Source organism: Semicossyphus pulcher, unplaced genomic scaffold (genome assembly GCF_022749685.1).
Source record: "Semicossyphus pulcher isolate SPU_LCO1_2020_fin unplaced genomic scaffold, fSemPul1.0.p SCAF_4, whole genome shotgun sequence".
NCBI classification, from domain to species: Eukaryota; Metazoa; Chordata; class Actinopteri; order Labriformes; family Labridae; genus Semicossyphus; species Semicossyphus pulcher.
In genome coordinates this window covers 24,956,044-25,244,401 of record NW_027211715.1, presented here as the reverse complement: position 1 = coordinate 25,244,401, position 288,358 = coordinate 24,956,044, and the positions used below count along the sequence as shown (strand labels likewise).

Below are 288,358 nucleotides of genomic sequence, written 5' to 3'. Positions count from 1 at the left end.
AGCCCTGTAGGTTGCGAGGTGGAGCCTCCATTGTTTGGACTTGTTTGTCCAGCACATCCCACAGATGCTCGACTGGATTGAGATCTGGGGATTTTGGTGACAATCTGAGCGTCAGTAGCTCTTCTGCTGGATCAGACCACACAGGCCACCCTTCACTCCCCATGTGCTATAATGAGCCTTGGCCGCCCATGACCACTGGTTTTCCTTCCTTCCACTTTTGGCACTGACCACTGCAGACCGGGAACACCCCACAAGAGCTGCTGTTTTGGAGATGCTCTGACCCAGTCGTCTAGCCATCACAATTTGGCCCTTGTCAAAGTCGCTCACATCCTCACACTTGCCCATTTTTCCTGCTTCCAACTCATCAACTTTGAGGACAATAAGTTCACTTGGTGCCTAACATATCCCACCTCCTGCCACTGTAACAAGATAATCAAGTGGTCATGATGTTATGGCTGCTCGGTGTATATGTTCATAAACTATAGTGTAATACACTATTTCCTTCTGCCAAATGAATTAAGGGCCACAACAACAGGAACTTATCTTGGTATGTACAGTAAAACAAAATGAGTCCCATTGTTGCTACTTTTCTTTTTCAGTACAGTCTTTCATATACTTCTGTTAAACAATACTTCTCTATAAACGTCTCTCTTTGTGAGACTTTACTCTTTGGTTTCTCAGCTGAACACATAAGCTAGGTAGCTACGCTGTGATGTATTTGTGACGTGGACGGCTACGCAAGGCAAGGACCTGCTCTCTCTCCAACATATTTGTCACTTAACAAGACTTGACTGAAAACTTACACTGCAACATTAACAATAACAATATTTGCTGTGCAACAATGTTGCTGCTATTACCCTTACGTGTCACTTTATCCCACAACTGTCACTTACTCCTACTTGTATACCTCTTATAGTATTGTATTTATTCTTATTTTTACACTGTATTTACTTTGCTATTTGTCTTTGTACCAGAATTTCCCCCCCGGGGATCAATAAAGGATGATCCTATCTTACTTTTTATGTTTCCGGTGGGTCAAATGCATCCACTGGAACATTACGAGAACTATGTTTTGACTTTGACTTTAACGCCTCTAAAAAAAAAATGTAATAAGTGAGCGCGTGGCTAAGGTAAACATTAGACGTAAAGCTGCTTTTGTTTCAGCTTCTTCCACCTTTTGTCAAAAAAGAGAAATTCTACATTTTTTAAAGACAATACATACTGCAGGTGTCAAAGCGACTTACATTCAAAGTGTTGTGGAGACATTTGCCCATGTTCTCCCCCGGCACGTCTCTTGTCTTCCCTCTAAATGATCCTTCCTTTCCTTATACATTCATTAGACGTGATCACCCTGCCAGCCTTCCAGTACCAGGGTAAAAAGTGCAACACAACAAAGCTTCAACCGTCAAACACTCTAATACGTCGCTCTTTTTTCTGTCATTTGCTGACCATAGTTTTTAATGAGACCCAACAAAAGCCTACAAGGTTATCTAAGAGGAGACTTGCACTAACTGTTTCTAGATAGGTGTTGTCTAATTCTGCCTTTTTTTTTTTTTTTTTTTTTTTTACAGTTTTCCAGTATATATATATATATTTATGTTATACAGCGTCTGCTCAACACAGCTGCAGTAGAGCGGCTTAACTTCACTACATGAAAACCACATCAGTGAGTTATAATACATTGATTTTCAGTGCTGTAATGCTATCAAAGTCTAAGGAATGGGAGGTCTGCCTGACAATGAAGTAAAATCTCTTTAATCTTTATCCTCGGGCAGATCAGGTTTGGTGTCTATGTCGTGTTCTAGACGGTAACATCTCCTCAAAAATACAGATGTCTTACACGTTGTACTTATCACAGGGAGCTAAACTCTGGAGTTAGTTATTGTATAAAAGCAGATAGATGTGTACGAGTCCAGCATCAGAAGCAAAGGGGGATGTGGGGAGGAGTTCTGCAAGCTATAGTGTGTGTAACTCCGGGCTTAGCTGCCCTGTGTCAGGTTCTGCATTTGTTTGGCAACGTCGTACACGTAGGCGATGTCCGGCCTCTTCTCCGGGTCAGGGTTGATGCACATATCTACCAAATTCCTCAGCTGGGGAGAGGGACGGGGGGGGGTGTTGGTTAGGAGGTAAAGAGAGAAATAATAAAGTCAATGACACTGTGGTGGGATTAAACTGTGGATCAAAAATAAAGCAGATCCAGAAGTGAACAAACTCAGTGAACTAACAGACCTGCTCGTCTTTTAATGCCCTCTAGATGAGCTCGCTCTATAACAGCAATTACACGAGGCTGGGTTAGCGCACTAATCGCTAAACGGTCTGCTGAATCCACTTTTACCGGAGGCCCACACACACACACACACACACAGACAAACAGGCACACCCACTCGCATGCACACACTGCTGCCACTCCATTGCCATCCGGAGACAGCGCTTACACTTGAAGCCGAGCGAAGCGGCTGATTGGAGCAGATAGATAGACAGGCTCGCAGGCGGAACAGCCACCGCCATCATTAAAAAAAAAGAAGAGAATAAAAGATGGAGAGGAAAGAAAAAAAAAAAACATCTACGCGAGGTCGCTATGGTAACCGTCTGCCGACTTCATGGCCGCTGTTGCGTGGCACCGGCTTGGACGAGTTCTCGTCAGCCGCTGTGTTTGTGTGCGTGTGCGTGTGTGTGTGTGAGAGAGAGAAAGTGGGAGAAAGATGCAAATTCAGACAGTCTGAGAATTAGTCCCACAGAATAGAGACGGAGGGGGGGAGAGAAGAGATGCAGATATGTAAAATATTCATGCGCTTCTTTGCATGGCGAGTGGGGTGGGGGTGTCAGGTGGAGGGAGGGGGGGGAGTAGGAGTTAGTGAAGGGAGGCGTGGGGGGGGAGCATAGACGGAGATGGTTAAATGACACAACAAAGATGAGCAGCTGACAGTTTGCTGCCGATCCTTCAGGAGCATTGTTTACATCCAGACAGGCGCTGCAGGCACCCCCCTCATCTCCATCTCTCCATCGCCCTGTCTCTCGCTCTATCATTCCCTCTCTCTTTCACTTTGTCTCCCTTTCTCCTGGATGGGGGTGACATGTGGGGCAACGCAGAAGCTCAGAGTGGTGTGTGTGTGTGTGTGTGTATGTATGTGTGGAGAAATGGAGCTGTTGTAACAAAATATACACTTGCACAATTGCTCCTCCACATACCAACACACACAGACAGACACTGCAGAGGGTTGAAGCACCTCGAAATTAACCTTTATTAACCTAATGACGTAAATACAGTGAATTAGAAAAGCCTCTCTCTCTTTACAGTGTGACATAAATAAAGATAGCCACTTAAAAAAGCAACTGAGGACTTCTGTGTGCAGATACACTGATAGCAGAGAGGCATGTTGGGCACATTAAGTCTTTAAGGACCAGCATGTTTTCAGGTCTTAGACCCAAAGTAACATGCATGCTTCGCGTCTTTAGCCAACATACATCTAATATAAATAGAAACCTGGTTTTAGGTTCTCATACGTGTGGCTGTGCTGTTTTTCCTTATTTATATATATGACTTTAATAGGGCTGTCCCGAATACCGTTTTTTGGGCCTCGAAGCTTCAACAGCCATTATTCGATTGCATTCGAAGCTTCGCTAAAAAGGGGTGGGTTCTCAATTTACGTACACTAAATCAAGCTTTGCCAGCTGCAGATAATGTTCCACATTTCGGCTTTTTAAAAGGTCCTCCACTTCCTTCTTGTTGTGACAGTAGCTTCTCCGTCAGACGGATGGTCAGTTTTAGTCTCCTTTTGTTGGAGCCATAATGTGTTTTTTTTTAAATTGGTTTTATGTGTAACACGGTGACTGTGTATCATGCTGTTCCGATATCGAACACCAGGTGGAGCGTCATGTATAGGAGGTAATCCCCAGGTGACCAGGAGCAGGTGAGTGTGTATGCGGAGGTAGGCCTGAACAATTAATAGAAATTTAATTGAAATCACAATCACCTGCTGCAATTCGCAAATCACAGGAGGCGCTATTAATAATCCATCATTTTATATGTTCTTCAATGAAAATGAGAAAAATGATGTAAAAATGATCATTCCATTTAATATCACAAATCATATCAAAATCGCAATATAAGTCAACATTAGGTATTTGTTTCACAATCGTTCAGCCCTATGCGGAGGCAAACTAAGTTTTTGTCTTGTTACCGTCGGTGTGTCGTGCCCGGTCGGTTCAGCTTGCTTTATGTTTGATGAATGGAAAACATTGCTGCAGTATAATGGACACTGAAATCTGCCTTGATGAACTTGATTGAATGCTAACAGAAAGAGATCCCCAAATAACCGTCCACACATCAGTGGTTATTTAGATATATTGGTTTGTTTAAAAGTCACTACAATGATTAATGTTGGGTTATTATTCCGTAAGCTAATTCTAATTTTGGAGGGGTTAAAAAGGAAAAAAGTGATTTTTGCCGAGGCATTCGGGTCAGCCCTCGATTTGAAACTGACTTTGTTCTGGTTTTGGACAGAAAACATGAGAAAGAATAAAAACATTTGAAGACATCACCAAGGGCTCTCAGAAAGTATTCTGGGCACTTTTTTCTGACTTTTCATGAACAGACCAACTAATCAGTTAATTATAGAGAAATTATAAAGTAATGTAAAACAACAGTTTGCATCCCTAATGTAATTTGTTACATGCGTGCCGACATGCCAATGACTATGATCGTTGTAATGCCTCATACATGAGTGGACAGACAATATTGTTAATATGAATATTATTATGAAATAACTCACAAAGCTTTAGTGCACATATAACAAGAAGCAGTGTCATTGCGTATTGGATCTTAGACCTCAGTAAATGCGACGTGTCTGAGTCAGCGTCCAGAGTTCTGTGCATGTGTGTATATGCGACTTACTTAAAAGAAAAGAGCAGAAAGGTTAGAAACACAATGCCACCCACACAAAGAGGGCATGCAAACACAAAGCCAAGTGCACCCATACACACGTCACCGCCAATCAGCAATAAGGCGATCTTTAACCACAGCCCGACTACATTTCATTCTTGTGCACGGTAAGTCTACGCAGAATTACAGCAGATGATTTAACATTTAGTAAGGGAAACATGACACTCCAGACAATTACGTTTCAGCCCACTTTGCAGCACGGCCAGATGCTTTTGATATGTGCAGTTTAATTTTCAAACGGTTAAAATCATAGCCGGCCTTTTGATCACAGAGTAAGATCATGTTGTACTGTAGCTCAGGCAGTTGGGTGGATTTCACTTACATATAAAAATTTAATTTAATAGTCAACACAAGTAAAAATCAGCAAACTGGCAAAGAGAAAGAGGAACCGTCCACCGTGGCTTAAAACAGGAGTTCACTTAAAAAATATGAAGGATTTTCCAATGTTTGTTTTAAAGACGTTCTGCAGTAGAGTCCTTTTAAAATACTGAGCAGGTCCATAACTACCGGTACTTACCGGAGCAGTCAAAGGAAGCCGACGCAGAACTTACCTCCTCTGAGTAGTGATCTGAGGGAAGAGGGGGGTAGTCGCACTGTTCTATCTTCTTACAAAGGGAGTAAAGGTTCATCTTATCCCCGTAGAACGGACTCTGTAAGGCTGCCATCTGATAAGTAAAGACATGAGGAAACAGGGAGGGGACATGTGGAGAGAAAGGGGGAGAAGATCAGAGGAAAGGATGTGAGAGAGCGAAATATACATTTAAGACATCCCAAAAATTCAACAGGTCCTACACAGAAGACACTGTACTGCATGTAGAAGAAGAAGCTGCAAAGTTTACTGCTGTGGAGAGACGAATAAAGACGGAAAACAAGTCGATATGTCTCAAGTTCGGTGCACATATCAAATCACAACACAGCCTTTTATGGTAGTTTTTTTGTAGTAGTAGTACAGTGAGTGGTGCTCAAATTCAAGTGAACCAAAACTGAAAAAAATCGTGCGTGTTTTTCTCTAGTTTGCCGGCCCTTTCTTCAGCACTGCTTGGAAAACTTTGAGAGGAGCATAAGAGGAAACGTAGAGCTGAGGAGAGTGTGAGGGGAGCGGCTGCAGCGCACACATATGAGAGAGAGGAGTATTTTTCAGTTTGCTGGAGCAGCGAGGAAACTGTATCCTCTGGAAAACAAATGCAAGCAGAGCAGAGCCGAGGAGAGGAGAGGCAGATGGGAACGGTAAGGAAGAGTGGAGAGGATATGGAGACTCTGCTGAGTGGAAATAGGTGAAGAATCCCTCCTGCCTTTCTAAGAATAGAAAACATTGCATGCCATTTTTGCCAGGCGTAGTGACTGACTCGCTTCCTATAAATGTGCATCATGCGAAAGGTGAAGCCTGCAGCAAACTTGCATAACAAACACATTGTTGTTTTTTTCTCCCTGATTCAGTGCTCTCAAAATAAGTAACATGCTCAGCATTAGTTGGAAAAGCTGTCAGTGTTGATGATGACGAGCTGCTTGGAGATGTTGGAGGTTGTAGACTTGGTTTTTACATTAAATATTACATAGGTACAGGTCAGTTGCAGTATGTGTAACACTAACGTCATATCATAGGAGGCAGAAAGAGGCCTTGTCTTATGCAAAGGATGCACGGTCAGATAGTTATATGTATACTCTATATGATATTCATATTCCAGCTTCACACCCTGCACTTGCTTTAGGCCAGAGAGCATCCCTACGCACCTTGAAATGATGCTGTACATATCAATGACTTACAGAAGACAGGAGGTTATAAGAAATGCTAAACAGGAGTCAGGGCCATAAACGGACAGTCATTGCTCAAAGGTTTCTAGGGGTGTGAATCTTTGATTTGGTTTCGATTCTTAAGATCACGATTCGATCCAAAATTGATTCTCGATTCAATCAATTTCCTTTTTGTAACAAAGGGGTGCTTTCTTCAGGATTTACTCCAGTCTGCTGTGTGCTAAGAAGCATATTATTAAATGACATTAAAGCACGGTAACATTTGTTCAAGATTATGCAGCTTTTGTATTTGCTACAATAAGGTAAATACACAGAGGCAAACCTAAGACAGAGGATTTATTTTTGCTTAAAATGCAAAAAACAAACGCACAATAATGCCACTTGAGACATCGATTTTCAGCTTGCGCGTGGACAGCTGCAGACTAACGTTCACAGCTGTGTGGCTCTCGTGCATCACTCGCGTTTGTATACGAGACTCGAGCTGCCAGGCATCCGTGATGTAGTGAGCGGTGTATGTCACTAAAGACTGGGTGGCTCGAGAGGTCCACGCATCGCAGGTAAGAGCTATTCTGTGGGCGTTGGTCGACGCTGCCCCCGTACATTACCGACGCTGAGAGCTAGCTAACGTTAGCAGCGCTACGGACTAGCCAAGACCGACACACAAATAACACAAGGGGCAACAATACACATTTTTTATATTGCACATTTTAATTGAATAAATATTACTATTTTTGCCATTTTCCACGTGTGCCTGCACTATTATCAGAGAATGAGCAGAATGTGTTTGACAGCCTGTTAATTAGTCGTGTTAAAAACAACGTGTCCGTATAATAATCCAAATGGAAGTGTTCCATACAGAAATCAGTTAATATGCAGCCTTCCACAATATCACACAAACAAACAAATATGTGTAAATAACTATTTATAATAAAAGGAGGTGGAGATTAACAGAAGCGGTCACTGGCTTTCCTCTGCCAGTCAGAATATGAACATTTTAACAACACCTGAGGACACCAGAGGATTTCTCAGCCTTCCTCTGAAAATGGACGCCTACCTCAGAGCAAAGAAAAACTCTTTGGACCTTTAAAGGCTTCTGCATACAGAATGTTAGATGTAATTTACCATTTTTGTCGACTCATTGCAAAGTCACAAGAACATCTACAAACATGTTGATGAATGGACACAGTTGGTGCATGTAGCGACACATGTAACCTTTGACATTTCCCCAAACGTTCCCGTCACATCCGTAACTTTTAGGCGGCTTCTTCATGTCAGGTTTTACTGCAAAATGTGTCAAACATTGAGGTTGCACAGATGGAAAAGTTCTCGCTTCCTCGTCTTCCGAGAGTCTCTGTCACAGCTTCCAGTGGGAATTCAATGTGACAGCAGCAGAATCTCAGCGGGTCATCTCTCCTCTGGACGAGAGTGACCAACATACATTCAATCAAATGATCACAATTATGCGGGGTACCCCCCACAAAAACACACAACAAAACATGATCTCCCTCTCTCTTCTTGGACACCTCTCTCTCTCCCACTCCTCAAACATAACAACTGAGACTGGCACAGCAGGCGGCCGACAGTGATGAGGTGTGTGAGGAAATGTGTATCTGTGTGTGTGTCAGCAACGATGTACCTCCATCAGTAACACAGCCTCATATCTGTACGCTGAGATTTCAGGTTTTATTCTGCAGTGATTAAGAGACTAAAACAGACTCAGATGCACATACAGCAACGATCACGAACGTCTTAGCTAGCTTCATGTTGGTAGCTATAGTTTACACCCTAAAAACTCATAGCTAATGCCAACATGTGCAGGTTTGCCAAGTAAAAAACAAGAAAAATCTATTATGTAAAACTGTTCTTCTTTAGTTTGTGGGGTCTTAAGTAAAAAAAACAATTTTTTTGTAAATAAAGATTTGCTTAAGTTGCATTTTTAAACAACTCTAATCATATGCCCATAAATCAATCATAATATAATAGCAGTGCTCTATAAGTTTGTATGGGCTGCTGCAGTGTAAATCAGCTATAAACAAAAAAGCATCTAAGTATAGCTAATATTTTTATCATCATAATTCATGCAAAATACCAGGCCACTATTTTCCTAAATTATATGTTAAAGTTGTAATTTCGAAGCTCTCAGTTTTGTTCTCTTTGGCGCCGCCTATGGCGATAAACTGTAATTGCGGGAGCACGCTTCCCAGATATCCAAACAGTGTGACGTCCACAGTAAGGCTTGATTTTCCTCGCTGACGGTCGCTTTCCTTTTTAGACTGTTTGCCTTCATCTGAGCGTCAAATTTGTTTCTTTTTCTTTGGATTTTCACTTATTGTTGAAGTTGTATCTGTAGTCATCCACCTTTTCTTTGTTTGTTCAGCCATTGTAGATTACTGTTTACTCGCAACACTCGCAGAGAGCGGAAAAGCAGCCGCTTAGCTCCGCCTACCCTCTCTGGCAGACCAACCATAGCTGGGTGATGGAAAACGCGTCACTAACTGAGCGCTGCTTGTGATTTTTTCCGCAAATGATGCCACAGGCACCCAGTCTGTAATACTGTAAATGCAAAGGCTTTCATCAGTGGGCCACAGGCTCAGTCACCATTGTGTTACCTCATTCGACGATAGATAGAGACTTAACAGACAGTTACTCTTTGCCATTCTTACTTTAAGTTGCAGTTTATACTGTTTATAACTGTTAATTAAAACACTAATAATAATGATGATTAGTCGTACGTGGCTGCAGTCTATCATTCATCATGTCATCAGTTCAGTGAGGTCAGAAAAGCTTTGATTGTACTATAAAACACTTATCCTAAAGGGTAACAGACATCTTGTGCCTTTATCTTAGAAACTAATCAGTTTTCCAGTAAACAAACTGAGAGCTCTCAAACACAGACAAACTAGAGGGCAGTGCCAGGCAGACTCAGCTGGTTGTCTTTCAGGCGAGGTGATCTGGAGGGTCACCATGTGTTCAGAAAACAAGCTGACTGCAACTAAAAGTTTAGTTTAGAAAGAACAATAAGAGAAAACACTCTAACAACAAATACATATGCTCTTTTTAGTACTGTATAACAGCTGGTGTGGACCTTCTGGGTGCTTCCCTGAACTAAAAATGTCTCAGTAAGCGAGAGGAGAAAAAAAAGCGAGGGAGACAGAAGCAGAGAAAACCAGCCGGCTACAGACACCAGGAGGCAAAGGGTTAAACAAGACCCCATCGTATTTTCATGCATCTTCTGCTTTTGACAGATGAAAAATGTCAACTGTCCTGTTTGTATTTGGGAGTTTTTGCACTATTCATCTGCTTCATTAGTGCCTGCTGCTCCTAGCCCCTGACAGCTGCCGGCCCCCTGCTCTCAGCGCACACACACACACACACACACACGCACACACACTTACTCCTTTTTTCAGGCTGTGTCGTCGCAATGGGTTAGATGATTGACTCACTCTCTGACCTCTGAGGCCCCGGTGTGTGAGTATGAGACTGTGTGTGTGTGTGTGTGTGTGTGTGTGTGTATGGTTCATTGATATTCGAGAGACATACAATGCACACGCATGCCTGCTGTCTGTCTAAGGGGTGTGAGCTGCTTGTGGCAGAACGTATGCACACTCTTGCAACACACAGTCCGGCACACACACACGCACGCACTAACGCGCACGCACACACACTCCCTCCTTTGTTCCTGGGCTCTTCTTCAGCTGGCCGGGCTGTGCTCTCCCCGGCCCAGGCATGTAAAGCCAGCATCCCTGTCCGTGTAAAAGGTCTGGATTTGGCCTTCCGGCTTAATTAAAACTGATGCCGCTCGCTCTCTCTCCAACTTTCCTCCCTGTACGCCAATTAAAAGGAGCTGCGAGAGGATCCAGTATCTCCCTAACCCCCCCCCTCTCTCCCTGGAGCCCTTATATCCTGGGACCAAAAGGCTTCTCCCTCATTTTTAAACACACATAAAATTATCGGCATATGCTACATGAAAACAAACGCCTAAATGTGTAAAACAGATATATTTTGTATGTTTCTCCTCACTTCCTCTCACACACACACACACACACTACAAGAGAGGGAGGCATGACTTTTTTATGTGCTCAATGGTCCTTCATGTGGTTTTATGATCATATATTAATCAAGGCAATAAGTCAAAGTGTAGGGACAGTCATTAAAAATACACCTACACCCAGTGGAGTCACGGCTGCTCCACTTCACACGCACTTAAAAGCGGAGAGGGAGGGAAGAGACGGAGAGGAAGAATGGAGGGATGAAATCAAAGGAGCAGATTGTTCTTGTGGCTTAGATTCTTGAGGAAAACTGATAAGTGATGTGTTCTTGTGGGCTCACTGCTGCTACCCTTTGCGCCGGTATTTGAATTTAACACTTTTTAGGAATAGTTTTAGGTATAAACGTATTTGCTTTCCTGCTGAGAGTTCAATCATAAAGTCAGAACGACTCTCATATCTGTGTTAAATATGAAGCTACAACTTTATAGCGTAACACGATAACTGAAAACGCATGTAAAGATGCTGTATCAGTGTGATGCTCTGCCCTCTCTGCCTGCTCTGGGTTTGGTTCACTTCCTGGTTCAGGAGCCAATGGGCAGAGTCGGGAAGGACATCTCTCATCACCTGAGTCATTGGGCTTCAGCTTATTTAAGTGGCTTCCGCTTTAACCTCCGTCTCTCCTCTCTTCCTCCCTGGCCTCCACCAGCTGGTTTGGTTGTTTCTGTGTTTTGGTAGCATTCAACAGGACACTCATCCATACACTGCATTCATGAGTGACCCAGCTAACTTCAATAATTATGTTTATTTTATCTTTAGTTTTACAATAAATTAATATAGTTTAAACAGTATTTCATGCGTGGTTCCCTTCTTCGTCACTGACTTTGAGCCAGTTTGTGACAAAAGTTCGGTACAAAAACTGTATTGTAATTTGTTTTTAAGGACTTTTTAGTTTTATAGTAAGTGGACAAATATGTGAGTCATCGCAGTCTAAAACTCTTACACCCAGGAAAAAGAAGTGAATAGGTATATTTTCCAATATTTCCAGTTATATTATTTACTCTTTTTGTTCGCCTACCAAGTCCTGAGTTTCCAAATGCCACTGTGCAGCGGGCTCATAAAAGTGAAACTGTTCTTAGTTGTTGTTAAACTGAAGGCAGAGTTTGTGTACGGTAGGAAGGAAAGCATGGAAAAGAAAGCTTATTGACACATTACCTATACATTACCTATACAAGAAGAGTAAAAAGAGGTTAGATAATTTGCAAGATTTGGCACAAACTGATACAGAAAATGGTAGGAAGAACAAGTATGCCAAAGCCCCCTTCCAACTGGTCAAAAAACCTGCTAACAACCAGCTTTTTTGCTTAGTGGGAAAGGTTACAATAGGCATTCAGACCCGGGTCAATGATGGGAACACAAAACCTGGGGCGACTCGCTTATCTCCGCCCCCTTTCTGGTGTGATGCTGTGGCGCACTTTGACGCCTGTCTCCTAACCCTGTTTCCGGCGCGTTTGTGACGTCAGACAGTGACGCAGCAGAAAAAAGACAGACAGGAGGATACTCCACTGGCAATGGGAAAATAGAGAATCAGCATTTCTTAGCAGGTCTTCACATGTCTGAAAAACCTGCGTTAACGTGCTCATTTTTGGCTGGAAAGGGGTATAACAGATCAAACCTTTCCTTTCTATGTGGAAGAGATAAAATGACACCAAGATAATCCACAAGTAGGCTTTGTCTCCAAAAACTCTGCTCACCTTTTCAAGAACATACAGTACAGAGAGCTAGCCACAGGGCCAACTCATCGCATGTAAACGCCAGCTGCTGAGAACCCAGCATTTCTGGGCCTCATAAAACCAACAGCAAAACAAGAGCGGAGGGAGAGGAATAAAGCAGGAGGCATGAGACATGGGCACAGTCAGAGGTATGGATGGCTGAGCTCCTACAGGAAGGAGACACATTCCAGTAAAGCTTTTCAAGATATTCCCCCTGCTCTGCTAACTTTTATACAAAACACATCAACCACAAAACATCTGCACAAGCTGGGGACCTACAGTGAGCGTAAAATGCATCTATTTTACATACCGAGCAAGTTAGTGTGAGAGCTGCTAATGCAGATACGGTGTTTGACTGAGAACGCAATGTCATCCTTCTTGGTCACCCTGAGAGACAACCCCGGCGACTGCAGCATCCCCGTTTGCCACAGCGTAGGGGGTTTGTGTGAGGGGCACAGGGCAGGGTCAGGTGATGTAATGAGGTTGGACAGGAGGAGAAAGGGATCAAACAGAATGGGAGATAAAGATAGACGCAGATACAATGACCAGGTATTGACGGACGGACCCTCTGGACCCTAACACAACCCCCAGGCGCAAGAATGAAAAAGGCAAGCTCTCTCAAATGGAGCTGTTTCTCGCATAAGGAACCAAAACTCCCTGGGATACAGACACGCACACACACACGGATGGACACACACACAAACATACACCAGCACAATCCTCGGCGCCTACTGTATGTTCAGAGTGAAATCAATGAGTACCACAGGGATCAGACGTGGATTTCTATGTGAGTTCCTTATGCCTGAAGGTTAAGTGAGGAAAAGGGAGGCATATGGAGGGAAAGGAGGAGCTGGTGGAGCGAGTTTCTCTGAGAAAGAGGTAAGTTTCCTGACACTGAATGCACCGTGGAGCCCCCTCACCGAGAAGAATGGAAACCGAGGGTCTGCTCTTCAAAGAGAATATGCACGGCGTGGTGAGCACTGCTCTGGTAACAATAAGGTTGTAAAATCTTTATCTCCACAGGCTCCTTGCATGGCTCACCTTGACCTGATGGCTGGAGTTCTGTATCTGCTCTTGTACCTGCAGTACTTTCTCTCTGAATGAACAGCCCCCCCATCTTTCTCTTCTCTCCAGCAATCTATAACCCTGCTCGGGCTTTTTGTTATTTTCCCTTCCACTTCTTCCCCTCTGCTCTCTCTCTCTAACCTTCCATCGCATATTTCTTTCTTTTTATTCCCTCTGAAGACCCTTGCTGCCTCTCCCCTTCCCCTTCTCTAGCTGCCTATATTGTTCCTATATAGATTCCTAAACTTTTTCACCTTACATCTTTATTCCCTGCCTCCTCAGCAGTAAGTCTCCCTCATATTTTTTCACGTTGGCTCTCTCATGCTGTCCTTCCCCTCTCCTCACCTCTGGCCTCCATCTTTCTTTCTCAGTATTCAGTCCAGACTCTGACCCCTGGCAGTTGTCCTAAGGGTGATGGTCATAAAAGATCAATGGACGGCTCCCTTTCTGAATCTGTGAAACAACCAAAGCTCCGGCTGCACATGCATTACTATAAAACATTTTAGAATGAGCATCTTGAACAGAAGCTGTTCAACTTTAATTAAATCAAGCCAAATGATTGATGGATCTCTCTTGCTGCAAAAGTGCCACCTAAACCATCTGAAAGAGCAAATTTTTTACCCTTTCCCACCCAAACTAGCGAGTTGATGCAGGTTTTTCTGACCCGGGAAGACCCGCTTATAGATGCCAATTGTCTCTTTTCCCATTGCCAGTGGAGTACCCTCCTGTCGGTCTCTTTTCTGCTGCGTCACCGTCTGATGTCACAAACGTGCCAGAGACAGGGTTAGTAAACAATGTTACAGTCATTAGGTCTTTACTGTATCTATTACCCATTCAGTCTGTTTATGAAATTTTGGAACGATGTTTGAACTGGGACGGAGACGGGTGGTATTTGTAGCTGAGATGACGAGGAGTCGCAGAAGTTACCAACGGAGCATAGCATCGTGCCAGAAAGGGGGCGGAGATTTGCGTATCGACACAGGCACACTTTTTGTATTCCAATCGATGCCGATCGGAGCTGAGGCGGTAATTTCCCGGGTCTACTGCAGAGTCGCCTGGGTCTGAATGCCGATTGTAACCTTTCCCACTCAGCAAAAAGCCGGGTGTTAGCAGGTTTTTTGACCAGTGGGAAAGTGGCTTAATTGTCAATCTTGTCTGAAAATGGCAGTGGAAAAGGTTCATCCTTACTTTCATATGATTTACAAGACCACTCTGCCTTAGTTCAACATGCAGAAGTAGGTGGTAGTGAGTCTGAGCGGTCGTATCGTATTGCGTAGATATTATTTCGGTAGTCTAACATTACATTTCACCAGTTCTTATGATGGTTCATTTTTGCGTTTGTGCCGGTTGCACAAATTCTAGCTCGACAGGACATTGAGCCCACCGTTTTCCTGACGGGAAGAGGCACGGAGCTAGCTTTCGCGTCTGGGTGCGTTTTGTGCAGGTGAAGAGACGGGACACACAAGCACCTATCACACAAAGTATCAGGAAACTGTCATCGCTCTTTCTCCCTCTCTGACTCTCCCTCTCTCTCACACAGTGCTGTGGCGCCGTAAAACGTAGTACGGATTTACTGTTAAAGAAGGCGATACGAAATCCAACTCATACAAGCTGACACTAAACCATTAGTACCTATGCCTAAGTATTAATGCTCCCACTTGCTACTACTCATGATTTGTTACAGCCTTTGGTATGTGATAAACTTCAAGTTGTGATGTGAGCACAGTGTTAGAATTCGCTAGCTAACGCCGCTCACTCATCACTGCCCAGTTCTCCACTGGTTCTCGACGCACTACAGCTCAATGTTCTCCTCATCCTGGCCTGTCCCTGGTCTCTTTGACGCCTAACAGGCTCACAATTATCAGCCTGAATCTTCAATGACAAGACCGGCATGTAGATCCATATTTATTCATGTTAAATTAATGTTAATCATTAATCAGTGGGACTCCCTTATGTTGCGTCACACCTGGTCGTCTGTTTTGATGTGGAAATAAAAGAAAACGTACAAAAAATGACTCCAGAAGCCGCTGTAGTTTATTCATTCATATATTTCGTTGAAAATATAATTACTGGATCGTTTTCCTACACACTGATTCACTGGGGTCTCCGACCTGCAAATTTCTCTTTAAAAACAAAAGTCCAAATGTGCAGCAATTGATGTTACAATGAGCTCTATATAAACCTAAATTAAACACCTAAACTGAACTCACTCCAAGGAAACTAACCACATCAGAATGAGCTTAACTAAATAAAGCTGTGCTGAGCTGCGGCGGTCATGATACCTGCAGAAACTATGCACCAGGAGAAACATAAACTGGAGCAGTCTGCTTTGTATTAACAGTAAAAGTAGCATCCTCCATGTGAAAAACACTCATGCAGCAGACATAAAAAAAAAGTAAGAAAACAGAATGTGACCTACAGCACTCGCCGCTTTCAGCCAACCACAGCCGTGCATCGCCGCAGTGCATTCTGGGAAACTAATTAGCATGAAGGACTGTGGTCTCTGAGCAACCATGACCTGCAAGCTGAGCTAAAACTTCTTCCTCACGCATTCTCCACCTCTATGCCTGAGGCGCTGTGGAGAAGCTGTAGTCACTGGTGCGTTGAAATGCAGCCCAAGTGATCAGCAACTCAGGGGAGTTAGGTGAGAGGAGGGGAGGGAAATGTGGGTGTTTCCTCGGCCGACTGTGTGTCTCTGGAAATGTGTGAGTGTGTGTGTGTGTGTGAATTCTGTGCATGTGAAGGTTGGCAAGGTGAAACATCAGATTGACTGCTATCATCCGTGTCTATCATTGTTCTGCTCCTCACTCTTCCCTCTTTGTTCCCTCCTCCCGGGCTCGTTTCCCCTCAGTGTGGTCCACAGCTGAGCCCTGTGGTGTCTCGCTCCTGACTAATCAAACTAGTCAGTGTCACTGGGCGGCCTTATCTAAAACACATGGCCATGTCAGTTCCCTTCACTTCCCTGCTTTTCAACGTTTAGCAGGTTCTCTAGCAAAGTGGCTACAACTCAAAAAGTCTCTGCTAATCGCAGGCGGAGGGACTGACAGAGGGATGACAGGTAAACACATGTAACATGGCATTTAAATATATCATTACCAGAAATACAAATAACGGCGTTATGTAATTAGGATACAAAAAAAAGGCAACTGTATTCAGTTACAGTTACAGAAAAAGAGAGGTAATAAGATTACATCTGCATTTATTAACAATGGGGATTACTAGCAGGATACAATTTTAAATTGCTCTCTAAGATCTGGCGTCTCATTTCTAAACCGCCCGTCTGACCGTCTCTGATAATATCAGGCAACTGCACACACAAGTCACGACACTTCCCGACAGGGGTTCTCAATTTTTTTGGGGCCAGGGAGAACATTTTCCAAGGACCCCCTCACGATCGTAACACCGTCATTTTATTCAAGTTGCTTGTGGACTCAACTTGACAGCATTTATACTTTTCAAGTAATTCATCTTAAAAGCTTTCAGAAAATGAACAGCAGCAGATGACAGATTGACTTGATGTGTCACAGTCAGTTTCTATTGGTCCAAAGCTAACGTGGGCGGGAGTAATGGACACAATATGCTTGTTTCATTGGCGTAAATGGTCCTCATCTATAGACATGCATGAGTTGCAATCAACAGTCTATGGGTGCCATGACCTGTGGTGAAAAAAAATGTTTTAAAAGGGTGGAAATTTCGCCATTGTTTTGTCTTCCAAGGAGAAAATGGGAGCAACATCGCACTACAGTGCAAGATCTGCCTTCCGACTGTCATTGTCCAAGGACTCAACATCTAATTTAAAGAAACATTTACAGGTAAGACCAACTGCTGCACAGAATTCCAGTTCAAAATGTTAGCTAACCTGTCGTCTTCTTCTATTACTGAAAAAGAAATTGTGACGTAGTTTGTGGTGAAGCCCCAGACTGGAATACGTTTATGTCAGTTTACTTTAAGTTTGAGTGTGAAGCAGTGTGAGTAGCAGACTTAACAAAGTGCATTTAAATGTGCATAATCACACAATTAATTTAAACGGGCACTCGCGCATTACAAAAGTATTGAAATGTATTTTCTCTTGTCTTTATTTGCAGATTGAGTATCGAAGTAATCCAAAAGTAACTGACGGTAATCAATTCCGTTCCTATGGTGATACGTGAATTAGGCTACTGATTGCTTTTTTTAACAGGTAATTAGTAACTGTATCAGAATGCATTTTAACCCTCCGAACCCATTACTATACAGTGTCTTATTTGTTGAAGGTGGATGTAAATATCGTACAACCACATGTGAAAGCACAGGTGCTGTATGGTTCTCCATTATATGTGGGATTGGGGATGGTTTGTTTGTTTGTGTGTGTCTGAGCCCGATGTGTTCACACGTCACTCCCACAGTCGACTGCGAGGTGACAGTGTGTGCACACATCCTCGTAGTTTACCTCGTAGAGCAGGCATCCTAGCGACCAGATGTCAGATTTGAAGTTGTATCCGTTTTCATGTATCCTCTCTGGTGACATGTAGTAAGGAGTACCCACTGGAAGGCAGAGGGAGAGGGGAGGGGGGGAGCGGGAGAAAAGGACAAAGAGAGAGTGAGCTTTAACATTGTGCATTACAAACTCATGCTTCCCACAGTTCATCAACATCTCTGACACGGCTCACACAGTAAAGGTGGAGGTGTAATCTCACAGCGGGACACAGTCAGAGGCTGGTTCACTCTCCATGTTTAAGCAAAGGTTTCAAACAACAAAGCTAGAGGCAGATTTTAGAGAGATTGTCTCTGCTAACTCGAAGCAAGCTCAAGTAAGATGATGTTTAATTACGTTAGATATCATCATGTACACCCGTACTGTGCATGCAATTCTACAAGCACAACAAAGCTGCATGCATATGTACAGCAGACATACTCACACACACGAAATATACATGAATCAGTTTTGATTACTGGGGCTCGGTAATGATCTGAAACAGTAGTCAGAGGGAGCAGCCGTGGAGCCTTAAAAGTTGGCCCGTTTCTGGTTCTGGTTTGGAAACTCAAGAATCCCCAAACTGCCGGGGCGACTGGCAGAGCTCCAGAGAATCAGACCTTCACCCAACTGGACGCAGAGAGGAACCGCAGCTCAGCATCGACTCCAGAACGCGCTGCAGGAAGCTGGGGATATTTGCTGCTTTCTTAACCGACTCTGACTGGCTGCATTTTTTTCATTTGCTTTCTGTTTGCTGTGATTTCCCATATTAAAGTCTATCAAGCACATCCAGCAGAGGTTTTAGATTAATCACATATGCTTAAAGGATGGAAATTTTAGCAGCCCTCTAACCTGCGCTGAGCTGCTCTCAGACTCGTTCCACGTCCTCTCAGGAAAACGTGAATGAGGGCTTACAGCAACATGAAGACGACAGCTAGGCAGCCTCTGCTGAGCTGGTGAACAACGTCCATCAGCAGTCGCTGCACATGAGCACTCGACAGCGAGGGAAGGCTTCACTGTAGAGCCTCTGCTTTACATGTCAAAAAAGTCTTCTTGCGTACTGATTATCAAGCTGAAAACTGATTTGTTACGCTACATTATATGACCTAGATTAGTAATTATGTTCCTTATATTTCAACTGTTTAAGAGACATTAACTGCATTCCAAGTCTGATTACGATAGGAAACAGATGACCTAACTTTGCATCATTTATTTTTCACTGTTTACTTTCTTAAAGTGACCCTTTGATAAGTCCCGCCCCTCCTTGGTTACTGTCGCTACGCCTGTCAAGCTTTCGAACTGGCATGTAAATATTATGGCGTTTTCAACTATAACAGTGGGAGTGTTTCAAGGGAAATAATTACAAATTTCTGGTAAAATAGTTCCAAATATCAGAGAGAAGTCGACAGAAAGGATTGCAATACGTGTTAGAAAGCTACATCCAGAATATAATCTGTCAGCGGAGTGCTGAGGATGAAGAGGACATAAAATTAAAGCTCACCGGTCTCAATGCGAGCGTCAGGCACCCCACGTCTTGACAGTTCATGTTAAGGACAATCATGGAACAACAATGTTCTTCTACAGCAGGGTGAGTTCATATATTGTTTTATTTAAAGCTAATGTTTAGTTATGAGTCCCTATAACTTTCATTTTCTAATATATTTTAGCCCATTACTTGCGAAACTAAATTATCCCACTTTTTCATGTTGTTTAAAACGCGTCAGGATATTGCTGCATATTGTGGGCTTGATCCAAACACGGTATGTCCTAAAGGCACAACAGGAAGTTTGCCACAACTATGGCACAAACCAAAGGGTGGTAAAATAAAGGCTGTGCTGATATCGTCGATGGTGGTAGCGAAGGCCAGACAGGATCGCAAGCGGAGACCAGTTGAACCCATTTCCCTTCGTTTTGCGAGGATAACGCAACATGGGACTCTTTATTTTTTAGGAGGTTTACAAGTGAGGTCATTCACAATTTTTAATCCATGTCCAACATCTCTCCTCTCGAGTTTTTGGCTTCGGAAAAGCGAAAAAAAATATGACACCCCCCTCTAGACTTTGAGGATATCTGCTGTCAGACTTGCAGATTCCATATGCTCAATGTTTCTCCTTGTTCTGAAAGCTTGACAGGCCTCCTGCGCCTAGTTACGGTTGCTAACGTAGGACTGGACAGTGGCTGTTCACGGGAGAGGCTTAGCGAAGGGTCAATTGCATTTGCCAAATTGAGCAGTTATCATTTATCTAAATGATAATTGGAAGTCATTGAGTTTACAGTAGACACAAACAGTTGAAGTGAGATGGGAAGTGGAAAAAACTGGAGTCAGCCTGCAGAAAAAATGGAAGGGAAAAGCCATAACTGCACACTCACTAGCAGGACTCACATGTGCACGGACACACACACTCTCCCGCGCCAGTCTGTATATTAACAGTTAGAAGGAAACTCTACTAATGTAATTGCAATTAAGAAAACTATTACAGAGGGAGCTATTACATTTGAAGTCTGTGGGAACTGAAATGAAAGCTCGCACTTTCTTAATTTCGTTGCAGATCTAATTGGGTTGAGAAAACACACTTTTATCTTAAACGTGCTGTTTTGAATAATGAAGTGTTACCTGTCATTCCAAAAATAATCAGCATCTGCACCGGCAGCCAGGAAGCAAGAGAGAAAGCAAGAGGAAGAAGAAACAGGGGACTGGGGATTGCTGTTTTAATTGGTCATCAGGTTGTAGTGGTGGTTTTTATGTGTGTGTGTGCGTGCCTGTGTGTGTGTGTGTGTGCGTGTGTGAGGTCTCTTGGTGAGGTCTGAACAAGCTCCCCTAACATTCATTATTAGTTGATTAAAAAGAATCAGCCTCTCTTATGCTAATAGTTGCATTAAAAGAAGGCGGCAGCAGCAGCGGCGGCGGCGGGCTCAGGCTCCGTCAGCATGCTAAATTAAGGGCACATTACTTATTCATGCAAATAAATTGAAAGCCATGTTGGGATTGATTTCCATTATTGTGAATGGCTGTGACAACACTGTGTTCTCTGTGAAACAGGGTAATCGTTGTTGTATAGGAGGTGAGATGCCAACCAGAATAAAGAACCTCACACTTGTAACTCCCTGCTGAATGTGCCGTTAGATGAAGCATCATTGGTGCTCTTTTTTAATAAATATTAATTTGATTGCACAGACTTGTTGCAGATTTATCAACAAGCTGTTTCAGGTCCGTTTAAACACTGGGAGCTCTTTATTCTAATCTGTCTTGCCTGTTATAAATGTCAATATGTCATCTTCAGTCTGGGCAGGGAGTTTGGAAACCTTCCTTTTTAAGAAATGAGACGATAAATTGTCGGCACGACTCAGCCAGAACCGACTTAATCTCACAGTCAGAAGGCGTTCTGTGGATTCCCTTATAGTCCCATTATGTTTTCATGGTTTTCTATATGTCCTGCTGAGCCCTCGCCCTCTATTTGGCTTTCCGCCTACCCCTCTCTGTTTCACGACTCACTTCCTTTGCCTTTATAAGATAACCAAGTCTTTATATACATGTTGAAATCCTCATAATTATTTCCAACATCACCCTCTCTGAAGTCGTTCTGTTTCTTGTTCTCCTTCTTCCTCTCTTCCTTTCCTTCTCCCCCGGTACTCATCGTTAACACCTCTCTCATTACAGGTGTTAATTGCAGGTATATTATACTACTTATTTCTGCCAATTGGCTAGTCTCTGTTTCCTCTAATGATTGCATCAGCGTTCCAGTTACGACCGATGTTTTGTTCTTTTGCTCTGTACGACAACTTTTCCTAAATCTCTGCCATCCTCAGCACTGAGAGCAGACAGTGTATAGTGTGTCTCTTACATGCATGTGTGTTTTTCTGTCAGTCTCATGACCCTGAGTGTGTGTGTGTGTGTGTGTGTGTGTGTGTGTGTGTGTGTGTGTGTGTGTTTTTGTGTGTAAGCTCATATGGATGTGCACGAGAGTCCCGGTGCATACATACATCTGTATAGGAGACAAAAAGTCTGAGTGTCTCTCAGTGCGTGCAAGAGTGTGTAAGAGGCAAAAAAACGTGTGTGTGTGTGTGTGTGTGTGTGTGTGTGTGTGTGTGTGTGTGTGTGTGTGTGTGTGTGTGTGAGAATGCAGGCTGCTGAGCGGCTGAGTTGAAAGCCTGGGAGCTGACAGGCTGTATGCCTGGACCTCCATCTCATCTCCACCACCCTGCTCTACTGTTCAGCTGGGTGGCTGGGCTCATTACAGACCCACGCTGGCACGCGATTACATGCACGCACACACATACACACGCGTACATACCCTGCTCCTCCTCACATCCTTTCATTGTATCCCTCTCTCTCTCTTGCTTTCCAGTTTTCCCTTCATTTTTCCTGTCACACTGTCTTACTCTCTCCTCTTTCTTTCTCCTTCTAACTTTTTTACTCTGTCACATTCTCTCCTCTCGCACTCGGCAACATTCTACCCTTCTTTCTCTGTTTCTTTCTCATCCATTCTTCTATGCCTTATGCTCCCTTCTTTTCCTGACATATTGCTCTCTCTCCTCTCTTTCTCTCACTCACGTTTTCTCACACCTTCTCTCCTCTCTCCTTCACCCCAACCTTCGTCTATCTCTCCGGCTAAAAGTCACGGCACCGGAGGGAGAAGCGATGCGCAGGAAAAGTTAGAGAGAAAGAGACACAGGAGAGAAGGATAGGTGGCAAAGAAAGACAGACAGGAGGTCTGCTATTTGAAACAAAAAGGCAGGTACAGAGTGCAGCTGGATGACGCACTTTGAGTCCCTTGTGTCGGCAGGCCATACGCGCATATAATCATGTAATAAACACATTCTTACATCATCCTCATACAGTAAAATATTCTTAACAAGGATGCAAAGAACTGTGAACACACACATACTTATAAAATAATCATTAAATATTCTTATTTGCATAAATGTCTCCGTGTATTTCCTCTGCAGTGTAAGAAATACGACACTGTGATTTGTGTAGTTGTCAGTAGACTAACGCAGCAGTCATGATTGCCTCATATGAATAAAAAGAGTATTCCAGTTGACCCCTGTGCGTGTGGGGCTGCCTATCCTCTGCCGGCCTAAAGAGGGTGCTGTGGACTCAACATTTAATGAGCAATCACAGGCGCGTTCACCCGGTTCTGCTGGCACTGCAGGCTGCTCAGTTCACGGGGCTTCTGTTGAGCTGATCATGTGATTCACACTTTTCCTAAAGGCTGGGCTGCTGCTGCTGTACAGGGGCTGAGAATAGAATAGAATAGCTGTTTGTGGTAAAAACAGTTTGACATGGGGAAGTGAGACAGCGCGAATGACAGCGTTTATATTTGTACGTGGAATTCGTTTTTCTGCATTTTCCATGAAGAAGCTGAAATTGCCGAGGAGGAGTTGCTTCACATGCCGCAGTAGGCCAGGTTAAAGCATGTCCACTACAATGATGTGTGCAACAATCTTTGAGTAATAGTGGACATTCAGCGACTTCAGGACATTACTACTGAAATCAGGAGAGAATTTTAAACACACTGAAAAAAAGCTTCTGAAAACCATCACAATGTGTACAAACAGGTTCTCAAATTTGAACCTATTTTTGTGGTTTTTAGTGTGAGAAAAACAGACGCCTGATTAAAAAGCCAATTCAATTTACAAGCAGAGAACAAGAAACCAATGCTTCTATTGTGTTTGTGCTGTGAAAGGAGTTAAACCAAAACAAATGTGGGGAGTAACTTTCCTTTAACCAATAACCATTACCTGGTTCTTGAAAGCCCTCTGACAATCTGTGTTTAATTTCTCCACAAGTTTAATGTCAGGAAACACTTTGTTAAAAGGTTGATAGTTCTGTTTGTGTGACGGCACTTTGTTATTGTTATTGCAAATTGTGCCTTGTACAATATTTTAAAGGGGGAATATTATGCTAATGTCAAGCTTCATGTTTCACTCTGTGATACCTGTGGAGTAGCTTAGCATAATTTACAGTTTTAAAAAACTCCTCATTTTTCTCACCCTGGTGCTCTGTGCAGGCCCTCATACAGCCTCTGCCTGAAACGACTCAGTCAGCTACAAGCCGCCCCTACAAGCCCACTTTCTTTTGATTGGCCAGCTCTCCAAAGCCTGCTGAGGCAGCACTTTGTGACGTCACAAGGTGCAGCGTGTAGAAAACGTCTCACACGCAGCACTGCCTGGATATCTGGGAAGTGTGCTCCCGCAATTACCGTTTATCGCCATAGGTGCCGCCAAAGAGAATGAAGCTGAGATCTTTGAGATTACGAATTTAAACACTAAAGTCTCAATGCAGATATGTGTATGTGTGTGTGTCTCCTGTCAAGTAAAGTGGCACACATGCAGTATCTTGTTAATATGTGTAACAGTATTTGTACAGTGCTATTTTTACGCTCACACTTTTTTGTACTTACTTTAAGCCAAAGGGACAAGTCGGGATTATTGTGGCAATTTTAAGCTACAATTCTACTTACTTCTTTGAACTAAATATTAACATCATGATTTAATTTCCTACGAGTGGAAAACACACCAATCAATGCCAACAATAACCCTGATTGTAGAGATGGCTGGCTTGCTTTATGGCACACAGTCACAACACAGAGCCGCGTGACACACCAGAGCCGTGTGTTGAAGGCCTCGGCCCAGTCTTCATCTGTGTTAGGTTTAAAGGTCAAGGCAACAGGAAGTGGCTAAGTGGCCTATGAAGGCGCTGGGCACAGTCGCGGCCAGGCAGCATGACTATGTGACACATGGCTCTGGGCTCACCATGCCTAATGAAACACATCCAGCGCTGGGTGATTACTGGGGGCCGCTGTGTGTCTAAGTGTCTGTGTGAGCGTTTGTGTGTTCATAAAGGAAGAGTGTGTGTTTAAGCGTGTGTAGTCAAATATGTATGGGCTGTTGTAAATTACCTAGTGAGTGAGCGGCGGTTGTTTTGGAGCTGAAGAATCGTCCCAGTCCCAGGTCTCCTAGTTTCACTACTCCTGTAGCTGTGATGAATACATTGGCTGGTTTGATATCTGGAGAGGAAGAGGAGAAGAGGACTTGTGAAGGTGCACTGTCAACAATGTCAATGGTACAAAGATTTAACGACAGAAAAGTTCATTTCCTCTGTGATGGGGAATCATTAGGGAAAACATGACTGTGTAACATGCATAAAGTTGGTTATTAACATAATTTAGTTTCGGTTAAAGTGGGTGTGAGTGAACCTGTTGTTTCTGTTGCATTTTGTAAAGTCATGTTAATGTGACCCGCATCAGCCTTTGAAATTTACTGCTTCAATATAATTGTAAGCGGCTTTTGAATAGGCGGTCTCTGCTAAGTGGTCATTAAAGCCCAGAGCTCAGGGTTCATTAGTGTCCCTCTGCCATAATCAGAGTCAGTCCAACGGAAGTACACCACCTGTAGCGGAGTGTGTGCGTGTGTGTGATTCCAGGTCTTGATTTGACTGGGCCCTACTCAAAGCATGTGTGCCCATAAACACTGTGTTCTCTGCTCCATGTGTTGTTTAACACCTACACTGTTATATTCTTTTAACCAGGAATCATAACACCAGGAAACAGCAGTCTACAGTTACTTCAGTTACTAAGCATCAGTTTTCCTACTTGACTTGACTTGTTTGAGACGCATCATCCATCACAGAAAGCACCAGCTAACAAAGACATGTTTGTAACTCTCTTCCCGGTAAATTCAGGATGACATCATTTCTTTTACGAGACCCGTTCCAAGCAAATTGCAGGCAGATTCTTAGAGCCCACATCAGTGTTAAATCTAGCAGCTATTTTGGATTTAGTCTTAAGACAAAAGTGTTTATGCTTATCATATTTGAGTCATTACTTTTAGTGAAAAGGTTTTCTCTTTTTAAACTAATTCAATCAGCCTCATACAGGTTCAATCTGCTGTGAAGTCCTTTCATCCGTCCTGACATTAAGTGTTTCCTGACGATGTTCTGCACAGCAATATAGATCCTCAGCTGGGGTTATATGTGTATATGGAAACGTCTGGAACGTAACGTTACGCATGTAAAGCCACAGAGAGAAGCCGCTCAGTTACAATAGCACAAATTTTAATTACATGTAGTGTTTTTTAATATTTTTCTTCTTATTGCATAAAGTCTCTGCGAGGTCATTTTCATGCCGTAATGAAATACATGAAACTAAAGCACGTCTTTAAATGTGAGGAGAATTTGTTCTCAAGGGCGAATGTCAATTGCAAACTGGTATCTGCTTTGACAAGTTATTAGCTAACTTAACAATTTCTTTTTGTTTTGCTCAAGTGCCATTTTCTAGAAAGTTTTCACTGGTGTTATTTTCTTCCTTTCGTGCTAATAAGTTAGTTAACTTGCATATTTACAAAAGTATTTAAATATAGGTATCTCCGATTAGTACTTATTCAAAGACAAGAAAACTTATGAGCCAATAATCCGTATAATGTATGCATGCGTGCATCAACTCTACCTCTGTGCATGACTCTCCTGGAGTGCATGTGTTCGAGTGCACTGCAGAGCTGGACGAAGTACTTCCACACTGTTCTCTCTGGGATAAGCCTCCTCTGCTTCTTAAAGTGCTGCAAAGTAAACACAAGCACACACACAAACATTAAAACATCAAACAATGAAGGCAATTTTAGCATACCTGAATGAGCGAACACATAAATATATTTTCATAGGAATAGCAAAATGTCTTTTTTGGCACAGAGCAGTTTTTAGATGGTAGCAAATTGTTTTTCTGTCTGTGTTTTTACAGCATCCTTCCAGCTCTGACTCCACTGTTAATGCAACCCAGACCATTCTCCTCTCAGTCAGTCCTTTACCAAACCGACCTCTGTCTCATTTTCTCATTGGCCTACAATGGAAAGCACATGCATTCTCAGGAACAGAGAGAAGAAATCCGTGGTACCTTCCAAAACTCTCCCATCTGGCACGCAGCTCTTTAGTTGTTAGGTGCAGCTTCCAGTGGCACAGTGCTTCCAGTTGTTTTAAGTTTATTTATTTTGGAGGGCTGAGTGTGGTTTTTCTAAGTCATCAAGAATGTGGTCCACTTCCAGAGGAGTCACAATAATGATAGAGCTTAAACCTAGGCATAATGGCATATTGATCCACTGTGACCATAAGCAACAAGTGAGGATTGAAACTTCTCCTCAAAGAGCAACGGTTAGGACTAAAGGGATGTAAGAAGTCTGGCTTCAAAGAGGATTTTACGGTGTAGCCTCTTCGCAAGGAAGGAACTGTAAACAGCTTGGATGAGACTCTTGCACATGACAGCTCGAGTTTAAGCCTTTAAAAGCATATAGTTAGAGCAACACAATAAGTGAACATGTCTGGGGCATTAACAGGGAAGTAACTGGATCAATCAAACCCTAAAATATTACATTAAGTAATCCTCGATGGTGTTTTCTGGGGTATTGGAGGATATTTGTCTAGACATACGATGTATGTTTGTAATGTATGTATTACATTCTGCTGGCCACCTGTACATTCATATTTATGCATATGAAACAGAATTAGCTCACAATCTGTTAGAGCTGCCTTTCTCCACTGCTGGTGATTAGTCAGACTCTGCCAAGCATGATGTCACTATAGAGGATCTTTATTGTATTTTAAGGTATTCCTATCCATTGTATCGAGTTTGTTTCTTTTTCTTTGTATTTTCACTTATTTTTGAAGTTGTATCTGTAGTCATCCATCTTTTCTTTGTTTGTTCAGCCATAGTAGATTACTGTTTACTCGCAACACTTGCAGAGACAGGAAAAGCAGCCGCTTAGCTCCGCCTACCCTCTCTTGTAGTCCAACAACTGCTGGCTGACGGAAAACGCGGCACTAATTGGGCGCCGCTTGTTGGCTTTCTTCCTCTTCTTTTATCCTGCCGTCACATTCTGCTCCATGCAATTAGTTTCGGTTCATGTTACCCTCATCCATGTCATAAGCGTCACCGTGAGGAGTCATGAAGTAGTGACGCTATGAGTCAAAGTCGCTAAATCATTGGTACACATTGGTATTTGGCGCCAGCCTATCGATAATTATATTGCACGAGTCAGGACGATTGGTATATTGCCATATCGTTATTTCGTCCCACCCCTAGGGTTGTGTGTATCTAGTAGGAAGTAGATGTATTATAGAATAACCTGTCTGTAGTGAGGTCAGGGGTCAAGGATTAGAAATGACTAGACTGTTACAATGACTGGTGCATAGCTCTACTAAGTAATGTGAGAGACAGCAAGACAGAATGAGGGAGAAGAAAGAGGCAGAGAATAGTGGAAGAATGAAAGGAAGTGAAGGGAAGGGAAGAGATGCATAAAATGATGGAAGGTGTGAGAGAAAAAAGAGGGGGATAGAGATGGATAGATTGAGAGAGGGAGGGATAGACCTTGGCCTACATCCAAACAAAGCCTTATTGAGAAGCCATTCTTCCCGTGCCCTCCCATTTCCATATCAGAGGACTGTTTGATGTCAATGGGGGAGCACATAGACGCCCACCAACACCACCACCACCACCACCCTCCCCTCCATGCCTTTTACGGCAAACACTGCACATGCAATATTCTGTAAGTGCATGCAAATCAAGGACCATTTGATTTCATTTGAATTCTGAGATGGTCAGAGAGAGAGTAGTGGAGAATGAGGGAGGGAGAGAGAAAGGAGGAGAGAGCGGCGTGGAGGACGAGGAATCAAAAAGAATAAAAAATGTTAAATTCATGCATGGGGGGGGGGGGTTCTGTTTTACATATGGCACACTGTACGAATGTGTTTACTTCACATTACGGCCTGAGGAGGAGGAGGTGGGGGTGCTAATCCATGGCACGCACCTCTGGACTGCTACCGTTACATTTGAAAAACAAATCATTTAGAACAGTGCGAGAGACAAATGGTGCAGAGGAGAGGCGTGTAGTTGGCTGTACCATTGTATGTTGTCAGCAGCCATAAGGAGATGACACCGTCTGAATGCTCCCAGCATGCTTGCTAGCTTAGCAAAGATAGCAGTGACACTCAGTGGTGTGTTATCTTACCTCTTCAGGCTGCCATGATGCGTCTTTGTAAAGTGCATCTCTCAACATTCACGTGTGTGTTTCTTTGGTTGTGTCTGCACATTCTTTGCAGAGAACACCATGTATTCAGTGTGTGTGTGTGTGTGTGTGTACTGGATATATATCACTGGTGTATGTGTGTGTGTGCTGAGCCTGCCATGTTCACTCTCTTGTACCACTAATCCTCGCCTCTCCTAATTTGCTGTGTTGAACTGTGCAGATGTGGAGCTGCTGAGTATGACTGCAAACAGCTTGTCGAGCTGTGCCGATACAACGCTGCGGCATCATTTATGCATGGGAGAAGACCGGGCTTTTTACATGCACACCACTAATTTGATATACTGGCAGGTTTTTATAATAAGTGTGGGTTTGGTCGGACTCAAAGCTGAATAACAGGGTGAGCCTGGGATGTAATCACTTTCACTTTTGAACAACCCTGTTCTTTCTTCGGCTCCTATTTTAACTACAGCATCCACCCACGAAAACAAAGTTGATCTAGGTTTAAGGGAGGGTCAACTTTACACATTTATGTGGCTCAAAACCGCATAATGTACTTTATTCTAAAATACATTTGCCTCTACTTGGACTCAGTGTTGATTTTGTTAATTCAAACCACTGATAATATAGCATCTCTTTTCCACAGGAGATCTAATCAAGATGTAAAAGCTGGGCAGAATTTCTTTCAGTAACAGGGTGCTATTATTGGGGCAAAAAATTATAATGCACATGAGATAAAAAGAAACATTAAATAAGTGATCTCGAAGAGCTCATTTTCGTTCTCTTTGGCGGCACCTGTGGCGATAAACGGTAATTGCAGGAGCACACTTCCCAGACAGTGCTGCATGTGTGGCGTCCACGGTTGGCTCTGGTTGTAACTCTTGATTTTCCTCGCTGACGGTCGCTTTCCTTTTTAGACTGTTAGCCTTCATCTGAGCGTCAAATTTGTTTCTTCTTCTTTCTCAAGTCATCGATCTTTTCTTTGTTTGTTCAGCCATAGTAGATTACTGTTTACTAGCAACACTTGCAGAGACCGGAAAAGCAGCTACTAAGCTCCGCCTACCCTCTCTGACAGACCAACCACTGCTGGGTGATGGAAAACGCGTCACTAACTGGGCGCCACTTGTGATTTTTTCCCACGAAAGTCGCTCCAGACAGCCAGTCCATAATACTGCAAATGCAAAGGCCTTCATCAGTGGGCCATAGGCTCAATCACCATTGTGTTACCTCATTCAGCGATACATAGAGACTTAACAGACATTTATTTACATGAAAATCTTCGGAATGATCACTTTAAAATACGACCAAAAATAACCGCTTTTGTCGGAAGTAGCTCACCTCAAGATTTAATAGAAAGATGTAAAGAAAAAAAAGATTGAAGCCAGAAAGGTTATGCTCAGTATCTGTTCACGTGCCCCCTGCTTACAACACATGCTGGAACTTTATGACCATTAATCATTGCTTGATTCTTTACAACTTCCCTTTCACAGTCATGGCATGTCAGCACAGACCAGTGGGATTAAAGGAGGTTTGCAGGAGGCCTTGTATTAGTTGGTTTTTGGTTTCAGTAAGGAATGGATGATTCAAGCTGACTCAGTGTCCAGGTTGTCAAAATCCTGTAACAACCACAAACCGCAGACCTCCTGCCATCATCTCCTCCGTTATAAAAAGCCACGTCAGCAGTTTGTTGCTTCCATGCTTGCGTTCTTTTGACACTGAATGTTTGATATGGTGTTGAAGTGGATTTATTTTGTCAGATATTAGATACAGAATTCCCCCTAACAATAGAAAAGTACAAGAAGCTGCATATTTCTATTTTTGAGCCTCCGTCCTTTAAGGCTCTTTTGGTTGACTGGTACTTGAAATACTTCATGACCACATGAGCAAATAAACTGCATTTCCAGCAGCCTGGGCAACAGTGTCAGCTGGTTTGCTGTTCTTACCTTGATCATACGTGAGAGGTCCCCTGCATCCGCCAGCTCCAGGACTATGTTCAGCTCATTGTCCTCAATAAAAGACGCGTGGTACTTTATCACATTGGGGTGGTTCAGTTGCTGTGGGAGTAAAAAAAAAACAGACATGTCATGGAGAAAGAAACGCACAGAAGACATGTGGTGACACTTGTCACATTTAAAACTTCCATGGTCACAGTACCTAATCCAAGAGTGAAAATCATTCCCTGTAGAAGATACAGACAGTAGCAGCATCTTGCAAGCTTGTTAAACAATGTATATTGCTTAAATTAAAGCTGATACATAAAGTAAGTTAATTCATGAGTTGTGCGATTCACTTTACTTTCACATCCAATTAAAAGAAACTGTATTTGGAATTGGTAAGTGTGGACCTAATGAGACGGTTTTGTCCTCCAGTGTGACAAAGCTCGATGACATGTCACAACAACCCCTCTGTCTGTGATGACAACAACCCATGTGTGACACACACACACACACACACACACACACACACACACACACACACACACACGCCTGACAGGCTGACATGGCTGGCAGTCAGAAAAACAAGAATCCTAGGCTCATCTCTGGCTGAGATTTCTTCCCGTTGGTTGGTCAATAAGGCAGGAACAGCATTCCCCGTAGTAAACAAAAAGTCTCTATCCATCCAGAGCAAGAAGAGAAAAGGGGGAGGAGGGAGGGAGGGAGGGAGGCGCAATGAAGGGAAAGAAACAAATGACACAGTGACACAGACAAGCAAAAGGAATGATGGAGACAGGGGTGAGAGGGAGGGAAGGAGAACAAAGGTGAGGAAGAAAAAAAGAGCAGGAGACGGATAAGGTGAGTTAGAGAAGGGGGGGGGGCAGGGAGAGATGGTGATATGTGGAGAGCTGGAGACATGGAGCTGTGTGGCGTGGCAATGTCGAGGGGGGTGCGGGGTGGGGTGGGGTGGGGTGGGGGGGGTGATGCGAGCAGACGGAGCAGTGTGACACGCGTCCTCCACTCGGCTCCGCTCTGCTTTCTCTGCTGTGATTAAAGAAATGTTCATGCTCCGGATGATGCCGAGAAGAGGGGAAAGGAGAGCGCAGTACAGTGCACTACGCAACACTACACTCTCCACTCCGTCTCTGCATCCCTCCACAATCTCCTTCCCTCACTCCTCCTTTTCTTTCCCTTCCTCACGTCTCCATCTTTCCTTCTCCCTTCCTTGTCCCCTCTCTTGCCAGATGTATTTTTGGTGGCAGTTCTGCACGGCTCCACACTGTAGCACGGCCGGGGAGTGATGACAAGTTCCCCCCCGCTACGCCCACCCCCAACCCACTCCTCTTCCACAGATTGAACCTCAGGCGGAGCATACAGAGAAATAAAGAGATATGTTCACATGCAGATGTTTGTATAAACGATGGATGGGAGCCTCCTGCAACACAACAATCAGTCATTGGGAAATATCACGTAAGAGTCGTGCATGATTATGTAATTACACACCAGCCTGTGTAATTACTTAATCATGCAAGAACCAATGTGATATATTTAGTTAGCTGAGGATCTGTTTCAAAGAAGAACAAGATACTGACGGATGCTATCTGATGGGATTAAATTAACCATGATAATAAATTAGGTTACAGTGTATTTATAAATGGAATTTAAGGCTCATAGGAAAGCAACTAGTAGGAGTATGAATGATAGTTGTAGAAAGACAGAGGTAAAGGCAGCTTTAAGGCCCATCTCAACGCCTTGTGTTCCACATCATGTGAATGTGTCTCCATTCACTGCATGAGAAAATAGGGCTGTCACTTTTCAATCCAAATTCAACATATCGTTCGAACCTGGTGAAATATTAATAGTTTGAACTGTAATGATGCCCAGAACAAATTAGTAATCTGCTGCCCAGAGTCCCAGAATGTTATCAGGTTTAAAGTAGTGTTCCTTGTATTCCAACACATGACAATAATACGCTGCCTGCTACAAACCAATGGGGGAAACTAACAAGGCCTATCCTGCTTGTGCATCCCAACCATAGTCAGAAAGCACAGGGGAGACTTAAGCTGCTTCCCACTGGTTAAAAACCCACTAACACCGGGCTTTTTGGCTTAATGGGAAAGGTTACAATCGGCATTCAGACCCGGGTCAAATGTAATTATCGCCTCGGCTCAGATCGGCAATGATGGGAACACAAAACCCATGTCGACACGTTAATCTCCGCCCCCTGTCCGGCGCGATGCTATGCTCAGTCGGTAACTTCTGTGACTCCTTGTCATCTCAGCTACAAATTCTACTGTCTCTGTCCAAGCAGCGCTCAATCGCTCCAAATCCATCGCTGCCGAGTTTGATAAACAGACTGAATGAGTAATAAACACAATAAAGACCTAACCACCGTAACATCTTCACTGTTTACTAACACTGTTTCCGGCGGTGATGCAGCAGAAAAGAGACCGAAAGGAGCATACTTCACTGGCAATGGAAACAGAGACAATCAGCATTTTTAAGTGGGTCTTCCCAGGTCTGAAAAACCTGCATCAACACGCTAAATTTAGGTGGGATAGGGTATTTTTTTGTTACCGGTACGTGATTGGTCGATACCCAAAGTGCTGATAAGCTCATGGACAAACGGTGCTCCTGTTGGTAACGTTAACTTTCCGTCTCGATTAATGTCTATTTATTTCAGTCGTTTCATTTTAACGTAGCTGGCAACACATACAAGTTCATCTTTGACGCAGTGCAGCGTGTTGGGCTGCTTTAGCAAATCGGCTAATGCTAGCAGCGTTGCTAGCGTTACTGCAAGCACGGCCACAGTGCAGCCTCCGATTCCTGGTGGCTCTGATAGCAACGCTGCAGATGGGATTAGCCAAACTAGAAATGCAGTTAAAACACATGATTCTTATAAATAAGTCTGTTGTTATTCAGTCACTGTTGTCAGGTAGCTCTGGTTATTAGCACTTCTAAGTTATGTTCCAGTTTAATGCATAGACAGCATCAATCAAGCAGCAGCCCAGTTACAACCTCCCTTGCAGAAGCACATCATCAGACACCCTAATAAAGACATGTCTTAAGTTTTTTGCACCAAATAATGACGAGTACTATCGATAAGAGTATCGAGAAATATTGGTATTCATAAGCAGTATCGGTATTGATAAAATCCTAACGATACCAGATGAATTGCAGAGCCCAGAGACGTACAAGCACACGCAGCACATTTTTACAGACGTGCATAGCACACAAAACACAAAGAAAAAGACATCATTACGTCTTCTCTGCTGATGAGGGCCGATCATTAGTCTTCAGAATACAACCTAGGCTTGATAGTAACCACAAGCGAGAGCTACACAGCTGTAGGGGTTTCAAGAATGGTGAAACTAGCAGACTGGCAGGGAGCAGCCTATTTTGTGAAACCAACATTTAGACAAAAGGGCGGCGAGAGAAGTGAGATCCTCAAGTTCAAATCATCATGCCAGAACAGGAAAATACAGATGAATGAGCAGACACAAACACACATAGACAAACAAACAAATAGGCAGTCTGTTGAAAGGCCATGACTGAGTAAGTGTGTGTGCGCGTGTGTGTATGATCGCGCGCCAGTATGTGTGTCATTCCAGTCGGTCCATGCCAGTGCGCCTCTCATTATTCTGATTTGGCTGTGTCTCCTGTTGGCCTGTCTAGTGGGGGATAAGGCAGAAGGGCTGTCTCTCTCTCACACTCAGCCCGTTATTATCAGGCTGGCTGGGCAGCGCGGGGCCCGGCATAACTTCCATGTTCACTTGCAATCAGCTTACAGGATGAAAAGAAGTGAACAAAAAGCTCTGAGGGGGGAAGACGAGCAAGGAGAGGGGAGAGGCGGAGGGATGGATGAGACATAGGATCTGGGTGAATAAGGTACAGACAGATGAGATAGGAACAAGAAGTAAAGAAGGAAGAGAGAAAGATAAATGAAATGTAGGAGACAAAATAAGTAGTCACCTGGCAGAGTGTGACATTTAACCCTGCTGCCCCCACTTAGGAGGTCAGAGATACAGACCCGGGCGAACCTCGCTGTCTCGTGCCGTCAAGTCAATGATCTGCTACTCAGATTACAGCTCTGTACCACGTATCGCCTGCATCTGAGTATCGTTGTGTTTGATTGGCCCACAGAGCCCCGGGAGCTTCTCTGATGTGTTTGAAACAAACTAATTGGTTTTGTTTTCTTTCCCTAATGTGTACATGTGAGCGTGCACATGTGCACAAACTGCCTGAAGTGCACACGCATGCGCAGAGAGGCTTCACATATGGAGGCAAACAGGACCAGGAATGCATGAACGCACACACACGCACACAATTCTGACACACATATAGGATGTTGCAGACAGGGGAGGTGATTGAAGCCGTCATTAGTGTGTTCATTAGTGTTTGAGAGGAGCCCGGCGAAGACATGTTTATGGTAGTTTGAGAAATAAAAACCACAACGTTGAAAAAAAGAAGCGGAAAAGAGAAAAGAGAGGAGGTAGAACATCAAGAGACACATGTGGGAGACGGCTAAATTTCCATTCTGATGCACTGTAGCCCGACTCTAAACATTACAAAAAAAGATAAAAACAATAGCTTTGGCATTAAAAAAAGAGTCAATGTGAGCCTGGGGGGATGTTACACTGCTGCACCCCTGCACACACACACACAAGCTCAGAGATATAAGGAGACAGTAATACACATGTACTGTACAGTCACACACACATACTCATTCATATTCTCACTTGTGTGCACAAATACTCAAACACCCCCCATTCTGCGTTCGTAGCCATGCAAGGAAGCGCGCACACACGTGCACGTGCCCACACACCAACGCACAAATCCGAAGCCGTCTGGTGCAGATCAATTGTTTTTCCTGTGGTGGAAGGTCTCAGCTGAGGCACCTTAAGAGAACAGAGCGCAGCGCATGACGCCGTCTCTCCTTCTCTGGTTCTTTACCTTAAGGAGATCTATCTCTTTGATGCAATCTTGCCGAGCTTTGGCATCCATCAAGTCGAATATCTATCAAGAGATCAAAGGAGGAGAGAGAGAGAGAGAGAGAGAGAGAGAGGACAGAGAGGGGTGTTATGACATATTCAAGAAATGGTAAGATGGAGAGACGGAGTGAAAATAGGAAAAAACACTAAACAGAAAACATGGTTGCTGTTATCTAGAGGGTGGCGTTGGAGTGACTACAGGTGTTTCACATCTGAGTAACACACACATATCCTTGTGTACGGTTTTTGTGAGGGGTGTGTGTGTGTATATACACATGCTGAACCTGAGCATCACATCTTCCCGATGGTGTGTATGTGTGTAAAAGTCAGTAAGTACTGTAGGTATGTGCATGTTTGGCAGGGCAGATTAGCCTATACTGTCATACTGTACTTTACTATGAAATCTTAAATCTTAAAGTGATAATCTCGAAGATCTCAGTTTGATTCTCTTTGGCGGCACCTATGGCCATAAACGGTAATTGCGGGAGCACACTTCCCAGATATGTCTGACGTCCACGGTTGGCTCCGGTTGTAACTCTTGATTTTCCTCGCTGACGGTCGCTTTCCTTTTAGACTGTTTGTCTTCATCTGAGCGTCGAGTTTGTTTCTTTTTCTTTGGATTTTCACTTATTTTTTGAAGTTGTATCTGTAGTCATCCATCTTTTCTTTGTTTGTTCAGCCATAGTAGATTACTGTTTACTCGCAACACTTGCAGAGACCAGAAAAACAGCTGCTTAGCTCCGCCTACCCTCTCTGACAGACCAACCACTGCTGGGTGATGGAAAACGCGTCACTAACTCGGCGCCGCTTGTGATGTTTTCTGTGAAAGTCGCCACAGACACCCAGTCTGTAATACTGCAAATGCAAAGGCCTTCATCATTGGGCCATAGGCTCAATCACCATTGTGTTACCTCATTCGGCGATAGAGACTTAACAGACATTTATTAACGTGAAAATCTTCGAGATTATTACTTTAAATAAGAATTTGAAACTTGTATTTTTCTTTTCCTGACATGAATTCTTATCCTGTTTAACATGCTCTGTGGAGTTTATCATGTTGTCCTCCAAACTGATACCACCACAGTAAGTGTCTTTCTTACCTGGACTTTCTTCAGAGCCACTGACGTGTTGTCTAAAAGGTACCTCGCCCGGTACACCTCGCTGAACTGGCCGCGTCCAATCTTCTTCTCGATCTGGAAGTTAGCCAGCGAGTTATGGCCCATATCTGGTTGCAATGGTTTCTGAGAGAGAGAAAAAAAATACCTCTATTAAATTTGTGCACAAAAATGTGCTGGTTCACACACAAACAGACACACAAACAGTACAAACAAATGACTTGCAAACATTTTTTAGTAACCATGTGTTTATCATTGAAGTGCAACTCGGTCCACCTGACTGGCAGAGGAAAGGATGAGGGCTGAAGGATGTGGGTGAAACCGAGGTGAGGCCCCAGCTTCAGTAGTTTGTTTTGCTGAGAGGCTGCTTGAGGCTGCTGATGATTTGACTGGCATTAGGCTGATGTGTCACGCTGAGAGAGGTCTGCACTCCCATAACCGCGGCACCACATCACCTACCTAAATCCAATATATACATGGAAAGCGCTCGTCTGGCTACCCAAGGAGCAGTTAGAGGTTTGGGCATGCTAATGTTTGTCCATACTTATCAATTCAAAAGTGTGAATTTGAAAATAGCGAGTCAACATGTCACCTGATTAACATTTTACAGGCAGCAGGAAGGCACCGTGCACAGCCTGGCAGGGGTTTTTGGAAGTGGCTGCCCTGCTGGCACCAGACTTTAACTTCTGATCCAACACAGTTAGCATTTTTATTATTAGATGTGTATTGATGATATGACTATGTTATTAATTAAACTTCTACATGGGTGCGGTTTAGTGGTAAAAACCTCAGGCTGACCTTCCTTGAGGACAGGTGAAACCTACTTCCTTATAGAGATGGATAAAATATCGTACAACATAAATGCAGGCATCTTATCATTCCATCTGACTTGCTCTTTAAGTTAATCAGAATCGTGAGTGCTCTTCCTTCCTCTGTCTGCCAAGTTATATCACTGATAGTCTGGCACTTGGCCACAGACTACAAGGCTCCCCCTCTCTCCTCGCCACATGATTGGCTGTGCAGGCTGAGACACTCACCTTCCACAATTAAAAAAAAAATAAAACAAAGTCAAAAATAAACCAGAATTAGCCCTGTGGGTATAAAAGTGTGAAAAAAAAGCACAGAGCAGCCTGCTTGACCTTTCAAGCCTTTTGGTAAACTTGTACGAGGCGTCGGCGGGAGCAAACAGAAGGTGACAGATATCAGAATGCCACATGTCACCAGCGCTTCTGCCAACGTGGCGGTGGGAGCAGCTCGGGGGCAGGCGACTTAGGACAGAGGGAAGGAAGACGAAGAGGGGGAGAAGAAGGTCAAAATTTATCTGCGAAGCACTTAAACATGCATCACATTCACAGCAACTCCGGCAGGCTGCTTTATATGCTCCGGCTCTAGTGCAACAAAAGTTAAAACTCCTTCGCTCTCGGTGGAACAACAACACTTAATTTGTTGTTATAATTTAAGCATCTTAGAGAAGGTTTTTTTTAGTATTATTATTTTATCGAGTTCCCCCGACTGCAAGTTTCTAAGAACAGAATTTAACTCAACAAACTAAATTAAAAAGACAAAAACACACACAGCAGGAAGGGAAGCACGACTAATAGGTGTAGGGAGTCTTGGGTCAGGGGGTTAAAGCATCTCCTTGTTTTTTAAAGTTTGAAGTTGACAGCCAAAAGAGGAGGCGTGAGCCAATTACATGCCCTGTCCAATTAACACTTAACACCGCCGAGGTGTGTGCATTTTTCACCATGACACCACCATCATCCCGTCTGAGAGTCACTCTGACAGAGGGCATTACACGCTGCTCTACAGCCTGACACAGCTGGTCTATAAGCTGCTACAGCTCTTTAGTAATAGTTACCATGAAATTCTTTAACAATAATAATAAAGATTTATATGGTTGACTTCATATATGGAATAAACTTACTTAGAAAAGAGGCAAGTTGAAAATCTACGCAATGAGCTATAAGGTGTCGGACATTGAAAGTGTGGCCATATTGTGCAATGAGTTGTCACAATGGTGACAGAAGCAGTTGTGCAAGGATGCAGGATGGACAATTGGAGGTGTATGTGTGTGAGAGAGAGAGAGAGAGAGAGAGGGGAAGAACGAGAGAGAGGACAAGAGGGCATTGCTTTCATTCGCTGCGTGGTAGCTTGACAAATGTTAGCATGAGCCTCTAAAGCGCTGTGACAACCGCCTGCTGAGAGCACAGTCTCGCTAATGTGTCCTGGCATGCCAGCCCCGTAATCACACATTTACATATGCAATGACCTACATTTGCATGTCAGATCGCACACTGTCCGGCATGATTAACAGTGGGCACCTCCCCATGTGGAGTCGCCCTGGGTGGCAGCAGAGGCCATGCGAGGGCGGAATAGAGGGCTGGAGGGAGGGCGGCTTTTTTGGCAGCCAAGGGGCCGGGCTGCCAGGCAGGATTATGTCAGCCAGCGGCCCCGGCATTAGACACTTCATTAGAGCTAATCTGTTTAGCAGTGGGCAGTGTATGTAAACTTCACAGGCCATTTGCGGCACCTCTTCGCCCCCTGGCCTGGCCTTCAAAGGGCAGCCAGGCCAAGGCTGAGTGACAGGCCGTCTCATCTGCCGCACACGGGTGTCACACAATCAGGGGCTCCCAGCTGAAGCACAAGAGCCCGACAAACACACACACACACACACACACACACACACACACTCATATATATATATAAAGGGAAGTCACAGAGGGATGACCCTGAATGACGCAGGGGTCAGTGTATGCACAAAACAAGGAGGAAAAGGTTAGAAAGATTACTGCTTGTAAGGATCTGAATATCAGTGTTATAGATTAAAGCTTGTCTAGCGGGCCTTTCAAAATAAAAGCTCTTGTGTGTATAGTTTGTCTGAACGCGTAAAGCACGGCACAGGAAACAATTAGTGTTAGGGTCATTGATTGTTGCCTCTCTTATTCAGACTTTCTTCATCTTTGACGTACATTTCTCTGCTGCTCCATGTGGTGTGCTTTCTCTTCTCACATCATTCTGGTTGGTGATAGGGACAAGCTGCAGGGGATGAAGATTAAGTGGCAGCCGTGCAAGGCATTATGGGTAACGTCTGTGAGGGACAGCGTGTCTTGGGTATAAAGGTGACATACAAGCGCCATGGGCAAGTCACTAGCAGGGGGATTGAAAGAGAGAGAAGATGGAGAGCGAGAGACGGAGGGAGAGCAGACAGACAGCTCGTCGGAGGAAGTGTGATACGGGCTGCCCAATAATGACACCGTTGCCAAACACAACTGACAAGACACATGGAGAGAGGAAGAGGGAATGCGGAAGACAGGGAGAGGGAGAGAGAGTGAGAGGGACGGAGGGGGGGAGACAAGCAACAGAGGGGAGAGGGTGTGATGTGACAGCCCAGCAGTGCCAACGGCTGCCACAGAAAGGCCAGCGGCGGCACAGAGGTGCTGTCTCCCGTAGAGAGAGAGAGAGTGAACGAGAGAGAGAGAGAGAGAGAGAGAGAGAGAGTGGGGGATACAGAAACAGAGAGAGAGAGAAACTAAGGGCACGTCCACAGTAACCTGGCTACAATCAGAGGCATCTCTTTATTTCAGGTCACGCTCCATTCTAAACCAGCGTTGTAGTCTCCAAGTACAGCACTTCTACTACAACTACATTAAAGTAATAATCTTGAAGATTTTCATTTAAATAAATGTCTGTTAAGTCTCTATCTATCGCTGAATGAGGTAACACAGTGGTGATTGAGCCTATGGCCCACTGATGAAAGCCTTTGCATTTGCAGTATTACAGACTGGGTGTCTGTGGCGACATTCACAGAACATCACAAGCGGCGCCCAGTTAGTGACGCGTTTTCCATCACCCAGCAGTGGTTGGTCTGCCAGAGAGGGTAGGCGGAGCTAAGCGGCTGCTTTTCCAGTCTCTGCAAGTGTTGCGAGTAAACAGTAATCTACTATGGCTGAACAAACAAAGAAAAGATCGATGACTACAGATACAACTTCAGAAATAAGTGAAAATTCAAAGAAAAAGAAACAAATTTGACGCACAGATGAAGGCAAACAGTCTAAAAAGGAAAGCGGCCGTCAGCGAGGAAAATCAAGAGTTACAACCGGAGCCAACCGTGGACGTCACACATGCAACACTGTGTTGATATCTGGATATCCCGCAATTACCGTTTATCACCATAGGTGGCGCAAAAGAGAACGAAACTGAGATCTTTGAGATTACCACTTTAAAGTGCATTAACGTGTACCATTGAGTGTCTATTGTAGGCTCTGTTTTTCACGTCTTTTTCTGCGTTTTCTACGGTTTATTTGCGAAAATCCATTCTCTTGCTTTTTCTACCATTTCTAGTGTTGCAATTGGCTGAGCACGAAGGTAAACAATAAAACAAACACACACAAATTTGAGCCTGGTAGCGTGTGTTACACAGTTAAAAGTTCACTGCAGTTAACGATTACATGGACAATAGGAATATTGAATATAAAATATAGTTTCTCAAAATTACATTAGCATATTTTATTGAACCTAGTAAAGTACTCCAAATTCCCTTAAGGGGTACGAGCAGCCTCATTTGAGAAAAAAAACGCCCTAAAAAGTATTCACCTTGTTTATAGTTAGCACTGATAACGCCAAAACAGATACAATCAGGAACAAACTGTATGTTAGTTGAGCTGTGTTAGCTACCAGCTGAGATCCAGCTAATAAACTGTACGGTGTCTTTCCCCCCGCTAACAACATGTCGCCTGTGATACAGAGTTTCCGTTGTTTGCTGACCGTCACAGGACGAACACGAACAGATCTTGTCATTTGTTTTGTTTTGTTATTGTTCCAGCATTTTGGTCTGGACAGGGATCTCCAGGATAAAAATACCTACAAACTCAAGTGCCTACACCAATTTGTTTCCACATGTAAACAGAGTTAGTCGGATTACTGTGGATGTAGACTAAAAGGGAGACAGGGAGGGATACAAGGAGAGACAGAGAGGAACTGGCAGGCAGGGGGGCTCCCACTCCCACCCTCACCAGTCACCTGCCCCCTTGAGCAGAGTACCATGCAATATTCATCCTCAGCCAGTCAGCCAGTGAGCCAGGCAGGCAGGATTCACCCCAAAGGTGCTTCTCGTTCTTCTCCTCTCAATCTGCTCCACAACCGCAGCGTCTTGTCTCGGCGCTTACAGACGGATCCGTGTCTGTCAAACTCTGCAGCGACGATCAGGATCTGATCTGAGGGGTCCTCCTCACAAACCCTCCCACTCGCTCAAAGAGCAAATGCACCATTAAAAATGCACATCTTACCAGCTCATCTCGTTTACCTAATGCATATGCATCATACCTCCGGGACGGAGAGAGATGATATTGCAAGCGATACAGAATATCCTTCATCAGATATACAATTCAGATTTCTCCAGGAGAAGGCTGGTGCTTTTTTTTTTTCCCCCCCCTTGTGCTCGCATGCAGACTGAACCTTGGGAAAGTGTGAAACAGATACAGGACTTGTTGAAAGACACCCATCTGGATGCTGGTTAGACAGCCATCTTCATACTCTCACTGACTCTCCTCCTCTCCATCTCCCACTAAATGTGAAATAAGTTCAGACGTGCTCTGTGAGAGTGAAAAAACCTGACGCAACATGGAAAGTTCACAGCGCTACCGATAAACGCAGCACCGAAAGTGGGCCTGGAATTAACACTGATGTAAACCGCTAGAAATAGATTGAAAAACAGAGAGAGGGAAATCATTAAGCCGGAACAATAACACATAATCAAGTGTTGGGAGATCAGCAGCAGATCTAGTGTCTGTGTGTTTGCGTGGGGGGTGTTGCCTAAGTGAAATTAATCATTAGAGCTTTTATCTGACTTTCTTCTGTGGGCAACCCAATTAACTTTAATTTTGCAATTACACATCTTAGGATAAATTAACCCCCTTGGCAATTCCAGTGTGAATGTTGCAGTGCCCTTGCATACAGAAGGAAAACAACAACTGAGAGTATATTCCTATTTTTAGTGTTGTTTCTTTCTAAAAAAGAAGAATCCAAATTTACTCTGGGGCATATGGATGATCCTCTTTGTTTAAAGTCTATTCAATAGTTATGGAGGCAAAAACATCCTTCTGGAAAGAAATCAATGGGCCTGATGTTGGAGGGCGGTATTAAAATCCAACAGTGACCAGATCTGCGCAGAGCAAACCTGAGGTGTATCGAACCGAGAGAGGCGTGCAGGGAGGCCAGGCTCTGTCAGCCTCCAGAGCTCTGATCAATAGAAACAACTCAACATTCATCCTCTGCTGTCTCTCTCACACACGCGGGCTGCAGAGGTCTGAAGGAGGCTCGGACTTGCACGTCTTGATTGACGCAGGGGAAAAAAAGCTGTAATACCGAATATTTACAGTCTGGAATTTGAGGAAGGACGGATACAATTGCTTGCAGGAAGTGAATAAATGTGCCGTATCATCATTAATTATTAAATGCTTCCCACATGTCGATGCACCTACAGGGAAGCAATGTGTAATCTAACAATCATTATTAACTTTAACAAAATCTCTAACCGACGGTACCATAGAGTAGAAGAAGTTACTGTAATAAAGAACCATTGGCTACATGTTGTCATGGTAACATCACATCTAGGGCTGCGGAATAGGTCATTTTACAATCGCAATTGCGATGTGCACATGTGCAATAGTCACATCGCAGGACGTGCGATAGCAAAGCAAATTAAGTGAAACACGTCATGTTGCTACTAGTCTGTAGCTGTGTCCCAAACCCTGGGCTGCAGCCTTTCGAAGGCTGTATTTGAAGACCGATTGCATCACAGCAGCGTGTCGAAGGCTGTCCCAATTCAAAGGCTCCTTCAGATGCAACCGACAAATGCTTCCTCCTTTTCACGGGCGACGAAGGATCCATCCGGTGCACCCTTCGCGGCCCAACGTATTCATTGCGCGCCAATTCAAACGAGATGGCTAGCTAGTTAGCCTGCTAGCTACCTGTTGCTAGGCGACAGCAGCAGCGTTCTGTGATGCAAGGGTAAGGGCGGGGACAGCTGGTGACGCAAACAGGAAATCCTCTGTAGACTAGACCGTCTCATTTCAGTTCAGCTCTAACCGTCTACGCAGGCTATGAATTACTCATCCTCCATAGACCGCCTCCTTGGAAGGCTGCAGCCCCTGGATTGGGTCACAGCTTGTGTGTCACTTGACTGTAAACTGTGAACAAGCACGTGACGTTGGCAGGATGATCGAGGCAGGCGCTCCGTTACGCGCGCTGGCTTATAAATGAATGTATTCCCGTTACCAAGGGCAACACGGACCGTTTACAGAGCAGACTTGCCGCGGAGTGTTAAATTTTAGCGCCTACACACGGCATGAGGTTGTATGTGCCGACAGGAAGTAGGAGACGTGAGCATTTGTTTCAAAAAGTTACTGTCACAGGGATGATCACGCTTATTACACATACATTTAAACACCGTTAGAAATGGTAGTTGACATACATTTTAAGTAACGCTAATCCAGCCAACGAATCTGTTTGTATTTCTTTTATAAAGAAACGTGTCGCTCCACCTGGACTCTCTCTACTTTTTTATAAGGGTGTCAGAATCGCTGAACCAAGTGTGGCAAAAGTAGGAGGGGGGTTTTGTTTTGTTAGAAGCAAATAATTGTTTATATGGACATGAAAACACTGCGTTTATCTGGTATAATATAATTTTGTATATTTTTAAATTGCAATAAATATCGCAGAACAAAACAGCAGCCCTACTAACATCTTTATCATGTAACAACTTTCATGGCGTTAGTATGTAGTTTTACATACCAATTGTGATAAAGTATATTTTGTAAATATTGCTTATCGGTACAATTATTATTCTATATTCTGTGTGCCAGAAATGCCAGAAAGCAGCGTGTTAGTTATTTGCTCACAACGGCCTTAAACGACCAGATTTGATCTATTTATTCAGGTTTCCCTTTCTTCAGGGGTTCTGGCCAAGACAGCAGCACAAGCAGTTACATGTTGTGAAAAATTATTTCACATGTTAAAACAAAATACAATACATAACTGCTTCACAGAGGAAAAAGTAAAGGAAGACAGGCAGGCAGGCAATACCAGCAATATCCATAACAAATCCACATCAAAAAAGGCATTCGTTTCGGGTACTGTTGGGAAACGTTCATCACCTCACTATATGCTACTTCACAACACTTGTTGGCTATTTGACCTATGTTCATGTTTGTGTGTGTGTGTCGGAGTCTACCTGGGGTTGGAAGTTGGGCACGGCTGCTTGCTGTCCCTGTGGCTGCGTGTCCATATCCATGGTGTTAGGCGCTTAATCCTTGGCACCTCTGAGAATCAAACACACAAAATAGAAGTTGTGGTTAGCCGCCTCGACGTTGACCGTCACACTAAACACTGAGGAGTCATTTCTTTAACAAATTCTACAACACAAAGGAATAACCTCAATCAACTGGACAACTGCTCTCTGTTGTTCAGTACCCAAGTATTGAGTGCGAGTTGCTGCCTGAGTGTCCTGTTTCAGCAGAACTGGATCCTACGTCATGCCTGTGGATTTGACACTCTTTGTCTAGGTCCCTCTCAAGTTGCAGCGCAGCAGAGCTGCAGCAGGCAGCAATATTTATCTGAACAAAGCCCAGATAATGCCACTCTGTGTTTCCTTGGCATTCCTCCAAGGAACCATTCCTGGGAATTACTGGTTTTACCGGCATTTAAGCACTTCCACGTCCTTTTGTTTTCTCAGAAAATATAGGTCACAGAGAGGTGAGTGTGCTGGGTATGGGTGGATGCCACGCTGCTGTTTAATTGCATGTTCTGGCATGTAGCCTAGAAGCAAGCTAATTGCATAAGATACTCCACCACCACTTGCTTGGCTTAAAACAGACAGTGTCATAATGTGAAATGTTACCTGAATGAATAATTTACACACATCTTTGAAAAAAAAAAAAGTATGATGCAAAGATTATATTCACACATGCAATTAGCTTCTGATTTCAGAGTCTCTGCTCCACTCATGCATGTGGGAAGAAATCTGATTTGGACAGATGATGGTTATCTTCTTCCTATGATGACTCACATCGCACACAAACATGCACATAATATGGTTACAGTGTCTAACAATTAACACCAATTCACTTATAATTCATGCCGGATGCACTGCATGCATAAGAGCAATGATGTGGGGTAATCCACATGTAAACACAGTTTTAAGTTGAGGTTTTGCATGTTGCATTTATTGCATGTACAGTGATCCATACACGAAAATAACACAGACTGTAGTTTGGAGATTTAGCAGGCAATATCTGCCGCTATCTATTTACATGAATACTTTACATGTTTGTAAACACAAATGGACATTCACACACTCAAGTGGCATACAAAGGGAAAGGGACAAAACACACTTCACAGTGGGACATTTGCATGTTTCTCCTGAAGGCTGTCTGTCTGCGGAACTGTCAGTCTGTCATTTGTGTATTACTAACTGTCTGTAGTCTCTGCTGCCTCCCCGGCCAATTAAAAATCCCCTGGTACAATGGAGAGGAGAATGGCAGCGAGGAGCCGTCTCTCTGCTCATGTCCTCAGTCCCATTCACTAAAGGCTAATGATGCTAATTAGACATCTGCCAAATATATACATATATATGCACTGTAGGTGCATGTTTGTATGCGAGTCGGGGGGTGCTTTAATATGTGCGTGTAACCAGGCCTGTGTGTGTGTGTGTGTGTGTGCGCGTGAGCAGACTTTTTTTTGCGTGGTTGTTTATTTTACATGAGTTCAGCTTTTTCCCCCCTCGTGCTCGCTGGCCTTCATGTGAGCTTTGAAGATCATTAAAATACGTGTTTGCACAACACTATTTCTCCTGGGAGTTCATTGACTATATTGGGAATATTATTTTCTTAAATTTACATTTAAACAAGTTAAAATCAATTCAAATGTAAAAAATGTTTACTAATAATAAGGATTTAAAAGCACCCACCGCTGGAGGCAAAAAGGCAAACAAGAAAAACATTGTTAAATGTCCAATCCTGAATCTTTTGGTTCTTATTGTTAACTTATAAATAAATCCACTAAAGAAAATTATTTTTTTAAGCCAAAATTTGCCATGGCTCACGTAGAGGCCTAACACTACATTTAAAGCCAACACTAAAATGACTTTAGGCTACCCATGATGTCCCATACCAAACCAATGTCACAATAATGTGAATAGAAAGGGATATGTTTTTTTATTAAGCCTATGTAGAGAAAGGTGACAATTGAATGTGGCAGAAAACAAGAAGACTTGAGCCTAAATAATCCCATAACTCAGAATAACCAACAAGTTTACTTTTTTAGTCCCATACTAACCCGGAACATGTCGACTTATCGGTTGACAACATTACACATATACATATAAAACCATGGCTCAGGCCTCATTAATTACATTAATGGAAATGTTGCTTGTTCTCAGGACAAGCCTCGTTCTAGCCTCAGGACCCACCGCCACCTCCTTAATGACGCATCGCGAGCCAGATAAAATGTTTGCAACATAAATGCAACAACAGTCGGGCTCATCAAGTTTCAGGAATGTAAATGTAACTGTAGCTTTGAGTACTCAATCAGTGGATACATGGAGTGTGAATAAACAACACTGCTATTGCACGCACATCATAGGAAACCCATTTCCTTCAAAATAAAAGTGCAGCATAGACTTTTTGCCACAACTTTTTTTTTTTTCCAAGCACACTGAAACAGCTCTGTGACCCACTTTTGGGTCCTGAACCACAGATTGAGATGATGATGAGTGGGCACAGGAAGAGTAAGAGTCTCCTCGTCAACATTCAGTGTGTTTTACATTTAAATTTGATCACCAGTTCTATAGAGCTGAGATGTGATTTCAAAATAAAACATGTATTTTGTGTAGATCTTAAGTTGGCAGGTTCAACCCAAACACTGTGCACAAAGGTGACAGGACTGTAAAATGTTGCTTATTATGGAGGCTTGTAAATATATTATTCTAATGTAATGATTGTGTTCAAACTGGTGTTAAAATGTCAGAGACGATGAACAAATACTTATCATCATCCTGTAGCGACCAAGACGGTAAAATGCCGCTTAGAGCGTAAGTGGGCTATAACTGTGGCACGTATTGTTCCAAAAGAAAGTCCAAGTAAATGTTCACCTTTTTACACAATAGACGATCAAAAGTACTGAAACAAAAGGCAAAATAAAGACCTGAAAACCATGATAACTAAACTATGACAATGATGGTCAACAGGAAATAAAACCCTCTTTGTCTGCCTCCCGCCACACAGCTGAACAGATACAAATAATGAGAAACCCGGCCCATGTACGAAAGGACTGATACAAAACAAATAATCAACACAGGTAAAACATACACAATGGCTCCTACAAATCTAATTAAATAAAGACTAAAAACATGGCATTAAAAATATTTTTAAATAATGTAATGCAAACGTAGCCCCACCAATGAGTTTATACTTTAGCCTCTTATATTTGTACCTGTGCTTTCACTTCAAGTCCTAGTAAGACAATCTGAAAACATCCTCAACATGCATGGGGGTTTTATTACCGAGTGAAAAAAAGGCCTATTAGTGAGGCTGACTGGATGGCTGACTAGCTGGTTGTTGTGGCATTTTGATTTCAGCATCACAGGGGACTTTACGAGTGATCCACCCGGGCGCCCTCCCTGCCTCTCGCTGTGATTCTTTGCACTTCAGCCTTGTGTTTTGTTAGATAGGCGCTGGCACCCTCGCTCCTCTCCCTAACCCTCTTGTGTTTCTGACTGTCTACGTGTCAAAATAACCAGGGGGCATCGGAGCTCCCTGACGTTCTTTCGCCCTCCCACATCCCACGTTAACGAGATCAATTAAGACTGCCACGTTAGATTAACACACGCCAGGAAACAGCACAATTAACGAAGCTAGCTCAATCAAACGAGGCAAGGTCACACTCTCGGGGCTCCCATTCACACGCGGTTCAAGTTATGTGCAGCCAATCAAAAGCAAAGCCTTGTCCCGGTGACTGGAAGAATCAAACACAGATTGATTTAAACTTTCATCATGTGAACCTTAAATCTCTAAATCTCTCTCTCTAAAAACCCCGCTCCAACGTTACTTTGATTGTCTCTGATCCATGAAAGGCCCTGCTCTCATCGCAGGGAGGGATTTTTGACTTCGGAAACATTTGGTGGGCACAAACAGCAGCGGAAACTCAAGGTACCAGCCTGCCCTTCTGTCATGGGAACAAGGATGTTGGCTGGCTAACTGGCTAGGATTTTGGCAACAGTGCGGGAGCAGCAGCTAAAAGCTAAACCCCCTAACTATTCATAGATGCATGTCGATGGTTAGTGCAGAGCTTGGTGTGAAACAGCTGCAAATATACAACATGACATGAGGTAGATAGATGGATTTATAATGTGTTCATAGTGCATACCCAAAGTTATCGTACGACGGAGTATAAGGGCCTCTTTAAAGAAAAAAAAAAATAGAGATCGGAATTTTACGAGAATAAAGTTATAGGAAAAGAAAGTCATAATATTACGAGAATAGAGTCACAGTATTATGAGAATAAAGTCGTAATATTATGAGAACAGAGTCATAGTATTATGAGAATAAAGTCGTAATATTATGAGAATAAAGTCGTAGTATTACGAGAATAGAGTCATAGTATGAGAATAAAATCGTAATATTACAAGAATAAAGTCGTAGTATTATGAGAATAAAGTCGTAATATTACGAGAATAAAGTCGTAATTTTAGACCATTGTTAGCCCAAATATTGAAAATATCGGAAGAGCAGCAGCCACCTGCACTAAAATGAGGAACGTGTGAAGTATAACTTGATCATCTTGTGAAGTTATGCTTGTAAATGATTGCACAGGAGGCTTAACATGACTTGAGCCGGAGCTGCATTATTGAACACACCCGGTAGCATGGAAGCACAGCATACATGTAATGCACAAGCACACTAAACAGCTATATAGCAATACATTAGTATAGACTTAGACTTAGACTCAACTTTATTGATCCCTTTGGGATGACTCCCTCTGGGAAATTCAGTCTCCAGCAGCTTATACAGTACAATACAATAGGAAAGAATCAGCACACAGAAGGTAAAAAATAAAGATCAAAATATATATATCTATCTATATAAATATATATATAAAAAGTACAAAATTAGATAACAAAATATATAAAATATACACTCTTAGAAAATATACAAGTAAACAGTGGGTAATTGACCTGGTATTTAGTTCGATTAAACTAAATTAGGTTATTGCACTGTGGTTGAGTTTCACACATATACTCAATCTTTCGGAACATCAGCACCACTTTGTCATAACTATCAAAAGTGATTTTATTTGAAAATGACTCATGATTTTAGTCATTTTAGCGCAGGCTCTTCTGATAATACCCTTCAAAATAAGATACAGGCTAACCATAGCCTAAAATTACGACTTTATTCTCATAAAATTACATCTTTATTCTCGTAATATTATGACTTTATTCTCAAAATCTTGGAGATTTTTTTCCCCTCAATGTGGCCTTAAAACTCTGTCGTATTATAGTATATAAATTTAATGTCTCCTTTTTTTCCCCCATTCAGACTGTTGTTCTGTTTTTGGTTACACCATGTGGCTGTGAAGTGACAAACTATTAATATTAGACTTAAAAACAACACAAAGTCAACAAATTATCAACAACGGCTCTCAGCATGTCCATAATAGTTCAGCTGTCAGGAGTGATGGATCATTTCTCTCTGCAGATAAAAACTGGCTACATCTTCAGTGTGTGAGCTAGCAAGAACTCCATTTATCTCCCTGACAAAGTGATGGTTGTTTTTCTGTGGAGGAAAAGAGAAAAAAAAAACTTCCCCGCTCAGACCACCAACCACTCAGTGTAAACAAACACAGTTTTCTGACTGCGTTCCATCTAATGTGAGACACCGGGCTGACATTCTCACAGCAGGCCCAATCACACAGAGGTAATTATATGATACAGGAGCGAAGGGAGAAACAATGAGGCGGAACAAGAGGAGGAAAGAAAAGGATATTAACTATTCAGCAGTCTGCTTTGTTCTCACATTTACAGCACACTTCTCATTTGTTAAATTGCTCTTTTCCTTCCGCTTACTTTAGACACATCTCTATCTCACCTTCTTCTGTCCAACTCATCTGCAATCAGTGACTTATTTTTGTTAAATGTTCCTGTGACATAAGCTCAATCATCCATTTTACTTGTCTTTAACTCCACGCCTTCAGCTCAACAAGACGTACACGTTTGGTAGGCCATCTTGGTGAGCTGCAGTTCCCCCGATGGACATGTAATGTTAGATCCAATCAGAAATCCGACTGTAGATTTAGTAATGTACTCTCAGGTTGGGGGACTCATCTGATGACATCATGAGGGTTATATTGTCTAAATTCGGAGAGCTGCATCCAGAACCAGGAACGACATTATGCTGCATCGGATTATACAGGCAAAGCACTACTCCCCATGTGGGATAAACTGAGCTTCATGAATTTGGTGGAGGATGACTTTTTAAGTCAGTGTAAGAAGCCACTTCTTTCCCTCTTACTTTGCTTTGCCTTAATTAGAGAGGACAGTGAATAGAGTCAGAAATATGGGAAGAGAGAGCGGGAATGATGCAGCAAAGGGCCGATTGTCGGAGTCAAACTCAGGGCCGCCGCATTGAGGACCGTGGCCTCTGAACATGGGAAGAACGCCTTAACCGCTGAGCCAAACCGCCACTCCCAAATTCCTTCTTTTCAACTAAGCTAATTAAATTAAGTGTAATTCAAATTTTAGCTTGAAACAATTATAAAAACAAGATAATCTAGTTGAAATAATTGTTGTGATGCATTCTGATTCATGATGATTAATTTGTCTTGTGTTGTAAATGCAGCACACCTCTTTTCTTCACAGCAATCCTCTTTCATATCTCCCTGGAAGTCCAAACTGCAGCATTCACATGAATTCAAGCAGGCGATAGAAGGCGGACAGACAAAGACAAACACTGAGATTGCATTGCAGGACGGCAAATCTGGTAGTTCCCATGTTTTCTCTTTGTGTGAGGGAGTTATAAAATATCAGATTGTATTCCATCGCAGCACTACAGGCCATAAATAGTTTTAATATATGGAAGGAAATGCTTTCTACTGTTACCTTTGCTGGTATTCTCTGCCAGCTTTAGCTAATTTCAGAGCCCTGCTCTCGTCCACTTAAGTGATGTCTAGTTTGCCGTCTACCGTCTGCCTGAATCTATGGCCCTTTTTACACTACGGTTCCGCAACAGCACCGTAGCACAGCTCTACCGTCACGCAGCCTTTGCCATTTTACATTGGACCAGACAGGGCGGGCGTAAAGCCGCCCCAGTGTGTCTTTACATAGCGTTCTGGCTTTGCAGAAGCAAAACATACGCAAGGTGTAAACAAACAGCCCATGCTTCACATAAACCCCTTTCCCACCAATATAAGCGCGTTGACCAGGTTTTTCAGACCGGTGAACATCCACGAATAAATGCCGATTGTCTCTTTTCCCTTTGTTCCCATCACTGCCGATAGAAGCCACGATAATTACCTGGGTCTAATGCAGCAGCGTTAGCGGATGTTAGCGGGTTTTTTGACCAGTGGGAAAAGGGCTATGCGCACACACACACACAACGCTGTTCCCCCCTGCCAGCTCTACTATTTACACAGATACCGTCTTGCATCTGTTACTACCTCCGATGGCGTCTCTTCGTCCCATCATTCCCGCTCTGTGCTTTCTACATAGAAAACGAAACGTAACAGAGACGTAATAATCCTGCCTTGAACTGGCAGTGTAAAAGGAGCTTAAGTGAATGCAACGTTTGAGTTCAGCTTGAGCAAAGATGAGGATAAATCTTGTTAATAAACGTAGATCACAATGATCGTGATTTTTACAATAATCAAGGCGCCCTTATGAAACCTATTTTAGAGAATTACAGGCGGCTGACTTACAGACTAAAAAAGTATCTACAAGTTGGCTTTTCTCAAAAATGGTGGACAACATGTCGTTCAATGTCGATATGAAAGAGCATATCTTCAGTCAACTGGGGCAAAACTGAGTGGGAGAAGGAAAAGTGAGGACGGCACAGCAGGGATGGTGTAGGACAGAGTGGGACAGATGCAGAACTGAGACAAAATGCCAGGAGAGAAAAAAAAGGAGCTTGTTAGCCCTGATGTGCTCGTGGTCCTGTGAGAGACGGTGTGGAGCTGTGCACCACAGAAGTTGGCACTGGCTTTAGCTCCTCTTTAATCCCCATTTCCTCCCTTCTGCATTATTCATTTAAAACAGGAGAGCAGAAAAAACAAAGAGAGGGAGCCGATTATAAAAAAGGTGGATCAAGGCGGACTGGGGGGAGGGGGGGATGAAGGGGGAAGTAAAGGGGAAGGGTCCTGGAATTAAGCGGCCCCAAAGAGAAGAGCTAAATCAGCTCTCAATCCGAGGACAATAAATATGAACGCAGACTGATGAGCTGGTCTAAGAAGAAGAGAAAAGAGAAGGGCGAGAAAGGAAGTGAAGAGAGGGGTTGGTGGGGGAGTTAAAAAAGCGGAGAGGAAAAATATAATGTGACACTATCCGGCCCGGGTGTAGGATGTGAGGGAATCAAAGGCACCTTTGAGGAGCCAGAAGACGACAGTGAAAGTGCTACAAGAGTGGTGTCCATGATTACAAGAAGTGGGGAAATCTTTGAGTCTGTGCTCATGAAAGCCCACCCCGGGCCTCGTCTGAAACCCCTGCCTGACTAACACTGATGATACAGAGAGAGGAAAAAAGGCAGAGAGAGGAAGAGAAGCGCTAATGATGGAGGGGTCTGGGTACTACAGAAGCAGTGCACTCTACAATTCATTTTAATCACTATTCAAAATCATTAGTCCAAATGTGCGAGCACTCCAGTTTGGTGGACCGCGAGCCGAGAGAGAGAGAGACAGAGAGAGCGAGAGAGAGAGAGGACCAACTACACCTCAGCATGTGAGCCGCTCTTTGAGCTCTTTGAATAAGACGCTCTAAGACTTGATGGAATAGAAAATGAAAAGAGGAAACTTTATTGTCCCGCAATCTAAAAGAAGAGAAACACAACATGAAGAGAGAAGGAGAGACCTTTGAAAAGAGGCTTTGCAAATGCAGCCAAACACTTCAGAGTCAAATCGTTTAGACTTTGTCCGTTTACCAATTCTGGCTGCTGCATGAGTATAAAGTTAATCAGGGCGCAGCTCAGCATGAGAATATTACAGCATCTCAAACAGCCAGACAGACGACCCAAACAACAACACTGACATCAAACAGGATTCTTCATTCAACAGGCAGGACATGGAGGGATTAAGGGCGAGGTCTATTTCAGACCTCACCGAGTCTACAAATCAGACACAACATATTCAATGCATCTGATCAAACTCAGCGTCACCTCTCAGGAAACTGCAACTCTAGTCTTATTAAAACTGGATTTTGGGGTCGAGACAGATATACCATAAGATTCGGTGTATAAGACGCACTTTTAATACATTTCATCTAAAAAGTGGGCCGTGTCCTTTTTTACCAGTGAGATCAATATACCAGTATAAACTGCAAAGAGAGATATGTTACTGTGTAACAGTATTTTACCCAGATGATGGTACTATGTTGTCGGTTGTTAGGCTCAGTGGCCACGTCATGTCTCCGCATTAAACTGTTTCCAGGTCCGCTACAACGTCTCCTATTTGCAAAATGCTCAGTGCTAACTAAATTGTTGTTAACGCTTCAACACAAACATTAAGGGTGGGAGAAATAATCGATAATCGTAGTAATCGGGATTCTTCCTTTTGTGATTCTGCATCGATGCGCCAAATTCAATCAGCGATTTTCTTTGTCCATTCCAAACCCTCTAACAGTCAGTAAGTGAAGGTAATTCTATTAACTATTTTTTAACCATGAAATGTAACAACAATACTTGCAATATAAGCAGATCACCATGTATTGAATGGAATCGAATAAAAAAATTCTGATGCACTGAGAATCATTTAATAATCTCCTCTTAGCCCTCATAATCCTAATTGCATTAAAGATGCATGAGGTCACTCGTGAGTCCCACCCCTAACGGACATGCACCATCATGATCGCCATTGCAGCCGCCACCCTCACAACAATCAACGTTACCGTAGGCTGTCAGCTAGCGCTTGCTACAAGCACCGGTAGCTAACAGAAGTACAAACTCGACATGGCGAAAACAGATGGTAGGCTGTCATTTGTGTTTTGAATGTGTTCTAAATGAAAATAAATTGAAATATATTCCAGTGCGACTTACTGATAAGAAAAGTTTGTTTCTGTTGTAACCTATACAGTAAACACAGAAAACAAGCAAGTATTCAAAAATTGTGGCCAAGCTGTGTAACATTTAGCAGCTCAAAAATGAACCGACATGTTTCTTAATTACTTCACACGTCTTTGTTAAATGCGATTTGTTGTTAATTACCGGCAGACATGTAGATACAGGCTCCTTGTAGATACAGATACTTGTAATTAGCTAATTAAAACTGGTGGGTATATTACAGATTTACCTTCCTCGCTCTACTTCCATCTCAGTGTTAAGGTGCATTCATAAACGTGTTTCGGAGTTCAGTTTGAAATAAAGAAGAGAGACATGAAGAATAGAAAATGTATGTCTCAGTGAATGTTTGTGATATCTTTGTACGCCTCAGACCTTCACCCTCTCCCGGGTGGAGGGAACACAGCGAGATGATGAAAAAGGGAATTAAGACAAAGAAAACCGCTGAGGTCCGTAGGGACACTACAAGGCCAGCGATCCATAAAGCTGCTTGCTAACTATTTATAGGCCTCCTTTACATTTTTCACTTTCACATTTTTATAGGCTAATGATTATTTCGCTGCAGAAGTAAATAGCACAGCACAAAGAGCCCGCGCTTCATGTGAGGCCTAAATTGATTTATTTCCCCACAATCCACATAAAAGTAGTGCAGTGCTCTGCTCCGGTGTGCTCACACTTCACCCACTGCATCCACTATAAAACACATCTGCACTATCACCTGACCAACCATGAGCCAGTAATCCCATTAACCACACTGCACTCTCCTCTGTCTTCATCTGCGAGCGTGTGTGTGCCTGTGTACCCACACCTGCACATTTGTATGCTCTCCATCTCTGCTTTCCTTTCACACTTTCAGCATCTATGTATATTAAAGCTGTCCACCATGGAGAAAAGAGCTCAAGCACATGCAGGTGTCAGCCGCTCTCCTCCCCTTTCTCCTTCTCCCTCGCTCTTGTCCTCCCCACCTCCTCTCCTCTGCGCTCCTCTGTTGCTCCTGCGTGTTGTCGACACGAGCTGGCACGTGGCGAAAAGCGCAGGCCACCTTTGCTCTATTGTCCTGCCCACTCCACAGCGACACCGACGGCTCTCTTGTGGCGAGGGGCCCTTTGTTGCCAGCCTGTCACTTCAGCAGGTGCCTTACAGAAAAAGGCAGGAGCCAGCCAGCCAAGCAGCCAGCCCGAGCCGCTTCGTTAGCACAGCGCGCCGTTTGATGTGCTCATTTCATCAGCCGGGAGACGGCAGCCAAGGAGGATGCTAATAATCACTTGAAAAACAAAAACATTCCACTCAAGCTTGTAAAAGATAAACTCCAATTTCAATGATAAAAGAAGAGTGACAGACAGCCATGGTACCAGTCAAAAAAAAGACCGCCACACACACTATCCCTCTCTCTTCTCTCCCTCTGTATTCCTAGGTGAAACCAATTCATACTGTCAATCACAGAATAAACAAGCTATATTGACAAATTGCTGACTGTGTAAGGAGAGACAAAATCATGTGGGCAAAGTATGCAAAAGCAGAGCTGCATTTAAGACAGCTGTGTGATCCCTCAGAAACCAGCTTAGTGTGTGAAGGCGCAGTGTGTGTGAAGAAGAGAAGCCCCCCAGGCGTTCAGGAAAGGGGACCCTGGGGGTTCGGCTATGCTTGCACACCCTGACTACATTCACAGCCCTTCAAAATGCCATATCACCACCACACCTCAGTTAAAATAGAAACCGAATGCATCATATGTAAAAGAAAATCAGGACCACTTCATTAAGGCTGACTGATCTGGAAGGCACAAGACGTTTGCGGGACCTTAATCATGGATTTTAGCTCCCAGACGAGCTAAACAACAGAGTAAAGATGAGCTCCTGTCTAAGATTATTTTGTTATTGAAGTAGCTCTTCAGCACATTTTCAGGAGCCCCCCCTCTTAGTTCATCTGAACGTTTGAACCAAATATCCACACCCAGGAGTGCACAAAAACCGCATGACGAACATCCTACGGCTTTAGGTTGCGTTCGAGCCCTGTGGCAACATCTCCTGCTCCTCTTTCACGATGCAAAGCAGAGCGCCGTACAGCAGCGCAGAGCTCACAGTGCTCCAGGACCAATAAGGGCTTTGTTTGTTAGCCATGTCACTTACTGACCACCAAATTAGCTTCATCACCTCTGGCACCAGGATATTAGATGTGACATGCGGTACCAAAGGGCTGCCGCTCTCTTTGTCTGCGAGGCTACAGGGCTTGTAGTAAAATAATACACTAAAGACATAAAATATGGACAATGAGGGGATTTCAATAAATAAATAAATTAGTTTATGCCATGCTCACTTTTTTTGTTCTGCTCTAATAAGGGATTGTTAAACACTGCAGAGTCTGGTCTTCCTCCGTACAGTACAGCTGTGTTTCCTGAAACCTCGTGATCAGACTTACGGGAGTCAACAGATGAGAGCGTCATCATCTGGGCAGTGTTCAGATCCTGAAATCACATTACCCTTCTGTCTCCTTTGTCCTATTAATATCTCTAAAGGAGGAGATGAAGCTGCACAGAAGGAGGCAGCTTGACGGGGCCAGTGCGAACTAAAAACTGCATGAAAGCGAACAACCAGCGGATGCAGAAACTTGCTTGTGATGTGGCGCGAGAACAAATATATTGAGGTGGAACAAGCTAAGAAGACTTAATAGGAGATCACAAAGCTACAACATCATGTGAATCTTTCTAAATCAACACAAGTGCCGGCGTCTACCCAGCATGCAGTTCTGGCTGTGACTGGGTTTCAGGATAGCAATGATGAAGCAGAAACTGCTGACCCATCTCTGTGTTGTCGGGAGATGATGAGGCCTGTCATTTGAGTTTCTCATCTATGAAACAACCATTAAAAAAACATCTGGTGAACGTAGTTTATTTTCCCTTCACACAAAACCAGCAGTCTCTCATGCTCCCTTCAAGCAGCTTTTTTGTCCTCCACTTCTCCCTGGATAGTTTGAAGCAGTTACCCTGCGTCAGCATCGAAGTTTGTCTAAGAGGAAATGACAAGAGCAAGATGTCCAAATCATTAGTAATGTGAGAGGAGCAGTTCCCAGGCATGTCTCGTTACATAGCTGAGTGCTAACGTGAGGGCTGAGGGCTCGTGTTGGGGCTTTTCTGGGCCCGGGCCTTCTCGTATGCTGAGTGAGGGACGGGGGGAAGGGGACCACAGCCCTGCAGCATCTCCAGGATTAGTTATGGGTTCATCCCAAGAGCGTGAACCTGAAACAACTAGCTCAACTGTGTGTCATCAACACACTAATGCAAGTCACATACAGATGAAGACTCAAATACATGTAAATGTGGATGCATGTACTGAATACATACTAATAGTAGCCCCCATGGGAACGTGGCTCCACAAAATCAAGCTCGGCTGTGGCTCTGGTTTGCTTTCAGACTGCTGCGGCTTCTGTGGTGGGCCCTGCTGGCTGCCGCACACACACGCACACACAATCTTCTAACCAGATCCAGAGCACTGCTACTCAATCAGAGGTCAGCCACAGTACCTTACAGTATGTGGACATAAATATTGTCGTCCCACAGCCAACGCAATGAATCCTCACTATGAAATCAACAACATCGAAACTAGTTGATTCTAGCAGCATAACATCTTTGTCACGTCATATAGAAACGACTCCGTTTGAAGACGTGTCAGCGAACTAATTCACAGCTTTTCTTGAAGGTTTTGAGTTTGAAAAACTGAGAGCGTGTGATGATTTATAACAGGGGCTGAGGCAGGCATGCATCGTTCATTTGCAGACATATGGCTCCGTCTTGAAGAGTAGGTGTACCTTTGAGAGAAAAAACTTGGGACTGAAAATAAATCAGGAGTAATGCGACTATAAAAAAAAAAAGCCAGTCAACATTTCTGGAGCCGATAGTTGAATAAATCAAATCTGCTGGTTTTTATTTCTTGTCGATTACGCTACAATGTTTCAGGGACAGAGACATGCTTAGCTTATCTCCTGTGCACTGATTATTCTATACCTCAAACTAAAGGAACATATGAACTAACATGCATGTGAACACAACACATGCATACGCAGACACACAAAACGCGCACACACACAATGAGTTCAACGTTTATTTTTATTCCTCAGGCACTCATCCTTCTTTGCATGAGTGCATCACCCGACACACCGACAGAGAGTCTTAGTATGTGTGCGAGCGTGTGTGTAAGGAGCTGACGATCGGAGAATAACGCTGCCCCTAAGGGGTCGCACCTCTCTCCATCTTCTTCGCCCCCCTCCCCTCCCTCATCCCTCCTCTCTCTCCTCTGTGCCTGCAGGGATTTCCCTTTTCAGTTCAGGAGAGATGTCAGACCTGTTCCACCATCCCTCACACAGAGGCTGGACTCTGCCCTCCCTTCACATAACATCTGTAAAACTCCACAAATCAGCCTCATCTCTCGATATCAGGGCGGAGTGGAGCTTAACAAGGCCACAGCTGAATCTAACCTAAATTCTAACATCAGCTGGACGTATTTATTGACATAAGTGGACGCGCCTCAAAACATTTGTTTAAGAGCACAAATGTCACTGTATCCAAACAATCACTCACAGATATTCAGAGATGGGAACAGAGCCCGGAAAGGCAGGAAATAATCACGTCACAGCCACTTCTATCCAGCTCATAATATCCAACTCTTAATCCTGTCATCACATCCAGGGAGAGGAACAATCGGCTCGCATGTTAAAAGCTATTAATTTCGTTTATAGCATTTAAAAACATAAATTCTTTCAAAACAATAGAAGGCCTCGGAGAGTTAGGTCCACTGGGTCATCATTAAGGCTCACTTGATGTCCCCTCACTTCCAGAACAGGCAGGAACATAATTAACTCGCTATCAATGCTTTACACAAATCTAAACAAAAGATGATGTGTTGATTTCAGGAGGGCGTTTGAGCACGCTGACTAATAAACTAGAATTATAGATACAGAGGTTTGAAATTTTACATTTTGTTTTCACTCTTTGTAATCCAGATTATCATATAGGAATCTAATTTTCTGGTGACAAAACAGGCGCGATATTCAGAAAATGAAAACAAGTCCCTGACACTGCAGAGAAAGACAGAAGGAAAGAAAGAGAAGCAGAAAGAGAGAAAAAAGCTTCACAACAGGGGTTGAAAGCAGCTAAACCAGATAGGTCTTCCCTGCCTCCTGCACATATTAGAATATTAATATTAATGAAACTTCCTGTCCCCCCCTCCTCCTCCTCACCCCCTCTGTTTTCCCCCTCAGACGATTTGAACATGAAAAACTTAAAAAGCAAAAAATTCCAGGAGTTGCGTATCACAGTTTGACCCGGAGCCACACAGCAGACACCAACCATGACAGACTCGCTGTTCAAAGCAAGCGGGAGCCGCTTTCATCAGGGGATCCTGGTGTTTTTTTACAGTGTGACACCAACAGCCAGTGCCATCTGCCTTTTTCTAAAATCGGAACTTCAAGATGTGCTTCCTGCTTGTGCGTTGTTTTTAGGTGGGCTTCACAACCAAAGGCCCAGCGTCACGCAGGCTTTTGCTGCTATGCTGTTTGCTGACTGCTGTTTACAGCCAAACCCCGCAGTGTGGCGCAATGTTAAATATTCACTGTTAAACTGTCAAGCCAGAACTGGTTGGGAACCCAGCCAGGCATTCACAGTATACAGTAACACTGGATGCTGCCCCTCTTCAAACGAAGCCAAAGCATATCAATCATGTTTCCTGCAGCCAATCAGGACTCAGGGCAGCCTGCATGTCCCTCCCCCTGGCACACGCCCACTTCCTGAAATGCAAGGACTCCTTAGGTCCACTTCATTAAGCCCTTCTACTTCATTCATACTTAAACTCCATTGTCTTCATCATAAAACGTTGCAATAAAACATTAAAATTCACATTGTTAGCACTTAAAAGACACGTCTGCTCTAGGCCTGAGTAAGGCGCTGCTGACTGCTGATGCCTGCCTTCAGACATCTGCAAAATATTTTTGTTCGGTGCCCCAATACCGCACTGGCAAAGGTCTCTCATCCTTGGCTTGGCAGGACTTCTGACAGAGCCAGCCGGCAGCGCCATACAGGCCTAACCCCTGCTGCTGCAGCTTCCTGCTGCTGCGAGGGAGTCAGGCTGCCTGCCTCCCGTTGACTGTGGGCCAGGCCGGGCAGAGAGGAGGAGGCTGAGAGGAGGCCCCGGGTAGAGAGAAGCCCCCTGGAGAGGGGAGAAGGGGCAAGAATGGGGGACAGACCGAGAGTCACAGAGGTTGAGGGGAGAAAAAGTGAGAGGGGGGGGTGTTAGCGTGAGGAAGTGAGGGTCTAAGACGAGAGGCGGTAATACGGGGAGAGGAGAAGAGATGGGTGGCTTGGACGTGTAATGTGAGCGAGACAAAGGGGCTGGAGGGCAGGTTAGGCAGCAGGAACTGAGGGGAGCTTCTCATTATGACTCCTCTTGCTTCTTTGTGCCCCCAGGCCTTGACCACAACCTCAAAGCCCCGAGCCGACCCGAGAGAGCAGGGACACCATGGAACAGCGCTGTGAGTCAGGGTACAAACACAGACAGAGGAGGGGACACGAGGGGGGAGAAAGATGGCCACTGCACCCAAACCAGCATGAAATAAAATTAAGGGTTTTTGCCTGCGATCACAGTCATTAAAGTGCTAAATACCTTAACCAAGACCAGGCTGATTCGGATGTTTTGTGCAGCACAAGTGACCTCTGCAGATGGCAGTGAAACCTTACAATAACTAAAGAATCTGGCTTTACAAAACCGATACTCGTAATGTCATGAGAAAGAAACAGGATGTAAAAGTGCAAACAGTGAAATGTCCCCAGCTTTTCACTCTGAAAAAGGGGGAGGGTAGAACCGACAGTCTGTCAAAACAAGATGCTCTCGTACAAATTTGCTCTCTTCTGCAGCAAATCCCGTGTGAAACATTAACGCTCATTTGCGATGAGGCTGGAACAAACGCCCATAGCACAGTCAGCAAGCAACACACACACCAAAAAATCATCCTCCCTTTTTTTTCTGTTCATGAGTGCAAATTCATTCTGCTTTTGTCTCATCTCATGACAAATGCATACTGTCACTGTCACTGATGTGCTGTTTACAGTGGCACATAGCATCTTGTAATTATTCTGTGAAAGTGAATTTGTATCCTGAGGGATTTGTATTTTTGCGTGTGGATAATCAAAGGAGAAAGAGACGGAGAGGGGACGATTGGAGAGTGATCTCCAATAATAAATAAAAAAGGGAGGATGCTGCTGGAGAGCCATCTTTCCAGGGCAGTTCACAATATGCCAACATGGATTTGGGAGCTTTGTTTAGATGGCAAACAGCCGCTTATTCCTCCACATGCACCAAAGCCTTAGACACAGTTCACATATTAGATATTGGATATCTACAGTATAATGCATGTGCACTTAGTCCACAAAGAGCTTAAATGGATCTTTAAGCGGGCTGCAACTGATTTAAAAGAGAGAGAAATACTGACTCTGAAACGAGGCCCAATGCACGACCACACTTACAGCTAGATTACACACAACTACTTTAGTCTAGTTAGTCCTTTGAAGTAATTAAAACAGCAAAGTCTATGGTATTTTGTCAATACATTCAACATTTAATGAAATAGTTAAATAACATTATTTCTAAATATTCCTAATCTCCAGTGTGTATTTTGAAAAGGCGGACATATTGATTCTATGTATTTTTCCATCTTTATTTAATCGTTCTTTTCTGCTTAACTGAGAAAAATGCCTTCAATGTGCTGCTACAATTATAACTTAAATAGGTTCAGAGCTTAATTTCATATGAATATAATTGTTTCTTATGGAGCCGGATTTGAAACCCAAAGAAAAGACAATGGTTGGAAGACAAAAAAGAGAGAGAGAGAGAAAAGGCATGGGCCTTTTTCCAACACCCTTTGCAGTGAAATAAACCACTGATATTGTGCGGTCATGGCATAAGCTGACCCAGGGGCACTGAAAGCGTTTCATAAACTTTAAACGGGGTCCTAGGTCAGTAATTTTTGTGTTTGCATGTCTTTGTAGTCTGTTTCCCCCCAGAGCACTTCAGAGCCCATTGAGAAAAGGCATCAATGCCACAGTGAAATTGAGAACTTTCACGTGACATGGGGAGCCGCGAGGCATCCTCCAAGGATATCTGAATGCGAGAAACATCAGTGACCCTTCATCAGAAAGAGAGGAGATGGATATGAAAAATATTGACTGGCTGGCTGTTTGAGAGGAGTGTAAGAAGCTGCTAAGACAGCCCACTCGCATTGCCAAAGACCTTACTCTAAACTCTAACCAAACTGAGCCTGGAAAGGAAAGACTCTATTCGAAATTCTTCTGGGGAAGCCTTCAAGCTTATATTCTAGCTTCTTATTATTAATAATAAAACAACTAATGACAAAGAAAAGAGCATCAAACTAGCCTGTTTTCTAAGCAGTGGTCTGCTACCTTTGCCAGCATCCTCTCTGTACAATGCTCGGCCATGGTCTTTGACATCATGCAAAAGACAGTGTTTAATGTAGCTCAAAAAATGGCCTTAGGAAGCATCTTCTTTCAAATATGCTTTGCGCAAGAAAAAAATATGAGTTAACATTTTTTGTTCTTTGTGAAACCCGAAGGCAAGATGACTGTTAAAGTGGTCAGATGACAAATGTCTCATCTGATCTTTAATGCAGTGGAGGGGCCAGCTCCAGGGCTCAAACAGGAAACTCTCACAGAATACAGCGATCTGGTAAATTCCACAGCGCTAAGTCACGGCGCTGGGTGCTACACACTCCTGCACACCAATGAAAGGCATTTTAGGTCTCACTCTGAATGTCTTCCTACTATTAAAAGTGCTGACAGGGAAGATAAGCATGGAGTAGGCCAATATGCATAGGTGCGCCCATGCTAAATCATTGGGAAAGCCTGGTAAATCAGTCCCCCCCCCAACTCCCCAATATTACAGATTCTGCAGGGTTTTGTACTGACTGTTACAACCTAAAATGCCTGATTTTGTTGCAGTTTTTTTATGGGTTTCAATGCAAGTTGCAATGATTTTAGAGATTTTCCTTTCAATGAAATTATTGCCGCATAAGAATATTGCAACAATAGTTGCAACTGTGGTGATTGTTTGCAGTAAACTTGCCAAAAAAGCTTTGGTTTAAGTTTGAATAAAACATACTTGAGTTATAGATAAAGAAGTTAAGGATTGGAAAAACCAGGGAAGTGTTCGTCAAAGCACCAAAAGCTCCAAATCAGTCAAAATAGCAAGGAGGGTGTCGGTTTAGCTAAGCGGATAAATCAGCAGCCATATAAAGAGGTTATAGTCCTCGATGCAGCGGCCCCGGGTTCAACTCCCGCCCTCGGCCTTTGCCGTGTCATCCCCACTCTCTTCCCTGTCTCCAACACTATCCACTGTCCTCTCAATTAAGGCATGAAAGGCCAAAAAATCAAAAAAAAAAAAAAAGAAATAATAAGAAACCCTTAAATAAAATGAAGATCTCTGCAGTTGTACTCTTTGTTTTGGCAGCTATGCCAGTAAAAACCATTAGGAGTCAGGAGGAGAGCCTCTGTTTGGTGGAACGTATATAAATAAAGACAATATTAACATAGATAACTTTATTTCTAAGAAGGCTTGCTTCCTGCACAATGAAAGAATAATCAAGTAAAAGAATCTTGTGAAGGGAAAAAGTCCTCTTTCTGTGTTCTATTTTTTCAAACAGGCTGCAGATCACCGCTGTTTCACCGCTCTCTAATCTGCCTTTATTACCGCTATTAAATCCAAACAATACAACAAGGCAAAACAATTAAGTTTTGCCAAGGCCTGTCAAAAGTATGCCACCTCTCATCAGCTGAAATTCAAAGCGGGATGTACTGGCAGAAATCCCTCGCCACAGAGACTGATGCAAACATTTGGCAGCCATTTGCTGATCATCCGGTTCGTGACACATTCCTTGATAGTCAACTTCACAGAGCCAGCCGGTGTTCATCTCCATCACCTGATGACGCTGGCAGACTCGAGCCTGTTGTCTTTGACGATGATCGAATGAGGCAACACAGAAGTGAGTAATAATTGGGTCAACAAGGTATGTCAGTTTCCACTAACTCTCGTCTGAATCATCTCTCTGCAGCGGAGCCAAATGTGATGGTATGACGCCTGAAATATTTGGCTGTGATAGGCAGCGACAGAAACATGGCATGAGATACTGTTTTTCAACTTATGTGTGAGCCCTAAAATGTTCAGGCCCAGGGGAGACGGAGCTCTGCCTACACACCTGTACACCTTCGTTACAGTTGTATTTTATTTTTGTCAATAATTTTATTCTTCAAATGTTTATTTTTAAAATCTTTGTTATTATTGTATTTTTTATATGAGCTATTAGAAAATGGCCCACACAAGTCCGAACAGAACTCTTAATGCGATCAAAAGGTTTTAAAGGTTTTACAATAAGCTTTCCCACTCACTAAACAGTGAGTCACACAAGAAAAAGCTTATTTTCTCAAAAAACAAAAAAACTTCTTGATTTATTTTTCTTTCAAATAAACCTTCTCTTTCCAACTATCAGTAGTTCTCCTCCAAATAAACCCTGTCTAGCAGGCTATAACTCTTATGGTGTTTAACAGCTGGAAGCAGCACTTGGGCCAAGACTTTTTCCAGACTTGGACATCGCGGAAAATATACACATTCTTACTGTAAGCATATTTACACCATTTCCACAGAAAACGACTTCACGGCTAAGAATAAATGTGCTTGGAAGTAAGACTTGTCAACACAGTCTAAGGGTTTAACAGAAATACAGATTTGGCCCTGTGTTAGCATGCTGACTACTTTGGTCATAGCTTTAAAATGCGTACACACATCTTTGGATGCTTGAACTGAAACATTAAAAAAAAACTGTACTTGCATTTTAATTTAAAATGAGACATGATTGTACTTAGAAAATGCTGCTATTTACTAAACATCATTATTGTACATTGCATGCTGTATGCCATCTTATTACTAAATATGGGCATTATTGTGAGTATTAATTATTTTGTATGGGAACTGATGTGTCAATAGTAAACTATGCCCACATTTAATCATTTATCTGCTAGATTTCAGTGTTTCCATAAGATCAACACAATACCACTACCCTGTTTTTATGTGAGAAGAAGGGAGGTCACTTTATATGAGATAGTAAAGCACATTCTAACTTGTGAACCAACAAGCAACCAAATCAAATGGTTAATGTTATCAGATTTCACAATTAAAAGGTCAATAAATCCGAATTTGTCAGGATGTTATCTTCGCCTCATTTGAACCCCAACAACCCTGGCTTTGAGTTCTGCCTTTATCACATCAGGTCTCATTAAATCGGTTCACTTAAATTGCAGTTTAAAGGCATATTTATCCCTTTAATGTTACTCTCATCAGCTCTGTTTGTGCTTTTTTCGGTTATAAACATCAACAGGACACTATAATTTTAACTAGCAAAAAAAAGTGGATGGACAGCTGAGTGATCACTCAGCCAACGGTTGCCAGTTAAGCTTATTCCAAGCAGATACGATGTGGACATCTGTACTGCTAGTAAATTAGTGTTCTGCTCTTTACATTAGCATCTGCAATAAGAACTTGTAGTGTTCAATTTCTGTTTGTGCAGGTTTGTCTATGGGGAGTTTGGTTATACAATGAAGAAGCTAATTAGTTGTCTTCATAACTTTGAAACTTTCTTTAGATACAGGTAGGTATTAGGGACGCACGATATTATCTGCACATCATCGGTATCAGCAGATTATGGTTTGATGACATACCGGCATCGGCAGATATGTCATTTTCCTGCTAATATTTTCCGCCAATAAAACAACGCTTAAGTTATGCCTAAATGCTCAATGATTCCTTAAAAAAAAGAAAAGAAAATGTTACAAATAAGTACGGTATTTTGTACGTTATCAAAGTTTAAGTCGTTTTCTTATATTGCCCAGTGAGTGTGTACATTTTAAAAAGCACTGTATTATGTTATTTCTGCCCATCTGCCAGTGGGTCACTGCAATAAGAGTAGGCATGATATCAATTCCACTAAAGGGGAGACGTGGTGTTCTCTGCAATTAGGTGGAAAAAACATGTGCCTAATATATCGGTATTGAAATCAGCAAAAAGGGTTGGAAAATATCAGCATATTGGATATCAGCAAAAAATCAAATATTGTGCATCCCTACAATGAAGAAGCTTGTAAAAAGTGTCATCTTTAAAGATGTTTTTTACATAGACATAAGTATGGATTAGAAGTCGTTTCAAAGGTACTGCTTCCTCGAAGAGATGCTCAGATTGATAGTTCATCATACTTGTCAATTATAATAATAACACGCAAACATACCTAAACTGCTAAGGCAAATAGACCTGCACGAGTGTAAGTATACACAGAAGAGAACCACCATTTTCTGCTGTGTCACCTAAATGTAGTGTTTAAAGAAGAAGATACAGCTGCTCAAGTAGGCCTCACAGGGGAGTGATTATGCAGTATGTGCACTATCAAATCATTGTGATGTTACTGAAGCATGACATGACTAAGTGGCTACTTCATTTGGCTAATAACATGTTTCCACCACAGGTTCAGCTCCATGGCTTTGTTACAGTGTGAAGAAAGCTATTAAGTTATTTTATCAAGCACGGTTATCGTTACGTTACGGTGTCTTTATTAACTATAAATCACAGCGGCGAGAGTGTAGTTTCAAGGTAGTGACAGTTAGCAACGCGGCTTGCTAATGGGCTAACATGCTAACTGAGCTAGCTAGCAAACTTCGTAGAAACTTTTCTAAGTGTGTCAATATCGCGTTTGTACTATAATTGGTGAGTATTTATCAGCTTTATAAGCCTGTCAATTACTAAAGAAGTTAAAATGTGTGTTAAAAGCGGTTTGTTAGCCGTCTCAGCAGCGTTAGTACAGATTCATGAGTTCACTGTCAGCTAACTTAACGGTGTTTCATTTCTTACCAGGAAGTGGGAGTCGGTTGCTAAGCTATTCCTTCTTCACGCTGGGAGTTTCTCCTGATGGTTATGGCGGTTGTCTTTGTTTTGACTTTCCCTTTCTTTCCAAGGTCGCTTCAAAAAGTTGACTCTCCGGGCCTGTCTTCCTGCGTGGCACTGTTTCCTTAGCGTTAAAAAAAAGTTTTCTCGGAGAATCGTAGAGAGAGGGAGAGAGAGAGAGAGAAAGAGACTGTGCTGTGGTAGAGCCAGTCGAGATGTGTGTACGTGTTTTCAGATAGTCTCCTCTCCACTGGCTAGGCCCCTCTCATCACCACACTCCTGACCCGTGTGCCAGTAATGTAAACAACCCAGCATTCCCAGAGCGCAGGGGAGGGGCAAGTGTCAAAGAGTGGAGAGAAGCTGTCGAATACCGCGAGATTCAACAGAGGAACTCAAACTCACAAAAACCCAACACTCCTTTCTTACTTTTTACCCATTTATACAGCATTAACCATATTACAGGGGCGGATCCAGACTTTTTTGACTGGGGTGGCCCAACTGGGACTCTGAGTTATGCAGGGGTGGCATGAAGCAAAAATATACACACAAATGAAAAGCATTTATTTACCCTTTCTATCTCCACTAATCATATCTACTTTGACTATTAACATTAAAGTATCTAAAAGATGATATATTTTTTATCTTTAAAAAGTAGTTTTGAGTGGCAACATAAATCCTAAAAGATGTAGGTCCAGAGTAATAATTCAGTACTAACAAAAGAAAATGTGACACATTGAAGTGCAAAGAAAGCTATGAGCAGCCTGTTGCAACACAGCCCAAATAGTTTATTTTTTTAAGTCCCGCTTCTGACGAGGCAAATAGCCAATCCCTGTTTAGGATTTGGGGGCGGCACCTGGGTGGCCAATCAGATTTCAAGGGGGGCCCAGGCCACCTCTGGTCACCCCTCTGGATCCACCCCTGGCTATATATAAACTTGTACATGCTATTTATTGCGAGAAAGGATATGATAGTGAGTGTGCAAGTTTATTTTGGACCTTGCAAACAATAGACAAAACATCTTCATTAAAGTGCAGAGCTCTCAACTGTCACATTTTGATACAGGGGCCCTTTATAAGTCAGATTCCCAAGATAATGTCATTACGCATGCATAAGTGTATAAGAGGTATGCATTACATGACCAATAAACAACATTGAATTCGGGTCTTTTTGGGCGGTAATGTGCAGTAGTGTTGTTTCAGTAGACATGTGCAGCAGCTTGTTCATTTTTGTTGCTGGGTGAGATTCAGCCACTAGTAACTAAGTTCATGTAAAAGTTAATTCTTGGCCTTGGAATTAGTTAACCAAAAAGCTATCTAAAATCAAGGTCCACATATTTTTTTCATGAGCTTTGGACTCCTTCATCAGTGCCTGCAGTCATGGAGATTAACTGCTTTATATAATATTTCTTGATTTTTCTATTGGGAGGATCATTTGTTTTGTTTGTTAAATCTTCAAGATAACTAATAACTAGCTGTAAAAGCCAAACATTTCCCTGTTAGCGCACGATGGAGTTAAGAACTGTTACTCTGAATTATACTGAAGTTTGAATGATAAGCAGATTTAATGGGATGCAACCAGTTAGGGTTGAAATAGCAAAAAAGGGCAGATCAATTGTTTTAAATTCGTTTAGAATATGCATGATGATTTGTTGAGGGTGTTAAAGTATGTGTGCTACTGTGTCTGTGTGCAAGGAAGAGACAGAGGCAGCCGAGACTTAATAGATTCTCCTGAACACACACAGTAATACGCACGCACTTCCACACACATCCTGTCTTGCTATCATTACACACATGCATGCAGAATACCCCACACATCCCATGGCTCAAACACAGTCTGTACTTGGGAATATCATGAGAGTTGATTGACAAAAAATGGTATTGCAGATTGACTCGCATGGACAGCGAGAGCATCTGGAATTGATCAGCTTACTTTGCTTTGATAAAAGCTTCAGCGCTGATTTCCGACTGACAATTCAAACACTGCTGATACACAGGAAACGCATCTGTCTCCTTCCCATCCCCATTGTTAATAATCAACAAGTTAGGTGGGGTTGTGTTTTTTCTCCCTACTTCAATAGGCTTTTTTGTTAACCTCACTGCAAATATGGAAAAGGCTGAGATGCCTGGAGTGTAGGATTTTTCCCCCTTTTTCTTCAACAACAGTTGAAGATTAAAAGAAACGTCTCACAGAAATCTGTCAATTCTGTATGTGAATAATGCTGTGTGGAATTTAATGGCATGAGTTATATTGGGTTTCCTCTACACCCACATTTTCTTTCAATAAGATCAATGGCGCTCAGTGACAGATAGGGACGGTCTTTTGTATCTTCAAATTTCAGGTTTCTGAGGGAATAATTAGATGGATGGATGAAAAGTAATGCATCAGCCTGCGAGGGGAGCTGCACCCAGAGATCCTCTAGTTCAACACGCATGCCTCCACGTCTGTTTGGTAGAAAACTGTTTAATAATCGCGCTGAAGATCCATTGTTCTAAAAGTGGCTCTCCGCACTGATCGGCTGCTTTAAACCAATAGCAAACTTTTTGTGTTCTTTTTTTTTGCTGATATTGTGTATTTAAAGGGGAAGATTTGCTTTTGATTTGCGGGATATTTTTTGAGCACGAGGAGAGTATTGTCATCCGTTTCGCTCTCTCCCACCTTCAAACTTTCTGGTGTCGCTTGCAGGTAACCAGAAAAAGGTTCTCCCTCCAGGGGAAACGTAGAAGGTTGAATCGCTGGATTTATGGAGATACTTCAGACATTTTACTGTAAACGTGACATTTAACTGACGTGTTTAAGTCTTGCTCATATTTAAGGCCTTTTTACAGAACAAAAATGTCCACAAATCTTATATGATGACTGTTATTGTCATTAACCTACAATAAATAGCTCGTTTATGTCTTTTGCTTATCAATGTGAAGAAAGAAAATCCAGAGAAAATGGCTTACTTCAGATAAAACAGTGCACTCAATTGATTGCAAACTAGCTGTATTAAGGCCTACAATATTCTTACAACACACGCACACTTGTTCCATTTTTGTTTTCTCCAACATACACATTTCAGTGCATGTCTACCTGTGTTTTTCTTTGCTAAATATGCAGAAATTTCACACCCAGGGGCTGAAAGCACATTTAAAACACTCAAAAAGAAAAAAATGTTGATGTTTTCACTCATGTCTTTTTTATTTCCCTCTGTGTTGTTGATCTGGCTCAGGGGTTAGGTATCACTGCAGCGTGGTGGAGACAGAAGCTGCAGTCAAAGCTCCTGTGATCGGGTGCAGACTTCATAGAGACCAGCAGATGGAGGGGAGAGAGGAGCTGCGTGCATCCTGAAGGTTTAGCAAGAACTGAGAGGTTACACTCCGCCAGTACAAAGATGACCTGTCACACGCTGAAACATGCCGTATATCAATGCGGAAGAGCTTCCTGTTTATGTACCTCGCTGAGCACAGCTATCACAGGCAAAGAGAAAGGGATTACAGATGAAAATATGTAGGAAATGTTCTCTCTCTCTCTCTCCTCACATACCAAGGCGAACTGGGAGGCAGCATGCATGTGACGCCTGCATTTCCATTTTCAACGCTAATTAATGTTGTTTTGTCTTCAAAGTGCAATTGCAACTGGTAGTTATCATCCTTGATCGCAGCATTTTCAAGGTTGTCTAGATGTGAGCCGTCACACAACAAATACCTGTAAATATAGAATAGAGGCACAACAGAGAAATAAAGGCTTTATGGCGTGCGGAGAGAGCTGCGCAAATGAGGCACAGGAGAGATAGTCTGTGATAAAGTGAAGGACAAAACTGACAAAACAGCATATTATTTCTGCCTAGATCACTCTATAAAATCTTCCTCTGTGTTTTTGTGAGTCTGTGTTGTGTTATAGAGTGTGTACCTGCTTATGTTTGTGTATTTCTTCTCTTGGCAAACACCCAGAACAGAGGATCTCTCCACCTGCTCTGTATCAACCAGCAGGGCAGGCCTCAGTTTCCCTCACACAGACACATATAGCGATAAATACACACACACACACATCACAGTTTAGCTGTGTCTCATTCACATCGTCACCCCTCTGACATCTGCCCGTGTGTGTCTGTGTTTGTGTGTGTCCCAGTGCCGGTGCGTGTTTGTGTTCGCAGGCGGGGTTGGTGTGTGAGGTGAGGTTAAATAGGCGCCTAGCAATGAGAGGAGGGAACTGAAGCAGAACTGGCAGAATATCTCACACACACACACATTCACACACAAGCAGTGACAATAGAAACAACACTATCAGAGCAACATGTAAACTGCAGGTGTGGCCTCTGCCTCAGTGATCATCCCGTACTTTGTTTTGACCCTGTCGCCTGTCACCGTGTGCGTATAATGCGTGGTAATGCCTGTGTGACCATGTGTGTGTGCCTGAAACACACCATGCTGAAGAGATTATTCTACGGTTTATCATCAAACATGCGTGCACTGATGTTGCTGTGTATTGAAAATGTTGACGCACACTTTTTTCACCTAAATTCAGTTCAAAATGTAGGAATGTAGAAACCTACTAAATGAACATGTAGGAAATGGCTGTAATAGACTAATATCTGTTGTCAACATGATCAATCGACACTGGAAATTTCCACTTTACTGTTTCGTGATGACAGGTAGAGTAAAGTGCCTTTCCTCGTATTTTAATTTACCTTTATGTGTCACCCTGTTTCCAGGCAGGCGTGACATCATAGGCAGGCCAATTGTCACAAATTGGAGCCTGTTTGTAAAACCCAACCCTGATACACAGTTATGTATCTGAGTGACAACTTTTTTTTTTATTTCAAGGGTCTCAGAAGGAAAACAAAGATGTCGGGGAAGGAGCGCTTCCTGGACCCAAATTGAGTAAGCTTGAGGTGCTCTTTGATAGGGACACATGTAGCCAAAAACCAGAAGAAAACTCATTAGAAGAAAACTCCCTTTAAACAGTTAAAATGCCTTTATTGTCCTGGCATGGTCTTGTTAAACCTAAAAACAAACTACATGCCTCTCAAAAGGAAATTGTATTTCTGCAGCGATAGGTGGCCGACCTGTGCAGTTTGATTTACTGGAAACGTCTGCGTGCTCACCATGTGTTGTCCTTAAAGGCAACAATATTTTCAGGTTTAATTAGATCTTGATTGGTGGATCACTTCTGATCTTTTATTCATCCTCGCCATATGAACAGTCTGCATAAACATACAGCACTGTCAGCACTGCTTTTGCACAGTCATGGTACACATGCGCTGTACTTTTTATCACCATGTGCACCTTCTGATATCATGTGCAATAACACTTTCAGTATCAGGTTATGTTATGTTCATTATGTACAATTGTGCAACATTACTTTTCTACATTTGGCTGTATTATGTTCAATATGTGCAATAATACTTCTCCGGCCACATTGATATTTGATCTTTAAATTCATAGTCTTGTGCAATAGAAGTTCTGACTACGTAATAACTGTCAATACTACAGTCAATTTGTGAGTCACCCTTGCTTCCCGCCTACTTTTGTAGATGACTATTGTAATATTGTTTTTCTATTAGGCACTGTCTCTTTTGCATTAAACCATACACTTTATATTTTCACTGATATTTTAGTTGTTTTTTGTATGTGACTAATTTTGTTCTGTATTTTTGGAGCTATCTGGCACCATCATTTCCTCATCTTATCTTACTTTATCAAGAGCAGGAGATGAAAGAGCGAGAGGATGTTGGTTTGTAGAAGCCCTCCTTTCTTACCTGTTGAGCTCTCTTCACAGACACCAATTTTGCATTAATGCAAGTATAAGTAAGGGACGCCTGTTGAAGTTAAGTTCATAAGATCGACCACACGTACATGTGATTCTGAAATACTTAATTGCAATATAGTTACACATATTTAAATTTTAATATATCTTTGGAAATAATAAAAACACCTGGAGTATGGTGAAGCAATCCTATTTGGAAATAAGGTGTCTGATCAGGCATTACTTACACAAACACACACACATTTACCGATAAGATGCATTCCAGCTCAGCAGCAAACCCCTGACATTCTTGTCAACGCGAGGCCGTGACGTTGTCCAGAATCTTCCATCCTGCAGCTCCCAAACTGAGCAGTGGCTGTTTGTTTGTGTTTCTGCTCCGGCCCTGCTTCCTGTAGCTCTGTTGTGTCAACCCGCCCACCGTCGTCCTCCCATCAGACCCAGGGAAACACGGTCCTGCTGCCACAGCCGCGCAGGCACCCCAGCGACTGAGGTTTCCTCTTGGACTGACTGAAGTGTTTGCTGTTTCCCACATTGTTGGAATTCAACACCAGCCTGTTTACTGGTCCCCGTGTGGCTTCAGTCTCTCTCCCTCCATCCCTCCCTCCCTCCTTCCTGTCTTTTTTTTTTCTCTTTCCAGAATACACCTTTTTTACATGGCAGACATACCCAGCGTTAGTACTGAATAACGAGACAGTACACTGCCAAACAACTAACAGAAGCAGCCATGTTTTTGCCTGTTACAGCTTGTATATTACATTGTCCATTATTGGCTACATGTGTGTTAAATATGACTCTATGTTTAATTGTTTTTAACCTTTATTTATGTGTGTAAATGTGTGACCACACTTTTAAATCTCTTTTTGATTTTAAGAAATGAAATGTTGAGAATAGCCATAAATAGTCTATAGGAGCATTTTTCCACTGTGAGGTACTATATGGGCATCAGGGACATCATTTTCATATACTTTATTTTGCAGCTGACAATGAATCATACAATGAATCAAAGGAAATAATATACATCTCAAGGAAAAATGTTAACAAGATGATGAGGCGCATGCAAAATGAGAATCTCTTCTTTATCTGCTTTGTTTTTTTTTTTCACTTCCTTCCCTCGGTACAGCCAGATGGCAAAGCTCCAGCTCTGCAGTCCTCTTCATACACTCATCACATTTGATGGGCGTCCTGCTGCCGAGTTTCAAGGAGGCCATGTGTTTGCGAAATGACACTTGTGACAAAAGAAAACTTCTATTTAGCAAGCTGATTGTTGGGTGCGGTGCATGGGGGCAGCAGCGTGTGTGCATTTGTGTCTCTGTGTGTGTGTGTGAACAAAGATTGTGGGAATGTACTGTATATATTGTGCTTACATAGGAGCAAGGCAGTGGGAGAAAGGTTGTGTGTAGTGTGTGTGTGTGTGTGTGTGTGTGTGTTCGTACCAGTAAAATCCATACCGTCTCTGTTTCACACTGTTGGATGCCTGCTGTGTTTTTATCACATCCTGTACCTTTCTGTTTTTCTTAACTATGTTACAATACATTTTATTATCAATTGTCCAATACAGTGAGGTTTTTTTTTTTTCACATCGATGTCATAAATATCATACATTGTGGGCTCTCCTCCGTTGATGGATTCAAACATTCAGGACAAACTTTTGTTTTAAAAAAAATCATCTGTTGTACATTTTTAACTGAAACAGGTTTTACGTCTGTTGTTTATTTGTTCTCAATATGCTTAATCTTATCCTAATATTGTCTTTGTCTTCAATGGTGAGGAATTCCCATCAAAGTTTTCCCCTTCTCTTAATACTTTAGGGAATTTTCAAACGTCGGGATGTATGGCTGTAATGCCCCAAGATTTGTTCTCCCTGAAAGAAACGATAGAGTAAGAATATATTAACTACAGAGCAACCTGGCTTTACGGGGTCTGCATTTACTCTTAATTCATTTTAGGTTTACCAATATGCTATGCATAAATATATATACTATAAATGTATATAGATATATATATCAATATATGCTTTGAAGCATTCCTTTGATTTAAATTTTAAAGCCATGTTCATGCATTAAAAAGCAATTTCATATTTTTGACTGCAGGGTTTAGATGCAAATCCATGGGGCATTACGTTCAAACCATAAACATCATAAAATAGGAAATAGAAATCAAAAATGGAGGCAAAAATGAGGACGTTTAACTGGTCATTAATAACGGAAAGCTTTCTCATTTGTTGATGTGATAAACAAAAACTGTATTTAAGATAGAACACAAAAAATGGCAAGTGTAATGAAAAATAAAACCCATTTAAAGCAAAGTATTTTTATTCACACAAATTTAATAAGATATATAACAACCGTTTGGTCCATAAATATTTAAGGGGAAATAGTTTCTATACACCATCTTTATCAAGAAACAGGGAAACATGGACAATCTTGATAGAACACTTACTGTACTCAACTATTAACACGAAGATCAATATATAAGGTTCTTGGATTACCCAACTATATCTGAAAGAGTGCACAAATGCTTTCTATGACATCGCTGCCCCCTTTTTTAACAGGATACACCATAAAAAGATCTTCGGAAATAAGATGCAAAACAGTACAAAACTAGTGAGGCGTCAAAAGGATGTGAATCAGTTAACAAAGAACACATATATCCTGAATTTCACAAACTTTCTCCCAAGTTATAGCATAAGGCACATAGTAGAACTGAGTTAGGCATCTACTTCAATAAGTAGACTTAGAGAACCACTTTGTTCTACGATAGAACAAATTGTGACGCTCACAATGAAATGTATCAACTCCATTGAAGATTTCTTTCTTTTTCTCTCTATCTTTCAGCCAGAAGAAACATGTTTTTGGTCTGTTCAGTGGCAAGTGTCATTAAAGAAAGTATAAATATGGCCAAAAAGGAGAACACATGGACGATGATTCCCACTGGCTGCCTCTCACTGTACGACTCCGCCTTTCTGAGGTCATTTCACTGTTCGTGTCAGCTCTACAAATCTAATCTGCAACGTCGCAACCGTTTAATTTCTCACCCCTACTCCTTTTTCCCTTTTAAAATCACATTGTTACCCTGAGCAACATGATAAAAACAATAATGCACTTTTCACTGGGCAGTATATTGTCACTGTGCAATCGAGTTTAGCTGTGGATTTATGGATATGTTTGCTAGGATTTATCCACTGGTCTGCGGTTAATCTATGAGAACAAATCTGAAAAAGTGCTCTGTCATGAAAACAATCGATGACAACGGTGTCCATAAACTGTTTTCCAATCCAAATTTCTCTCGCCGATTTGTTATTATTGAATCATTTCTGACTGCATTACATGTTGAACAGTTACCACTGTACAGATTGCGGGATTTGCCTTTTGATTTCTAATCTCGGTTTATTTCTGAATCAAGATAAGCTGCGATGGTTAGCTGCTTATAATCAATTTAGACGTTTTACATGTGGCTCTGTGAGATATTTCTGATTCCATCCAACTCAGTCTTAAAGACCGAAACATTCGGAAATAATTAAAGCCTGTTTTCTGGAGTTACCCATATACAGAACATTCTACACGTTTATTTCCCAAATTATTCCAGAACAGAAACAAAGACTTTAAATCGGATAGTGCGAACACAGTGCATACATGTACAGGTTTGTTAGGGCGAAATATTCATGTTAATTTAAAATGTACCAATTGACCATAAATTAGGAAAGGCTTGTTTTATCATAATTCAATACAAATGTACAAATAAAGTCAAATCAAGTATTAAATCTGTTTTTTCCAGACAAGCTTCAAGTTTAGTTTTTTTTCCAATGAATGAGTTGTGGAATCCAGGATAATTCTCTAATGCGTTCGGCTTCAAAAATGTCCCATCAATATCAATCTCTGCAAACTGTAACTCAACTACAGACACGGCTGCCATGTGGTTTCAGATGCTACACATTAAAATGATTTCCATGTGTTTTAATGTGGTCGCTGCTGTTCTTGCTCTTGTTGTTCTTGTTTGTGTACACAGTACAGCACTTTCTGTTCCAAGGAGCTGTCTCTGGTAGATTTAAAGGTGTCACTTAAAAAAATAAAATGTAGATTGACGAAAAAAATAACAGAAAAAAAAAAATCAAACAAATAAAATCAGATAAAAAATTCAGTCTGCTAGAGATAGCTTGTTAGAAAAGGTTTGTCAAGGTAGTTTGTGAAGGGCTCCCCGAATCATGGCTGTCCAAACTAGAGGTGACGGAGGTCACTACAGTGATAGAGGGGTTTGTCAGGTCTGTTAGTGTGGCCGCGCTGGAGGGGGGGGTCAGGGCCCCACTGTCAGATGACGGTGGAGGGAGTGAGGTGCCATCAGCCTTATCAACACCTCCATTCTCCTGTCGCAAAACGTTCCTTCTGAATTTGGCTCTTGCGTTTTGGAACCAAACCTGCAAACCAATCCCAGTGTGGCTTTTACTTTTTGTGTTTACGATTAATTTTTTAAAAGATATCAAGACATATCAAGTTATCACAGCTATTACGGTACCAGTTTCCCTGTCTTTAACTATATAAATCTTTATATGGCAATTTTCAATACATTATTTTGAGCTCATGGGGCAGATAACAATGAAGCAGTCAGCTCCTGAACACTGAATAAAACATTGTGGATTTTTATAGCAAATCAAACATTAATCCTTTTAACTGTTTGATCTGAGAGAGATGAATTACACCCTCTTTTGTTCCACATATAAAAGGACAAGTGCACTCTTATTCTTCAAGATATAAGCTACAGTTTTACACTTAAGTTTGACTTCTTTCCCAAAAATATAACATTTAAGAATTTAGAAAAGTTCAGATTAAAACCCCGTGGATATACATCTAATGACTAAATGGACCAAACAAAACCAAAGAGATGAGTTCAATGATGATACTGGTGTGAAATGAGAGGGAGGGGTGCAGACACAGGTATGGGGGTGATCAGGTCAGTAAGAAGAAATGGCTCTCTGCTTACCTGTAGAACTCTTTTAGTCAGGCCTGTTTTCTGGGCCAGCTGCTTTAAGTCCTTGGCATCTGGGTTGTGGTTGATGGCAAAGTAGGATTTCATTGTCCGCAGCTGATGGTGCTTGAAGGAGGTCCGCATGCGTTTGGTCTTCTGTGTCGGAGGGTAGGACTGCTGGTCCCGGTCCAAGTGATCCGTGTCGTTCTCGTTGCAGCCTGAGAGGGCAGAGAGCAGAGCACAGGGAGGGGTCAGGGTCCGAGAAGAACGACTGCAAAGGATTTTCAACCCTGTGGGCGATTTCCTTTTCTAGCAAGCTTTTTGTGTCTTAATTAATGTTTGCTGTTATTTGGAGAAATAAGATATAGTCAAGTAAGTGGTGATAAAGCAGATATCAGGAAACTGCTTAAATCTAATTATATGTGCTGGATTTAGGGCTCAATATTAAAAAGAATATTTTGTCACATGATCAGGCTTTACAGGGAAACAAAGTCCGAATTAAGTCGACTTATTGAGGCGATCACATGTGGACTTGATTGTAGAAAGTTGATACATTTCCACTGACTTGCTATGTTAACAGATAAGACATGCCAGCAGAGTAATAACTGAACGCCAGGAAACTTATTGAATTGAATAAACTGGATATCATGTCATAACATTTTGGAAATTATGATGATTGTGGTTTAAAGCAGGCGCTCTAAGATTTTTTTAAAAAGCAAAATGATGTATTTTAACAGAGCACTGGGAGCGAGCTAAACGCTTTGTGCCTGTGTTTGCAGAGACTAATCGCCCTAATGGGCCTCATTTTTCAGAAGCTTAGGACTGCAAGTGTAAAAACGGATCCACTACATTAAAGGCATGTTTGGCTAAACGGTGCGGCTGCAACAGATAATCACAACCGTCAGTTTTTTCCCACTTTTAAATTGTTTTACAAATTTGATTCTTTGCAGAATTTTGAGGAATAATTATCTAGACAAAATTCCAATGCAAAGTAAATATGTGCAAGTCCAATTACCATGTGAACATTTCTGAGAGTGCTCGGAATATATACAACAAAATACACTTTATGATTATGTTTTGGTTTAGCTTTTTTTATATAGAATAAAGTATTCATGGTATAACAGGTCTTATAAAATCTCATCTTATATTCATGTAATATGAGAGGAAATCTAGCCAGCAAAGAATAAGCACAAGATTTCTAAGTTATATAGCAGGTTGTGTCGAATTTATTGCCTCCTTCTAACCGAAACGATGAGCAGTTGTTATTCTTATCGGCTTATAAATTATCAAAATACTCTAACCAGCACAGTGTTATTTTAAATCAGTTTAAATAAGGCAAACACAGTTTTAATAAGCTATGAGAGAAACATTTTCTGTTTCATGTTGTGGTATGTGCTACGGCATGAATTATTGTTTTTTGTTACATGACATTTCTTTTTGTTACATTCATACACACCATTAATAATCAATCATTGACATGTATGTTTTCCTGTTCCAGCCCTTCCCTGGATTGTGTTTCACTTGATATTACCCACTAGGGGTCTCTGTATCCAAACAAGACCCGACTTTACAGAGTGGTGTGCAATACTCAGCGGACCCACACCTTTTCCCTGGTGAGAACAAACATGAATGTGCTCGCTAAAGCAGAAACAAAACCTCAAACAAAACCTCCGTCTATTTGTCAGGAGTATGAGCCGCCTGATGTGCAGAACGATACATTAACCTGAACAGTCTGAGAGCATCGGGAGAAGGGTGTTTGTGATATTATAGCACATAAACAGGGAAAAGAGAATACACCAAGAGTATATCTTTCATTTGTCTCCCAAGTTGAAGAATCTATTTTTTTGTTTTCTTTGGAATTTTAAATTTTAGTTTTCAATTAAATAAAAACTTTTAAAATTTCCAAGACGAACCAATAGGACACTGCACTTAAGCTTGAATACACCCCTTTTTAAATGAGGAAATATTCTATCCAGTTGAATTTTATTATAGCCTACCAATTGAAAAATATAATATTCCCACTGGGGCCTTTACTGTTGCTTCTTAACAATGAGTTAATAGGGACATCGTTTTATTGTATTTTTTGTCTTGCCCTTTTCTTTTTTTTTTACCTGTTGTGGCTGTATTTTATTTCAACGATTTGTTGTGGTTGGAATAAAAAAAAAATCACATCGCTACAATTGTTATTTTCCCATAAAGGCATCTATGAGAACTTCAGGATTTGCATAATCTCTTGGAATTGTGTTGACGAATAACAAACCAAAGGCCTTTCTGTGTGACTGTACAGTGTTGTGTTCCCTGCAGCAGGCCCCTGTGCACGGCTCTGTGTCCCTGCATGAGAACTGTGCTGACCGGCGCGCAGGAGGCCAGGGATTCCAACGTCACCTTCAATTAACGAAGAACAATTAACGCGCAGATTACCCTTATTCCTCCCCATTCACCGCGAACAGAGGAAAGTTGGCGCACAATGACAAACTTTCTCATCCGCGCACTAATTCGCAGAAAGCGACAACAAAATGGGGACGCTGCAGGGGGGTTGGGGGTCGGGTTATAACATTCAGCGATTCAATGCATGATTGTAGATGAAACCTACTTTTAACACTGCCTTAATGTTATGATGATTTCTTTCTGTCTTCCAACAGAAGTCATGCAAAACATGATTTTGGCCACTATTTTACGCCACATTTATCCCAAACTACATTCACATTTATTTTGACCCATATTAGTCTTAATTATAAAAGTCGATGAGCACGTTGGCGGTGAGGTCAGATTTCGATCAACACACGCCACAGTTTAAAGCACAAAAACGGTGCGTTCAAGGCGCGTGGACAGAAGCTACAGATCAATTAGCACATGGCTGCGGGCACAGTTAGACGCAGGCGATGTTCACCTACATTTGCATTGCCTACAGGATAGATGGATTCAATTCAGACATTAAGGTAGACCTAGGGCTGCTACAGCAGGGGCATTGAGGAACCGCCTGGATTGGACAGCGAGGCTCTAATGCGCAATAGAGAAAAATAAATAAAACTACAGTTATTGTATTTTCTTAATTAATTACTTTTTTTTTTTGTGAGAGATCTTGCCTTAACTTTAATAATTTATGCAGTCGAATTAAAATAAAGGAAACTTAAATTAACGGTCAGAAAAATCCGAGACCTGGCTGTAAGTGAAGAATTTTAACCAAAAGCAGCATAAGGTTAAAAAAACAGGACAAACGGGGGTCTTTTTATGGCATTTAACAGGATTTAACCTTCTAACATATTTAACCCTGCTTAGTGTTTTATTGCACTGTAATTTAATAGAGCTTATTTATTTATGCTGGTGTTGGGCCTGTCTATCCACTGCATGGGGCTAACAGTTAAATGCTGTACTTTTGCACCAAGCTAGCAACAAGAAAACTTGTGTAGACTATTATCTTGTAAAATGTAGGCTAATGTGTGTGCTCTAGAAGTGAGACTCTGCAATGCCGCCTCACCTGTGTTGTAGCTCGGTATATCTATCCCCATGGCCGGGCTCTTCCTCTTCCTCGGCCTCCCCTTCTGTGCCGTCCCGGTGCCGTTGAAGTATGGCAGAGTGAGGCCGCCGCCCTTGGCTGCCAGCTCGGCAAAGTTGAGCTGGGGGTGGTAGTCCGGTCCCTGCACCAGCGTCTCGAAGTGGAGCCGGCAGTACACCAGGCTGTCCTTCATCCCGAAGTGGTCGCCCGTGGTCAGCGTCTTGTTGCAAGTGGTGCACGTGAAGCAGCTCAGGTGGTACACGGAGTCTCGCGCCCGCATCACCATCTCCGAGGCCGATATCCCGAGGTGGCAGCGCGCGCACCTCTGCACGGAGAACCTTCTGGAACAGACAAATCGTCAAGACTCCTCATACAAAGAGACCAGGTGGGACAAACAGAAAATGGAGCGCCGGGAAAGTTTACTAACAAATAAACTGCAATGTCACAGGCTAAATTTAGCTAGCTAGGTTTTTGGCATGTGCATTTTAGTGACACTGTTGTGTTCATTTATCTGTCACAGGTTTAATATTACCATGGGGCAAAATATTCAAGCTAATATAGCCACATCTGGCCTACAACACGACGTGAGTAGGCCACGTTTTTACAGTAGGAATAGGCAATTTTTCTCTTAAATAAGTACAAATTCCGTCAACAGCTTTAGTGATAAAACCTACAACTGCTAAACCCTTATCAGTGTGGTCGACATTAAACGCAAAAGGTTACAGGTCGGCAAAATGTGGAACTGTAGCATTAGACTAATGAGACGGCTAACATATTTCAGGCATTTAGAAGAAGCCTATCTCCTTAATTCATAGGTTAATTTACTACTATACTGCAAATAACATTCTGGCATGTGCATTGCTCCATAAATGTGTGTTAACATTTTGGATAATATGTCTGACCCATATTAGCCATTATTTCCATTGGGGTTTTTTCATACACGAGCATGCTGGCTCACTGTACACGCTGTCAAAAGTCATTAGGGGTAGATGATTTTTAAACGATAGTAATGTACAATGGGTAGACCTACTCCTTTGTTTCTGAGAAGGTGACTTATACATACACTTAATGGAGTTAACATTATATTCAGTTGCATTGACACTACTGATTCTGAAATACAAATGAGTACAAAAAAAATATTATATCATAGTTTGATTCAAATTAACACTATGCAGGCCCCCCTCGAAGACTGGTGTGATTTTATTGAGACAACAAAAGGCCTAATTAGACGTACAGTCTTTTACATAGCCTAATTCCAGTTAAACAACCACAGCCTGTTGAACGAGGACAAGCGGCTGTACGTTTTAGTAAAAAAAAACCTTAGAACTTTTAAAAGCGTAAAAAGCATTTTTTCTATAAAGCCAGGAGTTAAAAGGACCAATGTGTGCATGGATAGGTGGGTGCACGCGCGTGCGTGACAGATACTAAGTTAAGTAGGCCTAAATGATTAACCTTCATTTTTCTTACCTGTAGTAATCCTCCTTGCAATAGATACTCCCATCCTTGGCAAAACACGTTAGCTCCGACTCCAGCGCGAGTTTACATTCACAGCATTTGAGACACCGCAGGTGCCACTGTTTGTCCACGGCCAGGAGGTAGTATCTGTCCGAAATCTTGCCGCCACAACCGGCACACAGAGCAGGCTTCTCCGGGCTCATGGAAGGCAGGGTCTGAGGCAGGGAGAGAGAGCAGAGCTCAGGGAAACTATACTTCCTCCAAGAGTCAGCTAAGGAAATCTTATTATTCTAAATCAGAAACGAGAGGCCTTTGGCAGCTTTCTGGTCATGAAATAAACTTTGTTTTTCGCCTGTCAAGGCGAGGCCTTTTGACAAGACTTTAAACACGCTGTTAAACAAATGCAGGCTCGGTGCGTTTACAGCCCCCCCGAAAGAAGGAATAACCACTCTTTTAAACAGCTGTGTTTCTGAAATTAACGCAATATTGAGTAGAATTACATGAATTTTGTACTGCTAAGCTAAAACCCTCCTATATGTGTAGGCGAGCAAACATAAAATATTTAGATAATAGAAATAGGCTTCTTTAAAAATTTAAATTTTATATTTTATATAAGAAAAATTATAGTTCTAATCACAAAATATTAATAATAATGCAGCTTGTTTTTTCTGTCAGCAGTTATCTGTAGACATAATTGTCAGAACTGAAATTACAAAATGTGTGGACAGAAAATAAAATATTACTGCTGTAACGTAAAATGTTTTCTGTAATAAAGAGTAAATCCATGTGTTTAAAATAAATTCAATGTCAATTGCATCTGAAATTGCAGCCAATTTCTGTCTAGAATTATTTTGTGCAGCTAATTCAGCAGCTGATGAAATAATGTGACATTTACACGTTCAATATAAAATTCACTTTCCAAGAGAAATAGAATTTGAACATTTACAAGATTTAGGCTGGACAAAATTAACCTTAAATAATTAAACACAAAGAAGTAACTCCTCACTAGTTTCCTACTTACCCCAACACAACTGCACACTTCCCCGCAGGTTAACGGTGCCACAGTCGTCGTTTATTGACGTTAGGAGGAGTTTTAACATGAATTCAAACACAGGTCGACCGGGCTCTTACCGACTCTCTCCCGTTCAGCTGCATGCCCTTCGCCAGGCGCGACTCCGTTTTCGACCTCCTCTCCATCTCCTCCATGATCCCTTGGATGTGATCCCCGGAGATCCCGTGGAAAAGCATGGCTCCCGGTCCTGAACGCAACGTGCAACTGCCTGCCTCTGTCTTGCAGCCCACAACTTCCATATACTGTACTGCAGCGCTGCGCCCCGCTCTCTCAGCGCGTCCAAATGGGCTCTTAGAGAGGCAACACAACACACCAACACGACCCCAGAGACGCAGATCAGCTCCTCCACACGGTGCAAAGGCAACTGGAAGAAAAGGAAAACGAAGAAAAACTACAACATGGGTGGGACAGGAGGAGTGGTGCTAGTGGAAGTGCACTAGCTTTTTCCTTCTGCCCGTGAATGCCTCTCCTCCAGGAAAAATATATAGTCCAACTGATGCGACAAACCGGTGTGGAAGTGGTGGGGAGGGAGGAGGGGAGGGGGGGCTACAGTGTGAACACTGGACAAAAATAATGACACAAAGTTTTTGTTGTTTCTTTTCTTGTTTTTTAAAGTGATTTCTCTCCCGGTTTTTCCCAGTCAGGGCTCCTCAGTGCTCGGAGGTCAGGTTGGGACTGCCTGGATTTGAGAACCGTGTCCTATTTGTGAGGAGCCCGCAAAGCCTGCCCAGTCTGAATAATTTGGTAGGAGGAGTTCCCCTCTCCCTCTCTCTCTCTCCTCTCACTCTCCCTCTTCCTCTCTCTCTCTCTCGCTCCCTCTCCATCGCCACTGATTTCTATTCACCAACAAAGAGCTGTCACTCTTCCCTCAAAAACTCCAGATTCGTGCAGCGCGAAGGACCACTATTTAATGGTATTGACATTTTCATTACTTTTATTCCTCCATTTATAAAAGACGAGGCACTGCAATGGGCTCAGTCTAATTTAAGGGTAAATATTTTATTTATTTAACATATCTTAAACACATACTGTGCATCTGAAGTGCAATAAAAGCATCTGGAGTTTTACAAAAGGGCCAGAAATAGGAGGAACTGATTCTTTTACATGAGGTGCTCTGTGAGGGTGATTTAGCCGAACACGTTTTCACCTGGAGGTTTTATATTTTTGAGTGTTCACTTTCTTACGTTTTACATTCATTATTTATTTAGTGTTTGGTTGTACGGAAATAACTGTGTGTGTGAGTGTGTGTGTGTGTGTGTGTGTGTGTGAGTGTGTGAGTGTGTGTGGTATTAATGTATTGTTTGGGGCGGGGCATTGATCACTGATAGGCTAGAGGGCGGGGACAGAGCACATAAAACAATCTGAAAGACAAGGATTTTATTCAACACAAATGATTGAGATTTTGTTTACAAAATAAAAGCACGCGGTTACAACCTCGTCACTCAAATAAAAATTTTTTTTTTTTTCTAAAATGATTGATGTTCCACAGAAAATAGACTTAATTTGAAACGGCAACGAAGCAGCAAACTCCTTTTAAACAGTGTTTTCAGTGCAAGATCAATTTTCTCTCCATTAAAGGCTCATTAGAAACCGGAAGTGTTCAGTGGCGAGCGTCTATGAACAGGCCCCCTGTATTTTCTCTGCCTCTGGATGAGGCCAAAGGACAATTGATCTGATGGCAACAGAAAAAAGATCATGACTATTAACGTATTTCCTTTTTAAATACTTAAATGCAAAAAAAAAATGCGATAGGTTAGGCAGACGAGCAAAAAAGAGAGAGAGACTTCCAGTTGGTGTAAACAAAGACGAGTTTTTGTAATGTAGCAAATATCGCGTGCTTTTAAAATTCCATAGAGGTGACTTAATATAATCGTTATGGAGGCTACACTAGGCTACAGATGTGTGTCAGATTTAAAGGGTGTGAAAACGCGAATAAAAACATGCACGCTGAATGGCTTCACTGTCCAGCACGCGGGCCAAATGTGGTGACAACAAACCGAAAAACGAGGCAGCTCACGGTCGCTCTGTATTTTGGCTCTCACACACTCATAACACAGATTTGTATTTTGCTAAAAATCCGGATAACGAGCTCGATGGCTTCAAGAATTCTCCCTAAAACAATAGACACACTGGCGGAAGCTGTGACGCGGCTCTGGTCCCATTAATAGATTTAGTAAGGCTCGGGGGGGATGGGGGGTTGGGGTGTGCAGGTGTGGATGCTTCATCTCAAGACGTGTTACATTATCATGTGCACCCACCACCAGCACCAGCAGCAGCATCACCACCACCCCGCCCCCCTTCCCCCCCATGAAGTTGTGTTGACTTTAATTGGAGGCCCCTTGATAACAGCGCTATAAGACGAGGCTTGAACCCTCCTTCCTTCCTTCCTTCCTTCCTCCCCTACTGGACGGGCTGCTGGACTTGCAGCCGGTCTGAAAACGTACCGTGCATTTGCGCCCCAGAGCGTCGAAAAGAGACGCCAACAAAAAGGACACGCGGATATCATTTCACCTGGACAAAGACACCCTGAGAGGAGAGATCACTTCATGCAGCTCTGTCATTTTTTAAAATCTCCTCCCTTCTCTGAGAAATAAAAAGGCGACTTCTAAATTCGAAGACTGGATTTATTCGTAAAATAAAAATAAGTGCATTTATCACGTCGTTAATGTGGATAAAGAATGTGTTTTGCCCCGTCGCCTCCAGCAGTGACATTTCATTTGACTGAAGAGGCTTTAACAATGTGTCAGTGAACACAGAGGGGCTGAGGGAATCACGTCTTTGTGTTGTCGTTTTGTTTTGTTTCCTTTGTATCTAATTAGGATATTACCTGCAAACTCATATACAATCATTCATTTTATTAGAACAATCCATTTGATGCCGTTTGGAGAGAGTCTGCGCACATGAACCAAAGCCAATTCACAAAATGACGCTTTTAACAATAACAGAAAATATGACGATATTTACATGAAAATTCAACTTCTCTTTTGAAGCGTGTTTTAATTAAGCAGTCTACTTTTATGTTACCTCCCACAATTAGTGTGTTAAAATAAATAGAATAGGATCAATCTGGGCGTTTGTGTGTCATTTTTCGTTGAGATGCTGAGAATGATTTGCCCTAATTTAATATCTGTGATCTGGTTTGACCAAATTAAAGCTTTCAAAACACATCACTATCGCTGCTCATATTTATGCACTGACTTCAAGCCTTTTGACGCGTTTCAAAAATTAAATAAAAACAGTGTTTAACAGCCATGTTTAAAATGGCGTGTAAAGCTAGACTGGCTCAGTGGGCCACTGACTTTTGTCATAACAAAAAAAAGAAATATTTCTGGCACAAATACAAAAATAACCTGGCCGGTATTTTGAGAGTAGCGTCATATATTTAGGCTATTATTCTGCCAATAACGTTCAACTGATACCACTTACAATCTCATGTTATATATTGACATATTTAATATTATTGTCGCGGTGAATTAATCGTTTCAAACCCTTCCGTTAATATACAAATAGATGTAAAAAGAGTTAAAATGGTTTTACTTTCCACCTTACTCCTGTTAATCCGGCCAATATTGACTGATAGTTATTTAGCATGCAGCAGATCCGTCGCGCATTGCTTCACGCGCTCCCCACCCGTCTTATTTTTAGTTAAAAAGCACATATACATTATTATCTTCCCTAAAGAAGACATATAGAAAGGCTCTCACTTACCTGAGGCTGTGTGAGATCCCTGTGCCGCGTGCAGGCTGAGCAGCTCCGGACTGCGCGCGCGGTGCGGAGGAGAGACAGGAGGAGACGCTGCCGGTAGATGGGGGCTGTTCCTCGTTTCTGAGCTCACACTATGAGTTCGAGCGTCAATTAAAACACAAGACATTTAAATATTCCTCTCCCGTATGCAGGCAGCGCTCTACACAGCACAGCGCGCGCACAATAACGCACAGAGGAACGGGAAGGCACGAGCCAATGGCCTCCTCAGCATGTAGGTTACACTGTGTGATGTAAATTAAAGAAGGATAAGCTCATTCTGGAGTCGGTGCTCGCCAAAACAACCACTATCTAAAACAATGTTTAGAACTATTTAAATATAATCAAATGTTTTTCACCTTTAAACGCCATGTTTTCATTTAGCTACTAGTTTTACAACAATGTACGAATTCCTAAAGTTTTATTCTAAACACAAAAAGACGAGTAAATCGCAATTTCTAAACAAAGTTATGGTTGCATCCAAGCACGTATATCTCTAAATTATATGTATTTTTAAGTCACTTATTGCATTTACATATGTTCTTACTGTATGAGAGTGTATTCAGATGAGTGCGTTTACAGCTGTTTTCACTGGTGTGAGAGCTGAGGCTCGTGTGAATAAATAATCAGAGGTCTTTAGTCAAACTAGATAAATCAGCCTGACGAAGACGTGAAGCACGTCAACACAAAGCAGGCTGTAAAAACAAAATCGAAATCAATTTCAAAATAAAAGTGCAAAAAAAAAAAGAGAATTTTTGCATATTTTAAACTCGATCTAAACTAAGGAGTGGTAGACAAATAGATCTTTCTTAATTTAATACAAATTAAAACAGTAAAAAAAACGGGTATAATTCTGAAAAATAAAAGGTATTTTTTGTAAGAATGCTTAACCTCATTACTAGTTATATTTAATTAATCCTTCAAAAAAGAAACTATTTTATAATAATGGTATTTATGGGTTCATTTTGTTCACCATGAACTGTGATGATACGTCTCTGCTTGTGGCTCACCTGGAGAATCCAGCTGACTGAGCATTATAGAAATGCAGTGCAATGTTTGGTGTATTTACACAGGAGCAGACATTTGGCCTCATGGTGCAACATGTAATGAATGAAGACATTTCGATAATGAAAAACTCACCACTATTCAATGACGTCATTTTTTTTTTTTTGCATTGTAGAAGGTTTGATTGAGCCTGCTGTCTAAGAGAGATATATTTTCTCAGTTTAGGTGGTTAAACAAATATTCATTACATTATTGGTTTAATTTCCTTGTGTCTCATTGGATTATTATTCACCTCACAGACTGAACAATACAACAAGGATTCTAATAACGCTGATAATAGAATAAAAAACAATTTAAACTGCATTGTGCTTCTGTTTGAATTGAATATTTACTGTTATCACGACAAAGAGAGGTCACCCAGAATACAGCACACTGAGGTACAGATGGACAGATTTACACTGACAGCCAGTGAATAGAACAGTGTGTGAGTGAGCACCAGGGACGAGAGCAAAAGGGTGACAATTAATTACACCTCTGTACTGCTTGCATAAATGATAACGAGCCGCACTGCTAACAGTCATTTTGCTTTGCTGCTTCCGCCTGAGCTGACATCACAATGTATCTCATCAATAATGCAACGGCACTGAGATCCGTTTCACTGTGTACCGCGACGCGTACGGTTCACACAGCGTTCTGCGAGCATGATACCCAGACTGCAGCGCGCTCAGAAACCACAGATGCAGCATCAAACCCGGGATGCCTGCCTGCCTGGCTCCTAGGGCATGCTGGGTAGATTACCACACATCCAGGGTTCATCTGGAGTTATCATTTCTGGGTCACCTCAAGTGACACTCGGGGAGCTCTCAGTCACTCCCATAGCAAGGCCAGGAAAGGAGCAGAGGAGGAGGCAAAAGGAGGAGGAGGAAGATCCACTGTGGTACAGGGAACCACGGGCTAAACACTGACAGAATGAGGGAGAGGAGAGGGAAGGGAGAAAGGGGGTGTGAGGAGAAGGAGGAGGGGGAGGAGGAGAGGGAGGAGTGAAGCACTGTAAAGGCTGTATCCCCGTCACATGAGCCAGGAGTGGGTGTGTGTGTGAGAGAGGATGGTGAGACATCCTGGAAATATTTACAAACACACTGAGGACATGGCTTCAATATTATTGGAGGGGAGAAAATATCAAAACGCACCTACAATTAAAACGTCTTAGTTGTTTAAAAAAATAACAGAAAAAGCCCATAAATAGATTTTTTAAGCGTCTCAATCTCCCATGTATCCTGTTTTTCATTTCCATCCTTCCAGGTCTTTCTCCCTCACTTTTTCCCCTCGCCTCCTCCACTTTCCCTTTTCTGTCTCTTCCAACCGACGCTCCCCCTCCTTCCTCCCCTTCACCCCCTACTCCACCATCCCCTACCTCCCTCCTCCTTCGATCTCCTCCCTGCTCTGCTCTGCTGGAGCTCAAATCACAGCCCCGGTCCCTGGCAGATGGAGGATAGGAGAGAGAAGCTCTTAACTAGCCAGCCTGAGCCTCTGCTCCCTGCACACCAACTGCTGCCTGCCTCCCCTCCCTGCCTCCAGAGCAGCTCCGACAGCACATCGCCACCTCCACACCCACCCACCCTCCCCCGCCCCTCCACCTTCTCTGGGGACAGCGTATCCTCCTGGGGAATGGTGTGCGTATTAGTCCATATCTGGCCACACTAGAAAGGACATGGAAACATAATAGATGGATGTTCTTTATCGCTTTATAACCTTATGAGGCAAACACACCGCTTCAGGTGACGCTTGTGTTATATTGTCAAAGTCTTTCTTCCTACTTCAACCATTAATTAAAGACAGAGGAGAATGTGCGATAAGTTAAAGGTAAGATAGTGTGGAGACAAACAAAAAAAGGGCATTTTCATCACCTGCCTTGTAAGTGTAGACGTGAAATCACAGATATGGCTGCTTTGATGTGAAAGCAGGAGGGAAATAAACAGGCCAAAGTGCCTCTCAGGCACATAGGTGCCCGTTACTGCCCCTGACTCTCCTTTTATCTGGGCTCATCTGGCGGCCTCGGCCTGGCCTGGCATGAGCCTGACCACCAGTTGCGGTCTGAGGGAGAAAGTGCTCCTCTGTGCTATTTGCAGCCCTGTCTGTCCAAAGGAATCTGCTGTGCTGACTGTCACTCAGTGGCCATGTGTGTTTTTTATCACTAATTCTACCACAGGGATCTTGTTGTCCATATGACCACTATGGAGGCTGCTGCCCCGAGGCCAGCTGACATTGTCTGTGTACAAAGACCAGACGTTGATGTAGGGGCTGCTCAAATGCTGCTTGAATATCAAGACACACGCGCACGTATCCACATGTGCACGCACGCACACAAACGTGCAGAGCGGTGCCTGGCCAATTGCTGAGACTGATGTTCCTTTCAGCCATCATACGGCTGACACTCAAGTTGTTTTTTTTCCCCGCCAACTCTCTTCTGTCAGTTCCTGGCTGGTCTGGCCAGCAGTGATGGAGACACTGTAACTGACTGTGGTCGGGGCCATTGGCCGCAGGGCTGCTGCGCCTGTTTGAGACGGAGGGGAGGGGGAGGAGGGGGCTGGGGGAGGAGGGGCTGCTTGGCCTGTCAACTGGTTGTGACTCGAGTCTGTCTGGTCACAGTTCCAAACTGGACAGCTCTCTCTTTCTCTGCGGCGAGTGCCATCACCCCGCAGAAAGGCACACGGTGTATAGCTGCCACTCTGCTCCAGCTCAGCATATGCTGCTGCTGAAGGTCAGAGATGTTCAGTCCAAAATGCCTGAAATAAACACCTCACATGTCTGGTGCGCTGTGGTGGCTTGGGAGCACATCTGCACTGAGAGAATACAACTGGCTCTGTGTGTGTGGGTAGTTCTGTATGTGTGTTTGCTGCTTACTGGAAAATAAAACTTAAAAAAATGATTTAACTGGTATTTCACAAGACGACTAAAACAACAGAAACTAAAATATTTAATTAATGAAAAAAGTCAGTGAGGACATTTGAGGTGGCATTCATGTATTAAAGATGAAAACACAATAAAATAAGCTACAAATAATTACAGCACAAACAATTTATGCTCAAGATAAAACATGACAAAAACATGGTTGATTGACTTGTTGTGAAAGTACACGACAAACTCAAAGGGGCTACATAAGTAAAGTAAAGGTTCATTGTCTCTAAATATACTTTAAAATCCTGACTGACTGGTCTGGTGGAGGAAGGCGGGGTCTATTTTCCAGTAAATTTATCCATAAATCTGTGGAAGGCATTGCTGTGCTGTTTGTGTCTCAGTCACCAACTGCTGGGCCTGAACATGCTAAAAAAAAAAAACATTTCAAACTGTGCCATCACTAGATTGGGAAGACGTGGAGGGATGAGGCAGACATGAAAGTTGGCCTATTTCATGGTCAGGCTGCGGGACCGCCGAGGCCCTGAATGGCAATGCATCTACTTTAATGTGACAGACAAGTCCCTAGGCAAAAACCCGCAGAGCCGCGGCAGGCGAGCGGGCCCAGGTACTTGATGAGTGTGACACCTTCACCGTCCCGCTGTAGAAATGTTGCTGCCGCACGCTCCGCTGCCTCGGTTTAGAATACCACCAAATAAATTCGCCTCTCATCCCGCCTGACGACGCGTCCCCGAGAACCTGTCCTCCCCAGCACTGTTGAGATCATGAATCTCCTTGTAGCCGCTCACAGGGCTTTGCTCCGATCACTAAGCACTTGCCTTTGGGACCCACCTGCCGAGGAAAATTGTGGCCGCGCCGGTAGGCGGCTGCAACAGAATTCAGCGGCAGACACATCCTCTCATCCCAACGCTGTTTGCCCAATCAGGCGGAGACGGGCGAGTGTGTGTGGCAGGTTCAGAGCCAGAGCCTGAAGGCATCGCGCTGCCTACCCACATGCACTCACAAATCACAAATCAAGTGGCACATCTTTCCTGAACAGCTCTTGCACGCACAGGTAGAGCTGCATGAGCGCTTGACCTTACCTTGTGCTATTACTGTGGGCTACAAAGTGCAGCGTTTAGTGCAACCTTTATTCTATATTGGCCTATTAGGAGCCACAGGGTGTTGTGATGGAGTAAGACTGCCTGTATGCATGTGTGCGTCTAAGCATGCAGGAGAACATGAGCTGATGTATTGCAGGGCTGGGAGAAGAGGGCCCAGGAGTTCATTAGGCTGCAGCTCAGGAGAGCAGCCGCAGGGATCGCGCTGTAGCCAAGTGTTGCCAGGAGGCTGAGCTGCGGGTCCGGTGGGGAGGGCTGCTGTTGATGTCCACGGCATGTTTGTTAACAGCCTGATTCCATCAAGTGGTGTAAAAGCAGCGCAGCCAAGTGTAAGGGCTGACCCCTGGCCTCCGCCTATTTTTAACAACACAGCGTTTCAGTCAAAGGTAGACAGTTCAGTGGAGCACTTGTGGAGTGTAAATGATGCTAATATTCATGCAGTTGTACATTTGGGAGAAAAAATAACAAGACATGCAAAGCAAAAGAGCACAAGACTCCATCTGACTATCTGCAGCTACTTTCGCTTATATGCCCTTTATCTGGAGGGCGAAGATCTAAAATGCTCTTTCAGTTTTCATCTCCATACTCCCACCACCCTTGTAAATGCATCAGAGGAGCTGAACACCACAAAATATTAAATACGCTTAAGAGAAACGTGAAATGAAGCTCAAGGCTTTTCATTGGACAGTGGAGAAAAACACTAGAAGAAAAACTAAAAGCTAAACCACAATTTGATAAAAGACTATTTTACATGAGGTTCTAGTGAACAAATCCTCCTACTTCCCTGTCTTAGATTGAAAACAATCCTAGGAATAGCAGTGATTCATAAGAGGTAGTGTATTGCACAGACTCTACCCATATTTCATCATTTAGTACACTGCTTAAAAAAATGACTCTAAAGTAGTCCAAATGACGACAGGCAGAAGATAAGGAACCTTTCTCAACAGGCATTTTACCTTTGTCATGTTAGGCCTATACGTAAAACAGAGAATTAAAGTGTTTCTTCATCGCAGCGTCCTTCACGTTGACTTGGCCATATGGACACTGGAGGAGGAAATGAAATAATTAAATGGTGCTAAACGGCTGCATGTGGTGTTGAACATCAGTCACACAGAGAACAAGACACAGACATGTGTACAGAGAGAAGCAGACCAGAGGAGCAAGGACGGGACGGTTATGAGACTGGACTATACAGACCAGAATAAGTATCACAAGCAGAACCGGGCCCTGTTTCCCACAGTAACTTCACCTGAAGGATTAAAGTGGAGCTGAAAAGGCATTCTGAGAGTATCTAGCTTCCGTATCATTAGAGGGATTTGATTTGATCGTTGAGAAGTGGGCGTAGACAGATGTTCTCCACAGCGCAGTAGCTAGCTAACTGACCGAGCGTTCTTGGTGCTCTGCGGCTAAATGTTGCAGATTGATTGGTTGAAATTGTTTGGTGCTAACTTACGTAAGCACGCGTGACACGTTTTACCGGAAGAAAAAATGATCGGATTTTGATATAAGAATATGTAGAAATAGATTTTCTGTATTTTATTTGGCCTATATTGTCAAATAGATGCACAATATTACCGGGGATGTGATCTAAAAGGATTAAAATGACATTTTTACACCTCGACTTTAACTGTGAATTATGTGTCTCAATTAAAAGCTGTTTTTTAACCCGGTTGATCTTCATGGCAACATTGTAAACCGGAAATCTTAAAACAATTATTTTCTGGGAATAAATGGGATTTTGAGTTTGGTTCAGAAGGAACAAAGTGTTCCCATGCACCAGGCAGCCCAACTGTTCAGCAGCCCTGGTCTGGTTTTCTCCTTGGTGAGAAAAGTTTCTCACTGATTAATGCACTTGTGAAACACCAGTGTTACCAATTACACCAGATATTTTACAAGACTTATTAAGATAGAGCGCATATTGCATTCACATGGATTCAGCAGATGATACGCAGAACACAAGATTTTTTGGCTTTTGCCTTTATTAGATCGGACAGCTGAAGAGAGACAGGAAATATGGGGAGGAGAGAGTGGGGGGATGACATGCACCAATTGACCAGCAGATCGGGAGTTGAACCTGCGATCAGTTTGATGAGGGCTGAAGCCTCTGTGCATGTTGCGCCTGCTCTACCAACTCAGCTAAACCAGGGTCCCAACCTGATATATCTTTTAAGTGGATAGTAATAGTGGGTGACATGGTCAGAGGATGCTGGCAATGGCCACTGAAGACAGCAATAACCTCCAAAGTGAAAATATTTTACATTAAAATTTACAACTGAATGTTACGTCACTCTCTCACTTATGTAGAAAGAATGGCCGATCGGGACAACGAGAAGAGTTTAGCCATCCAACTTTTTCATGTAATGTCCAGACTTGTGGTCCTCTTGCCCTCTTCCTGAATTTATGTGAACGCAACATGACTCTACCGGTCTGCTGGTCTACTGCCTGTTTACACAGGTCTGGATCAGCTCTATATATGTTGGTTACATGATAAATAAACACTGACACCTTCTACCCTGCAGCAGTCACTTCCTGTTATAATTGTAGTGTCTGATGCCCAAATAAGTATTGATAACACACTTTACAAAAGCAAAACGAAGCTGGGTGAGGTAGACAATAAAATCAGTGTATATGCCTGCATACCAGGATCCAGCTTCCTCCGCCTCCTCCAATATAAATGGTGATAATGCTCTCATACTTCCTTAGGTCCAAATCCGACAGAGCGCGTTTTGCACTGCCTTTTCTGTCGATGACTTATAAGAATTTGTGTTGTAAAGGAATAATAATATTGCTCCGTCACTGAATTAGATTAATTCAATATCTTTTCAACACCAATAAAAGCTAAAGTTAAAACTATTAAGATGAACATTAACCTATTTTTGGGTATAAAAATTGAAGAGCATTTGTTGGAAACCGCTTTGAAATCAAGAAAACTCTTGGGAAACAGGGTCCAGGACAGAAAAAAAGAAGGGACCAGACAAAACGTAAGAGCGTAGGCCTGGTGAGGAGAATAAACACACATTGACTGAAGAGGAGAAACAGATAAACAAAGCGCTCACATGTCTGCACGCGCTGCCACAGCACTTCCCTCTCTGAAGGTGGGCATACTCTGTGAACACCTTGTACCCACTGGAAGGGTCCACATACATCTGCTTCTTTGCCTGAACATAATGAAGATATTATTATTTAATTAGCATGACATACAAACGCGTATGCCGGTGTGTGACCCCCGCATACATAACCGTATACAGTACATATACACAGCTAAACACAAAGCATAATACTGAATGTGAACATATACATGGAGACAGATTGCTTTGGGTCAAGGAAACAGAGGACGGGTGACCTCTGTGCATAGAAACAGATGTAAGACAGTCTCTCTCAGTCTAGCTCTTATGATGTTACTAATTAATTAGTGCTCTTTTGTGCATCATTTTGCAGGTGAGGATCCGCAATGATTAACTGGTAGCATTGTTTTATTTATTTGATATGCTTTAAAAACATATTTTAGACACAATCATTCTTTTCTTTAGTTTAATCATGAATCTTGCACAGACACACAAACACCTTCTGTACGTGAAAAACACTGAACTCCTCTGCCATCCCTCAGGAAGTTAGAAAATGTCACCTCTCAGTCTGTTTCAAACTGAGAGCCCACTAGTTGGTGAGCTCTGACAGGCCACAAAGGGAAAAAGGCCCCGGGCTCTTTGGTGACACAGCCTGTCATTTCACATGGCATTCCAGGGCTACATAGTGAAGCTGGCATAGCTGGGCCCCCTCTGTATTGTGCTTTTCCCACCCAGGCCCTACCACTCTCCTCAGGTCGCGTCCAACTTGCTTCAGTTTCATGCACACTCAGAAGCACAATATTTACAACAGATACGCCTACAGGCACGCAGATGACACCTACTCACTACTGTCATCAGCACGGAGCTCACTGGCTCTGTTTGATGGAAGAGCAAGTAGGATTTTGTGAATATGATGGGTCTGACAAAAACTATAGTCGTCACTTATATGACACTTAATTCCCAGAAAACACTAGGCAGGTGTAACAAATGTGTTTAAACATCTCTTTGTTAAATGACTCAGAAGAGAGTAAATATTACACACATGAAGATTTAAATGGCCTGTCTTCTACTATGGTACTCACTGCTGTAATTAAACTTACATTAAAATATCACTCTGCAAAGGACCCTTGGGAACCTTGCCCTGGGGACAGGACAGGTGGGCTTTGGAGAGGCACCACAGCTGGTATATTATTACACTACACTGATACACTGATATCAGCTGAAAGAAACAAAGGTGTTATTGGTCTGTGCTGTTTTAGCTACGTGGCCTATTGTGGAAGATTGACAACATTAGATTTGATATTTCAAAGGGACATGTCATTTACTGGAAATAATGATGTAACTTTTGTGGTCATTAGTCTTTAAAAATATCCTGTATGTTATTAAGATTCTCAAAAAATCAATCAGGCATGAACAGACGATATAGGTCAATATGTTAGAAAACATTATGAATATTGGTATTCGCTCCAAAAATCACTTTAACTACCCACACATGATGAATTTGTTTTGGTAAGTGGGTTCAGCTTATTTGCAGATTCACTGCATGAGTACACTGTAAAACCTAACAGTCTATCTTAATAAAAGAAGTAAGTTAACTTCACTCAATCCTCAAAGAAGTCAAAGATGTGCAGTAGAAAAACAAAAAAAACCACAATATTTTACATACAAATATTAATATGAAATATTAGCAGCAATTAAATCCAATGTAATGAGGTGTGTCTTATTTGTCCAACATCTGACATGTTCATGTTAGTTAACCAGTAATATCAATCAAGCATTATACCTACAATGTATGATAATTAGCATTCTGAAAGTGGCCATTATACATCAGTAGTTTTACATTTTGCTGATAATGCTGTAGCCTACTATTACTTAAATAGTATTTTGAATGAAATAATTGTACATTGAGTGTTTATATATTGTGGTATTACATATCTCCTCCCAATCCAGTTACTTAATTCAGTACATATTTATAACCAACCAAAAACAATGTGGGAGCTTCTGGATCTAATTAATCACGCGTTATCATATTGAGCAGCATGACATCATTAGATTTCATGTCTCTGGAGTGATTCATGTTACCTCACATGCCTCTGTGTGGACTCTGTGGATGACCATCTCGTCCTCTGTGAGCTTTCCTCCAGCCTGGTCGTGTTCACCCCCCGCGCTGTTTGTCCCCACGTCACTGAGCTCTGCTTCACTCCTGCCTGCATTGATCTGAGACCTGCTGCTCCGGCTTCTCGAACTTTCCTCTGACAGACTCGGTATCGACATTGTAAAAAGTCGTGTATTAAACCGGACATGGAGGAGAATCAATCTGCTGACTAACGCTTTACCCGGGTAATTTTGGTGTAACATGCTCCTGTTAAACTGCTGTGTCTAGTTTAGAAACGGACTAAAAGTTTAACAGCTTTGAAAAAGGCTTCTCACCTTGCAAAACAGTGCAGAAATATATCGAGAAAATACCCCATCTCTTAATTAACTCAAGTGACCACTGATTATATCATTTGTTCTTATCAAAGACTGTTGTGCATGTTTACTTTTTCCCTCCTCTTCCCTGTGTTGCCTCCACAGAAATGTGTTGCACTTCCTCCTTTGCCTCGTCACGTTGGTGACGTCATGTGTTCAATGTCGTAACACTGATCCGCTGGTGCACACAGCGCCCCTGCTGTTTCACAATAAGAGTCCTTGATCATATGAGGAAACTACACTTAACTAAAGGATACAGCAAATAAATGAATAAACAATAATAATAACAATAATTATTATTATATATGATATAATTTATTATGCAACTAGAAGTAATAGAATGAAATAAATCAAAAACACCACTTATTGATCAGCAAAAATTAAATAACTACCAATTAAGAGAAACATATTTCATGTGATCCTATAGTGCAGTTATCTGTCCTCACATTAAAAATAGTGTTTGTTTTATTTTAATGTTAGCTTTTACATGATACAGATATGCTTCTCCTACTGTATTTAACTGACTGAATTTCCTCTTCCAGAATATAAAGTATAATATTAATCAGCTTACAGTATTTATGTAACATAAGTATGCCATTTTAACACTCAAATAATTCTGTAATTGTATTGTGTTTTTTTCAAATTGTCCTTGGCTGCAAAGACACCACGGCGCAAACAAAGACACCTTCTCATAACATTAAAGTAACACAGCTACTTGAACACTGCAAGGTTGATGAGTGGACATTAATGAGTCCTTCCAAGGTTATCCAGCGCTGTAAGCCACCTCTGATGATGTGTCTACCAAAGAATTCTGGGTAATGAAACCTGACAAGTGTCTTTTGACTGACATTGTGAGGTCAATTTACCCACAGACAAATTACACATCAGTGGTGAAAATATATGCCTGCATATAAGAACCTTTGTACACGTTATCTTTAAATAAAGGGGAAAATATAACAGAACAAACCTGATAAAGTTAAATAATGCAGATGTTTTGAAGACTTACAGTGCAGAAGACCAAGGGAAATCTAGTGCTGGCTACATCTGAAGGAGCCCTTGATGTTATACATTTTCTGGGGAGTGACATTTTAATTTAGCAAACTATGTGCACCTCAGCTGGGACAAATGTTTGAAGCCATCCTAATAGTTTCAGGGCCTCTGAAGGACAATGAGACACTGTATCATTCATTTTCACTGTTGGGTTCTCTTAAATACAAATAATCATGGACTACTACTGTTTACAAGTCTCTGAAATGTGAAACCTCACTCATTTCCAGTGCCCAACACTCATGGGAGTGTTATGTATGTGTTTCTTTGTGTGTTTGTGTGTCATTCTGTTTTTTTTTATGTGCAGGCAGCAGCCCTGCCATTATCATTTCATACGGATGCCTGAAACAGCATGCCCCAGTCTGCTGCCACTTAATTACCTTCCAGTCAGCCTGAAGAAATCTGGCTCTGATCCAGACAGACTCTCTGGAGAGGAGAGAGAAGTACATCTAAGCCATTGGTTTCAATTTACCATGGGACAAATACTGCTTAAACATGCAAACAATACAATGAAAGTCCACCCTAAAACTGAATTTAAAAAGAACCGACTATCAGTAATTTTGGACAATAAAATCAACATGTTTAAAAAGATGAAAATTTTCCTTAAAAGGAAATCCCGTGTTGCTAGTTGGGGAGTTTAAACTGACTCCATGGACTCTGATACAATCTCTGATGAAGACATTCCACCTAAAAAAGTTTGACACTTTATTATTTACACCTGTGAATTTGTACATGCACCAACCAAATAAGGGATGTCTCATTCAAACTCCTAAATCAAATCCCTGAGGTGCATAAAATAATAGAAATTGTTTTCTTTTTAGGGTGGATTTCCCCTTTAATAGGCCGGTGACTCAGCTGATTCATGAGCAATGTGTTTAATGTGGCGTCCTGCAGCAGATTGTAATGGTCATATACAGTAGGCTTATTCTACGTGTGTGTGTGTAATGCCAGGACAGTTTTTCATCAGTTAAAAGCTTATGTAAATTAATTATGTATTGCAATTTCAGCATTTATTTCATGCATGGGCGACTGTGGTTTAGCATGGTTACTGTAAGTAGCATTTACACATGACAGACTATAATTATGGAGGCTAAAGTCAAGTGATCATACAAGTCTTCACAAGTCTTCTACGGTCCACCACGGACTGATTACTTGATTACTTTGCAGCTATATGGTGGCTCCAGTCTGCCTCATGCCTACCTACACATGCTTTATGCTTGTTTTTTCTGTGTGTCCTATGTTTGATCATAACCAGCTTTAATCGGCTCCTTTAGACCTTCAAATACTGCACTCTGTGCATTGTGTACTTACCCTGTCACCTCCATGTGCACACAGCAGACAACACGTGGCAGCTTCACTGTTTGCAGAGAGACCGAGAGGACTCCTGTGATGGAATAATACTCCCAGTTTAACTGTCTCTCAGTTTACGGCAATCGATTAAATACACCTTTATATACTGCAAACCTTAAAATCATTTTGCGGCCTACAAAATCTCAGACTCTGCAAGACAGAGACACAGAAAATGTCTAATGAAGCAGGTGCCGCCCTTAATCTATATTTTAGATTACTTAAATTTAATTTAATCAAGCCTTTCTAAACCAATTACATCAAAGCAAACCTGGGATTTAATGCCCCTGGGGTTCTGGGACAGCAGAGATGTTACTTGCTCGCCCTGCTGTTAAACCAGCACTGCTGTATGCACTTAAACATGCTCTAATCAATGTTTTTACACATTACATGTGCATTATAGGTGATAATTATCACCCAGCTCTACAGTTCCAGGTCTATGGACTGATTAAGCTTGTTTGGCTCATTGTCTGCTCATTGTTTGTTCAATGGCCTGAAACTGAATTGTTTTGGTTCACACACACAGACAAAGATAGGGACTAGCTACTCAAAATTGTTGAGCACTTAGCTGCTAAAAAGCCAGATGTTTCCAGTAGGAGTAGAAAATAAACTTACAGCTGTAATATGGCCAGAAGTGTCTCCAAATAGATATTTATGTTACTCTATATCTTTTGTACGGAAGCCCTTAGCGGACATGCATCCATACATTTTATTTACTCGGTTTTACGTGATAATAACGTAATTTCTGGTCACATTATCACGAGATAAAGACGCTGCACCACTGAAACGTCAGATGATCATAACTCGTATCCCCAGAGTTGCAAAGACACAAAACCAACTTAAAAACAGGCTTAACTTAGGTCTGTTTATCACAGTGACCAGCCTGTTGCTTTGTTTTCTAGATCGCAGGAAAATGATCCCGTTACCATGAGAAGGCTAGCTTTGTTATCCTGAGATAATGAGATACATTAATCCGTTACAATGGTAAAACCAGCTTTGAGATAATGAGAAAAACAAGTCGAGATCTCCAAAAAAACCCAACTGAAATTAACTTGTTGTCAAGGAAAAAAAATACAATGTATGGATGCATGTCCACTAAGGGCTTCCATACTTTTGGATGTATTAATAGGCAACAGTTTTTGCTATCATGTTCAATATAAAAACATCATAAGGTTATAACATGCAGTGTTATGATATGCTTGTATGTTGTTCTTCAGTTCCCAAGTGGCCAAAAAAGTAAATTAACACTGGTTAAACCTACTTCTCATTCTGGCAGCCCTCACATGGACCCTTAATAGTCGCAGGACCTCGCTTCAGGAGTCAATGCTAACGGCTACCGCTGCCATAATTATTGAACCACTAATGCAGTCTCATTGGGAAACACGTTTATATCAGAGGCATGAATCACACGGCTCAGGTCTTCTGTGTGCATCATGCTTGTATTACTCAAGAAAGATGCTCGCAGGCAGAAGCAGCAGCAGCAGAAAGGTGCTCATCTGACGCGCTGACGTCACCAAATCTTTGACAGCACTTCCTGGACTGGTGTTTGTTGTGGGAAATAAACACCGCGCTGCTGAGCTGGGTATTCAGGCTACATTAACGGCAGCAGGACGGCAAAGACTACTACAACTATCTCACTTCCAAGCATGCAGTCGCTGCATTTTTCGACCGGTATCAGATAAAACAGAAGAAGTGACGGTTGAGACTGAGGAAGGACGAGGGGGAGATATACCCGGACAGCCAGCAGAGCAGCAGAGCCGCCGACAGCACGGAGTTGTCGCGATGTTGTAGCTAAACCATGGACAGCAGAATAAAGTAAGACCTCTGAGTTCTGTCGCTTCTTGTTACAGAGCTGTCGAGCTAACGGCTAACGTGAGCTTCAGACACGCAGCTGAGTGTGAAACACGGAGGTATGTTTGGCGTAATGTGAGCCATCTCCAGCCGTGGATTTAACGGCCAGGCCAGCTGGCTCCACAGCATTTGGGTCAGTCTGTTGCTCTGTCTACTAGCTGACCAGCACTTAGCAGCTCGGCTAGCCAAGCAGGCAGCTTTAAATAGGCTACATGTGGGCACGACAGCGAGTGACCGAGTCCTGTGACCTAAGTCAGTCCAGATATGTTGGCAGAGAAGAGAAAACTTCCCATTCATATACACAGACTGAACCACTATCAGCACTAGATAACCTGCAAGTTATTGACACTGTTTGCTGTTGACAGTGTGACTCACGTTCAGTAGGACAGGTCTCTGTATGATTACTGATATTATTCTAAGGTGCATGTAATGGCATTCAACACAGCTGCTTTGTGTGTTAATGCAGAATACACACTTGTTGCCCATGATCGTGTGTGATAACAGCTGCCCAGTATTCCCCCCGAGTTAACACTTCTTTTTTTTCTGCTTTCAGGGAGAATCCAGACAGAACATTTGATCTGGTTGTACAGGTGGCGTGTCCAACATCTGAAAATGAAGGTATGTGGTGTGATTATTTATATTATGATGTACTGTCAGTCTGTTATCTGCTTGGTGTAGTAGACATTTTTTTCCAAGTATAATTAATAGTTTTATAGTTAGACAATTAATTTATTATTTTAACAGAAAAGTATTAGACCAATATTTTGACAGTTGATTACCAAACATCCATTTACAAGATACATATGCCCCAAGTTATGGTATTGCTGGTTATAGTATATAGGTATTTTTAATGCCTGTAGCAACCTGGGGGGCAAGTGTCAGACAAGGCTGTTAACTTTGCACTGTCAAATCAGCCTTTTTTTCTATATTTTACACGGCAAAGATTCACAGAGAGGGATACCTTTGAATGCTGAAAGACAACAGGATGAGATTTTTTTGTTAAACACTTCTTACACATGTACAGGACAAGATTAGCAAAGAGATAAGAGGTATCACTTTGTTCACAGGGGTCGCCAAAATCAACACAAACCGAAAGTTCCTCATAGGAGCTTTAAATTAAGCCTTATCATTAACATTAAATAACAGTTACATCCAAGGGCGTAGAATTGGGTAGGGACTGTAGGGACATGCCCCGACCAACATCCAGAAGTGACTGAATTGTCCCTACTTGTTGCACTTCCAACCAGCAGAGGAGTTGTTTACATGAGACAGCAGACTTTCATTTCTTTAAGTTATTTATCAAGAACAAATGCCCAACATTTTTTTCCAAGCTTCTCAAAAAGGACAATATTCTGTCAGTTTCATATCTCTGTAAATTTAACATGAAGGGTTTTGGCTGCTGGGTAGGCTAATTTTGATGGATATGTTCCTTACATTTTATAGACCAAACAATTAAGCAATACAATAATGAATGAGAGGTTGTTTGACAATGAAATCATGGACATACTAATTTTATAGGCCCTTTCCTCTATCTTGAGAAAATGGTTTTGTGTGTGCGTCTTCTTGTGTGCTGTGTGTTTGTAAAAATGACTGTTTGTAGTGTAATCACAGTAATAACAAGGCTGCACAGCCGAGATGTTATGTCTTGTTGGTGGCTCTGTTTTCCGAATGCACATGCACAGTATTTTAAGTCTGACTGTGAGCGTCACAAAACAACACTGCTTGACTGAGTTCGGTCTTGAACAATGAAAGCACTCATTATGTCTGTGGTGCTATTATGTGTGCTCTGTGAAGATCCAGAGGACTAGAAAGGGTTAATGCTGAGTTTAGCTCTAATATTGTCAGATATGTTGGTTTCTGTTTGACGGATTTTGCAGTCTGCACTGTTCTGTTATTACGCCTGACCATAAGTGAACAAGCACAGGCATTTCTCTTGTATTTATGAGTCTACATTATTGTTTCAGACAGACCATGCTTGGGTCAGCAGGCTGCTTTAACTCTTCTGCTGTTTGCAGTGGTCAAACATTCCTGCAGACAAAAAGTGTTCAGACTATCCCAGGAAATGAGTGCGGCCAATGAAGAACAACACCATATTCTACCTTTATGAATATGGGAAATAAAGCCATCTATATTTCACATCAATATCCAGTGTCGGCCACAAGTCAAATATCATGTAAAAACATTTTCACTGCACATTACACCAGCTGTCTTATTTTGCCCACTCAGTTTTGACGTTAAAGAGGTGTTATGTGGACGCTTCACTTGTGCAGCTGCTGAGCGGAGCGGAGTAGACCGAAAGTTGTCCTTGGATGTAGTTTCTGATATTGGATTTTAAACCAAACTCATAAACCACCGGCCTGCGCTATAATAACTGACTTCCCCCCACGTATGATCCAGGGTCAGACTCATATCCGGGCTCCCGCTCCCTGGAGCACAGCTACAGAGCAACGTGTGCGCAGCCCTCGGGTCAAATGGAACATTCGCATTCTGCTCAGTCATTTCAGGAAAGTGCTCCCTCTCTGCCCTGTGCTGGGTCCTGATTGGATGTAAGAGCGTCTCTGTTATGGTGCAGATGTAGATGTCTGCTAGCACGAGCTTAGCGCTGTGGTTGATGGTGTTTGAAAGGGCTGGTTTCACATAACCATATGAGGAATGAAGCACTTCTCTCTGAATCTGATCTGATCTGATCCTTTTCTTTGACTTGATTTTAGCTCGACGTCTGTATCGTATGATATGATCTTTTGAATGCTGAATTGACTGTTATCCTTGCGCTAATATCATATGTGTTAACCCCTAAAATTTGACGTGTCTTATAGCAATGCATGCATTCGTCTCTGTTCTTTAGCCCTCGCTTTTAATAGGAGCTGAAAGGGTTAATAGAGTGACTCATACCAGGACAGCTTTGGCCAGCTCTGAAACCTCCGCATTCGCTCACCACAAACTAGAGCTGTTTCTCCTTCTGCCAAACATTGAGGTACCCGGCCAAAAAGCATCACTTCACATTCACACATTATCTTCCCACTGCCTCACATAGGCAAACAAACAATAATGCAAGCATGATAGACTATAATTAAATTGTCATAGCAACATGGTGTAAAAATTAGAGCATTTGGAGAAGTGGTGAAAGGTTTCAGCCTGCTCACATTTCTCATATCTCCTCACAGTTAGGGAATATAACGTTTAATTTTAGATTGATTTTGGCCGCAGTTCAGTTGTTGTGCACTCGCTCTAACAGCTCTCCTGTTAGCATTAGTGTGCTTTACAGTGGCTGAAAGGGTTTCCTCTTTGACTGACTGGAAAGCTTGGTGTGTGTGCAGGTTTTTTTTGCTGATGCCGCACTGCTGTTGTGCCACTCTCACCACATCCTGGTCCTGCTGGTTTGAAAGTAGATCCATGTGCAGCAGCCCGACATGATAGCATTTCAGAGTAGAGGGTAGTAGTCCTTTGTTAATAGTAGTCGTGATCAAACGGCAAAGAAAGCTGTACTGTAGTCAGACAAAAATAACAAAGCCCTTTATAGATGGTCATAACACCTGTCCCTCAACTTCCTGTGCTAACTGGGTTTCACACCTTCTGTAGTCAGCGCTGTGTGTGCAGATGTCACCCACATGTTTGCAGGCCTGCAGAAAGGCGGGTTTGTATTAAGTTGTGACCTTTGCAAAGTGTTAGACATAGAATAACTCGCTCACTCATTATAAAGTTAACATTTCGACATAGAAACTGTGCAAAGCTGATGTTTACAGTCAATATTTCTCTATATGACAGGCTCTCTGAAATATGCACAGGGATGCTGATTGGCGTCACGTGCACGGTAAAATGTGCTGCTTACCTCGATGACTTTTCGGAGTTTGACCTCACTCAAAGTGAAGTTTGCACCTGTGGCTTTTCATCTAACCAGAGCGGCTCGTTCCCTTGCAAGTGTAGCTACACTCTCGCATGCACAAAACTCATCCCCGACCATTCTTACACATATTACAGGAATAATCTCGAATATTGTTTGGTCATTTGATGAATAACAGGCCACAGACAGAGTATGTCTTTCTATTGATTGATGATTCACATCCTTACCTCAAGTTTATGAAAATGTTGAGCAAGGCTGCGCTGCAAAAAAAGCCAACCGCTTATAATTTAGGGTTTTAATCAATGTCAGATCCTATCTGCTGTAGTCTGACGACGATAAAGCCTCTGGGCACAGCGATGAAGATGCCGGTGCATTACGTTCCTCCTGCTTTTGCTCTCCACACCGACTGTTTTTCCTGCATACGCCGCAGCCTGCTGATACGTGATTGGTCAATATTACTCAGACTACAAGCGTAGTACAAACGGAAACATTTGCTGTCCCTAAAATCCACGTCCCTGCCTACAGATTGTACATTTCTATGTAGAATCTGTAAATAGAGATTAGGGTTTTATAAGCCTGTAATGATAGGTCAAATGTATTAACACGTATTGATTGACTGGCTCAGTATTTCCAGTGCTAAAAAACATGACAAAGATCCAATCTGAAGTGTATTCCACTAAAAGAACTCTCTCTGTCTGTGCTGTGTTTTGTTGTAAATTGTACCAATCTGACTGCTGAAGAATTGTGATGTTAAGCCAAAAGCAATTCAACTACTGTGAATGACTCAGCCTTTGCTTGTATTAAATATCTGACCTTTAAGCCCAACAACACGTCTGATTCACAGACATCCCAGTCCAAGTTTTTGTTTCACTACCTGTAAGCGTGTCACTGAAACCTCTTTATTTAGAATAAATACCTCTGCCAGTGTTCTGAATGTGTTCCTGCTGGACAGAGTCCCGTCCTTATCCCCATGGGGAGGTTTGATTTTTCCTGCTTTTTTGGCAAACACTTGAGCTAACAACATAACATCAGTGGTGCAGGGAAGAACAGAACAGTCGGTCACCTTACAGATTTGATTCGTATACAGTAACAATGCTCTGTTGAGAGCATCAGCATTCCACAACATAAGTGTTGCTGGGGAGAAAAACAAGAAAATAAGGCTCACAGCTACAATGATGGCAGCGTTCTTATCTGGACTCGGCCCCACACTTCTAACCATGGACGTGTGGAGAGATGACAGACACTGGCCCTTTTTCCTCATGCAGGTCCATGGAGACCTGGCCTCCCTGTTCAGCTCGAGCTCAGCTCCGCTTAGCTCTGTTGGCTCGGTGCTCTGTGGATGCTCAGGCTGCGAGCGAGCGTTGCCTCAGAGCGTGACTGGCATGCTAGCTACTAGCGGCCCTGGCTACATAAAGCCATATTGATGTGCTTCCAAGATGCTGCCAAAGCTAGCAGATGACGCTAACGCTGCCAAGGCGGTAGGTGGGGACAGATGCTACCTGTCCTCGCCCGCTCCCTGCAGCCAGATTGTTGCCAGTAACAAAGCAATAAACTTAATAGATCAGCATATCAATTTTACAGCAACATTCATGCTGCAATTAGGGGATGATTTACTTAAAAAAAAACAACCTTAATGCAAGCAGCTTTGTTAGCACTGATGCCTTACAAGTCTGTGCATGGTTTGCAATGAATGCTTTTTGCTCATACCTCCCTGAGTTCAGTCTTGCAGGTCAGGTGAATTGGGAGCTCCAGATTGACTGAATGAATGTGAGTGTTTTTCCGTGCCTTACAATACCCTGACATTCTTTACAATCTGCACAACATATGACACCCTCCAGCCTGAGAGGGTGGATGAAAGCACTTGTTGTTATCTTGTTTCCGTCTCATGTTTCTGCCTGTCACTTGTATACAACTGCATGTGTTTTTTTTTTTTTGTCTGAGATAAGAGATGAGTCGTAAGCTTCAGTAAATCAAGATAACTTCTCACTTGTGTAAAAAAAAAAAAACGCCGCAGGAGCTTTAACTGTCACAACATAACTGCACTTGCATAGGTTTTGAGAATCCTTGAGAAATATGGAAATGAAACCAGAAAGCGAAGAGTAGACACATTTCACCCTTTTATTCACGTGGCCTCATAGCTTCACTTTGTCCAACTATGAAAAGTAACTTTTGTTCTGCATCCGAAGAACATTTTCGCTGAGACCCGGAGGTCTCACCGTGTCACCTACTGTTCGCTAGTTAGTCATCAATCTGCTTCTTCCTCTTGCTCTAGCCCCCTCCAGCAGCGCTGTGATGCTACATTTTTTTTCCCTTCCCGTTTCCACCCTCCGTATCCGTAGAGCAAAAATCCCGTGCAGTAGAACTTTTAGAAAAGGTTGAACGTTGACATTCTGCAAAATGTCAGAATTGCTCCTTGACCCGAGCTTTGCCGGATCTGCTGTCTGATTGGATTCCGGCTGCGTGTCGAGTTCACGGCGGGCTCAAACTCAGACGGGAGGCCATTGGAGTACTAACAGATGCCATGGCAGCAAGGAGGGTGTTGATTGGTCATTAGAGAGGCCACACTCCTCCACTTACACTCCTGAGAGGACCCCAGGGTCTCGCACTTTGTTTATCTCACAACCCTTCTGCCTTTCTCTTTTGTCTCACCCATATGACTTCACTAAATTGGCTCTTTTACACCGAATCAGATCTCCAACATGTCTTTGTTGTCTTTTAACTGTTTCCTCTGAAGCAGATTGAGGAAGTCTCTTAACTTCTCTTCTGTGGTGCGATGACGGCCACAGCCTGAATGAAACCCCCCCCCTACTCTATGTCCTCTAAGTGATCCTGTCTGATTAATTTATAATGACGTGACATACAGAAACAATCAGACTTTTGGTGTCGCTATTTCCCGCTAATGTGATGCAGTAAGAAGTATTTGGCTGTTTGTCACCTGACAGAGGATCAGAACCTTATTAATAAGGGGTTTAAATGGCATCAAGGCTGCTCAGGCAAGACATGAAAAGACTTTAAATTAAACTGATTTTAAGCTACTTGACTCTTGTGTACGGATTATATTACATTCATAAAATAAATAGGGGAAGTGTGTCAAACCTTAGATCTGCGTCATAGTATGAAATTTGGTTTACTTTCATGCAGCTGGTAAATGTTCACCAATCCAGATTAGACTGTTTTATATGCTCTGTGAACTCAGATTCCAAGGTGCATCCTCCCCCTGTCATGCCATTTTTTTTATCACTGTGTAATTAAAGTATTTCTTGAGCCAACATAAGAAAGGGTTTGCACGATGTTTTTGGGACCCTGGAGTCGCCCAGTTAGTGTTATTGCTCCCCTCAGCCCTGCTCTTTTGTTGGTGTCTGGAGTCATTTGTAGCTCCCTACGCGCAGTCACTCATCCATTCACTAACTGTGTAGTGGCCTGCTGCTTTCTGGGTTCAGCTCCAGATCTTTTCTTATTTAAAGAGAGAGAGTGAAGTAAGTGTTGTCCACACATTTCACTCCGGCCTTTTTTGTATCAGATTATATGGTGCTTCTTAAAGAGCCCCCCCAGAGAAAATCAAGTGTTTAACCTTGTAAACATCTCCATGTGGTGTTTCTCATGTGCTAGAACATATCATGGACAACATCAGCAGTCATCTCCATGTCTGGGCCTGTCTGCTTTTAAACTGCAGTGTACCAAGGACAGGCTGAACAACACGTTATCAGATTGGCAGGTTTGAGACGTCACAAACCTAAGAAGCCAATCCTGTTAATGGATGGGGTGACGCTTAGCATGTGTAACCTACGGCAACCTAGCTAGCTTGAAATGTAGTAATTAGTAGTAGTAACGTTAACGTTAGTAGTCAGTAGTGAGTTTGCGAAAATGACAATGACAGTTACAGCTGGCTCATCGCCGAACTGGTTTCAACACGTTGCCACTAAACGATGGCAGAGACGTGTTTTGTTTTCGCGACGGAGTTGGCGGGTGGAAATGTGCATAGTGGGCGGGGACTATGCAGATACAGGAATTTTAATGAGGGAGCAGGAGGAGATGGCTTGGGAGGATTTTTACAAGGCAGACACAATTTATTATTTCAAGCAGAGCATTTTAAACGTCTTAAAACATGACTGGAGCTGCTCTTTAAACTTAAAGTAAATAACTTTCTGCATTGTTTGAGTTCAATTTCTTCCTCTGTAGACACAACTGTCAAATTCCAATCTCTGTTTTTGGCCAAAAATGACACAGTAAATACAGTTTTTATTATTTCCGTCCTTTTTAATGCAGGAGAATTAAACGTTTCCTGCAACAAAAAAACGAATGCACGCTTGCTAAACTGGTTTTGCTCACTCTGTTTGCAGGCTTTGAAGAAAAGGTCTCTGTTTGTTCGGACACAAAACTCACTGTTGTTGCCGTCCTCTGTTCATTCATTCTGCACTGAAAACAGCCTCCTTTCTTTTTCACACATTTTTTCTCCTTTCTTCTCTCTTGTTCTTTCTCTTTCATGTCAACTTTTTCTGTGTGATCGCACGTTTTTTTGCACAGTCACGAACAAGGTGCAATCTTTCTCGTGCCTCTCTGTTTCTGATTATCGCTGAATATGACGGGAACAGACGGGCCCTTCAGGAAGTACGAGAAGAGGTCGCTGGGACATTTCAGGTGTTGCCATGTGACATCATTGCACTTACACATACACAAACATGCATCCACTACCATCGGCCAAAGCATGTAGAAGTAGGGTAAAACGAAATAAGGTGGGGGAGGAAGAATGAGTGGGAGCTGGGGGAGAGAGGATGAAGCGAGTGGAGGATATGCTGATGGCAGTAGTGTATAAACTGAAAGGTGAGATACTGTGGATGGAGCTTGCTGGCGGAGCGTTCCCTCTCACTGACGCAGTACTGAAACTCCAGGGGCAAACTGTCATTTGTGTGTGTGTGATAGCAGCTACATGTTCAAGTGTATAGTGTGCATACATGGCTGTGTATACGCGTGTGCACGGTTGTGTGACCGTGCACCGAGGAAGAGACGCCGAGGCTGTGAGAGCTGCAGGAGGCTCATCTGAATTCACTAATGCTGCCAGACTGGGAGAACATGGAAAGACTTCTAGGCACTGACGCTCACAGGCTATTTTTAGACCTCCCCTTTCCACGGCGAAAAAGTGGGGGAAATGTAGGGACCCGATCAATGATTTAAAATGAGATGAATTTGATGAATGCAGAAGAGTTTCATCACATCACCCTCGCTTGCAGCCTCGCAGCATTGTTGTCAGCGGCTTGTTTTTCTGTGTGTGCATGAGCTATGCGTCTGGTGTGATGGCAGATGAATTTATTCCCCTGTGACCGCTCTTAAGTTATGCTGCAGACAGCTGTGGGAATTTTATGTGTTTAAAAATAAAAAGGCAGGGATAATGTCCAGCTGAATTTCTGCTGCTTTCAAAAAACTGCCAGTGTCATGTTGAAGCTAAAAACCTCCTCAAATGTATCATGTCAAAGGATGACAATAGATGCATACAGTATATGTTCAGCACAGCAGATGGCACAAGCATGTACGGCCACAAAACGCACACGTACACCCCCCACAAACACACACACAACCATTAATTGTGAGTCAAAGAACAATGATTGGCTGCTTCTTATGCATGTAATACCAATGTGGCCTAGTTTAGCCCACAAATGAACAGGATTAGTGCAGCTCCCGCTTTAATATAGCTTTAGTGATGTTAATCTGCCTGAGTCGGGCAAATTGGATTTCATAAAAAAAAAGCTGTGCTCAAGAATATGTTGACTTTTAGGACCGTCACGTTGAGCAGATTTTATGATGACAGGATTTTAACAGGATTTGGGGATGAGTCACTTCTTATGACTGCATCAACAGGCCCTCTGCTCTTGTCGCGTGCAGCCTGAATGTTAGCCATGATGCTTTTATTATGTAGGATTCCAACCATGTTAAACAAGACACCACTTCCCTTTTCAAGTAATTTCCTTTTTTAAATTCAAACAACAGAAATTCAATACAGAAAATCAACTGAGGTCAAAACAAGGTCGAGTTAATTTAAAAACACATGTACAACAAACAGGGCTGCACGGTGCAGTGGTTAGCGCTGTCGCCTCACAGCTAGAGCCTTCATAGTTCGAAACCCGGTTCGGACGTAGTGGGCCTTTCTCTGTGGAGTTCTCCTCGTGCATGCTCTCCGGGCTCTCCAGCTTCCTCCCACAGTCCAAACACATGCTCGTTAGGTTCATTGGTGACTCTAAAATTGCTCGTAGGTGTGAATGAGAGCGTGAAAGGTTGCCCGTCTCTGTGTGTCAGCCCTGTGATTTGATTGGCGATCAGTCCAGGGTGTACCCCGCCTCTCGCCCAATGACAGCTGGGATAGGCTCCAGCCCCCCCGCGACCCTGAACAGAATTAGCTATTAGATTGGAGCAATTAGATAATGCATGGATGTACAACAAACATTACATGATGGACTCAGAAAGGGCAATCAGATTCCCATGTTAAACTACACACTTCTTCAGCAAGTGCAATCTCTGTGAGTTTAACAACAGTATTGAAATTAAGAGTAAATAGACGACACAGTATCCTGCCAGTCAATATTGCTATAGGTTTACATATAGCCGACTAGTATGTTTAAAAAAAAAAATCTTTATTTTATGCAGCTTCTGAGGAGTATGATATCGCTGGTAAAGAAAATTGCAATCAATTCTGAATCTGAATTAGCCAAATGGTTACACAAACTACACAAAGACACAGATCTTCACACGTGGCCTCATCTTTATGCGTGTTTAAGTGTGATTCCCACCTTTCTTTTGATTTATGTACGTTTGGCCGTGGGCACTTTTGCATTAACGTTGATTACACTGTGGCTATGAATTTATATGGACCTCAGTTATCATGGAGCAGGTGTTCAAAACTTAACATATCTGGCAAAGATTTTTCATCACCAAGGTTATTCCTGAGGAAACTCCATAGTTAGGGTTATGAATATAAGTGCTATTTTGAAAATTTGTATCTTTCAACTGCCAGACTGATTATCATCATCAAAATTAAGTGGAACTAACATGTTTGTCATAGAGCTATTTTTAGTGACAGTGGTGCTACTTCTAAAAACTTATGGCGACTACCTGAAGGAAGTATTAGTAGTCATCTTTTCTAAGTAAGTCTTTTATAATCACAATTGTTCAAAGGGACTTTTTTCCTCTTTTCCATATTAATTTTACATGCTGACAATGAGCTATGTTGTTCAAACACTGTGCAAAGTCTGAGAGAGAGAGAGACAGCTACATTGGTGAGGAAGAAGATGACATCATCTGCAAATAGATGTATTTTATGTGTTAGCTGACAAACTTGAAGGCCCAAGACATTAGGCTGTGTCCGAAAACACTCTGCTAATGGCTCTGTGGCTTGGGCAAAGAGAGGAGGACTCAGAGATCAATATTGCCCACTGAAACATTGGCTATGTAATACATTTGCCACCAATCTTTGCTTTGGGCTTAAAGTATACAAGTTCCCCAACCAAGTTAATAAATGAGGGCCGATTACACTGTAAGTCTGCTGAGAGAACAGCAACGAAGAACCAACGTATTTGTTACAGTGTCCATCAACTCAATTTGACCCTGTTAAACTTTCGTCTTCCTTTGCGAACCAAAACAAACGATAAATGTTTCAAATTTGGGGATACAGTCTTTGATTCAGATCTTCAAGGCTATGTTCTCCAGGTTATGATCTATGGTCATATCTTGTTTTTTTTCCCCTCTTTGTCTTTTTGACCAGCGGGCATACAGCTACATGTTGTTCATGTTTAGTTCAAAATAGGATAAAATTATTACCTTTTATTTTTACATATACACCATACTATGGTGTAAATCACCTTTTGTGAGGTCTGCTGACAGAGCCAGCTCTGTTTGTTAGACACAAACAGATATCATCTGCATATAAACTCATTTCCTGTGTTACCTGCCCACATAAAATGCGTGCTAGTCAGAAGCCTGCCTTTGCTGTCTCTCTTAATTCAAAGACACTATCCTCTTTCAAATTTTCATACAGCCACCTTTACATGTGTTATTGATTAAAAATTGAGTATAACACAAAAATACATACATCGATGTATGTCTTATGGGTATTATTTTATAGCAAACCACGTAAGATCTTAAGTGATGAGTATGAATTTTGCAGGGGATTCATAAGGACTGCTAGCCTTTCACAAAACCTACTTTAAGACAAATTGAAGGCGCAGTAAATTGCAGAGATTGTTACAAAGGGTGAAGCCCCAGTTTGTTTTGTTGTCGGGGAATGACGGGACGGGGCTGCTGCCATGTAGACTGATGTAGAACGATCTAGAAGATGAAGGATGAAAAGACAGAAACGTGGTTTTCCCCGGCAATTAAGGAAATCAACCTACTTATTGACATGATATGAGTACTGGTATCCTGACATCTAGACTGTTGTCCTTTAGACCTTAATTTTGCGGCCAAGGCCAAACCCAAGTCAAGCAGAGCTAGTAGTACAAGCCTCCTGTCTGCGCTGTCATCTCAGCTTCCTTCCTCACTATTTACACGTCAACAGCTATGCCCCGAGGCTACGTCTCTCCATCCAGGGCTGCTCCTATGTTGCCTAACACCACACAATTACTGTGAAGATGATGGCGTTTACATGCATGCAGTTGCCCAACTGGCCCTTAATTTGGGTTCTGGCCTATTTTTCAGGACAGAAAATATAGGTCAATCTTGATGTCTCTGTGAATGTCTGAGACCATTTATCACTGCAAATCATGTAATTCATCCACAAGGCCTTTGTTTCCATACAGACACACACACACATTTAGTCATCCCTCACCTCCCAAACACTTCCTTTAAGACCTTCTTATTGACTGCTATTGTTCACCGTTTTTCCTGAAAGTGGAATAATTTCCAGGTTAAGGTAAAGCGAGGAGTTTAATCATCTTATAATGATTTCAGACTGCATCTGTGGTCATTGTGAATAACTAAACATGTGTTTTGCAACCAGGCCTCAGGACCAGCTTCTGACCAGGTTTTAACTGGTCCAGTGCTGCTCAGCTTAAATATCAAGTCAGTTTTATTTATGTAATTAAAAAAACATGAATCACAAATGACACTCTATCCACAGACCCTAGAAACTTTAACATGTGTTTCTTTTTTAGCAATTGCTGCATGATTTTTTTCAACCTTATAGTAGATATACATGTCAACAGCTTTTTCAGTCCTAAATTCTGTTCCTCTTAAAGGCATAGTTCGGGTTTTTTGAAGTGGGGTTGTATGAGATAGTGATCAGTAGTAAGTGCACTATGTACAGTAGAAGCCGGTCGGAGTTCCTACGAGGAAGTTAAGCTAAGCATCACTGCGGGCGGTGTCAAATGTACCACGTACTTTACCAACTTAAAAGAGTCCTACATAGGGGCGCTGGTTTATCTCAGTTGGTAGAGCAGGCGCCCCATGTATAGAGGCTACTGTCCTCGATGCACTGATCACAGGCTTGCCCCCTGATCTGCAGGTCATTTGGTGCATGTCATCCCCCACTCTCTACTCCCCTCTGTACAGCTGTCCTCTCTATTAAAAGCAAAAAGCCAGAAAAATAATCTTGAACAAAAAGAGTCCTAAACAAGTGTACGCTGTATTTAAAAATGTTTCACACTTCACCTTGACGTCAGACAGCCCTGTCCCTCGGCACCATGTCTCACTCTGCACTGTATATTACTGTTGATAAGAACCTCATACAACCCCACACAACACTTTAGAATACTTTAATCTTCAAGTTTGTATTCACTCTAGTGCAGAAAGATTTTGTCAGTATATTTATAAGGACATTGACAGGAAAAAAAATTGTCAAAAATGTTGACGATTGATTAATTTTTTAGATAAATTATAAAGCAGCTTCAGCTTCTCAAATGTGGTGAATTGCTGCGTCTCTATCAGATCATATATGTACAATGAATATGTATTTGGTAGACTTTTGGTTGTGTAAAATGCCTTTTAATATACATTTTGCTCTGTGTGTAATGTGTGGGAAAACTTTAAAATTAGACATCATAATTTTGCAATCAATTTATCAGAAAAATAGAAACTCAACCAGTCAGCCAGTTATGTTTATTGTAGTTCAAGCATCTCTATGGAACTACAAAGACTTGCGGCCTGTGTGAATGTGGATGACGATTCACTAAAGCAGTGACAACACTGATAATTAATAGGTCAATTGCGGGTATAATGTGTGTTTATTAACCAACATCAAACACTGTGAGGGAAAGTGGGTGTAGTTCTGCTGACATGTCGTAGCCTAGTCCTGTCTGCTGAATCACTATTGCACTGTGCACTTTTGTGATCCCTCTAGAATATGTGCTTATTGACAGGGTTAAAGGTGAGTCGCATGCAGTTTGTTGACTGTTAGCTTAAATCGATGACTGCAGCAAAGATAAAGGAACGTCCAAAATCGTAGCTGCAAAGTTCATTCAACTTGGTGAGGTTTGACTGTGTAATCATCCAGCTGGCTAACGGACACAGATTTATTATTCACAATTTAGCCAGTTGGTCTAACTACTTGCAGTCCTGAATCCAAGAGATAAACCTGGATACCAGCAAATTTCTCTTTAACGTTACCGTTCTCCAAACCTCACATCCTTTTCCCTTTCTGTTGAAGCCGTATAAACGTGGTGGAAATGTGTGTCAGTGTTTGCCCACTGTTTTCCTGACAGTGTTTCATCCATCAGGCCGGCGGCAGAGCAGTGAGACCCATGTGACTGTGTTTAGGACTCGGCACTATTGTACGCTTTTAACAGATACAGATGTATTGTCATCCCTGTGGAAAGATTGACTGTCTGACTGCCTGACTGAGAGCTGTCTGTCTGTCAGCCTTTGCACGTAAACTTCAAATCACAGCTCGGCAGCACCGAGCTTGTAGCCGCCAAAGGCAAGGCTTTGCACTGTCATCAGCACCACGCGGCTGCCTCTGGGTGCTGTGCCATATGACATTAACTGAGATCGATCCTCTCCACACCTCAAGGAGCTGCTGTGCTACACAGCGTTTCCTCCGATGCTGCAACCACCTCTTCAAAGACGAGTAAAGGAACTCTCCCCTAAGCGTGTGTAACTGAGTGACAATGACCTGATCACCAGCGTTCTTAAACTTAAGAAGTTACACATCCAAAAACCAAAATTTGACAGACTTCTGCCTTTTTAGTTACCTGAGATGGATACAAAGAACATGGGTTCCTATTGGCGGCAAAGCCTCTTTTAAAATGTGCAAATAACTGTGTTTACATGCAGGAAGTATTCGAGTTTTTGCTCTTATTCCAAACAGAAAAACACACCCTGAACTATTCACACGGCTAAAGAAGAAATATTCCACCCACTTAAATTCCATGCATACTATGATTAACTGCAGCCTTTCAGACTTTATTTACAACGATCTGACAATAAACAGACAAAAGGTTGTGTCCCAAACACTCCAATTGAGGCGCATATTGTGTATGTCCAAAAACTGTCCCTAAAATCGGAATATTATCAGCATATCCAACATTTCTTCATCAGAATATGTTACAATCAGAATATTCACAATATCCAACAGATTATGCTGCTTACATGACCCATATTTCATTTGTAATATTTTATATTCCAAAAAATAATGCAACCCAGTGACTGTAAACAAAGATGGACGACACGTCCCCATCTACTCTCATTGTATGAAATTGAAGCCAAAATAGCCCTCTGACATCATTTGGAGCCAAAGCGACGCAGTAGCGATCGGCGGGTGGAGCCGCTGACCAAAACAAACACTTAACTTACCAAAAAAAACAGCAAAGATCCCGCACGTCGGTGTGTTTAAGAGCAGAACAGCTTCTTGTGTTGGTCTGAAGCAGACGTTCACAGAAACTTCAGTGACTGTAGTGATTGTTTTAGTCACGTCTCCTCTCGCTGATCTTCCTCTGCTCGGCTAATCGCGAACAGACCAGCTGCAGGAGCCGTATTTGTCAACAGAGCTGTCAATCATCCTTTTGACAGCTTCAAATAAGCAATTGGAAATAAACTTTTATTTTGCCATAAATCAGCATGATAAGAACTAACTATAATGACAGAAACCATGCTTGAGAAACATTTATTTGACGTGTATTTTGATTTCATAGTTTGACTCATGTCCCATCTGTTAACATGGAGGAGGCAGGCTTTATGACCTATACTGCAGCCAGCCAGCAGGGGGCGCTCCAAATGTTTTGGCTTCACTTTCAGGGAGCTGTCATGTCATCCATCTTTAGATACAGTCTATGGTGCAACCATACACAATGCTTTTAGGGCAGTCATCAGGTTATTATGCTTATATAGATGTTGTTGTTTGATCGTGGCAGATGGTACGACCATATGGAGCGAGGTATGTGATGATATGCAGAAGTGTCGGTTTATAAGCCAACCAGCCATCAGTCAGAGATGAAATCTGCACCATTAACTTCTGCTAAGCAACCAAAACACTGCAGTCTCTCTTCCTTTCCCCCGTCTATTTGGAGATAAGTATCTGGGTCATATCTCAGATTTCATATTTCAGGTTATACCTCAGATTTTAGGGCACATTACTGCTTTAAAGCAAGCACTTGATTTTATTATTCTGCGGCAACCGAACATCATAGTGTGAGAAAAGTTGGAGAGTATTCTGTCTAGGGAGATGCCGGTTTGTTTTTCTTAGCTTAGGAGGCTAACCACCCCCCCCTCCCCAACAAACAGGCTGCCTGTGTGTTGTGTTGAAGATGCAGTCATGCGGAGCCGCTGTTTGACATAATGTTGGACCAGTATGGAATCTGACTGGGAATATCAACGCTGATACGTGGTGATACACAGAGGCTGTCACAAAGGTTGCATCCATATGCTGTGCCACTCATTCGTGAAGCTGTGAAATTGGGTTGCATCCCAACTAGCCTGGAGACAGTATCGCTTTCACTCCTCTGTTTCTCCCTCTCTCTCCACCTCCTCTCTCTCTCTCTCTCTCTCTCTCTGCTCGTCCCGCTGAAGCATTTTTCTGGGAAGACGGAACAACTAATGTGGCATTAATAGGGTCACATCATCTCCAAGCAGCTCTTTCTTTCTTCTTCTTCCAGTGGCTGAGGCTGTTGTTTATCTTTTTCAGATGAAGCTGTAGAAATGGCTCAGAAATCCCCGAGGCCAGCATCTCTCACATGTGAAGCCTGCCAGTTGATTTTTTTTTTTTTTGGCTGGTAAATCAGGCTCTACCTTTAGAGGTTGTTTTCTTTTTCTTTTATTCACATTTCCAAGCATTGGAATTAAAATGTATCTCTGCTTTGCAAATTTAGACCTATTTCTAGTCTTGATCCAAACCAACGTGATGATGCAGTAGCTTGTGCCATTTATAAGAAAATATAAAGCATTTAGAGGCTTGTGCATCAGTATTTTATGTCACACTTTAGTTCTTAACACCGATTTGATATCAAACACAAACCTGGTCCAATGAAATCCATGTTATTTTGGCTACGCTCAGCCGTTCACCATTTCTGTTTCGGTCCCTGGGTCGTCATTAGTAACAACGCAGTGTGACCAATCCGTACCAGTAAAGTTAAGGAGCATATCATCGTTTAAGAAGTTTCTCTTTTCGGGAAACCTCTGCTCGCTAAATCAGCATGAAATGTAATACCATTTGCCGTGTGAGTCTCAGACTTGATGGGCAAAAGGGGGGAAAAAAAAGTTTTAAACGTCTGTGAGTGTGTTTTTCTTTCTGCTGGCCTTTTGAAAGACGCCAGTTAATCTGCTTACTCCTTTAATTGTGAGTGTAGGGGTTGGGCCTCCTCCCTGCCAGAATAAGGCTACTGATCCAGAAGTAAAACGATGACCACCACAGTTATTCCTTCCTTTAGGTTGTGCAACCCCCCTAGTCTTCTTTAGTCTCCTCCTCCTCCTCCTGCAGACCCTCCCTCTGAGGGAAGAAAGCTCCTTGTTCTGACAATAGACATTTTTTGCCATATGTTGGCTTGACATCTTCATCAGGTTCACAGCAGGTTACCTTAGTTAACTTTCACTCCACTGCCTGATGGGATTTTCTCCCTCTGTTTCTCCGATCGGCCCAGGCTCAAAGTCTAGACGGCCTCCGAGGCAGGGTCCTTCCAGCCCCGCGTCCACAATGGCCGCATTGTGGATGCTTAGTAGCGGCAGCTTCCTCCCGTTACAGCGCGCAGGCTAGCGCTAAAACAATGCTTTTGTCCGAGGGCATGCGAGGGGGGCCTAATCCACTACATACTGTGAAATAAATCTCTCTCAGAGATGAGAGAGCGAGCAAGAGAACCGGAGTGAATGAAATCACTGCCAACGAGGTTAGAGTGCAGCAGTTTAACCCCTGGCCAAGAAAGAGGGAGGAGAGGAGGCAAAGGGAGCGAGAGAAAGGAGGAACAAGGAGAGGCAGGCGCTACATCCCTTCATCTCCGGAGCACGGATGGAGGAGAGGGGCTGCCGGTGGCTTTCACAGCCTCTCTTCACACCAGAGGAGCTGCTGTTCACCATATGGGATTTGGCCTCTCTTAACAAACAGGCCCCCTATTCACTCGCAACACACATTCAGTCGCTCACGGAATAAGGTGAAAAAAGTGCATTTTTTATGCCTTTAGAACATTGGATGGCCATGAGGGCTCTAAGTCTGCGTTTGATTCACATAGTATAGAGAATTATAAACAAGGGGCTTTCATCTAAATGTGTATTCACCCTGGATTTAGGGTTAGGCCTTTTGGTGTTACACTGGAGTCTCTCTCTGTTTTAAAGCCAGATTCACGCATTCAGGCCTGTTATTGAGCTGTAGAGGTGATCCTATGGAAACTAACATAGGCCTCTGCTGTGTGTGTGTGTATATCATACTTCTTCCAGTAGTTTGCAAAGGCTATTTTTATAAAGCCTCGTGTCATTCAAAGAAAGTCAGTAAGTTGGATTGTACTTTTTTGGTTCAGTGACAAAATGACTTAAAGTTGAATAAGTTGCCGTGCAGCGCCGGGCAGTGTCAGGTTTTCTGACACACTGCTGTTGTGCGCCAACTTTTTCTTCCAGCCAGCAGCATTAGGGCAGCATTAGGAATGACATCCTCTGCCAACAGATTCTTTTTTAGCCTACTTGGAAATCCCAAGAAGCGTCGATTTATGCCAAGAAGAAGATGCCAGCATTTCTCATTTTCTAGCCTACTTGGAAGTGCCAGTAGACACAGATTTATGCGGAGAATAGAAGAAATAAGAGATGAAGGGGTAGGCTTATTCCTCTCATGTTCCTGTGCTCACATACACTGCTAATTTATTCTGTTTAATCCCATCACGTTTAATGATCCACCTGAGTGAGGTAGGAAGGAAGCGGTGTCAGCCGAGAGAGGCAGCGGTCTACCTCCCACTCTGCAGAAATCCATCCTTTTCTTCCCTCCTCCTTCCTCCTCCCACTCCTTCCCCTGTTGCCCCGCTCCCAGTTCCCAGCACCCTTCACCTATTAACCCTCCTTTCTCCGCGCTCACTCCTCTCCTCCGACTTTTAAAGACAGGCGTCTCAGGAATAGCCAAAACATCGATTTTCTACCACCACCACCTCCACCCCTCCTCCCTCCCCCGGTATCTGTGTCACGGCTCAGGGGCTTCCTGCATGTTGCCCCCATCGCGACTGCTGGAGGTCAGCCACGCTTGAAGCCCTCTGAGATCAATGGACATGCTACTGTACTGTAAATATTCACTCCTGAGCTTAGTATCCATCTGTAAACACGCATGTACTTGTAAAGGACACATTCGCCAGCGGTGGTCACTCCTTGAGCTTGTCATCACATTTCGCCCACCTCTATTTCCCGGGGTGTGAATGAAGGAATCTAACTCTGGATAGGTGATTTCAATTCAATTCTCACCCACTGGATCTGTTTACGCTCCAGCAGGGTGAAATATGCTATAGGTTGTTTTCCTCTTGTCACTCTAGCTGCCATCAAATGGACGCTTTTTATGCTGTTTGCAACGGCTCTTTGTAGATTTCATCAACTGCAGGAAGTGCAATAAACACATTGCATTTCCGGCTTAGATGGAGATATGTGAAGAAGGGGCTGATGTCTAACGAATCTAACAGAGCGTGATTCGACAGATAAGATAGATGCACGGACGAACAGTAGAGTTTTCCTGTTGACGATACCAGTACCATGTAACGATAACAAACAACAGTGCGGTGCAGAGTGTGACCAGAAGAAGTCAGAGCAACAAATATTTCAGCAATCACTGTTTTTCCACTAATAATAAGTGCATATTTTATAGTTGCACTGGTATTTGAGGGGTACTATATCAGCCAGTACTCCAGGCTGGGTATCGGTGAGGAAAAAAAGGCTGTTGGAACACGTCAACAAACAGTTAGCAGGAAGTGCAGCGTCAAAGAGCAGGGAGTGGTTTATAACTATAAGCAACAGCTTTGTCCCAATCCAGGGGCTGCATCCTTTCGGGGGGCATATTTGAAGGCCGATTATGTCACAGCGACGAGTCGAAGGTTCCTTTAGATGCGGCCCACGAATGCGTCCTCCTTTTCCCGGGCCACAAGGGATCCATTGGGTGCATTCTTCGCGGCACAACATATCCCGAGATTCATCGCACGCCAATTCAAACGAGATTGGCGGACTCTTATGCGGCCGAGGAATACAGGAGTTTTTGCTTTCAACTCAGTCGAATAGCTAGCGTTATACATGTTAAAGGAAAGGAAAAGGGGCCTTAAAACTTAAAAATAGCTAGCCTGCTAGCTACCTGTTGCTAGGCGACAGGAGCAGCGTTTGGTGATGCAAAGGTAAGGGCGGGAACAGCTTGTGGCACAAACAGGAAATCCTCCGTAGACCAAAGCGTCTCATTTAATTTCGGTTTTAGCGTCAACGCGGGCTGTGAATGACTCATCCTCCATAGATCGCCTCCTTTGAAGGCTGCAGCCCCTGAATTGAGACACAGCTAATAATTACGGCTAACGCTAAAATGTAGGAATTGCTGTTACATGACTTAATTGCCAGTGAACAAGGTGCTGCATTTCAACCCTTTAAAGGGATGCAGTATCCGTGTGTGTGTTTCTGCGCTTGCGCTTGCATATGTCATTGCTGGTGTCCTCTGCGTCTCTGACTTTGTCATATTTTATTGCAAGTGACAGCTAACATTGTCTGCCGCATGCTGAAAGGTTTTATGACCCTGTGGGTGAGCCAAAACATTTACACAATGCACTTGTAAAATCCACAGCCTGTGTCTTCAAAGTGCAAGATCCTAAAAGGTCCAAACACAGAGCAATGTTGTTGCTGTGTGGACTCGTAGCTGCCCGGAGCCTCTGCATTGCAAATCAAGTAATGAAACATTTGATGACATTTAAATGGAGGAAATTATGAGCGAGTCATTGACACCTCAAATATTTTATGTGCTGAAAAGAAAATTGAGTTGGCATTGATATCGCAGGGCTCAGAAATCTTCAGTTTTACTTATTTGGTTGGTGTCATACAGCTCTGGTGTGTGTGTCTGTGTGTGTGTGTGTGTGTGTGTTTTTGATGAAGGGGAGGGGGGGATTAACCGGTGCAGGATCTGTCATGGTGACATTTGTGTCCCCTGGCGGAGCAGCAGGGGTCCTCTTCACCTCTGTAACCTTCAACTTTCAGCCTTAACCCCCTTCAGGCCCCCTCTTGCGTCCACCACACGCCCCGCACGTCTGAAAGGAGGGGTATACGAGCGCAAGAGGGTGAGAAAAATAGAGAGGGGGGGTTGGGGGGGGGTGCAGAAGTGAGGAGGACGGAGAGCTGCAGGGGAGGGTGGGATAAAAAGAAAGAAAGAGAGAGAGAGAGAGGTTGTGGAAGAAACAGAAAAAATGAGGCAAGCATGGGAAACAGAGAGCGGCGAGGAGGAGAAGGGCTGGAAATGAGGCAGAAACAGGCAGAAGAAAAAAAAAACGAGAGGAATATGTAAAAGAAAATGATTGGCAGAGAGATGTGGAGGTGGAGCAGAACAGACAGAATAAGAGCCTGTAGCATGGAGAGGAAAGTGCACACAGAATGCAGAGGAAAGAGGAGATCTGAGTGATAAAGGAAGGTGTTTGGTAGGCCTCTGAAGTTCTCGTATGTCCTCGGCTGCACGAGAAAAGTATTTCTGTGTGTGTTGTTACAGCTCACTGTTTTCTGCCTCCTTTGCTCCCTTTATTCATTCTCTCTCCCACTCCACAGCGCTCTCCCTCTGTGTCACTCCGTATTGAATTGAACAAACTCGAGTCCACATGTAGAAAATGTTTGAAGCTCGTGTGATTATTATTTTATTATTTAGTTTTACCAACAGTCAAAACCTCTGAAGTACATATATAAAACATAGTACTGCAGCAAATCCTCAGTTTAATCAGCTAATTTTATTCAACAACGTTGTAAGTAATTGATTATAAGATTCTCCTTTATTACTTTTGTGATGTTCAGCTGCTGAACTTGTTTGTTAAGGGTGATACATGTGGAGTAGCTTAGCATAATTTACAGTTAAAAAAACTCATTTTTCTCACCCTGGTGCTCTGTGTCAGTCGGCTCTGTCCCTTTAAGAAACACCGCCCCTGCAAGCCCACTTCCTTCTGATTGGCCAGCTCTCTGAAGCCTGCTGAGGCTGCACTTTGTGATGTCACAAAGCACAGCGTGTAGAAAAAACAGTGTAAAACCTGGCGTTCACAGCAGCCTGCCGACTGAGCTGAGAACCCAGGGGATTACTCCAACATACTTTGACCTACAGATTTGAAACTTCACCCATGTTTAGTCTGGACATCCAACACTGTAACATTATAAATATGTCTTAGCATAATACCCCCTCTTTAATGATAGCATTACTCTACTGCCCCCTTTTTATCACCATGTCAGACAAGCTGAGTAGTAAATACTATTATTATTAAACTAACTACACTTATAAGAAAGACATTCAGCTATTAAATCACACTGAGCGTAAATAAAAGCTGTATAGTCTTGTTATCTCTGGATCAAGAGATGAGGCTTAGGGCTACAGGAATAAAGCATTTACAGGTAGCGCAAAGCTACCTTTACATTTTGGCTTCTCATTGCAGGAAATGCTCTTGTGTGATCATTAAAATTCCACAGCACTGGCATTGTGCAGAATGACTCGCTGACGTGGCTCATTCTGACTCTTGATAGTCATTGTTAATGAAATTCTCACCTGTGCTGTTCCTGTATGAAAAGTCAAACGAGGCTGTATTTTGGGGCGCTGGTTTAGCTGAGTCAGCAGAGCAGGCGCCTCATACACAGAGGCTACAGTCCTCGACGCAGAGGCCGCAGGCTCGATTCCCGCCCTCTGCCCTTTGCTGCATGTCATCCCCCTCTTCTCTCAATATTTCCTGTCTCTCTTCAGCTGTCCTATACATAAAGTAAGTTAAATATCTAAGCTGTTTGCACATATTTGTTGCAGACACCATCAGAACTTCATCACACATGTAGTCGCACTGTACAGCCAACAGTGAGCCCACTGGTTCAGACGTGACATGGACAAAGGCAATCAGTTGTTGGCAAGTGTGCCAGTCAATGCACAAATCCAATACCATAACCAATTAGCCCAACCAATTGCTACATCTCCAGCTCACTGGTGAAAGAAGGCTAGGCTGCCAAAAGTTCCCAGCTTTGGACCCCCTCCCCTCTCCTCCTCTGTGACTCCTGCCCCTTACTCCGTCCTGTATCACACTCCAGCAGCAGTTCCCATCCTCTCACCCAGTAAATCAGCATAAAATAGCCCTAACTGTGGCAGATCATAGGGTAGAATGAACGAGGGGGGGGAGGGAGGGAGTCGGAGTTGGAGTGTAGAGCTTTGAGCTCTGCTGCTTTTTTTTCCTGCGCCGCTCTTTTCAAGATGGGGCCCATGAAATTACCCAACAGGATTATGTAAGGCATGATGGATTCTGCTGCGTCCTGTCATCCGTTTGTCCATTGTGTGCCCCCGTCTCACTCAGGCGGCCTGGTGTGATAGCCATGAAGCTACTCTACACTTTGTGTGTAATTGCATGTCCTCTAAAGTAGTGCACATCTCCAATGGCGTCATAAATGTCTATACGGATGTTTTAGGGCAAATGCAAAGGGAAGGATGGTACCCAAATACTACCTGAGTTCAAATGGTCAAATGTCTTTTAAATGAATGACTTAATCGACCTGTTTTCTTACCTCACATTTCTAGTTTTTCTGACTGGAGTATCAACATGTCCATCCAAAGGTTTGGTGCATCCACATTCAGCTTGGTTTATGCAGAGGTGGGGGTGTGTTCAGGAGCCAGTAGGCCTTTTGTATGTCCACGACCGTGAACCTGGCATGTGAGAGCTCCTCTATTCAAACCCTTGCTGTTCCCGCCGAGGTCACGGGCTGACCTTGGAGCCGGGGAAGCCGTGTTTACCAGAGACCCCTGTGTTCAGGCTGAGGCTCGGTGGCTGCTGCCATACAAGCACGTGGTTTAAGCCTGCGAGAGGCGAGGCTTGAAGCTAGCTTTAATAGATATTCAACATGTTGCACAAGTCACGCTAAGGAAACAGTAGTAGTAGTAACAGCTTATTAACAAAAATGAAAGATATTTTGCGTCTCTCTAAGAGAAAAAGGCTGATATTTTGCTTGTACTTGATGTTTTGCACTTGATGCCAATTAACTGTGGTGCAGTGGTTAGCGCTCCAGCCTCACAGCTAGAAGGTTCCTGGTTCGATCCAGGTTTGGGCGCAGTGGGCCTTTCTGTGTGGAGTGTGCATGTTCTCCCCCGTGCATGCGTGGGTTCTCCGGCTTCCTCCCACAGTCCAAAGACATGCTCGTTAGGTTCATTGGTGACTCGTAAATATGAATGTAAGTGCGATTGGTTGTCAGTCTCTGTGCGTCAGCCAGGTGTAACCCCGCCTCTCGCCCAGTGACAGCTGGGATAGGCTCGAGCCCCTCTGACCCTAACTCTCTGAACAGGATAAATGTTGATGCTCACTCTTTCAAGAAAAAATGACCGTTCAAGCTTTTCCAGAACTTCAACTTATGGATATTTTATCTATTAGTTTTTATGAATGAATTAATATGTAGGCTTTAAAATTGAGCCCTGCTTATGTTCTGTATTTACATTCAATAACCAACATGACAATATAGATATGGTTAATCTCCCGTCGATTCATAAATAAGTGAATCCATTTGTGTAATCTCTCAGCCGTAATGTTATTATGAAACTGAAACTCGTATCTCAAAGCCCTGTTGTTCTAATGATAAAGCTTTTGGCTCAGATGTTACATCTCTCCTGCAAACACCCAGGCTTGTATCAATGTAGGAATAATTAAGCAAATGAAGCAGAGTGTGTGTTGGTATGACTTCCTTAAACGGGCCTGATTTGGTGTATAATATAAGCTATCATATCTACACTGAGGATATAGATTAGCATATTTACAGCACATACAGCCGAGACTCTCTCTCTTGTCTTTCACTGTACGCTTTCCTGTGTGTGTGTGTGTATAAGTAAGTATATGAGTGTGTGTGTGTGTGCGAGCGTGCACAGACTCGCAGCAGCCACCCTTGCCCCCACCCCTCTCATTAATATGTATGTGTTCTGAGGCAGCTAGCGAAGACGGTGTGTTTCTCACCCGCTGATTAATGCTGTCTGTCAATTACCTCTAGATCCAACCGTGCTGTGGAGCTTCCCCCAGGACCACACAGACCAGGTTGGAACACACTCTGCTTTTTCATTCTTTTCTCACTCTCTTCCTCTCTCTCTCTCTCTCTCTCGTTCACTGTTACAGACAACCTCTACCTCCTTCCTCCTCCTCTTCCTTCTCCCATCTCCCTTCCTCGCCTAATGCCCTCGCTCACCCTGCCATCCTGTGGTAACCTCCCCCAACACCTATCACCACCACCACCACCACCGCCAGCACCGCTCTCCTCCTCATCCTCATCAGTGCTTCCTCTCCTTCTCCCTCTCCTCCTCCTCCTCCTCTCTGTCTCTCTCTCTGTCTCATTGTACGTCTGTTGCTGGTAATGAAAAGCAGTGAGCAGGTCTTCAATAACCGACGAATCAGTAATTATCATGCAACCGTGACAGGAATGCACACCTCTGTTTTCCCCTTTCTCTCCCTCTCTCTGTCTCTCCCTCTCTCTCTCTGTCTCTCCCTCTCTCTCTCTGTCTATCTCTTCCTATTGTTTCACATTTATTGCATTATTGGGTTTGTTTTCAATCTTAAAGCCGAAATCTGCAGCAGTTTTGAAGTACTTTAGGGCACACCATAGGCTTCTTAATACTTACCAGTGACAGGTAAGTATTGCAGGGTTATAAACATCTCTATTTTTGTACCTGTGGTTATCAGTTCTCGTCATTATAATATTATACTCATTAACGGATTAGCACTGATCTTGAAACGAGGAAACGTTGCTACTAAACATTCGACTCATTGTGTCACTACTTCATGACTCCTCGCGGTGGCCCTTGTGACATGAACGTGGGTAACTTGAACGGAAATTAATTGGCCGGAGAAGAAGTTGACAGCAGGATAAAAGAAGAAGAAAAAGACAGTGGAATAACGTCAGACAGCGGGGAAAATAAGTGAAGAGATGCACCAGCCACTTTTCTCAAGTCCCTATAGTTCTGTAAATTTTGTTTACAACATTGTTTCATCTGTTTGTGTCAAATTCTGTGAAACTGACACCAAACTGCAGTGAATAATTACACGCACTTTACCTTTTTTGGGGCATTTTGTTTGTCTTCTGTTAATCAGAAGACAAATCAGGGCGGCTGTGGAGTCAGTGGAGTCGTTATCTCTCAATCGGAAGGTTGGGGGTTCGATCCCTGACTGCTACAGTCACATGTCGAAGTGTCCTTGGGCAAGAAACTGAACCCCAAATTGCTCCTGGTAGGCACAGCCATCGGATATGAATGCATAGATCATTAACCTTCAGCTGTACGTCGCTTTGGACAAAAGCGTCTGCTAAATGAAATTGTAACATTGTAATCGTTTATCGTGAAGTGTCATTATATGATTGTCTTGCAATATATCAATTATAGCAGAATCACTGTATCGTGATATTTCCGTTATCGTGAGCCGCGTATCGTATCGTGAGTTACCCTTCAATTCCCAGATTCACAGGTAGCATATCCTTTACAACAAGCTAGATTGTACTAACTATTCCATTTGAAGATGAAAGCTGAAAGTACGTCTGCACGAAATAAATATTAACACAATTATTGATTCATATAAAACAAAGTCTTTATTATTGAGATAATTCAGTTTGTCCACAATCAATTCAATGAATTAATTCAAGCTCGGCTGCCAAATACCAAAAAACTATTGTTATACCAAAGCAGTCCCTGGCCGTGTTACATTACATTAAATGTTCTTCAGTACATTCAGTACAGGTTAGATTAGATAGAGGCATTAGATTTCAAATTTGGGAAATCAAACGAGCACTGGTATCACTTCAGTTCCAGGTTTGGTTGATACCAATGACTGTATATAAAGATGGACGACATGTCTCCATCTACTCGCATTGTACTTATTTGAAGCATAAATGCCCCCGAGGCGGGCGCTGCCATCGTGCCTTGGAAACGTTATTTTGAGCCAGAGACTGAGCTGTAGAGATCGGCGGGCGGCGCCAAGGTAACGATGGCCCGCCCCTTCCACTAACCAAAACACACATTTAACTTTTTTTAACACATTTAAAAAAAGTCAAAGATGCCGCACGCTGGCGACTTTCACAGATATGTAAATGACTGTAGTGATTGTTTTAGTTACGTCTCCTCTCACTGTTCGTCCTCTACTCTGCTAATCCGGAACAGATCGGCTGTAGGAGCCGTATTTGTCAACAGAGCTGTCAATCATCCTTTTGACAGCATCAAATAACTAATTAAAAATAAACTTGTCAGAAAAGTGAACACTTAAACGGAAATCAGCATGATAAGAACTAACTATAATGACAGAAACCATGTTTGAGAAACATGTATTTGACGTGTATTTTGATTTCATAGTTTGACTCATGTCCCATCTGTTAACATGGAGGAGGCGGGCTTTATGACCTATACTGCAGCCAGTCAGCAGGGGGCGCTTGTGAAAATGTTAAAGCTTCACTTTGAGGGAGATGTTACGTCGTCCATCTTTTTATACAGTCTGTGATTGATGGCCTGATAGTATCAGGGGAAAACACTTCCTCTTTTTCTCTTCAGAATAAGTTTTTCTAATCTGTAAGTCTGCGTAAATGCTCATTGAGTGTTTTCGGCCCCCTCCGACTCCTTTCAGTGATCACTGAAACTACCTTGTTGAGTACATCGTTATTGTCACTGAGATAAATGATGGCCCAAACTACAAAATCAGACCCAAGTTGTCATGGACCCAAATTTAGCTTTAAGCCAAATCTTCTGCGCTGTCTCAGGGGGAACAACGTGCACATACATGAACAAACAAAAGCTTTGGAGTAATTTAAAGTGATTTAAGATCCCTTTTATTAAAAGCTTTGCTCTTTACCCTTGGAAAAACGCAGCACCGCAGCAGGGCGCCTTTATTATATCTCTCTGGCTTCACCTTCAAAGAACAACAGTCTAGATCCAACTTGATCAAAACGATCACACAGCTTGGAGGAATGTGTGCATCAATCTATGTTGTGCACATCGCTCTGTAAGTAGATGAGCTTTAAGCTCTTTCCTGTTGTTGCTGCTGCATGTGACGGCTACTTGACAGGAACAAAACAAGACATGCAGCATATTGTTTGTGTTCCAAAAGTGTCCACAGCACAAAACAAGTCCTGGAGCAAATCACCGGACAGCTGACTGCAGCCGCCCATCTGTGGACTGAGGGGGAAAAACGGTCAACTTGGGAGAAAAAGACAACAATATGTGCGTAGGCTAACTATCTCTCCGCGCAGCAGCCGAGCCAGCGAGTTTAAACAGCCCTCCTGCCTCTCTGATCCACTTTGAGGAATAAACGGGCTTGTAGAAAGATGCTTCAGGCGATGTCTGCCTGCCCCACAAGAACCAGAGCGTGCTATCAGAGTAAGAGGTAGAGGGAGTGAGGGAACGAGAGTGTGAGCGAGAAATTACACACTTACAGAGGTAGGCGCAGGAAAAGGAAGTGATGGGAAAAGGAGTAAAAAGAGCAGCTGAATCCAGGAGAGAAGTAAATAGTGTAAACAGTGTGTGTGTTGACATGGGCCTGTCTCATCCTTCTTCTCCAACATGTTTGTAGCCCCCCCCTCCCCTAAAACCTTACTTCTCTTTCATTCTGTTGTCGACCAGATCGTTTGTGTGGATAAGATGGCCCTTAAGATGGCTAGTTAGCGTGCTGTGTACAGAGGGATTGGCCCTTTCCCCCGTATACATAAAGGCTGTATTCACGGGCCTCATTACCAGGATTAGGGCTCCTTTCCTCCTTTGTGGGGCTGCAGGCTGGAGTCCTCTGTAGTCACAGTCTCCGTCTCTTTCTGCGGCCCGAGCTGGCCAGCATATGGCAGCAGCAGCCAACAGTCTCCGCAGAGGGGCTCGGGGCTCAGGGCTCAGAGCAAGGCCCCCTTTTGTTTAGGCCGTTATTGTTGCTCAGCGTAATGACATTTGTAGGCCGTAGGATCGGGGTGGAGGGGTTAGTCTACCCCAGGGGAGAGAGAGGAAGGCAGAAAGAGAGAGAGAGGGATGAGGGAGGAGGGGCGGGGGGGAGAGGCAAAGACATGTAGACAGACAGGAGTGTGGATTATGGAAATATGAATTGATTTTTTTTCTGTGCTGTGGTAGAATAGAAAGCTCAAAGGAGAACAGACTGCAGGCTGGCTGGCACGCCGGGGTGGTGCTGGGGAAATGTGAAGTGAGAGGCGCTTGCTCCCTCGTTCTCTCTCTCCCTCTCTTTCTTTTTCCCTCCTGCTCCCCCTGTTCCTCCCTCAGCCCCTGAGACTCTTGATGCCCTGGTCATCCGCAGATGCCACTCGGATAGAGAGGGAGAGGTGGAAGGGAGGAAGAGAGAGAGGGAGGGCAAGAGAGAGGTGGCTAAAGCATATATTTGAATCGCAAGAAGGGCTTTTTTTTTTTGCAAATGAAGCAGACAGATGGAAATCTGTCCGTTTCCTCTCAGATCTCATCCCAAAGTTGTGGAAAAAACACAGCAGACTGAACACACACACACACCACACACACACACACACACACACACACACACATATACAGAAAATGGTTCTGCCAGTTAATTCTTGCTAACCACAGTGTGGTGTATAGAAGGTCTGCTCCTCTGCAGAGAACAGAAGATAATATGATAAACTCTCGGCAAGTTGCACAAACAGACGACCATTTATAGTCTTACAGAGAAACTCGACAGCTTTTAAGAGTGTCACTCATACAGAACCCCCTTCTGCAAATTACTTTACTTTCTTTACCAACACAAACAGGAAGTAGACACATTATTTAGGCTGAAACATTCCAACACCACTTTATACATCAAGGGTTTGATTAGCTCTAATTTAGTACGGAAGATAAGATAATCCTTTATTGATCCTCAGAGGGGAAGTTCAGGTGTTGCAACCGCACAAAGACAAAAGTAAATACAATATAAACATAAGAATAGTTAAAATAATTTTACTTAAAAAAATTAGGAAACTGATGACCTTGGGAAAATTAATCAACTTAACTGTGTCAAGTCATGTGAAATGATGTGTTCAGAATGAACATGTGTGATTTGAGTAAGCTGTACTTCTTTAAAGATGTGAGCACTTAATGTATCAAAGTACACTGTACAACCTGATAAGTTCAACTCAAACCATTTGAGGAAACCAAATCTCTTATTTATTGTTAAGGTAACTTAAATACATTAAGTAAACAGTACCCATTCCATTCAGTGTACTTAAAATGAGTGAGTATATTGAACTAATCAATAAAGTAATATGGACTTAGTTATGTAGTTTATGTCAACTTAAACTCTCAGATTACCTTAAACCTCTCAAGTTGCATTAACAGAAAACAAATACCGTAAAATTCGGTGTAGAAGAAACACTTATATAGAAAATTGTACGGTTTTTTTTTCAGTAGCTTCCATGTCATGTGACCCAGTGTCCGCAAATCAATGTCAGATGTTAACACTCGCTTGGACAACTAAGACACACCTCATTACATTGGATTTAATTGCTGCTGATATTTTATATTAATATTTTTATGTAAAATGTTATGGGTTTTTTTCAATTTTTTTCAGCGGAGATGCACCATCACGATCTGCATTGCAGCTGCAACCCTTACAACAATCAACGTTACCGTTGGCTGCTCGCTACTACCCCACCTCTTTGACTAAATAAGTTAATGTAACTAACTGTAATCAATTACTGCAACTTTAGAGTGATATCTCCCTCCTTATGGCTGCCAGTGATTCCACATTTCTGTTGTATTTCTGAACACTTCAGATTGACCCCTCTTACCATGCACCTTTTCATAGGCACTGTCACTTACAGTATCTCTGCTCCTTGGAGATGAACAAAAGGCGACGGTTATAGTGATCACTCCACATTCTGCTGGTCCTTCTTCTCTTGACACTATTTCTCCTCATCTCTGTTCTGTGTTGTGCTCTGTTGCACATTCCTTTCTTCAATGAAGCTTTTTTCATCCAGTTTACTTGCATATCAGACACGTACATGCACAGACATGCACAAACATAGATAACTTTGTGTTTACTTTCATGCCATATCAGCATTAGACGCATTCTTGCTCGACCCCCTGGTTCTCCTGTTAATCTGTTTCCTATTTTTCACTCTCCGTCTCCAGCCCTGTCATTCCTTTCTCCGCCTTCATAACTCTATTAATGAACATTTCTGTTTTTTGCTTGACTCCATCCTGTCTGTTCATTTGTATGCCTTGCTCCCGACTGGTTCATCAACCTCCTTGTTTCCAAACACCTTATCTCATATTTCCCCTGGAATTACGCTGTTGTAGGACATTACAAATTACTGATAAACCAATTTTTTTTAATCCGCCAGCCGAAAAATCCAGAGAGAAATAAAGGAAATATTGAATTATGAATATATTTAACTGCAATGCCTTCTCTCAGCTGTGAACTTAAGTTGATGGTAACTCTCTATGGCCATTCCGCACATTTTAATAGGGAACCTTTGATCTCCCTGCTGCATACTGCATGGAGATAACCATATAACATGCTGTTTTTCATTTGCGCCAAGGCTACAGTGGGTGATTCAGTACTAAAAGGATACATCTATGCTTTGATATCAACGTATGCATTTCTATGTACAATCAATTTGTGCTAATTATGGCATGCCAAGACATGTTGTTAAAAAATATTAGAGTACTTCTCTCCTCTACTTGAGCAGTATTCTTGTGACTTCCTGCTTTTTTTATGAGCTTGTTGCTTTTGGAAAATGTCGCTGGTTAAGTGAGAACAGAAACTGAGTCACAAGCCTTTTTTCAAACACATCGTTTATTGATGCAATTTGGTGCGGATGAAGGATCATAGAAAAAAGCTCCTGCCCTTTGGTTCAGTTGGACACCAATCCCTGATGCTTACAGCAGGTTGTTGAAGTTGTAAAAATATTTCCTAGTTTCAAAGTTTAGTGTAGCACAGCATGTTAAAACAATGTCAAACCATGTTCTTTTAGCAAATTAGACATTGGAAAGAGGCAAATATTGTATGTATATGTAAGGGATAATGTATAGTGAGCAGGGTGTTATCGCAGAATGTAACCCCGACAGGATGAGCAGAATATCTTATCTCACCCCGCTTATAACATATTATTATTTAATTAAGAAATCAACAATTTGACACGATATATTGATTCGGAAATGACCTCATTAATTTAAAAATGATAGCAACGGTTAACTCTGGCCTTCTTAGAATAAGCTAAGCTAGCTGTAATCACTTACCTTAAAATGAGCTAAGCTAGCTGTTATCACTTACCTTAAAATGAGCTAAGCTAGCTGTTATCATTCACATTAAAATTAGCTAAGCTAGCTGTTACTACTCACATAAAAATGAGCTAAGCTAGCTATTATCACTTACATTAAAATGAGCGAAGCAAGATGTTATTACTCACATAAAAATGAGCTAAGCTAGCTGTTATCACTTACAATAAAATGAGCTAAGCTAGCTGTTATCATTCACAATAAAGTGAGCTAAGCTAGCTGTTATCAGTTACATTAAAATGAGCTAAGCTAGCTGTTATTACTCACAATAAAATGAGCTAAGCTAGCTGTTATCATTCACAATAAAGTGAGCTAAGCTAGCTGTTATCAATTACATTAAAATGAGCTAAGCTAGCTGTTATTACTCACAATAAAATGAGCTAAGCTAGCTGTTATTACTCACATAGAAATGAGCTAAGCTAGCTGTTATCACTCAAACTTTTATTTTTGCATTGTTTAACTTTTATTGCTTTCTCTCCACTGTTTTCGTCTCTGTTCTTTTTTCCATCTGTAAACGGGCTGACGTCAAATTTACCGGACCTCTTTTGGCGGATTGATATGATTACAACAAGTCCTCCAGATTCTGTGATTAGAGCTGAATCCCTAGCAACGGTCTGTTCTTCATAGCAACAGTCTGTTATCAAGAAATAGCAGACCTCGGATTGCTGTAATTAACCATCAGAATCAAGTATTTAACACAGCTGTGTAATAAATTAAAATGTGCCAATAATTGTACCTGTAATCGTCTTCTTAAAAAGTTTTTGATAGTTTCCTGGTTGATTTTTTCCCCCTCTCTGTTTAATAGTTAACCACTGTCAAGTTTTGTTGAGATGCCCTGACTGTGGCTTAACTTGACTTATTTTCTGTTCACGTATATCCATCTCTGCCCAAACGCTCACTGTGTCATCAGCCAGACAGGGAGGAAGCGAGGGACAGACAAAGAGAGGGAGAAGAAGAGAGGCGGAGGGTCTCTGGAGGCTTCAACCTCGGCAACTCTGAGTGTTGCTCTGACACCGTGCTCCATCAGGACAGGCCGCCTGACATGCTGTGATTGGTGGCCACAGCTCTGGACCGGCCCTGGGTGGGGGAGGCAGGAAAGGGGGCTCTGTGGAGGAGAGGTCGATGGGGTGGGTGAGGAAGCAGTGGTCTGAGGGATTGAGGGACTGGAGAGGAGCTGCTGGACATGATTGGTGACTTCAGGCCTGGGGGAGCTGAGTGTTGACCCTGTGGAGAGGAAGAGATAGAGGGTGAGAGGGCTGTTGGTGGAGGAGTCAAGGTGGGTGTGCTGAGGTTCTGTAGCAGGCGATGCTAACCTAAGACTGTGACTTGTAGCCCTCAGTTGAGACTAGAGATGTTCTGGTACCATTTTCTTCTTCCTGATACTGATATGCAGATTAGAGTGTTGGCTGATACAGAGTACCCTTACTGACATTTTGCTGGCTCTGACTAACATTACCCTCTCTGCTAGTACCACACTGTTGCTATTTGCTATTGTCACATGATAATTTTGCCTAAAACAAGTTGATTTTTGGATGAGAGGGCTTATGAAATATGGTGTTCTTGCAGATACCCAAATCCAAATAAGAGGCTCTATTGGAGGCAGAACAACTTTAGTTGAGACCTTGAGTAGCACCCAAAGGCTCAAAGAAGGGAGTGTTAAAAAGGCAGGGAAGTAGATAAGATTTAATAACGATTAATGGCAAAAAAGGTTGATTGAAAGGAGGTAAAAGTTAGATTAGAGAGATATGGAGATACAAAGATGAAGGCCAGGCGCAGCTCTGATTTAAAGTTGTAATCTCGAAGATCTCAGTTTCGTTCTGTTTGGCCAGACAGTGTTGCATGTCTGACGTCCACGGTCGGCTCCGGTTGTAACTCTTGATTTTCCTTGCTGACGGTGGCTTTCCTTTTTAGACTGTTTGCCTTCATCTGAGCGTCAAGTTTGTTTCTTTTTCTTTGGATTTTCACTTATTTTTGAAGTTGTATCTGTAGTCATCCATCTTTTCTTTGTTTGTTCAGCCATAGTAGATTACTGTTTACTCGCAACACTTGCAGAGACCAGAAAAGCAGCCGCTTAGCTCCACCTAACCTCTCTGACAGGCCAACCACTGCTGGCTGATGGAAAACGCGTCACTAACTGGCGCCGCTTGGGATTTTGTTCTGCGAAAGTCGCCACAGACACCCAGTCTGTAATAATACTATATACTGCAAATGCAAAGGCTTTCATCAGTGGGCCATAGGCTCAATCACCATTGTGTTACCTCATTCGGCGATAGATAGCGACTTAACAGACATTTATATAAAGAAATTATTACTTTAATGACAAAATGAGAGAAACTGGGAAAAGACAGTGAAAAGCAAAGAGGCATGGTAAGATGAGGTTTGCTGATAGGAGATGAAGGTGATGATGCTGCAGACAAAAATACAGCTCCTCCTTAAGACCTGAGCCATTTTATAAGGACAAAGCCACCTTCCCCACCCTGCCTCCAAAAAAAAAAAAGGGCGACAGACGAGCGGTGATGTTTTGCTGTGAGCTGTTGAAAATGAGCATATTTTGTCAGCTCTTCACTCCAGCCACTCCTGTGAAGCTGTAACAGCAAGGGGAAAGGTGTGGGAAACGGAGAGATGAAAAAGATGGAAATTCATTCCTTTTTATGCGTTTGTGTGTGCGGAGGCCTAAATGTGTGTGCGCATGTATTTGTGTACATGTAAGTGTGTGATGTCTCAGTGTGTCACCGGGTCTCGTCTTTCCCCTTCACTGCACCCTGACAGCGGTGTCAAACAAGGCCTCATATGATCTGTGTATGTCTTTGAGGAGATGTGTGTGTATGTGTCTGGGTTGATGGTGTTTTTATTCTTCTTTCTAACCCTGTTCACCTCAGATCCCTCGGGTGTTCCAGGGTCTTGCCTAATGGACAGTCTCGCCCCGCTAAGCTGGCCTTTGGCTCGGGCACTGAGCTGGACGCCTAACTAGGCCCCTTTGTTGCTCATGGGTCCTGATTGCGCTGACCTCTGGGCGGGCTTCCTGGGAGAAGCAGGGTGGTGGTGGAGAGGAAAGAGGCGAGCGAGGGGATGTGCTTTTACGCGCCGTTGCTCACATCTTATCCAGCATCGCCCAGTGACTGGCAAAAAGAAAGCGGTGGTGTGTTTTGGCAGAGGAGTAAAGAGCTGTTGGCTGCTTGTGTTTCTCAAGCTGCAGGTGGACAGTAGTGGTTTCAGCTACAGATGTTTCCATCCAAGAGGTGTGCCTGCCAGCTGCACTAACGGTGCACTGCCATTGAACTCCCAGGACCAATTTCATAAAAAGCAATGTACAGAAGCTAGATGGTGAATATTTGGTAAACTACTTCCTACCTGGTCAACAGCTCATTAAAGGGGTATGTAATGAATATGATCCTGAGGTTTCTGTTGCAAAAAGATTGAAGACTCTAGCTAGCTGTAGTTTCGATCCATTTAAACAGGATCTTGTAAAACAAAAAAACAATCTCCCATGGCAGCTCGCTCTTCTTACCTGTTTTTTTAGCCAAATGTGACAGAACGTAATGACATCATAAGGGCCTGTATCCACTAAGGGTGTTTTTTTTTTGTGCTGGCAGCGTCCACAACCTCAATGTCAGAGCGCTTGTGAAAGTTGTCTGGCGGCACTTCTGCTTCCCTCGGTAGTTACACTTAAGTCTGTTTAAAAATGCTCTGTATGCTTAATATCGCCTTTATTCAACAACATTGACATAGAAAGAAAAAAAAATGATGTAAAGAATCGTGTCCTGACATTAAGCAGCTCCGCACCTGAAAATTGTACCCCGAAACACCGGAAGGATTAGCTTCTCCTCCACCATTGTTGTTGACAAAGCCGATATCTGAAGTCCCGCCCCTTCTTGATTTTGTTTTGTCAGTGAGGGAAAAGTGACGAGCGATAAATGATGAGCGCTAAACTATTTTCAACTGAGAGCGCTGTGACAAAAAACAGCCAATGCTGAGGGCGTTTTTGCGTTTGAGTGCTGAAACGCTGCCAGTGCAAGAAAAGCCGTAAGTGGACACAGGCCCTAAAAGAACAGAAATGTGCTGACACGAAAAGACAGGAGTTTGGATTTCTTTTGCCAAAAGAAGCAAGATCAAGCGATTGGTATTATTTTAGATTGATCTGAAAAGGATCGCGTTAAGAATGATCTCCTAAAGTTGCCCAAGAGCTTTGAGATGTTTAGCAGGTGGCGATGCAGCAGATTCAAGTCTTAGTGGTGTAAGTATCTGAAATGGAGTTGGTATGACTGAATGGCTGAAGTCTTGAAATTAAAGCTTCACTCAAAGCACTTCTTGTGTAGCAGAGATTTTTTTTTACATACAGTCTAAATGTGCAACTTCTGCTCTGGTCTGTTTGAAGTTAGTGTTTGCACAAATGCTAAGGGAACAGAGAATCGAATGAGGAACAGGGTCAGAGTCAAGTGGTGAAACTTTGTTCCACTTTATTTAGTTTCATAATGAAATCTTAGCCTCTCAGTCCATTTCTCGGAGCTCCTTGTTGGGTTTACAAATCCAAACAGGACCAATGTAAATGTAACGTATGTTATATTTTGTTAAATGTTGCCAAACGGCCTCAGTTTTATGGCTACAATCACAGAGGAAGAAAGAGTGCATCTACACTTGGAAACAGGTTGTCCCTGTCAACCAGGACCACTCATATTTACCGTATCAGATGCCAGACTTACCCTAACCACATGCTGCTGCTGCCAACAGAGCTATCACACGTATAACCATGTGGCTTAATTGGCGTGCATTTTTCCTGAACTACACCACCGGCTACATGGCACAACCAGCAGCCACCAGCCAGAGACAGCGATAGAAAGAACAAATAGGATGCTGTGTAAAAGGAGGGATGGATGGAGAGAAAGAGGGAGGAGAAGGAGGAAGAGGAGGCTGCAGAGATGACCTGACCCCCTCTGCTAGCTTCCATGTACATCTGTCAATGAGACGTCCGCAGCCAAATGTTTAGGAGCCGGTGTTGCACTGCTGCTCCCCTGCTGAGCTTCAATATATACATTCTTTGTGTGTACGTGTGTGTGTTTGTGTGTGTGTGACGCCATGTGTTAGAGGCAGGCCCACATCAGGGTTCATACAGTCGAGCTAAGCCCAGTGGGAGCTGAAAGCTTAAAGAAGGAAATCCCCCCCGGCTGCTCGGTACACACACACACACACACACACACACACACACACACACGCTCTCTATCCCTCTCCTCCTGGCACGTCATTAATGAAGCCCATGCTTGTATGTTTGGGGCATATGCAGCTCTCTTGGCCCAACACTACAAGTGTGTGTGTGTGTGTGTGTGTGTGTGTGTGTGTGTGAGGGAGTGAGACATCTCCCCCTATCACATGGTAATATATTCAGTGGAAGATCTCTGCAGAGGCATAATACTGCCGCTCTCCCCTGTCTGAGCCCATCTGTGATACGTAGAAAGGACATCAGCAGGACAGGTTATTAGCGCTGGAATAATGCACACTGTTATTGTTGATGCCACATACTTATTCTCCGAGCAATATGCCCTCTCACCCCGTAACATAAATACGTCCATTGTGGAAAAAGCAGAAAATAAATGATTGCAATACAATGGACGGCATGCATACCACCCCGGTGGATTGTTATGATACTGGAGGTGACTCATTAACAGCTGATAGACGGGGAATGACTTTGGGGCCGGGCAGTGGGGGGTTAAGGGGATGTTGTCCCTCCTGAATTTATCATACATGTGCGTTATAGCCTAAAGAAGAATTTACCTACCCTTATTAAACTTGAGCAAGGACAACTCTCGGGGTAAATGCAGAGGCTTCTGGGATGCTAATTTTCCGAACGGCGTCTCCATTCATGGCGGCGCAAGGTGTTGAGGTCAGTGTTGTTGTGGTTCACAGGAGGGCCAAACTAAGGCCTTCATTTTGTCCTTGCTTTACGTATCTGTGGCGTCCCCGAGGGTCCAAAAGTGCAAATTTGAAAATGACAAATATTTTCGGCTGTCTGCTGTGTGGCTCTCACACATATGAATATAAGAGCATATATATACCTGTCAGGTGTTGGCAAGCTTTAGAAAAGGCCGGAAGATCAATATGCCACCTTCAACACCTCCAGGAGTATGGCTGTGGTAACATGGGACCATTGTTAACCAAAATCACCTCCCTTAACACAGACGCCGTGCAGCCAAGGGGTCACCGCTAACAGAAACTTATAGAGGGGTTTTAGAAAAAAATGTCCAGAAAGACAAAACTCCCTCTTCCCCCGTCTCACTCTCCCATCAGCCAGGTCAAAGCGAGCGAGAATGTGAAAATGTAACGCCCCCGTGTCAATTTGAAAGTGCACCTATTCGGCTCATGTGCCCCTGCACCTCTCCCACCAGCAACCCCCCTCCCCTTCTTCTCCAGCTTCCCCCTCTCAAGCAGCTCTGTTGCTTTGGTCCGGCTTTGAAGGCCGTTCTTATTACTGGCACAGAGCGCAGGTCAGAATGGCAAGCCGGCAGCATACTATTAAAGCCTAATGAAAGAAATCTCTGCAGGGTCTGAGGTCTGCAGCGGCCAGAGGAGGCTGTTCCTCTGCCCATTGTTCCTCTGCTCCTCTCCTCACTATTCTCCACGTTTTTTCTCCTACAGAACGGTGTCTCTATCTCAGCCTCTAAATCTGGCTTCTCCTCCGTCTCCCCCTGTCACTGTCTTTGTCTCGCTCAGTCATTTTCTGTATTTTCCTTTGAGCCTCTGTCAGTTTGCAAGATTCACAGTACCTGCATTTGCATCAGATGATGTTTTCACTCCTCCAAAAGAAATTGCTCATGACAAACTAAGTGTCCCTTTAGATTGCATGTTGTAAATGGCCGAGATTTTACCCTGGAGTACTGTGCACTGTCTCTTTATTTTTTTACGGTAAAGTCTCAGATTACCATCTTCATCCATGTGTCTTGCCTTTATTTTTGCCCCCTCTACAGGAAGGCCAAAGGTCAAAGTCCCCTACACGTCTGATTCAGTGTGTCACAGATGTCTGGACATTGGGGATTAATTCTTCACGACTAGCTTCTAAATATCCTCTTCTTCATCTTAAACTGCTGTAGCTCTGCTTGGCATCCAAGTTGCACATTTTTTCTAAAATGAGTTTTGACAGGAAAATGAAGCTTTGTCATTTTAGAAAGCTCTATCAAATTATTAATTACGATTAAATCAGAGCTCACGTTCAGGTCTGGCACAATTGCAAAAGGCAGTAACTTCTTTCAAAGTAAAGACACATTATTGCTCACATCAAATAAAAAAGTTTTGGCAAATATTTATGTAGATTTATGTAGGATCCAGGCTTATCTAAAGGAAATCAAGTGGAGCAGACAAACTAGATCCATACTTATTAAAGCGTTTCTCTCCATTTATCACTGAGCAAATAACACATATTCAGTCTTTCCTTTTCAACTGGTGTGCTTCCCATCATCTGCTAGACTTCTCAGGGGACTCCTTGATACAAGGAAGAAGACAAATCCACTCCTAATAGTTATCGGCCAAGTATTCCTCTCAAAATATTTTATTTAGAGCCAACACCATTCTGGTTTGAAACCCATCCATAGCACCATCTCTGCCATCAGATTAGTTGTAAACAATATTTTTCAAACAACAGGCAAATCCTTATCCAATATTTTTAAACAACAATAGAATTCAGTGTGTCAAAAATGGACGTATACAGTCATAGTGTTTTACCAATAACAACAGGTGTCCCCCAAGGATTAGTTCCGGGCCCTATCTAATTTACAATTAATATTGATAGTATTTCTTTAATAACTGAATGTAATGTCCATCTTTATGCAGATGATACTATTATATATTGTTTTGCTGACTTTACAACTCACTGTTGAGAACCTTCAACTTTCTTCAAAATGCACGTGTCAGCCTAATATTCGTACTCAATGCAAGCCGATCAAATTCATGCTTTTTTTTCAGAGGTTTTTCTGATATATGAACTCCTGAAACAGTGTGGTTTACACCGGAAGGCACCCTTTCTGTGGTAAAAAAGCTGTTGACTACGATGACTCGTGCTTTCGGTAACCACCACACCAGCAGTTAGACCCTTAGCCCGGAAAATAATGGTATTATTTCAAGAAGATGTTGTTGGCTGTTAATGTTATTGTTGTAGGCTATGATATGACATTAGATTTAAATGTGTAGCTTCCGTATTTATTGGTTAAATCATAATGAGTTGAATGTAACAGGGTGCCTGTATAGGAGACTGGATAAATGTGATTTAGTCACTTGTTTTGTTTGCCTGGGAGGAACATAAACTGCTCATCATGTCAAAACTAATGCTAGCTTTTATTTAGGATTTACAATGTTGGTGTTTTTTTGGAGAAGCCATTAAACTACTCCTCTCTTTCACCCTCTTGTTCCCTATGTCTTTCTTTATGTCGTAATATCTTTGCCGCCGTGTTTCTCTCCGTCTGTCTTTCGTTCTCATTATAGTATCACATTCAGTAACCTTTCTGTATCTGGTTCAGTCTGGGGATCACAGAAGAAACAGGAAGTTGTTCAGGAAGTTTGCTGTTTACAGTGTAAAAGATCACAGACCCACTCCCTCCCTTTCCCCAGTAAACGTACTGATAACAGTTCATCACTTACTTGGTGCTAAAAATGTACATAAGTCACTTGTTTGTGTTTTCATTAGTTTTAGACCTATTTTTAATCCGCCACGTCTTCCCCATCAAGGTTTCATACCATCATACATTTTTATGCTGCATTATTTATTTTTTCCCCTCTCTCTCTCTCAAACCAAGGCTCAGCTGTCCTTGTGCCTTTACACATTGCAAATGAATGCATATCCATGCAAATTCTTAAAAAAGAAAGGCTGAGAATTTGAATATTTTGCTTAAAGCTGCACCCAGGTCGACCCTGCCATTCGGCATTTGAAAGCAGTGTGTCTGTTTGAATACTGAGGATCTCTCTTTGTCATGTTCGCCAGAGGGGCTGGGTGAGCGAACCAGCACCGGCAGGATGGGCAGAGATCGGCTGGGTAGCTGCACACAGACAGACTAATTGGGAAAAGGGGGGCAAGGGGGGGGACGGGGGGTGTTGGTAAGGGTGAGGAAAAGGTGGGGTATGCAGGAAGGGGGGAATCCAAGAAGACGACAGGGGGTTTAGGAGGGAGGTGAAAGAGGACGGAGAGTGGGGGATGGAGGGAAAGGAGAGAGAAGGGAAGGAAGAGAGGAGGTGATGAAGAGGGCACAAGAGCGTGCGGGAGGAAGAGGTGAGGGAAGGGTGAGTGGAGACACTGTGGTTTCCAGCGCTGATGTGTTAGTAGCCCTGCTGACTGTGTCATTATACTGTTGAAGTGCCGGCTGGATAACTAGGGTCCCTGCCTGCTGCAAACCACTGCAGCCTTAAAGCTCCATTATACTGTGCCTGACACATATGGAAAAGATAGCTGCACACAAACTGCTTTCCCGACCGTTATTAAACGTATTCAAGGAAGAAAAGGTCCCTTAACTTTTACCTCCAAGTCTAAAAGCAAACTTTTGATTCCAACAGAGCAGGAATAAGTTGAAGTATACTCTCAGGTATAGTTTAAGCATATTTTAGTTTCAGGTATTTATGAAATCAGCTGCCGGAGGTAGGGCTATAAAAGTGCAATATGGTGTCACAACAACACTGGATCATAATAAGCTATAATGTCTGAGTAGACATTTGAGGAGCCACTGGGCTATTTCAAAGATCAAATGTTTTTGTGGATATTTCTAATAATATATTTCTAGCTGTTCAAGCTGTGCTGGTCCTGGCTGGACTTACACCATTACACCAACTTCAAGTCAATATACATGCTTTGTCTGGTGCTTTCAAGTTCATGGTCTTCCTCTTCTTCCTCTCTTCTTCTTCCTGCATGCAGTTCAAACAGTTGTTGTAATTCTGGGATTCAGATGAGGAGAGGCATCCTGGTCCTTCATTTGACCACGTGAGGCTGTTTTTGTGAACATTTGCAGCCTATGTGACCTATATGTAGGGCTGTGATGGGAAGTGCATGACCGCAATACCACATGACCGGTTATGTGACAGCAACCACAGGGTGCACCCAGTGACCGTCATCACAGCTTTTTTTTATGTTGCTGGTTACTTGTACAGCGTCTCTGACGCATTAAAATCTAAAGGGACGCAGTAAACTCACTATCCGTGTGTCACAGGGAAGCACCTCGTCTTTCCCATACAGAACGATACTTTATGAACAAACTTAAAAATTAGTAATCAGCAAAAGAAACCTGACTGTCAGAGCACCGCTGTTTCAGCCCTCTGTGCATCTCATCGGCGATCCAGTGTGTAGTCTCGCAACATGCTTGTTTAGCTGCTACAACAGCAGCTAGCCCGTCACCACGGATTTCATTTCAACAATGAAGGATACGAACTTAGTGGTTAATAAGCTCATGCCGTGTTCACTCATGTCGATGATGTTTTACCGTCTACGGGACGCGCTGTAGTTAAATAAACAAATCTCACTCCGGCAGCGGGCTGAGGCGGCGGTTAACCGTCAAACCGCAAGGGGGCGTTAGTGTGTCACAGCGTCACAGTAACATGCTTACACCCTGAAAGAATGTTAATTTGGCTTATTAATTTTTTTATTTTTTTTGGTCCATTTGTAGCAGGAAACATGAAGCCCTGATAAGTTACAAATGTATTTGAAAGTGACCATTGTGATTGACTGGTGGTCAGTCCGGGGTGTACCCCGCCTCTCGCCCAATGACAGCTGGGATTGGCTGGATGGATGGATGGATGGAGTGACCGTTTTCTTTCCAAGACTTCAATGAAGGACGAGCAACATCTCGCCCAAAGGTCACCAGATTAAAAGAGTGCATTATTGGATGCTTTGGCCTTACACTTGACATGCCAGCACACATAAAGTGAGTGCAGCTATTCACATGACTTTCGAGGGGTTGTTACCTTGCAGCTACAACAAAATAATTCCGATCCACATGCGAGACTTTGCTCCAGAACTGAGCATAGCTAAGCTTAAACCTCATGCAGATGTGCAGCAGAGCAGCTGTTTGAAGTGTGTTCAGTTGGTTTTACTACCTTTCCAGCTTTAATTGATTCCCATTCATTTGGTATAAAAACTCATCCTGCTAAAACCGAACTTGAGTCGGGCTATCCATCACGGTGAAACATCTTGCCTGCATTATTCTGAGTGATGTTATGTTTGTGTGGTAATGCAGCGCAGGCTTTTTCAAACACAGTCTGCGCTTTCAATTGCATTAGCAGGAAATAATAAATTAACTTTGACAAAAAAAACTAAAAGCCGGCACGATGTTCAGTGTGATGGATTATACAGTAAAACGGTGCAGCGAGCTTTGAAAACAGATGACAGTAATGTAAAGTATATGTGAATTGTAGTAATGGGCTAACACATGCAAAAACACTGATATAGTCCCTTTTTAAAGTCTGCTTCTGATACAGGTATAGCAGAGGTACATGGACAAATTTGCCTGCCACCGGCCTCCATTGCTGCTAAAACTCCTCCCTGTGTGGAGGGCTCTGGGGGCCCGGCTGCACTGAACTGGGTTGAGTTACACCGGGTAGCTGGCTAGATTGATCTGGCTGCAGTAGCCGGGGGAATATAAAGCAGGGCAGGGGCTTAAAGTCTGAGTCCCCCCAGGGAGGAGTCCTCGCTGCATGGGGAGAGGGGCATGAACTGAGCTGCTTCCCTCCCTTTCTTCCTCCCTCCTTCTGCTGTTGCGTCCATCCATCGAACACCGTTTCCATCCTTCCTTCGCCATGACATTCACTCTTGTCAGCCTCTCCGTCTTTCGCTCCTTCCCTCTTAGTTTATTATTTTCAGCATTTTGCCCTTTTTCCTCCAGCCTCACGCCTCCCCGCTCGTCTGCTTCTCTCCTCTATATTTGCAAGCATATGGGGAAACGAATATTGCTCATGAAGTTCACACCCAAAATGAAACACCATGCCTGACGCTGAGTTAAGCATTTAATCCGTTTATAAAAGACGCTTTTAGAAAAAAAAAAAAAACTGGTTAACATCATTCTGTCCACTTGCTGTGATCTTAAAAGCTGGTTTTCCCCTTTTTAGTGATGGTGGGTGGCCAGGAGAGGAGGTGCGAGAGACAGTCAGAACTAGCCCACAGAGTATGATCTGTCGAATCCCCCCAGTCTCCTCTGCACGCCTGAAATATATATAACTTAACCCACCACAATTACTTCTAAAAGAATCAGGGTAGAGCAGGAATAAAAGTGAAGTTTAGGCCTATTTTTTAAGAGCGGAAAAGCAGAATTGTCGTCCTGTGCTGCAAAGTTTGTTGCTCTCTCCTGCTGCACGCTGCTATTCTGCAGGGGGACGGCGCAAAGCTGCACCGTGCTGCTGTGTGCTGCTGTGGTGTTGTGGTGCAGTGATAGCAGGATCCTCCGCTGGGGGAACCCAGAGTATTCTGTCTCGCTGAGTGATACCCCTGTCTCCACTCACGATAAACAGCACACACACACACACGCACACATACACCAGCGTCTGCCAAGCACAGCCTAGCAGCAGATTCCTCCCCCACCCCTCCACCGCCCCCCTCGCAAAGCTGCAAATATATTAGCTGCCTCTTTTTCTTTTGTCTTGGGAAAACGGCAAGCACGGGGAGAGTGTGTATGTGTGTCTGTGCGTGTGTGGTGGTAGTGGTGGGGGGCTTACTGTACTAAGAAAACTGTGCAAGAACACCCCCCTTTGTGCCTTTCCTGTTTGGTATCCTCATGGTGTAGGGTCCAGTCAGGGAGGGAGGAGACTGATATTAATACGAGTTATCAGTGACACTGGTATGATGCAGGAAGCAGACGGACAGATGAGGAAAAATCACATGCTATTTGGTTAATGTGCTGTTGGAACAGGAACTCTTCTGAGCTTTGTGTACAGACTGGATTCATCCAAAATACCCCAAAACATATATTTCATTTGTTGCACGTTGCCGTGCATATAGTTTTGCTGTTAGTCGCTCAGGTGTTGTCGTCTGTTTTTTAATATGTGTCGCTGAGGTTTTCACAGCTTTTATATGGAACTACTTTTTTGGTCTGTAGATTATTCACAGAACTCAAGACAGTCTGCAAAAAGTGTCTCATTGTTTGGGCTGTTTTCGCTCTTCAACAGTTTCCAATGTGATACATTTCATTATTATATAACCAGGCTCCATCCTATTGTTAAAGCCCCCCTCCAGTGAAAATCCAGCGTTTAACCTTGTAAACATCTCCATGTGGTGTTCTTCATGTGCTACAAGACATATCAGGTACAACATCAGCAGTCATCTCCATGGCTGGGCCTGTCTGCTTTTAAACAGCAGTGTACCAAGGACAGGCTGAACAACACGTTTTCAGATTGGCAGGTTTGAGACGTCACAAACCTGAGGAGCCAATCCTGTTAATGGACGGGGTGACGCTATGCGTATCATTATGTGTAACCCATGGCAACCACTTTGCCAGCTGTAACCATCATCGTTATTTTTGCCATCTCACGACTGACTACTAACATTAACGTTACTACTAATTACTACATTTCAAGCTAGCTAAGTTTCAACAAGTTGCCACTAAACGATGGCAGAGACGTGTTTTGTTTTCGCGACAGACGGGGACTACGCAGATTCAGGATTTTTTAATGAGGGAGAAGGAGGAGATTTTTACGAGGTAATTTTGCAGAAAAAACTTATCAGACACAATTTATTATTTCAAGCGGAGCATTTTATAAGTCTTAAAACATGACTGGAGCTGCTCTTTAAGAAGACAGCTGAAGCATTTTGCCTTTTAATTAGTGATTCTATTGACAGATCGGTTATCTTCAACTATCATGACGGACATTTAATCATTTATCAAGCAAATATGCCGAACATTTACCGGTGCTAGTGTCCAAAATGTCCTGTTTTCTCTGCTTTATTTGTAGCTTTTGGACTCTGAGAGAACCATTTACAGCCTCTTAAGTGTGTGATGGTTGTTTTTCACTGTGTTTCGACATCTTATGAGCTCGAGCACTAACCGACTATAAGTTGCATCACTTTAACACACTGCTATAAATTGATGGATAAAGTAGAAGATGGATTCTGTCTGATTTTCAATCTGTTTAATGGCTGAAGACAGCAGGTATAAAACATCTATAGACTGTTTGGTGTCAGTATATCTGAGCTATATGGACTGATATGTATATAGGGTGCTTATAATGTCTGTCTGTAGAAGATGTCTGCTGTTTCTATATGTCACATTATGCACACGTACAAACCCATCACTCCTCACTGGTCCTGTGCGAGATCAGAGCCTCTGCAGCCCCGAGACTGTCACTCAAACGCCGACAACTGATGTGGGCGGGGCTGTGACAACTCTCGAATCTGGCAAGTCAAATGTTTTTATTTGCAGGGAAAAAGCGTGGGTACGCGTGTGTGTGTGTGCGTGCGCCCCGCATGTGTGCGCGTCTGTTTGGGTTTGTGTGCCATATGCAGTGCGCCAGGGAGGGCTCACTGGAACATATTGGTGTGCGCACGTAGTGGTTAATAATAGTAGCAAACGCATACAGCGATGGCAGCTCTGATGTGTGTGACAGTTTCACAGCCGCACACGCCAAGACACAGTCACACACATGTACACACGCACACACACACACACACACACACACACACACACACACACACTCCCACAGCAGAGACGGAGACCTCCTCTGCCACCGAGCCCTCCGTCTTTGTTGGGTTCTCAATTTTATCACAGATCCTGATAAGTAAAAACACTTCCCTCCCACCAACCCCACCTCTCCTCCTGCATGCTCCATATGTGGGCAAATACACGCAAACATATAGCCGAGGCAAACCCACCCACACGCGCACACACAGACGCACGTAAACACATACAAATGTACATGCTTAACCACCCTCTCACATTCAATGCACAAAGTCCTTGAAGCAGGCAGGCACATATATCATCCACTCAAATGCACAAACACACATGACACACACACACACACACATCTCCCCCTCCCCGTCTTCTGTCATTGCTCATTGTTGCTGTTGCTTGTCTGTAGCGATGGTTGTGTTATGCTGGGGTGGCAGCTTTAAGTTTTGATAAGGAGGGGTGGCGGCGGGGTGGTGGAGGGGGAGAATCAGTGACTGCTCCCCGCGGCGAGGTCTTAGCAACAGTATGCAGCAGCAGCAGAAGACACCCAACCTGTCGTCCGGATCAGTCTCTGGGGGAGACAGAGAGAGAGAGAGAGAGAGAGGTGGATGAAGCATCAATCTCAGCTCGGACATCTCCTGTCAGAAAAGAAGAGACAGACCTCGGGCTCAGTGGCCGAGCTTGGCAGGCAAAGCAAGAGAAAGAGTGAGAGAGAGACGGTGAGAGGGGCCAGACCGCCGCTCGGTCCCCGGGATTAGTCTGTGGGGTTGGCAGAGCCTGGCCAGGGCTGAGAGAGAGGTAGCAGAAAGACAGACGGCGGAAAGGACCAGGTGCCTGGCGCCGACTCTGGGCCAGGTTAGCAGCCAGAGGGACGAGGAGACACACACAGACACAGAGAGAGAGGGAGAGAGAGAGAGAGAGAGAGAGGGAGAGGGAGACCTGGTACTCTGTGGCTGTGTGGCTGGTCTGGAGAGGCTCACCCATATGGTGCTTCGCTCTGTTCCTGCTCCCTGTCTAAATCCATATGCTGCTGGTGGAAAGGTGCCCCCCCCTCATACCTCCCCTCCCCTCCTACCTCGCTTCAAGAGCATGCAGCCTCCCCACACTCCCCCAACCCACAAGGGAGGTGTTGGGAGGTAAAGCCCTGAAGGCTTGTACCCCCCTCCTACCTCTTAACCCCTCAGAGCTGCTTAGCCCATTGTCACTACAATCTGCCACCATCGCCTTGGTGTTGTGTGTCCCCCCCCTCTCCCTCTCTCTCTCTCTCTCTCTCTCTTTCTTTCTCTCTCTTCCTTCATCTTTTCATCTCCCTTTGGCACCCGATAATCGATGAACTTATTAACTGCTAATTATTCAAGCTGTGGATCGAGGATCCCTCCCCGTCTTTGGAAAAAAAAGAGGGGAACCTTTCCACTCTGTTCTGCCAAATGAAGTGGTTTATATTGCCCATTCATTTGGATTAAGTGCGTTTAGGCTGCACTGTTTGGGATGTGAGGTCTTTGTCAGATTGCTATCAGCAGCGGTTAACATTAATCCTCATTTTGTTCAGCCAGCTGATAGCACCCACTTAGTGGAAGCCCAGGAGATTTGAGTGTTTGATTACGCACTTTTTTTATATGTTTCCTTGTGATGTGTTTGCACTAAAAACACTGTTTGTGTGTCTCTTTCTGTTCTGGTTCCTCAGGAGGTCCTTCAGACGATACCAAAGTTCTGCTTTCCCTTTGACGTGGAAAGGTACGATTCCTCTCCCTCCCTGCTTCCTGTTTTACAGCACTGCACTACACACGTAACACACAAGCACAAATACGCACACTTAGCTCCCCTCCCATTTACAGACACACATATGTATTTTAAAAAAAAAAGGAAACGAAATGATGTGTGTTTCATGCATCTCACGAAAATTACCACCATCCGTAGCTGCAGTTACATGATGATTTAATAACTGATTGCAAGAAGCCTCTCTGGTCTTAAACCCCAAACAAATCAGACCTCGTCCTGTCCCGAGCGCGCCCGCGAAGAACACAGCTGTTTGTAAAACATCCTTGTAAAGGTGAGGACGCTATAACGATGCTAATAATTAAAACAAGTTTCCTTAAGGAGGATGCTGATGAGGTCATCACTGACCTGCCCACTTGATGCGTCGTGCACAGGAGCATGTGCGTGAGGAGTTTAAGGACGTGTGTCGTCTTCCACATGATATAGTTCCGATCGGGGCAGCAGCTCTCCGAAAAAAGTACCGGCCTTTTATTTCCAGCATGGAAAATGACATGTTATAATTCCCATTATAAAGGTAGATAGAGAAATGGAGGGAGAGGGGGTTTATAGTGTAATTTACTGAAGCTGAGCTGCTGCCATCTAGTGGTGAAGGGATTTATAGAGATTCTCTGCATTTTTTTCCTTTTGGGTTCGAAAAGCTTTTTACAGTTTTTCAAGCAATAGTGGAAATATGTGACATCAGATTTGGACCCTGACTGGAGATTTAGCTCATGGTGAGAAAATGAGTCTGTGTCTGATCAAAGCAGGCCAAAATGTTGTTATATTTCTTTTATTAGGTTGTATTGATTTAAAACACCCTGTTGGATTGAGTTGATGGTGAAGTTGTTTTTAGTGGTTTGATGTGTGTGTGTCTCTTGTGTCCGGCCTCAGGGTCTCCCAGAGTCAGGTGGGGCAGAATTTCACCTTTGTGCTGACGGACATCGACAGCAAGCAGAGGTTCGGTTTCTGTCGACTCACTCAAGGCTGCCGGGTCTGCATATGTCTGCTCAGGTAACACACACACACACACACACACGCACACACACACACTTATTATGCTTCTTTTTTTTTTTACATTAATACTCCAAGGTGCATTTATTTCCTTATTTTTCATCTTATAAATTCATGTTGTCTTAATGAGCTGAGTCTTAAACACCGGGTATCATACACTGATTTTCTTAACACATCCAACTTCTCTCCTTCCTTAACTACATGTGCTAAAAGTTCTGCTGCACTTCTTCAATCCAAACATAAAAAAAGTCGCCCTTTCAACTTTTATTTTTGAATCCGAATCAAGAAAATGTGTGGAAAAATACTTTTTTCAAACAGCAGAATCTTTATTTTCTGGTTCAAATAACCCAGACGTGGTCTGTTCTGCCCTTTGTCAAACTCTCTTTGGATCCGTCTCAGAACAGTTTTTTTTTTATCTATATCCACATTTATTTCTCAAGTGATGAAAAAAATTAATTTAGCAGATCTGAGAAGTGAACACAGATTTTTTGAGACAGCGTTTCCATTCATTCCCACTCTTCACACTGAGCTGCACTATGCCAGAATAACACATTTATATTCTCATCTGCCCACACAAATATGTTAGTGATGTGCCTGTAATTACCCAAAAGTTTAGCACTTTTTTGATATTTCATAGGTGGATTTATCCTATCACAGCACGCGTAAATGAGGACACCCAACCCGAGAAAATTGCATTTTCTTCGCATAATTACTCTCCAACAAAGGCTATTATCATTTAATTCCCATGTAATTGCATGTTGACACAATGTTTTTACAGATGTAATTACCTTACCATTACAAAGAAGGAGAGCTCCAGTGCTGGTCTCAGTGGACAGGCTGGTGCACTTTAGAATAAACTGAGGAAAATGTACAAAATAAATCCATTTTTAATGAATGTGTTAAACAGTTTAACAAACAACAAACTGGAAGAAGGAGCACAAAGAAAGCCTTCTCTTTTCCTCTGTTAGTGTAATGCAGCTCTCCTGTACGTGTGTGTGTGTGTGTGCTGGGTGTGTGTTTGCGGCTGTTGATGGACAGTCGTGGGTTTGTCGCTGCCCTGATGAGCTGCTGTGAAGAGCGGTGTCCCTCCTCCCCACACCACCCACCCTTCGCGGCCAGCTTCCATGGCCTTTGTTTTTCTTTTCTCCCTCTCTCTCTCTCTCTCTCTCTCTCTCTGTCTGTCTCTCTCTCTCTCTTTTCTCCTCGTTATTCGGCTACTGCCACAGCGCGACAGCAAAGACGCTCGGCCCATAATTATGCATGAAGCTTCACTGCCAATTAGCAGAGGTTCCCCTGTCCCTCTCGCTGAGTTAGACATGCTAATTCATTTGACATATGATGTATAAAATTCATTATGCATTCTGAGTAGTTTGCATGGCTCGCTTCATTTTTAATAAAATAACGTATAGAAAGTTTTCTGGGTTTTTTTGTTGATTCAATTTGATTGTTTGCTTTCCAGTTACATTTTTCTTCCTCTTTTTAAGTCTTGATCTTTTCCCTTACTGTAAGTGACCCCGGGAGTTTGGTCGCAGATATGTGAAAAATATTCAATCATTAAAAAACATTTTAGACATTTCATGGAGGAAATGTGTAAATTAAGTTTGCGTGTTAAAGGTCCTTTATTTTCTCTGTTTATTATTCTTTATTCTGACTTTTATTCCGCCGCATTATTCATGCAAAACTGTGTATTGCATGTGAAAAATAACCAAAGAAAACCTAATAAAATACACATAATGTAACTTCCTTATACTAAAGAATCATCAGTTAAAATGTGTCTAAATCCAAAATTGGTTTATATCCATTTAATCTATAATTCCACATGCATATAAACTTTAAGTAATTAAAACAGTTTGCGTGTCCGTGATTGTTGAAGTGCTGGGACCGTAAAATTGTCACCTCTGCTTACAGGAGGAAGTGCCTTAATGAGAAGGACAGTTTTATGTGGACGGCCCTTTGTAGTCTCCCCCGCTGCAGCCGCGGCTGAAAGGGCCGTGCTCCCTTCAGGCTCGACCTTACCAAGACAAACGCTACAAAAAAACACACCAGAAGTTCAATCCCCTGTCTTCTCTTATTCTTTTAAAGGATTTCCTCTTTAAAAAGTGATTAATTCAGAGGTGAAAAATGCAAATAGTTTCATGTGGGAGGCAACATTTTAGTGACCGCGTTGTTCCAGTTAGTGGTCACTTAGCGGGTCGCCGGAGGATACTTCCTTCTCTCTACTTAACCTCTAACCCGAGAAAGTAAAGGTGTAATAAAATCTTCCTCTGAGCCGTCTACAAAGTGTAAGATGACTTACGATTACAGGTGCCTGTGCATTAAAGGAGATTTAACACTCATCTAAGGAACAGGAATAAGTGTCGTGCCTAGCAGCCAACAGGTAGTTTATGGCAGCTGATAAAAGCGCTCGAGTGTGCAGAGAGAGTCAAACTATTTAGCTTCGAGGACTGGAAGCATCCAGAATGTTCTGGTAATAGTTTCTCTGTTATTTCTCTCTCGATCTTTGTCACATTTCTGCTCGTAATAGGATAACGCAGGCTCCAAAGGCCCCTCCACGGCCCCGTCTGCTGTTAGATATCTCTGTTCTGTTAGGTGGACTGCGCCCGGGATCGAGAGCACGACGTGGCTGTGAGTGGGCCGCACATTAACCGGTTCGCTCTTCGAGTACATGGCACTTTGAGAAGACATGTGTTTAAAATGGCAGGAGAGATTGCGGGGCCCCCACGCACTGAGCACTCCGGTGATGGATGCCTCTCTCTCTCTCTCTCTCTCTCTATCGGAGGATTTGCGAAGCACAAACAGATCTGAGCAATGAACTGTGACGAGTAGGAGTATCTCTCTAAGCTTTCCAAACTTTAACTTTGCATCAACACAGAGAGCAGAGCCGGGGCGAGGCGAGGCGGGGCGGTTGGGATAAGTGGAACAAAACAATACATCTTTAAGTCATATTCAGTGTATGGCAATTTGAATAAAGCATAAGATCCTGTTACCTATTGCAGGAAGATGTTTGAAGAATATTGATAATTTTCGGTTGGCTGCCTTCCTCAGCAATCATGCCTTTTCCTCTAAAACAAAGGATTTACAGCACCTTGGTGTAGGAGTGTAATGACTGTGAGATCTGTGAGGCCTGACGGCTGCTCTGACAGCGAGAGTCCTATTTACATCCCCTTCAACTGTGAAAAATGAAGGATTAATGTCCAGAAGCCTGGCTCCTTAAACAGGAGGCGGAGATAACACACAGGCTTTGTTCTCCCTGAGTCATTAAATCACGCTGAACTTTCCCCCGTAATGGCTCAATGTAAACTGACCCCATATGCAGATCGTGTGTGCGTTGTTTGACGGGGCAGAAATAGGTCTTCAGGTTGACATCCGGTCAGCATGTGAATTAACACACGCGTGTTTGATTCGTTCTCTCCTGCGAGTGTGACCTGATTGCGGTAAATCTTCACACAGACGTCAAAATATCGGCGTGTTAAGAGGCTGATTGTTTCAGACTAATGGTCAGTCAACCTCTCTGATTGGTGCGCTTGGCTGCACTCCTCCGGGAACGCGGCCTGTCGTTGGCCCCTCGCGGATTTAGCAATATGAAAATTTGCATTAGGTTCACTTTATTGTTTTCTTGTTGTCTGTTAATTCCAGTCTGCAGAGCAGCCAGTGACCCATGGCCTGGAAGCTCCTCGGTCTCCAGCCCAGCGCCTGAGCAGGACTCCACATAAACCCACACGCTGTCAAACTTCACTCTTATTATTATATAACTAGGAAACTGCAGATTAAAGCTCTTTGTCTGATTATTATTTGATTTAAATAACGTCTTAATGACTTATTTAACTAAGAATCCACTCTCACTGATCGACTCATTCGGCCACTAATTCACGTTTCAACCTCTGCATCCAGCCAACTTAATGAAGCATTAACAAGAGTCTGTGTATCTCATCGCAATGCTAACAAGACCTTATCTGGACTCATTATTTATGCATGCAAACTCCATGTTAAAACCCCAAACTAAATAATAATTCAATACCTTGATAGGACAGCATGTTATTTTATTATTTGATTGCATAACATTAAACGAGCCGAGCCCTCGCGGCTTTTATGCCAAAAGAAAAATGTTGGCCATCTTCCACCGAGAGCGCGCGTCGACTTGGCCAAGAAAGTGTCAACTTTGTAAAGAAAGCCGTGCTGCAGATGCTTTTAGCTTATGGTGGGTGTACTTAGTGATTAGCTTTAACACAAACAGCGCGGTATAAATTATTTTGAGCGCGTTAATGAATTTATTTATTGTACATTAATTGCGTGCGGCAGAGATTATTTTAAAATGTGAAGGGCACGAAGAGAAGCACAGAGAGAGAGGGGCAGGAAGAGGAGGAGGGGAGGAGGGGGGGTAACTCGGGCTGCATTTTTGTTGAGCCTGTGCATCTGTGAGCAGCATGCTTGTAAACCATCTCTCGTGTTAAAGCGACGGTGGCTCTTTGTTTAAGGAGCTGAAGTCCATTGTTTTGTTTGCTTTTCTTTTGGCTTAAAGAGCAGAAATGACAGGAATCCTGAGCGCGCGGAGCCCCGGATACAAAGAATGTCATAATAAGGACTAGACAGCATTTCCCCTTACAATGCAACAATGACTGTGCTTTGGAGTCGCACCATCCTTTATCTATGTCCTGCATGCATTTGATCTTAAAGGAATAGGTCAGCGCATGAACACAGTAATAATACAAGGTTATACACAACAAACACACAGCTTACAAAGCGTGTACTGTCCAGGAAAGGCTGAAATACTTTAATAGACATTGATGTTGTTTTCGGAAGACTGAATTTCTGTACATATACATACACAGCTCCGGAAAAAATATAAGACACCACTCCAAATGTTGCTTAAATCAGCATCTCTCTCTATATGTCACGGCCAGCCCAATCTCCAGATCTGAAGCCCACTGAAAGATGGATGGTCACAAGCCATCGGGCCAAGACGAGCTAGAATAACGTCACTTAGCAATGTGAAAGACTTCCAAGATGCATGAACGCTGTAATTACAAACCAGGTTATTCCACCGAATATTGATTTCTGATCTAAAACACAAGTCCTCTGTTGTTTAAAAATGAACATGAACTTGTTTTCTTTGCTTTGTTCGAGCTCTGAAAAACATCTTTTGGTTATTTTAAAGCTGCCGTTATGAACTTTGGGTTTGTGTTTATTTTGGCGCCCCCTAGGGACAAAGCTGTACCCCTTATCTCTTTGCTGATTCTGTCCTATACGTGCTTAAGTGGTGCTTTTTATCAGTCACTTGTAAACAAAGGCAGCGGGGCTTTGACTCCTACCCCCCACCAGCAGTTTCAGGCATTAATAATAACTATATAGAAATAATCAATCTTGTCGCTGATGGTCTGGTTTGCTTTTGTAGCTCATAGAGAGTCATCAGAATAAATTTCAGTCTGTTTCATGAACAGTGAAAAACTCCTCACAGGAGCTTTAACCGGTCCTCATTTTCTGCAACTGAAAGACCTAAATGAAATATTGTATTTGGAATTTTGGATGAATGTTGTTTATGATAAAACAAAAGTTCATTTCTCAAACACAAACTTATAAATAGAAGAAGCAGAGAAAAACATATTTTCGCAGTGGTCTGTAGCTGTAGCGGAGCTGTATCTACAAACATACATATGTAACGTAAAATCTGTAATATAAGTCGCTCCGGAATATAAGATGCATTTTGTTTTTGGGGCTATCCAAAAGGGAAAAAAGGTTTTCTCCAGCTATTACTTAATAAAAACGTGTAAACGAATTATTTCAACACTTTTTCAGTTTATTTTCATTTAACAAATTACAGCCCACACACAGAGTCTGCTGTCCTGCTATCTAGCGGTGGGGTAGTTGAGCTCAGGTGGCGGCTGCACTGGCGATCAAGACGGCGCATGTCCGTGAGGAAGCTTTAGCTAATTATAGCGCCATCGTCTGGGTTACACAATAAAATACCTCTCTCTGCATTTTATACTGGTATATTGGTCGCACCGGCGTATGGGACGCAGCCCACTTTATAGATAAAAAAATGTATTAAAAGTGCGTCTCATACACTGAATTTTAAGGTGCGTGCTTTGAGACTCTGTGATCCTAACTGCTTTGATGGCACACATTGTTTTAAAATGAATTTAAACTGCTCCATTAACACATTCGTCTCTCTGACTCTTCCAGCTACCTGCCATGGTTTGAAATCTACTACAAGTTACTGAACACCCTCGCAGACTACCTAACAAAACAACAGGTAACCTTGTCTTTACTGCTTGTAATTGAATATCTACAGTATTAGATGTGGTAAGAGCACATTACGTGACAGTAAGATACGTTGGTTTGATTCCGTTTAGAAACAAGCACACAGTTTAGTGTTTTTGCGTCTCTACTGTGGTGAAATGTTCCCTCCATTGTGCTCCTCTGCTGCTGCATGTTGTCTTTTGTGTGCAAGTTTTGTTCGCCGTCTCGGGCTCCACTTGGCTCCTGTTGTTAGCAGCAACAATGTTGACATTTCACAGACCAAACGCTGATCTGACACTGGAAGTTATTCCTGATGATTTACTGGAAAACAAATCGTTAAGAAAAAAAAAAAAGCAACCCCACACACACACACACACACACGGGGGAGCACACGCAAACATACACACGAGTGTTTCGCACTTCACAAAAGTCTTTTCCCCAGACTATTCACTGCATTGTACGAGCAAAGGGAGGGAAATGTAAAATATGCAACAAACTGGGGAGATGTGCAGCGTCTAGCGCAGAGGGTGTAGGTGATGTTCCCATGTTTTGACTGAAGAGAGAGGAAGATGGAGGGGAGGGAGGGAGGGAGAGCGAGGGGAGACGTGCGGGGAGCTTTGGGACCGCTTTCAATTGTCATGTAGTCGCTGCTTCTTCCAAGACCCTCAGAGAGCAGTGATGAGGACGGAGAGAGCCCCGCTAAAGAGGGCAATCACAAGCAGATTATATAAACATTCAACATAAACACACGTTTTCTCTGATTGAAAGGAATTCAGGGGGAAAGTCTAATAAAGAGAGAGACAGACAAGTTTGTGTGAGAGAGGCAGAGAGATTGCTGGAAATCCTGGGTGACTGAAGTGTTAGTGTGCATGATTTGGTTTCTATTTACCCCGCTGTCCGTTCCAGGCGAGAGGGAGATGTTGACAGACGAGGGAAGACAGAAGAGCGATGAGGGTTTAAGGCGAGGGGTAAATGAACTGTTTCCCCAGGCCGTGTTGCTGACCATGCGTGTGAGCATTGAGCCTCTCATGACAGGAGGCTGTTCGATCGCACACATCCCGAAACCCCTTCCTCCCCCCCTCGCCTCCCTCCCGCCCTTCTCCTTCTCTTACTGTACATCGCCGCCCGTTCCTCTCCAGTTTCTATTTCTCACACACGCACGCACATTTCCTCAAACGAGCAGCGGCTCGTAGCCAAAACCAAAACAAAGTTCCCTGAGAGGGCAAAAAGAAAAAGACTCTCAAACAAACAACAAAGCCCGACCTCTGCGTGAACATCACTTAGTTTAGTTGTAAAAGTTACAAAGTGTCGTCTCCGTCGGTTCTCCGGCGAGAGGCCTGGGAGTGTAAATGGCAGTCTTGTCGTGGAGCTCATAAATGCTGGGAGGATAATCTCAGGGCCTGTTCTGTGGTCAAGCTAGCCCTCTGACGGCTTCTTAAAGCCCCCCGTCTTTAGAGCGGGGACCCCTGTTTAATTACCGACAGCCCGCTCTCGGCCGTAAATCTCCGCCGCCGGATAATAAGCGTCTGCAACCCCACGCTCAGCCGTCTTTTAACCTCGCCATTGCTCGTTAAACACATGTCAGTCGGATGTTTTGGAGCCCTTCAGGCCTCGCTGCAGGATTGCCCTCTGGTCTGCGGCAGCGCCTGTCCCAGCACTGTTGTTAAGATTGACACATAACTCGCGACATCAACAAAAAACAAGTAAATAAAATTCATGTGTCCTATGTTGTTTCTTTTTCTCTCTTTGTTGTTTGTTTCTCTCCCTCAGGAAAATGACTTGAATGACATGCTGAATTCTCTCTATGATCTGCCTGTGCCAAAGCCCTTCACGCCAGTCAACCTGAGTGTGGTAGGTATAGATCTCGTATTCCCCCTTATCACAGGCGAGACAGCTGAGAGTGGAGGTAGGAACAGGGATGGGAGGACAGGTAGGGTACTGTTAGTAGTGTGCTGCATCTGGAAAGAGACTGCAGGAGGAGAAGAGGAGATAACAGCTGGCTCAAGTAGTTAAAAGTAGAGACGCTTAAAATATAGTATAAAAAGTGAGACAAAGAAGGAGGAATAATGAGAACTACAAAGAAGAGAGGACGAGACACACATGGCTGAGAGAATCAGAGTGAAAGGGAGAGATGGACAAAGTGTAGAGGTTGAAATGGGACGAGATAAACAAAGATGAGATACTCTAGGTAGGAACAGAGAGACGCAGAGGGCCCACGGCTGACACTCTGTTTGGAAACAAGAAGTGGCGCTAACAGGTTTTTGTGTGATAAGGCCGAGCCGGACATCTTTAAACTTGAAGGGTCCTTTCACAACTCGTCGTGTCTCCTGCTTATCAGAAAGTGAAAGCGCTTAACGAGCCAGGTCGCTCAAAGTCGGCCTGTGTTTGTGTTCGCTCTGACACAATCTCTCCCTGTGTGTTACTCGCACAGTTTTCGCTCCCAAAAGCCTTTATAAGTACAAATGTAAAGTGTTTTCTTTGCTTATATCTCTATTTTCTCCTCACCATTATGGTATTAAAAGAGTTTCAGTTAGGGATGCACAACATTATCGGTATTAACGCTTTAATTCTGCCTATATGCTCGATGCTTTGCTAAAAAAGCTTGACGTAATGCTACGACATTAACTCGGCATGAGTGTGCGCGCACTGCCTGCGCAAAGTTATCAACAATATACAAATAAAGACTAAAAGTCACAGAACCTCGAGCCAATGAATAGAAGTGAAACAACTTTCACAACTCTTAACTAGCTAACAGTTAGCTCACATTCTCATCATTTTACCGGACTTAACATCAAACACGCCGAAAATACACTCACATCAGTGCAAAACTAACTTACATGTTCATGGACTCACACACGATAAAAAAAATGTCCGTCTTGATCACTGATGTCTCCGTAGTAGGTGCAGTAAACAAGTCCGGGCATGTTTCCCTCACTGCCGTGTTTCGGGGGGATGCTGCATTCAGGTGCGCTCAGAAACGTGAGTGATCACGTGACCTTTTGTACAATGCCTCTTCCGTCAAGCGTGAAGAAGGGTGCAAGATGTCTGCTTTTTAGCATTTTTTGGCCACTCCAATAACAATAGGCATGATGTCAATTCCACTACAGGGGAGACTCGATGTTCTCTGCAATTAGGTGGAAAAAAACATGCCTGATATATCGGTATCGAAAGTGTTGGAAAATATCGGCATATCGGATATCAACAAAAACTCCATCATCGTGCATCCTTAGTTTCAGTGTTAGCCTTTGTCCTTGAGGACCACCGCTCCAATTAAACAAGCAACTTTAGGTCTTAACAGCACCATAGGTCTCCAAAGGATACACATCTAATTACACCATGCCCAGACTAATATAAGGTAATCAATAAATCTCTATAAAGGTTAACAAGGTCAATTAAAATTCCCTGTGTCTTATTTTTCCTTTGTGTCAGTTTTCTTTACCCGCCGAATAAGGGCGTCAAATCTTTTCATGTGAGTCTCCGAGCTTCATCGCCAAAGAAGCCCCGGAGAACAGAGGTGATAGCTTCATCTCTTTTTCTGCACAAGCCACTAGTTTGATATTTAATTGATGAAGCAGAATTATTCCCTAAAAAGAGTGGCTTTTGTTTTATCATGGCAGCCAAGAAGAAGAAGAAGGATCATTGTCCCCTTTCATGTGTGAACCCTGTTTTGTTCTCTCTCTCCCTCTCTCATTGTGCAAGAATGAGCAGTTGTATATTGCCACTGGGCAAGTACTGAGAGATCGGCGAAGCAAGGAGCCGGTGAGTGGAGGGGAATGAGTGAGCGGCAGAGACGGGAGGAGGGAAGGAGGCTGCTGTGAAATATGAAACCGCCGCTGTACTAATCGCATGGGAGCCACGGCTTTCCAATTTGGCCAAATAAGCTGCGCTATCTTTTTAAATATAACAAAAACAAACTATCCTGGGCCTTGGTGTATGTTTCTTCTTCTCTGGAAAACAATCAAACTTTGTAAATGATTAATGCCATTCCACACTGCTATATTCTCTCTCTGAATATCAAAAGTTTTTTTCTCCCCCTTTCTATGTTTAAAGCAAAGGCAATTGTGCTCAAAAAATCTCCTTGATGCCTTTCCAGTTAACCCACTTTCAATGTTTTTATATAAACATGTCTTCGAAAGAACAAGAGAAAAGCAGATAAGCAAGCAAACAGCCAATGAAAGGCTGGGTTGAGTTGAGGAGCATGGCTTGTGATTATCACAATGCCATGAATTTGTAGACCATCGGGGAAACATTATTTAGCACACAGAGCGCGGGGAGAGAGAGCTGGAGAGAAACACAGAGTACTGTAGCTACTGTATGTGTGATTATGGGGGTTGTATTGATGGATGCCTCAAGATCCCGAGCTTTGATTAAAATGTCTATGTTTGGTTAAAGTAGCTTTCCAGCTTCTTTTCATTTGACTATGGAGAGACCAGATAGATGCAAAGAGATTTAATTTCACTTTTGCAGCACCGGAGGGATTTTTGGCCGTTAGACTTTGTGTAAAAACAAAGAATGAAACTTTACCAATGAGCTCATCAACAAGTTATAATAGGAATATATGATTCAAATCTGTCTTTTTTAATTTGTTTTGTTTGGACTTTTTTATGCCTTAATTGAGCGAGAGAGAGGACAGTGATAGTGTTGGAAACAGGGGAAGACAGAGTGTGGATGACACGCTGCAAAAGGCGGGTGGGAGTCAAACCCGGGGCCGCCACATCGAGGACCTTAGCCTCTGTTTGTAGGACGCGTGATTTAACTGCTGAGCTAAACCAGTGCCCCAAGCAACTGTCCTTTACTGATGTTAGAAGTAAAAATTCTAGGCTAGAGAGAGAGAGAGAGAGAGAGAGAGAGCTCCTTTAAATTTCCGCTGATAAAATTAGAAAAAAATGCAACACGAAAACGCCAAAAAACAAAAAACGTTTACTGTAAAAAGTTTGATTTCATCCAAGTGTAGATCATTAACATTTGTAAATCAAACACACTTTTTCTAACAAGTGTACTTGTGTCAACAGCTAACCTCTCTGTGGCTAATATTTGTTTAAAAAAATCTATGTTGGGGCGGTAATTGTGTCACAGTTAAGCTGTAATATTAACGAGCCTGCCTCTGCTTCTCAGCAGCTACAGAACTGCAACAAACTAAGCAGCAGAGTTTCCTTACGAGACAAAAGAGCTTACACTGAACAGTGTTCATCATCAGAAGAAGAGCATTAAAAACATGAAATTCTAACATAATTATTATACTTTTTTCTTTTGCACGTCGTCACAGAGCAGAAAACCCTGCAGATATGCTTGTGTCCTGCTTACTGGCAAAAAACCTGCTGTAAACAAAGTTCGGCCTCTTTTGGAGGTTTTTAATCTGCCGAAAATACATATTCTTTACACAAATTTGACTTATATGTGAATCTTATGCATAGCTTGAAAAAGAGAGCCTCAAACAAATTCTTAAACTACCTTTGTTTTGCACAAAAACCTTCATTTTTTGCTTTTAAAGGTGGAATAGTAGCCGTGCCAAATATAGATACAAATATTGCTGTCGTAATTCAAACATTTAAATAAACCCACTTACCCTAAAGAAGCAGGCGTAAGAGTTGGCAAATAATCTTTACATGCTTTATCTTTGAAAAGACAAAGCCACTTTAATGCCTGTTTCTGCCTAAATTGACCCCCCTTTCAGCTGCGCTCGACTCTAACGATGACCCTCCTGTGGGAATATAATACACATTCATTGAAGGGTGAAACATTTTTGTGTTACTTTAACTGTTCCAGTGTCGACCACAGAGGTGATGTTACTGAACCCTGTTACTTCAGACTAATTATCATCAGTCTCTTTACTGGTGGTTATTTAATTTAAGCAGTTTGTAGAAATGAACCGTTGCTGATCATATTTTACATTTAGGGACATTTCTGCTAGACCCATAAAGCTGACATTTTCCATCATCGTTTAATTTTCAATTCTATATTTGACTGTCTGTGACGGGTTTTCTCTCCTCTCTTGTTTTCTCATGTCTCTTTAATCAGACATGTTTCTGTCTCGGTGGTGATGGTACTCTGCTGCATGGGGTGGCTGACTGTGAATGGCTCCTCTTACGTTTGCTCTTAATATGTACTTAGTTTTTAACAATGTTTTAGCAATTAAATGTTGCATTTTTCATTCATTTTTTAAATTCCTTTTAAAGCTTCTTTTGTAGTTCTTAATGTTTCATATCAGACTTGCGATGCAATCTTGTCGTGCAACCAGCTCTCAGGTGTTGGATGTCGTTCCTTCTGACACAGAGGCCACAAATCAAATTCTAAACTATTAAAGGAAACGCTGACTGTCCATCAGTCTGACGTCATTTGTCGTTATTTTCCTGACAAGTAAAAAGTAGTCACCAGTCTTGGAAGACTAAATTTAAAAAATCCTTTAAACCCTGTTTATGCAGTTTAAGAGAATAGGTAGCGCCACAGTGGATTTAAGGGAAGATCTGCAACAGATGGTTGAGCAAAGGCCTCAAGAAGAGCAGGTGCACTAAAGATACAGGAGAGAGAGAGTGTGTGAGACACACAATAGTGTGTTTCAGGTGGTGGTTTGTCTACCTGTCTCCAAACAGCACCTCTCTCAGGCCCCTTTGATCTGAACACTGAACCTGCGCTGCTCTCCCAAAGTGAGACAGGCAGCCTTGTGATCCTTTAAACAACCTGTGTGTGTCTGCGTGGAGGCACACGTGCACACACACGGGCACACATTTGTGTGTGTGTGTGTGTTGGTGCTCCGCAGGCCTATTTAATGCTTAAATAAAGACTCAGTTTTCCACCGGAGACATCACCCCAGTCTGCGTCTATGGGGAGCTGAGCCTCCTCTGTTCTGTAGGCCTGATAAAAGCATTGCCACAGTTCAGACACCGGCTCAGCAATTCATATAGACAGAGCTGAAGATGAGCCATAAATCATAGAACAAAGTGAAAGGCCTTTCCCCCCCTCTTCCCCTCATTCTCTTCTTTTTGAGTGCTGTGCTTCACTTGTGACCTTCCCTCTTCTCTCTCCTGCGTGTTTGTGTTTTCGCAGCACTCCTACTTCATCGCCCCGGATATCAATGGACTGCCAACTATCCCAGAGAGTGTAAGTATTCATGGAGTAAAGGAAAGAAAAGAGAGTGTGTGAGATAAAGAGAGACCCCTCTCTTCTGGAAACATCTCTGCCTCTAATCGTTTTTAATCAGATACACTTGTCACCTTTTGAAATCATTGCATCACGCTCTTGTTGCAGTTTTATCTCCTGTGGTGCTTGTACTTTTAATGTCGAAGTTCAGTGATTGTCACGGGTATTAGAGGATTCAAACTGCTCTTTGTTGATGTTGTATTCAAATTTGAGCTCAAGTCGAGCGCCTTAACTCTTAAAGGAACGCTACAACAGATAAAAACAGCGTGACAAATTTAAGCAACCTTGATCTATTTTGCAAACCTGCATTTATCAAATTGCCTGAAGGCATTAATGTGCTTTAAATCTTTGTATTTAATGTATTTATTTTGACTGCGCTGAGGTGGAAGTCCTTTTCCTTCTCCCTTTAAGGCCCACTCACAGTCTGCAGCATTGACACTTTCCTGTAAGCAAGTTGTGCAAGGACAGTTTGTTATGTTGCTGCATCTCCTTCTGTTCCCGTCTCTCCAGAGGAACCTGACAGAGTACTTTGTGGCTGTGGACATCAACAACATGCTCCAGCTCTACGCCAGTATGCTGCATGAACGGCGCATCATCATTACCTCAAGCAAGCTTAGCACTGTGAGTCCGTCATCCTCCCCCTCCTCTAAGTCTTTCTCTCTCCGTTATCAGCTCTGCCCTGTCAGGCACCGGGGGAAGACGGGTTAGACAACAATTCAGATCCTGCAGCCACATGAAGGAGGTGCTGCCTGAACGTTTCAGTCAAGATAAAGGGATGCTTTCAGGCAGAAAGTGTATGTTATATTAGATAACGTAGGATACTTATTTATTTGATTATTTGACAGGTATAATGCACAGCTTCTTAGCTGTACAAGAGTTAGCTATAGCTCATTTGCAGCTGTTGTCCCTGAGCAGGAAACAGAACAAGTTCACTACACAACAACAGCAACAACACTTCTGTCAAACATCTCACTTGCACCAAAGAAATTCTATAATAAATGTGCGTTTCGACAGCAGCAACCAGGGTCTAAATTTAGTTCCGGGGTAATTGATTTATCCCCTGCTCGGGGGATACTTTCCAAATGTGCAGGAACTTTCAGGGCGGGGCCTGCAGTGCTGATCGTTTCTGATTGCTCGAGTACTCGCAGCGTTTTATTTCACCCGCCATGTTTAAGAGACTTCAGATCAATCAAAAACAGCACAAGTTAAACCTCCTCCATGCTAACAGGCTAACTGTAGTGTCGCACAGATGATGACACCGGCCTGTGTGTCGCGTTTAAGGCTTCATCTTTGTTGTCTTCTTCGTACTGCCACCTACTGGACTGGAGGTGTAGTGAAATGACTTTTATTGCTTCTCCATATGTCATATTAGCCGCTGTGGAAACGCAGACAACAACGGGCCACAGGAGCGATTTAGCTCCTCGAAGAGAAGTTCCTGGAACTAAAAGTTCCTCGCACTTTTGGTTGAAAAGCACCTTAAGTAAAAATGTTGCTCATTTAAAATCCTACAGTCACAGTTTCTATTTCCAGCTTCATACCAAATTCAGACACCGATTTGCCCTCTTACAGCTCAAATGTTGGGACTACTTCCTACATTGAACATGATCCTCTTCATCAATATTCCAGCAGGATATCAAACCCTAAGTAGTACGATGAGAGTATTTATCTGACACGGCTACGTTGCTTGTACAGAGAGAGCTGAACTGATCTGTCTGCCCCCCCCCCTGACTCCCTCTCTGCCCGGGCGTCTCAAAGTCAGACGGCCGCGCTATCAGCACTTTCTGACAAGCCGGATTATATTTGACTGTTTGTCTTATAATTGTAACATATTAATGGCCGAGAAGCCTTAAATTATCCGCTATTACATGCCGTAACTCTCATATAAGTCCCTTCTGTCAGTTTGCTGCATGAGGGAGGACATCTCTCTGTCTCTCTCTCCCCCTGTTCCTCATTCCATCCTCCCCCCTGTTATCTTTGGAGCTGATGAAGCAGAGCCAAATGTTTATGACAGAGGAGATGGGAGAGGGAAGTGATGTCATCCAAGTCCTATCTGTATCTGTAGTGTAGCCGGTCCTGCCTCGGTGTCTACCAGGCTGCAGAACAGCGAACAGCCGGAGGGGCCTGCGCTGGTGGTGGTGGTGGTGGTGGTGATGGGTGCTGGAGGGAACAGCACCCAAGCTCTCCCACAGGAGCCATAATCAGGACGAGCTGTAAAAATTACCCAGCCCTCTGAGAGTTCCAACCTGTCTCCCCTCAGCTCCTCAGACCAGCTGCACCTCCGCTCGGGGTCTAAGCTCGCACGCTGTGCTGTGACACGGGAGTTACGCGATGTAAATGATCAGACTCGCGGGTGAAAGTGTTTTTCTTTTCAGCAGGAAGAGGGTGATTTTTGTCTGTGATTTACAGTTCTCTGCAGCCTGGAGGCTAATCTTGGCTCGTTCCTTTAACAAATTTATGATTTTTTTAAGAGCTTCCACGTCAGACCTTCACCTCCATAAGCCTTTTATCCCCCCGCAATCCTTCATCCCCTCATCTGTCTACACATCCATCTTCCTCAGGGAGAGCTGTTTTGGTTTGGTTGCGATATATGTCAGGCAGTGTAGTATAAAGGTATTTTCATATCTCCTCTGGGAATACTAGCGGGCCTGATGTTATTACTGCTCCTGTGATGCGTTATTTTTTGCTTTTGGGAAGACTGACCTCCCAGTTCAAGTGGAAATGGCTGCCATGAATCTTGAAGCCAGCTCTCGTACTTAGCTGCAAAGAGCCCGGCTCATTATCCACACCGCTGACTTGTGATCAAATATCCTAAAGGATGGGAAATATATAATGAACCTCAGAGTTTCTCAAAATGTTTGTTTAAGTGAGTGTTAGCAGTCACTGGATGGACAGGTAGTGTTTCTATAGTCAGATCGGGGATGTATGAGAGGAGGTATTGTTAGTAACATCGTTAGCACCATCCAGCTGCTTTCTCCACCTCCGCCTGTCCAGCCTCTCAGCCAAGCAAAGAGAAACAGGGAATAGAAAGTGGAAAGAGAGAGAGAGAGATGGACACACACACACACACACACACACACACACACACACACACACGCACGCACGCACGCACGCACGCACACCGAATATATCCTGCATTTATTCTGCTTGCTCTAGGTGCTGCCTGTGTTAAAGCCCCCGGTGAACCCCGTGTGTCAGTCTGCTGTACATGGCCGGCGCGTCTCGCAAGCAGCCAACAGCAAAGGAATAAATCATGATCTTACAACAATGCGTCCGTTGACTTATTGCTGTTTCGTGACCGGAGGTGAACGGTATCACTGTTTTAAAGGGCCGGTCGGCGGTGGCGCAGGGGCGGGAGCCAGCCGAGCGTGCAGCCTTGTCATAGGGCCGTATAATAGGGCTGCATCGGCCCTTCCTCTAACTAGTCAGTTGGGAGGACCCCCATCGCCCCCACCACCCTCCGTGTCTTTCATCTGCCGAGGCCCCCCAGCTCTGGAGCCCAGCCTCTGCCCTGCCTATTGCCCAGACTCACACACAGCCCGGCCCAGGCACCGGCTGACAGCAGCCCTCTCATCAGCCTGTCAGGCCTATGCTAACAAGGAGCTATCCATCCACCGTGCCCTAGAGTGCCAGCTGTCTCTCTGTTTCCTGCCTTCTCCTCTGTTCTTCTTCTCCTCCTCTCTTTCCCTGACTCCTCTCTGTCTCTCCACTTTCTCTCCATCGTCTTCCTCACTGACATATTATTTTCTGTCCATCTGTCTCTCACTCGTGCCGGCTACACCTCTCTTTCTCCCCGACTTTGCCTCCCTCTTCCTGGGTGTCTTAACGCGTCTCTCTGTTGTTGGGCATCTGCAGAACATCGGGACACCCCCCCTCCCCCCTTTCTCCCCCCTTCCCTCGCCCCTCAATAGACTTATCTCAGCCCCATGCCATGTGTCTGGTGTGTGTTGTGCCGCTGTGACTGTGCATGTGCACGTTGTGGGTGTTTGCGTCTCTTTTGCATGCATCTGTTTGTGTATTTCCTGCACTCACAGGTGTTTGTACCTTATGTCTTATGTCTTCCTGTGAGAGAGCCGGTGTCTCTGCGTGCGTGTGTGGGAGGCCTGGCGTTAGCTGTTACCTGTGTCGTCCTGTGTGCCCCCTCTCTCTCTCCCCGTGCCACCTACTTGTTTGTGGCACACCTGCGCTGCGCTGGGCCTGACACCGGCGTTTGTCAACAGAGGGAGAAGCAGAGCGCGGGTAATTGGTGACTTACTCTGTGCAGGGGAGGGGAGAGGGAGAGGCTAACACAGCGATAAACCAGCGGGAGAAACAATGGACAGAAGGACAGCAGGAGGAGAGGAGGAAAACAGAATAAGAAATGAAGAATTGGGATGAAAATGAGGCCGAGAGAGGAGAAGAGAGGATTGAAATTTGGAGAGTGCGTAGGGACTGAGTTGGAAGGAAAAGCTAGTGGAGGGGAAATGAGTGTTTGAGGCTGGTGTGAGGAGGTCAAGAGCGACTCTGTTGATACCATTTCTCCTGTCAAATTAAATTACATTGCCTGCAGCAGCAGCTATTTGTCTCTCCCTGCTCTCACTGTAATTTAATATGTGCGATAGGTTCCCTCATATAAGCAGAAGGAACTCGTGTTGTTCTGTTCCCACTCCAGGAAAATACCCAAATCTCCTCTGCTGTTAAATACGTGAGCGAGGCCCCCACAGCAGCAGTTCCTCCATTTTCTGTCTGTGTTTCACTTCAACATGTCCAGTCTCTCAGGTAAAGAGGAACAGTGTGGGTGGAAACACACTCCTTACTGACAGAGTCTCCAGAGCTCAGAGTGGCTGTGTTCAGAAGATCTGAGGTCTCCGGTGGGTCCGGTGCTTTCAGGGAGCTTCGCTGTTGAAGGGTGCTGCTGCTTTTCGGGAATGTAGAGGGACAGGCTGATCCGAATTTGATGATGTATGAATATGAAGACCTTTGTTATGGTGTTTGAGCTGTAAAATGAGCCGGGGACGCTGCTCATGTGTAAATAACTTCTGGTGAATCTATGTGTCATGATTCGGTTAATTTCCTGCAGAAGATCACAATAGCTGCATCCCTTTTCCACACTGCATACTGAGTCGGAGCGGGGTAACAGTTTGTGATGTGTGTGAAGAAAAACAAAATAAAAAAAAAAACATAGAGTGTGCTGTTGATTGACATAATTGTCCCACAATGCAATGCACAAAGGAGCTGGAGGAGCGGCTCACAGCTGGAGGATATTAAAACAAATTGTAGATGGTGGTAAAACGGCTTCTTGAACACAGCAGAAAACATGAAAAGCTATTAAATCTTTGGAAAAACATTTTGATGTGTATTTGGGAAATTTAATTGGTAATGACACGCGAATGTCCCGGTTTGATTGACATCAATGGCACATGCTCTGTTTCATTTCCTGTTTAGTTTTTTTATACAAACTGCAGTAAAACAGTAAAAGCAGATGCAGTTTGTTGTACTTACTGTGTACTATTAGAAGTATGGAAAGGGACACACACACACACACACACACACACATTGACTCACAGTCAAACCCCATTATTGACAAAGCTGGCGTGTGACCTCTGAGCTGATTGCAACCTACTTCAAAGTTGCGATGCTAATTTAATCTCTTAACTTCACTCCTTCTTCTCCTCCGCTCTCTCTCCTCTCCATCTCTTTTGTCTCTCTCTCTCTGTCTGTCTCTGTGTGTCTCTCCCTCCTTTAGTCCCAGTGAACGGATCTGGGGAAACCAGTGTTAGTGTGTGGACACTCTCTGTCTCAGCCACAGCGCGCTGAGAACGCTCTCAGGGCAGAACCAAAGACCTTGACTGCTTTTTGAAGCAGGCTGTCGCTGTATAATCGGTTAGCTTCTCTCAGAGGAAGGGGCAACACACACACACACACATACGCACACACACACGCAGTGGGAGAGGCAGGCAGCCCCTCATTACCGGGCAGAGCCCTGGTCCCTGAGGACTGGACCCAGCACCTAATCCTGTATTTGTTCTTGGGGACTGTATCTGTGATTCTCCATTGAATGGAATATTAAGCACCCAGGTCTTTTGTGGAGCGTGTAAGCCATTTGGCTCCACTCATCTATTATTTATCAGCCTGGCAAATATTTTATCAGCCTTAGCCTCTCATGACCCACTCTCATGTGAAGCCCCCCCTGTAAATGAAGAAAAAAAAGAGCGCTACAATTTCTCTCTTTTCCACTTATCTTCCTTTTTACTTTTTGCCTCGTTCGTTCTCAGACCTGAACAAGGACACAGGGATTTGTTTTCAGCTGAATTAGAGAAGCAAATATGTGAACTATTCCTCTGGTGTTCCCTCCAAGTTGCCTTATCTCAGGCACACTGCCACCTCCATCGCTTTGGAGATAGCAAATAAAAGAAAACAGAAATCTAGATTTGCTTTATAAATCATTATCTTAGTTTCACTAACCCCCCCCCTCCTCTCCTCTCCCTCCCCACTCAGCCAACTCTGAGAGAAGAAGAGAAACAGAGGGAGCGACTCCTGTTTTCCCTTTCAACCTGAGAGTAAATCATGCCAGTTGGGGGGCTCACCTTGAGGCTTGGTGGAGATAATTGGAGTTGGTTAGCGAGGTGTTCTGTGCCATTACCTCCTGGTACCAGCGAATGGCTGGGGCTTGTCTCGCACTCCCAGAGGAGGAATACACTCGCCTGTTGGCTCTCCACTTAGTGTGTGCGTGCGTGCGCCCGTGACACACCAGCGTTTGTGTGTGTGTGTGTGTGTATGTATATCCGCAGCCGGATCGCTGACCTCTCTTCATCACAATTTAATGGCCCCCTTACCGTCATCGCTTTGGAGAAGGGAGCGGGGTGTGATGGTTTTGATAGTAGCTCTTCCACCAAGTGCTTCACTTTCACACATTAATATTCATAGCATTGATTTATTTTCAGAATTAACAGAAAAACAAACTGTTTGCCGGGGAATTAATCCTGACAGGAGCGTGGCATTGTTGTGTTTTATTTGAAGACGGCAGGCAGCGGAAATATGCATATGCAGATACACAGAGCAAGACACCAATTAAATGTTGATTAAGTCCTAACTATTGTGGGACTGGGTGTGTGAGAGAGTGCACCAAGACTTTTCTCTTTTTTTCCAGCTGATATGAAAAATGAATGCAGTTAAAACAAACACGCAGAGAGGGAGACGCACTGACACGCACGCACTTTTTGTTGTAAGCTTTTCAGATGTCCGGGCTTGATGTTTAGAGGGTGGGGTCCTCTTTTTCTTCTCTCTTGCAGCCGCCAAAGCTCGTCCGCTTTTGGCCGGTCAATTGTGACACTGTGTGTGTCAGTGAGCAGGGGGTCTCCTGGTAGTTGTGCATGTGTGTGTGATAGTGTGTGTCCGCTTCACACATTGACTGTGAAGCCGCAGCAGTATAACAGCGGCTGCTGCTCCGGGGTCCCGGCGGTATTGGCCTCGCCCGCAGTCTCTCTTGGCTAACTCATGTTTCATTCTTTGGCAATTTGCCCTAATGAAGTCCCGCAGGAGCCCCTCAGACCTCTGTTCTCTTTCCATATTTAATCATGTTATTTTAATCTGGGGGATGAGCTAACGCCTCTTTCTCCTGCCGTGTGTGTGCGTGTGTGTGTGTGTGTGTGTGTGTTGCAGGTCATTACTATAGCTGGGTTTTCATGAGATGTCAAGAGGGGGATGCCGGCGTTAAGACAATGGGAGACAATGACTTTAATTTTATGTGTAATGCTGCTTTGACAACGTGGAGCGCTCCTTTGAAAAGGAGTGTCATCTTCGTGTGATTGCTTCTCATTATTTGGTTACAAAAAGAGGTTATTTTCTCTTTTAATTTCTGGGTCAAAGAAGTTGGAGTAATTTTGATTTTTATGCTAACTGTCAGCACTGTTTTGGGCTCCTTTGTTGCGTTTGTGCAGGTCGCAGCACAATTCTCCGTTTGACATTGAATCAAAAAGCAGTTAATTATGAACACTGGGCTTTTATTTTGACGGGGTAGAAACTGTGCTGATACTTATTGTTACTTTTCTGTTTAAACGTCTTAATTTCTGTGATATCGTAGATATTTTACTGCTGTCAGAGATAGAGCCCGACTGATATAGTGGTTAGCCGATATTAGCATATCGCAGATATATCGGTATCTGCGAATATATCCTCTTATATGCTCCGATATTAATATATGGATTATTGGACCAGTGTAAAGCAGTGCTATTACATCTATTATTATCTGTCTATTTATAGAATGCATAATCTTGTGTAATACTTCCGCCTATTTATCGGTACCACATGAAGTATCAGGAGCAATATAATATTTTCTTAATAACTCATAATCCTGTGCAATAGAAGCTCTTGTAACTGTCAATACTACTGTCAATTTAACTGCCACCATTACTTCCTGCCTACTTTTATAGATGACTATTGTAATAGTTTTTTCGGTAAGGCACCATCTCTTTTGCATTAACCCATACACTTTACATTTTCACTCATATCTGAGCTGTGCTTTGTATTTTGTAGTATGTGTATCGTACTGTATGTTTTGGAGCTAGCTGGCACTGTCATTTCCTTCGGGATTAATAAAGTTTTATCTCATCTTAGTAACAAGCAGAGGGCCCTGTATTTATATTCCAACACATCGGCCAGACCCATAACTCTTCATACAAAATAGAGCTGGAGTCAAGAAATGTAACAACCACCTCACTCATGGTTACAAATATAAACCAGCACAAAAATGACAACTACCAAAATAAGCCACATGTGTTCTGAACAGACACGAACACGAACAAAAATTACTGTTTGCATTTTGGAACATAAAACAGCAAACTTAACAACTTAACAAACTACTCAGTCAGCACTAGGCGGCAGGCATGATGGGAAATGAGGACGTCTCCATCTCTGGCAGAGTGCACATCTCTTTTTTTAATATATAATATCGGCCGATATTTTTTTTGCTCCCTGATATCGGCATCAGCCCCAAAAATCCAGTATCTGTCGGGCTCTAGTCAGAGATGATCCACCACAAACTAATCAATGAAGAGAAACCAGTGGTTTCATGCTCTCTGTTTCATGTCAACACTTTTCCTTTCACTTCCTCATCATCCTTTCTCCTGTCAAGTGGTTGAGCTCCACCTTTCAGTCTGCTCCTCTCTTCCTCCGACAATAGCTCGCAGGTCGTGTCTTCATCACAACAGCACTAGACATGTCAGCGCACCAGGTTCTTTCTAAAGGCTTTTTGTTTGTGAGTAAGATTAAAGGTGAAATCAATGAAATCAAACGTGCAGCACATCGACGCATCAGCACAACACAGCAGCAAGAAAAGAACAGGATGATAACAGGATGTTGTTTGGAGGGAAATAGAGCCGAGGTCCTCCAGACTTTTCTTGTAGAAATGTGTTAAAAAGAAAGAAATAACATTGAGCTCTTTCTTGGTTTTGACTTGTTGCCCTTCTTTCTTTTGAAATTACACAAACCTTTAGTGTGTTTTTGTCTCTCTTTAGTTTTTGTGTCTCTCTGGAAACTTGTGTTGTAATTGTCCTCTCTCTGTCTCTCTCTCTCTCTGTAGTTAACTGCATGTGTCCACGGTGCGGCTGCTCTGGTCTTTCCGATGTACTGGCAGCACATCTTCATCCCTGTGCTGCCCCCGCATCTTCTGGACTACTGCTGGTAAGGCTCACCACCTCTGAAACACACACACACGTGTATCAGGATCATCATAGCGAATGTTTACACCCTCTTGTTTTCTCTCCTGCAACTTCCGCTCCGACACACACACGCACGCTCACGCCCACCTGACACATCGACACGCGCACGTGTGTGTGTGTGTGGCGGTCATGCACCGAGCTCCGCTGCTAAAACCTCGGTGTAAAAGTGCAGACACACATGTTCACACATCCCCGCAGCCGTTCTTCGAGCTGTTCTCACGATTCCTCTCGCGCCGCGCCATCTCCTGTGTGGCCCCCCTCAACATAATGAACGGCCCGGATCACCTTGCTCCATATTTCATGCCAGCGCTAGCACCACGCTCTCATCATGTTAGCCCTCTCAGGGGTTCATTACCACCCATCCAACACAAATCCAACAAATCTGAGTGGACTCCAATGCAACTAAATGGAGAGCAGATGTAACAGCTCATCTACAAATCTACATGTGTTCACTTCAACTTCAGATCTGTTAAAAAAAGTGTGTGTGAGCGGGGAAGTGGGCTCGTGTGAAAGGAGCAGTCGGTAGCTCGACAGGACAGAGCTTTACAGTAAGGAGAAGATGGTCTTTAAAAGCTGTTTATCACTGACAGTCAAATGTGATTTTCAACACACTGTGAAGACTCACCGCTATCTGATTCGATCACAGGGGTTTCCTCCACGCATTGATTCAATCACAAAACTCTATTAGCTGCTCTGCGTGTGTGTTCACGCGCATGTATCTGCGAAGAACGTCAGCGCGGTATATTCATGAAAACAGAGAAGGCGGCGGCCGAAGTGCAAAGCTCCAGGCCTGATGTTTGTTTTTCTTTTGCTTTAAGTTGATTACAAGGCTGCGGCCTCTGAATCACTCGGCTCTGGGAGACTCTGACCCACAGCCATCCGATTATTGCTGCCTCTGTTAACCTCATCATAAAATGGTTTCTATTATTTGACTGTTTTTGCTGATTTTATTCGTCTTGGTGGACGGGAAACATACTCTATGATTCAATCTTTCCCTGCCACTGACTTTCCATATGAAGATAAATATCACAGTAAATAGAAATGACATGATAATAACCGTGCAAAGCATATTTTTGTAGGGTAAAAAGAAAACATTTGAAGTTTCCACGGGCTTTCTAGGAAGTGTTCCAAGTTTCTATACTTACTGGATCTACCAAACTTTTAAAGGAAAACTCCATTATACAGTATGTCCGGCATATAGGCGTTTATTTCACTGATAAATCTTATTTTCATCTTTATGATAAATATTGGCAGCAATAACAGTGTGGCATTAGTTTGTACTGATAGCTGAGTTTGGAAAGTTTCATTTGCTTTAATGAAAGAGAAACTTTATTACATATTTACCTGGTTACAAATAGTAAAAGATAAAGTATCAACACATTATTCCCCCTGCTTTGCTTCATGCAGTACTTTAAACAATATTCTTTGCCATTGTCACATCATGGTTGTTCTTAGGAAACAATATTGAAGTCTGTTTTTAGTCAGCGTCCATACCCTGCATGTAATATGAATTATATAAAGAACAACATATGGATCATAATCAGCTTTGCTGCTTAAATTATGATAATCTTATGTCAAGCAAAAGTACATATACACACACACTCAACGGCCACTTTATGAGGTACACCTGAAAAATCTGGTGTAATTCGATACAACAGCACTGCCATGGATTCTGCTTTTATGAAGTTTAGTTTTTTGACTTTTGTTTTGTTGAGAGTCAGAGGTGTGTAAATTCAATTATGTTTATTACTGAGTTTGCCATAGTTAAAGGTGGTGTTGTACTGATCTAAATTATATTGAGATGTGTCCGGAGTATTAGAATCACCTCAGTACAGCTCCACCACCAATTATGACCTTGACGCTGAAATATCATTGAATTAACACCTCTATGACAGCTTAGAAAAAGCCTGTACATTACAGGCTACATAAAAGCAAACCTTATGGCTGAGCTGGTGTAATGGATTACATTAGATTGTTCAGGTGTACCTAATGAAGTGGCCGGTGAGTGTATATTCTGATTAGTTTCACTGCACCCGATCCACACGTGTTGCATTAGAGTAGTGTTTGTATAATTTCCAGCAGTTGGGAAAATAGATTTGATTTTTAAAATAGTCTTACATTATTTTTTTTTACTAATTTTAAAACATTTTGGTTATTAAAATAATATTTTTGTTATTTTTTTATCATTTTATTTAAAAAATAATAATATTGTATTCAAAACTTTATGACAGACTCGAGGTCCAGATATAAAGACAAGACAATACACAGAAAATGACTAAAGCATAATAAACATTGATGGTTTTAAATGTAATATATGTACAAAAATGAAGGTCTTATAAGAAGCTGTGATTTATGCTAATAATGTAATAAATAACTAGAATAAGTTTGATCAAATATCAAAATAGTTATTGAATACATTTCAGTCAATCAGCGTATCTGTGAGTCAAAGTTTTTTACTTTTCAGGTGAGAGTTTAAAATGTACTGTGCTCGTGTATCCTTTATAAATACGTCCTCACTGCATGTAAGTGTTCGATATTTATATATTACTCACTGCTTTGTTCTTCTCTCCATCCACAGTGCCCCCATGCCATACTTTGTGGGAGTTCATCTGAGTCTGCTGGAGGTACGTTACTAATCTGTGGCTGTGGGCCTATAAATGTAAATGTCATTGTGTGTAATTGTACAGCATAACGTGTGTAAATATAAGTGCAAACTCTACTTTATATCAAAAAAAGCTTATGTTTCATAATTTGCATCAGGTAAATGTGATGAATTCATTATTCTTCTTAAATAAAAAACAACTATATTTCTGCTGTTAATTTATAAAGTCAGTTCCCAGTGTTTCTTCTCTGCATACAAAGTCAGATGATGCTTCATCCATCAAATAGTGCTCTAAACCTTGGTGTGAAATATTAGAAATTTCAGTCAGACAATTTCTGGCACCTCTGAAAAAATGAATCAAAAAATTGGCAGAGTGTTTTTTCCTCTTTATCTCCCTGTCTTGCTCGTGTGCATTCTCACGGAGAAGTACAAAAGACACAGAGAGAGAGAGGCAGAAAAAGTATCTGCAAACAAAGAGCTTCTCTCCTTCATTGTTAAACCTTGTGTGTTTGTAGCTCTGCTGTAGTGTGTGTATGCATGCTGCAGCACGCGCACGCTTGCACTTGTGTGTAAGTGCTAGTATGCGAGTGTTTATCTGTTTGCGTGTGTAATTGTGCAAATGCATATGTTGTTGGTGTGTGTGTGTGTGTGTGTTATATTTGTCTGACAGTTGCGGCAGAGGCAGTATTTATCACACTCTGCATCCGTGACAGACCCCCTTTCCGCCACTACATAATTAGTCCAGATCAGCATGTGAGCCTCCACTGCACAGGCTGTCACAAAAGTGACAAACTAGAAATTCACACACTATGCTGCCCACCCCCCCAACACACTCACACACACACACCTGCCTGCATCCTGCACCACACTGAAATAATTGTTGAATTTGTCGCCATCAGGATGCACACAGCACAGCACAGCACAGCACAGCAGCACCGTGTTGTTGTTGATGCATGAGCTTTTTGGTGCTGTGGAAAATCTTTTGCGCAGTCCAAATGTTCCTCTCGGTGCCATTCTTCATTTTGTGAGCGTGAAAGTAAAGATGCTTTAATTTTTTTTTCTTGCACGCCATATTTCACTGACTCATAAAAGAGTGTGATGACAGAGGGGCTTTAAATGTGACCGCTGTATTTTCTTCTTCTTCTTCTTCCTGGGGCTTTAGGACGGAAATGATTTTGTCTGCAGAGGAAAAAAAACACCTCGGAGACCCCGAGAAATTTAAATGTTAACTTTATTTTATGACTTAATTATTAACTCAACTATCTTCTCAGGGTCTTTATTGTTTAACGTAAAGCTTTTGTTTTTCTACTAGTGTTAAAAAGACAAAATACTTTAAAACAAATCTATACACTACATAATGCTCTCATTTCAGTCTGTAAAAGCAGAAAATATTTCTATAATTAATAAAACAAGGACTTCTGCCTTCTGCACGTTATTATATTTAAAGGTGGAGATTTGTTCAGTTAATAGTTTCAGCTTACGGCGCCTGTTGATGTTAACACAGCACACTTCTTCCTTCAGAGAGTACGCAGCCGATCGCTGGAGGATGTGGTCATTCTCAACGTGGACACCAACACCCTGGAGAGCCCCTTTGATGACCTGCACAACCTGCCCAGCGACGTGGTGAGACACACACGCACATGCACTCACACTCACACGCACCTTCCAGAGCGCCTCAACCTTTATTGTCTAATTACACATGACAGAAGATTCCTCTTTCACACTGAATCTAACGTGCATAAACACACATTCTCTTATCCTCGCACACACGCGCACACACACATGCAGAAACTTGTCAAAGTACAGCTCTGTCCCCTCCCCACATCATTAATGACTGCAGTACCGGCTCCTCAGATTGTGGCTGTCTAAAGTAAACTCCCGTCGCGTCGTGTGACGCTTGAAGGCGAACAGCATTCCCCGACCATCAGAGGCTTGTGGGAAAATGTGCAACTCCCTTCCCTTCATCTCCATCCATTCTAATCATTATTTCACAAAGTCTTGCGTTTCTGCCTGCCCACTGGCACGTTTCTGAGAGCGAGAGATAGGAGGAGGGAACGAGGCACAGTAAAAGAAAAGAAAAGGCAGAGATGGGTGATTTTCTAGGGGGAGAGAGTGGGAAGAAGGGGGCCAATTACCAGTGTGGGCAGTGAAGCCACCTGCCAGTGCGTCGTCTCTTTAATTAATGGAGCAGTGACGCCGGTCAGTGCTACAGGAAGCATCACCACGGCGTCAGGGTCACTCACACATTTACACACACACACACACGCTCTTAAAACAAACCTAAAGAACAACACACACGCTTTCTTTCCTCGTCTTTGTCGAAGCAGGATCGTGTTTGTTTAGCTGTTTTTTTCTGGGTGTGTATATTAAAGCTTGTCTGCGCGGCACCGAGGCCCTGCTGAGGCTGTGGACACACTTTTCCCCACACTGCTAACAGTACGTTCTCAGGTTTACCGCCTGCTGGACCGCTTCCCCAGCAGCAGTATATAATTCAATCCACAGTCTGGCAGACTCGCAGTCCCACACTCCTCTTTCTCCTGATTTAGCACTGCTCAGCCTACTATGACTGCTAGTCTGCATTAATGCCTTCTTACTATCTGCGATGATGTGATCTTTCCGACATTTTCTACAGCTTCCTGGCTACTTTTTAGCCTGTTTGCCTGCCCACCTCAGCGGCTGCCTCACTGCCTGGCTGCTCGAGTTTCATGACACCTGTCTGCCTTCTTGTCTCGCTCTCACAGTACTCATCGCCAGCTTGGACGTTTCGTGCACCCGCTGTTTCTCTGCCTGTGCGCCTGTCTGGCTCCAGAACCTTCTTCTCACTAACTGCCTGCTAGCTCCTCTGCACCCAGGGACTCAAGCCTAAATTAAATTGCAAACTGAGTTTGTCATAAAAAGGAGTCAGGGCTTTTGAAAGCGACAGAAGCAGAGAGAAAAGCCTTTGTCTTTGCCGTGTGATAAATTAAGTGGCAGGCTCAGAGCCTTTTCTGCTTTGATCCCCTACTCACCGTTTTCCTGACTAATGACAGAACATAGCCCGCATATCATGTCAAATTACACCACCTGAAACGGAAAACTTCACTGGCATTAATATATTTATCGCGACAAATTGTTGTTGTTGTTTTTATTCCTATTCCTATTTTTTTTTTCTCCCTGCCTCGTCTCATCTTTTCACCGGGGCGAGCAGATTAATAAGGAAGCGAGCAGGTACTAATTGAGAGGAATTCCAGGTCTCTTGTTAGCTTGCTTGTTAGCGATGAGGACATGCCACATGGCATTTGATGTTTGTGTTTACACACGAGGAGATGTTTGAGGCATTGTGCAGTTTATCAAACAGAGGCCTGAAATCTTGATTAATGCTGAGCGGCTCTCTGCCCGGGCTGAGCCGCCGCGCGTTGTGTCTGTGATTTAAAAAAACCCACTCTGTCTAATTCTCAATGCAACAGCGGCTACTAAACACTCAGGCTTTATTCAGTGTGAAACTGAAGCCCTGAGACCTATGAAGTAATGATTATTCTCACTTTAAAAGCCCGGCTTCACTCTGTATGAATATACTATAAGGCAGAAAACGGATGAAAGGTAGAGGCCACAGGCAGTTTTTGTGCGTACTTCTGACTAAGAGGGAACACAAAGCGCTCTGATGTTGATTTAAGCGAACCTTTAGAGATCCGTCTAATTACGGCCACGCAGGCTGTGAGCACATGTGGGCTCTATTAGGCGGTCCGGCTGACCAGTGGCCGTGCTTTTAGCAGGTTCAGAGTTCACAGTTGTCCTGAATTAGCCGCCCCCTTTCAGACAGGACCCCTGCACCGGCTCCACCAGTGCCCGCCCCTTAATGGTCTTTTCCCGCAACTTCACACATAATATCTTAGATTTATTGACTATCACAAATGCTACCACGCCAGTAGCGGTTCCGTTTGGCAGAAAAAGGAAAGAGTAATTGGTAACCGGTCAGAAAAGGGATGCGACGATCTTCTGAGAACAACGTCTGACATTTTTTCAAATTGGAAACGACACATGAATCAAAGGTTTAACGGGATTTATGCTTCGGTTCTGGATTTGTCTTTTTACACAGGAAATAAATTAATCACATAAATCTCTTTTAATGTTTTTTATTTCTTCTGCTTGATTTGTTTTAAGATGCTCTTTTTAATTGAAGGTCAATCAAACATTTCCTGATTTAAGCAGTATATTTTTGAAAAATAATGATCAAGAACTTTTCTGTTTCTTTCTTTAACTTTTCTTTACTTTTGTTATTTTATAAAAACACTGTGATATCATGAGAGGAAAAGAGCCCGGTTTTATTTAACACAGTGTATTTTTAGTGGGATTTTGCATATTTTAAGACATTGCCTAAGTTGAGCTGAAAGTTTCCGTTGTTTTTGCGCATTAATAAATCATACTAATCTCAGAGAGACTCTGCTGGTGTCAGTAAAATCAATATGTTGACAAGCACACTGAAAAGAAATATTGTAGTTTTCCTTGGAAGATCAAGGTATTTTTGTTTCTTTCCCGGAGATCCACAGTTCCTGCTCTGCGCTCAGATTGTGCTGATAAAGTTATAATTGGCTTTTGGTTGGTTGGAGCTGTTTACCGCGCTAGTCATTAAAAGTATCCAAGAATAGCAAATTAGGAGTCTGTTAATTCTGAAAACAAACAGTGTGTGACTGAATCCCGTTTTTTTTTTGATCCCGCCAATTGATCTCACCCGATGACGGCAGAATTTTTTCATGTATTATTCTTTCTGTGCCTCACATTCAAGGTGAGGTGCTACAATGCAGCTCACATCTTTATTTTCAGATGCTCTCTCTCACATCACAGCCTAATTCCTTCTATTCTCCTCCTCTCTGCCTCGCGCTACTTTGCTGACACCGTGTACCCATACATTCCTACCCTTCATACATTTGATCATTTGTATTCCCAATAAAGGGGGGAATTTACACCGTACACTCCTACTTCCTGTATTTCAAGCCTGCATTTGGAGGTTTACAAATGAATGAGGGGGTTGCGGTTGTGTCTGCGCGCCTCTCCTGAGATCACCTGGCACACTTAATCAAACATCGCGGCTTTAATTTGGCTCTCAGATTCAGATGCTCCGAGAAAACAACATCTACATCATCATCTACAACAGAACGCGGCAGACAGCAGGCACACACACATGCAGAGAGACGCACGCAGAGATGTTCATCAGTGACATTCAGATCTAGTTCAGGAGGAAACTTTTGCTACTCACAGGGTTTTTCGGTTTGTCCGGTTTCAGTTTAGATTCAGCCGAGCGTGTTTCATGTCTCTGGTGTCTTCTTAGTGGAGCCGAGCCACCGACAGTTAAGCCTGTCACATGCTGCTCTAACTAGATGGTAGCTCACACTGGGAATGTGGTCGCTCCACCTCAGTATCATACTGTACTTCGCCAGAAACAGCCTCAGTGTTTACAACATCGACTAACTAAGAAAGTATTTGGTTGTGTTCGTTAAGTCTGTACTTTCCCCGGCTGCAAAGTGTCGAGATTTGTGCTCATTTAAACGCTTCTTTTACAGGTTACGATTGTTTTAAATGGTGTTGAACTGTGCGATGCGCTCTCGCCGCAGCTTTAGCAGCTCTTCACTTACTCATGTGGAGTTTAAAAAGCTGCACTTCATTTTCACATGCTCGTTCTGCCGGCGGTTCACTCCGGATTAGAAGTCAAAAAGGGAGAGCAGCATCACCCACCGCGTTAGCTATTGAAGTGAGAGATGACATTTAGCTGTAGTTAATTATGTATGCAAAACTCAGCCGCTCAGCTGCTATAAGAGGTCAGCTTGACAAAGTAACCCCACACCGGGGAGAGTCTCATGGCAATCAGATAGCCCTATTAAAACACACACACACACACACACACACACACACACACACACACTGAGAGAGACTTTTCTTCCCCTTGCTTTCGCACTCTTTTTCTTTTCGCCTGACTAATGCATCGTATTGTTTTTACTTAACAACACATCAACATATAATGACTGAGAATTATAACTGCTTTTATCGCTCATTTATTCGACTCTTTCTCCATTTTTACACGTTTATTTCATCACTCTGCTCGTTTAATATTCACAATCATAACAAAGACTAGACTGTAGTTAACTCCACCTCATCAGCTTAAGTAATATCCCTATTATTGTGCACTTTTACCACAAGACTATAAATAAAGGTTAATTTAAATGCATAAAGTCTCTAATATTGTTTTAAACTGAGCGAATAAATGAATCTCATACATGCCCAGCACCGCGCTCATTGTGCGCCTGTGTGAGTGTGTGTGCCGTTTCCCTCATGTGTCTTTGTTCAGATGTGTGTGTGTTTGTGCGTACGTGTGTGTGTGTGTGTACAGTTCAGACTGCAGCACATCAAAAGAAAGTGGGAGATTTTCATAACTATTTTTTTTCTTTGTAGTTCTTTAATTGCGTCCCCATGGCTTTCTTTCCCTGGACAGAATCTTAAACAAAACATTCTTTTTTTGTGAGAAGAAAAACCCAAGTTTTTATTTATTTCTTTATTTTTTTTAACAACAGACAAGTGTCAGGGTCGTTATTTAGGAGGGGGTTTTTATGCTCTAGTGAAAATTAGGATCAGAATTCTAAATATATATTCAGAGGTTTGTGTGTAACCTTTTTTTTTTCTTGACTCGATAATAAATATAACATTGTCAGCCCGGTTCTTTCCTTTTTGCTACGTTATTTTTTCCTCTTTATGCCGAGAGACAACAAGTCCAATACTTTTTATTAGCAGCCATTACTAGGTTTCATTTAAAGTCTAATAACTAATTATATCAGCACATTAAGTGTTAAAATATTTATTTAATCCGGTTTTTGAGGTTAAAGCTTCTGCATGTCTTCCAAAGACAGTTTGTTTTTGTCTAACTCACCATCAGATTATATTTCTATATATATTTATCTAAAAATTATCTGAAAGCTGAATCTAGGTGTAAATTTCCTCCATGTAGAGTCCCTGCAGTTTCTTTATTAACCTGCAAATGAGAACGATACAAGTGTGCGCGTTAAAGCATCCAGGCATCGCTTCCATGTGTTCAATCACACACACACATTCACACAGATGCGTGGTGTCACCTACAGCGGTATCATCCCTTACAGTCAGGCAGGGATCATCATTGCACCTGCTAATTACCATCTCCAGCTGGAGAGTTAAATGGAGATCTGTTCTATGTCTGACCTTTGACCCCATGCTCTTTATGTGACGCACTTCAAACCCTGTTTGGGCCTGGCTGGGCCGGGCCTTAATGAGGCCCCATGTCTGCCCTCTGTGGGCTGTGCGCTTTGGATGCCCCGCTTTCATCCCCGACCATCTTCCCTTGATGTAAATTGAAAAGATCACAGCTATGGGGAGAAGACCTGTACTGGAAAGGCCCCTCTGCATAGATTATGAATATCATAACTCAACAGTTTTCTCTCTCTCTCTCTCTCTCTCTCTCTCTCCCCCCACCACCACCCACTCCCCCCCTCCCGCCACCCCTTCCCTGTACAATGCTATAGTTCTAATTGGACCCAATGGGGGACTCTCTGCCTTTGATCTCATCACCGCCACTGTGACTTTACACTAAAAAATGTCACTGCCAAATTGGGTTATCACCTGTAGAGCCTGGCCTTCCTCTGATGCCTGTACGCATCTCGTTAGCTTCACTCAAACTGTAGAAGTTAATTAGTTTGACAGAGCCATTACCGTGGAGGCATACCTGATGATTGTACCGAGCGTAGGCGCCATATTCAAAAACCCAACTACAAAACACACATTTATTTTTCTCTGCTGGATGTGTGAGAACGCGCTCTGCAGACGGAGCTTTATTTCCTGTGAGCAGATATTCTGGTGTTCGCCCTGCGCTCCTTCTATATTTGTTATACGTGACATTTTAATTAATCACCACGTGCGACTGAAGAAGAATATTTTGCTTCAAGAATAAATGTGAATTTATTGCTTTATCACCCGTTTTTCTCGATCACCAGGACACGAGTGAAGTGGTGTCCCCACCTCATTAAAAAGTGTTTGCCACTGCAGCCCTCTCGCCCATTCAAACTCTCTCTGTGTGCAGAGCAAACTCCGCTATCCCGTCTCCTCTGACGGTCTTTGGGGTATGCCTCCCCCACTTAGACTGACATTGTGTTCGCTTTGATTCTCCCCCCCGAAAAAAAGACAGTTTAATGATTTGCAAGGATGAAAAAAATCTGTGAAAACGCACATAAACATGAAATATTAATTCCAGAAAGGGCTTTACATAAACATAAAAGCATTTAGCACAATGAGTGAATATGGAGATGACACTTGTTAATTTATCCGTGATAAACTTCCTGTTTGATGCCTGGGAGCATTTGCGATGGCAGCACGGGGACGATGTGGAGAGTGAGAAAGCCCAGGGGAGAGGAATCGACGCTGTTCGTTTTGTCTTTGTCCCAGTTTAAGACTGCCACTCTCTCCGTCTCGCTTTCTCTCCCTCTCTCCCAGCCTCTGTTGCTTTCTGCCCGTCCTTTGTATGAGCCGTGCTCACGCTTTGCTTCTCCTCCCTGAAGTTCTTCAGATTGGCTAATTGCAGACGCCAGACCACGGTGCCCCTGGAGCTCTGCAGCTCCTCAGCGTGATGCATTCGGCCACCTCTGATTGAAATAGGCCTGATCAAAATTTCATCACATTTCAGAAGAACTGGGGTCACTTAATTTTGGACATGCCGTTACATTTTCTCCTGCTTTCATCTCTTCTTCTTCTCCTCTTTGTGCCCTCTAACACTACTATTACCAATTAGAACCAATAATACTGATATATAGAAACTGATGTAAATGTTTTATGCTGCTTCCAGAGATGAACAAGCCAGACGCACAATTATCTGACACCTACACTGAATGGGATTTGATTGAATAGAGTGGTTAAACAAGCAGTTCAGTGATAAATCTAATGGTCAGGCTGCTATAACCAAATATCAGCTCTGCATGTAGAGTCAGATTTCTCTCTCCTTATTCAGACAGCAGAGTGATGAAGCAAGATCCTACACAGTTACCTGGAGAGCTCTGGTTTGCTCTGCCCTGTGGTAGTACCCATGAGCAAGACACTTAATCCTGACCGGCCACAGGTGTAGTTCTTTTTAGTGCTACATAGAGGACAAGCATTGATTTAAAGGGCCAGTTCACATTTTTTTAACCTCAGTCCTATCATGCTATTAGGGGAGCTAAGTAGGAAAAAAATGCAATGTCGCTCTGTGCCTTTGGAGGACGCTATCCGCTTCTCTAATGGGCCCTAGTACCTCCACCAGATGACACGTTTTACACTTCCTCAATCGAGGACGCCCGCCTCCGATGTCATGTCTCATTCAAAATCGTCAGGTTTGAAATGTAGACTGCAGACCTGAAGATTTTTTAGACGATCCACCGGTATATTCTCGTCGTATTTCGGATTCTGTACCGCTCTGAGCCGTTGCCTGCAGTGAAAACGGTAGTAAATGACTCCAGCGTCTCTCGCTGGGCCGTTCCTTTCAGAGGGAGGGGCGCAATGCATGCTGGGTGTTGTAGGAATGTAGAATGGGCGAAACCACGAGCTGTTTGTACAACTTTCTCCACAGCTATGGCGCCGATTTCAAATATTATTGCTTCTATCCACTACAGAGAACACCAGCTTTGACTGACAGCGGCTTTTTCCAGGAGCCAATTGCTCCTTTAAGTTTTAAAATATGAGATCAAACAATGCGCAATTATTTAGTAAGGACTTACAGTTAAGCTGCTTTTCTCAAATTGAAGTTGTCGGTAAACTTTCAGGTGTCTCTTTAAATTTGTGATTCAAACCTGCACTTCTTCTAACAGCCCACACCAAACTGCATCACAGTAATCCAGACCTCCCGTACAACCCAATCAAACGTGGTGCTTTTGTGCGAAGCTGGCACAGCCCACACAGAGAGCAGCAGTCCCTCGCTATCTCTGCCTCCTCCTCGCTCTGCCACAACACAGTCAGACGACTGCTGAGCAGGTGAGGAGAGCCTCTTGACAACTTCCTTCCCAGACTCCCCGGGGCCCGCTGGCCAGGGTGAATCTTTTGTCATCCTAAAACAAGCTCGGGCCTGCTGCTCCTCCACTCCTCGCCTGGAGTCCTGGAGACAGAGCCAGGAGAGGGGAAAATAATTAAAGACATTTTATGTCAAGAGTCCCTTTCTGGAGGGAGTTGGGGAGAGCCAACAGGGGAGGGTAAAACAGGAGGATTGAAAGGGAAGAGGAGGAGAAGAAGAAATGGTGGGAGAAGTGAAAAAGCGAGACGTTGATGGGAGGAGAGCTGGGGTGGCAGCGCGGAGAGAGAGAGGAAGGATGCGAGTTTCCATTTCCTCTCTGCTGTCGCCTCCCCTCTCGCCCCCCGTCCTCTGCTCAATTAGCAAAGCAGCAGGTGCTCTCAGCAGCACAACAGATAAGCTGAGAGGAAAGGCTGAAGCTTTTCCTTTCTTTCCTCTCCTTTTTTGAGATGACCTGCAAATGTGATACTTCACACCCAGAATGGGCTTGCTGTTTCCTCCACCAATTTCAGAGGTGATAATTTAACTTTTACCCCTCCATCTCTCTCTTTTCTCCACTCCCACCCCCTTTCTCTCTTTCTTCCTCTCCCCCTCTCTCTCTGTCTCTCCCATATTCCCTCTTTATGTTTTCCACCAGGTGTCCTCTCTGAAGAGCAAGCTGAAGAAGCAGTCGACGGCAACAGGAAGTGGAGTGGCGAGGGCCTTCCTGAGAGCGCAGGCCGCTCTGTTCGGATCCTACCGAGACGCCCTCAGATATAAACCTGTAAGGACCCAGCCATTGATCCCTGGCAATCATGTGAAGCTAAATGATCATAATAGAAGTGTTGTAACATATAAGAACTCGATTTCCACCCAGTCTGTAATACTGCATATGGAAAGGCTTTCATCAGTGGGCCATAGGCTCAATCACCATTGTGTTACCTCATTCGGCGATAGATAGAGACTTAACAGACATTTATTTAAATGAAAATCTGAGATTATCACTTTAACACATACAGTACATCATGTGTTACCTTTTCCCCTTTAAAGGGTTGGTTCAACTAAATACCCAGAATAAACCTCCTAATTTCCTACAGTCGCTTTACCAATAAAAGTGTACCTTTTAAAAGTATTGAGATTTGAATATTGTTGGTCGTTATCACAACTTTTTAAAATTCAACTGCAACTTTTATTTACAGAGTTAAGATCCAGCTGCTGGATAATCCCAAAACATGGCCTCTTTTTTTTCAGTAGAAAATGTCCCCAAGGAAAACTGTTCACAGTGGGGTCTTTTGATTATTCAAATACATGCATTATTTTTTAGTTCTGTGAGGACTTTAGATATACAGTATTAAAACCTTAAACCGAAACTATCTGCATGTCGAGGTAAGTAAAAGATATGTCTTTTGGCTGAGTTCCATTTCATCTCAGACCTGTCTGTGCACTGGACAGCAAACACACATCTAGAAACATGTTTCAACAACGGTCGAGCTTAGAATAAAATAAAGTAACAGAAAAAATACTTAATATCACAAACAAAGGCTGCAGATTGTATTTTCATTCACAACAGAAATATTCACAGATGTGAATATATGACGTTCAGCAATGTGTAGCACACAGTAGCGACTCAGTGCAGCCTGGTTAGACTGGGGCAGTTCTGACTGAAGGTAAAAGGTGTGCTTTCAGCTGGAGTGCAGAGCTAAGGTGGGCCTGTCTGAGGCAGTGAAATGTCAGAGGAGCTGAAAGGAGTCAGGACGTTCCCTTTGAAGATCCCTTTTAGCCACCTTTGGTGTTTTACTCTCCTTTACTAAGCCCCCCTAACATTTCTTTTCTGGATCTTTTCTGCTTATCAAGTCTGAGTCAGAGCATGGCAAACTACAGCATGTCCTGTTTGTCAAATAGCGAAGCCTTTGTTCCTTTGGCTTTGAGATTAATTGGACTTTGTGGACTCCCCGAGTCAAGATGCTACATTATTGATGCTGTCTCTCTTTTCTCTGTATACAGACAGTATACGAACAAACCGCCTCCCCTCTGACACAAGCCCTGAGACTCAGTGAATGTGTGTGTTTGTGTATGTGTGAGCACAACATGCAGGAATTTCTCAGTTCACTCACGCTCACACTGTGTTTGCTCTGAGACAGGATCTGTGTAAAAGGAGTTAACATGCATGCAGTCACACGTAAGCATGCACAAACTGCACATCTGCCTTCATGAGGATAGTGATGATGCTCGCTGTGTTCTCGTATTCGGGGGGCTATCACTCTGCTGGGTTTTGTTCTGAGCTGAGGAAGAAGAGCTTCCTAGACTGAGCGCTGTGGTTCACAGGCCCATATGCCTCGACAGAAGGAGGGGTGTGGACGCTTGTTGGGAGTCTTGCTGAGATGTAAATGAAACAATACTAGAAAATGATAATGAGATGAAAAGCAATCAGTTGATTTGCACAGGATTTCTTCGGTCATCAGTTCCAGCTTAAGTTGATGCTCCCCCAGGTGCTTCTCACTGTCTCGAAGCAGCACACGTGTCTGTGCACGAAGAACCTGAAATAGAAGCTCACTCATTAGTTTTCACCACCGTCGATGAAGCCAAGTTGGCTTAGTGGGTGTGCATATTCCATGGCTGTGTCCTCGCTGCTATTTAAGGGCTGAAGACAGGTAACAAGTTCATAACATACAAGCTGATGTGAAAAAGCTTGGTAGGGGAGGTTGAGGTGCGATCGCATGATTAGACGTAGTATAGACAATTATCGACTCAATTCATACACGTAGCATGTTCTCATGTATGGTATACCACATGGATATAATGTGCTCACATACAGCAGGAGTCAGGCACAACAACATGCAGGTCAATGACGGTTAACTTGTTAAGTTTTGTATATTGAAACACACATTTGAAAACAGTTGTATTAAAGGAGCAATTGGCCCCTGGAAAAAGCCACTGTCAGTCAAAGCTGGCGTTCTCTGTAATCGATAGAAGCAATAATATTTGAAATCGGCGCCACAGCTGTGGAGAAAGTTGTTCAAACAGCTCGTGGTTTCTACCTAGATTGAGGAAGTGAAGTTTAGCAAGCTTGCTGGTTTTCCAGGGCCCATTGGAGAAGCGGATAGCGGATAGGACTGAGGTTGAAAATCGGCGAACTGGCCCTTTAATAAACAGCTTGGCTTGGTTCGGTTTTCTTCAGTCATAAAGGAACCTCCACATAACATAACATTCATATATTTACACTTCTTCAGTTCCTACTGGAGCCAAACATTCATCCCTATTGAACTGCCCACTCTGTTTGGCACTTTGACCATGTGAACCAGGATAAATTTCGCTTTTTCTGTAAATGTGTTTCTATGTAATTCTTCCTTAATTCTTATAATCTCTTACTAGATTAAGAAGCAATTTCATTTACCTGCATATAAATGCATTTCTTGTATTCTTGTTGGGATAAAATGAGTTAGGGTCATTGGTCACCCTGTCGGGGTTCCATTCCACGATAACAACCTGCTCACTACACATTATCCCACTTATTACACAGCTATGTACTTACAAAATCAATAATTTGACCCAAAATATTGATTTTAAAATGATTATATTTCTGTTGTTTTTTTTTAAATGGTTACACTCACAGTGAGAGCTGTGTCCAAAACAACGGTTAACTTTGTAGTCTTCTTAAAATCAGCTAAGCTAGCTGTTATTAATCGTTAAAGTTCTAGCTACATTATGTAATAAAATCATTTCAAGAGTTATTCATCTAAAAAAAGAGGACCTAACTTTGCACTAATTGTATGTTATATACTGTGTATGTGTATTGACTCATGAACAGAATTGCTTTGTACATGAAGCGCATGAAATATGATGACAGCTCTGAATACAGCAGCACTGAAAGTAGTGTTCACTTATCACACAGCTTTTACTGTAGAATGAGCCTCCCTTTAGCGCCTCTAATAAGATGTATTAGAGTTATATTGTGTATATACTATGGAGGTACAAGTTGGGAGCGCATTAGGCCTGTCTTATCCTGCAGTTACAGAACCAGAACAGCCCCATGTTGTTTCTCCAAATAAACTTTCTTTCACAAAGTCAACTTAATTTGCTACAAACAGTAAAGACATAGTTTTTTAGGCTTTAACTGGAAGTTGTCATGGTCTTTGTTATGGTGGGCGACCTTGGTGACCCTGTTAAAATGGATAACTTCTGTGTTTCCTTTAGTCTCGCTGGAAGTTTTGTAGAAGCAGTAGCAGTCGTCATGCGGTGCAGGCCCGTGTGAACCACAGGACTGTGTTGGATTCTGATGTGTACACAGACCCAGTCTTAAAGTTGACTTTTTCACTAGCAGTTAGTTGTAAGCCTCAGCATGGTATTCAGTTCGGTTCGCTGCAGCGTGGTCCGAGGCTTTAGCAGCCAGATGGGGACTGGAAAGCTGATTAAACTAACACAAACTGCTTTCAACTCTGTTTTTTACGAGAGAAAACGCCTTAAAAACTTTCAGTGATGTAAGTGGAACACTATTCCTGTGATGTAATTTGGGCCACTGGTATCATCCGCCCATCCTCGACAATGGGCATGGTCTCCAGTGTTGTGAAGTTGTTTTTATGTGTGTCACGCTGTTGCTCACAGCCTCAAACAGACAAAGCACATTGTTTAACACCAGAAGAATTTAGAGCATCATTGAAATATGTGAGAATTATGTTAATTATGAGAAAACAGGAGTTGGAAATGACCGTGGGGCTGCGAGTGATTGGCCTGCAGTGCTTCTGTTGTCATCCTCTGTGTCTATAGCTCACAGGCCGACAGACATGATGTAAGAAGTAGTAATAATGTGTTCATGCGGAGTACCGGGGAGTTTACTGGGACACTGTCTTCTGGTTCGGGGGAGATCGGCTCTGCCAGGGGATCTGTCTGTTTTTTTGTTGTTCAATATTCTTCCTCCTTCTTCTTCCTCTTCCTCCTTCCCTTTTCCTTCCTTTCTCTCCTTTTTTACTCTTTTAGTGTTTTTAGACCCACTTAGATTCCTAATGAAGAAATCAGATGAAATACTCCGCTCAGCTTTGGAATATTTTTACAGTGAAACATTTTGATAGACTCGATATAAGTGTCTTAGTGTTATGAAACATAATGAACTATTAAGGCAGGGTAAGGTAAAAACACATCTGCCCTCAGTCCTTTGGGTCATTTTCGGAACTTTGTAAACATGAGAAAAACAGACTGGTACAAAGGCAAGGGAGCCAAAGGAATAAGCGTTAATTGTTTGTTTTAATTTTTTTCCGATAATGTGTCCTTGTACTCCTCAGGGGGAGCCAATCACTTTCTGTGAGGAGAGCTTTGTGAACCACCGCTCGAGCACCATGAGGAGCTTCCTGTCCATGGCTGTCAACCTGCAGCTCTTCAAACAGGTACAAACAGCTGACTGAATATGTGTGTGTGTGTGTGTGTGTGCATGTCTTTCTTTAATCCTGTATTTATTTACCATTTTGATCCGCTGTTACAAGAACAATTGATCCGACCCTAAAAAATGTCTTAAAGGGGCCCTATCTATTAAATGGATGTTCTCATATTTTCAAAGTCAAAACTGCATAATTCCGTGTTTTTCCAGAATGACATTTTTAAAAAGGTCGCCTCTGAAATGGGCCGTTCAGAACAGCTGCAGGTTTCTACGTAGAACCTTGCTCTCGCTGAAATCGACCAATCGTCATTCACCGTCATTCACCTCAGGCTGCCTTCTTGCTCTAACTTGTAGTCAAGTCGTTGTCAAGATTTCAACTTACCAGTCCGATACCTCCTGGCGATTCTGCCTCGTACATATAAGGCAGAATAACCGATCCTAGAGCAGCCATGTTTTCTACAACTTTGGAGTGACAGTGCAGTGTGGCCGCTTCCCCACGCGGGATCGCACATGTGTGGGAGGGGCTACGCAGTCACTCCAAATACTGTCAACCAATCCTGGCTAAGGTCTGATCTTCGAAGTCCAAAACAGCTTGTATGTTTCAGGAGGAAGGAGAGGCTCTGAAAAATAATTAAATTAAAGTATGTATACAATTTTTAAAATGAAACAAACTTTACCAACGTGATTCTAAACCACATTAGAATAATGTGTCAGGTCCCCCACTCTCTCCTCCCCGCATTTCCTGTCTATCTTCAGTTGTCCTATTAAATAAAGGCAAAAGCCCCCCAAATTTTTTTTTTAAAGTCCTAAATTCGACTCGATATTGAGCCTTGTGCATTAAAACAAAACCATTACTCCTCCTGAGATTATAATTACACATAAAGAATCAGCTGTCACTCACACAGGTACATTGATAGACGCACGGCTCCATCCTTTAAGCTATAGACGAGCACAAACAGAACAGGATGACTGATTGCTTATACGGCAGGTTACTCGGTCCTCTCGCATCAATGTCAGTTTATTTTTGAGCTCTTTATTATTTTGAGCTGATTTTTTATTTAGAAGGTGGAAAGTCTTTATTTATTTTTTTTTACAGATGAAAGTTTCCTCTCAGCACCCGTTGTGCTCAGCAAACTGTCAACTGGGTAAAGTAAGCATTTAGGATGTTGACAGTTCAGAGAGGAGAGGAGAGGAGAGGAGAAGAGAGAGGACGGGGATTACAGGCGGTTATTGACCCCGAGGAACTGTTTACTGGGGTTATCTCCAAACATACATATCTTAATGTCTCTGTTTGCTCAGTTTTGCCTGGTTTTAGAGACAAAAACATGTTGAATCAGGCTTTTTAAAAGGTCTTATATTCTACGGAATGATATCAGGGTAGTAGTCTGTCTTTAGCATGCATGCGCACGTTTTAAAAGCAATAAATGTGCTCTGAATTTATTCGGAAAATGATATACACACTACTAGTAGATACAGTTTTTTCAACTCCACTGTGGTCACTGTGCGTGCATTTGTTTTCAGCGTATGTTGAGGGTGTGTGTGTTTGTGTGTGTGTGTGTGTGTGTGTGCAGGTATCCTTTATTCATGTGGTAACATGAGTTTCCCTTAAAATCACTCATGTATTCTTAATATGTTTCCCCCCCCAAATCCCCTCAGCAATACTAAACTTAGCCGAGCCCGAGCCGAGCGCAGAGACACCTCTGGCTCCGAAGAAAATTTCCTCTCACCCCCTTGAATTTTTCTTTGTGCTCTCTGACCCGTGATAGCGGTGTGATTTACCCCCGAGAGTTGCAGCGCAGCGGCCTCTCAATCAGCCTTTTGTTTCTCCGGACACTCTGCCCCGTCTATAATTTTCCCAGGCAGAGCAGATAGCGAGCAGCAGTTCAAAGCATCCTCCCGGCCCGGCTCCTGCCTCAGCGGTAGCATTGGGAAACAGGCCCTTATCTCCTCCTCCTCCTCCTCTCCAGCACGGGGGATGGGGTTAGCTTATCTCCTCCACTCCTCTTTCCACTAAAGTGAGAGAGGCCAGCGGTCCGCTCGAGCCCTGCTCGGGCCGTGACCCGTATCCGCTCACAAATACACAAACAACACTCAACGTTCGTGGCCACACACATGCACACATTAATTTTTATATAGATAAGGACACAGTTGGGCTGGAGATGGATTGTTTCCAGTGCTTCTGCTGCTTGTCTTTTATTGATTGCTTTAACACCAACTGTTATTATGTTTTCAGCCTTTTATGCACCTTTAATCGAATGTATTGTCTTAATTATCAGGACGTTATTTATAGGCCTGCTGTATTATAAGTATCCCGCTAATTAAAAAACATATTTAGCAAATATAATGAGTAATACAATCTGGCTGCTATACTCTTCCATTCACATAAAATAGATTAAAGCCCACATATGTTGCGCTGCTGGTATTATTGATAAGCATGTGAAAACTTACACACATCAAGGCTTATAAGAGACTGTCTACCATTTCATGCTGCTAATAGCTTTATGCACTCTATGATGAACATATTGTTATTGTGTGACCTCCTGCTCACAAGCAGCATCAGCCTCTGATGATGATATATAATAGAGCAATAAAGATTTTAGACAGGAAGCCAATAAGATCACCTCACTGTGATGTTGTAAAAAATGTTAAAGGGCCAGTTCGCCTATTTTCAACCTCAGCGCTATCATGCCATTATGGTAGGAAAACAATGCAGTGTCGCTTTGTGCCTTTGGAAGATGCTATCCGCTTCTCCAATGGGCCCTGGAAAACCTCCACCAGATGACGCGTTTTATGTCGTCTGGGAGTTTGCTAAACTACACTTCCTCAATGTAGGACGCCCGCCTCCGATGTCATGTCTCGTTCAAAATCGTCAGGTTTGAAATGTAGACTGCAGACCTGAAGATTTTTTAGACGATCCACCTTTATATTCTCGTCATATTTCAGATTCTGTACCGCTCAGAGCCGCTGCCTGCAGTGAAATGTAGTATTTCACTCCAGCGTCTCTCGCTGGGCCGTTCCTTTCAGAGAACGGGGCGCAATGCATGCTGGGTGTTGTAGGAATGTAGAATGGGCGAAACCACGAGCTGTTTGAACAACTTTCTCCACAGATATGACACCAATTTCAAATATTATTGCTTCTATCGTGTCAGAGAACAGCTTTGACTGATAGTGGCATTTTCCAGGGAGGAATTGCTCCTATAAGTTTTGATCGTTTAATTGAATTAGCTAATCTTAAACTCATCCATACATGCTAAAATCATCAGGCCCCTCAGAGACCTTGTGGTTCCACTGACAGTATCAGGCTCTGTCACACATGCAGCGTCTAATGGAGATTGTAAGGTGCCCTTTTGTGAATTATCACTTGGACAAAGCGCTTTTTCTGCTCAGGGAATCAGTATGTGGAATGCTGTACCTGCAGAGCTCAAACTGGAACTTGTATCCTGTATTGTTATATGTTTTCTGTTGTCTTTGTACTGTCTCTTGTGTATTTGTTGTTGATTTTGTGTATTTTAAAGGCCCATCTAGGGACAGGCATTGTAAAGGTTATAAATGCTGTAGTGTGTGGCATTGCTTCATACTTGTCCCTGTACAAATAAACATTAAATATTACTCTTGGAGAAGGGATTAATCCCTTTACAGGAGCCTGCTTTTTAAAATGTTTTAAGCTTGTTTGTTTGTTTTCAAACCTATTCCCCAGCTAGAGTAATCAGTTTGTGCTTCATTTCCCAATGGGGTCGACGTCAGAGGGGAGTCACAGGGCGTCACACAGTAGCAGCCCTTTTTAAGCTCACATACTGTAAACAAACAGGTTGAGTTGCTCAATTACAAAGCAACAGGTCATTAGTGGAAGGCTAGACTGAAACAACACGTCTAATGCAATATAGTCAATTAAATAAATAATTTGTTCACTTCCACACAATGACCGAAGGGTCACATTTGTCATTGTCACGTATACATCGACGGTACCAGGTCAACCTTGAGCCAAACTCAAACCACATTATTGCAATTGGTGGACCACAACAACACACATTACACACATGGTGAAGCACACACGCCTAATGTGGAGGTGTTACCTGAGTTTGAGGTGTCACCTTCTCAGCAGGAAATTGCTTTTTCTTTTCTACATGTGATTCTGTTTTCATTCCTTGTAAAGCAGCTTTTCTCTGCCTCTTGATCTGCCACAACTTCTTCAGGTTTTTATGGGGGAAACGGCTTCGAGTTGTTGATGCAAATTCAGGAAACATTATTAATACGCTGGGAGCTCAAAGGCCTCGCTGGACAGAGAGTGTATTGTGTGCTGCCACAAGATATTAAAGGCCATCAATAACTTCCAGTTTCACTATTGAAGTTTAGTATTGCAGAAGTTTCTTTTCCAAACGTTCATTTGGACAATAACACCTGATAAACTAACATTATACTCTCTGCTAGTGCCACCCTGTTGTTGGTTGTTTCTGTCACATGATAATTTACCTGAAACCAGTTGATTTTTCGGGACTTATAGATCATGGTATCGGATCAGTGCGTTAGCTAGCATCTGAAGACGATACCGCTTCTGGTATCTGTATCAGAACATCCATCCGTTATCTATACCGCTTATCCTGTTCAGGGTCGCGGGGGGGGGCTGGAGCCTATCCCAGTTGTCATTGGGCGAGAGGCGGGGTTACACTCTGTACTGATCGCCAGTCAATCACAGGGCTCACACACAGAGACGGACAACCTTTAACGCTCACCTGATGGGCGATTAAAGAGTCACCAATGAACCTAACGAGCATGTAGGGCTGTGACGGTAACCGCCGTTATGTGATGCCAACCGCGGGGTGGATCCAGTGACCGTCATCAGTGCTTTTTTTTATCATATCATAGACCCAGTGATGTTGCTAGGTACGCTCACTATCCATGCGTCCCAGGGAGGTACTTTATCTTTAGAATGAAAAGTAAACCAAGGTGCGTACATCCAGGCGATGAAGTCAAAGAAGAGCATATGCATACTAAAATGAACGGAACATGAACTAAAAAGAATGGGTCTAAACAAACATATTGGAGCTGTTGAGTAGTTTGCGTAAAAGACAAAGTCCTATTATCCTGTGCCTCCGTGAAATATAGACTCTAAGCCGACCTCCTTAAAATGTCACAGCTTCACCTTGTAACACACTTCTGTGCTGTTCCCGGACGTCGTCCTCGCTGCCCGTCCTGTGCTCAGAACAGAACAAGTGGGAGAAGCCAAAAGAATGCGGGGGAAGCCTGTCAACATTAACCTGCTTCCTATCAACCGTCCTCCGCTCCTACACTCTGTCTGTGTGTGTGTATTGTGCTCGCAGAGACTGATTCAATGAAGTCTCTTCCTCTTATTGACAAAACAAAGCCATACACAGTTTTATTGAGTCTGTGGGGGGGACTTGTGCTTTGATGATTTACTGCCGGCAGCCTGTGCAGACAATGTGCGTCCCATCAATCAATAACCATCCGTCATTCTCTGGGTGTATGAATTCAGGGGGCTGAGCTGTTTGCTGAAAGGGGGGAAAGGTGTGTTCTTGCAAATGTGAAATGTGATCGTGTTTCTCTGTCCACTTGAATCCATATTATAGAAGCAGCAGCTACAGAAGGCTAGAAAACTGATCTGTAATAGAACTAATAAGAAGGATGGACTACAGTAGCTGTCATCTCTATGGCCAAAGGTCTCAGCTGATAGAAAGTGTTTTAAGATGCAGTACGGATGTTTCAATAAATGTTTTTCCTTACTCATACAGCCGATACTAAGTTCCCCCTCTGATACTAGTGTGTTACACAAATCTGCATATCATTGGGGAAAAACACTGATTGCTACCATCTTGCGAACCTTGATTATTACACGGCTGTGTGAAATACTTGCAAATACCGTTGCTAAGGACACAATATCCCGAGGACTAACTGTAATCATATCAATCAGCCGAAACAAGTCCGGTAAGGTTGTTATGGCGGAGAAACTCCTTCAGGGTGAGACGAGACCCCTTCTCATCCCGCTCATCATGGCGGGGTTCCATTCTGCTGTAATAGCCTGCTCACTAAACATTATCCCTCTCTTAAAGTTGTAATCTCGAAGATCTCAGTTTCGTTCTCTTTGGCGGCCCCTATGGTGATAAACGGTAATTGCGGGAGCACACTTCCCAGATATCCACACAGTGTTGCATGTGTGACGTCCTCGAATGGCTCCGGTTGTAACTCTTGATTTTGCTCGCTGACGGTCGCTTTCCTTTTCAGACTGTTTGCTTCATCTGAGCGTCGAATAAGTTTCTTTTTCTTTGGATTTTCACTTATTTTTGAAGTTGTATCTGTAGTCATCAATTTTTTCTTCATTTGTCACCTGGATGTGTAAATCTGTCGTGATTTTTGAGCTTTTAATTGGAAAATATGTGTAAGGGCTGCAAAAGAAGCATGTTTGAATGACCTGCATGGTGAGCCGATCAATGAGTGATGGTGTTAGCCAGCTCTCCTGGTCCCCCTCCTTTTTGCCATATTTTGACTTCACGCTCTAGTTACAAGCATCGATGATGGCAAGCTGTAAACCCAAATCCTTCAAAACTTTCCCCTTAGGAACCGTTAACTCTTGAGTGACGTAATTTCCGCCATAATCTTAAGCATCAACAGTTTATGAGCTAAAATTCCACAAATAAGACCCAGGTTTCTAAACACATTACATTTCCTTCTGCTCTCTGTACCCCTGCGGAGCCCTAATCCAAACTTCTGGCTCCACAACTGCAGAGTTTAAATATATATAGCTCACTGTGACCGAGCCGGGAGTGAGTCAATGTGCTTGTAGCCAGATGGAATAACTCTCCCTCTCTTCTGTCTGCAACTACAAGATCAACAGGAAACAAGATGACATGTGGACACGGAGACACGGAGCGAGTGTGGAACTCAGTGTGCCTGAGTCTGTCCGGCTTGTTCTGGCTTAACTTTAATTACATGTGTAGTCTGGGTTGAGTTTTTTATATATTTGCTTTGACAAAATATTGACAAATCAGAAAGAGGTAAACATTTTTCAGCCTCCTACTTTTTTTAATTACCTACCTTTAGTCTCTCTGTCTTTACACAAAGAGAATGACCCCGTGTGTGGTGTGTTTCTACATGCACATTAGCGTCATGCCTGCAAGAGCAAGTGTTTCTTAAGTGTTGGTTTGCGTGTGTGTGAGAGTGTCGGCCATTGTTGAGTAATGTCTAATTAAGGCCCACAGTGAGGCAGGTAATGTGGCCGGGGTGTGTGGAGGGAGACAGGGGGGTGGAGGGTGAGCGTAAGTGGAGGCTTTGGCTAGGTGATGATTTGGGTTGATTATGTGCACTAATTGGGCCAGCTAAGTAGCGGAGCAGTGGTTGGAACCTGCAGTCTCACCTCTCATTAAAATGATCTAATGATGAGTTTCCAGCTCTTCTGACCAGAGGAGCGGATGGCCGTGTCGGTCGCTAGTTAGCAGGCGGTCCCCGAGGACACGCACCCTAAAACAACCTGCGCTGTTGTTACAGTTTGGACACACTTGCAGAGGTGGGAGTGGGTTTCGCGACGGCTGAGAAATTATCCAACAATATGTTGCTGTCAAGAGTTTGTATTAAAGAGAACAATGCACCATGTGTTGTTCTTAAAGATACAAAAGAGAGCTTGAAAGGTGGGAGGTGTTGATCATTAATTAGGGCGATCATTGTTTTTGCTTCTCATGGAAATACTGAATACATACTAAGAATTTACACTTTTACTGATTGTTAGCTGCTTTTCTTTACAAAGATAAAGTCAGAAGAGAAAGAAAAAGTTGGATTTAAGATTTTTTAATTTATTAAATTTTTAAAAACACATAAAAATTGCTTTTTACAGCCAAGATATTTCACTGGAAAGTTTTATTTCCATGCAGAGAATTGCTGATATTTTAAGTGATGGGACAGGAAACTCAAAGCCACTTGAGGGTCAATGTGGTTACATTTAGCTAATAGGAAACAGTGCACCATGTGTGTGACTGAGAGATCTTCATTCACATAAGATTTTCTTCGGGTTTTGTTATTTATAAAGATTTTATAGAGTATTATTATCTTACTAAAAGAGTACAATACAATGGTATGTCACACAATTGGCCTGTAAACCGCTCAGAAGAGGAAGCATCGCTAATAATGAGCTAACATGATATGCTTTAATGTCTCAAGAACTGCTGCTTTTATTGTGTTCATCACAAATGTTGAGGTGTGTGTGTGCGTGTGTGTTGTTGTGACATATTTACGCGTGTCTGCGACTGTGCTCATGAAATGTGTAGCTGTCTTGGCTATTAGCTCCATGTTTATGAGATGGGGTTTTTAATGCGCTCCATGTTACAAAGGGAGGAAATGAAACTTCCTCATGTCTCAGACAGTGTGCAACATGCAGTCTGCTGCCCTAATCCCTCACCTGCTCTACATTACCAAATCCCTATTACCTGCAACCCACCTAATCTTAGGATGTAGTTCCTGTCAGGTAGGATTAATAACACCCCACTGTGGCCAGTGAAGTGTTTGAATCTGTATGTGTGTGTTTAAGTGTGTCCACATCACCCCCCCCCCCCCCCCCCCCCCCCCCCCCCTCCATTCTTTAATAAGCGCGTTGTAATTTATGGTTGCAGTTCATCGACGGACGGCTGGCCAAATTGAACGCAGGCCGCGGCTTCTCCGACGTGTTTGAAGAAGAGATCACAGAGGGGGGCTTCTGTGGAAGTAAGTAGTGCTGCCTGACCTGTCCATCAATTAGCCACGTTATTTGTATTTGCCGTATTTCATGCAACAGGCCGAAGTAATTGTACAGAGTAAGAAGTTAAAGCAGTAGGAGACCTTTGAAGGGGGCATATCTGTTAAATGGATATTCTCATATTTTGCATGGGTTTTATATTTTGGGTGTTTATTGTGAAAAAGTGAAAACTGCATAATTTTTTCAGAGTGACATGTTTAAAAAGGTTGCCTCTAAAATGGGCCGTTCAGAACAGCTGCAGGTTTGCTTTCGCTGAAATCGACCAATCGTCTTCCACCCTCATTCACCTCAGGCTGCCTTCTTGCACTAGCTTGTAGTCAAGATTTCAACTTACCATTCAATACCTCCTGCCGATACTGGCTCGTACATATAAGGCAGAATAACCGATCCTAGAGCGGCCATGTTTTCTACAGCTTTGGAGTGACAGTGCAGTGCGGCCGCTCGCACGCGTGGGGGAGGGGCTGCGCGATCACTCCAAATACTGTCAGCCAATCGTGGCTAAGGTCTGACCTCTGAATGGCAAAACGTCCTGTTCGTTTCAGGAGGAAGGACAGGCTCCGGAAAATAATTAAATTAAAATATGTGTACAATTTTTAAAATGAAACAAACTTCACCAACGTGATTCAAAAACACGTTAGAATAATAGAACATTGATTGCACGGCTAAAATATGCCCCCTTTAAAGTTATGTTAAAATTGAAGAAAAGGCCCAAATGAAATGTGTTTTACTGACATAAAGAACAAAAAATATTCTAAAACAACAATAATCTGATCTAAAATATTTTTCTTGTACGTGTTTTAAAACATATTTATTGTAAAACATTTCTGGTCTTTATCTCGTTTATGTTTAAGTCACAGTTGAAGGCTCTTTTAAAAATACTCACAAACACAGCATAAGGCCCTTTAAGGACTGTTACACTGATAAACTGTGCTGTCCTTAGGTAACATAGAATTAGGTTATTATTGATAAAAACTCTATGCTTTAGAGTTATCCCTTAAAGTGACTTTAAGCCATTCAAAAATCTTCTGCAAAACAAAAACAGCCTCTCGTGATGAATCAGTTAATTGTTTTCTTCATAGGCGACGTGCATCTTCACTGTTACTGTTGTATAAATGTTTATTGGAGCTGATGCAAAGGTTTAAATCGGACTGAATTTGAGAAAAGAGGATCGACAGAAGAAGTGATAACGTGTTGGCAGGATTAAGCGTTATAACACGAGGAGACACTGTGAAATCCCACAGGACTGTTCAGACAAATTATTTTGATCACAGCACTTCAGGTTTGATTCATTTATTTATGTGACAAGAGAAAAAGAAATACTGTCCAGATGTGGCGGCTAAATATTCATCATATTATATTCTGACCCTGACCCAAACCCACTCTGTCATCTGTAATTCTGCTCTCTTCAATTGCGATCGTACGTGGATCCCACCTGAAAACACGTCTCCTCTCCTTTCTGTTCTGTTAAACTAAATTTACCTCCTTCAGTAAATATTTTACCCAATTATTATTGATTATATGTCAAAAGAAGGTCACAAATAATGCAAAGAATAGTCCACTACAATGTCTCCTGAACTGTTCAGTATAGAAATGGTTTGTCTGCTTTTTAATATCAATCGTTAGCTTCGCTTTTCAATGTTAATACAATGCTATCGGGTGCAACATGATTAATTCATATTTCCTGTGTTTTATACATCCCTTCAGGTAATTCAAGGTCCTACCAGCAATGGATGCACACTGTAAAGGTATTCACTTCCTGTCCTGCGTCAAACCTAACTGCTTTTATCTGTGCCTTTTTTTTATGTTTCACTCATTTCACTCCCGAGTCGTATTTAATTGAAAGCGTGATTGACACGACTCAGCGTTTGAAGTCCCGCTGTTGCCTTTGGAATGAAGGGGGGCCGTCTGAATGTACAGATCCGGCTCGAGCGCGGGTTTGGTGTGTGAAGCGGCGCGTGCAGCAGGACAGTGGAGACAGACAGGGAGGGAGACAGAAGTGATTTGACGTGACAAGACGTCCTCCGACATGACATGTTGATCTGGCAGCAAACACGGGCGTTACTCCGCTGAACCGACCCAAGAACATAGATCTCTCCCTCCTTCTTCATCTCCTGTCTCTCTCCTCCTCCTCTCCTTTTCTATTTCTCTTTATCTCTCCCTCTTCTCATCTCTGTCACAGCCCCCCCCTGTCTCCCTCTCTCCCTCTCTCTCTCACTGAGCATCTCTCCCTCCCTCTCCCCCCACGCCGTCAGCTAAGGCTGAATTAGTTCTCTAGAGTGCTCTTCAAAGGTTTGTTAAAGTTCACATTTCCTGACTGACAGGGATCTATAAGAGGGGCCTTCACCTCGGCCCCTCTCCTCCTCTCGCTGCGCCGACTTCTGAAACGCTGTCTGCCATTTACTCTGTTTAGCCGTTTAGCCGACGCTTTGTGCTCACACTAAAGACCAAACAGAGGAAAAAGAGTTGAGACGCAGCAACTTGGAGAGAGAAAAGAAGAAGACTGGCACAGAGAGATATTTGGAGCCATAATGTCAGTCTGCAGAACTCAAAGTACAAATCAATCACGCGCAGTCCCCACCGTCGCTTTTAGGCTGCTTCTAAATAAAAACCTCCTGAATGCTGTGAATCATGCGGTTTACCGTGGCTCAGCGATATGATGCTCTGCATGGTGTCACTCTTTTACATTAAAGATGTGTTACAGTACTTTTCACAGCTGCAGAGGAGCGTTGGTGTGTTTGACATTGAAAATAACTCCCGTGTGTAGTCGTTTGAAATAATTATGACAATATTAATAAGGAAGTGTGCCTCAAATAATGATAAATCTCTGCAAAAAATCACATATACAGACACTGTGTTGTGTTAACCTGTTATCCTTTAGATTAGACAAAACTCCCTCATTTGTCAGTTTTTGTTAGATTTGAATTAAAGCTTGTTCTGAGTTATAAAATCGTCACCTTATGCAGTAAAAGTAAATAAATGTTAAAGACCCCCTGCAGTGAAAATCAAGTGTTTAACCTTGTAAACATCTCCATGTGGTGTTCTTCATGTGCTACAAGACGTATCAGGGACAACATAAGCAGTCATCTCCATGGCTGGGCCTGTCTGCTTTTAAACTGCAGTGTACCAAGGACAGGCTGAACAACACGTTTTCAGATTGGCAGGTTTGAGACGTCACAAAGCTAAGGAGCCAATCCCGTTAATGGACGGGGTGACTCTATGGATATCATTATGTGTAACCTATGGCAACCACTTCAGCGATGCTCGAGCCAGCTGTAACTGCCATCGTAATTTTTGCAAACTACTACTGACTAACGTTAACGTTACTGCTACTAATTACTACATTTCGAGCTAGCTACGTTTCAACAAGTTGCCACTAAACGATGGCAGAGACGTGTTTTGTTTTCGCGACGGAGGGGGTGGTTTGAAATGTACGTAGTGGGCGGGGACTATGCAGAGTCAGGAATTTTTAATGAGGGAGAAGGAGGAGATGCTTTGGGAGGATTTTTACACAGTAATTTAAGATTTTGCAGAAAAAAACACATCAGACACAATTAATTATTTCAAGCAGAGCATTTTATGTCTTTAAACATGACTGGAGCTGCTCTTTAATAAAAAAATGTTTTTACTAAAGTTAACATGAAAACTTAAAAAGGAACCCCATTGCCTCAATTCTGTTCTTATAGCCAAAACTACTGCTGACAATTCGCTGTATCAGTATGTTCTGTTTTGTTTTATCAGTATTTTGCAGAAAAAACACATCAGACACAATTTATTATTTCGAGCAGAGCATTTTTTATGTCTTAAAACATGACTGGAGCTGGTCTTTAACATTTGTGCTTAGCCCAACCTGTGTGCATAAATGAATATTGAACATAGAAGAATAATTTGTCTGAATATGTGGAAACTCACACTTAATGCCTCCAAATGACTGACTATTAATTTCCTGTGTATTACAGAGAGGAGGAGCGCTCTTCAACACAGCTGTGACAAAGGTACGCCCTTCTGCAGACCTGCTCTGTCACATTAGAGCATCTTTGCGCTCTGCTTTCTTCAATATGTGTAACTTTAATCATCCACTGAAAGAGGCCGCAGATGACATTTTAGATTGGAGAATTTCTGCTTAAATATACAACAAATTAAGCAGAAAGATGTCTGCTTTTGAATTGAAATTGCATTAGGAGCATTGTTGGTGTCTTCTCTCTGTTTGATGAGCAGTGCCGTGTCGTTATGTGCTGTACAATAGGTGGTCAGGGTGCCCTTTCATGTTATTGCCTCCTGTTAGTATGCGAGGCTCTCTCATCCAGCCTTTTGTCTCCGTGTTTTTGCCACGGGGATCAAAGCATTTCTTGATGTTACATGAAACCAGAGCAGAATGTTAATGCAACATGTTTTGATTAGTAATCTGTGGGTGTGGGTGTGTGTGTGTGTGTGCATGAATGTGTGTGTGCTGTTTTTCCTCCTAGGCCAAGAGTCATGCCAAGAGGGGCATCCGGGACATTAAGGGCAGACTGAAAGCGAGGGTGAGCAGCACGGACCTTCACACCTCTCTGACACGCACACACGCACACACATGATTCTGTTCTGAGGCGCACAGATAGACACATGCCCCCCTCATAGAAACAGACAGGAAGGCTGCTTTTCATGGAGAGTGCGATTCCGACGCAGGGGCCTTTAATGACTGCTGAAGCCTGCTTAGCGCTTTGTTCAGGGCTGTACATTTTTAACCAACGCCCCTCTGGCTATGGCCTGTCATGTCATCCGAGCCCCGGCCCCTCTTTCTCTTTTATTGTCTGCATATTTCATCAGTGCGCCTGTGATTTCCTCAAAGCTAATGTAACGAGGTGTATGTTTCCATAAGCCTGATGGATTTGATAAGGCAATAGCAGTTTGATCTGTCAGTGGGAAACTGAGGAGAGAGGGCACTGATGATGAACAAGAGGAGGACGCAGCGTGCATGCACACACACGCACGCACGCACACACAGAGGAGGCAGACAGAGGTGATGATTTCTACTTGATTTTGAAGTTAAACAGATTTTATGTGCGTTTATAAATGAATCGCAAATACACAAATTAATTAATTCATCTTCCTCGGGATCACTCTCAGTCTGCAGCTCGTTTACGTTGCTGCCGGCCACAGATGTCTACTCAAGGACATCAATGCACAAACATATTGAAATTACACTCATCAGAGGTGTCTACGTTGAATGTAATTTCTGTAACCTCTACAAGGCTGGAAATATTGTATATATCTGTTAGTGTCAAAACTAATGATGCCTTAGTTCTTCTCTCACTGCTTTCCAACTTTATCACATGCCGCCGTCTCTTACATCCAAACCCATTTATTCCTACTTAAGACATAAATCTTTAAAAGCAGGTCATCAATAAACATTTATCAATATATTATGAATCTGTTTTGAAAGGCCCTGCGATGTAAAACAACAGCTGGGCATTGTAGTTCTTAGCAAACATCACTCAAACACCAGAAAATAGTGCGTTTGTGAGGGACTATTTTCAGCTGCGGATTTGTTTCACGACTGATTTTTTTACAGCGACTGTTCAGTGTGTGTGGTGTTGACTCAGGTAACATACAGTGTTGTTATTTATTGTAATAAAGGAATATGTCACCTCATGCAACAGTTTGCATTTCAATTATGTGTTTTTTAAACAGCACATTGGGTCTGTGGCACACATAGATAAGCTGGAGATAGGCATACATAGATAAGCTGGAGATAGGCACACATAGATAAGCTGGAGATAGGCACACATAGATATGCTTTAGATACACAATACTTATTAGTGTTGATTAATTAGTAATTTCATGGGATTTACAGAATATAACAGACAGATCCTTATATTTTTAAAAATGTCACTTTGAAATATCTTTGATTCTTTTATTTCAAATTAACTTAAATAATGTTGTGTGGTCATATTAATATGAATAAAATTCCCTAATATTCTACAGCTAACACACAGTCGAGTAACAATTGTTAGCTTAGCTCATGTACGATTATTAATCATGGCTTGTCTCTCAGGAGGATGAAGAAGACGGGGTGATGGTCTGTGCAGGGTCTCCAACCAGCACCAAGAGCCTGTCTCCTAGGAGACTGCAGAAGATGAGACGGGTATGACACACACACACACAGATGCACATCAGTAAATTAGTTAATCATACCAGAGCTCAGTTTTCTCTTGACCGACATGGACTCACTCTTCCACTTTCTGCTCTTTTCCTCCATTTTTACTTCTAATTTCTTTCTCTCTTCCTCTCTCCGTCCACACATCCTTCTTTTTCTTTTATCTCCATCCCTCTCCCTCTCTTTCCCCCCCCTTTACTTTCCCTCTCTTGCAACAGCTCTTGGAAGTACAGTAGTTTGTCAAGGTGCCAAATGTAATGATAAGCATTTTTTTTTTCTTTCAACGCACTCATGTTGTACATTCAGTATTTTTCTGTGAGCAGCACGGACAGTAGAAGCAACTCATCTGCTGGTCAGCATTTCCTCTGAAGTATTTTGCTTGTGCACCATAAGTGGATTTTTTTCTTTCTTTCTTTGTTGTGTGCAGAGCTGGCATACAATGTGCAAGCGCATGCACACTCACAAAACACACATTCATCAATACATATAGTAAGGCAGTTAAAAATGATTGAAAACTATACGACATAAAAATGTGCATGTGTATTTCTTGGTGTAGGAAGTTTAATTAAAAGTGCTTCACAGTATCTGAGGCGTAAACACAGCCTCAGAGTTACTACCTATATCTCCCTCCTCATATCTACACTCTCAGCTGGAGCCGTCTCTCATTGCAAAACAAAAAAACAAAGTGGACTTTCAATTCTGTCTAAAAGAAAAACAAAAAAACATGCCTGCATGCACACGCTGACATTTCGGTCACAGTCATGTGCGAGCATGATTAGGAGAGGTTGTGCTGTCTCTAATTAGCGTTGTGTTTCCTGTGTGTGATGAGGCTGGAAAGTCTTAGCGCAGTGGAAGGTGTGACGGCCGGGGAGAGGAGACGAACGGCAATTAGGGGCTCTTTCTAAAGGCCTCCTCGAACGCCCTCCCTCCCCCCAGCTCTATTGCACACACACAAAAAAGGGGCTAACCCAACACACACACACAGATTAAGAGTTAACATGCAATTGATGTGCGCAATAACACGCAGGATATATACACACACGCTCACAACGCCTTGTCCCTGCCGCTGAGGCCTGATCGTGGCCGCAGTAACGGGTCCCTGGAGAGCACTGGAGGAGGGACGCGCAGGACACAGGGCGGCATTTGTGTGTTTAAATACAGTCCATCACTTTCTCTTTAGCCAGACACAATGCTGCTCCAATTGCCTACCTTAACATCACTTATAGGTATGTTTTTACCGACCAGGACCCCTGCACGTTAAAGAGAGCGCTGTCTGGCTGATTTTCTGTCAGCCTTGATAATTCATGTCCCGTCAGGGTGCAGGTGCCCCTCAAACATTGAAACTCTTTAAAACATTTATAAAGAAATTGAAGTTGTTTTCAGAACAGTTATATTATTAAGGTATATTTTTCTATGCACATATTTAAGCACATTTTTTAACTTAAACTCAAAATAAAGGATGTTATAATAACTTACAATCAGGAAGAATGTTTTTGTTTATCGCGTTCATAATGAAATAAATCCTCTTCTCAGGGTTCTCATGGATTTTCACTCTATGCTTACCATTTATTTATTCTCCCCTGACTGTTTAAAGCACACCATATTTACATTTCATACAGTTCAAACGACTGTTGCAGGAAAACAAACTGATTGTTCCTTCTCTCTCTCTCTCCCTCTCTTAACTCTCCGTCTCGCTTTCCTTCCTGTGAAATCTTGATTCTGTCGGTGCTCTGCCCACATACCGTCTTGACCAGGTGTTCCTCGTACGAGAAATTGCTCTCAGTGGGACTCACCTGGTTAAATAAAGGTTAAGTAAAATGAAAAAGTACCTTTTTCCTCATACATCCCCCTTTTTCTGGTGCCCACACACAGACACCTACAGCAGGACCTCGGCCTTCTCTTAATCCTCCCTCTTCATTCATTAAAATACAATCCCCCCTGTTATGCTCTGCCAACGCGACCCACAAGCCTCAACGTATCAGTGTCTGTCTTTACGTTTCAGTCCTAAAATATGATTAATTATTAAGAAATCTTCATTTTAAAGAGTATAAAACAATAAAAAAACAGCACTGTAAAAAAGCCTGAAACTCTCTGATACAGCTAAATATAAATTGCATATTGAAACCATCATAAATGAAGGGTTTGCATCTTAATTTACAGGGTATATAAAATGTTCTATACCTAAGACTTAGCGCCAGTGTTTCTGCATTGTGTCCTTAACGTCAGATTTAAAACGTCCACATCTCTGACCAACAAAAGCTCCTTCCCCTCTTTATAAATCCATAAACATGTTGTCATCTGACGCTCTAAAAATGTGATCTGATTAAAGACATTCCTGCCTCCTGCATGAAAGGAACAAGCCTGCAACATTTCTAACATTCATCTTTATTTCTTCCTCTTGCACACCCTCTCTATGCGTGTCCTTGAAATGAAACGAATGATCCGGGAGAGGCTCCTTTAATTAATCGTAGCAAAATAATCAGAGTTATAAAATTCATCTTCCATTTGATCAGCCAACACACGTACCAAAGTGAAAGTGCTGCTGTCATTTGCGTACATGTTTCCGCCGCTTTCCGGCAATGTGGGTGATTTGTTGTGTTTGGTGAGCTTGTTGATGAAGAAGTAGGAGTTAAAGTTTCGTTTGACGAAAACAAGACGAGAGTCGGACCGCTGACTTCTTCTCTGTTACTGGAAACAACAGCCATTGTTGTGGCTCCTTGTGTGCTTCTGAGATTCAGTTTGGGATTATGTATATGTGCATGCATTTAGCCGTTAGCCTCAGGTTGCACACGGCAGACTGACAGCTGTTTAGAGAGCAGAGGAGAGTAGAGGTTGGTGCAGAGTTATGGACAATGACAGCCAGCAGGCGTGTGGCCGGGCTCAGCCCCAGGCTCTGGACTCTTCACCTGGTGAGGCGGGAGAGGCGCCAGCCCCGGAAAAAAAAACACACACAGCACCCAGCGCAGGATGGAGGGGAAGCTAACAAAGATGTAAAACAGGAACAAAGTCACATGGAGACTTCATGCTGCAGTGTGTGTGTGTGTATGCATGGGTGGGTGTGTATGTGTGCTCCATAAGTGGGAGACAGCTCATGTGTTCATGGCCGGTGGACACATATGTACGCTGCACACATGACTTGTGAAGTGTGTGTGTTTTAACGGGGGAAAATGTGTGTAGCTAGTTCATCTTCCGGATGAAAGTAAATAATTTGTCACAGATTTTAAAGAAGTTTCTACTGAACACAAACACACTTAACTTATTGCTCATAAAGACACGTGCATTATGTCCTGCACACGATGAAAGTCCTGTCTGAACAATAAGCATGTAACCTGAATTACTACTAACTATTTTACAGATTAGAGAGCATTCAGTGTGTTATAACTCATCAGAATGATTTGTTTTTGTAATTATGAGTGAAAACTAACTCAAATATGCTCCTAATATTGATTTTAATATGAATATTGTGGATAAATATTGTTGAAATAATGCTCAGGATGCATCACAGTGAACTTAAAGCACACTGGGCCTGTCCATCGCTGTGTGCATGTGCGTGTGTGTGTTTTGTGTGTATGTGTTTACATGGTTATTTGTATGTGTTTGTAGTCTCCACTCCGCTTAGTTTCTCCCCACCGCAGAGCCCAGCTGGCTCCCTTCCTGAAACCAAAGTGCCATCTCCTGGCACCTCCACAGTACTGCAGCGCACCCATTCACAGAAAGACACCTGGTGATTTCACTCCACGACTTTAGTTCAGTCTCACAGAATGAGCATAATGCACATTTTCCTTCTTTTATATGGCTCCTGTTTTAAGCGAAAGGAAAGCGAGCTTTCAGCAACAGCCAGTTGGACGGACGAGCAGTGGATCGCTCCTCAAACGTTGTGTGTGAGTGTGTGTGTTTTTTTTTTTTTCTTTCTGTCCCCCTTTCGAGTGAGCAGCTCTTAAACAGGCAGACACAGACTTGGCCGTACTTCTGCAAAGGCTCTGCCTCTCCCCAAGGTTTGTTTGCATTTTACCGGCATCTCTTTACATACACTGCCAAGCTGTGAGATCAGTGCCCGCTCAGAAATACCATATGAAATGTATAATGTGAGGCTGGCTATTAAAGTCCGCGAGCGTTTCGCCCTGGCATAGTTGTTCTGCATAACCGGTCATGCGGGGAAAGAGGAGGGGGAAGTTTGTTTCTCCAAATGCAGCTACTAAAACCGATGGTGATGACTATTTTCCCCTCATAAACACAGAAATTAAATGTTATTTTTTTATATCAAATCTGAGGCCATTTTTGAGGCCCCCTCGATGTATTTTGTACCTTTGCTTCAGCATTACAAATACCAGGTTAAACCGGGTTAGAGGTGAGGATTAGTTTAAAGCTTCGCCCTCATTTGCTCACAGTCACGACTGTAATCGGTGTAAGCTACAGCAAAGACAGGAGTGTATGAGAAGCTGTTTATTTCTGAAGCCAGAACTGGAGTAATCAGGATTCTGTTAATTCTGTCGCCAGGTATTCAGGAAGTCATATCAAAGTAAACAACAAATAACATAAAAACCATTAAAACGTTTCCCTCAGAGCGACTTAAATCAGCTCTCTGTACAAGAGGAGCTCCGATGTTAAATCACATCTTTGATTTAAGCAAGATTTTCTCCCTCTTCTGAAGCGCTACATCGAGCTACAGCAGCTTAACTAGAATAACCTGACCGTCTTTATTATTTTCACCACTCCTGCTCCTCTGCCGCGTCTCCTCCTGACTCCTTCGCTCTCCGTGCGGTCTCGCTCGTGCAGAGGAAGGGAAGCGGGAGCCAGGCTGACAGAAACTGTGACATCTGTCACTGAAAGCAGAGTGACGGAGGGAGAAAATGGGAGACAGGAAGGCATGTGGAGGTGGGGTGGGGGGGAGAGAATCCCTTTTTCATTTTCACCTTTCAGCTTCCCATTAGCCGACAGCGAGGAGCTAATGAAGGAGCAGTATGAGAATCTGTTGTTCTGCTATTTCATGCTTTCCACTGTCCTGTCAGGCCTGGGGAGGTATGGGATGGTGGCAGAGCTGTCGCAGCTTTGACACGAGAATATCTCAGCGCAGATGTCTAAATTTGAAGAGTCTGTCTGTATTTTTGTTGTTGTTTTTTTGACATTGATCCTGCACATCTAATTTTAGATGTCAAATTTTTGTGACAGCTTCAAGAGGATGACAAAATCACACTTTTTTATCCCGCATGACGCGTCAAATCAACACAATGTGTCCGCTTCTATCGTGATGTGCCGGCTTGTTGTAAATAGCTGAATCTTAACTGCTGCACCGAAGGGTCACAGTGAAGAGAGGGAATGACAAATTGATAAAGCCGTGAAGTGAGGTACCATCCATTTACGGCTCCCTGTGGAACTTCCTCTTGGTAGACGGCACCGGAGCTGTAACAGAGATCAGAGGGGAAGGCCTCGTGACCTGCGTCTGGATGTGTTTGGGTTCACCTTGCTTTAATAAACACCTAGACGCAGAGAGAGGCCCTGCTTCCCTAAACACGGCTCTCTCGCACAAATGCGCAGTCTTAATAACTGCACGCGCGTTGAATACGCAGAGCATATGTTTAGATTTGTTTTGAACTGTTTTCGTGCACCCTCCCCGAGTGTCTCACAGGTGCATCTTCGCTCCGCCGGGCCCGCTGTGGCTTGGCTGGCGTGTCGGCCCGGCCCCAGATTTACTGCCCTGACACAGGAATCCATTAAAGGCTGTTTAGGGATCCCAGGCCCGAGCCCCTCTGAAATCTCTTTCATTATAGCTCCAAGCTACCATGGAAGGGGAGCGGCTCGGCCAATCAGCGGTGCCACCACATGTGTTCGTGTTTAGCCCGATGGCTGAGAGGCTTAAGTGGCTACTGCACACATCTCCTCCGCTGACTTTTATGGAGAAAATGGCACTTTAACTCTTTGTGTTATTTTTTTTTTTTTTGTAATAGGGTGCGTATGTGACAGAGTGTGTGTGTGTGTGAGTGAAAGTGTGTGCGTGTGTGTGTGTCCTCCATGGCCGAACACAAGCCCTAAATGAGGCCAGGCCAGCCACACGTTACATTCCGCCTGTCTGGCTGGCACTCCGTCGGCTAATCAAGACCGGCTTGATTCACGGGTCCAATACTTCCCCTCCCCTCGCCTCCCCATTCCCATCATTCTTTGGGGCTTTAAGGAATCTCTCCTCACCTCTCAATATTTCCTTCCTTCCTTTTTTTTATTCATTGCCTTCCTGCTTCTTCCTTTTGGTCCTTGTTTTCATCATAACTGTTCTGTTGTGTGATTTTTGCTCTACAACAACCCCTTAACTTCTTAAACTCTACCCCCCCCGTGCTTGGTTCACTTTTCGGTTTGTAAAGAACCTTTTTCAGTGTTCGGCTTCGACATAAGTTTACAGAGAAAAACGAAGAAAAGAAAAGAGGTGGAGCTAAGCTGGTGTAAAGAAACAAACAAGGAAAACATAGCAATGCCCCCTAATGCTAGCATTGATTGCTAACAGTGCTAGCATGTTAACTGTACCCCATGAGCTCGTGTTTAGGGCACAAAAAGGACGATTTAAGATACTACCTGAAAAAAAAGGATTCATGAGGTGTCAAGCAGTATGTAAGAAGGTAAATGTACAAAATGCAAAGAGTGTAAATGAGAGAGTGAGACAGTGTTAACATGCAGCGAGAGAGGAACATGTGCGTCGTAGTGGAAGGCATGTTAATAAGTGGCCTGGGGCAGATTTGGGCTCCCATGGGGAGAGTCCTGCCCTGCTCTGTGAAGCTTCTGTCTCTTCTTTAACCCGCCCATTAAACATGGTACACAGGTGGCTTATTAAACCCACTGTGTCAGACAACTACAGTACACACTGATCATTCAGCACTCACTGCAGTGACAAATACAATCACATGCTCTGCAATGCAAAACCATTAATGCAGTAGTGTGCATCTTGGAGCTCGCGGTTCGCATATAATGCTGAGTTTGATAAAATACTGCGGGGGATATTAAAGATTTTTATCCCCAGACCCAAATTTGACAAATTTAGTCTCCACCCTCAGGGTACAGGCTCATTAAAACAAGCTAGTACTCATGTGTTACGGGGACCCAACAGACACAGTCCTGCTTCTTTCTTTCTGTCGGGTAGTTTTAAGAAAAGCCAAACCTCAGCAGAACAACGTAATCTGTCTGGGCTCCGTGTTTATCTGCAGTATCTTTAAGCTCAGACCCCTCTTGGGTCCACTTTTATTGTTTTATAATGTTATTCTTTGTGTCTAACTACATCCACTTTGCTGTGTTGTTCTCATTAACAGCAGAACTTCAATAAGTCTCCCATGAGCATGGGCCCTCGAGAGCTCGGCTACGGGCTCGACGATGATGAGCTGGACAGCGCGAGCAAGTAAGCACTGACTGCTGCGTTTATGGCAGCCTTTTCTCACTGAAGCCTTTCTCATGTTGTATGTGTCATGTATGTTCAGATGTGAGAACTTTTGCTGGCTGACTGATTCATTTTAAGAAGTTGAGAGCAGGATATGAGTTGCCTTTCAAAGCATCTTCAATCAGCTTTTACCCATGATAATACTGCCCCCAAGTGGACACATTTAAAATATATGTTGAAAGGCATTACAGTCATGCAGCTCTCAAAGGAACTGGAAGTCACTGTGTAATTCTTGCCTTGTACTCAGTTACAATAATACAAAATAAGCATTGAACATGTTTCCGCTCTCATGAGACTCCCTTCATCTCCGCCTGTGTCTGTCTCCGTCCAGGATCTCTTCGGAGGACAGCGGGGACGTCCCTTCCTACATTGAGGACAGCGATGATTCCTACTCGCTCGAGCTCGACATCGACTCGTCCAACTCGGGCCAGATGAACCTGCTGGAGGAAATCCTGGACTCTCTGAACACCTCGACGTTGGAGCAGGGCAAACTCAGCGCCGCCAAGAGCCTGGACTTCTTCAGATCTCTGGAGGATTTGGACTACAAGCCCTCGGTACGCGAGAGATATTAGACTGGGAGAAGGCCTGCCTTCATGTGGCACCTGCGGTTTAATTTATGTTGTATATATCGAACTGTGTCGGGTATATAAAGACACATAAATGGATGCAGTTAAACGATCATGAAATCTGCCATCAAAAATACCTAAAACTAAATTTGGTCTCTTTAAATTTATTGCTTCATTTTCTCCTGTTTTTGTTTTATTTGCACCTTTTTTTTCCCGCATCTTAAAATTATTTTCCTTATCGATGAAACTTATCATCTACTCATAAATTACTTTACACTATAAAATGTACATTAAAAAAAAAAGTATAAAATAGCTAATCCAAATTTCTCTCAGTGTGACATCTTGAATTCGCTTCTTTTTTCCAACCAACAGTTTTAAACCCAAAGACTTTTATTTTCCAGTTTAAAACACAAAGAAAACCTTTCATTTAAGAGGCTGGAACCAGAAATCGTTTGACATTACTGTTTTGACAGTGACTGAAACTGTTAAATGATTATCAAAATGGGTGACAATTAATGTTCATTCCATCAACTGATCCATGAATCAACTAACAGACTGATATCTATCACCACCTTCAGTCCCAAAGGTGTGTTCAATATACCATTTTATTTGTATTTTTTATTTATTTCAGACATTTAAGATAACAACATAAAAAAAACATTCAGGCAAACAAAGCAAATAACGGCATACTTTCTATAGAGTCTAAATCTATAACTGAAGTCTATTGGAGAAGTGTGTAGGATGAAGGGAGACAAACTTATCTAGTCCTAACCCCCTTTTTTTTTTAAAACTGTATCAATTCCGTCCATTCAAAGAAACACCAGAGAATACAGATGACTATCTAATCAACAAAAATGCAACAACAAAATAATATAAATCAGACGAGATGTACAGTGGTGATCAGTTTAGCCCTTTGTTGTTTTGTTCTGAAGATTTGTTTAAACTTAAACTTACTGTTTTACATGTTTTCATTTCTTCACTACAGCTTCTTATTTAGAATGAGCAGAGCAATTAAAAATAATCAAGAAATACTTCATGGGAATTATTGCCCCATCTGCATGTTGGTGGATTGATAAACTCTATCATCCTCCATCCATCCGTCTGTTATCTATACTGCTTATCCTGTTTCCGGGTTGCTCTTCCCAGCTGTCATTGGGCGAGAGGCGGGGTACACCCTGGACTCATCGGCAGTTAATCACAGGGCTGAGGGAGACAGACCCTTTACGCTCACATTCAGGCAATTTTAGAGCCAACAATGAACCTACGAGCGTGTCTTGGGACTGTGGGAGGAAGCCGGAGTTCTTAATTGTCTGTTTTAAGGAAATGTGTTGCCACAGTCTGTACAGAGCCTCACATAAACACAAAGGCACATAAGGTCATTATACCCACCCTATAACTACATGAAAGACATCAGATACCTCCACATACATCCACTCTTACACACTGTTACCTATATGTGCACATAGCTGGACTAAGATACACAGAACATAGATACTTGATGACACCCAGAGCTCTTCTAAAAAGGATCATTTTAAATGTTATTTTGTTGTTTCTTCTGTCCCAGAGCAAGCCCACACCTTCCAGCGAGTCCAAACCTGCAGATGAGAGCGGCAGCATGGACCAGGGCGGGTGGAATATGGGCCAGGATGACAGCGCGCTCCACGGGAAACACCTCCCCCCGTCCCCTCGCAGACAGCCCAACAAGAGCAGCATGAAGGTGTCGAAGAAACCCACGACAGCTCCTCCAGTGCTCCCCCTCACAGCTCTGCCTCCTGCCCAGAACTCTGACATCGCCAAGTCTTACCCTCACCCACCCAACTCTGACCCCCACCCTCTACCTCCAGGGCGACAGCCAGCAGACCGCTTCTCCTACTCGCCCTCGCTGTCTCACAGAGTTACACCAACGCCGCCCTCTCCCACCCTCACTCACACCTACAGCTCTCCAGTTTCTCACTCACAATATTCTCCTGCACCAGTGGGCCGCTGTCGGACCGTCTCAGAACCCCAAGCCAGCACCGAGCCTCCTCAGGCCCAGAACCAGACTCCAGCCTCCACCAGCATCCTGAGGAGGAAGGTGCTGTCCAAGGAGACCGCGAGGCACTATCATGAAAAGGCCCTGCAGAGGCAGGGCAGCAGGGGCCAATACGAGGGGGGGCTTCAGGGAAGTCCAACCAGGAACAGCCAGTCCACTATGCAGGTACCGTGGGAGAAGGAGGTGTCCAAGGAGGGGCTCCTGGGGCTCAGCCTGTGTCTCGGTCAGGGTAAAGGCTCGGGGGCGGCTGTGGTGCAGGATCAGGGCCTCCTGGAGGAGATTGAGTCCATGTGTTGCCTCGGCTCGGTCCTGCACACCAGCCTGCAGCTGTCACAGGTCCACTGCAACAACAGTCACCACCAGGTCCCGGGGAAAGCTGCCGACGAGTCGTAGGGACGCCAGAGACTCTGTAACAGCCATGGGCTCTACTGAAATCTATTCACACACATATACTTCTTTAACAGTTAGACGCAGTCTCAGAGATCATAATCTGCTATCAGGAAAAGTAGGAAGTTTGATGTCAGACACATTAACAGAGTCACAGCGTCCAGAGCAGGAAACAGGAAGAGATGAAGTGGTGACTTTAAATTATCTTTAAAACATGAAAACAAATCTGCCAGTGTTGTAATAACATTTAAACCTATTTCCAAAAACTGTTAACATGCTTCAAGAACTCTCTCAAAATGAATCCCTGTAACAAAAAATAACATTATTTTAAACAACACTTCAAATACAGTAGCCCCTTTTACACTGCCAGTTCAAGGTGGGATTATTGCGCCTCTCTTACGTTACGTCTTCTATGTAGAACGCACGGAGGAGGAATGGTGGGGCGAAGTCGTTCCGCCTCTGAGCCGGCATTGGAGGTAGTAACAGAGGTGTATCAGAGGCGAGATGGCGTCCATGTAAACAGCAGGGCGGAACAGTGCCGTGTGTGTGCATTTGAAGCATGTGCTGTTTGTTTACACCTCCCACACGTTTGCTCCCGGAACGCCGGAACGCTGTGTAAAAACACACACTAGGGCGGCTTTACGCCGACGTTGCTTGGTCCAATGTGAAATGGCAATGGCTGCATGACGGCGCTGAGGCGGAACGCAGTGTTAAAAGGGCTAATGATGGATACATTTGTAGTGGAAAGCAAAATACTCTTACCATAGAGGCCCAGTGATTCACATCCAGTGCACAAAAGTTACTACGTTAATCAAGTTTTATTTTCTTAATAAAACAGGTGAATTATCCAATAGAGCAGCACTTCAAACACACACACTGAAGCCATAATATTAAGATTTCTTTGTGTGTTTGAAGTGAGGAGGGATTTTTTACTTGTTTTAATAAAATACAACTAATTTGACAAGTTTTTTAATTAATTTACAAACAAAAAAAAGCTTGAAACCACGGAGAGTTTTCAGAGTGTCTACTCTGCATCATAGTATTTTAGTCAGCACTATCTTTCATCTTGTAACATATTCACTGTTCAAAACCTGAAAACCGGTAATGGAGGAATCTTCACTGAAAGTCATTTTTTAAAACTGATCTCTTTGTCAGATTAAAAAGGGATGATTTCTCTTCTCTTTGCCGCTTAGTGTTCCAAACATTTCACACGATCAAATTCAATTTGCACTCGTTAACGAACACGTTGTACTCAGTCTTGACCACCTGGTACAAAAATCATTGAGCAAAAACAACAACAGGATTTTAAACACACAAAGTCCACTCAGGCCTTTGAAAGTAATTCTACACTGTGTTATATAACTGTTTTTATTTCTGTCACAATGCCTTAAATGGACATGTGATGTGCTTTTGATATGCAGGTGTCTTAATCTTTAGATACCACAACAGGTACTCTCTTTATACTCTTCTTCAACAGCACTGTATTACTCTGGAGTCATAGAATAGTTAATATATATGATGTGCTTTAAGCTGCTGTGGTATAGTGTATTCCAGGTGAAGAGATGTGCATGTCCCTCTCCTCTTCCCGTAGTCCTCGGGACACAGGTGTGTCACTCTGAAGTGAAGCAGTCAAAAGATGTTGACGCCAGTTCCTTTCACTTTTCCCACCATCATCTCTCTTCTCTCCTCATTTTCAGATGTCCAGTACTTTCAGCACATCATGTGACCTCATCAGGCTGGTGATATTTTATGTTTTCTTAATTGCAACAAATCCCATGAAGCAATGCGTTGCTGCGCCCCTCGATGCTTTCAGGCAACCAGACTGAAAACATAAAAAAACATAGGTCACATATATAATTTTAGTTTAAAAAAAAGAACTGTAGTTTTGAACAAATGCTGCTCAAACATGAAGACATTTTTAGTCAGAAAAATTCCCTTTGATTTGCATATTATTTGTTCGTTTTAAGAAAAACTACAGAATATCACCAGACTTCGTCGTACATTTCATTCTTTCTTTCTCTCTGCCTCCTTTTCTCTGCCCGCAGGAGGAAATGCAATCTCTGTCCTTGTAGGTTCGAGTCACACACTGTACTGTAATGCAGTGGCTGATGATTGTACTGTAATGAAGCAATACAGATCTCCTCAGAGAGTAGCTGCGTGGATGTTATGTGTACAGAGTCTAAAGTATTTCTATAACAGACTCTCCTGTGGAGAGGAACGCCGGGTCCGGTGATTGTGGGTTCCCAGAGAAAAGAAGAAAGCTTTCTGGTGCGCTTGTGTTGGGATTATTACATTTATGGTCCGTTGTTCTTATGATTTATGCTAGACGCCAGGCGGTGTGGCAGTTTAATAGCAGCTATTTCTCCGCTTTCTGAGTGCTGCTCTGCGTTAACGATTTGCTCATAAAGTCTTTGGCGCGCTTCTAAAAGCCCAGAAACCGGTCCTAGTAATTCCAAAAAGGAGAGAGTCCAAAACAATCTCTGCACTGGCCCTTTTCCATTGTAAACACTTTAAAACACTTATTTACTATGCAAATATTTAAAATGATCAAAAAAGGTCAGATTTATTTAATAGCTATGACATAATAATGCATGATTTACTTGAAGAATAATCACAATCAAAGTACTTCCTTATGGGAGTAAGCCTCATGTGTCCCGAAATAATAATATTAGAGTATATTTAAGCCGAGGAGGTCTATGAGTGTTAATGACGGGATGGTGTGTATGGTGTGCCTTATACAGCAAGAGTACCACCCAGTATAATAATAGGTACAGTATTATAGAAAGGAGGTGTATGCAATGTTTTCAGACCACCTTAAAAACCCACTTAGGAGCATTATTGTATTTATTTGATGAACAGAATCTGGTTTGGTCCTTAAACTGACCTGAAGTGAACTCGGGTACGAGCATTGCTTTTATAGCTGCTTTGTTCTGGGCTGCAGACCAGCTGCAGTCGCTCAGTGTTTTTCTTTGCTGGGGTGGACGGTGGGAATCTTCCTGCCTGTATTTAAAGAGAAGATCTCTGAATTTCTCTGGGTTATATGACTTTTTGTACATTAGGTACTTTCTTTGATTGTACTTATAGGTGATTTATTGTATAGTTTGTGCTCTCGTTCTCATTTTGTTTTTCTCTCTTTTTTTAAAACACTCATTCTGAGCTGACTGTATGGAAGAAAAAAAAACGTCTCTCAGAGGAGTTTCTCTAATGGTTTCATATGGATGAAAAAAATATTTTCAATTGAATAGACAAGTATTTTTGCTGGCTTGAGTTTATTTTCCATGGATAAATAAATATATGATCGGTGTTGTATGTTGTAGAAAAAAATGACACCTAATATTTGAATGTTTTAGATTTTATTTTTGGAAGAATAAAATAATAGAGAGAGAGAATATTAACAAATGTCTCATGTAGCCGTTCATGTCGAGAAGCATTTGACACCTTTGAATCAAAAAGAGCCGAGACTGACGCTCGCTTGTACGTGGTACAATGCTTACTGTTGTATCTGCATGTATGTACCTGTATGTGCTGTATGCTATGATTTTGTTTTGTTTAGTTTTAAGGATGATATTTTCTGTTGTTATTAATTATTATTTCAGTATTTAGAACTTAATCCATCCAATCGAAAGTGGTGGAAATAACATTGGGTATCGCACAACACGCTCATTTTGCCTTGCATTGGGTATTGTTGAGTTCAATGTCATCTGCCTTGTGTTTTATAGAGAAGCATTTCAACTTTGGTTAATCGTTACTGTAAATCTAGACTTAGAGGTACATGGAAGAAATACTTGAGTGGTCAGCTGCTGTTCATCATATTCACATAGAGCCATTTTGTATTACTGTATTCTTCTTGCAAGTTGTTAAAATGTCTGAAAATTGTTATCATTTCTATGCTTCTCAAAAGACAATTCATAGTGAAAACCCAGCATGAAATCAAGCTAAAAAAACATTCGCTAAGCTTACACAACTGCCAATGTTAGCGTTCAACCACTTCCCAGCTAACACTGTAATGTTAGCTTGGAATTTCCTTCCAAGCTAACTCTTTTTTTTAAACACCTTTAACACCTAGGTTCCTAGCTAAAACTGTAATGTTAGCTCTCTTCTTTTTTTTAAACACCTAGGTTCTTAGCTAACTCTGTTATGTTAGCTCTCTTTTTTTAAAACACCTAGGTTCTAAGCTAACTCTGTTATGTTAGCTCTCTTTGTTTAAAACACCTAGGTTCTTAGCTAACTCTGTTATGTTAGCTTGATAGTAAATTCCCCGCTAACATTACATAAGCTAGGAATGTACGCCTGTACCATTATATCGTGTAATACTATCACACGGTATTATTAGCATTAGACCTCTTCCTACTTAAAGGCCAAATTAGCTGTAGCCTAAGTGGTTGAATGCTAATGCTAGCTGTTATCTAACCGTAGCTAACAGGTCATCAAATATGTTGTTTTAACCTGGGATATGACCAGATTTCCCTCTGTATTTTCACTGTTCATTGTCATTTAAGTATCTTAACAATGAAAAAGCTGTGAAATTATAACCGTTAGTCAATTTCATGACATTTATATGACAGTTTGACATTTTAAAGGAGTTTGAGCTTCTTTCCCTGAGTGTGACGTTAGCAAAAAAAATGGCTGCTATGTGAATATGGTCAATTGGCGGTGATATGAAAGCTTTAGTCCCATTTACACTAATGTTGTACAATGAAGAAAAGATTGTCAGGCGATCTGCATTTCAATTTATTGAGGCTTGTGATAAGATACCTGATAATCTGTTAACAATAGAGTGTAAAGTAATCAATATTTATAGTTCTATAATCGTCCTGTAGTTACAAATTTGGAGTGAGTGAGAGGTGACAGATTATGTAGCAGCTTTTACTGAGGTACTACGGAGTGATAAAACAGGTTCATATTATATTAACATCACCTCCTCTTAACCACACTGTTCTGTATTTTCATTGTAGTGACGACTTTGGAGAAGTTACAGTGGGGATCTCATTTCCGTCTCTTCTTTGGGTATTGTAATGACGATTAACTCTTCGATATGCCATGTACTGATTTTCTGATTCTGTGCACACTTGCATGTTCTCATCGCAGAGAAAACAACTTGTCTTAAACAACTGAGGTCAATCTAATGTGCTAATCATGAGTAACTTGGTACAACTGCACACAATGTATGCACTGTGAACTGAAAATAAATTATACTGTTTCATGCTTATGCACACCTGGGCTCATTTTTTCACACCTGCATTGTACTAACAGAGATAAAACCACAATATGTAGAGAGAAAGAATGCAGGAGAATGCTGTTTTATTGAATCAGTGTAGCTGTGTGTGAATATCTGTGCATTGGCTTCTTGATTTGGCAAGTAAAGAGGCTAATCCTGTCTTACAGCAGCACCACACTACTCCTATTAAAACCTTAAATAAATTCACTTAAATTAACCAGCACAGTTTGTATGTACAGTTGAAGGTTGAAATAAAATTCACAGTTTAAAAAACAAATCATCATTGCAGAATGTACAGTCGAAATTACAGAGCAGTCTAGACGGTCGGGGTCTGTCCTAAAATAAACTACGGAGAGAAACGATTCTCCACTAGTGCAACTTATCCTGAAGTCTCTTAAAAGACACGTATCTGTCTGTGAGGAGCTGTAGTACCAAAGTCTGGAGGGAATGTTCGCTGAAATTGAAAAATAAATCAATATCAGCTGCAACTCACAGAGAACTAGAGGGGATCTCCTGTAACAGACACATGGATGGAATTTCATCCATTTTAATTTGTAAACGTTCGAAATATTTTTGTCAAGCAAAAAAAACAATGATAAATTCAACCTACCGTACTTGTAAGTCTAGTGTATCTAAAGACAGCACTTAAAAACCAGATTTGTGTTTACTGCAGCTGAAAAAAGTCCCCAACAAAAGCATTATTTATTCCTCTACTTTGAAATTAATATCTATATTTGTGGGCTGCACGGTGGTGCAGTGGTTCGCGCTGTGGCATCACAGCTAGAAGGTTCCTGGTTCGAATCCCGGTTCAGACGTAGGGGGCCTTTCTGTGTGGAGTTTGTGTGTTCTTCCTGCGCATGTGTGGGTTCCCTCTGAAAAGTGCCTGTAGGTGTGAGTATAAAAGTTTGTCTGTCTCTGTGTGTCAGCCCTGACTGGCGATCAGTCCATGGTGTTCCCCGCCTCTCGCCCCAATGACAGCTGGGATAGGCTCCAGCCCCCCAGCGACTCTGGATAAGCGGTGTAGATAATGGATGGATGAATCTATATATATCTGACCCCTTTTAGAGACTTATGTGAGTGTGAAGAGATGAGGGATGAACAGAAAAAATGACTAATGCTTGATTTTTTAAAAGAGGCAACTTCTGACTCAATTTGCTTGTTTCCAGATGTGACTTCAAGACCTTTTATGTTTCCCTGACTAATGGTGTCTGTTCCATTTGCCTGATAATATGGATCAAACACAAAGATGTGACAGACTCGATACTCAAATCTTTTCATGTAGATGGATGTACTGCTGGAAAGTGAAGCCAGGTGCAAAACATTGCAAGAAGATGGATGACAAAAGTAGATGTACAAATACACAATAAAGGTGCCTCGAGATCTCACACTTGTCAATGCAAAGAGGAAAGACAGCTGTAAATAAAAATGGATGCACTGAGGGAAAATCCATGTTTACGTGCAGATGTTGTTCTGCCTGCATCTCATATGAGTCTCTCAATAGGCGGCGGCTGGATGATGCTCCACATCTCCACCCGCGAGCCCTCCTTCTCCTGCCGGCTGGGGCTGTAGGTGCCGTGGGTGGCACGGCGATTAAGTGTCATCACCAGGCCGACGGAGGTGAAGATGAGGACGAGCAGCAGGACGACAGACGCCAGACTGACGGACAGCAAGAGGTCAGAGGACAAACCCCCAGAGGTCAGCTGGAAGGGAAGAGAGGACAAGAGATATCAGAGTGGTTTTAAGCAAATATTCAGCTCTTAAGATGCTCACACACGGCACACAATGTTTATTTCTGTCTCTCACACACACACGTCTCCTCTCCTCACTACACCAGCCGCTCCACGCGCGCTGCCAGAGTGCTGATGGATGTGTTTCCCAGCTCAGCAGGTGGAGTGCCACCACCAGGAGCCTGGAGCTGCCGGGGACTGAAACCTCCCTCCGTCTGCTGCCTCTCTCGCAGTTTGGCTGCGGCCAGCGCCAGCCCCAGCATCACCACTATCGCAAAGGCAACCAGACACGGTGCCAGCACGGCAGCCACCCGCGAGCTGTACGGAGCATGCTCAGTCTGTGGAGGATCACACACACACACACAAACACACGGGCAAGATGCTGCTGATGATCCTGTTAGCATAAACAACACCAGAAACACACCAAAACAGCTCAAACGCACACACGATTCTTGAAAAAAATCTGCTTAACGTGCAGCATCTAAAGGTGTTTTGATTCTTGTGAAACCTGCTAAGATTCATTTTTAACTTACAGCCGTGTGGCCCTTTGATCACCACTAACACACACACATTTACGCAACCAGGAACACAATCACCCTGCATGCACACACACATTCCTGGCCTCATAAGTCAAACCCAGTGAATCAAGTTGAATCAAAGCTCCCCGAGCAGCAGCAGGTGACTGATTGTTAACATTAAATTAACCAGCAGCAGACGACAGAGCAGCAGACGCACTTACATCAGGAGTTCTGCTCGGTGTGATCGTCGTGACGCTCTGATTGGCTGCTACAAGGTTACCAACAGCACAACGTTACGCTTCAGATTTTTGGCTGACACACATCTCCATAACTAAAGCTGAACTTGTCAGGTTACACAAGACTTAGAAGTCAGCAAACTTTACACTGAGCAATCAACATGGAAACATAATTCTAATAAAAATACAACCATCCGTATCCTGAGGCAAAAAATAACTCGACATTACACTTTCTTTCCCCTCGCTGCAGCTTCTTTGTTGACTCCTGGAAAGTGCTTACCTGTCACTGCAGCACACTCGGCTGTCAGAGCGAGTGTGACACAAGCGAGCCGGAGCAGCCTGCAGCCAGGACCCGCCATCAGTCACCCACTGCCTCACACACACACACGCATATACACACACACACAGAGACACGGAGATGTCTAACTAACCAGTCTCTGAGGTACGCGGCAGGGCCACCCTGAAGCCTCTGCACACACAGACAGAGACGGCAGCGTTTCTTCCCTGCTGTCAGCACTATCAACCTGCTATGTGTGTGTGTGCGTGTATATGTGTGTGTGTGTGTGTGCGCCAGATAAGCTGCCCTCATATGTTTCTGTGAAGCACACCGAACTTCTGTGAATGCCACCAGCTCTCTGCTGAAACTGCACTTCAGCACCAGATGCTGCTTTTTTGCTAGCTAAGCACATTTCCTCCTCCTCCTCTCTGCTTCTCTCAAAGGATGGACACATCAGTGCCGACACTGAAAAACTGCTTCCCATTTCCTCCTACACTTTCCGCGCCATTAGGGCTACCTGTGCTTGCTAAGGACACACAGACACACAAACACACACGTATGCACACAGGCTTGGAAAATGCGAGATGGAAGAAAGGAGGCAGGCGAACTAGAGAGGAGCGCAAGTGCATATTGGCTACATGGCTAACATGATCTGGACATCTGGACATGTGGACACCGATTTTAGTAAAAAAAAAACTGGGGTGTTACATCAAGCAGCAAGCTCCGGGGCTGAGAAATGACGGCAACATGGAAGTTTCAAAAACTGCAGTTCCTCGAGTGGCCACTAGGCTGACTCCTAAAGTGAGTCAATCCCAATTAAGCCCCAGTACAATACCCTTACAGAAGTATTAAACATGTTTATAGGCTGGTAAGAAACCTTTTAGTCTTTGGGGAAAAAAGCACATTAGTTTTTAGTCATTTTTACCCTTTTAGTCTATTTTTAGTCGACGAGAACTCAAAAGATTTCAGGGCAGTTTTAGTCAATAAAAAGTCATTTGAGTCATTACTTCTAAAATAATTAAATCAGCCTGATACAGGTTCAATCTGCTGTAAAGTCCTTTCATCCGTCCTTACAGTAATTGTTGATTGACAATGTTCTGCACGGGTAATATAGATCCTCAGCTGAGGTTAAATGTGTACATGCATGTAAAGCCACAGATCAAAGCTGTGCAGTTACAGTAGCACAGGGGTGTCCAACAGATAGCTCGTGAGCTGCCCATAGCTCGTGGCCTGGATTTTAGTAGCTCGCCAAGAGGTTCAGAGACTCTGAACAAAAAAATCAGACAACAATAAATGTAACCAAATACACCGATGTCCCACCTCCTCCAATACAAAGTAATAGGATAGGCCGATCAGCTGTCAATATCAAACGGTGATGCTCCTGGAAAGTTTGTCAACGTCTGAACCTAACCAATGTTGCAGCAAACTCCATCGACAGGTTGGGTCAGTTATGCTGTACGCTAGCTGAGCTTAAGTGAAAGAAAAAAAAGAAAAAGCAGAAAAAGTTAAAGTAGCTCTCAAATGAAAACAGGTTGGAGACCCCTGCAGCACACACTGCACACTCCTCTCTTGACTTATTTACAGCCGCAGTGTTGGTTTTCACCGTTAAGACTTTTTATATAATCATCATCACTTCTCATTTAAACAATCCGACTGAAGCAGACAGCCGGTCATCGCTCCTTTTTGTGCGGATGAAGCGTCAAATGGTGCGTAAAACTTTACTGTAGGTGTCGTCAGAGTTTTTATTATGAACGATCTATTTTTAGCTCATCAGCGTCTCGTCCTCGTCATGGAAAAAAGGTTGTTGATGCACATTTTCCGTCATAATTTTTGTTAAGTAAATTAACACTGCTGTACAGGGTACATTGTTATATAACCTCACCTATTTTAATTATATTTAGCCTGGAGTTATGCATAAACGGAGCGTGGTTACTTTCAGTGACTGCTAGCTGTCTCAGCTAAATCAAGTCACTAAACTTAACGAAGGATGTGTTTGTGTTGTCGGTGCCTTCTGGGTATTTTTTCATGCAAATAACGCACAAATGTTGTGTCTTACTGTGCGGTTCATTGTGCTAACAGACTATCCAAAAAGTGAGTAAAAATCTAGTATTATCTTATTCGTATGTTAGCTTACTAGCTAATTAGCAGGTATCTGTGTCTGTGCTGACTGTACCTGACTTAGCTTGTTGTGTGTTTGTCATTCATTGTTTTATTAGTGGCCAGTGCTTGTGAGTCAGGATTGTTGTTTTCCCTGCAGAGATGACAGCGAACCTTAGTGATGAGAAGACAAACCCATTTAAATTAAACGTTAGTGCCGTTCAAACGCCCCTCTCCCTCCAAAGTTGTGAGCTAATGAGTTGCAAATGCGCTAGGTTACACAACCTCACAACAACGTCTTAGCTTTTTTAGTCTGATAAATGAACAACAATAGTCAACCACCAAAAAGTAGCTCATTCACCAGCTAATAAATTAGCCACGGGACTGGTTAGCTTTGATAACTTGACGCCATCCTACAGTCCAAATATGTTTACTTCTGGCTCAAAAAACCAACATGGCGGCTAAATGCCGAACTCTAGGCTCCAAAAGTTCTGTCGACAAACCAATGGGTGACATCACGGATGCTGAATGCATTATTTATACAGTCTCTGATGTTAATCTGCTGCTGCAAAAGCCTACACTTCTCTGAGATTGTTTTCCACATGAGCATGTAGCATGGTTGCAGGGATTTGTTTCCATTCACCTACAAGAGCTAAAAGCTTTTTGAGATTTCACACTGATAGGTTAAAGGTCAGGCCTCTCTGCAGGCCCGTTAACACCTTTTTCTTTAACCTAGCTTTGTGCCAAAACAACAGAAAAATAGCCTTCAATCCCACAGTTCTCCAAATACTACTGCAATGTGCTTTGCCTGTGTGTGTGTGTGCAAGTGCGTGCATCTATGAAAATGAGCTATTCTTGGATCTACTCCCACTACATCCTGTTAGGAGAGATTAAAGGTCTATGTTTGGTGTCACGGTGGCCACCTGACTTCAACATGTCTGATCCTTTACGCACAAACAGAGGTGGCAAAAGTGCACACGCTCTTTCCCTTTGTCAGAGTTCACCCTCTCTGAAGGACTTTTCTAACAGATGTTTCGGTGCAAAACTAACGAAACCTCATTTTGTGTTTGTGAGACTTTTAAACTAAATCATTAAAACTTTTAATCAAATAAATATGTCTTGCCTGCTATGTCTTGATACAGTTGTTATGTCTTTCTTGCATATTATGCACTGATGGATACCATGAATTGTATTTTCTTATCCTGTTCAGTGTGGCGAGGGGCTGCGGCCTAACCCAGCTGTCATTGGATGAGAGGCAGGGTTAACCCTGGACTGATCCCCTGCCAATCACAGGGCTTCCTCCCACATGTCTTTGGACTGTGGGAGGAACCCGGAGGGAACTCAAGCAGCACGGGGAGAACATGCAAACTCCACACAGAAAGGCCCACTATGTCCGGAGGTCGAACCTTCTAGCCGTGAGGCGACAGCACCGCCGTGCAGCCCTTTGTCGACCTGTGTAGACTGAAATCGTTCTACATGTTGGGAGGCCGTGCACAATGATGCAGAATAAAAATCATTGGAAAAAATAGATTCCTGTTTAGAAAATGTAAGAAGAAAGTGCAGATATTTGTTCAAACAAACACTTCTGCACGGTTAGGAGACCAGAGAAAGGATCTGAAGTTAGAGCTAGCTTGGCTCGAGGAGAAGATGAAAAGAAAAGAAACCAAATTAATCAAGAGATGAAAAAGAGGACAGAAGACAGACAAAGGCTGATAAGACTTTTTTTATTTGACAACAACAAAGACAGAGATGAAATTAAACTGAGACACAACATGAGGACAGAATCTGATGAAGGAAAGACAAGAGAACAAGGAGTTATGTTCATACATGGATCAACCAGCATGATGTCGGCAGAGTGAGACTAAAAGGAAGAAAACACGATAAAGTCCATGAGGAGGAGATGAGTTAGGAAACGTTTGACCACAGCAGCATGGTTAGTGTTGGTACGCAGCAGAGCCGCAGAGAATTTAGGCCTAAAATATCTCTGCCTCGCTCAGGAGACAGAAACGCACACACGCAGCAGTCAGTCAGTCAGTCAGTCAGCGCGGCGCTCTGAACGCACATCAGGAACAAAGAGAGACATCTTGTCGTCTTCCAGCCCCTCTGGGTGCCTTTGTGACTACAACAGCGGTTTGATAGTTCACACATTCATCTATACGGAGCTCCAAAAGCCACTTCAGACAAGACTGACAAGATACCTTCAATGAGCGACATTATAAATAACATATTTATAATAATCTTTACCGCATTAAAAGACGCTGTTCCAATTTGAATTTCTTTTCGTTCTTGGACAATAAACAGTTTGAATGTGATGTTTTGGGCCTCGAGAACTCGTGATGGGCTTTCTTATTTTACGTTTCGTGCAAGTTTAGATGAAAGCAAATAATCCAAAGATGGATCAAAAACAAGATATTATTGCATCTGTGCTCTATGGCTACTTGATTCAATAGAGTAAGATAACTATCTACATTGAATAAGGTGCTTCTTATTACCAACGTATCATTTTAAGGCACAGAAACAGCTCTGTGGAACCTGCTGCGAACTAGAGAAAACCCTACTGTGTGCGCTGTGCAGACATAAAGACCCTGTTCTTTGCATCAATACCACTCAGTCACACCGTAAATCACCCGTAGACATTCACTGACAAACTCCACTCTCCACCAACTTCCCCAAATAATCTCAAAGCCAAGTGCAAACACACACATACACACACACGCGCGTACACACATTCAATCGTCGGCCCCCCACTCTATCTCCGGCTCATCGTCCAGCCTGAGGATGAGGTAGGAGAGCAGCTGGAAGAGGTTCTGCCACAGCAGCACGGCCACGTAAAAGTAAATGTCGCTTACGTCCGTCTGGCACGTGTCCCCGGCGTAGCTCATGTCGCACACGCACACGAACTTGTTGATGAGGTTGCGGCAGTAGCCTCCGTTCAGACACGGGTTGGATTTGCACTCATCCACTTCCTGCTCACACCTGCAGAGACAGAATCACAGATGCAAAAGATACCTTTATGCCGATGAATATAAGACGCAGTCTGTTTTGGGGGATCTCTGAGGGAAAAAGGTTTTCTACAGCTATTTATTAATAAAAACGTGTAAGTTATTTCAACACTATTTCAATTTATCAGCCTACGGTGATGTTGATTGTTGTGAGGGCGGCAGCTGCAATGGCGATCATGACAATGCAAGTTTGTGACGAAGTGTTAGCAACAATCAAGTTACTTTTCCTCACTTAAAACAGCAAGGAAAACAACACTGCGGCGTGTTGTAAATAGGAGACGTTGAAGCAGATCGGACCCAGAAACTGGTGGAGTCACCACTTAACAACCGGATAGCGCCATCGCCTGGGTAAAATACCGAAACACAATAACATGCCTCTCTCTGCATTTTACATTGGTCGCAGCAGTACCCCATTTTTAAGATGGAAGAAATGTATTAAAAGTGAATCTTATACACCGAATTTTATGTTACCTTGTAAAAATCCTCCCAAAGCATCTCCTCCTTCTCCCTCATGAAAAATTCCCCAATCTGCATAGGCCCCGCCCACTATGTACTACGTTTCTCCTTTGGTAAAATTACAGCCAAAAACAAAACACGTCTCTGCCATCGTTTAGTGGCAAGTTGTTAAAACTCAGCGAGCTTGTAATGTAGTAATTAGTAGTAACGTTAACGTTAGTAGTCAGTAGTGAGTTTGCAAAAATGACGGTTACAGCTGGCTCGCGCATCGCCAAAGTGGTTGCCATAGGTTACACATAATGATACGCATAGCGTCACCCCGTCCGTTAACGGGATTGGCTCCTCAGGTTTGTGACGTCTCAAACCTGCCAATCTGAAAACGTGTTGTTCAGCCTGTCCTTGGTACACTGCAGTTTAAAAGCAGACAGGCCCAGCCATGGAGATGACTGCTGATGTTGTCCCTGATATGTCTTGTAGCTCATGAAGAACACCACATGTAGATGTTTACAAGGTTAAACACTTGATTTTCTCTGGAGGGGGGCTTTAATATAAAATTAAAGGTTGTGTTCCTTATTTTCTTAGTACCTCAGTCTGTTCTGGACACATTTTACATTATAATGTCTGTTTCTTTCCTACCGGTGTCCCATGAAGCCCGGTGGACAGTCACAGGACAGCTCTCGGTCGGTGCAGTTGCCTCCGTTGAAGCAGGTGTAGTTTCTGGTGTCATCACCGCACACAGAAACAGGCAGCTTGGGCCGTCTGTTGGAAGACAACCAGACACGTGAGAGGATAAATATGTGTTGAGGTTTGTTTGATACATAAAGCTCTGGTATCAGAGGTACTGAGGAGTTGGGCGGGTCGTGTGCAGCAGAGAATGACGTGTTTACGTCTGCAGGAAGCAGAGGAATCAGCCGGGCAGAGGCTGTATTGTTCAGCTCCCCACAGGGGACACAAAGAGGCTTAGGAGGGGAACAGGATAATAAGATTAAAGACCTCTGGCAACTGTGCAGCAGCAGGACGTCAAATCCCAAGTACAGGAATGAAAAGGCCAACCATTTCTCTTTGCCCTCTATAACTATTCCGCTTGCCTGAAGCGCCGCAGCTCTGTTCCAAAATGTTATGTATCTGTTTAGATTCATCCCTCAATGGTTACAAAATGCAGCTTTTCTCTGTTGGAAAGTGTGCGATTTCAGGGGGTGAACTTTTAATTTAGATGCCAGGAGTGGTTTTGAACTACAGCTGTCACTCATCTGAAACTATTTGTACCTCATTTTAACACCAGCAATGTCACAGGGAGCGGTAATATTAGCTTTGCTTGGCATTTTGTTGCACACAGTTGAACACCAAAAACAGGAGACATGGTACATGACATTTGAGAGACAAATATCTAAAAGGAAACAAATAGCAAACACCCAGAGAAATAGAAAAAAAAATACAACTTACACACTTCTGACAACAATGTACCACGGAATTTCTTCAATGCGTTCACTGGAGAGGAACGGAGAAAAGAAAGATGGGGAAAGGTGGGTAGAAAGAGACACACAAACAAGAGACACAAACAAAAAGAAGTCATTTTGATGAAAACTTTGCAGCGTAGATGCTCCCAGTAAAGGGAGATGTGCAGCTTGTCTAAGCGAGACACTTGCAAAAGGTTTTTCCTTGTGCAAAAAAAAGAGGCAAAATGCAAGAGGCTGTGTGTTTACAGGATAAATGGTTGGAGGCGTTCCCCTGCTGGTTCTCCGAGGCAAACGCTAGATGACAGGGAAAAAGGAAACTGGCGCTGAACCAGAGAGCTGTGTGTAGTGAGACACCGCAGCAGACTGAGGCCCTTTCTGGCTGACACTAGAATAGAAATGCAGCATCTGAGGCGCTCGCTGCAGGCGTGGTTGAAACGCTGAACAGAGGCAGAGATGTGGAGACATTTACAGTGAAGGGTTTCGTGTTTTGTGCCGTGCTGCGGTCCCTTGTTTGTGCAATTTGGAGCATTTATTAGAGTATTTTGTGTTAAGTAACTAACTAAGCTCTCAGAGCTGTTCAAGTCAACCTGAGAAAATCTAATATTTACATAAGGATTTTTTCCTCTGCTGCTCGATTATAGAGCACTGTGCTTTCAGAGTGCAGACCTGCTTGCGGTACCTGCAGTCTCTGAGGGTAGTATGGGAGGTAGAGCCTGCAATTATCAGACCCCTCTCCTTTGGAATCATGTACCAGTCAGGGTCCGGGAGGCAGACACCCTCTTAAGAGTAAAACTCCTTTTTGATAAAGCTGATAGTTTGGGCTGGCTCAGGCTCGCATAGTTATGCTGCTACAGGCTTAGGGCCCTATGTTTTGTACTTGTTTTGGATGAGAGGGACGCTTTTTGTGTCGCTGAGCGCCTCGTGTTTTTCTGCCCTGTGCACCTCACGTTTTTGAGGAAACGCTCTGAGCGTCTTGAGTTAAAAAGAGAGTTTCTTATTGTCCAATCGGATGAATGAAGAGGCGGGCCTTCTGTGGGGGTGACGACATCGAGCGATAACTGTGATCTTTCCTCTTTCTGAGTGTCTCATGTACCCACACGGATCTCTGTTTCCCTGTGTTTAATGTATTTGGGAACAGCTTCTCACCCTCCATCAAAGCCAGAGCAAGTGCCCTCCGCCTGTCCACTTCTTACTGAGATATAACTAATCTATTGAACACAAAGTATTTTAGCTTGCCAAAATAAATGGGAACAGATACACCAAGCTCCTGTCTCTTCCTCTCTCTCTTTACCTGTATGCAGTCATGTTCCATTAATGCTTGTTATTAACTTTATATTCCCGGGAGTCTTTAGTGCTCCCTTGTCTCACGGGTTCCCATCTGTCCGTCTCCTGGCCTGTCTGTCTATTTGTCTCTCTTAATCCGTCTCACTCTTCCTGTCTCTCCCTCTGTCCCACTTGGCTGTTAAAAGGAAGGTTTTCAGCTGTGTGTCCAAGCTCTTCCTCTTTGGTGGATTAATGTTAGGTCTCTGAAACTAATGGGGTGACGCCTGCGAGCTACTTCAGACAGGCAGACATGCGCCACTCTCCACAGTCACCTGACAAACACTTCGTCCCAATGTGGCAGTCTATCTAAGCTGCAAGATGCTCTGCTCTGTCACTGCCACCACTGCCCTGCACCAGTACTGCGCTCTTACATTCAGCCCCATCACCACCCCAGCATCCACCTGCAGGCTCCAGCTAGGGGGGTTTAAGATATGATCTCATCACTCCTCAAGATTCTGCATGTAAAATAAATCTGCGGGGAGCGACGAGGTGATTTGGTGCTCTATATATAAAAAGTGATTGATTGATATATTTTCCACAGGACTACGCTTTGCTAATTTCCTGCTTTTCTGTTCATCCCGCAGACTTACTTGCAGAGGGGTCCGGTGTAGTTGTCAGCGCAGAGGCAGGCGTACCTGTCTGGACCGTGCAGACAGGTGCCTCCATGCGCACACAGGTGTTTTTCACACATATCCACCTCCTCCTCGCAGTGCACACCTGCGTACCCAAAATCACAGGTGCACTCGTAGCTCATCCCGCTCACGCTGCAGTTGCCGTGGACGCAGGGACTGGATGCGCAGGTGTTGGTGTAGAAGTCGCAGCTCCGCCCGGCCCAGCCCTCAGAACAGCTGCAGTTGTAGGTGTTGAAGAGGTCCTGGCACTCCCCTCCGTTCAGGCAGGGGTTGGGCTGGCACAAGGGGGCCCCACTGCAGCCGAGAAGAGGCGAATTCGGCGACGCCTGGATGAACTGCTCCTCCTGCAGGCGCGGGAGGTTCACATCAGAGGAGCTGAAGTACGGCAAGGCGATGCCGCCCAGCTCCACTGTGCCCAGACACCCAGTCAGGGACCAGCCAGCATCAGGCGCCAGGCCGCCTAAGAAGATGTCCACGTCCTGCCTGAGGAAGTCCAGGTTGCCTCCTTTTCTCCTGGAGGTGCTGGCTTCCTCTAACTCCTCATCCAGAACCAGAGTCCAGCGGGAGGTTTGAGCCCACGGCGCTGCCATGAACAGCTGGACACTGTGCCACTCACCGTCACTCACAGTCCTCCTGCTGCTCAGACTCACTGTCGCCACACTGTGCTCTCCTGCCTCCTCCTTCTCCTCCTCTCTGTTGTCTTCAGCAGCGCTCTGAAGCTCCATGAAGAGGAAACCATCCTGGACGGAGAGCGTGATGAATGCTGAGCCCTTCTCTGCGTGGAGGATAGCCACATTACGCTTGCGGGTGCGTAGATTTAGAGAGAGGTTGGTTAGGTTTCGGGATATTTGTCCGTTTCCTCTGTAGGACAGCACGTTGCTTTCATTGAGGAACGTTGCATTGGAGTAGCCTGTGAGAGAAGAGAAAATGTTCACTCTGTATATCGTTTAACACTTTGTCAGTTGGCTGATTATCTTCTGACTTTAAACATGTAAACACAACAAGGGATTAAACAGGATTTCCAATTCAAAGATTACAAAAACATCTGGCATTTTACCAGCGTGGCCTTAACCTGTTTGTTAACCCCACGCTCCTTTTAGGCAACTGGATGAGGTTGTTTATAGTCAGAAGCGGCTCTCAAAGAGTCGAACACTGAACATGGGATGGCTTACAGGACAGAAGGGCAACACAGCAAATCAGCACTAATCCCAGCAAAAAAAGGGGATAAGCTGGCCTCTGGCCAATCCTGCTTTGCGGAGCACACGCAGAAGAATGTGTGGGCGGATTAAGGCCAGAAAATTATCAAGCATGTTGTATCACTTGGTTACATAGTGGCCACTTACCGGTAAGTCAAGTCCACAAACAAGGTCAAAGATTAGGTAACGTACAAATATAGGTAATAAAAGGTTTTAGGTCAACAGTTCCATGTCTGAGGTTTTGGGCTTTTATGCAACTAAAATATATTTTTAAAAAGCACAAATAACACGTAATTTACTCTCGATTTTAAGATCGCGGTTTAAAACAAATATATTGGCTAATCTGGCTGCTTTTAGTGACTGTACTTTTGATCATATAAACTTTTACCTTCAGGTTGGAGGAACAGAATGCCCAGGGAGAGGACGACAAGAGGCACTGGTTAAATGGTAAATGGACTGCACTTACACAGCACTTTTCTAGTCTTTGCGACCACTCAAAGCTGCTTTTACACTACATGTAACATTCACCCATTCACACACACATTCATACACTGATGGCAGAGGCTGCTACGTAAAGTGCCCAACTGTCTATCAGTTATCACATTCATACCTGATGACTATGCCACCGGGAGCAAGGACACTTCGACATGTAGCTTGAGTGGTGTTCAGTTATTATTTCTTGTTTTACCTTGTCACTTTGTCCCTTGTCATGAGTTCTCGTCGTTTAGTTTTGTACTTAGTTTATTCTGTGTTCTTGTCAGTATTTAGTCTTGTTTAGTATTTCACTTGTGTCTTTTTGATTAGATCATTTCCTGTTTTACTTTGTCACCTTGTCTCTCGTGTTGGTCCACTTCCTGCCTTTGTGTTTCCCGCTCGTTTGATTATGTGCCCTGCCCTGATTGTTTTCACCTGCCCCTTGATTGTCTCACCTGTGTCTGATTAGCCTCACCTCCCAAGTTTATTTAGTGTTTGTGCTCCCCTGTCTCGTTGCCTGTTCACTGTCGTCCTTCTCTGTCGTCTGTCCATGTCCATGACCTGCACTTGGTTCCTTGTGTTTTCTTCCCTGGATATTCTTCGTGCCTCCCCTGATTTCCTCGTGTCCCTTGGATTACCTGTTCCTGGTTTTGCTTGTAAGTTTTTTTGCTGTGTCTTTTGATTTTCCTTTTTGTCTTTTGTTGGAGTTAGATTTTGTTCGTGCATTTTTGCCTTTTATTTAATTAAATCCGTTAACTAAGTCTGCTTCTGGGTCCTCACCTTTTTGTTTAAATTGAAACCGTGACACTCGACCACTGAGCCGTATAACTTTCTTTGTTCCGTGCAGCTGCTTAACAAGCCCTGACGTTGGTCTAAACAATCTAAACAGTCTGCACTATTTAACTTATCCGCCACATGATGCTTTTATGATGTCTTCATGATGTTTTATTTCATGTGTATTATGTTCTGTCCTGTATATTTGTTAATGTCTTTTGTTGTGTGTGTTTTAATGCTCTTGGTGCAAAACAAATGTTTTCATTTGTTCATTCATTGAAATAATATCCTGCAGGTTTTGATAGCGTGATAACTAAATGGGGATGAAAAGATACCTCTAAATGGGTTGAAATGTTATTAAAGTTTTTAATGAAAGAATCTATATGACTGAAGTAAATGTGTGTTAAGTAATATCAGAGCATGATCGTTTGAAAGGGAATGAAAATATGTCCGATAGAAGGATATTTCTATTATGTTCTAACAGCTTATTATCAATATGACAGGTCTACCAAGTGCTAAAATAGCAGGACACGTCGCATATTTAATCTTTGGGCATATGCATTAAGAAAGAAATATTTAAACTGCTGACAAAGCATGAAAATAAGATTTTTATGCTGTCATTTTAATGCTATTGTTGACTTACACTCATATCCCTGGTTCAGCATCCTGCACTCTGCGTCCATGGGGCAGGGCGACAGCTCGCACCACCTGACCTCCTCACAGCGCCGCCCTGCTGTCCTGAGGGGGCAGGTGCAGGTGAAGTCATCCCACATGGAGTAGCACAGCCCGCCGTTTAGACAAGGGTTCCTCTGAGGGTGAGAAAACAGTGAAGGGGATAACTCTCACTTTTAAATAAATGTGAAATGTAAGTATACTGTTTGAGGTCTCATTCTGCATGCTCTAAAAAGAGGTGCCGATAAAGGCTCAAAACAAAATGTTGACAAAAGACTTTCCACTCACACTGCAGGCGTTGTCCCCCGAGCATCCAGAAGTCACATTTTCCATGAGCTCCAGAGGAAACGATCTCACTGAGGTGTCCAACCCAAAGAACTGCAGCCTCCTGTCGTTGATCCTCAGGTCCTGGATGCAGCCTTTAAAGTATCCACCAAACACCGAGGTGGTCCTGCTCTCCAACAGACCCCCCACATACACAGTGTCTCCTTCTTGGACCTTGACCGTCCTGCCCTCCACATCCCCCTGTTTCTCAGCTGCTACATACAGCGATATCCCACCCTCGTCCATCTCTACCCTTACAAAGTGGACTTCCCCATCATCGATCGCACCCTCCGCCTTCAGGCTCTCGAAGTTATCGAGCTGGACTGTGACTCTGCCGTCCTCCAGCCACACGTGCAGGTACTGGCTGCTGTTTTTGGCGAGAGCCAGCAGCAGCCCGTTAGGCCTCCGTGTACGCACGAAGAGAGAGATGGAGAGGTTGTGACCGAGGTCATCGGTGATAGCGAACGCTGCATGACTCTGAGAGTCCTCATTCCCAAAGCGTGCAGTCACATGTTCTGCAAAAAAGGTAAAATGAACCAGATGAGACAAAAACAGGAAAATATCTTCAGAACTTTGCAGCTTAGCTTTATGTCACTTTTCTGGGGTTCCTATGGGTTTCATAAGTTTGCTAATGCAATAATTAGCAGTCATTTATGATGATGAAAACCACAGACTGTATAAAAAGATGGATGACATGACAGCTCCCTAAAAGTGAAGCCAAAACATCTCTATCGCCCCCTGCTGACTGGCTGCAGTATAGGTCATTAACCCCGCCTCCTCCATGTTAACAGATGGGACATGAGTCAAACTATAAAATCTAAATACACGTCAAATAATTCTTTCTCAAACATGTTTTTTCCACATTTTATTCATATAGTTATTATCTTTTGATTTATGTCAAGGTGTTTTGTTGGACGTTGACAAAAAGGGGGTCTAACGCCATGATTGACAGCTCTGTTGACAAATGCTCCTGAGCAGATTGGAGCAGGAACGTCGAGAGAAGACGTAACTAAAACAATAACTACAGTCATTGAACTTTCCATAAACATAAAAATCTGCTTCAGACCAACACAAGAAGCTATTCTGCTGTTGAATGCGCAAACGGGATGTTTGCCGTTTTTTCGGTACGTTTTCGGTGTGTTTTGGAAAGCAGTGGAGGCGAGTGGTCGCTACTGTACAAAATCTGGCTCCAAATGACGTCATCAGCGCAAGATGGCGAGATATTTTGGCTTCACTTTTGTACAACGAGAGGAGGGGAAAGCACATTGTCCATCTTTATATATAATCAATGGTGACAACACAGTAAAGAAATGGAAGATTAACTGCACTATATGTGCTTTTTTAGCTTTAAGAAAAACATTGTACTTGAGCAAAGCCAAAAAGAGAGCTGGAATGGGAATTTAAGTGTCCGCCAAATACAAAAAGAGCTCACACCCGCAAATCTGTCAGACTTTTCTTTACGTATCATTTACTCATGCAAAAGCAGGGACTTTTTTCATCTGTGCTGGGCATTGAAACTAAATATGTACAGTATATTTGGCTGGGCAAAACAGGTTTTGCATAACGTTACGTCCCTAAAAGAACCGGCACAAGGAGATGAAACTCAAGCAGCCACACGCCCTCATGTCCTGTATGTTCTGTGTCAGCACTTTCCACTGTGGATAACGTTCAGTGTGTCTGTGTGTGCGTGCGCACGTGAGCAAATGCGTGTGCATCAGACACTGTGATCAGTAATCTGCTTTAGTAGAGGTTACAGATGTCCTCAGTGGAAAAAAACTATTAAAAACTCAAGTGAAAAATGCCTCTCTTTCCTTCTACTTAAAATGTTTCTGATGCAACAATTTAAAATAATCGATGGTCTAACGAGAGCTGCATCTTTTCCCTGCATGTTCTGCGTATTTCCAAAATAGATTCTCTTACATGCTTAATCCAGCGCGTCAGATAAGAGGATCTGTGTGACTTTTGATTGGCCTCTACCTCAACCCCCCCGTATCTTCCTTCACATCACAGAGTGTGGATTAATTCATCAGCTAGGTGTAAAGACTCTAGTGTCGGTGCTTTCGGCTATAAACTATCCTAAACTTTTAAACTAACACAACAAACACAGCGTTGCAGCTTTTTGGCGCTCATGTTTCCCCAGTTGACGTCTATGATTTCTCAGCTGTAAACGTACCCTCCTCACAGTCCTGCCCCTCATAAGGCCTTGGACAAAGACACTGGTAGCTCTGCCACAGGTTGACACACTCTCCTCTGTTTTGGCAAGGCACGTCCAGGCAGCGGTCCCTGTGGCTGCAGCCGGGGGACACATTAACAGCAGAGTCGCTCAGCCACTCCTCGGGGACGACCAGCTGCCAGTCCACAAACACATCGCGCATGCAGCCAATGAATGCTGGAAGCGGGGCGTCCTCGCTGGGGCCATCTGAGTCCTGAAGCACCCCTCCAATGAAAGTGTTCTGAGGAGGTGACGCCAGCCCGGCCAGGGTGCTTTGGACCGTGGCCACCTTGTGACACAACTGGCTCCCACAGCTCTCAGTATCATCCAAGAGTTTCAGAGTGAGCACCCAGTTCCCGAGCACAGCCTCTACAGAATGCCACTCTCCATCTGTGACATTATGTGGAAGCTCCAGGACCTGGATCGGGCTTTCTGCAGAGGCCTCCTTCCTCAGCGTGAGACGGAGCTGCCCTTCATCCAGCTCCAGGCTCAGCAGGAGCCCCCTGCTGTTCCGCTGGAACAACACCGCTCGGGGCAGGACTGTCTTAAAGCTGAGGGTGATGTTGCAGGACACTTCAGCGTCCGCCAGGGGGCTCTGCAGCAGCAGGTAGCCTCTGCGTTCAAAGGAGAAAGTGGTGGGGGTCGTACAGAGCGGTCCAGTGTACCCAGGCGAGCAGGAGCAGGTGTATCCGTGAGTCCTGTCCAGCAAGAAAGGAGAGCAGGAGCCCTGGTTCTGGCATTCGTTTCCCTCGCAGCCCACCAGCCTCTCGTCACAGTTTACGCCTCCATAGAGGACGCCGTCACGAGGCTGCGTGAGGCAGTGGCAAGTGTATGCGCCACTGTGGCTCTCACACCTGCCTCCATTCTGGCAGGGACTGGGGTCACAGTGGTTTATCACCTCCTCGCAGATGGAACCTGTGGGAAGAAGATTATAATAAAGTCACATAGCTGCTTTTATGAAAGAAATAAAGACAAAAACCTCTTTGAAAGGTTTCTACTACTGTCTTTAAAAGAGTAAGAACTGACAGCAGATATAAATGACTGGAGCCTGTTCTTCTAATTATTCTGCTCACTAGAGAGGCATTATTAAATTATTCCTTGTTTTAGTTACATGGTAAGACTTCCCTTGTTTTCTACTAACAAGTCACATTTATTAGTTACATAATGATGTGAAGTAGTGAAAACACTGGACACATGCCCAGTTTTTTTTCTCTCATTTTCCTCATCGCTTGTTTGTTTTGTGTGTCATAGGTACGGCTGGTTTAAACTTCTATGGGGGCCTTGTTCCTGCTCCAGTAGACATGAAGAGTCAAGTTAGCCGAACGTGAAGTCAAACTGTCAGGAATTAAACCCCCGTCTCTACACTGGTGGTGTCTTTAGCTCTTACCAGCTAGGTACCAGTAATGTGAAACAATCTGTCTCTTTGTACGTGCTATAGATGCTAAAACACTCTCTCTTATGGAACAAGTGAAGAACTGGTCTATAGTTAAACACTGTAAAAACAGGGTTACAGCAGGTGCATTGCTGCTCTATGTACTACTAGGAAGAGAATATAAAGTACAATGCATTTACATGCATATTATGTAACACCCTTACTAAATATCTACTTATACAATTCTGATGTTACCTGTTCCAAGCAACAAAATCCCCCAAATCCATGGTGCAGGTGTCCACATCATGCCGTCACTTGTTCCCCCAGGTTAGCCCCGAACGTGTCTAACTGCACCATATTATTTAGTTTGTGCACAGGCCATCCAAGCGCAGGTCCGCTCCTTGTCTACTTCTCTACAACCGCGTAGGGCTGAGTGGCTCCAGTCAGGAGGCCGGCAAAGCCAGATCCTGGGGATTAGACTAATGCTATTTGGCCACCTTACTGAGTCATTGCCACTGCGACTGGCAGAGAGTCAATTTTTAGAACACAACTCTCAGCAGGCAACAGCTCACAGTCTTACCTACACGGCGAGATCAAGTCTTGTGTAAGCAGGAAAACTGGGATTTTCTTCTTTTGCAACCGAAAGGAATCATTTTATGTAACGTGCTAGCTTTAATACACGGCGTCTCTGCACGTCAGTGCACCAGCAGTGTGCTGTGATTGTTGTCGCATGGAGTATTATCATTTATATTACCTGCAGACCACATTTCCTCGACCTAACTGCTCATTTAGGTAATAGACGGTTCCAGCTGTCCCGCAGTCTTCTCTCTCAGGCATTACGCATCCAGAACAGAGGCAAGATGAAAACAGCTTTACAGACTCAAATTAAATATAATACATGTACTTTTGAGATTATAGCATCTTTCATCTCGTTACACAAAGAACTTTTACTTATCCTGCCACTGGAGGGCAGTAAAATCAGAAATCAGAACAGGGAATATAGTAAAGGGTCACTCCAGTCTGTCACTCCTGACTCTTTAAAGACGGGGTATTATGCTGTTTCACATTTTAAGACATATTTATAATGTTACAGTGTTGGATGTCCACACTAAACGTGGGTAAAGTTTCACACCAGGTTTCACACTGTTGTTTCTACACGCTGCAATTTGTGACGTCACAAAGGGCAGCCTCAGCGGAAAGAGGAAAGTGGGCTTGTAGGGGCGGGGTTTCTTAAAGGGACGGAGCTGACTGAGCCGTTTCAGGCCGAGGCTGCACGAGGGCCTGCACAGAGCACCAGTGTGAGAAAAATTTGTTTTTTTAAACTGTAAATTATGCTAAGCTACTCCACAGGTATCACAGAGTGAAACATGAAGCTTTAAATTAGCTCAATTAATTAATTAATTAATTAATTAATTTTTTATTTAGTTAGTTTAGTGCACCATGTCTGTGAGCAGTTCAGTTTGCCTGTCCAGTTTCTAAGAAGCTTTTCTTGTTTTCAGTTGAAAACAAATGAAATTGCACCTCATTTGCACCTCAGGTACAACTCAAGCTCTCCACATGAAAAGACACCATTAAGGAAATGGAGGTAGGAGAGAAAAGACTGAGTTAATATTAAGTACATATATTTAATATTTAGAGGACATATTTTAACATAAATCCTACACAAATCTATGCACACTGTTTATAATGTCAATACTGTCACACCCATATTCTTCCTGTATATAAACCAACCTGTTACATTATAACCTATTTGTTAGAGCATCCTTTGTACTCCTCACCATTGCACTATTGTCTCACTCTCTACAAGTGTTATTCTTGTATTGTGTTTTATTAATTTTTCTACATATATATTTATCTGTAGGCTTGTACGCAGTAGTTTAATAGTTTAATGTTAATGTAAATAGTAGTTTAATGTTTGATAGTGTTACCTTGTTAAGCTTGTAGTCTTAAGTGTATGTCTACTTCTGTCTATGTACACGGAGAGCAGCGTTAAACGGGAGTCAAATTCCTTGTATGTGTTCACATACCAGGTGAATAAAGCTGCACTGTTATAGTCATATTATGATGAAACATTACTATGGAGAATGTAGACGTGGAAGTGTGAACAACACAAGTCTCACTACTTCTACTTCTCTGTGTATACCCCCATCGGAGACCTGTGTAAGACAAAATGAACTCCACGCACTTAATGAGGCTTACCTGTTGTTCCTGGAGGACAGCTGCAGATGAAGCCTGCAGCATTCTGTAGGTCATAGCTTTCAGGCAGCAGAGGCTCACTGCCATACAGGACCTGCCACGACCTCTCAATGCAGCTGCCCCCATGCATGCAGGGGTCGCTATCGCACTCACCGATGTCGACCTCACACTGACGCCCCTCAAACCCTGGAATTAGAAAGCAGATGGGAAAAGATAGATAACATCCCATCATATATTCTTTATTCTTTTCTTCTTGACCTTTCATAATCTCCTTTACAAACTCCCAAAGTTACGGACTCATAAATAAATAACTGCTTTTTTTACAGAGCAAGAAAGTGTTTCATGTACCTGGCCAGCATTCACAGGTGTAGTTACCCTGGTTGTCCTCACAGATGGCGCTGTTGAAGCAGGGCTCAGAGTGGCATGGTGGTAATGGAGTCTCACAGTGAATGCCAGTGAAGGTTGTGTGGGAGCAGTCACAGCTGTAGCTAAAACGACCAAACCACATTAATTCATTAATTTATTGTCTTTTAGGTGTCTGTACCCTGCAAAACATTTTTCTTCTATTATTTTGGCAAGAGCTACAGTTTCTTGTTTTCAGCAGCAGGAGATGGACTACTTACTCATTCACCCCATCTATGCACAGAGCCCCGTTTTGGCATGGCTGCTCTTGGCACTCATCAATGTTTATTTCGCAGTGGTGTCCTTGGAAACCGGGCAGGCAGGTGCAAGTGAAGCCACCGACGTAGTCATGGCAGCTGCCGCCATTGAGACATGGCTGTGATTGACACTCATCAATCTCCAGCTCACAAGTGGGCCCTGTGAACATCAAAGCGGGGCAGATGTCAGAGGGCGAGTGAGCGAGCTGCACAGACTGAGGGCAAAAATGAACAAAGCTTTTCTGTGTACCGGCTGCTGTTAGGACTGCTCTTTTATCTCACAGGAAGGCTTCTGCAGCTGTTTGTTATTCTTCACTGCTGTATTACTTTATAAAAATAACAGGTCCCTTTGTTTTCCCTTTGACAAACTTACTGTATATGAAAACAAAACTCTACAGCCACATAAGCAGCTCGTTAAGGCTGTTCTAATAAGCCAATCTGTGCTCTCAGCTCAATGCTAACAAAGTCATGATGAGGTATAACCTTGATCATAATCATTGTGTAGCATGTTAGCATATTATAGCATTGCATAATGTATAGCATTGCTTAGTATAGTATGTATAGCCAGTGTAGCCTAGTATAGTATGGCATAGCCTTGTGTAGTATAGTATAGCCGGTGGAGTATAGTATAGTATAGCAAGTGTAGTATAGTGTAGCATAATACAAATTTCTAAATAGACTCTTTGCGTTACATTAATCAGACTCTATGCATTTCATTAATGCACACTGGACTTTATGTTGTCCGTACACTGCACTATTTTTATTTTATACTATAAGCTTTTTGCACTCACCAATATCCTGTGTAATTACACCTGTTGTACGTATTTTGTATTATACATGTTTTTACTCTTATTGCCTATTTTTTTTTAATGTTGTTTATTTAAGTCTTTTACTTATTTTAATTCTAGTTATGTTACAATTTTTCTGCACCAAAACACCAAAACAAATTCCTTGTATGTGTAAACCTACTTGGCAAGAAACCCTGATTCTTTTTTAGTATAGTATAATATGACATAGCCTAGTGTCATGAGTTTCTATTTTAGTTCTGGTTTTGTCTTGTATTTCGGTGTTCAGTTATTATTTCTTGTTTTACCTTGTCACTTTGTCATTGTTTAGTTTTGTATTTAGTTTATTCTGTGTTCTTGTCACTATTTAGTCTTGTTTAGTATTTCACTTGTGTCTTTTTGATTAGATAATTTCCTGTTTTACTTTGTCACCTTGTCTCTCGTGTTGGTCCACTTCCTGCCTTTGTGTTTCCCGCTCGTTTGATTATGTGCCCTGCCCTGATTGTTTTCACCTGCCCCTTGATTGTCTCACCTGTGTCTGATTAGCCTCACCTCCTAAGTTTATTTAGTCTTTGTGCTCCCCTGTCTCGTTGCCTGTTCATTGTCGTCCTTCTCTGTCGTCTGTCCATGTCCATGCATCGTGTCATTTCTCTGTGATCTCAGTGTTCCCTTGGATTTCTTATCGCCTGTTTTGTTGGACCTTTTTTACCATTGGATTTTGTTTGCCTGCTCCCCTTGGATTCCTCATACCAGTAAGTGTTTTGTTTTGCCTTGTGCCTTTGATTTTAAATAAATACTTATTTCAGTCTGCATCTGGGTCCTCAACCATTTGTTTAAACCCTAAATCGTAACACCTAGCCTTGTATAGTATAGCATAACATAGTATAGCATAGCATGGCATAGACTAGTATAGTATAGTATAGTATAGTATAGTATAGCCTAGTATACTTTAGCATTGTATAGCCTAGTATAGTATAGTAAAGTATAGTATCGTAAAGTTTAGTATAGTATAGTTGTATAGCCTAGTATAATTTAGTTTAGCATAGCCTGGTATAGTATAGTATAGTATAGTATAGTATAGTATAGTATAGTGCAGCAGAGTATACTTTAGCATTGTAATCACATATAGCATAATATAGAACAGTAAAGTAAAGCACATTGTATAAACTAAAATGTTTACCTAACGATGGCTCTGGATGAAAAGCCGGTAAAGATCACCAAACTTATTCATCATGATTTGCAGGAGCTAAAATCTGTGTTACACCTTAGTGGATTGTTATTTGTTAAAGCTGCACTCCTTTTATGAGTTTACTATCACTTCAGATAATTTGCATCTGGGTGTGGATTTACATTATTTACAAGTTTAGTTCCATGGTGGGACTCGGACTAAGAGAGTTCTTGATTGAGAATTATTATTATATTCTGTTACATACTGCCTATTTGGATTGAATTATTTTTCAATCTTAGCTTAATGAACTCATCTGGACTTTGGTATGCTTTTGTACAAAGCTGTCACACTTAACAGCCTATTTAGTCTATCAAAGGCATATTTCAATCATGATTGTCACTTCATTAGACATGGACTTACAAGACAAATATCATATCAATAAATTCAACGAATGTTAAGTTCATGGTAACGCTAGATGGTTAGTAGGGTTCAACTTTAGGAACATGAATGTGCGTACCAAATTTCATGGCAAATGCGATTGCAAAGATATTTCAGACCAATGTGGTCAACAAACTGAGTAATAGACCATGTCGTCTGCTGTCATGCTTGAAAAGTTGGACGGAGCACACACATTGTTTTTTAGTATGGCACAGAAGAGGACCCAGATGACACTTTACACACTTCATCCAAAACAGACATCAGACACTTACACATATAAGCTCTGTACTTTCCTCTAACAATCTAAAATGGCTAGGAATGCTACTTTTCACAAGCCCTCTGTTATAACACCCATGATGCTCTTGTGGGACCCAGCACTGTTCCCTTTACTCACCAGTGAACCCCAGAGAGCACAGGCAGGAGAACGAGCCCACTCTGTCCACACAGGTGGCTCTGTTCCTGCAGGGCTGTGAAACACACTCGTTCACATCAATCTGACAGTGAGCGCCCTGGTACCCCGGCACACAGAAGCAGGAGTAGCCGTCCCCGCGGAGTCTGCATATCGCCCTGTTTTGGCATGGGTTCGGAGAGCACAGGTCCACTGTCGGAGGCAGGCTCTCAGGACACGCACCTGTAAAAAATGTTGATCAAGATGAATGATTTTATTCACCTCTGTACTACTTCAAATCAATGGAGCAGATGCTCTTGATTGCTATTACACTTTACACTCAATTCATCTTTGATAAAAACTGTCCGACACAAGGGCTTGAAATTCAAGGGCCTCTCAAGGCGTCACAGCCGGCTGCCATGGTGACCAATTCCACTGTTTACATTCAGCATTCAATCTATTTCCATGGCGACTGCGTCAGACCGAAGATCTGAGGCATTAACTTCTTTACACTTCATGGTGTTTTAATCAGCAGGACATTAACACCACACTGCCAGAGCTCTGGGTTTACATCTCATTTCAGCCAGCACATGCTATACATGCTAAGCAGAGGATCAGCGCTTGATCCTCCCCACTAACAACAATAACAAGCAATCATTTGACTCCATTACATGTTCTATTTAAGTAACCCAAAGAGAATTACAGTATTTGTCTTAACCTCACTAAAGTTAAGTCATATTATATTAATTGTTTGTTCAAAATGGAGTGTATTTTTGGTCTATTACAGTTTGAATTTGCATATTTATATTGCATTTCAAGGACTTTTACCCCATCATACTTTCATATTACATTCATTATGTTATGATCAATCCACCAAACTTTGCATGTAAATGTAGTTGATCTTGAATAGCTTTATAAACTAGTGAGTGCTGTAAATTTCAAGGGGAAAAAACGGTTACAAAGCGTTACATGCCTTTTATCGCCTTATCGAACATTTCATGATTAAGGACGTTATTGGAGCACCAACTCAGGAAATAAAATGTACAGTAGTTTTACGACATCATCTTGACAGCAAATTCCTCAAATCTTTAACTACAGCTGCATTTTTTTAAAGATAGTTCTGGCAGATGTCCCATAATCTAACCCCTGAACCCCCCTAAACCTTGTCCTAAGTTTCTTTACTTTAACTTAAAACATACACACAGTGTGACAATATCACAAATTCTGCATATGGGTTTTCCAACACGTCAATGAAGCTACATCCCTTCTAAACTGTGTGAAACCATTACACAACTGTTAGATCCGGCCATGCGATCTGATTGGACAAGAGGCATCCAATGAGTGCTGGAATACATCACTAGGACTTTTCACTCTGTATATCACTCCGCGTCAGCCAGGTGTTCTGAATACTGTTAATTAACATTACAGCAGACTGTGTATGTCTACAAGTTGGTACCTCTGAATCACTCAGCAGACTCTTATTTCACCAGTTGATGATAAATTAAAACAAACAGATAAATGTGCATAATACAAAGTAGCTGCTCTGTGGCACGAAATAGCAGAGTGCAGGAGATTGTTTGTGTTGCTTGGCAACAAAAGTCCACTGTCAGTTAAGTTGTGGAACTTGTTGATTTGACGGAGCAAAAGATAATAATCTGTTCTTTACATTTCCACACTCTTAAATCATGTATCATGTCTGCCTTACACATTGAAGAACACAAAAAAGCCACCGTCTAGGCATCTCAAACTTTCAGTATTCCAGGCAGAACAAATGGACAAGCTCGGCTGCTGTGATCCTTGTAATCCATGTGATGTACATAAGGGGACACAGAGGCATGATGCCACAGAAAGAAGGCTTTAATCACCTGAACAAGTGTTGCTTCTATTAGATGACAATCAGACTGCCACATCTCCAAAAGCCTTGAAAGCAATATATTGATATTAGATGGACGGGGCAATTGTGTTTTGCATGATGAGTCCACGTCATTTTGAGGCTGGGGGCCACAAATGACGCACAACTGATATGAGAAAAGATATTCCAATAATATTCCTCACAGATGAGAACCACGCAGAGTAATCACGTCTGAAGAGCACAATCAGGCTGAGTGCAGACCATAAAGACGCAGAAGAGAGCAATTACACTTGTTGCTCCATCTTTAACAACTCAGGCACCAGTCTTCTGTCATTGGTGGAGGTCAGTCTATGTTCACAGACAGAGGGCAGGAGCAGCTTATATATGTCTAGACTTGGACTTGGGGGTACGGGGCGAGTGTCTTGGGGGTGCGATGGAGATCATTAGTATCGGGGGTAAAGCTCTGACCATATGCCTATATTAGCTGTCATTACAACACGGATCAGTCGGTAGATTCAGAGCAGATTAGAGGCACAATCTACTGCAGTTTTTAGTAATTATGTCTAAAAACACAGACTCTTTATAACGGAGAACAATGCTGTCGATACCTTTTAAAGTATCTTTCATGAAATCATGACAGGTTGTGTCTGTTTGGAGATTTCCTCCTGCGTTTCAACATCCCCCCCTCCAGCAGAGTTCAGAGCATTCAGAGCCAGGCCTGTTGCCTATTTGAGACACATCTCAAGCCAACCACACATCCCCTCCCACAGCATGTAAGGCCTTTTTCATATGCAAATCTCTTCTAAGGGGCTTTGTTTGGTCCTATCTGGAGGCCTTCCAATGGCACATGTGTGGCACCTGACATCTCCTCTGGACTGATGCATGTCGCAGACGTATCTGTCTATTTGTTTCAGTGGTGATAAGACATGTTATTTCGGGATGTTTTCAGCTTTATAGTACCTCCTCCTTTTGTATTATCGCGTATCCTCACGCCCCCAACCTCCCTCCCAATCCTCACGCCCCCCCACATGGGTCACTACTCTGCCCTCCCTCCTTTTGTGAGATCTCTTTTTGTCATCATTCAGTCCTCAGAAAATGTGTAGACATCACCATAGGCAATGATGTCATCTCATAGTCCTAATTAATATTCTAAGCATGGACTGGCTAAAATGCAAAGCAAAAACTAGACTCAAATTCAAAACACAAGCTGGTATGTATTTGGTAGCTGTTCAGCGTATTTGCAAGGTTTAAGGAAACTTCTCTAAGAAAAGTGTGGATAAAACAAACATGAGACAAATAATGCAATACAACACTGTCTAACACAGTTTTCAAAAAGTCAAATGAATCTGTAAAAATCCCAGAGTGGATTATTTGTTCTATCTACAGCACGACATTAAACCAGCATCTATTATTAACACTAGGTGATACTGATGTGCTGGTTGCGGACGAGCTCTTTGAGCAGGCTCCTTTAAGTGAGTAATGGGAGCCAGCTACCGTCTGAAAACTGGATTTATTTGTTTTTACTTGTTACATTTTTACATGACAGAATAATAGGATGGTACTATAAGGCACAGGCCTATGTTAAATACAATCAAGAAACATCTGACTATGGTAATAACATTAAAGCTGCTGTGAGGAACTTTCAGTCTGTGTTGATTTTGGCGCCCCCTGTGGACAAAGTCGCACCTCTTATCTCTGTGTTGATGTTGTCCTGTACATTGCTGGTTTTTTTTGTTTTTTTTTTAAATGTCATCCTGCTTTCTCATATTCTCATATTCTTTACTCACTTAATAAATTTTGCCCTGGAAAATGTAAACAAAGGCAGCTTCGCTTCATCTGACACCTACCCCCCGCCAGTGGTTTCAGACATTAAAAATAACTATATAGAAATAATCAATCTTGTCGCTGATGGTCTGGTTTGCTTTTGTAGGTCATATAGAGTAATCTGAATTTATTTCAGTCCATTTAATAACCAGTGAAAAAGTAGCTTTCAGAGCAAAGAACGCTGAGACTTTTACATGGTTAATGGATGGTCAAATGTGTGCATTTCACTAATTTCAGGCGAAATGTCTACAAGATCTTCAACCAGTTCCAGCTGCCTTTTGGATTAAACTTTAGCTTTACATAACCGCTGCATTCACACACATATTTCTTCACTGATGACAGAGGCTGCCAAACAAGGTGCCAACATGCCCATCAGGAACTTATATAATTCAATCACAAAACCAACGGCAATGCCTTCAAGAGCAATTTAAGGTTCAGAGTTTTGTCCTAGAACAAGTGAACTGCAGGAGGCCGGTATCAAACTAACCAATCTTGCGATTAGTGCACACCCGCTCTACCTCTGAGCCACATTCGCCCAGTTGCCATCAAACAAAACACAATTCATTTTACTCTAAATCCATGTATATTAGGTTTGTTTATAGCAAACATAATGTTAACATTTAGTATTATTGCATTGACTAACTAAACATACCACACCTAGGTCAAATCACTGTTATATTTGGCTAAATGTTTAAAATCCAAGCTGTTGTTGTAAATAAAGAGCTGTTTGGGAGCAGATAGCTGAGCTGAGCCAAATGATCCGGCTCATTAAAAAGAGACGGAACTCCCATCACTAAAAACTCAACTCAGAGCTACAGGAGGAAAATAGTCACTTACCATCGATCAAAAACAGTGATGTGATGAGAAATGTCCTCACAATTAATTCCAAGTTATGAAAGCAGCGTGTTACATCCATAATCGTGCCGGGAAATCATCCTGCTCGTTGTGTTGAGGTCTTGTCATGTACCGATCTCTCTGCTTGTGCTTCCGTCTGCTCATCTGTTGTCAACTCCAGATCCACTTGATGCACACTTCTCCTCCTGCTGGAGCACCATCGAGAGCCTCCATCACACATGAAATAAAAAAAAGAGCGTCAAACGTGGAGCTCAACCCCCCTACCCCCTCCCTCCATCCCATTTACAATGCTGGGCAGTGGGAGGGAGGTACAAAACAGCAATCTCAGGACAGGAGGCTTACTGATATTAGGGGGTAACATTTAAATAGATAATTAGAGGAGGAGTTCAAGTACCTGTGCGTCCTCAATGAAAGACCAACACCGAGACTGTAAATAAGAATTGGATTTGAAGTCTCAATTTCCTGGGAAATCCTAAAGAAGTTGAGATCCTCTGATGTGTGCAGCAAGATGTTAGAAATCTTAGATCAGCTGTGGTCAGTGCATTGTACTTTGCTGTTGCCTGCTGGGGGAGCAGCGCTGGAGCCTCTGATGTCACGAGACAATAAAGTGATTAAGAAGTAATCCGTAATTGGCTGCAAACCAGACACAGTTGAAGCGGTGACAATGGGGAGGACAATGGACAAAGTATTGTGCCTTACGGATGATTCTGACCGTCTTCTTCACCTCAGGAGCGTTTTCTCCAACAGACGTCTCAGCTTCGGTGTCACAAAAAAACGATACCCGGAAATCTTTCGTGCTCAAAGTAAAAACTCTTTAAAACAATTTACCTCCGTCAAATGGGAACTTTCACCTTTAAAGTCAGCCTTAATTAAACAGTCTGATCTGCTCGTGGTACAACTTAGCACGCGACTTCTGCACATCCACTGCAGATGGTGTGGCCTACTTGCTCATCTAAACTGTAGTCTACCTCAGTGCATATAGTGTGTTTATATTCTATATTGTATTATACCTCTAGTGCATGTAAGTACATAGTGTATTCTACACATATTCTACAGATATTTAAATTTATATTATAGAGGATGGCAAGGGTTTTTTTTTATATACTCACTGGTGTTTTTTGTTCATCCTGTTATGTGTAAATGTATTAATTCTTTCAAGCATTTTTCTCCTATAGAGTTTCTGCAAAGCAAGCCCCTGTACTCTAGCAAGAAACAAAACAAACAAATATGATGATATAATGAAAAATATCTTGATTGTGAAAGGATAAGGCCCTATATATGAACAAAAAAAATTGGGAGACAGAAAACGAAATAGAAATGGGAGTGATTTCATAAAAGAGTGAGCAGCAAAGAGAGTCAAAGATAAAGTAGAATTAATAAAAAAAAGAAATAAGAGAGGGAAGTTATTATAATAAATACAATAAAATGTAATTCATAGTGATTTAACAAAAACAATATTGTTATTTTCATTAAGAAAGATAATATTATAATTCAATCTTTAATATCAAGTATTAAATCATTGATATGATATTGATATAAAAATGCTAATTTCAATTACAAAAAAACATGATAAACTAAAACGCATGGGAATTTCGTTCAATATGATATTTCCCAGCAAATGTAGTATATATGATCGATAATAGAATAAAAATGATCTAAACTTTAAAAAAACAATGTATGCTTTTATTTTGTCATCGTTGATTCCAAGTTACAGTTGTCTCTCATGTTGGTTAAAAAGGCTCAAGGCGTTTCCCTGGCAACGCGACCAGGAAGTGGACGCCAGAGGAGAGTGGGAAAGCCGGTTCTTTTTCGGGCAAATAAAAGTTAATTCCCGCCAACATGGCTTCTTCAAAGTTTCGTAAATTTGTTGCCAAGACCGTACTGTAACATCTCCACCGTCAGTCCAAGATGTCTGCATCTTTTAGAGCCAGTTCAGCGCCAAGTTCCTCGAGGCCGGAGCAAGCGCTGGACACCACAGGTGACGTTTACTGTGCAGTCAGTGGGGCAGGCAAGCTAGCTTAATGTTACAGTTCTCAGCTAGTAGGTGGAAGATAAACAATCAAAAGGCTAGCCAATGTTTGGAAAACATTACTCATACATACTGCAACGGCACAAATCACTTCACATATCAGTTTCTGCAGATATTCCAGTCACTAACGTATGTTAATATGTTTACAAAATGTCTCACGCGGCTATCTGTTTCTCAGCGATCAATATACGTCACATTACCCCCTCAACCTGAATGATGGACGATGGGAGACACAATCGTAGGAAATAAATGCAAAGGGGGAAAAGGCTGTCCAAAATATATAACTTAAAAGTTAAAGAAAAACTAATTAGATAATGAAAGAAAAACTAATTAGATAATGAAAGTACATTTGTAGATATGTATGCCATTTTTAAAGATTAAGCAAAATATGTATACACGTTTAATATCCTGCTCCTATCAATGTCTAACAACTTCAAAAAATATTCATCTGATGCACAATACTACTACCAATTATGATAGACCAAACAAATATGGGAAACCTGAAGTATAATATCTCCTTGTTCCTTGTACATGACATGGACAAAATATTGGCATGTAAATATATATAGAAGAATGATACACATAGATGTTTCTACATACTATCCCTCATAACAAGATAAGAGTCTGAGTTTCCAACTGTTAAGTTTTTTGTTCGAGATCTACTTTATTTTCCTCAGTAGCTGAGCTGAATTGCACAGGCCTCACAGAGAGCAGAAAGACACCGCTTCCACCTGTCAGCAACCAGATCATCCCCGATGAACTGCTGGTCAGCCTTTCCTCCACTGTCTGTAACAAGATTACACTGGGCCACACGGCACACAATCGACACTGCAAGGTATATTACAGTCCTATTCATATTTAAATGGATTATTTCTATGTGGTTGAAATCAGTTTACACCAGTGTTGCTAACATGACTTTGAATACAGGGCTGTGGAATTAGACGGCCAGATGCGGTCTGGCATCATCCCCTCGGGCGCAAGAAATACAAATACTTTCTGGAGCAGCCAACGTCTGTGACTGGAGCTGGCAGGTCAGCTCGACTTAATCCAACCACAGAAACAATGTTGTGTTCTCATTACCAGCTAATTTTAATGTCTGACTGTAGTTACCTTTAATAAGATAATTCAAATGATTAAACTTTCATATTTGGCCTTTTGGAATCTGCAGATAACTTGGAAGGTTACATGTGTTTTTTCTGTTCGGATGGTGTCCATACAGGGACATTTCCTTTTTGTGTGATGCTATGGTAACCCAGAGGAAGTCAACGCCCCTCCCACCAGTGACTGACAAGAGTGGCATTGGAGACACACAGGTAAACTGCCTCAGGTGACATTGTTTTTCTGACCTTTTATCATCAACAGCAAATATAAGGAGGGCCCTATTTTTGTTGTTGTTTCCCACCTACGTAAAGCAACAAAACTGCCTTAGAGAGAAGCTCAAAATGATTTTCCTTATTGAGTAGTAGAAGGTTTTACAGGTATACAATTATACAGTGTGAGTTGATATTTACAGCCACTCTGCCTTTCAGGACTTGAGCATCTCCGAAAGTCTGATTCCAAAAGAATATCACATCGTGAAAAACAAAGGGCTGCGGAGCCTTGCGTTCTATGAGGAGTGAGTCTGCTTCATGCTGTTGATCTACTTTATTCATGTGAACTCTGCAACCTGAATTAAGTTTTCAAGTCAAATCTTATGTTGCTTCTCTTCTTTAGTGCGTTCACTGTGCAGCTGCAAGATGATGAGGAGAGGCTTCGGGTCTTCCCTTCACTGTGAGTTCCTGAAACATGCATGGATTTAATTTACAGAATTTACAGTAAATACAGGAGTAATGGTAAAGCTTGATTTAAAGAAATAATAGTGCCGTTGCCGTTACTTAAAGCGCTGATAAATTTGAAGTAAAACAGATTTATTTTATATGATCCGTGTGTCCAGGAGGCCCAGTGGTCGACTGGAAGTGGTCCAGCTGATGAGGATGATGGACGACATGCTGCTGAAGGCTGGAGTGGATCAGCAGAGTGAGGAGCTGACTGAGCTCTCCCAGGTAATACAGATAGTAGACAGGTAAGAAAGTATATAAGCTGACATTATAGCTGTGCTGCATTCATTCAAAAGAATTATATGTTAAAGGTAAAATTTGTATAAGAGAAACAAAAGTGCAGTGATACAGTGGCCACCTATTCATGTCTGTAACAGTGCAATGAACTGTCTTGCAGATCGAGCGTCTGTTGGAGCTGGTGCAGGTTGAGCAGAACATCTACAACATTGTTTTCCATGAGCTGATCAGGCAGGTCAGCGTGAGCTGCAGAGAGAGAGGACAACTACTCTCTAAACTCAGGTGTGCAGCCAACACACTTGGACAGAGCCTAAGTGTTAAATCTCACCACTGGTTAAGGGAGTTATATGAGCCGTTCATACTTTGAAACTATTAATGACCAAATACATATATAAAAAAAATGTGGGTAGATTTCAACATTTAAAAAAAATCTGTTTATGACCCCAGTTAGGGTGTTTCCGAGCATCACTTGTACTTGTATGTCCAGGCAGCGCTACCAGTCGCTGATAGAGCGAATCCCGCGCCGTCTGAAGGCTCTGCACACGGAGGCAGTGGCACAGCGGGCGCTGGACCGCCGGCTCACAGAGGAGATCCACAGCATCAAGACATCCATGGAGCAGCTCAGCATGTATGTAGCTCAGGTGTCAGGTTGAGCTTAATAAAATTCTGTGTGTTATAAAGCACTTGAAAATGTTCATAGAGTGGTTCTATTTTAAAAAGAATTTCTAAAGTAATACAAGAAATGTAAATATGTGGGAATTTGAGAAATTTGTGTTCACTAATTTCTTTGTGTATCTGTGTGTTTTTCGTTGTTCGTCCTCTGCACAGGGAGCTGTCCAGAATCAGAGACCATGATGCCTTTGTTTCCCAACAGGCGGAGCTTGCTCACAGGCAGCTGGCTGGAGCTCTCGATCAGACTAACACCAGCGCAGAGTCAGTCCCCACTAGGACTGAACTATTGCTTCTTCAGTCCATTTATCTATATATCTGGTCAATATGAGTGATTTTAACAAGCAAATCTTATTTCCACCTTAATGCAAAAACCACAGTTCAGACCATTACTATCGAAGCTGTTATTTATATGTATACTAGATGCCAAGTTCTGCTATCAATGTTGCAGTAATGTATGCAGTAGTTCTTAAAATTCAGACTTAAATAAGTGTTACAAGAGAGCAAAACAAACCAAACTGATTTTTTTTTAATACTTGTGTTTCTGATATGGAGCTAAGTGTAGCAGCAGAAGTAGAAAATGTGACCAGGTCTTCCCTCTCAAATGGTCCATGTTCTCTTCTCAGTGTTGTCCGGGGTTACCACGAGCTGTATGAGATGCAGCGGAGTCGCCTTGAGGCTCAGCTGCTCCAGATGACAGAGGAGAGAGACTACTGGAGCAAGCTCACCTTTTGCCTAGCTCTCAAGGTCTTTGAGATTTTTCTTTAAACTGACCCATCTCATGTGTTAGTTTCATGTGATGGTGGTGTCCAGCTGTGCAGAACACATAATAGATAAGCTGACTTTGTATAACTTTGGCACACTCTGTTGGAGCCCCAGCGTTACATACACTGCAGATCCTTTTAGATGGTTTATAAAATGCATCAACTTTGAATTTTCATCACTCTTATTTTGGGTTTGTAAGGATCACATTTTTACTCAAAGTTGCCAAGTATAAAACAATAACACCGAAGTGGATCAAAATAAGTTCAGTACATGTTCCTCTGGTTATCAGGTGGTCAGTGTGAAGAAGCTGCACCTGATCAGCCATCTGCATATCAGCGAGCAGAGCTGGTCCAAGACAGCAAAGCACTGCAGCCTCTATCTCACGTCAAAGGTACCAGTGCAGTTCTTATAGCTGAACTTTTTATGTACCACTCCTGGCAAACACTCTTAAAGCCACGGATGACTCTTTGTACATATCCCTGGTGGTTCAATTGCATTCTGACTATGACAGTGATCATCCTGCTGCAGGACACAGAGGACCTGAATATCATTTTGGAGCTATCTGACTACTGGAAGGAACAGCTGACTGCTTTCATGTCCCTGCTGAAGAAGAATGAGGACGCTCAGTGTGAACAGATCACTGCCATCCAGCAAGGCATCGCCAAGTGGCTCAGCTTCTGCACCAAACAGAACAAGTAAGGATAAGCTAAGGTACCAACAGATAATTTAATGTTTTAATAATTACTTAATTATTATTATGATGATTATTATTATAAAGCACCACCAGTTAAAGAAAACTAAACTTCATGAAACATTACAGATGTGAGTTTATATTGTAAGTGTCATGTAAGTACATATTGATGCATCTATGATTATAATGCATGCCTCATTATATTTCATGTTGTTGGTGGGTAAAGTGTAATGGATTCATGCACAACCTCCCATTACGCATGTGTATAGTCATTTTGTATTATAAGCTAGATCTATAATGTTTTATGACTGTTAATGCTTTATGTTGCATTACTATGATGACCCCCATAATGCACTATAATAGATGGTCTTCACAGAACATGTTACCAAAAGAGTAATATTACTTTCTGTGTAACTCTGAGAACCTAATTTAATTCTGCCAAATATACTCTATCTCTTTATTTGCAGGTGTCCTGACCAAAAGTATGAGAGAGGTTCACTGGAAAAGATTCATGCTGATATAAAGGAGTGGTCAAATGTAAGAGAATATGTTTACTTCCAGTGTGAGAGTGTGTTTGTTATTGTGATCATTGATTGTTATCTGTTTCAGCTCAACTCTATTATCCATCTGTCTCTGACAATTATTGTCATCAAGTATTTGATCTGTCTCAACTCTGACATGTTTTTATCTATTCACCTCCTGCCGACCCACAGTCTGTCATAGTTTTCATCACATTTCAAGTCTGATCCATGTCATTTATCATGCTGTCGCATGTCTGCTGTGTGTCACCTGTCATCTGTGTCTTTCATCTCTCTCATCTCTGTCCATCACTGATCACTCGATACTCATTTTTGACATCTGTTTGAACTATGAAATCACATCTGCATTGGTTGTAAAGGAACATTGAGCACATGGCTTGATATTTAAAGTAATAATCTCGAAGATTTTCATTTAAATAAATGTCTGTTATTCACTATCTATCGCCAAATGAGGTAACACAAAGGTAATTGAGCTTATGGCCCACTGATGAAAGCCTTTGCATTTGCAGTATTACGAAGTGGGTGTCTGGTGCGACTTTTGTGCGCGTTTCGTACGCGTTTTCCATCACCCAGCAGCAGTTGGTCTGCCAGAGAGGGTAGGCGGAGCTAAGCGGCTACTTTTCCGGTGTCTGCAAGTGTTGCGAGTAAACAGTAATCTACTATGGCTGAACAAACAAAGAAAAGATCGATGACTACAGATACAACTTCAAAAATAAGTGAAAATCCAAAGAAAAAGAAACAAATTCGACGCTCAGATGAAGGCAAACAGTCAGGAATGCGACCGTCAGCGAGGAAAATCAAGAGTTACAACCAGAGCCAACCGTGGACGTCACACATGCAACACTGTCTGGATATCTGGGAAGTGTGCTCCCGCAATTACCACCAAAGAGAACAAAACTGAGATCTTTAAGATTACCAGTTTAAATAATATCTCGACCAGGACAAACTAGCCTTTAATTTTATTGTTTTACAAGTATGTTAAATGTTTTGAAATCCGGCTCATACTGAATGTCTACTTTCATACAGTATCTCTACTTTGTTGTCTTAAAGTCTTCCTTTTTGTTCTTTTTGCCTGCAGGCGCTGGCCCTCCAGTGTGACTGCTATCAAGGTGAGAAGCTGCTTTGCTGCCAGCAGATCCTGGGCGAGCTTACCCGTGTCCAGGCAAAATGGATGAATCTGGGCCTTGAGCTGTGCAGGAGGCATCCTTCTCCTGATGGTGAACCTCCTGGAGGCCAGCGGGCCCTCGGAGAGCTGGACAGGGTCCTGTCTGAGCTCCTCAAACAACTGGACATGCAAGTCAGCGGAGAGACTGGTGAGAGCCAACTGAGACAGTTATTTTTTAGATATTTTTAATTGGCTAAAACATATAGACAGAAGAGTTAAATAAACACTATCACTTTGCAGTGCTTTAGTTTTATGCTTGACAGTCCTCCAAAGGGGTATATAAAGTGTTGAAAGTGATTCCAACGATGTTCTTTCAGGGATCCACGGACAGATCATGTCACTGCTCCATTTGATGGAGTCCTGGGTTTCCAAACTTGGTGCAGTGATTGGTCGGCCAGAAATGATGTCCATCTCTGATTGGCAGAAGCTGGAGAAGGTGCTGCACAGTTGGCAAAGTTTAACTGAAAAAGCCGTAAAGAATGTCTCCAGCACTCAGACAGAGCATAAAAATGACATTAACAAAGCTGACATATAGTAAGTGTTTCATTGTGCTGCATTTCTAATATCCCTCAATAGGCGTCACACACTTATATCTCTCCAGGTTTAAACTTTAAATACACCTCGGTTGTTCTTTGTGCTCTGTGTGTTTGTTTGTTTCAACAGTAAAGTGGCAGACTGTGTGTTGGACAAAGTGCAGGAGTTCATCACCAGCCTGTCCACCTTCACTGATGGTGAAAACCAAAGACTCAGTGAGGAGGTGAGTGCCCACCAGGTTCAGTCAGGAAGGTTTACACACAAATGTTCCAAAAACATCAATTTCACTTCCATCAAGTTTTTTGGAATCCCATAAATGTGATGCTCAAATATTGCACAGGCAACACATTCCACTTCTCTTATTCACTTTCCAATTCCTCCATCTTTCTGTCCTTTGTACCGTCAGCTTCCCTTCTTGAACTCTTTCTGCAGCAATGGCTCTAACCCCCATTTCCTAGTGGATCTTTGCCATTTACCTGACATATCATCAGGTAACCCCTTCCTTCTTTAGTGCATCTTTGTTCTGTTTTTCCTACTTGTTGTTAATCGTCTCTAACTGCACCTTGCCTCACAGTTACTGATACCCCTTGTTGAGGAAGAGGAGACTTATACTCTCAATGTTTCTCAATTTTCCTTGTCGTTTGAGCAGCCTTTTTAATTTCCAAAATATTTTCTAAATGTTGTGAGTTTAATGTTTTCCTCTTTCACCAGGTCACTTCAATTCATAAGGCTCAGACACGCTGGATGTTGAATCTGTTGCTCCTTATGGTACCTGACCACAGCGAGGACCAGAACCACAAACAGGACCAGCACAACAAGATGAACATCTCACTACAGACACTGGATGAGGATGCCAAGATGGTGGCTGAGAGACTGGACTATTTTTCTAGATACATCACCAGGTTCCTGAAGTTTTTAACCCATTTTACTGCTAAGAGTTAGACAGACTCTTTTAGCCAGGGTAACTAGTACACATTCCAATACGTAAACTTAAATTATTTTTACCATAACCTCTTTACACTGTTAATACTAGACTAATAACATGATGGCTAAAGTACTTTAAGATTCAAAGTAACCTAGACACATCAGTTTTGACTTGTTGACGATCTGCAGATGAAGATATTCTTCAGGATTAACTCACAGAAAATGTTTATTTTTGACTCCAGCTCTTGCAAGCTGATTCTTGAGGAGCAGATTCTGCAGAACCCACATGAGGCTGAGGGTGAAAATGAGATGAATGAGTGCAGAAAGCTGCAGGTAAGCAATCAAGGCTGCATGTTTCTTATTGCTTCATGTAGGTACAGCCATGCTTTTGTCTTGTCTGTAGATACTAAACACAGTAAATGTAGAAACATTACAAACCTCCAGAAGAGGGAGCCCTAGTGCAGTTATAGAGTAGGTTTAGTAAGCTAAAAGCAAACCTGTATCTGTGCTGTGTGTTGTGTCTGTCCGCAGAGGGAGTGCACTGATTGGGTGGAGACTTGTAAAATCCTGCTGTCAGGAGTGAAAGTTGGTCCTGTGGATATGCCTGTCCCTCAGGCTGACCCCGCCTCCAGCAGTGATCTTCCAGTCTCTCCTGCATACAACAAGGAGCCTTTGGTGAGGAGTCAAAAACATAACCCATATAGATCGACCTAATTTGTTGTGATTAATTGATTAAAATATGACTTTAGAACAAATTTGCTGCAGATTAATTTGGCTGTAGTTGCTTTTATATTTTAACTCTTTTTAAGTCTTTATCCTTGGAAAGTCTAGTGTCAGACCGATAACAATACAGCTGATATCATATGAAAGAATCAAATTGACATTATAACTCATATTCTACATAGCATATGTTAACCAATGAAACTGTTATCACCTTAGCACATTAAAGGGACACCAAAACACAATTTTATTTTGTCAGGATAAAAAGTTAATAATGATTTAAGGTTTTGATGAAGGTCATTTGTTGTATATTTGCTTATGCAGGTGAACGGAGAAGTTTCAGACGAGCGGACAGCAAACAGTGAGGTCAAACATGAGGCTGAGGCAGAACAGCAGGTCAGTGCGAACAACAGTTACCCTGATAACCCATTTAGACCATACGTTAGAAAATGGGTTGAATGTGACTACATGATAAACTCTATTTGAAATCTGTGTCTTGTAATTGGACACAATCTATATGTATAAGGTTGGTTAAACATGTAAATTGTTAAAACATAGCTGATGGGTCAATCCGTGTGAAATCAGACAGCTTTTGTTTTCAATAATACTTTATGTATTTTCTTTTAAAGATCCATAAATATTTTTTTAATTCATTTTATTTATTTTTTTAAAGCATCAATAATAACAAAAATATGACTTCTGCTTGTGCCACTTAATCTGACATCTGTACTACATCTTTCTTTAAGCTCCTACCAAACAGCTCTAGGAGTTTGAAGATATTGAACTCTAAAGTGGCTCCTCCTTTTCCAAAACTTCAAGTCCAGTTGCCTTTTGGATCAAGCTTTGAATTAGCATGACCTGAATGACTAAGAACCTTCACAGACATGTAGAAGATGTTTTGTAGGGAGCAAAAGTAACACTGACAAAAACTTCTCAAAACTCAAAATGTTTTTCAGAAGTTATTTTCTGTTCTCAATATAAACAGGTTTAAACACATTTTAAAATGTGATTTTCATAAAGAGTTGTTCGATCAACAACTGCTCTCTGATCTGAATAATACAAATCCTGGTCTTGTCTTGAGGAATGAAATTAGAGAATTATTGTACGTTATGAAGGTGACAGAGCTGTGTGTGATCAAAGACACAAGTAAAACATGCATCATATTCATTTTGCCTTCAGGTTGAGAAATCAAAATTTCCCTAAAAAATGAAATGTCTCGTTGTTGTCCTGCAGGGGGAGCTGACGGTTTGTGAGAGCCCAGTGGTGAAGCTGATTGGCCATGATGGACACATTACAAGCAGAAAGCTGGGACAGAGCAGTGTGCACCTTAATGGGGTCAGACAATTAAATCACACACTTTTCTCTCAGAGATAGCGTCATTGTGTTTCCCTGCCTGTCTGTCTCTCTGACCATCCGTCTGTCTGTCTCTGTCTGTCAGACCGAGGAGCTGGCTGTGTCTCCATCAACAGATTGTGCCCAGAGAGCTTTTAGCGATCTGACCACAGTAGGATTACTGCAGCAGGAACTGCAGTAAGTTACCTTATTAATCTATGTTTTTTGCCATATGTTTGTCTGTGTTTTTTCCTGGATGCTAAAACAAATGACAGTGATGATATCAGTGTATATCCAGTGTTTGGGAGAGTTTCCATGTGCCACATTCACAGGCTCAGTTTAATTGGTTGTTGTAAAGGACATCTGTATTAGATTTGTCTTTGTGTGTTCATCAGTGATTCAGAGCTGTGGGTCCAGAGTGCCGAGCAGCGAGCCCTGAAGGCTGAGGAAGCCCTGCAGGCGGCTTTGGAGAAAATCAAGGACCTGGAGAGAGAGCTGCACGGTCGGCCCAGTCTGGAGCCCAAAAGTAGTGAAGGTACCAACCAAAAATTTAATTCTATACACTTATAACTGAGGCGGAGGGATAGTAGGACCACGTTACAGCATTTATGTGCTATATGTTTGTGTTGCAGAGAAAAAGAAAACTCCACCTCCCTCCACACCACCTCTTACGCCCACAGCTCCTCATAAGAAAACCACAGCTGAAACCAAACCTACAAGCAGCAGCAGAAAGACCAAGAAACGATGACCTGACACGTGATCAGGACGTGTTACAACTTTAAATGCATGAATGAGACTGTATATTAACAGTTGGGTTTACTATTTCTAGAATCACTAATAGGCTTTTATTTATGTTTTAATGTGTACTCTCTGTTATAACGAGCTGAGGGAGAAGCTCTTTGCCTGCAATCTATCACAGCCACACCATTAGAACCAGTAAAGGAAATCCATCTGGCACATTATGATGTCCTGTGCACATTACCAACACATGAAACGGGACATAAAACAAGAATAAACGAGAAGCATCATTCAAGGTATAAAATATTCAGACTGCTTGGCTGTTATATGAGAATAAATATAGTCATGTTACCATTATTGTAATGGCGTGCTGTGCTTGACTTCGTGATGTGACTTTTACAATGTAAAGGCAATTTTTTTTTCTCTCTCCAAAAAATAAAGTTTCTGCAGAAATTACAATTCAAACAGTTTGGAGTTTTTTAATCTTTGTTCAAACCCCAGTTTACCTTCAGAGGAGGCTGTCAGATCCTCAGCAGAGTGAACCACTGACAATGTATTACAGTATGAATATTTTAACTAGTGCTTCAATAAACACAATCATTTGGCTTATAGGTCTTCAGCATTATCATAATCTCCTGAAACATGTTCGACAATACACATTCAACAATAAATAATATTTCATCTCATAAGAGTTCTTCACATCATTGGCGAGTCTGTCTCCGTGTCCTGCTCCATCGTCCCTTCCTCTCCTTCTACAGCAGGGGGAGGAGGGGGTGGTAGGCATGAGAGGTCAGGGGTCACGCTGAGGAGATCCGGGGCGAGTGGAAGGACAAGGGCAGGGTGGAGGAGACGGAGGGAGGCCCTGAACCCCTCCCAGGCATCTCTCTCCCCTTCTGCTGCTTTTACCTGGAGGTGAGAAGGGCAGCTTTTTCTACCCACCTTCCACATTTTTTACAAATAATGCTGAAAATATTATAGTCACTGAGACAACTGACAGGGAAAATTCATCAGGCATAAACATTTAAATTGCAAAAACAAGCATTGAAATATACAACAATAAACATTAGATTATGTAGAGCAAGTGTAGGCACTCACTCTGGCTTGTTGCTGTCTCTTGGCCTCGGCCTCAGCAGCCAGACTCTGCTGTAACTCCGCTGGAAAACTGAGCTCGTCTCTGACAGAAAATCAAACACAAGCCTGATCAGAAGGAAGATAACAGCACACTAAAAATCCCTCCTGTCCTCCTGAGGAAAAATCATTGGCACATTTTTTTCAAGGGCAGCGCTACACTTTTGTATTGCACTAATCAGCTTCTTCTGGCTCTCTTTAGACACTAATTTTCCTAACTAAGTTGCAGAATCTTAAAGGACTATTTTATCTCCGGTCTTACATGTCTGCTCTCTCCACCCTGACGCCCCAACGGCAAGCTACAGAGTCAACTCCTGCTTGTATCTGCTGTCCGATCCTCCTCCGGTGCAGCATGGCGTGGCTGAGAGTGTGGTGGGCGAGGATGTCTCTGACCACCGCCTGGACTAGAGTCGTCAGCACTGTGGTCAGACTGGACAGAGCTGCGCTGCACAAAGCCACGTTCTCGATCTGGTAATAGCACACTGCACTCAGCTCTGGCCTCAGCAAGTCCTTCGTCACCACCTGGGGACAGACAAATAACAGTCCTACTTTAATAAACATTTCTTTAAAGGTATTTAAGTAAAAGTGGCTGTTAAATTTGATCTCTTTATGGACTATAAAACGTTTACTGTAAGTTCAGGGAAAGCAGCTATTTCAATAAGAAGCATTTTTACATTTGGAGTGAAATGTGTTTATTGTTCTGTACCGTATGAAGAGGAACCTTCAGCATTTTCAGACGGATGTCGACCTTGTGACACACATCGATTAATGGGAGGTAGAAAATTAGACCTGGAGAGAACAGGGAGAAGGATTAGAACCAAAGACATAAATACCACAGTTATCATATCACCGCTGACAGATGAGTATTAAAGATCACAGTAATGGTTTAACAACCTGGTCCTCTGGGTCTCCCCCGTAGTAGGTGACCCAGTCTGAAGATCACAGCCCTCTCATGCTCCCTCACTACCTGTCAATCAATATGACAGACACAATTCAGGCAATGTAATTGGACCATGGTGATGGTTGGAGAGTCCAATTCATATACAACGAAGCCACTTTTTGTACAACCACACTTCCATGCCATAAATCCCAAATATACACTAATGTCTCCAGATAAACTGCATTTTGATGGTTTAAGAGACATCTCCAATCAAAACACAAGATCATTTCTGTAGTAGAAATCACTCTGTCTCATTACGTAGATTGTGGTGTCATGTTTTGTCTCTGTTTGGTGTGTGGTCAAATTCCTACCTTGACACAGAACCAGATGGAAAGAGGAAGGAAGATGAGAACCAGAGTCAAGATGAAAACCATCAGCAGCCACTCAAACACTCCCAGGTTCTTGCGCTTCAGACCTAGAAAGACCCACATTACACAGAATTAAAGTTTTTTTTTTGAGTTTTGATTTATCAAAACCTGAACAAAGACTTTAAGAATTTCACAACTTTAACAAATATAAGAGAAATAATACCGCTGTTCATGTTTCCCCTGCAGTGTGTATAATGTACCAAGCTTTTCTTCAGGCTTTTACTCACCGTCCTGTTCCGCCGCTTCCAGGAGCCCCAGGTTCTCCTCCTTGACCTCCTCCTCTCTCACGCAGTCTATGTCCACCACAGTGGTTTTCACCTTCACTTCTGTCCCCTGCTCATCTTTCAGATTATTAGCCTCCGGCTTCTGCTTCTGTAGGCTCTCTTTCTTCACTGATGAGGCCTTGGGGACCCTTCTTTCCTTCGACGGCCTTTGACTTTTGGGGTGCATCAGGGGTCCTCTTTCTCTCTCCTTCCTGGGCGTCAATCTGGGTCTCGGTGGGAGACTGGGACGGACATTGGTTGTGTTCTCCATGCTGGCACGAGGCTCTGCAGTAAAGAGCATAGGAGTGATGGCTGTTTGGAGGTTTCAGCTTGATGGATTTGTGAAGAGTTGACTTTTTTGGTGAGTGGATGTAACTGGAGACAGTGGAGCTGCAGTCTAATCAGGCAGAAAGTATGCTAAATGAGGCTGACTCTTGGTCTGTGGGAGTGGGACAGCAGTGGGAGGGCGACATACCGCCCTGTCTGTTTTTAATAATGACAGGTCAGTAAACTTTCGTGTTATTCAAAATTTAGTGTTAAAGCACCAACCTAAAATAAATGAAAAGATTAAGGTATGATTTAATGTAAAATATATATATTTTTTAAAAACATGAAGATTCAGTTATAATTTACTTATCTACAGGTCACCACTTGATCTACAAGCAAATAATATGCTTTTAAAACGGCAGTATATATGTTTTTATTTTTTTTATTTTACTCAAACCAGTGTTTTCGTTAGCTGACAACGCTTGAGAAAATTTAATTTCGTGCCATTAAATAAAGTATAGCCCCTCCTATTTAAGTGTATGTCTTAGTGGAAATAAGGAAGTCATAGCACGTCTTCATCAGGAATGTGCAGACTCAGGCCTCTCTTTTCCAAAGAGCTGATGAAGTTATTCTCTGCTTTTACAGAAGACACACACTATCCTCCCTAGTGGCTTCTTAATTAAACTGACAATTAATTATCTGGCCCATGTGTTCTTCTGCTATGGAAGTCCTGGGTCTAATTGTGTGGGGCCAATAAGACCTGTTTCAACTGGGGTCCAGATGGGTTAACAACATTCAGGGCCCGTAATATATAGCTACATGTCTTAATGTTGTAAAGACTGATTAATCTGGTCTGTGTAAATCTTAGTTTAGGCAATTATCATCTATAATTTTTTTTTATTCCTCTGTAAACCCTGTATATCAAAGCTTTAAAATGATGCAATTAAATATTTATCAGTATCGTCTTACTCTAACTTGTAATTTCACCGTACTGGAGGGAGCCAACACGCTAAACTTGGAAGAGTTTAGTGCTCGTTTTTTAGTTGTTAGTCATCGTCACTTAAACGGTGCAATAAACGATCTATGTTCGAGGTATTGCCGCTGTTTCTGCAAGCTTCAACGAGGTTTACGAGGAAATTTATTTTTATAGCCTGGCAGCTCAAAGAAACAGACCAGTGTTTTGGCCATATTTGAGGAGAGATTTTGATTAATACAAAGTGCGTGTTGACAGCAAAGCGCACGAGGCCGTTTCTTTTGCAACTTGTGTTGCTAACGTCACACAGCAACGTGAACGGTGGACTGCTAGCAACAGGTGTGGAGGTTAAAGAAAAACGGCTGGTCCAGCTACCTGTGCAGGAGACTGTGCTACGATATTGAAGGCTTTGGGTAAGGTTTGGTTTCATAATAAGTTTGACGCAACTCCGTGTGTACTTATAACTTAATTAAAATTGCAGCTGCGGCATCTCCTCTAGCTAAATTAACGTGACTGACGTCCATGCTCAACATGCACAGGTCTTCTGTTGTGTCACGAGGAAGCTAGCCTGAGCGTTATCCTTTGCTAATTTAAAACTCTGAAGCCATGTGCAAAATGCGTGCCCTTTCTGGGTTCTACCTCACTTAAAGATGGTTCATTGGACCTGTAAATGTAATGATATGAAATGTCAAGAGCACGCTGCTTAACAAGTGTAAAGAAACGTTATCCGTTAAAGATGGCGGAAATGTGATCGTTTGAGTTTGAAGTCATAACTTCAACGGCCATCATCTCTTGACATTTTTACATACTTTGGCCGCAGCAATGAATACTCATGTGCAGCCTTATTTAATTTTTCTTTAGGGATGAACGATATTGGTCTTTTTGTCGATATGCCGATATTTTCCAACCCTTTTTGCCGATTTCGATACTGATATATTAGGCACTTTTTCCCCCCACCCAATTGCAGAGAACATCACGATTAAATGAAATTAACCTTGCTGTTAAACTTTGAAAATCTGCCATACCACAGAAATCTTGCACGCCTCCTTCACGCCCTCGCGGAAGAGGCGTGGTGCAGGAAGTGTGCGCGCACACTCGCACCGAGTTAATGTTGTATCATTACTTTGTGTGTTTTTTGTCGGCAGAAAATATTGGCAGAAAAATGACATATCTGCAGATGCCAATATGTTATTTTCAAGCTATTATCTGCAGATACCGATAACGTGCTGATAATATTATGCCTCCCTATTTTTCTGGTTGGGTGCAGGAAGTACAATATTTATATTCTATTTGTTCCTGTAACTGTTTTCTCCAGATTTCAGCGGGCAAGATGAACCACGAGGACCTTTGGGCACAGCTGAAGAAGGATGTTCGTTCCTTGTTGGTTTCATCCAAGGTTGGCTTGGACCCTGAGCAGCTCAGGCGAGATTATGTCACCATGTTGGGATATCCCATGCCCATGAAGCTCCTGGGCTTCAGAAACATTATGGATATGGTGAAGGACATGCCTGACGTGGTGTCAGTTAGCTTTCGGCCAGATGGCAGTCATTTCTTAAAAGGTAGAGTCATTTTTCCATTTGAGCATGTATTTTAATACTTCTAAAGTTCAGCGTTGAGGAAAAACACAGCAGACAACTGAAGTACTGTCCTGTTTGATGAAATCACTCCATTTCTTTTTTTATTTGCCCTTTTAGCTGTTAGTGATGAGTCAACTCGAAACATTGAAGAGCTTGTAGCTAAGCAGCGCACATCCAAGGCCGACAAAAAGGCCTGCAGAGGAGGTGCCCGCGACTTCTCGCACCGCTTCTTTCCCCCCCATAAGCCTGTGGTCCTCCCAAGGAGAGGTCGTGCTCCTCCAGCTCTCCCTGCCCAGCTGAGGGCACAGCTCCGCATACTACTCTCTCAGGTATGGCCTAAAGGTACCCTGTGAAGTCAGTGATGTTATGACAAACACAAGAGCAATGTGGACGGACTCTTCTTTAACATCTTTTTATATCACTGTGGGAAACTGTTTATTTGAGTTTTGCTGTGCACTTAAACACCCTACTAAATCAGAGAAGTAGAAGCCTGACTAAATGTTCTGTTGGTGTTATTTTTTATTTGCTTTTGCCTTTATTTATAGGACAACTTAAGAGAGACAGGGAATGTGGGGAGTAGAGTGGGGGATGACATGCACCAAATGATCGGCACACCGGGAGTCGAACGTGCAATCAGTGTGTCAAGGACTGTAGCAACTGAGCTAAACCAGAGCCCCCTGTTCGTGTATTTATATAAACTAGTTTTTCGTAGCACTGTATCTGTAATTTGTTGTCCTGTTTGAAGTATCGATCAGCCACTCTCTCCCAGGGTCCAGTCAGGGTGTCAGAGCTCGAGTCCTCCTTCCTGCGCTGCTTTGGCCACCTGCTGCGTGTCCAGAGCTACGGCTTCTTCTCCACTGGAGAGATGCTGGAGGCGGGGGCAGACCTGGTTGTTATCCAGCAGAGCAGGCTGGGCTCAATTCTGTCCCTTCGAGAACAAATGCTCCCAAAGGTGCTGCTCAGACCCCTCAGGTCACCAAGGAGGACTGGAGCAATAAAGCCAGAATCTCTTAGAGCTGACAACTCAGCCTCCAAAGAGCCACCAGACACCAGAGCTCAGGCACCAGCAATACCCCCAGGTGTGTTATTATAGAGTCCATCAGTTTCTGGAAATAATGACACATTTATCTTTTTGAACAGCTCACTTGAATGCATCTCAGAATCCATTTAGCGTCTCTTGCTTTGTTTTTGATTGGATAGCTGTTTAGTCTGCTCCTCCTGTGTTTCAGCTCCAGTGAAGCAGAGGCCTCTGAACCAGCCCTTTACTGATACTGCACTGGGCCCTGTCAGCGAAGAGTCAACATCTGTCAGTAACAAACCAGAGATGGTGGAAAAGAACCAGAAAATCAATCCAGAGCTCTTTAAGAAAAAAGTCCTTAAGGTTTGTTTACTTACTTAAAACTTAAGTACCTTACTTAGAACTTAGAACATGACATGAGGGACGAAGAGATCAGACAGTTATTTGAAGAAGCATTTACCCGATTGCCAATATTTCTAGGTATTACTGCATGAACTGCTTTTATTTGTGTGGCTTTTATGGCCATCGTATCGGACATGTTTTATATCGCTGTATTGTGTTGCCAATGTAAAGCACTTTGTGACCTATGTCTGTGAAAAGTGCTTTACAAATAAACTTTACTTACTTAAACTAAACATACAGACAAAACCTTATAAGATCACAAAAATCAAATTGGTTCAGGGAGATTGTGTGTGTTGTCGCTACAACTTACAGACTCTAGTTTTGGTCACACGCAGCATATAAATCATACAGAATGTGATTGGACAGAATCAATTCTAACACATGTCAGCATAAATACACCAAATACTGCTATATAACTGTAATGTATCACCAAGAACTGCAGGAAAGACATGTCTGTAGTTGAGTTTTGTATAACAGTACAAGTTATTTTTGTTTTTTAATTCTGCATCAGCTGGAGGAGGATCTTCGCCAGCAAATCACAGAGAATGGAGTCGCTGGCACCATTAGCCCGGAGCTGAAGAACAAGCTGCGAAAGGTCAGACCTTCCTGCTAGTTTATAAGCAGATGTCTTTGTGCCAGTTGTGACTAAAAGCCTCTAATGTGCTTTGCTTAGTAGGCAGTTCTAAAAGGAAAATGAAACCCTTCATATGTTCATGACTCTCTGCAGGTTGTAAGTCTGACCAGGGGTGGAATATCGTTGCACGACCTGCCTGCAGAATACAAGGTACAAAACAAGATTTACTTGCATGGTGTTATAGGAGTTACAGATAAATTGGTGTTGGGGTTCGAGCTTAAAGCCCCAGTAAACCCAAGTCCACAAAACCCTTCTAACTATGTCATTTAGGGTCTCATGTACACACTAGTGAGCATCTTAAAAGTTTAAGAAATTAGTTTTAATCCAAACTCGAGTTATTGCCATTCCTTCTTTGTTAACTTCCCTGACACTGAGGTGTGGTTATGTATGACATTTATCACGTCATAAATTTCCTTGAACCAATCAACCGCAGTCGTCCCGCCCTCACAGGTGCAGTAACACTTCTTGGCAGACGATCAACCTTCCTCTCTTGAGTCTGAGCTAACTCCTGTCCACATACCCTGAACGTCTCTGCACATACCTGTTGCAATTAACGATTGCCTTTTCCCCCCATCATGCCTGTGTGTGCTGTCCCCGGGTATAATTCCACCATTTGAGATGACTGTGTCATTCTTTTATTTTCCAACTGCGGCGGACTTGGAGAAGCAGCAGTGTTTTCGCTACATACGTTTAGTGAATTGTTGCCGCCGCTGCTTCAGATTTCTGTGAAGTTGTAATTAAACGACTCTTTGGAGATTTCCGCTCCAAATCAACGATCGTCCGTCCTCTCCTCATTGAGGAAGAGCAGTGAAACAGTGACCGGAGTCACAGGGCATCGATCACTCGCGAAGTCTTGGCAACCAAATAAACAACAGCGCGACCAGTTTACTTCTAACGGTAAAAGAAGGTCCGCTCCACATCGCTGACATCGGCATACACTTGCAGTTCTAGTACGCAATGTAAACAATCTACGTGCCTCTATCAGCTGTGCGCTCAATATAAAACCTTCCCCATGCGCCATTGTTGTGTTGACGGTTGCCATGAGAACACGGACAGGCAGACCCCGGCAGGTGTCAGTCAACACGGGATCTGCCACGCCTACACAGTCCTGAGAAATGGTCTGAATATCCAAATAAGTTTTTACATCAAGGTTTTCTCGTGGTTCTGAACATTTATTTTCACTCAGATTTTTGTGGATGCTTTATGACACACTCAGCTCTAATATAATACATGCATTTTTGCTGTTTGAAGCCGAGTATCCAGGGCCTTGAAGAACTCATGAGGACACTTTAAATCTGGAAAGTAACTTGTTCAAGTTTATACTCCTAAGAAAGCAAGTGGAGCAGAGCCGCACGGTTTGTGGTGATGTTATTGTGATGTCACATGTTTTGCTCCTCAGAGGGTTTTTGGTGAGGACTTGCCACTGCTACAGAGCGGCTTCATCAGTGTCACACAGCTAGTCAGTGCTATGAGTGACACCTTCCACCTGAAACCTGCTGGGAGTGACGATGGACAACACTGGATAGTCATGGACGTACAGGACAGTGGCGTGGCACAGTCAGGTGTGTTTCTGCACGATGTGTTCAAATAGTCAGTGTCACAATCCCAGGTATTGCATATAGGTCTGTCTGCCAAATGTGTGCTATATTAAATCTTTATAAAAAATGATTTGCTCATCATTTTCATGATGAGATTTTGACATTTCATTTTTCTAACCAATAATTTGTAATAAGGTTGGAAACTTGTAGACATGGACATTTAATTTGCTTCACATTCAGTGCTTTCCCTGGTTTATGTTGCGGTTAAGGTAAATCTTTTTATGGGGATCGTCTTTAGCTTGGACTCCAACCCACCCCCAACACTGCCTCCAGTGTCTCAATAGGACACCAGTCTGTGTTTGTTTCTGCAATCAGTACTTTACCTATCAGTAGGTTTTGTGAGATCCTGTGATAAAACTTTCCTGTGGAATATTGGCTTTCATCTAAGCAGGAAATGTTTGTTTTACGTTGTAGAGTCAAAAGAGACTGACAGTTCTGGTGACGGTGTGAAGCTGCCATCAAGGAGCTTCGACTTCAGCAGCGGGGCGTCTCCATGGGAAGGCAAACTGGAAGGAGCAGACGAGAATGAGGAACTAGAGATCAATAACAATTCCAAGACCTATGAAGCGGTGGAGACACATATTTTTAATCATGCTATTTTACATTGCAGGACGAATATTTAAGTTGGAGAATCGTGGTTATCATGGCCTTTGTGTGTCCGCCTGTAGGTATCTGAGATGTACCTTGCCAATCAGGCGTGTTGCAGCCCTGCAGTGCCTCTGGACGCTGTGCAGAGTCAGCGTCTCAAACCACCTCTTCGCCATGCAGCTCGAGAGCTTATACCAGTCCAGGTGGAACATGTGGAGTCGCCTGGAAATTTCCACATCAGCTTCAGTGAGCCTGAGAGGGCCCGAGCTTTGGAGAACATGATGATTGAGATGAGGTGGTGGGCATGTTAGTGGCAGCTTAGTCAAAAGATGGTTTAGATAAAATTCCGTTCATGATGTAAAATTGTGTTTTGTAATTACTTACATGTCGATGACATCTTGTAACTTCTATGTTCCCTCTCCCCTTGTCTCCTCCAGACGATATTACACATGTCCCAAGGTGTCAGAGGTCTACCGCCTCCCCGAGCGATTTGTCCGACGGGGTCAGGTTTGCTGCGTGACACCCACAGGAATGTGGTTCTACCGAGTGGTGATCCATCAGATCATCAGCCCCACTGAGGTCGAGGTGTACTATGTGGACTATGGCATCGTGAATGTGGAACAGACTGCCAGCCTCAAGTTCCTCAAGTAGGGGCAACACAAGTAGCTGATTACGGCCTGTGTTTTTGAAAGCTCTCTATAGTTCCTCTCTTTTGTTTCTCAGGTCCTGTTATTTGTTTCTTCCAGCACATGCTGTTCCGTCATCACTCGCTGGAATCAAACCTGCCACTGTGAGTCTCATTGCATACCGTAAAATCTGGACTATAAGTCGCACCGGAATATAAGACGCAGTCGGTTTTTGGGGGGTATCCCAGAGGGAAAAAGGTTTTCTATAGCTTTTGTATACAAGTTATTTTCATTTGAAACACATTCAAAACACACAAATCACAGCCTACCATCTGTTTTCACCATGTCGGGTTTGCACTCTTGCTAGCTGCACTAACTTCTTGTTGATCCCGAAGTAGTCAGCTGTGCCGGTATCTGCCATGAATCATGCATGACATTTTTAGAGAGTTACTTTTATTGCACCTCACACATTCATCCTGCATGTTTTCAGATTGTCCTTGTATATACTTGCCTTTGGTTTATAGAACTCAGTCATTGATTGATTGTTACTCTTTTCCTTTGCCTTCCAACTCTTTCATGATCAGATCTGTTCAAATGTTTCATATGAAAATTGTAAATGAAAACAAAACAATAGTCATGTACAAAATTGTTTAAAAAGATAAATAGCAAAAGTTTTTTAGACTTTTATCTTGCGTCTTGCAGCTGCTCACATTTCCACTCTTGCATTTGAATAAATTCAAAGTGCAAAGCTACAGGTGGTACAGTTTTCTTACCACATGTTAGTAGGAATAAGAGTTTGTTTTTTGGGTTTGCCTCTTGCAGGGCAGCTGGACTCCTGAGGCGACTGCTTCTTTCAAGAGGCTGTGCTCTGATTGCACCCTGGTGGGCGCTTTGGATGGTTACACCGGAGATGTGCTGCAGCTCTACCTGTGTGACACACGCACTGCTATCGACATCTACATCCACACTGTGCTGCTGAGCCAGGGCCACGGGACAGCCTGCAGCTCTGCAGCCAGTGCAGCTGTAAGCCACACACAAACGTTTTTTTTGGGTCATGATAAATAATAGTTTTTGATTGGCTGTAGTGTGTATCTTTGACAATAGGTTAAAGATATACCAGCACACTTCACACCATCAGTAAATGGTAAATGGACTACACTTCTATAGCGCCTTTCTAGTCTTAGGACCACTCGCTACTTGTCACATTCGCCCTTTCACACACACACATTCATACGCTAATTTAGTGCCATGCAAGGCAACTAAGCATTCACACACACTCACACACCGCAGGCTATGCCTGCAGGAGCGGTTGGGGGTTCAGTATCTTGCCCAAGGATACTTCGGCATGTTGACTGTAAGAGCTGGGGATCAAACCGCCAACCTTCCAAATGTAGGCCGAACGACTCTACTTCTGAGCCACAGCCACCCCACAGTAGTGAAGTAGTTAGCAGTTAACCCACTATACTTATCACATATTCAGTACCTACCTGATGACAAAGAGCAGTAATGATATCAGTGGCATCACATGTAATGAAGATTTAACTCCCAACTGTGGATCTGTTTGACTACAGATAAAACAATAATTTTGACATGGTAAGAGTAGAATATAGTTTATGTATTTAAATTTGATCTAAACATGTTTTTGAATAACCTTTCCTTTTCTTTTGTTAGCTTTGTACCCCGGTCAACCCAGTGAGTCTCTACCTGGGGGAGGGACTGGTGGACCTGCCAGAGGTAGAAGAGATCACTTTATCTCCAAAGCCAGCAAACATGCTTGAACCGTCCCCGTCAGCCTCACCAAAGGTAATCCACTCACGGAAAGAGACAGCTGCTGCTTTTCAATGCAGAAATCTTCTACAAACCAAGTGTCCATTCTGCGTTATTTGGTGGTTTGTGGGGGATTTGCAGCTTTATTTCGCAATTGTTTCTCGTCTCTCTCCCTCCTCACTCCCTCTCTTCCTCTTTCTCACTAAGTCCTTTATTTGTTGCTGTAAAGCTTTAATTCTCCACTGCCCATAGCTCTTATCTTACCGACCATACTGTACTGTCTGCGGGCCCATTGCAGCACCACGCACCCTTAACACACACACACACACACTGTTAAGAGGGGGTTGCAGTCCAATGCGATTTAATGTATAGTCACACTGATCTGAAGGTCAAAGCTTGGTGTTGGCCAATAAATAAGAATAGAGCCAATCAGTGGGCTGTTTAATGGATATTGGCTCACAAGATTGTGTCTCTCTTATGGTAATGGGTGGCTTGTTGTAAAAGTGAACATACAGGAAATAAATTGTGTACAGTGCTACTCTCACTGACAGCATTTTTTTCTTTTGCTTAAGAAATAGTCTTTGTTACGAGCTGTAGATTTGTGTGTCACTATTTATATGAAAGCTATCAAAAGGCTACACAGACCAAGTGAAGAAGCAGAGTGTATCATGATGTCCCCCTCTCTGAAATAATCCTCTGACGAGAGGAATTAATCCCATCAACATGAAGAAATTGGATCCAAGTTTCACCGCCATGTTTTAAATAATGACTTTGATGTGAATCTTTATTGACTTAGACATTAATCTGTGTGTGCAGGTATGTCTTTTATTGTTTATCTGAATAATTCTTATGTTATATTTTAACAGGAACTGCATTGAAAATATGAAGTTTGGGCATTTGTTTTCAGAGTAGTATTATCTCCTGATAGTTGTGGATGGAGCCATTCATTTTGGTATTTCAGGAAACCCAGCAGTTGTTGAAATGATATGTTACAGTTAATGTGGTCATCAGCTTCTGCAGGAACAGAAAAACGTAAGGTAAAATAATGTAAGCTAAGGTGACAGGACTTTTTATGTTCATGCCATATGAAATCAGTTAGAGAACAAATGTGCATATATAACGCAATAATAATAATAATAATAATAATTAGGGATAGACCGATAATCGGCCCGGCATTCCGCATTTTGACGCATATCGGCATCGTCCTTTTTTAAATTTTTTAAATTTTTTTCAATCCGACGGCCGATAAGAGATCAATTTAAAACTGGGTTATTTTGGCTCTGATGCAGCCGCGCCTCTCTGTCTGCAGTCACTACTCTGTCTCCAGCGTTGTCCCACCCACAGCACTGATTGGTTACACGCAGAGCCATGGAACGGGTAACAGCCAATCAGCAGTGACACACGGCGGAGAGGAGAAAAAGTTCATTTCTTTGCAAATTTTATTTAACTTTGTTTTATGTACTTAATAAAACTTCAGGAAGTTATTAATTTATTCATTTAAATTTTCAGTTAACTTTATAAGAGATGCTGCTGACCCTGGGAACTCCCTGCGCTTTTTGTTTGTTTGTTTAATAAACATATGCTTAAAGGCATTTAAACAAAGTTAAGTGAGTTTGTATTCAAAATTTTGACGCCAATATTTTCACTTTTACTGCAAATGAATATCGGCTCCAAATATCGGTTATCAGCCTCCTTGACTACTAATAATCGGTATCAGTATCGGCCCTGAAAAAACCATGTCGGTCTATCTCTAATAATAATGCAATGACAGGGTGTACTTTATGTTGGTTTATGAAATGTGCATTAAATACAACTGAAGATTGCTGTAAAGTTACGTGTGTAAATGAAACATAAACCTGAAGGAAACAGGAAGTCTCTCTGGTGTCTTAGGTTGAGGAGTTGGAGATGCCTGGCCTGGAGTTCATCGGAGGGCATGACACCAGCGCCCACATTCAGGTATGTCGCCGAATACTGACCGTGTCCACAGTCCAGTTTCTTCATTACATGCGATCGGCAAACTTTGATTGCCCTTAGTTTCTGTATGAATCTTCACCATCACCTTTGTTTATTGTAGAGTTGTTTTGATATTGATACCAGTATGAGAAATGCCTCTGTTTCAGTATAAAATGTCAATCAGGTATTGGCTAGTCCGTGAGTCAATACACCGTTCCAATATCATAATTAACTGTCCCCCAAAAAATCCACTCGTTCCCTCTTTTTTCAATGATGGCGCTGTTAGCCAAGCTACATGAATGATAAGAGTTTGTGGTGTAATTCTGTTAATGAATAATAAGACGTTGGTGGAGATGATAAGGTAACATCTGTAGTTTGATTGTGCACATGTGTATTGCAGCAAAGCTGATGAGCTGAAAGATGTGCATCAACTGGTAAAAAAGAAAACTCAGCAGAAATCTTGCAGTTTCACCACCAATAAATATAAATCTACCAAATAGTTATGTACATTACAGCCATCATAGTAATGCAGCCTTTCACTTTGCAATAAAGGATAAGTGGGGTTAGACATTGGCATAAAAAAGATTTTATATTTTACACAAAAACAATGTTTATTGCTGTCTTTTTCAGGCAACAGATATCAACCCATTCAATGCTCTGATCCATGACCGAACCCTCAGCTGTAAGGAACTGGGCTGGGCCATGACCAACTACTGGACTCCACCCAACACTTCCACTCCCACCTCCAGTCCTGTGGCCCCTCCAGATCTGATCCAGACTAAGACGAGCCCAGCTCACTGTACAGCTGCTCTAAAAGTGAGACGACTTTTGTTGCGTTGTATGAAAGCAAAATCTCTGTGGATTGCTGTTCTTTGAAACGCCTTTAAAAACTGAATAAGAAGTAATAGTGAATCATTTGTTTTCAGACACTGAGCATGACCCCTCCACAGACTCCATCCAGCGTTCATTCCAGCTCGTGCTGTCCGGCACCAAAAGAGGAGCAGCCCCGGCCGAAGGTCGCTGGCACCTTGTTTGAAAGGCCACCTCCGATCCTGAGGGCCCTGAGCCTCCACACCCCCAACCTCAGCAAGGGTACATATCCACACACACAGTGTGCACTTTAGGCAAGACATAAAGCAACTAGGCCTAGTTTAGAATATTTAAAGTGAGGAACTGTTTGAACATCAGTCCTTAGAAAGAGGAGTTATCGAATTCTTCAAACTGTTGAAAGACAACATTGTGGGACAAAAGTCCTAATGTACACACAAAGCCCTGTCTCCTCTCTCGCAAACACACTCATTTCTAATAGGATTATACAACGACCTTCATTAACCTGCACATGTACACACACAGAGAAGCCTCCAATGAAATCAGACAGTGTGCATGGATGCAGAGAGGACATATTGATTTCCATCCTGCTGCTTACCATGGTAGATGTACCTGCACTGAGACGCTGACACAGACTCAATTAGACCTGTTAGCAGAGCTATTTGACCCAACAAGCTGCTTTCATTGCATCGCATTTGTCTTGATATCTACGCACTGATGCTCCACCATGCTTCCACTCGTGCAGTTTTAATGGGAAAAGGGGAAAACGAAGTGGGTCAGGGCAGATTTATCTACAAATCGCGTTGTGAGCTGTAGCATTACAAAGTGCATTACACAGCTGCACAAACCAATTAAAAACACAGGATAAGAACCAGAATTGGTGCATGACAAATTGAAGATGTCTAAGTCTGTGTGAGAGATCTGAAAATGTGTGTGATTACATTCTGACACAGACTGACAATCTGCTGACGAAACTGTCGGTAAAAGTAGGGCTGCACAATTAATAATTTAACAGTCGCAATTTCCATGTGCGCATGTGCAATAGTCACAGGACGTGCGATAGTGAAGCAAATTAGGTGAAACACATCAAGCTGCTAGTTTTTGTAGTGCAGCTCTTCAACAGAGCACATAGAGAACTGGCCGCTGAGCTGCAGAGTCTGTGTGTCTCTCTTCTGTATTTACAGATTCTACACAGACATGTAGAATCTGTAGGCAGAAAAGTGGATATTCGGGACGGCAAATGTTCTGGTTTTCGTTTGTAGTACCCTTGTAATCCGAGTAATATTGACCAATCACATATCAGCAGGCTGCGGCGTATGCAGGATAAACAGTCCGTGTGGAAAGCAAATACAGAACATATAAGATAGATAGATAGATAGATAGATAGATAGATAGATAGATATAGATACGGAACATAATGCGCTGTAATGACATCCCGGCTCCCATCAGCGTCATCTGACGTCAATTTACCTTCTTATTAATCTCTATAAACAGACATCTGCAGCAAGTTCAGTGAGCAATCTGTTCTAGATCTGAAATTCAACTTGAAATAAATTCCCTTGACGCTGTGTCACGAAAGCAATTCAGATTTCCAGACTTCCTCAAATGCATCAGGAATGATCGAGCCGACCTCTGTTCAACAAACGAGCATTTTAAAAGTCATTTTCTTCTCCTCTCGAGGACAGACCTGACAAAGCTTCATTTTGACTTTTTACAAATCTGCATCACGATGTTGAAATTTTGGTAAAGGTAAGCCCGTCAATTCAAGCAAATCATAGAAAAACAGGTTCTTTTTCTGTAAACAATGCTGCTCGCCGAAAAGGAAGTCGTTTATCGCTAACTGCTGGCTACATGCCCCGGCATGTTCACCGTTCTACCCAGAGGCTATACCGTCATCAGACTATAGCCGATGGGATCCGAGATTGCCACAGCGCTAACCAGCACCAGAACGAGGTGCCGCTGTTAACGGGAATACACTCACTTATGAGCCACCTCGCATAACGGAGTTGCTGTCGTCACAGATAAAGTCGCCGGGAAGATCGAGGCTCCAAGCGGCGAGGTAGCTTTTAAATTAGAGTATTCCCGTTAACAGCGTCATCTCGTCCTGATGCTCATTAACGACATGGCGACGTAAACAACGGACAAAGTATGATGGTTAATTGTTCATATGAACATGAAAACACACTGCATTTATCTGGTATAATTTCCTGTATTTTTTATATCACAATAAATATCGCAGAACAAAAAGATATCGCAATGTTTGTTTTTTTCAATATCTTGCAGCCTTAGTTAAAAGCATACCTGGATCTCAGCTCTATATTTGGTCATTTGGTAGCATAATCTGAGGCTTGTTTGTTGGCGTCCCTCTGAAACTGAACATTGTTTAGTGATTTTGTTTGTTTTGTTGAGTCAAATTTTAGCAAAATTGCCCCTTGCAACTCTCTTGTATGTCTCTTGATGCACCTGCAGCTGAATGTGTCAGCTCTGTGTACTTGCATACAAAGGGGTTATATTGTTTTGGTGCCTTTATCTGTCTTTCTTTAACGAGGATGTATGGTACTATGAATCATCTCTGAGCTGTTAAAGTCCTCTCACTCACTGTTTCAGCTTCAAGCTTTCATTCAGACATCAACTGATGACCTCCATTGGGAATAGTTGTCTTATATTTCTATTAATGATGTGTTTTATTCTGTTGCCCAGGTGTTCCTCTTCCTTCTTTCCCCCAACGGAACTCTGGGATCATGTTTCCTCTGTTTAGGGCGACGCCTCCGTCATCCACTTTGAAGGAAATCCGGACCAAATCACCTGAATGAGTCAAGGAGAACACATGACGAACACAAAGGAAGGAATATTTAATCCTTAATCGCTAAACAACTGATCAAATCTCGACACTCTGTGAGGATCAGGTTTAGAAAGGATTGTCAGCTAGAGTTATGTGAGGATCAAAAGTGCTTAAATATTTTATAAGAAGTTATTTTCATGACATTTTAATCTCTTGTAGATAAGTTAAATTGTGTGTTGGCTCTGTTTATTTGTTTGATATTTGTATAATTGCAGCACTTTCCTCACAGTTGAGTATCAAAAGACATTTACAGTAAATGGTTTGAAAATGAAAACAAGCTTTGAATGCTTTTTGTTTTAAAAAAACGTTTTTCTTGTAAGGATTTCTCAGAAAACAACAAAATGACTGATAAGTTGAATGGTTTGATTTTCTTATAAATTTTAATGTTGTTGTGGAAAGGGTTAAACATTTCAAAATGCTGTTAAAAGCAACATTACAGAACAATGTATGTCAAGATGCATTTTATTTTATTTGGGAAAATAAATTTTATTTGATATTAATACGTTTTATTGTGGTTCATGTGACCGTTCTTTGTAGCAGGTTTTAGGTGTGATCTGTCTGACGTGGATATTGGGACACATTTTGAAAAACAAGAGATAAAGCATTTTTGCTTTATTCTAGCAGCTGTGCATGGAATCATGACGGCGACGATATTAACTAGGTCAAAACCTACTATGTGGCTGACTGCATCAGGTTGATGTGCATCTTTTTGGGCAATGTGTCGCAAGGACTGTCCTTAAGAGACCGATGAGAACGTGTTTAAAAGCAGGTGCCTGCAGCTGAAGGTGAGGACAGTGGAGGAGCAGCCCCGCCTACTCCCCGAACAAAGCATCCAGGGCGGTATAGAGAGAGAGTCGCGTCAGTGGAGGTCCAATATGCTCTATGATCCACCATTGCGATGTCGCAACTCTCTCTAGGGCTGTGAAAGTACCGTCACTTGCTCGCTCACTCAGTCAGTTCCTACACACAGAAAGGCCCTCTAAATCTGAACTGACATTGGCACTTGTCCATTGAACCAGAAACCTTCTAGCTGTGTGGCCACAAAGCTAACCTCTCTGAGAGAACCATGAATAACAAAACATAAAAGGCAGAGTGTTCTTAAACTCAATGACACTTCATGTGTCAGAGCACTTTACTGTGCAGAACTGCTGAAATGTGTTTCATGTGTTATTTAGCTGAACAATCAACACCATCCAATACCGACAATTTCAAAACCTACCACTTTCTCTTCATCCTTCTGAGACCTATGAAGACCCCAGAACTTAAAACTATGTCTTGAAATGTGCGAGTAAAGCAGAATGTGCAGTCCTGAATCATGAGCCTGCATCCTGCTGGGCTCCCTGATCTTTACTGGCTGAGCCAATTAGCTTTTTAAAGGCTCCTGATTAGAAGAGCTCCTCCTCTCACCCTGGCACTGCAACACAATGAAGAGCACTAACCTTCATGCTGTACACCCTGCCTTTACAACTCTGACATACAGTACAATAACACTACATCACCTACATCCACACACAGGATACATACAAATCTGTACACACAACTGTCTTGTTTGTTACCCAGAGCTTATCTCTAATTTGCACACATACAGACACACACAAGTAACACACATTGGGCTTCACACACTCAACCTATCCTCATTTTCAAGCAGAGACAATAGCCGTCTTTAACAAGCATGCACACAATCACACACCCCAACACGCAGCTTTTACAAACGCACACACGCATTGCAAGACATTGCATGACACAGGCTCCATTGATTGTGAGTCTGTTTGTGTGGAGGAGGGGGGGATGAGTATTGGTAAAGCAGACGCGCAGTTAACCTTATTAAGGAGGAGAGTAATGTGGTTGCTGCTGAATTAGCAGCTAACAGCAGCGGGGCCTCAGTGTGCTGAATGATGCACGGAGCTCTGATGGCTGTGATTTACAGCCGAGACCCTCGAAAGAGGACTGCGCAGGTTTCACAGGCTTTGGTTTGCTGATTAGCCGAGAGGATGTATGGGACTATTTTTCTCTACTATTTAACACACACATGTCCTGATGTAACGGTCCATGATGCGCTATTTCCACACACTTCTGATGAGAAAAGTTGACTCTGCAAGACAAATAGCTTAAATATCACCACCAGAGGGCAGCATAGGAAAGTACCTATAGTAGTAAGTTGTTCAATACGTGAGCAGTTAAATGTTCAATGAGCAGCGGTTTCTGCTATTTTTACTCCTATCCTTTTATATTTATTGACTCAACTGACTCTACTACATTTGTTTGAGAGCTATAGATACTATTTACTTTAAAATGTAGTGTAAATGTCATTGATACAGATTACCAGACAACCTGATTGCTAACTCTTCAAGTGGTTTCATATAAATAATAGTCTAAGTCTCAAAACAACAAATATTAGAAACAAATCAAATAAATGTGTGTAGCATAATTTAATATTTTCTTCTTTCCTTCCCAATTCATAATGTCATAACTCCTCAGATCAAAAACCCCTCGATTAACCTGGCTGAGTATATAAAGTTAAGTTGTTTGGTCCATGTGGTTAAAAGTAACTCCACCTCAACCATCTGCATCATTAAACACAATGTAGTAATAACACTATGTTCAAGTGACTAATAATAAGCATTTTTACCTGCCTTAGTAAAAAATCTATTGATCGACTGGAAACTGTACAGAACTCAGCTGCCAGGCTTTTAGGCAGAACCAAAAAACTTGATGACATCACTCCTGTTTGAGCGTCTTTACACTGGCTGCCAGTATGTTTAGAATTGATTTGTTACTGATAACTTTAAAGTCTCTCCTTGGCCTTTCTCCCAGCTATATCTTTTATACCTGTTAGTACTGTAGGAGCCGATACGTATACGCTGAGATCCTCGGGCAGAGGTCTTTTGTGTGTTCCAAATGGCAGACTGAAGGCTAAAGAGGACAGAGCGTTTGCTGTGAGGGCGCTGAAGCTGTGGAACAGCCTGCTCGAGGAGGTCAGGTCAGCTGAGTCAGTGATCTCTTTTACATCCCTTCTGAAAACGTACTTTTATTGTCTTTCCGGATTTTACATGAATTTTAAATTTTTTAGAATTCTTTTAATTAATTTTTTTTTTTTTTTGGAATAATTTGTTTCTCATATTTGCCTTTGTGCCAAGTGCTCTATAAATACAGGATATATTATTTTTATAACATGTCAGACAAAGGACACTTCTCTGGTACTTCAAAGGGGGGGTATCATGCTAATTACAAGCTTCATATTTCACTCTGTGATACCTGTGGAGTAGCTTAGCATAATTTACAATTACAGAAACTCCTAATCTTTCTCACACTGGTGCTCTGTGCAGGCCCTCATACAGCCTCTGCCTGAAACGACTCAGTCAGCTCTGTCACTTTGAGAAACCCCGCCCCTACAAGCCCTCTTTCTTCTGATTGGCCAGCAATCCGGAGCCTGCTGAGGCTACACTTTGTGATGTCACAAAGTGCAGCGTAGAAGCCTGGGGATTACTCCAACATACTTTGACCTACAGATTTGAAACTTCCCCCTCGTTTTAGAGTTTTTGGTGTCAGACAAGTTAAGGTATTTCTAGTGTAATGTCCACAGTTTTGCATGTTTTTAACTTGTCTGTCTGTGTTTGTGGTGGAGTTTAAGACTGTTTATTGGATTGGCTTATTGACCATAATGTATAATCTGGTCATTTTATTTCCTCCAAACCATCCTTCCCTCCTAACCCCTCTCACTTCTCCCCTGCAGCCTCGCTCCATTTGCTAAACGCTTGTAATTCTGTAGGACACAAGCGTGTGTCTGTTTTTACATGGTGAGTGATTCTGGATGTCTGGATGTGTGCCCGTTCCCGTAGGGTGTGCAGTATTCGCTGGGCTTGTGCGTGTGAGGATTTATCTGCTGTGTGTAAATGAGGGTGTATTAATTCATACTCCTCCACTGAGAGATAATTTCCAGAAGAGAGAGAGAGAGACGCCTTTATTTTTATCCCTGTGTCAAAATTGTTATCTGCTGTATTAATTTGAGGACGATTTCGGAAAAGGGAAGAGGAGCTTCATTTCCCCGCTCATCCCTCAGGCCTCTCGTTCTCCGACTTACACACGTATATCAGCAGAACCAGCGCTCCTAATGAAGCTCTCCTGCTCTACACGTCGGATTTATATGTCACGCTTAATTTCCTTGCTCCTTCTTCTCCCTCCTAATCACTACATGTACAAGAAATTGTCTCGTTATTCTGTTTGCAAAGTAGAGCAAGATTAATTGTCGCTCGTTATTGAAACAAAGGTGTAACGGGGCATCAGAACCATTTACATCCCCCTCGATTTAACAGAAATTTCCCTTAATTTTCTCACTAGTTTGCCTTGCGGGTTAAGTGAAAAG

At 42.8% G+C, this 288,358-nt stretch overlaps 7 protein-coding genes across 10 annotated transcripts; 3 read left to right on the top strand and 4 right to left on the bottom strand.

The window, feature by feature from the left end:
* Positions 1 to 1,440: 1,440 nt before the first annotated feature.
* nek7 (NIMA-related kinase 7) lies at positions 1,441 to 68,620 on the bottom strand. 2 transcript variants are annotated; one of them, XM_069680109.1, is made up of 10 exons: positions 68,276 to 68,620; positions 45,251 to 45,338; positions 37,006 to 37,146; positions 35,868 to 35,930; positions 30,924 to 31,034; positions 26,418 to 26,526; positions 24,873 to 24,980; positions 17,947 to 18,041; positions 5,494 to 5,607; positions 1,441 to 2,090 (listed from the first exon to the last, which is right to left on the bottom strand). In XM_069680109.1, the coding sequence occupies exons 2-10, from the start codon at positions 45,308 to 45,310 to the stop codon at positions 1,980 to 1,982; spliced, it is 912 nt and encodes a 303-aa protein (XP_069536210.1). In that variant the 5' UTR covers positions 45,311 to 45,338; positions 68,276 to 68,620; the 3' UTR covers positions 1,441 to 1,979. The 2 variants fall into 2 exon arrangements, with proteins under 2 accessions (XP_069536210.1, XP_069536211.1); XM_069680110.1 differs by lacking the exon at positions 68,276 to 68,620 and adding an exon at positions 45,452 to 45,488.
* Positions 68,621 to 75,013: 6,393 nt separating this feature from the next.
* On the bottom strand, positions 75,014 to 85,686 carry lhx9 (LIM homeobox 9). 3 transcript variants are annotated; one of them, XM_069680372.1, is made up of 5 exons: positions 85,098 to 85,686; positions 83,979 to 84,181; positions 82,494 to 82,852; positions 79,031 to 79,233; positions 75,014 to 75,917 (listed from the first exon to the last, which is right to left on the bottom strand). In XM_069680372.1, the coding sequence occupies exons 1-5, from the start codon at positions 85,275 to 85,277 to the stop codon at positions 75,861 to 75,863; spliced, it is 1,002 nt and encodes a 333-aa protein (XP_069536473.1). In that variant the 5' UTR covers positions 85,278 to 85,686; the 3' UTR covers positions 75,014 to 75,860. The 3 variants fall into 3 exon arrangements, with proteins under 3 accessions (XP_069536473.1, XP_069536471.1, XP_069536472.1); XM_069680370.1 differs by lacking the exon at positions 75,014 to 75,917 and adding an exon at positions 76,353 to 78,467; XM_069680371.1 differs by lacking the exon at positions 75,014 to 75,917 and adding an exon at positions 76,353 to 78,467 and having other exon boundaries at positions 82,494 to 82,849.
* Positions 85,687 to 103,294: 17,608 nt separating this feature from the next.
* Positions 103,295 to 224,018, top strand: dennd1b (DENN/MADD domain containing 1B). Its single transcript, XM_069680173.1, has 23 exons — positions 103,295 to 103,543; positions 104,133 to 104,197; positions 129,003 to 129,046; positions 152,539 to 152,588; positions 153,501 to 153,620; positions 159,801 to 159,870; positions 161,628 to 161,708; positions 163,557 to 163,616; positions 166,902 to 166,955; positions 167,505 to 167,615; positions 176,551 to 176,651; positions 179,268 to 179,313; positions 180,813 to 180,914; positions 189,953 to 190,078; positions 194,571 to 194,672; positions 203,275 to 203,365; positions 205,101 to 205,141; positions 207,353 to 207,388; positions 207,860 to 207,916; positions 209,431 to 209,520; positions 216,822 to 216,907; positions 217,278 to 217,500; positions 219,077 to 224,018. The coding sequence occupies exons 1-23, from the start codon at positions 103,527 to 103,529 to the stop codon at positions 219,935 to 219,937; spliced, it is 2,634 nt and encodes an 877-aa protein (XP_069536274.1). The 5' UTR covers positions 103,295 to 103,526; the 3' UTR covers positions 219,938 to 224,018.
* Positions 224,019 to 225,130: 1,112 nt separating this feature from the next.
* crb1 (crumbs cell polarity complex component 1) lies at positions 225,131 to 254,124 on the bottom strand. Its single transcript, XM_069679937.1, has 13 exons — positions 254,046 to 254,124; positions 249,539 to 249,775; positions 246,718 to 246,913; positions 246,443 to 246,582; positions 246,098 to 246,280; positions 242,488 to 243,441; positions 240,279 to 240,829; positions 239,962 to 240,127; positions 236,833 to 237,784; positions 234,906 to 234,950; positions 234,099 to 234,221; positions 232,854 to 232,980; positions 225,131 to 226,849 (listed from the first exon to the last, which is right to left on the bottom strand). Exons 1-13 carry the CDS (start codon positions 254,122 to 254,124, stop codon positions 226,631 to 226,633), a joined length of 3,972 nt encoding a protein of 1,323 aa, XP_069536038.1. The 3' UTR covers positions 225,131 to 226,630.
* A 1,847-nt stretch (positions 254,125 to 255,971) lies between these two features.
* Positions 255,972 to 266,233, top strand: axdnd1 (axonemal dynein light chain domain containing 1). Its single transcript, XM_069680659.1, has 24 exons — positions 255,972 to 256,041; positions 256,770 to 256,927; positions 257,020 to 257,123; positions 257,312 to 257,405; positions 257,622 to 257,707; positions 257,806 to 257,862; positions 258,026 to 258,134; positions 258,307 to 258,428; positions 258,634 to 258,774; positions 258,975 to 259,079; positions 259,442 to 259,562; positions 259,870 to 259,971; positions 260,109 to 260,275; positions 260,739 to 260,808; positions 261,889 to 262,123; positions 262,293 to 262,476; positions 262,639 to 262,732; positions 263,221 to 263,411; positions 263,676 to 263,766; positions 263,965 to 264,108; positions 265,387 to 265,488; positions 265,592 to 265,683; positions 265,881 to 266,020; positions 266,118 to 266,233. Exons 1-24 carry the CDS (start codon positions 255,972 to 255,974, stop codon positions 266,231 to 266,233), a joined length of 2,895 nt encoding a protein of 964 aa, XP_069536760.1.
* A 686-nt stretch (positions 266,234 to 266,919) lies between these two features.
* On the bottom strand, positions 266,920 to 269,193 carry nphs2 (NPHS2 stomatin family member, podocin). The gene is made up of 7 exons (XM_069680406.1): positions 268,887 to 269,193; positions 268,603 to 268,706; positions 268,246 to 268,318; positions 268,058 to 268,140; positions 267,614 to 267,873; positions 267,319 to 267,397; positions 266,920 to 267,129 (listed from the first exon to the last, which is right to left on the bottom strand). Exons 1-7 carry the CDS (start codon positions 269,191 to 269,193, stop codon positions 266,920 to 266,922), a joined length of 1,116 nt encoding a protein of 371 aa, XP_069536507.1.
* On the top strand, positions 267,616 to 283,966 carry tdrd5 (tudor domain containing 5). Its single transcript, XM_069680658.1, is given in 18 exon segments — positions 267,616 to 267,772; positions 271,485 to 271,721; positions 271,857 to 272,068; positions 272,509 to 272,818; positions 272,948 to 273,120; positions 273,671 to 273,754; positions 273,887 to 273,943; positions 275,193 to 275,355; positions 275,806 to 275,960; positions 276,060 to 276,274; positions 276,417 to 276,626; positions 276,703 to 276,769; positions 277,428 to 277,628; positions 278,277 to 278,408; positions 280,263 to 280,328; positions 280,956 to 281,141; positions 281,234 to 281,417; positions 283,854 to 283,966. Coding segments are annotated over 17 exon segments (2,757 nt in total). The 5' UTR covers positions 267,616 to 267,772; positions 271,485 to 271,492.
* Positions 283,967 to 288,358: the final 4,392 nt, after the last annotated feature.

What these genes read in the sequence shown, in the direction of transcription:
- nphs2 (XM_069680406.1), bottom strand. Translation starts at nt 269,193, where the DNA reads ATGGAGAACACAACCAATGTCCGTCCCAGTCTCCCACCGAGACCCAGA. An exon ending in CCATCTGGTTCTGTGTCAAG is followed by an intron (nt 268,319 to 268,602) that starts GTAGGAATTTGA and finishes ATTGATTGACAG; the next exon opens with GTAGTGAGGGAGCATGAGAG. An exon ending in AGGGTGGAGAGAGCAGACAT is followed by an intron (nt 267,398 to 267,613) that starts GTAAGACCGGAG and finishes ATTTTCTGTCAG; the next exon opens with AGACGAGCTCAGTTTTCCAG.
- nek7 (XM_069680109.1), bottom strand. Translation starts at nt 45,310, where the DNA reads ATGGATATGGACACGCAGCCACAGGGACAGCAAGCAGCCGTGCCCAAC. An exon ending in TGGCTCTGAAGAAAGTCCAG is followed by an intron (nt 35,931 to 37,005) that starts GTAAGAAAGACA and finishes ATCTCTTGATAG; the next exon opens with ATATTCGACTTGATGGATGC. An exon ending in TAGGATGCCTGCTCTACGAG is followed by an intron (nt 5,608 to 17,946) that starts GTAAACTACGAG and finishes TTTACTTATCAG; the next exon opens with ATGGCAGCCTTACAGAGTCC.
- axdnd1 (XM_069680659.1), top strand. Translation starts at nt 255,972, where the DNA reads ATGTCTGCATCTTTTAGAGCCAGTTCAGCGCCAAGTTCCTCGAGGCCG. An exon ending in GTGGCATTGGAGACACACAG is followed by an intron (nt 257,406 to 257,621) that starts GTAAACTGCCTC and finishes TCTGCCTTTCAG; the next exon opens with GACTTGAGCATCTCCGAAAG. An exon ending in TTACTGCAGCAGGAACTGCA is followed by an intron (nt 265,684 to 265,880) that starts GTAAGTTACCTT and finishes TGTGTTCATCAG; the next exon opens with TGATTCAGAGCTGTGGGTCC.
- lhx9 (XM_069680370.1), bottom strand. Translation starts at nt 85,277, where the DNA reads ATGGAAGTTGTGGGCTGCAAGACAGAGGCAGGCAGTTGCACGTTGCGT. An exon ending in AGCTGAACGGGAGAGAGTCG is followed by an intron (nt 84,182 to 85,097) that starts GTAAGAGCCCGG and finishes TCCCTGCCTCAG; the next exon opens with ACCCTGCCTTCCATGAGCCC. An exon ending in TGCAAGGAGGATTACTACAG is followed by an intron (nt 82,853 to 83,978) that starts GTAAGAAAAATG and finishes TGTCTGTTCCAG; the next exon opens with AAGGTTCTCCGTGCAGAGGT.
- dennd1b (XM_069680173.1), top strand. An exon ending in TTTCCCTTTGACGTGGAAAG is followed by an intron (nt 152,589 to 153,500) that starts GTACGATTCCTC and finishes GTCCGGCCTCAG; the next exon opens with GGTCTCCCAGAGTCAGGTGG. An exon ending in ATCGGCGAAGCAAGGAGCCG is followed by an intron (nt 163,617 to 166,901) that starts GTGAGTGGAGGG and finishes GTGTTTTCGCAG; the next exon opens with CACTCCTACTTCATCGCCCC.
- crb1 (XM_069679937.1), bottom strand. Translation starts at nt 254,124, where the DNA reads ATGGATGTAACACGCTGCTTTCATAACTTGGAATTAATTGTGAGGACA. An exon ending in ATCACTGTTTTTGATCGATG is followed by an intron (nt 249,776 to 254,045) that starts GTAAGTGACTAT and finishes CATTTTTTACAG; the next exon opens with GTGCGTGTCCTGAGAGCCTG. An exon ending in CACCTGTGAATGCTGGCCAG is followed by an intron (nt 246,281 to 246,442) that starts GTACATGAAACA and finishes TTCTAATTCCAG; the next exon opens with GGTTTGAGGGGCGTCAGTGT.